The 288358-nt window shown below is 43.8% G+C and overlaps 2 protein-coding genes across 5 annotated transcripts in view; one reads left to right on the forward strand and one right to left on the reverse strand.

The window, feature by feature from the left end:
- Positions 1–41841: 41841 nt before the first annotated feature.
- LZTS3 (leucine zipper tumor suppressor family member 3) lies at positions 41842–196289 on the forward strand. Of its 4 annotated transcripts, none has more exons than XM_073611017.1 (4): positions 41842–42274; positions 180050–180394; positions 186485–187312; positions 194826–196289. In XM_073611017.1, the coding sequence occupies exons 2-4, from the start codon at positions 180089–180091 to the stop codon at positions 195525–195527; spliced, it is 1836 nt and encodes a 611-aa protein (XP_073467118.1). In that variant the 5' UTR covers positions 41842–42274; positions 180050–180088; the 3' UTR covers positions 195528–196289. The 4 variants fall into 4 exon arrangements, with proteins under 4 accessions (XP_073467118.1, XP_073467119.1, XP_073467121.1 ...); XM_073611018.1 differs by lacking the exon at positions 41842–42274 and adding an exon at positions 92215–92469; XM_073611020.1 differs by lacking the exon at positions 41842–42274 and adding an exon at positions 154277–154408.
- Positions 196290–276442: 80153 nt separating this feature from the next.
- Positions 276443–288358, reverse strand: part of LOC141120561 (mesotocin-neurophysin MT) — a 17650-nt gene continuing 5734 nt past the window's right edge. Inside the window, exons 2-3 of the mRNA XM_073611021.1 lie at positions 278692–278896; positions 276443–276633 (exon numbers count right to left, since the gene is read on the reverse strand). Coding sequence (XP_073467122.1) covers positions 276584–276633; positions 278692–278896 — 255 coding nt within the window. The 3' untranslated portion in view covers positions 276443–276583. The remainder of the gene's footprint in view (positions 276634–278691; positions 278897–288358) is intronic.

Genomic DNA, 288358 nt, shown 5'->3' on the forward strand with positions numbered 1-288358 from the left:
AGGGTTTATAGTCCTGTGCTGTGTGTGCTGCTGACAAGGGACCGCCCAGAGCTTAAGGACAGACCTTGAGCCTTCCAAACCCAGGAATAAGGTAAGTAATACAGCCTATACCTGCACCTCTAGACTAAATTAGTATTTAAAACTATGACCAGGGACCTTGAACCTCTTTTTTATTAACATTTAAGTTTCCAAACCAAAAGAACAGCAGTGGTACATTCATTTCAGATGATTAAAAATACAGCAATCATAGTATAATCCAACATCCCAAAGTTTTGCCGGTTAAACCATATCCCAGAGCTGGAAGATTAGTCAAGATACGGGATTCAATGACAATAGAGGATAAAAATGTCACAAGCCAGGGAACAAAGAAAAAGAGGGGGAGGGGAGAAAAGAAAAAAAAAGAAAAAAACAAAAGGGGGGGGGGGGGGCAACTGAGGATGAAATGGACAAGTCAAAAAAAAGGGGGGGGGGGGTTGGGGAGATAAGGGTACATCAAAGAGGTTAGGAGGTGGGGATAAACAGTGGGGAGGCTGAGAAACAATCTTTTTTAAACCTTAGATACCAAACCAGCTGTTCTTATAAAAAGGGGAATGTAAAGAGGGGAAAAAGGAAATTCCGGACCCTACTCAAGAGTCAACTGCCTGACCTTGACCCATGCGCACCAAATCTTGTGAAATTTTTTCGGGCAATTGCATCCCAAATACGTCAATTTATAGAGCGATAAAGCTGCATTCACTAAAGACTTCCAAAGCTGTGTAGTTGGTGGTTGTGGTTGGTTCCATTGAAGTAGGATTGCCTTTCTGGCATAGAAGGCTACATAGAAGACAAATGTTTTTTTTTTTTTTTTTTTGATGACTGAGGGGCTAATAAGGTGTCACGGATTCCTAACAATAGAGGAATAGGGTTACACGGGACCCCTAATTTTCCAATGAGGTTGATGTGATTTACCACACCCTTGCAGAAGTCCTGCAATCGGAGGCAGGACCATACCACATGAAAGAAAGTAGTATTGTCCGAGCCACACTAATGCCCCGTACACACGGTCGGACATTGATTGGACATTCCAACAACAAAATCCTAGGATTTTTTCCGACGGATGTTGGCTCAAACTTGTCTTGCATACACACGGTCACACAAAGTTGTCGGAAAATCCGATCATTCTGAACGCGGTGACGTAAAACACATACGTCGGGACTATAAACGGGGCAGTAGCCAATAGCTTTCATCTCTTTATTTATTCTGAGCATGCGTGGCACTTTGTGCGTCGGATTTGTGTACACACGATCGGAAATTCCGACAACGGATTTTGTTGTCGGAAAATTTTATAGCCTGCTCTCAAACTTTGTGTGTCGGAAAATCCGATGGAAAATGTGTGATGGAGCCTACACACGGTCGGAATTTCTGACAACAAGGTCCTATCACACATTTTCTGTCGAAAAATCTGACCGTGTGTACGGGGCATTAGAGCGGGCTGCTGTTAGGGTGGAGTAAATTCTTGCTAAACGAGTAGGGGAGTAGTAGGCTCGATGTAGAAATTTAAGCTGGGTGAACCTGTCACATACCGATCAGGAGAAGATATTAGATATTAGATATTAGGAAGATATTATCAGGTCATCAGGAGAAGATATTACCTTGAACCTCTTTGCTGGGTGGAAGTTCAGAAATGTGTTGGGATGCAAAATCTGATGCTTCCAAGAGAACTACTTCCAGGAATCTGAGACTTCAGGCAATAGGGGTGCATAGCATTAGGAAAACAGACAGAACAAGAACCACTTCCACAGAAAGAGCTAAGGAAATGGGCATAATAATTGCTTAAAAAAATATTATTTTTTGACTGGAGTGTCCCTTTAAGCACAAGCTATTCTTTGCCTCTTAGGAACTTTCTCTACATTCCGGTATTATTATTACAAATATATGAGAAGTGAAAAGTGTGAGTTTGGTTTAGCTAGCAGCTGCAGGCAGTGGTTGTGCTTTCACCTTGCCCGAAGCAGCATGGGTCGGGGCTGAGATTCACAGCAAGGTGTCAGCGGCTGCGTCTTTTAGCACCTGAGCTGTGGATGCTGCTGGTCACCATAGCAATGCTCATCACCGATGCACGTCTGCAGCACGGAGGAGGAAAAGGAGGAGGGGGGATATAGCAAGATGACAGCTTCTATTTTCAGCTGTGAGCCAACAAACACACATTCCCCTGCTCAGGGCTCTCAGCTGCAGCACTGACATAGGAGCCGGAATAGAGGCAGACACTCAGTGACAAGTGACAAGACTATCTGGAGGTGTCCAGGGACATATCTAGGGTTCAAAGCAGCCCTTTTCAACCAGGGTTCCTCCAGAGGTTGCTAGGGGTTCCTTGACTAACCTCTAATGAAAGCACTAATGTAAAGGACATTTTTCCACCTACTGTCCATCAATTTGAGCTCACTTGTTTTACTAACACCAGCGTAAGGGCCCTTCTCTGCTGACTGCCAATGTAAGGAAGGCCCATCTCCACTGTCCTTCAATATAGGGGAATTTTTCCACTAACTGCCAAATTCAGTGAAGGGCCTTTTTTACTAATAATGTAAAGGTCACTTTTCAACTGTCCACCAATGTGAGGGTTCCTTGGCCCACTGGTTGTATATTTAAGTGGCCCTTTTCTGCTAACCGCCAACGTAAGGTGGCCCTTCTTTATTGACCATCAATGTAAAGGGCACTTCTCCACTGACTATAAATGTAATGGGCATTTCTCCACTGTCGACCAATGTAAGAGGGCCCTTCTCCACTGACCATCAATGTAAGGGGGACATTTTCTACTATCCATCAATGTTAGGGGCATTTCTTCACAGGGCACTTTTCCACTGACAACCATATAAAGGAGGGCCTTTTTTTACCGATCAATAGTGTGAAGTACATCCTTAAACTTTCCACCAATGTGAGAGGTCCCACTGGCCATAAATGTAAGAGGCATTTCTCTTTTAACCGCCAATGTAAGGGGGGCTCTTCTTCACTGACTATCAATCTAAGGGGCACTTTTCCACTGACCACCAATGGAAGGAGGCACTTTTCCCTGACCATCAATTTAAAAGGGAGCCTTCTTCACTGATCAATAATATGAAGGGCATTCTTTAACTTTCCACCTATGTGATAGGTCCCTTGGCACACTGGCCATAAATGTTAGAGGCACTTCTCTGCTAATCACCAATGTAAGGGGCCATTCTCCACTGACCATCAATTAAAGGAGAACTTTTCCACTGACCACCAATGTAAGGGGTCACTTTCCCTGACAACCAATATAAATGGGGGGCTTTTTCACTGATCAATAATTTGAAGGACATTTTCAACTGTCCACCAATGTGAGAGATCCCATGGCCTACTGCCCATAAATGTAAGAGGCACATCTCTGCAAGCCACCAATGTAAGGAACCCTTCTCCACTGACTAAAGGAGCACTTTTCCACTGACCACCAATGTAAGGGAGTACTTTTCCCTGACAACCAATATAAAGGGGGGCCTTCTTCACTGATCATTAATATGAAAAACATTTTCAACTGTCCACCAATGGTCCTTTGGCCCACTAAACATAAAAGTAAGAGGCCCTTATCTGCTAACCATCAGCGTAAGGGGAGCCCTTGTCCACTGACCACCAATGTAAGGGGGAGTTTTTTCACTAACAATTTAAGGGGGCACTTTGCCACTGACCATGTAATAGAGGACCTTCTTTCAACTGTCAACCAATATTAACGCAAATAAAACAAATATCACATGCAGTATTCCCTTCTTAATTGATAAAGCTGAAGTTTAATGTTCTTTTATTTTGCCTTCTCTTGTTCCTCCCCCCACCCCCCCATCCACATGCTAATGGCATTTTTAAATATAAAATTTCTGTTTTCAATACATTCCTCATTTTACACCCAGTAATATCATCTCTGGGTCTTTGTGCCTCTCTATACAATGCAGGCAGATCATGACTGGTGGGAAGGGCTGGCTTTTGGGAAGAGTTATGCAAATATTAAAATGCTTTGATTGGTGGATGTCAGTCTGGAAGACTACACGTACATATGAACTGTGAGAAGCTCACAGTGTGCAGTGAAATCAGACCAAGTAATTCCAGTACAACTGAGCAAGACAGTGCCCCAATGAGTATGATAACTACAGTATATTGGTAAAACCTTAAAAAACACATTAAAAGGTAGAGTAATGCCCTGTACACACGATCGGACATTCCGACAACAAAATCCATCGGATTTTTTCAGATGGATGTTGGCTCAAACTTGTCTTGCATACACACGGTCACACAAAGTTGGTCGGAAATTCTGAACGTCAAGAACGCGGTGACGTACAACACGTACGACGAGCCGAGAAAAATGAAGTTCAATAGCAGGTGCTGTCATTCTGCTTGACTCTGAGCATGCATGGCACTTTGTGCGTTGGAATTGTCTACACTGATTTTGTTGTCGGAAAATTTTAGATCCAGCTCTCAAACTTTGTGTGTCAGAAATTCCGATGGAAAAAGTCAGATGGAGCCCACACACGGTCGGAATTTCCAACAACAAGCTCCGATCGCACATTTTCCGTCAGAAAGTCAGATCGTTTGTACAGGGCATAACACTTTTTTTCGTTGAAGGAATGAGAACAGCATTTTCCTAATAAGCGTACATCAAGCATTTTCCATTGTTTCTTGCAGGTCACATTTTACAGATGCAGAAAACACACCATACAGATATCGCCCAGTCATTGTACTAAAAAAAGCAAAATGTGTGCAAAATCTGAACTAATAAAAAAACCAAGAGCCCTTCTAGTAGTAGTATTCTGCATATAATAAAATAGAAACTTTTATTACTGATGCGGTCTCCTGCATGTTGGAACTGGAGAAAAAGAAAACTTATGAAGGACAAAGAGGTCGAGACTTACTAGACACAAGATGACATTTCTGGGGCAGCTCTGTGCTTTCAGCACGCTCTTCTTCTTTCACAGTTCCTATCAACCCCCAGGAAGGCGCTCCATGCTAAGTAGCTGTGTCTGTGGAGACCCTTTGGGGACGAATCTATACATTCCCTCCACCTGGATATATGTTAGACAAAACAGAACCTCCACTGTTGCAAATGGAAAGATTTAAGACGCACAAGGACACCATTTTGTCTTCAACCAGAACATTGTAGGTATCATAGTTGCTCATGGTCTCAGGTTGTACAGAGCGATCCCTGGATATTTCCATGATTTGTACGATGAACTGAAGCTTTTAATGGTATACCTTCGGTGGAAAGGAGAATCGTAAAGGTTTCCAGGTACAGCTCCAGTGGCAGATCAGCAAAACCCACAGATATATACAAAACAGCCTGTTGCAGAAGAAGTCATGTCCATTTGGTGAGTCGGCAATTCACTCACATTTCGGGTGATATTCACAAAGATTTGCCTTGGTGACGGTGTTAAGGATAAGATTCACAGCACAAGAGATTACTGATGGACTTTGGAAAATTGATCTATTAATGTATCACCATTATTATGAATTGATATTTATTTAGCACGATGCAGTAGTCCGTAATATATATTTTTGATAGATATATATATATATATATATACATATACATTTATATATATATATATATATATATATATATATATATATATATATATATATATATATATATATATATATATATATACATATACATACATATATATATATATATATATATATACACACAAATATATATATATACATACATATATATATATATACATATACATACATATATATATATATATATACATATACATACATATATATATATATATATATATATATACATATACATATATATATACATATACATATATATATACATATACATATACATATACATATATACACACACACACACACACATATATATATATATATATATATATATATATATATATACACACACATACATATATATATATATATATATATATACACACACATACATATATATATATATATATATATATATATATATATAATTTTTTGATATTAATTTGAGGATTCTAGTTCTCTAGCGCCCCTAAAACTAACTTTTGGTAATATAGTGTATATTAATCTAAGCTGATCCGTTGTAACTAGGTAAAAATTACCATACCCGAACTTCAGCTATAAACCCTAATGAAGGGTTATTGGCCCCAAAACGCGTTGGTCATTTTTAATCTGTGAACCATTAAAGGAATTGTGATTCCTTTACCACCTTCTGTTTGATATTTGCTTGGGACCATTGCTGTACCAGGGGTCTCAAACTGGTGGCCCTCCAGCTGTTGCAGAACTACAATTCCCATGAGGCATTGCAAGGCTGACCATTACAAGCATGACTCTCATAGGCACACGCATGATGGGACTTGTAGTTCTGCACCAGCAGAACGGCCACCAGTTTGAGACCCCTGCTGGAGACACATGCTGTATGGATGCTTGGTTTAGTTTTGTCCCAGAAAGGAGAAGCATTTGGAGAATAAAGGTACCGTCCACCAGTTGGAATCTGTTCATAAATAGATTTCCTCTTTCAGAACATGGCGAGTGTGAAAACATTTCAATAGGAAAAGACTTTCATTCAATTCACAGCTATTTCGATCGCCCCCAGTTAAGCGCTCTACAATGCACAAAGCGCGCTGGAGGTGCGCCTTTTCCATTCCATCTGTAGTGGAAGGGAAGAGGTGTTTTTAAGCGGTGCCGTTATGTAATGTTTCTCAGAATTTGCTGGAAGGGTGATATCCCTGCCCTTGTAACAACACATTGCATCCATCCCAATTACTTTCTTTGCATTCTAGTGGATTCAGGGCCATATTCCGTCGTCATGACAACCGACAGGACATGTCAGAAGCACTGAGCAGACAGAAGCTGAGGCATTACATAATCTGTAACAAGGATAAAGTCCATGTGCCAGTGTAGATCAGGAGACATCCTTTGTATACTAAGAATATTGTGCCATTTACAGAAATATGTCAGTTAACACTTTCACAGAACGCGGACTAACTCCAAATCAAAAGAATTAAAATTACTTGATTTAGAACTGCCTCCTTCAGTCCATTTTATTTGCATTTTAAAATTGCTAGTAGAACTTCCTGAAATCTGTCCTTATATTTTCACCCAAAATCCCTTGCCTATCACAGATCAGCTTCTGAGCCAATCAGATTTTACTGCATTGCACGGTACCACCCCAATGCTTTTCTATGTTTTAGGAAAAATGGGGCCTAAAAGTACACGAAGAGGAAGGGAGAGTAAAAAAAGATGCTTTATTCAGGTCAGTAGTAGCAATAATAACCCTCAGCATTGGTGCCCGTGACAGCAATAATAACCAGCCAGCATTGGTGCCAGTGGCAGCAACCATAACCCCCAGCATTGGTGTCAGTGACACCAGTAATAACCTCAGTGACGGCAGTAATAACCCCCAGCATTGGTGCCAGTGGCAGAAATAATGACCCTCAACATCGGTGCTAGTGGCAGCAACAATAACCCCCAGAATTGATGCCAGTGGCAGCAGTAATAATGCCCAGCATTGGTGACAGTGGTAGCAATAATAACCCCCATCATTGGCATCAGTCACAGCAGTAATAACCCCCAGCATTGGTGCCAGTGGCAGCAATAATGACCCCCAACATCGTTGCTAGTGGCAGTGACAGCAATAATGACCCCCCAATATTGGTGCTAGTGGCAGCAACAAAGACCCCCAGCATTGGTGCCAGTGGCAGCAATAATGACCCCTAGCACTGGTGTCAGTGACAACAGTAATAGCCCCCAGCATTGGTGCCAGTGGCAGCAATAACCCCCAGCATTTCAGCTAGAGTTGCCACCTTTTCTTCAAGTCAAACACGGACACTTTAGCAGCGCACAGCAATTTTGTTTTGTAGTATAAACTATACATATATTTCTTTATCGTACATCACGGGACACAGAGCAGCATAGTAATTACAATGTGGTTTATAGGCCACCTTCAGGTGATGGACACTGGCACACCAAAGACAGGAAGTTTCCTCCCTATATAACCCCTCCCATACGAGGAGTACCTCAGTTTTTTCGCCAGTGTCATAGGTGTTGGTCACGGCTAAGGAAGTGGTAAGAAGAGTCAAGGGACAAGGGATCCACTCGCATGCGGAACAGATGCATTGGTGACCCTTTGGGATTAGTTCTCACTGATTTATGCATTCCCCCCTATTCAGCTGCTACCCCGGCTTCTTGGCAGAATCAAGCAGGAAAGGAAGCCGGTGATTCTTGTAGCCCCGGCATGGCCCAGAAGATCTTGGTATGCAGAGATCATAAAGATGGCGGTAGGGGATCCATGGACCCTTGCACCACGTCCAGTCCTGCTCTCGCAGGGTCCAGTATTCCATTCTACCTTACAAACTTGGCTATTGAAGCCCACATTTTGAAGAATCGCTGGCTCTCCGGGTCAGTTGTATTTACCTTGATTAAAGAAAGGAAACCGACTTCCAGAGTCATATATTATAGAGTCTGGAGGGCTTATGTTTCCTGGTGTGAATCCAAGGGTTGGTATCCTCGGAAGTATGCCATAGTTAGAATTATTGCCTTTCTGCAATTAGGGGTAGAGATGAAGTCGGCCTTGAGTACTATCAAGGGTCAGGTCTCGGCCTTATCGGTATTATTTCAAAGACCACTTGCTTCGCATTCCTTGGTCCGGGTTTTTATACAGGGTAATCCGCCAGTTAGGTCACCCTTGAACCCTTGGGACTTGAATTTAGTTTTGTCAGTATTGCAAAAACAGCCTTTTGAGCCGATACAGCATATTCCCTTGGTCCTTCTGACAAGGAAATAGTTTTTTCTGGTTGCTATATCCTCTGCGAGAAGCGTATCAGAGTTGGCTGCTCTTTCTTGTAAAGAGCCATATTTAATTATTCATATGGACAAGGTGGTATTGCGTCCTCATTCAAGCTTTTTGCCTAAAGTGGTGTCAGGCTTTCATCTGAACCAAGATATTGTCCTACCGTCGTTTTTTCCAGAACCCTGTTCTACGGAAGAGAAGTCACTACATTCCCTTGATGTAGTGAGAGCAGTCAAGGTCTATTTAAAGGCAACTGCTCAGATTCGGAAGACTGATGTTTTATTTGTGCTGCCAGAAGGTCCTAGGAAAGGACAGGCAGCGTCGAAATCTACTATTTCTAACTGGATTTGTCAAGTTAATATTCTGGCTTATGGTTTAAAGAGGAGAATTCCACCCTTTCAAATCAAAGCGCACTCCACCAGAGCAGTTAGTGCTTCGTGGTCAGTGCATCACCAGGCCTCCATGGCTCAGATTTGCAAGCCCGCAACTTGGTCTTCAGTTCATACATTCACTAGATTCTAGATCAGACATGAGGATATCGCCTTTGGGTGCAGTGTGATGCAGGCAGCAGTATAGGTCCTCAAGTCTGATGGCACCCTGCTTGTTTGTGTCTCCCTCCCCTCAAATAGCATTGCTTTGGGACGTCCCACATAGTAATTACTATGCTGCTCTGTGTCCCGTGATGTATGATAAAGAAAATAGGATTTTTATTACAGCTTACCTGTAAAATCCTTTTCTTGGAGTACATCACGGGACACAGAGGTCCCTCCCCTCTTTTTGGGATATATGTATATTGCTTTGCTACAAAACTGAGGTACTCCCTGTATGGGAGGGGTTATATAGAGAGTGGACTTCCTGTCTTTGGGTGTGCCAGTGTCCATCACCTGAAAGTGGCCTATAACCCACATAGTAATTACTGTGCTGCTCTGTGTCCCGTGATGTACTCCAAGAAAAGGATTTTACAGATAAGCTGTTATAGAAATCCTATTTTGCTATTAAATAACATTTCTAATCATATGAAGTTAATAACAAGAGTCACCCTTTACATCAGAGTCCAGAGTTCCCCTTTTACATCTGAACTCACAGAGTTCCCTTTCACTGAAAAATGGGGACTCTGCAGACTCTGATGTAAGGGAGAACACCGGGGACTCTAACATAAGGGATGCTCTGGGAACCCTGATTTAATAGGGAACACTGAGTACTCTGATGCACCTTCAATTCCTTCAATTCATTAGTGGTAAGCTGAAGTAATATTATCCCATCCCTTCACTGGTGGTCAGTAGCATACAGTATATATTTAACAAAAACCTCCCTTCTTTGGTGGTCAGTGGAAGTAACATTAAGGCCCCTTTCACACATGCGGATCCATTATACAGATTCCGCTTGCTCAACAGGGATCGATCCGTTGATCCCCGCTGAGCCGGCGGATGACAGATCCAGTCTGTGCTCACTGTGCAGAGACAGACCTGTCAGTCCTCCGCTCTCCTTTATGGGGAGATCGGATGAAAACAGACCACCTGTCCGTTTTCATCTGATCCAATCCAGCAGACAGATAGAAAATAGTCTCACCATCCGTCTGGATTTAGCGGAGAGGATCGGATGTCAGCATATATATCCCCGCTGACACTCGTCGCTCTATAGAGATGTATGGAACGTCCATTTAGGTCCGCCTGAATAAACTGACAGGCAGACCTGAACGGTCCGCGTGTGCGAAAGGGGGCCAGTAAAAGTAAAATTACTCTATGCACTTCATTGGTGGTAAGTTGCAGTAATAATAAACCCCCTCTTTATGGGTGGTCAGTGGCACTAATATTAAACACTTCCTTAGTTGGTGGTCAGTGGCAGTGATACTAAACCCTCCCTTTATTGGCGGTCAGTGGCAATCATATTAAAGAAAACCCTCTCAGTGGAAGTAGCATTAAACCTTCCCTTACAGTGGAGGCCAGTAAAAGTAAAATTACCTGGTAGGAATAATAAACCCTCCCTTCATGGGTGGTCAGTGGCAGTAATATTAAATGTCTTCTTACTTGGTGTTCAGTTGCACTGATACTAAACCTTCTCTTCATTGGTGGTCAGTGGCAATCATAATAAACCTTCTCTTCATTGGTGGTCAGTGGCAGTCATATTAAATCTTCCCTTCATTGGTGGTCACTGGCAATCATATTAAATCTTCCCTTCATTGGTGGTCAGTGGCAGCAATATTAATTGCCTCCTTCATTAGTGGTCAGTGACAATCATTAAACCATCCCTTCATTGGTGGTTTGTGGCAGTAATATTCTTCCTTCATTAGTAGTCGAGGGCAATCATATTAATCCCTCACTTCATTGGTGCTTAGTAGGTGTAATATTAAACCTCCTTCATTGGTGGTCAGTGGCAGTCATATTAATCCCTTCCTTCATTGTTGGTCAGTGGCAGTCATATTAAACCCTTCCTTCATTGGTGGTCAGTAGCAGTCATATTAACTAAGTGGTATAAGTGTAGCGCTAAAAGTGAAAAACGAAAGCAAAATTTTAGATGAATAATGTGAATAAGGGTGGAGGATAAAAAGTAGTCAATCTACATCTGAAAAGACGAGTGACCCCGTTTGATCCTAGACCCAAAGAATATATATGATGAGTGATTATGAAAATAAGTTTAACCACATCTAAAGGCACGTGAGACACTCTTTCTTCTCAGAGAAAGTACAAAAAAATCACAATGTATATGGTAGATCGTGACGATAAATTCTATACTGAAATATCCAGATTTGTGAAAATAAATTTGCATAAATAGTAACAAAAAGTGTCCGCAATGTTGGTGGGGAGATATGACTCCCAAGTGAACAACATAAATCTGACGAATTAGTCCATATAATGCAAACAGTAATTGGCCCAACTTGAATCCAAAGCAGATATCATCACCATAGACATCCAGATCAAAGTAAGGGATAAATTACTCTTACCGACTTCGGTGGACTCACAGGCCGTGGGCGGTGAGTCAGATAGGCTTGTACTGTCTTAGGATGGATGACAGTATGAGAATGGCTTGTACATCAGATGGAGGACTGGGGACCGACCCAGACGATTTCCACGGTCAGCGTCTTTGTCAGCAAACATGGACCACGTGTAAAGAGAAAACAGGGAGCCTCCACATAGTGTAAATCCAAAGATTATTGACAAATGATGTTTATTAGATCACTTAAGATCGTCAAACAGTCCATAAAAAATTGTAGAGTCGATTCAAATTGCAAAGATGGGTATGAGAACAATAAGCGTGGTATAGGTGGCTGGGTATAGCAAGAAACCCAAGGGTTTCTTGCTATACCCAGCCACCTATACCACGCTTATTGTTCTCATACCCATCTTTGCAATTTGAATCGACTCTACAATTTTTTATGGACTGTTTGACGATCTTAAGTGATCTAATAAACATCATTTGTCAATAATCTTTGGATTTACACTATGTGGAGGCTCCCTGTTTTCTCTTTACACGTGGTCCATGTTTGCTGACAAAGACGCTGACCGTGGAAATCGTCTGGGTCGGTCCCCAGTCCTCCATCTGATGTACAAGCCATTCTCATACTGTCATCCATCCTAAGACAGTACAAGCCTATCTGACTCACCGCCCACGGCCTGTGAGTCCACCGAAGTCGGTAAGAGTAATTTATCCCTTACTTTGATCTGGATGTCTATGGTGATGATATCTGCTTTGGATTCAAGTTGGGCCAATTACTGTTTGCATTATATGGACTAATTCGTCAGATTTATGTTGTTCACTTGGGAGTCATATCTCCCCACCAACATTGCGGACACTTTTTGTTACTATTTATGCAAATTTATTTTCACAAATCTGGATATTTCAGTATAGAATTTATCGTCACGATCTACCATATACATTGTGATTTTTTTGTACTTTCTCTGAGAAGAAAGAGTGTCTCACGTGCCTTTAGATGTGGTTAAACTTATTTTCATAATCACTCATCATATATATTCTTTGGGTCTAGGATCAAACGGGGTCACTCGTCTTTTCAGATGTAGATTGACTACTTTTTATCCTCCACCCTTATTCACATTATTCATCTAAAATTTTGCTTTCGTTTTTCACTTTTAGCGCTACACTTATACCACTTAGTTACTGTGCACAAATTAGTCGTTTTGTAGTGTTGGCTGCTACCTTGATGGTTTGGATTGGCGCGGTTTTTTACATATCTAGTAGCAGTCATATTAAACCATTCCTTCATTGGTGGATTGGTGGTCAGGGTCATATTAAACATTTTTGATGGTGGTCAGTGGCAGTAATATTTTCCCTCACTTTTCATTGGTGGTCAGTAGCAGTAATATTAAACCCTACCTTCATTGATGGTCAGAGGAAGTCATATTAAACTATTCCTTTATTGGTGGTCAGTAACAGTAATATTGAATCCCCCCTTCATTGGTGTTCAGTGGTTTTACTTACCTTAGCACACATTTCTCCACTGATGCCTTTCTCCGATGACATCTGGCCAGTGCTATACTTGTTTATATTGTTGTCTGAGCCGTCCTTCTATCATAGGGTCAGGAAATTAGACATTTCTCCAACGGCGTCCCAGATAAAAATAAAAAAAATGACAGAAATTTGACCTCTCCCACTCTATCCAAAAAAATTTTAGATTAGTCTTTCTAAACCTTTTCAATGCAGAGGAGCCCATGAAATAACTTTCTGGTTTCAGGGAACCCCCTACTAAAAATGACTATACAGTATCTGCAACTCACGATACATTAGTGTGATGGTCAGTGGGAAGAATGCTCCTTGTGGTTATTGGGAAGAATTACCCCCTTACAGATAGCTAAAAAGATCAATGATGTCAGTGGGAACTTATCTGAGAGGCAGACATTTCTCATTGCTCAAGGAACCCCTAGCAACCTACACCTGTCCATCTAAATGCATGTGCTTCCATTGTTGGAGACTCACAGAAATTAGAGTTTAGGTCCACAGAAAATGGGGTGCCTTGCCGGGGCTCTGTGGCTTACGCATGTATTTGCAAATGTGTGCAACTAAATCCCTGCTTTTAACGCATACTGTTGCGGTTGGTCACAGGCTGGTCGGGAAGTTGAGCTTGGAAATGTATTTTTATTTTTTTTTTAAACCTCTGGAGAAACCCTAGTTGAGAATCCCTGCTTTAGAGGAATCAAAAGGGTCACCTCAACAACTCCTACTCCATTCTAAGCCATGTGCATTGCTTGTCTGCCTTTGTTTACCATCTCTGTGAGCTATCCTGGAGACAATACCGTCGATGATGAAATGTGTTTCCTCTATGAAAATAAAAGAAGGCCAAAGTAATTATCAGATAGTGTATAACAGTACACTGCAAAGTTCCCTCTGTCAAACAAACTTCATGTAAGTACGACATTGGAAAATGTTCTGTACTGAATACTAGAACATTAATCATATTTTCCAGCAATTTTAAATCCATTTACGCTTGTCTTGTCAATGTTTGATTGGCATGGAGGAGATAAACATAGGAAAAGACAGAAAATACATTTAGGGAACAGAAGTTGGTGAAAAAAATTATACCGCACAGACTGCAGCTAAACACCGAGCCTAATACACAGCAAGAAAGAGAAAGAATAACTCTCAGTATATATATAACAACCAAGCAAAGTTACCTATCATTCATCCAGGTTACTTGGGTGATAAATATCTGGTGTGACATAGGCATTAAACAATCTCCACTACACCCCTTGGCCAATTGATAAGAAAAGTTGGGTTTTTATTAATGAAAACTGGCACCATGGTCATCTGCTTAACCACTTGACCACCGGGCACTTAAACCCCCCTTAATAACCAGACCAATTTTCAGCTTTCAATGCTCTCACATTTTGAATGACAATTACTCAGTCATGCAACACTGTACCTATATGAAATTTTTGTCCTTTTTTGCACACAAATAGAGCTTTCTTTTGGTGATATTTAATCACCGCTGTTCTTTATTTTTTGCGCTCTAAAAGAAAAAAAGACCGAAAATTCTGTAAAAAAAATACATTTTTCTTCATTTCTGTTATAAAATTTTGCAAATTAGTAATTTTTCTTCATATATTTTGGCTAAAATTTATACCGCTTCATATCTTTGGTAAAAATAACCCAAATTGGTGTATAGTATTTGCTCTTTGTGAAAGTTATAGAGTCCAAAAGCTATGGTGCCAATATTTGAAAATTGAAGTACTGACGGCCTATCTAATTTCTTGAGACCCTAACATGCCAGAAAAGTACAAATACCCCCCAAATGACCCCTTTTTGGAAAGAAGACATTCCAAGGTATTTAGAAAGATGCATGGTGAGTTTTTTGAAGTTGTCATTTTTTCCCACAATTCTTTGCAAAATCAAGATTTTTTTTTTCTTCACACAATTGTCATATTAGCAGGTTATTTCTCACACACAGCATATGCATACCACAAATTACACCCCAAAACACATTCTGCTATTACTCCCGAGTATGGCGATACCACATGTGTGAGACTTTTACACAGCGTGGCCACATACAGAGGCCCAACATGCAGGGAGCACCTTCAGGTGTTCTGGAGCACCCAGGCCCATTCTGACATTTCTCTCCTACATGTAAAAATCATAATTTATTTGCTAGAAAATTACATAGAACCCCAAAACATTTTATATGTTTTTTAGCAAAGACCCTAGAGAATATAATGGCGGTCGTTGTAACTTTTTATCTCGCACGGTATTTGCACAGCAATTTTTTTAACGCATTTTTAAAAAAAAAAAAACAGTTTTGTGCTTAAAAAACAAAACAAAACAGTAAAGTTAGCCCAAAGTTTTTGCATAATGTGAAAGATGAAGTTATGCCGAGTAAATAGATACCTAACATGTCACCCTTCAAAATTGCACACGCTCGTGGAATGGCACCAAACTTCGCTACTTAACCACTTAAGGACCAGCCTCGTTTTGGATTTTAGGTCTTTACATGTTTAAAACAGTTTTTTTTTTTGCTAGAAAATTACTTAGAACCCCCAAACATTATATATGTTTTTTTTCTAACACCCTAGAGAATAAAATGGCGGTCGTTGCAATACTTTTTTTTGCACCGTATTTGCGCAGTGGTCTTATAAGCGCACTTTCTTTGGAAAAAATTCACTTTTTTGAATAAAAAAATAAGACAACAGTAAAGTTAGCCCAATTTTTTTTTATATTGTGAAATATAATGTTACGCCAAGTAAATTGATACCCAACATGTCACGTTTCAAAATTGCGCCCGCTCGTGGAATGGCGTCAAACTTTTACCCTCAAAAATCTCCATAGGCGACATTAAAAAAATTCTACAGGTTGCATGTTTTGCGTTACAGAGGAGGTCTAGGGCTAGAATTATTGCTCTCACTCTACTGGTTGCGGCGGTACCTCACATGTTTGGTTTGACCACCGTTTTCATATATGGGCACTCTCCCGCCACCGATAAAAGTGATCTCGCAGTGAATCCGCCGCAGGGACCACTTTTATCAGAAAGCCGGCCGCCGAAAATGGGGATACCGGGGTTATGGCAGCTAGCTGCTGCCATAACAACGATATACCCCTTCAAAGTTTGGACGTACATCGTCGTGCGGCGGTCCGGAAGTGGTTAAAAATCCCCATAGGTGACGATTTAAAATTTTTTACTGGTTACATGTTTTGAGTTACAGAGGAGGTCTAGGGCCAAAATTATTGCTCTCGCTCTACCGATCGCAGCAATACCTCAAATGTGTGGTTTGAACACCATTTTCATATGTGGGGGGACTTACGTATGCGTTCGCTTCTGCATGCGAGTACACAGGGACAGGGGCTCTTTAAATTTTTTTTTTTTTTTTTTTTTATTGTTCATTTTACTTTTTTATTTTAGTTTGATGCTTTTTTCCAAAAAATTAATTTTTTGATCACTTTTATTCCTATTACAAGGAATGTAAACATCCCTTGTAATAGGAATATGGCATGGCAGGTCCTCTTTACAGTGAGATATGGGGTCAATAAGACCCCACATCTCACCTCTAGGCTGGGAAGCCTGAAATAATAAAAAAAAAAAACAATCCTGGCTTCGATCGTAGCGGTGAGTCGGTAGACGCACCGTAGGGCGGCGGGAGGGGGGGACGTCCCCTCTCGCCTCCCGTAAGAATGATCAAGCAGTGGAACAGCTGCTATGATCATTCCTATGGTGTAAGGAATCGCCGGCTGAAAAAGCTGATATCTGAATGATGCCTGTAGCTGCAGGCATCATTCAGATATCCCCGCACAAAGTCAAGGATGTCGTATGAAGGCCCGCGGGCGGGAAGTGGTTAAAACGCATTTTTTTTTAACACAAAGTTGTCCATTTATACAATATTTCTAACACATAGAATGTACATACCAAAAATGACACCCCAAAATAGATTCTCCTACTCCTCCTGAGTACGGCGATACCACATGTGTGAGTCTTCCACAGCCTGGCCACATACAGAGGCCGAGTACAGCCGAGTATGGCTGCGCATGGCTGGGTATGGCTGAGTATGGCTGGGTATCACCGAGTATTGCAGAGTATGGCTGGGTATTGCAGAGTGTTGCAGAGTATTGCGGGGTATTGCGGGGTATTGCAGAGTATGGCAGAGTATGGCAGGGTATGGCAGGGTATTGCAGAGTAGGGCAGAGTAGGGCAGAGTAGGGCAGAGCATGGAGGGATGGCTGAGCATGGATGGATGGATGGCTGGATGTGACTGCATTTGTCACAGAGCAGCGCTGTGGGCACTACACATCCAGCCCACAGCGCTGCTGCTATCTGATCCCTCCCCCTCTGTACCGATCGGTGTCATGACGCCGGTTTGTTTACACGTGATCGCTCCGTCATTGGACGGAGCGATCACATGGTAAACGGCCGCGATCACCGTGATTTGTGATGTGCAGGGTCCTCTGGACCCGGCGGGCACGGATGTTCTCGGGTGCGCGCCCCAGGGGGCGCACGAGAGCAGGATTCTGGGAGGACATCACTGTACGCCCTCCCAGAGTTAAGCAACCTCCCTGTAGCCGTCATTCGGCTATGGGCCGGTTGCTAAGTGGTTAAAGTGGAACCAAACACTGAAAATATAAACTTGTTAGGTGGTAGAGATTTTTGGCTTTGGCATACACAGTGCAGTGTAAAATAAAGCCAGGCGGCACTGGTGGGCACTGATAAGCTGCACTGATAAGCACTGATGAGGCTGCTTTGATAAGGTGGCACTGATGGGCACTGGTAGGCGGCAATGATATGTTGCACTGGTGAGCACTGATATGCTGCACTGATAGGCACAGATGAGGCTGCTTTGATAAGGCGGCACTGATGGGCACTGATATGCTGTAGTGATATGCTGCACTGATGGGCACTGATAGGCGGCAATGATATGCTGCACTGGTGGACACTGACATGCTGCACTGATGGGAATTGATATGCTGCACTGATTGGCACTGATATGCTGCACTGATTAACACTAATTAGCACTGACGGAGCTGTACTGATGTTTAGTTCCACTTTAATCAAGCAGATAAGCCCATTTCAGGTCTATCCACACCACCCACACTAGTTTCTATGTCAGAGTGATATAGAAACTGGTGCAGATTCTGCATCTTAGGCTGGGTTCACATATGCTGCAGCCACGGGTCACAGCATGGTGTCTGGTGCATCCCTGTTCACCAATTCAGGTACGACTCAGGTCCGAATTTTTGGGTTGCCACCTGTCCAGGATTCACCCGAACAGTCCGGGTTTTGAATCATGTGTCCAGGTTTCAGTCTGCCTAAAACCCAGACACATTTTTTGCAGGCGCCTGTCTGGGGGCAGGTTCAGCATCACTTGGAGGCTGGGCGGTGATGTCAACAAGAGCATTTTGACCACACCCATTGTTCACCTCCGCGTGCTATACGTGCCGGTTTACTACTTCCCTTGGGGCACCCAAAGGTTTACCAGGTCTTTTATAATCCCATAGTGCATACTACAAAAAACTAAAAATTTGCCCTGCGCCGCTAAAGTGTTTGGCTTAAAGAAAAGGTGGCAACCCTAATTTGCACCTGAATCAGACCCAAAAATGCACAGGACCTTTTTTAAATGCAGACCGTGGCCTCCCTGGAGCTGTGTGAACTGGCTCCATTGAGAGCCGGTCACACTCTCCTGTCATGTGATTTGGATGCGGGGAAACCCACATCCAATTCACATAGGTGAGAACCTGGCCTAAGAGATGGCGACAGTGTTCAGTATAGAAAACTGTTGCAGATCACCACCAGGTCAGAGCTCCCATCCCTCTCTCTGCTCGTGCAGTGAATAAACAGCACGAGCATAGTCTGCACAGCCCTCCTCTTCTCCTTTGGATCTCAGTTGAGTGAGGGGCGTGGACTGGTAGAGGGATCCAACACACAGCCCCAGCTGTCCTATTCTGTGCTATGTCTGCAACAGACACAGCATAGAACAGGGAGCAGATCAGTCCTAATTAACAAAAGGGGCCCCATTTTGTTAATTAGAAGCAGCATCTACTCTTTTTTTTATTTTAGAAGAGTGATCACACCAACCCACAGGTATATTTTAAAAATCAAGTACGTATAAAACAATGGGGGTGGGGGGGACAAAGAGTGCTGCAGGCAGCCTGGACAACTCTTTGTTACCCACCCCCCATTGTTTTCATGTACTTTATTTTTAAAGTATACCTGTGGGTTGGTGTGATCATAGTAAGCTGGCTGCTTGCCTGGGTAGCAGGCAGTTCTAAGTACCTGCACATGTGTTTTTCAATTGTCTGCAGAGCACTCTGGTAAGTAAAGAAAGTATAGGATACAACTTCTGACCATTTTTTTGGTCTGTCTGTGCCTTTAAATCCACGTGACAACTGCCCCCAACCAGCTTAAAGGGTTTGTAAACCCTTGATTTTTAAAAAATAAAAATAACAAACATGTCTATACTTACCTGCTCTGTGCAATCGTTTTGCACAGAGCAGCTCGATCCTCTTCTCCTAGGGTCCCTCGCCAGGGCTCCAAGCCCCCCCCCCCTTTATCAGGTGCTCCCACGGCACCCATGCGGGCTTGCTCCCGAGTCCCGCTGCATCCATTGACAGGACTTGGCTCCCCCCCGTCACAGCTTTTGATTGACAGCAGCGGAAGCCAATGTCTCCCGCTGCCACCAATCTGTCCAAAGAAGAGACCGACAGCGGCTGGAGTCGCTGTGCTCGCGCACATCGCTGGATCGGTTCGGGCTCAGGTAAGAAAAAGGGGGACTGGGGGGTGGTGCAGCACAGAAGGTTTTTAACCTTAATGCACAAAATGCACTAACGTGAAAAACCTTAAGACTTTACAACCACTTTAAGCACTTGCTTATTGGACACGTATACCCCCTTTCTGCCGAGGCCAATTTTAAACTTTCAGCGCTGTCATTATTTGAATGACAATTGGGTTTTTATTTTTTGCTAAACATAAAAAAAAAACAAAATTGAAAAACAAAAAACAAAACAAAAACAGTTTTCATAGTTTGTCATAAAATTTTGCAAAAGGGTCATTTTTCTCCTTCATTGATGTGCGCTGATGAGGCTGCACTGATGGGCACTGGTAGGTGGCACTGATGGGCACTGATGTGGTGGCACTGGCGGGCACTGATCAGGAGGCACTGATGAGGCTGCACTGATAGGTGGCACTTATGGGCACTGATAGGTAGAAAGGAAAGGGCACTGATAGGTGGCACTGATAGGTGGCACTGATGATGAGGCACTAATGGGCACTGATTGGCAGCACTGATAGGCACTGGTTAGCAGCACTTCTGTTTACTGAGTGGGACCAATGTCCCACAGAAGAGAGCAATCAAGTTTATTTTTTTACTGGCTTCTGTCTACATCATGTGATCAGCTGTCATTGGGGCCCTTTACTCCAACCTGTGATCAGCCGAATCCCAAGGCCTCGGTGATTACAGAGTGCGCCGCCCTCACATCGCAGGGGGGCAGCGGGCAGCGCGAGCACGGGAGGACGTACATGGACACCAATGCTTGTGGGTTTTTCTTTTGGGGCGGGAAACAACCAACCCCTCTGGGTGCCCGGCGGAGCGGCACCAACACCCCTGGCCCAGGGGGACGGCGGCATTGCACTAACACCCCCCACCCAGGCGTCCGACAGCATGGCACTAACAACTCCTCCCCCGGGCGGCAGGCGGTCCAGCACTTACCCGATCTAGATGGGCGGTTGTGGTGTCCTCCAGCCTGCTCCACCCACCGTACAAGCGGCGGGGTGCGGTCAGCGGCTCCAGTGTACACTCTGCTAGCAGCTTCCTCCTCCATGTTTCTCCTCTCTCTTCCGCCTAAGTGCTAGGCATCTAATAGGATCGCCTCATGCTTTGGCCAATCGGGAAACAGGCCTGCCTCCTGATTGGCAGGGAAGAACTTTAGTGTGAAAATAGCGAAAATTCGTTCGCTATCGTCACACAACAAGGTGGGCTCGGAGCCCCGAGCCCACCCTTTTTTGAAGCCTATTAGAGCCTCTGGCTCTAATCACATGCTTCAAAAAAACACACACCCCGCATTGGAATCTATAGTCCGGCGGCCTGATATGTACAGTGGGGACGAAAAGTATTCAGACCCCCTTACATTTTTCACTGTGAGCTGTAAGGTCTTATATAGACAGGTGTGTGGCTTTCCTAATCAAGTCCAATCAGTATAATCAAACACAGCGGAACTCAAATGAAGGTGTAGAACCTTCTCAAGGATGATCAGAAGAAATGGACAGCACCTGAGTTAAATATATGAGTGTCACAGCAAAGGGTCTGAATACTTAGGACCATGTGATATATTTTAGTTTTTCTTTTTTAATAAATCTGCAAAAATGTCAACAATTCTGTGTTTTTCTGTCAATATGGGGTGCTGTGCGTACATTAATGAGGAAAAAAAATGAACTTGGCTGCAATATAACAAAGAGTGAAAAATTTAAGGGGGTTTGAATACTTTTCGTCCCCACTGTAGATCAGGGGCCGGACGCATGGATGGGGGAGCGGTGCCCGTGCACCCTCTATGGACGGGCGGCCACTGATGGACACCCTCCTGGCTATCTAAGCTGTAGCCATCTTTCAGCTATAACGTGGGCATGAAGTGGTTAAACTGGAATATAGGCAAGGATTCAAAGATAAAGAAGCTGCCTACTCCGTAAGGGACTAAATTAGCTGCTGAAAGTGATTAAAAATTGAGGGTTTAATATCACTTCCACTTTAGCCACTGTTGCACAAAGGAACCCCTTCCCATACTGAATGTAAAATCTTCTTTGGTCCATATGCAACATGTCCCCTTGGCCTTTATAAACGGTCAATTCATTGAGCCATGTTTGGTAGACAGGTACACTTGATGATGATAGATGGGAGAAGAGTGTAGAGAAGTGTAGAAAATATTCTCCCCTAGCTGAAATAGAAGTGGGAAAGTTTGCTCGGCTGCTCTGTTAACACCAGGGGGGGGCTGCTGAGTGTTGCGATTTGCAGAACGCGTTTTATCCGCCTGCCTCTGTTACATAAAAACCTTGCCATTTCCCTTTGATGCCTCTCCTGACTGCTGGGACGCTGGCTGGCAGCCTTTACAAATGCTCACATGTGAAGCAGCACGGTTTAAAAAGGAATATTTTAAATGCGGGTTCATTAAGAGTTCACATTCCGGTATATAACCGATATGAGTGACATCTCATTCCCACATAAAAAGACAATTTCAACCCAATAACTGGGGCATTAGAAGATCAGGCTGAGCCCCATTCTTTACTTATGGATGGAGCCGGCTTACAAAGGCATCATTTGACACGGCAGTCAATATATAATATACCGTATGTGAAGTCAAAAGTGATATGACTGTTAATGCAAGGACTGCAGACCCGTCTGTAAGCCGCATTGAAAAGAAGATGTAGAATTTGTACTTAGTTTTATATTTTGATAGGCATGTTATCATGTACGAAAAAGGAATAGGGTTTGGGACTTTATATGAGGCAATAACTACGAATTACCTCCATCCCCGATAATTAGGAGTAAGGAAAGACGTTGGGACTTTATATGAAGCAGACTGCTACATATCATGATATGAACCAATAAGTGTATACATAATTTATTAAGTATTAGAGGCATACAGTACATAATATAGTAGAAATTGAATAGAATAACATAGTCAATAATAGGTCACATATAAACTCTAAAATACCATCAATAAATATAACATACGGCACTTAGAACAGGTAACAAACTGGTAAGCCTATGATATATATGCCTAATTGTAGTAATATCATATGAGTGTATAGATGACAAAAAATTGGTTCATACAGGTATTATGATATCAACAGATAAATTAATAGAACATAAGAGACTGTGACATTGCATCATAGGAAAGCTCTACGCGTTTCGTGGTTAGTATACCACTCGTCAGGAGCAGATGCGGAGGTTGGATATATCTAGAAAAAAATACCAAAATTGGTATAGTAAGCAAACAAGATATAAAACAAAAAAGGGGAAAGAGGGGGAGCAAGAAAGATCCCAAACACTCTTATCTATTTGTAGTATATGGGTAAAATTGTATATAGTGACCATAATAGATTAATGCTAGATATGGCGTCATCCCCGGGAGCAGAGGCAGTATGACCTTGAGGCATACTTGAGTCCCACATCTCTGTCCTCTGTCCTGATGATACTGTGACCTGAGATCACAGCATCACCCTTATCTGAGTTACTGAGCATGCAGAGTACCCCCGAAGATGAGGAGATCTGGGCAGCGAGTGGGTGGTTCCCACATAATTAAGGGTGGGACTGCCTAAAAATGGGTGTTATCTGGGCAGGACCATCTAGAAAATGGGAGTATCAAATCTGGGAATTGGGTTGGGGTCCCCTGAGGACTGGGACAAAGATATTGTAATGTCTCGGGGTTAGGTTCAGAGACCAGTAGCTATAGCAGTAGAAAGACTTCCACTGACCAGCTGGATAAGTACACAAGCAGGTCACCCTGGCAGATGACACGGGCTCACCCGAAATGCGGGGTCTAAGCACTAACCGGTATTCACCAGAGCTCCTGATGGTGGACATGGATTTTGCTCAGTGGCGGCCCGTCAATTAGGGGCTCTCAGGCTCCGCCCCCTCTCTACACGCCATCTCTTATATGCAATGTATAGGTTCATGCATAGCATGAAACTATCCACGGCCACCCCCTATTCATGCGTCTGGCCCCTTTAAGGGCACCGGGTGCATGAATTACAACGGCCAGGTTTTTTTTTTTTATTGAAGCACCTGATTGGAGCTAGAGGCTCTAATAGGGTTTAAAATAGGATGGGCTTGGGTCGCAGAGAATGTGCTCCGATCCCACCCAGATGTGTTGCAATAGTGAATTTAAAATCGCTGTTGCAACACTGATAACCCTCCCGGCCAATCAGGAACGGGTATGAAACCCATTTCCCAATTGGCCAAAACATCAGGCGATCCTATTGGATGCCTATCAGCGGGAGGACCAGAGTGGGAACGCACCGTGGAAGCTGCTCCAGGAGAGGACACCAGAGCAGTTTTTTTCCCGAGCCCGCTGCTCTTAAGGATAGGGGCGACCGCACTGGAAGATGGCCGCATCAGCTCCGCACTCCATAAAGACGCGACCGCTGCTCTCACCACTCACATCCAGGGTAAGGACTGATCGTCAGACGGGTGGGGGGGTTTGCTGGGAGCTTTCATGCCACGCCGTGTGCAGGTGGGGGGTAGGGGGAGTTGTGCTAGTGCCGCTCCACAGGTGGCTGGGGGGGTTGTTTGCCCCCCCCCCAAAAAAAAACCCCACCAGCCACCACTGGTTTTGCTGCGTGGTAGAACCAGGAGGTAAGCAAGCTGGGGTCCAGTAGCAGATAAAGTAGATGGGCTCAAGCAGAAGCTTAGTCAGTAAACAAGCCAAAGGTCGTTAACAAGTGGTTGCAGGTTGGTATCAAGCAGAAGTGTAGTCGGGGATGGTAATGAGTGGTAGTGGAGATAAGGAATGCTGCAGGTACACAAAGGAGCAAGATATTAGCTGGAGAGATCATAATTATCACATACCTGATCGGAGACTTAAATGACGAGATTGGCCTCTCTTGTATCTCCAGCCAAGGCCCCACTGAAGGTGGAATAGAGGGTACGGAGGTACAGGAGGAGCATGAGGCAGGCTGGAAGAACATCAGGTCAGGAACAGTAGCTGTGCACGGAGATCTAGTGGAGGTTAAAGGGGCATTCCACATGTGCTGCAGGTTCCACACTGTGGTGAGCAAAGCTGGTACAGATGACTGCCAGGTAGGCACACGAAGAGGACATGGAAACAGGAACAGAAGCGTGGTCACAAAGATAGACAAGGTCAGCAACAGGCGGGCAGCGTGGTACAGAATCATAGGGCAGAGACATAGTCAGGAATAGAACAAAATAGATTATAGCACACACATACAAAAATTACATTTAAATCCTGCAAGGCTATTTAAAAACACCTGAATCCCCATATGCCTGGCCCATTTACTGTGTCAAAGTACCCCATTATCAGTGGGTCCTACACTATTAATAGAATGAAAGATCCTGCCTCTCAACCATGGGAGACAAACTTCTCTTTATGGAAGAACTGAACGGACACCTCCTATAACACATGTGGACACTAATAAGAGATAATGAAGGGGGGGGGGGTGTGCTCCTGCCCAAGGGACCCGGTCAGGATCCATACAATCTACAAACAACAGACTTGGGGGGCACACCCTAAAAACGCGTTTACATTCAAGATGGTGCTGCTATAAGACTGCAAACAGAACAACATTCTATTTATAGTGTAGGACCCACTGATAATGGGGTACTTTGACGCAGTAAATGAGCTTAGCACTATATGACCATATAGTGTGACCAAATACCCATATTTTTGAATATGTTCAGGTGTTTTTAAATAGCCTTGCAAGATTTAAATGTAATTTTTGTATGTGTGCGCTATAATCTATTTTGCTCTGTTTGCGGTCTTATAGCAGCACCATCTTGAATGTAAACGCATTTTTACCCCACAACGTGCCCTCCTCTAGTGAAATAAACATCGGCCCTCCCAAATTCACTTTATCCAACCGCTGACACCATCTATTGGTCTTCTTCCAGGTGTGGCATCTTCTTTGTTGGTCATTTAGCACCCAATCATGATATAATTCCTGAGCATGCACACAAGAGTTGTGTGACTCCAAAAACTATCTGCATTCCAGGGAATGAGCCAGCGCATACACTGCACTGCATATGTAGTACGCTAAATGAAAAAATGGCTAGGAGTAAGAGGTTTTTTTTCGGTAGAGGACAATTTGCATGCCTCTTCCACCCAAAACAAGCTTTTTACTTTCAGACTTTGGTTCCACTTTAAAAGTCCCGCTGCTGATACTTATCTTTTCATTGCTGCCCACACTGCATTGACTGCTCTTTAGAACCAAATGAAGAAGCCCTGTTGGCCTGGTTAGAGCTTTCACTGTGGACCCTCTTATCGCCTCCAGGTGACAATGCTTAGGCCTGCCTACTGGCTGCTCACATACCCAGTGTTGCATTGTGGGAGGAAAAACATTTCATGTTCCCCTGAATCTAAAATTACCAAATACATCACCTGGCAAATGGAATGGTGGGTGAGCATAGAGTAAAAAAAAGTAGTAAAGAGGTTTCGATCTAACAAGTGAACCTGTTCATTTGCCCTGAACCAGGCGGTGTGTAGTTCAAAAGTTGACACATCAAGGAGCACTCAAAGCACAATCTCACATTTTGCTATTGAATAAAGGTGCTCTTCCAGTCTTTTTCAAAAATGTTGGCAATGATGCCTTTGCACTCCAAGTGGGATGCGGTCTCCCTGAAAGAAGCATAGCAAAAAAACCTGAAAGGACTGTAATATCTTTCCACACAATCTTTTCTGGCTCACAAACAAATTTTCCCACTTGTCGTAAACATATACAAATTGTCTCAAGGAACTGGTTCCCGGTAATGTCCACTTCCCCAGCAGCAGCTTTTCCTTGACTTCACTACTGCTTTGTTCAGCCATCAGAAGCAAAGAAATAATTAGTACTTCAAATTGAGGAACATGCAGGTATCTTCATGTGACAGCACAGGTGCTTGGCGATTAGCCCAGTGCTATAACATGGGGGAAGGGAGAGTCATCATCCCAACATAAGATCCAACTGAAATGACTTGAAGCTCACATCTTTCTTTGCTCCCAGCAGTTGGGCAAAGTGACAAGTTTTTCCTTACTTGTCACTCACATTTGGTTCAAAAACGCTCTTAAAACGATCAGTAATGCACGCAGCTTTCCTCCTCACTACACATCTGGTATAGTAAAACACCGAAGGTGATGTCACTGGCTCCTCCCGACGCGTTGTGTCACAGGTCACATGACTTTCTCAAGGGAAATATTTCCCTTGAGAAAGTCACGTGACCTGTGACGCAATGCATCGGGAGGAGCCAGTGACGTCACCTTCGGTGTTTCACTACTCCGGACATGTAGTGAGGAGGAAAGCTGCCTGCATTACTGATCGTTTTAAGAGCATTTTTGAACCCAACCAAATGTGATTGTACAGCCTACATCAATTGGGGGTTTATGAACTACACAGCAATCATGCGCAATGTTGTGTTTTTATTTCTGAGAGCAACTTTTTAGAAATCATCAGTCGGGAGTAAAACAGACCACTTGAACCACTTGACTCAGGTTTTGATTTATTTACTATTTTAAGGTGATTGGGATTCTTTCCTCCAGGTGGTGGTTCATCTCTATTGGAACTTTCTACACATATTTCTCATTATATGTATGATATTATTGTTTGTATATTTGGATTGTATCTCTGTTCATAGAGGAGGGAGCACTAGCTATTGTTTTTGAGTGTATTTTTGGAATACTTGATATTGTATTACTGTGCAAGATTTATTATTATTTTAGTTAGGTTTAAGCTATTAATTTTTTATTTTATTATTTTGTATGTGGCAACAGAGCACATTTAAATAGCTGCAGCTGAACTAGTTTCTCACCTTAGCAATTAGGTCCATATCAGCGCTTTAGTAATCTTTTTATTCTGTAATACACTATATTGTCAAAAGTATTTGGACACCTGCCTGTACATGCACATGAACTTTAATGGCATCCCAGTCTTAGTCCGTAGGATTCAATATTGAGTTGGCCCACCCTTTGCAGCTATAACAGCTTCAACTCTTCTGGGAAGGCTGTCCTCAAGGTTTAGGAGTGTGTCTATGGGAATGTTTGACAGTTCTCTCAGAAGCACATTTGTGAGGTCAGGCACTGATGTTGGACGAGAAGGCCTGGCTCACAGTCTCCGCTCTAATTCATCCCAAAGATGTTCTATTGGGTTGAGGTCAGAACTCTGTGCAGGGCAGTCAAGTTCCTCCACCCCAAACTTGCTCATCCATGTCTTTATGGACTTTGCTTTGTGCACTGGTCCAAATCATTTGGTGGATGGGACATTATGGTGTGGGTTTGTTTTTCAGGGTTTGGGCTTGACCACTTTATTCCAGTGAAGGGAACTCTTAAGGCGTCAGCATACCAAGACATTTTGGACAATTTCATACTCCCAACTTCATGGAACAGTTTGGGGATGGCCCCTTCTTGTTCCCACATGACTGCGCACCAGTGCACAAAGCAAGGTCCATAAAGACATGGATGAGCGAGTTTGGGGTGAGGCATAAACCATCTGTGATATATAAACGTCTTCCGGGTTTGCCGTGGCTCCACGTGCGTTCTATGGGTATCGGATGTGACGTAGTCTGGAACAGGAAATTCTGTCAACGTGTTTTGCCCCTCCCATAGGGAGTTATCAAAGACAGGAAGTAACCTAGCTCCAGGGGTTCTTCTGGTGAGTAGGAGAACAAGAGGGGTGTGTGCCACATTTCACAGCATGGTTCTTTGGAGCACTTCAGCACTTTGTTGATTATTAGTTGAGCACGGAGCACTTTATAAGAAGAAGGTCAAGGGTGGAATGGAATTCATTTTGGGACATCATACATTTTTTCACAGATGATATTTGCCTATGGACTGTATACTTATCTTTTATGGACTATATATTTCCCTTATATGAATTGACAATTTTTAAATTTAATTTATTCTTTGATATATACCGTATGTGCTTGGGTATAATATGTAAAGCATATGGTGCCCATTGCTGAAAATCTGGGACATTGTCAAGAAAAATAAAACATTTCCAGGGGCAAAACCAAGACTGTCTGGCATATTGCCTTCCTCAGGTCCCTGGCACAGCACAGGACCCATACGTACGATCCTTTAACGGCTATGAATCATACTCCTGGTTGTAACAACATGAATATTAAAGGAGAATATAAATACTTGTTGGCAGGGCTGGGACAAGGGGTGGGCAGGAGGGGGCAGCTGCCCTGGGCACTGTGGTATCGTGTGAGGTGGAGGGGCACCACGAGGAGGTTGGGGGGAGATGACTTGTGTTGGGAGTGGAATTTAGGGGAGCGGCAGGGTGTAAGAATTGTTCTAGGAGGGTTCATTTGGGGAGGTGTGCTAAGAGTGGTGATTTGAGGGGATTTATGTTGGGAGGAAGAAGATTTGTACTAGGAGGTGGAATATTGAGGGGTTTGTGCTAGAGAAGGTAATATGGTAGGGGGGAGGGGATTTGTGCTAGCAGGGATGATTGGGGGGATTTGGAGTGGGGGGAGAGGATTTGTGCTCATAGGGGAAATTTGAGTGGTAGAGGATTTGTACTAGGAGGGGGGAATTTTTTTCAGGGGGGGGGTGGATTTGTGCTGGGGCATATGGGGAACGAGAGGATGTGAGCTGGGGGGGAGGGGGGCAAAGATTTGTGCTGGGAAGGGGATTTCAGCAGGGGGCAGATTTGTACTGGGAGGGGGGATTTATGCTTAGGGGGTAAGCATGCAGATTAGTGCTCAATTTTTTTTGGGGGGGGTAGGGTGGATTTTTGCTGATACATAATGCTCAAACATCTTTGGTGGGGGGGGGCAATTTGGCATGTTCGCCCCGGGCTTTAGATGACCTTGTCCCGGCACTTCTTGTTGGCATTTTAACTGCTGCTTTCTATAAATAGTGCAAAAAGTGAATTGTGATAATAAACAGATCTAGACGTGGAAACTGACATTGGATAAAGATTTGTCATATACCAGACAACTGCTCTGTGCTACTAACGTCTCCACGAACAACCGCCATGTCTGCCGTCTGTGCGACCTTTACAGATAGAGGTTGTCACAAACATAAATAAAACTTGGAACTTTTAGAGGTGCATAAACTTCTCCAGAGACAGCACATTTTATATAGCAAAACAAAAGTTTACTACAAACATTATTGGCGCATATCATATTAAAAAGCACATTGAAATATGCACAAATCATACAATTGCCCGTTTTAACCTCCTGCTACTCAACCTCATAGGAAAATATCTGTTATAGTCATATATCATATCTCATCACATACAGTGCCTTGAAAAAGTATTCATACCTCTTGACATTTTCCACATTTTGTCATGTTACAACCAAAAACATAATATGTATTTTATTGGGATTTTATTTGATAGATCAACACAAAGTGGCACATAATTGTGAAGTGGAAGGAAAATGATAAATGGTTTTTCGAAGTTAAAAAAAAAAAAATATTTGAGTGTGGCGTGCATTTGTATTCAGCCCTCTTGACTCATACTCCTAACCAACATCTAGTGGAACCAATTGCCACCTAATTAGTTCACCTGTGTGTAATTTAATCTCAGTATAAATACAGCTGTTCTGTGAAGCCCTCAGAGGTTTGTTAGAGAACCTTAGTGAACAAACAGCATCATGAAGGCCAAGGAACAGATCAGACAGGCCAGGGATAAATTTGTGGAGAAGTTTAACCACTTAAGGACCGGAAGGTTTTGCCCCCTTAATGACCAGGCCATTTTTTGCGATACGGCACTGCATCGCTTTAAACTGGCAAATGCGCCGTTGTGCGATGGTGTAACCAAACAAAATTGATGTCCTTTTTTTCCCACAAATAGAGCTTTCTTTTGGTGGTATTGGATCACCTCTGCGGTTTTCATTTTTTGCGCTATAAACAAAAAAAGAGCGTCAATTTATTTTTTTACTTTTTGCTCTAATAAATATAAAAAAATGTAAAAAAAACAAATTTCTTCCTCAGTTTAGGCCAATGTGTATTCTTCTACATATTTTTGGTAAAAAAAAACGCAATAAGCGTACATTGATTGGTTTGTGCAAAAGTTATAGCGTCTACAAACTAGGGGATAGATTTATGGACTTTTATTATTATTTTTTTTAAATAGTAATGTTGGTAATCTGAGATTTTTAGCAGGACTGCGACATTGCGGCAGACAGATCGGACACTTTTGACACTTTTGACTTCCTGATGACGCATTCTATGATGCGAAACGCGTAGAGGCTGCTGGGGGATTTTTTTGCATCAGGTGACCGGACACGAACGGGAACGAGGCTTGAAGCGCAAGCTAAACTTGGAGGCCGCACAGTACTACTAGGCGGACCATGCAAACAGCCCAACACCCGTCCATAACTGCTGGATAAGCTTCGTGCCGGCTCGAGGGCACTTTTAAATGTGAGTGGATACTCTTTCTTTGGATTTTAAAATAAATAGTTTAAACATATTGCGCTATGATCGTTTTTTGTCCCTATGCTTTTATATGAGGAATACTAGAGTCCAAGTATAGCCGGTGAGGAGTGTTACTTAGGTGGAGTGGTTATCCCTTGAATGAACCAAAGGCGCATCTTTAAATAAGCATCTGGTGAGTGGCCAATCTGAATGGTGGAGGTGTCTCACTAAGTCACATATGATTACTGAAGGAACATAGGAGCAAGTCAGTCACATCAATTGATAAAGGATTTTGCAGAACTTTTGAAGGACTTTTTATGCATTGGATAATATATGTTTAATTTTTGTCTGATTCAAAGTTTTTTTGGTTTAATTTAATGCACATGTTATTACTTATAAGTGATTGTTTGGAAAAATAGAAAAAGAACATTGTAAGTGGTGGTAATATGGGAGTAGTGCATTCACACACATAGATCGGACACTTTTGACACTTTTTTGGGACCAGTGACATTTATACAGCAATTCATTTTTTGTTATTACAAATTAAATAAATTAGAAAGAGGGAGGATGAGAGAGAGGGAAAGGGGGTGAGAGAGGGGTGAGGGGTAAGGGAGGGAGGATGAGAGAGAGGGAAAGGGGGTGAGAGAGGGGTGAGGGGTAAGGGAGGGAGGATGAGAGAGAGGATGCGCATGAGCATGCGTGGGAGTGACATCAACGAAGCCCGGCCACGGCAAGTGACCAAAGGCACAGAACCCTGAAGGAAGACCGGGTGAAGATGGAAGTGCCCGGGACCCGCCGGATCATTGATTAAAGCACAGCGCTGGAGGGCTCAGTCTGACAGGTAAGTGTACCCTAATGTGCTAATATGCTGTGCATACTAGTGCATTATGGCATAACCTACCTCAGGGCCTCTAAAAAGTAGTAATGTTAGCAAAGTTTACTACCGCTTTATTATCACAGGATCCCAGGAGCCTCTCATGGGGCCCCCTACTGACCCGGTGGCCCTTGGGCAGTGCCCAAGTGCATAGTTGCCAACATTTCAAAAATATTTTCAGGGACACTTTTTTTTACCACTGGTATATTTAGAGGAGCTGAGATCCCCTATGTTCCAATAATGGGTAGAACAAATATGAGGACTGAGAAGATTTCCTTTAGTTGAACTAAAAAAAGTGTGCCCAATCTAGAGCTGGTAACATTGAGGATGAAAGTGGGCAGTATGTACAGAAGAGGAGCGTGGATGATATGATACTGAGCAGTATGTACAGGAGAGGAGTGTGGATGATATGATACTGAGCAGTATGTACAGGAGAGGAGTGTGGATGATATGATACTGAGCAGTATGTACAGGAGAGGAGTGTGGAGGGTATGGCAGTGGGCACTATGTACAGGTGAGGAGGATGAAGGAAAAATGTAAAGGTTTGTGGAAGGATATTTAGGGACTGCGTAGTGGTTGAGCGGGCCATGCATGGATTGAAATTAAGCCAATTAAGCAGAGACCAGCCATAGTCGATCTATGTATGGGCTAGCTGGTTGTGCACAAGTCAATCTATTAATCAACTTGAATACAACCAGCCTGTCAGGTTTTTCCCAAAACAATCAGTGCTGCCAGCTATAGTTAGCAACACTGATCATTGTATTGTGTGGGTAGGGAAATTTTGACCAGTGGTGGGGTAGGTCTTAAGCTACCTACCCACCAATTGTGGGGTCTCTGACCCCTGGTTGCCGAGCCACGATCCCTGAAGTCGATCGTTTTTTTTTTTTTTTTGGTGATTTTTATTTTTTTGCAAATGGGCCTATCTTAAGGTAAGGGCCCTGGAGCTGCATCTCCAATAGCCCCTATGTTAATCTGGCCCTGGACACTGAAAACATGTGGAAGAAGGTGCTCTAGTTTGATGAGACTAAAATTGTTCTTTTTGGCCTAAAAGTGTGCTATGTGTGGCGGAAAACTAACACTGTACATCACCCTGAACACACCATCCCCACCGTGAAACATGGTGGTGGCAGCATCATGTTGTGGGGATGCTTTTCTTCAGCAGGGACAGGGAATCTGGTCAGAGTTGATGGGAAGGTGGATGGAGCCAAATATAGGGCAATCTTAGAAGAAAACCTGTTAGAGTCTGTAAATGACTTGAAACTGGGGCGGAGGTTCACCTTCCATGGAATGCTGACAGTTGATTTTGTCTGAAAACACAATTTCACAACCAGTTCTTACCGAAACCCACTTAACCTGTGACCATTGCGACAAACAAGACCCTAAAATAAAGATATTTGTCTGTCAGCTATTTTTAAAGTCTCAGTTTGTTAACTCTTTCTCACCCTTGGGGGGGGTGGACGGCAAACAGTAACACCCTCCTCCCCCCAGTTAGTCCATCGAGTGGGTCTGGTGCACTTACCCCATCTGTGGTGGGCAGCGCTTCTCACGGGATTCACCAGCGGCTTCCCTTGCTCAGCAGCGGTGGCGACTTTCCCTTCCTCTGCTCTTCACGGTCATTGCGGCAGCTTCCGTTTCCTCCCTCCTCCTCGGTGGCCAGTTGGGACTCTTGCTTCTGATTGGCTGGATTGAAGATCAGTGTTTCAATAGCGTATATTCATTCACTGTTGTAACACCTGGGTGGGCTCCTGGTGCAATGCTCTGTGTCACAAGCCCAGCCTATTTTAAAGGCTATTAGAGCCTCTGGCTCCAATCAGGTGCTTCAAACCCCTCTACCTGCTGTAACTCACGCGCCCGGCGTCCTTAAAGGGGCCGGATGCATGAGTAGGGGGTGGCGGTGCCCTGTAAAATAGCGGCCGTGGATAGAGGGGGCGGCGCTCCGGCGCCCTTAATGGACGGGCCTCCACTGGATGGAAGGTTAAAGATGACAGCTCAGTGGTTGCACCTGTAAAATCAAGACCACGTCATTAGCTTACTTTTATGGGGTCCTTTCCAGGGGCAAGTCTACCTAAACCAGGAACAATTTCCAAAACACTCGGCCAATATTAAAGGGAACCTGTCATGACAGATATATGATAGCTGTGGCTGCTGACTTGCATTTGCCAGTCCATGTAGTCATGCTTATCCTCACACTGGGTCTTTATAGACCGAAGACAAGTGTAGTGTTTTTTTCCCCCAATATGAATTGCATGCATGTCATTGACTTTCTGATTAGTGATGGAAGGATAAAGATGACAGCCATGGCACTGCTTAGTGCATCACAACCCAGGAGAAGCATATTATGTTGAATCTCCTGATTTGCTTTGCCTGCATGCCAGTGACTCTTCAATAAGTGGTGGAAGGATAAAGATGATAAAGATGTGCAAATCGAAGACCACATCAAGACCATTTAATGAGTTATCTTCCAGGAAAAAGTCTACCTAAACCAGGAACAATGGTTTTCTTTAACCTGCAGAAAAAGAGGGATTTTTTTTCTGAGCACTTGGCCAGTATTAAAGAGAACCTGTCAGATACAGTATATGGCAGCTGTGGCTGCTGTCTTGCATGTTCCAGTCCAAGTTCTGTAGTCATCCCTATCCTTATTAAAGTGAATCACAAACCCAGGACAATATTATTTTGTTGGTTTTCCCGATAGGCATCGCCTGAGGGCCAGTTCACACCACATGCAGTCCAGTGCGTTTTTTTTCCTGCATCAAAAATGCATGCAAATAGGTTATATGATTTCCAATGGCATAGTTCACACCAGTGCCGTCAGTTCCAGGGCTTTCCAGTCACAGAAAAAAAAAAGTAGCACTGGACCCTATTACAGGAGAAAAGAAGGAAAAAAGCATTCAAAATGTACCCAGAAACGCATCAAAAATGCACCAGAATGCGCCAAAGACGCGTTGAAAACTGTGCCATCAAACGCTGCCACTGTGCCCATCAAATGCTGCCACTGTGCCCATCAAATGCTGCCACTATGCCCATCAAACGCTGCCACTGTGCTATCAAATGCTGCCACTGTGCCCATCAAATGCTGCCACTGTGCCAAACACTGCCACTGTGCCCATCAAACGCTGCCACTGTGCCAATAAACGCTGCCACTGTGCTATCAAACGCTGCCACTGTGCCCATCAAATGCCGCCACTGTGCCATCAAACACTGCCACTGTGCCCATCAAACGCTGCCACTGTGCCAATAAACGCTGCCACTGTGCTATCAAACGCTGCCACTGTGCCCTCAAATGCTGCCACTGTGCCATCAAACGCTGCCACTGTGCCCATCAAATGCCGCCACTGTTCCCATCAAATGCTGCCACTGTGCCATCAAATGCTGCCACTGTGCCATAAAACGCTGCCACTGTGCCCATCAAATGCTGCCACTGTGCCCATCAAACGCTGCCACTGTGCCATCAAACGCTGCCACTGTGCCCATTAGACACTGCCACTGTGCCCTCAAACGCTGCCACTGTGCCATCAATTGCAGCCACTGTGCCAAACGCTGCCACTGTGCCCATTAAACGCTGCCACTGTGCCATCAAATGCTGCCACTGTGCCATCAAACGCTGACAATGTGCCCATCAAATGCTGCCAGTGTGGCCATCATATGCTGCCAGTGTGCCCATTAAATGCTGCCAGTGTGCCCTTGAATGCCCCCAGTGTAACCCCCGCCCACTCGCCATCTGCTCGGCACTTACCCTGTCCTGGTGGGGCAGCGGGTGATGGCATGGTGCTCGCAGGTCACCTTTTTTGATGTGCCTATGGCTCTAATCAGGTGCTATAAAAACACTCCCCCCACTGTAATTCAGGCATCCTGCGCCCGAAACGGGGCCGGGCTCCTGAATAGGGGGTGGCAGTGGCGGCCATAGATAGATTCATGCAATGCATGAATCTATCTATTGGTGATAGAGGGGGTGGCAGGAGAGAGGGGGCAGTGCCCGTGCGTGTCCTTAATGCATGGACCGCCACTTCTTCACTCCCTTCACCCATAATTTAGAATCTCACTAACTAAAACTATTTGCCTATCTTATTAGGCTGACAGGGCTTGTATCTCCTTCTTCTGATTAGGGCAATCCACCAAAACAGCCTTTAAGCCCCCCGTTCACTTCGGTGTGACTTATCGGGCAATTTGACAGTTCCAGATTGCAGGACAAGTTGCACCCTATTGTCGGCAATGAAACCGTTCATATCGGTGCAACTCTGACTTTGCGGTGCTGTGCCAATTTGGAAAAAAGAAGATTCCTGCACTATTTTTTGCGATTTCAGGTGCGACTTGCATAGACTCCTGTGCATGAAGCTGCACAGATGTCAGGCAAGTCGCAACTGAAATCGCACTGAACCGCGGCTTTAAAATCGTGATGTTTCAAGTGAAGTAGCACGATTTCAAAGTCGCATTCAGTGTGAACCAGGGCTAAAAACTGCAGCAGTCCGACACTGTCTCTTTCTTACACAGCTCCAGAAAGACCCCACGTGGATGGATGGGTGGAAGGAGACTTACATTGTGTAATACAATCACCACAACTCTTTATTATACACTAATAAATTATACTCACGTTATAAAGGAAAATTACAGGCTGAAAATCCAATATACTTCAAGAGACACTTCAAAAGAACTCAAGCCGGCAATACACAGAAACGCTCTTCTCCTCTGTTCCTACTCGCCCTGAGTCGATCGTGTGGATGGGATGCTTGGTGTTATTTAACCACCTCAGCCCCGGAAGATTCGCCCCCTTAATGACCAGGCCATTTTTTGCGATTCGGCACTGCAGCGTTTTAACTGACAATTGCGCGGGCGTGCCACATTGTACAAAAATAAAATTGACGTCCTTTTTTTCCCCACAAATAGAGCGTTCTTTTGGTGGTATTTGATCACCTCTGCGATTTTTTTTTTTTTTTTTTTTGGCGCTATAAACAAAAAAAATAGCGTCAATTTTGAAAAAAGAAAAATAATAATTTTAACTTTTTGCTATAATAAATATCTCCAAAATGTACAAAAGAAAAAAATCTCCCTCAGTTTAGGCCGATATGTATTCTTCTACATATTTTTGGTAAAAAAAATTGCAATAAGTGTATATTGATTGGTTTGCGCAAAAGTTATAGCGTCTACAAAATAGGGACTATATTTATGGCATTTTTATTATTATTATTTTTCTTTACTAGTAATGGCAGTGATCTGTGATTTTTATTGGGATTGCAACATTGTGGCAGACAGATTGGACACTTGTGACACTTTTTTGGGACCATTGACATTTATACAGAGATCAGTGCTATAAAAATGCACTGATTACAGTATAAATGACACTGGCAGCGAAGGGGTTAAAACACAAGGGGGCGATCAAGTTGTTAAGTGTGTTCTAGGGAGTGATTCTAACTGTGGGGAGATGGGACTACCTGGGGGAGGAGACCAATCATTATTCATACTTAGTATGAGCAACAGATCAGTCTCCTCTCTCCTGACAGCACGGAGATCTGTCTGTTTACATTGACAGATCTCCGTTCTGTCTCTGTGTGGAGCAATCGTGGGTGCCCGGCGGTCATCGCGACCACCAGGCACTCGCGCGCCCCCTAGTGGTCTGAAAGTGAGCCGACATATAGCCATGACGGCTCGCCCAGGGGAGCTGACCTGCCACAGTATAACTGCGGCTGGTCGGGAAGTGGTTGTAAACCCTTACCTAGTGAAGTGACTGGCCTCAGGTGAAACACATAAATGAAGCAAATGCTCCTACATAAGTTGTACCTGTTCATCTGCAGTCTTTTCTCCTCTACAGCTGTTTAAAGTGCAGAATTTATACAGCTTGTTTGAGTTGTCAGAAAAAAGGGGCAGAGAGCTGAAGTTTCACTCTGCAGAGCTCGGTGAGAGGAGCTCTATGAACTGATTGGAGTGAAGGGACACCCCCCCCCCCTCTTTCACACAGGAACAGAGCTGAGGCTGTCAATCAGCTTGAGGTCCCTCCCCGTCACCATTTTTCTGTTGGTGTCAGGAAAACGTGTCAGAAGTGATTCATGCTGACAGCAGAGGAAGAAAGCAGCAAACAGAAATGACACTTAGCGGTCATAATTGAGACAACTACACACTATAGAGAGATGTGCTTTGTTCATATTTTATGTCTGAGGTTTACAAACACTTTAAAACAGAAGTATGGGGTTTGTGTTTTTTTTCAGATTCATACTTACCTATGTGGATGCTGCATCTGTCCCTCACTGGCTCTAACACTGAGAACTGAGCGATCAAATACAGCTGATCGCTCGTCTCTCACAGCTCCCTGAGCAGAGAGCTGCTGACTGTCAGTCACTGACTCTCTGCTCTACCCCCTTCCCCCCACCTCGCTAACTGGAGCGCTGGAAGTGGCCAGCTGAGGCTCCCAGCGTCTCGTTGAAAGGCTGAGCTGGGTGCTGGTGCAGGCACGTGGGCAGATCCTGACCAAAGGATCACAATCCTTCCCCAGCCTGGACTGGTGACATCAGCCGACAGCAGTCTACAGCCCGCTGTCTGCTGAAAACAGGTGACAGGAGTGCGGAATGAACTGCACTTGTGATCCACAGGAGAAGTCCAGCCAAACCAGCTCAGGTTGTACTTCTCCTTTAATCTATGGACATTTGTGGTGAAGCTGACAACACTGTTTGTTTTGTAGCACTTTATTTTGCTAGTTTGCATTATGTTTTGCAACATTGTTTCATTTGAGGTCTGAGGGCTGTATTTATGGGAGGTTTATAGTTCTCACTTTTTTAGACATACAGTATTGACACTTTGAGCAGGGTTATCAATATATAGCGGCTAGAATTGATTTGCAGGGTGAAGTTGTTATTTTAAACATAGCGCGGAAGGGTTCATTTATTGATCATGGCACTGCTTAGTGCATCACAACCCAAAACTGGAGTATTTATTGTTGGATCTCTTGGTATACATTACATGCATGTCAGGGGCTCTCCAGTTAGTGATGGAAGGATAAAGATGATTGAATGCTTAGTGCATCACAACCCAGGACAAGCAGAGTTGTGTTGGTTGTCCTGATATGTATTGCTTGAATGTCAGTGACTCTCCAATTGGTGATGGGAGGATGAAGATGATAGTCCATCCATGGGGCTCCAACCTTCAAATCAAGACCACACACTGACTGACCACAGACTGACCACACACTGAATGACCACACACTGACTGACCACAGACTGACCACACACTGAATGACCACACACTGACTGACCACACACTGACCACACACTGACTGACCACAGACTGACCACACACACACTGACCACACACTGACTGACCACACACTGACTGACCACACACTGACCACACACTGACTGACCACACACTGATTGACCACAGACTGACCACACACTGATTGACCACAGACTGACCACACACTGACTGACCACACACACTGACCACACACTGACTGACCACACACTGACCACAAACTGACTACACACTGACTGACCACACACACTGACCACAAACTGACTGACCACAAACTGACTGACCACACACACTGACCACACACTGACTGACCACACACTGACTGACCACACACTGACCACACACTGACTGACCACACACTGACTGACCACACATTGACCACACACTGACTGACCACACACTGATTGACCACAGACTGACAACACACTGACTGACCACACACACTGACCACACACTGACTGAACACACACTGACCACAAACTGACTGACCACACACTGACTGACCACACACACTGACCACAAACTGACTGACCACAAACTGACTGACCACACACACTGACCACACACTGACTGACCACACACTGACCACACACACTGACCACACACTGACTGACCACACACTGACCACACACTGACTGACCACACACTGACTGACCACACATTGACCACACACTGACTGACCACACACTGACCACACACTGACTGACCACACACTGACTGACCACACACTGACCACACACTGACTGACCACACACTGACCACACACTGACTGACCACACACACTGACCACACACTGACTGACCACACACTGACCACGCACTGACTGACCACACACACTGACTGACCACACACTGACTGACCACACACACTGACCACACACTGACTGACCACACACTGACTGACCACACACACTGACCACAGACACTGACCGACCATACACCGACTGACCACACACTGACCACACACTGACTGACCACACACTGACTGACCACAGACTGACCACACACTGACTGACCACACACACTGACCACACACACTGACCACACACTAACTGACCACACACTGACTGACCACACTGACTGACCACACACTGACCACACACTGACTGACCACACACACTGACCACACACACTGACCACACACACTGACTGACCACACACACTGACTGACCACACACACTGACCACACACACTGACTGACCACACACTGACCACACACACTGACTGACCACACACTGACTGACCACACAGTGTGATGAGTGATGAGGAGAGTGTTGATGAGGAGGAGATGAGGAGTGTGATGATGAGGAGGAGAAGAGGAGTGTGATGATGATGAGGAGGAGAGGAGTGTGATGATGATGAGGAGGAGGAGGAGAGGAGTGTGATGATGATGAGGAGAGTGGTGATGAGGAGGAGATGAGAAGTGTGATGATGAGGAGGAGAGGAGTGTGATGATGAGGAGGATAGTGATGATGAGGAGGAGATGAGGAGTGTGATGATGATGAGGATAGTGTTGATGAGGAGGAGATGAGGAGTGTGATGATGAGGAGAAGAAGAGGAGTGTGATGATGATGAGGAGGAGAGGAGTGTGATGATGATGAGGAAGAGGAGAGGAGTGATGGTTATGATGAGGAGGAGAGGAGTGTAATGATGAAGAGGAGAGTGGTGATGAGGAAGAGATGAGAAGTGTGATGATGATGATGAGGAGGAGAGGAGTGTGATGAGGAGGAGGAGAGTGATGATGAGGAGGAGATGAGGAATGTGATGATGATGAGGAGGAAGAGAGGAGTGTGAGGATCAGGAGGAGGAGATGAGGAGTGTGATGATGATGAGGAGGAGATGAGGAGTGCGATGATGAGGAGGAGAGTAATGAGGAGGAGGAGATGAGGAGTGTGATGATGATGATAAGGAGGAGATGAGGAGTGTGATGATGAGGAGGAGGAGAGGAGTGTGATGATGAGGAGGAGATGAGGAGGAGGAGAGGAGTGTGATGATGAGGAGGAGAGGAGTGTGATGATGATGAGGAGAGGAGTGTGATGATGATGAGGAGAGGATTGTGATGATGAGGAGGAGGAGAGGAGTGTGATGATGAGGAGGAGATGAGGAGGAGGAGAGGAGTGTGATGATGATGAGGAGAGGAGTGTGATGATGATGAGGAGAGGAGTGTGATGATGATGAGGAGAGGAGTGTGATGATGATGAGGAGGAGAGGAGTGTGATGATGATGAGAAGGAGAGGAGTGTGATGATGAGGAGGAGATGAGGAGGAGAGGAGTGTGATGATGAGGAGGAGAGGAGTGTGATGATGATGAGGAGAGGAGTGTGATGATGATGAGGAGAGGATTGTGATGATGATGAGGAGGAGAGGAGTGTGATGATGAGGAGGAGAGGAGTGTGATGATGATGAGGAGAGGAGTGTGATGATGATGATGAGGAGAGGATTGTGATGATGATGAGGAGGAGAGGAGTGTGATGATGATGAGGAGAGGAGTGTGATGATGATGAGGAGAGGATTGTGATGATGATGAGGAGGAGAGGAGTGTGATGATGTGTAGGAGGAGATGAGTGTGATGAGGAGGAGATGAGTATGATGATGATAATGAGGAGGAGGAGGAGAGGGCTGTACTGGACCGGTGATGCTGGCATTGCGGGCGGGGTGTTGGGTGGAGGAGGACGGTGTGAGTGACTGCTGCCCTCCGGGGCACACTGACAGCTGGATCTATTCCTGGCACAGGGGATGGAGGGGGCGCCCAGGTGAGCCGGCTGGGTGGGCAGCAGGACATGTAGATCCCGGCCATCCTCACCCTCCTCACCCTCCTCCCTCTGCGATCATACATGACCCGATGCCGTCCCCGCACAGGAGCCGAGAAGATGCCAGCTGGAGGATCCCCGACACAGAGGTGGGTGCAGATCACCATGGGGGGGTCGGGTGGTCGGGGAGGGGGGATGGAGATACTGCAGTGCAGCAAAAGTCATCATCCGATGATGTCATCCTAAACTAGGGGGACCGAGGAGATCACATACTGGGAGGATCTATCATTGTCACTGGAAAGGATCTGTAAAACCAGTATAGACGCTGGAAGGGGTGTGTGATTCCAGCGTTGTCACTGGGAGAGATATGTAAAACCATTGGAAAGGCTGTGTGATACCAGTATAGTCACTGGAAGGGCTGTGTGACACCAGTATAGTCACTGGAAGGGCTGTGTGATACCAGTATAGTCACTGGAAGGGCTGTGTGATACCAGTATAGTCACTGGAAGGGCTGTGTGACACCAGTATAGTCACTGGAAAGAGGGGCTTAAAACCAATATAGTCACTGGAAAGGGGGGGCGTAAAACCAGTATAGTTAATGGAAGGGCTGTATGCTTCCAGTATAGTAACTGAAAGGGGTGTGTGATACCAGTATAGTCACTGGAAAGGCTGTGTGATACCAGTATAGTCACTGGAAAGGGACTTAAAACCAGTATAGTCACTTAAAAGGGGGCGTAAAACCAGTATAGTCACTGGAAAGGGGGGTGTAAAATCAGTATAGTTACTGGAAGGGCTGTGTGATACCAGTATAGTCATTGGAAAGAGGGGTGTAAAACCAGTATAGTCATTGGAAAGAGGGGTGTAAAACCAGTATAGTCACCGGAAGGGCTGTGTGATACCAGTATAGTCACTGGAAAGAGGGGCTTTAAACCAGTATAGTCACTGGAAGGGCTGTGTGATACCAGTATAGTCACTGAAAAGAGGGGCTTTAAACCAGTATAGTCACTGGAAAGGGGGGCTTAAAACCAGTATAGTCACTGGAAAGGGGGCCGTAAAACCAATATAGTTACTGGGAGGGCTGAGTACTTCCAGTATTGTCACTGGAAGGGGTGTGTGATACCAGTATAGTAACTGGAAGGGCTTTGTGCTTCCAGTATAGCCACTGGAAAGGCTGTGTGATACCAGTATAGTCACTGGAAGGGCTGTGTGATACCAATATAGTCACTGGAAGGGCTGTGTGATACCAGTATAGTCACTGGAAGGGCTGTGTGATACCAGTATAGTCACTGGAAGGGCTGTGTGATACCAGTATAGCCACTGGAAAGGCTGTGTGATATCAGTATAGTCACTGGAAGGGCTGTGTTTTACCAGTATAGTCACTGGAAGGGCTGTGTGATACCAGTATAGTCACTGGAAGGGCTGTGTGATACCAGTATAGTCACTGGAAAGAGGGGCTTAAAACCAGTATAGTTACTGGAAAGGGGGGCTTAAAGCCAGTATAGTCAGTGAAAAGGGGGGGGGGGGAGTGTAAAACCAGTATAGTTACTGGAAGGGGTGTGTGATACCAGTATAGTAACTGGAAGAGGTGTGTGATACCAGTATAGTAACTGGAAGGGGTGTGTGTTACCAGTATAGTCCGTGGAAGGAGTGTGTGATACCAGTATAATCACTGGAAAGGCTGTGTGATACCAGTATAGTCACTGGAAAGGGGCTTAAAACAAGTATAGCCACTGGAAAGGGGGGCTTAAAACCAATATAGTCACTTAAAAGGGGGCGTAAAACTAGTATAGTTACTGGAAGGGCTGTGTGACACCATTATAGTCACTGGAAAGAGGGGCTTAAAACCAGTATAGTCACTGGAAAGAGGGGCTTAAAACCAGTATAGTCACTGGAAAGGGGGGCTTAAAACCAGTATAGTCACTGAAAAGGGTGGCGTAAAACCATTATAGTCACTGGAAAGGGGGCCATAAAATCAGTATAGTTACTGGAAGGGCTGTGTGCTTCAAGTATTGTCACTGAAAGAGCTGTGTGATACCAGTATAGTCACTGGAAAGAGGGGCTTAAAACCAGTATAGTCAATGGAAAGAGGGGCTTAAAAACAATATAGTCACTGGAAAGAGGGGCTTAAAACCAATATAGTCACTGGAAAGGGGGGCTTAAAGCCAGTATAGTCACTGAAAAGGGGGGGGGGGTGTGTAAAACCAGTATAGTTACTGGAAGGGCTGTGTGCTTCCAGTATTGTCACTGGAAGGGGTGTGTGATACCAGTATAGTAACTGGAAGGGGTGTGTGTTACCAGTATAGTCCGTGCAAGGGGTGTGTGATACCAGTATAGTTACTGGAAAGGCTGTGTGATACCAGTATAGTCACTGGAATGGGGCTTAAAACCAGTATAGCCACTGGAAAGGGGGGCTTAAAACCACTTAAAAGGGGGCATAAAACCAGTATAGTCACTGGAAAGGGGGGCATAAAACCAGTATAGTTACTGGAAGGGCTGTCTGCTTCCAGCATTGTCACTGGAAGGTTTGTGTGACACCAGTATAGTCCGTGGAAGGGGTGTGTGATACCAGTATAGTCACTGGAAGGGCTGTGTGATACCAGTATAGTCACTGGAAAGAGGGGCTTAAAACCAGTATAATCACTGGAAAGGGGGGCTTAAAACCAGTATAGTCACTGAAAAGGATGGCGTAAAACCATTATAGTCATTGGAAAGGGGGGCGTAAAACCAGTATAGTTACTGGAAGGGCTGTGTGCTTCCAGTATAGTCACTGGAAGGGGTGTGTGATACCAGTATAGTAACTTGAAGGGTTTTGTGCTTCCAGTATTGTCACTGAAAGAGCTGTGTGATACCAGTATAGTTACTGGAAGGGCTGTGTAATTTTTGTGGACATGGGGGCAGTATCTGAGTGCCCCCTTATTGTGAATGGAGTCTTCCAGATTCTGATAACTCCTCTACCTGCAGACCCTCAACCACTGGTGCAGGGTGGTAGGAAAATGCCCTTGTCCCCATCAACATAGGGACAGGGTGCTTTGTCAGAGGGGGTCTCCCCCTATAAAGGTACCCCACCATGTTGAGGGCATGTAGCCTGGTATGGTTCAGGAGCCCCCCCCCCCTTTACTGGCCTGGCAGTCGGCATGTTCAAATAATAGGATAGTATGAATTTATGAAGGGGACCTCATGCTTTTTTCTTGATATTTGTGTGTGATTCCATCTTAAATCACACCCTTATATGATTTGGGGAGTCTAACGCTGTTTTTTCTTTTTTTTTGCATGAGATCCCTTGTAAAATGTATATCAGTCCTAAAGGGCCTTGTAGGAAGTGGGAGACATGCTTTTTTTAGACTATACCAGCCATGTAAGTGAACAGGGCCAGTGGTGTCGCTTGGTGTTAAGGACTCAGCGGTGTCGGCACCTGCCAGCATCCTGAACAACCACTGACAGCGGGAGGCTGTCATGTATAATAGCAGAAGTAATACTGCCAATTTACATGACGGTAAACTAACACCGAATGTGTAAATGTTCAGGCATTTGTCTGTACATTCAAACAGCCACAGTGCTGTTTGATACCAGTATAATTACTGGAAGGATGTGTGATACCAGTATAGTCACTGGAAGGGCTGTGTGATACCAGTATAGTCACTGGAAGGATGTGTGATACCAGTATAGTCACCAGAAGGGCTGTGTGATACCAGTATAGTCACTGGAAGGGCTGTGTGATACCAGTATAGTCACTGGAAGGGCTGTGTGATATCAGTATAGTCACTGGAAGGATGTATGATACCAGTATAGTCACTTGAAGGGGTGTGTGATACCAGTATAGTCACTGGAAGGGCTGTGTGATATCAGTATAGTCACTGGAAGGATGTATGATACCAGTATAGTCACTTGAAGGGGTGTGTGATACCAGTATAGTCACTGGAAGGATGTGTGATACCAGTATAGTCACTGGAAGGATGTGTGATACCAGTATAGTCATTTGAAGGGCTGTGTAATACCAGTATATTCACTGGAAGGATGTGTGATACCAGTATAGTCCTTGGAAGGGCTGTGTGATACCAGTATAGTCACTGGAAGGGCTGTGTGATACCAGTATAGTCCTTGGAAGGGCTGTGTGATACCAGTATAGTCACTGAAAGGGCTGTGTAATATCAGTATAGTTACTTGAAGGGGTGTTTGATACCAGTATAGTCACTGGAAGGGCTGTGTGATACCAGTATAGTCACCGAAAGGATGTGTAATACCAGTATAATCACTGGAAGGAAGTGTGATACCAGTTTAGTCACTGGAAGGGCTGTGTGATACTAGTATAGTCACTGGAAGGGCTGTGTGATACGAGTATAGTCACTGGAAGGGCTGTGTGATACCAGTATAATCACTGGAAGGGCATTGAGATACCAGTATAGTCACTGGAAGGGCTGTGTGATACCAGTATAGTCACTGGAAGGCCTGTGTGATACGAGTATAGTCACTGGAAGGGCTGTGTGATACCAGTATAATCACTGGAAGGGCATTGAGATACCAGTATAGTCACTGGAAGGGCTGTGTGATACCAGTATAGTCACTGGAAGGCCTGTGTGATACGAGTATAGTCACTGGAAGGCCTGTGTGATACGAGTATAGTCACTGGAAGGGCTGTGTGATACCAGTATAGTCACTGGAAGGGCTGTGTGATACCAGTATAGTCACTGGAAGGCCTGTGTGATACGAGTATAGTCACTGGAAGGCCTGTGTGATACGAGTATAGTCACTGGAAGGGCTGTGTGATACCAGTATAGTCACTGGAAGGGCTGTGTGATACCAGTATAGTCACTGGAAGGGTTGTGTGATACCAGTATTGTCTGGCACGGGCACAATAACCCTGGCAGCGCTAAATAATAGCACGTCTGTGTAATGTCTATAGTTGCTGGCCATATTGTTTTCTTATAGTATGTAGATAGTGACTGTCCCTGATGTCTAATGTGAGATAAGACATTGGCAAGACTGTGTATTAGGAATTCTATAGCTGGCATTAATACTTCAAACAGATAATTTTGTTTACTGATATCATTTGGGTCACTGAGGGGGATTGTCAGTATTGTGTAATCTGTATGTTGTCACTGGCAGTATGTAAATGATGACTGATAGTGACGTATAGCATAAGTTGGATCACTGGAAACTTCGTAAATAGCAGGTGACAAGTCTTTGTAATACGCTAGTATTGCATATATATATATATATATATATATATATATATATATATATATATATCGATGACAACGCTGTAGTATGTCTCTGGCAAAGTTGAATCGTATGTATATAGTCACTTGAAGTGTAATGTGAGACAGGTCACAGGTATGGATGTGTAATAAGACACAGGTTAAAGGTATTGCTGTTTAATATGCAACAGGCCACAGGCATGGATAAGTAATATAAAACAAGTAACAGGTATGGATGAGTAATATGGGACAGGTCACAGGTATGGCTCTGTAATATGAGGCTGAGTAATATGAGACAGGTCACAGGTAGGGATGAGCCGAACACCCCCTGGTTTGGTTCACAGCAGAACATGCGAACAGGCAAAAAATGTATTTGAACGCGCGAACACCGTTAAAGTCTATGGGACACGAACGTGAAAAATCGAAAGTGTTAATTTTAAAGGCTTATACACAAGTTATTGCCGTAAAAAGTGTTTGGGGACCCGGGTCCTTGCCCAGGGGACATGTATCAATGCAAAAAAAAAGTTTTAAAAAAGGCAGTTTTTTCGGGAGAAGTGATTTTAATATTGGCTTAAAGTGAAACAATAAAAATGAAATATTCCTTTAAATATCATGCCTGGGGGGTGTCCTTAGTCCTCCAAATTAAAAAAAAAATGGAGTGGGGGCCCCCCAGGCAGTATATACTCTGAACAGCAGTATATATACTATACGGCCTGCCCTATATACTCTGCAGAAAATTGGTCCTTAGGTGTTGGTGGTACCAGAACACTGTAAGCCCTCACAGTTACTCTTGGTGAGCGCAGGAACAGGCCCTGCTGTGAAATACTGTATCAAAAATTGGAATTACATGTCCCTGTTAAACAGGGGCAGAAAAATTGGGCCTTGGGTGGTGGTGGTGCTACAACACTGTAACACCTCAAAGATACACTTGTTGGGCGCAGGAACGGGCCCTGCATTGATATATTATATTAAAAATTGTAATTACATGCCTCTATTAAACAGGGGCAGAAAAATTGGGCCTTGGGTAGTGGGGGTGGTGCCACAACACTGTAACCCCACACAGATACTCTTGTTGGGCACAGGAACGGGTCCTGCGTTGAAATATTATATTAAAAATTGTAATTACATGCCCCTGTTAAACAGTGGCAGAAAAATTGGGCCTTGGGTGGTGGTGGTGGTGCCCTAAACCAAAAATATTGTTGGAAGCTAGCATCATCAAGATTGAGAAGGAATAAGATAGTCAGCATAGGTAGTCTTCAAGGGATCCCACATCCATAGAAAATTCAGTCAGTTACATCAGCATCAGGTGCTTGATAGCTGCTGATCCAAGACTGCTGATTCATTTTTATGAATGTGAGCCTATCAACAGAGTCTGTGGATAGGCGCACTCTATGATCCGTTACAAACCCTCTATCAGCACTGAATGTGCGTTCAGAAAGAACGCTGGATGCAGGACAGGCCAGTAGCTCAATTGCATAATAAACAAGTTCTGACCAGTGGTCCATCCTCAAGACCCAGTAACCCAGTGGATGCTCTGTTGGAAAGGTCTCCAAGTCTGCTCTTGCCCCTAGATATTCCTGCACCATGTAATGCAGACGCTGGTGATGGTTGCTTGAAGCGATCAGACCTTGGCGCTGAGGACTGAAAAATTGTTTAAAGGCATTGGTCAGACGGTCACCTTCTCCACCGCTCTTCCTCTGACTGAACAAAGCCTCAGCAACACATTGTCCAGCACCAGGAAATTGTAACCTCCCAGGGTCTGGAAATGCATTGCACAAACCTTTCTTCAAGGCCTCCTGAAGATGTTTCATCCTCTGCTCCCTCTGCAAAGGCAGGATGAGCTCTGCAACCTTACCCTCGTAACATAGATCAAGAAGGGTTGCCAGCCAGTAATGATCCCTCTCCTTGATACCATGAATCCTAGGGTCCTTTCGCAGGCTTTTCAGAATCAGGGAGGCCATGCAGCGTAAGTTTGCATAGGCATTCGATTCTGAGTCCTCTGGGTCACTAAGGATCACATGAACCATAACTACCTCCTCCCAGCCACGTACAACTCCTTCGGTTTCTAGGGACTGAAAACCATCCCTTGAAGACTTCTGCTGAGTGTTATCCTCTACATCCATGCTGACACAATCCTCTTCTTCTTCTTCCTGTGTGTTTGGCGGGCCCACAGGAATGCAATCTGGATAAAGGGGGCCTTGAGAGGTAAGGAAGTCCTCCTCTTCCTCCCGCTGTTCTGCCTCAAATGCCCTGTCCATTATTCCACGAAGCATGTGCTCCAACAGGATGACTAGAGGGACAGTGTCACTGATGCATGCATTGTCGCTGCTCACCATTCTTGTGGCCTCCTCAAATGGTGATAGGACTGTGCATGCATCCTTGATCAGTAGCCACTGGCGTGGCGAAAAGAAGCCAAGCTCCCCTGACCCTGTCCTGGTGCCATACTCGCAAAGGTATTCATTGATGGCCCTCTGCTGCATGTGCAGCTGCTGCAGCATTGCCAACGTTGAGTTCCACCAGGTGGGCATGTCACAAATGAGGCGGTTGGTGTGCAGGTTGCATTCCCTTTGAATGTCAGCCAGCCTAGCACTGGCATTGCATGATCAGCGGAAATGACCACAGACTTTTCTGGCCTGCCTCAGGAGATCCTGTAAGCTTGGGTACCTACTCAAGAACCGCTGCACCACCAAATTCAGGACGTGTGCCAAACATGGAACATGGGTCAAGTGTCCCTGTCGGAGGGTCGAGAGAAGGTTGGTGCCATTGTCGTATACAACCATTCCTGGCTGAAGCTGGCGGTGGCGTCAACCACCTCTGAGCCTGCCCCTGCAGAGCTGACAGAATCTCTGCCCCAGTGTGGCTCCTGTCCCCTAAGCAGACCAACTCAAGCACCGCATGGCATGTTTTTGCCTTACTGCTTGCATAGCCCCTTGAATGCTTATGGAGCACCGCTGGTTCAGAGGAAAAATCTGCAGAAGAGGTCATAGAGGAAGAAGAAGAGGAGGGGGTGGAGGAGAGAGCTGTGGCAGAATCACCACTAGCATTTTGGAGGTGTGGTGGCGGAACAACCTCAAACAATACTGAACCCTGTCCTGCATCCTTCCCAGCTGCCAGCAGAGTTACCCAGTGCACCGTGAAGGAAAGGTAACGTCCCTGCCCATGCCTGCTGGAGCTGGAGTCAGCGGTAATATGCACCTTACTGCTGACCGCCCTGTCCAACGAGGCCAAAACATTGCCTTCCACATGCCGGTAGAGAGCCCGAATGGCCTTCTATGAAAAGAAATGCTGTTTTGGAACCTGCCACTGAGGTACAGCACATTCCACATATTCATAAAAGGGGATAGAGTCTACAAGCTGAAAAGGCAGCAGTTGCAGTGCTAGCAGTTTGGCCAAGCTAGCATTTAGACGCTGAGCATGTGAATAACTGGGACCGAATTTCTTTTTATGGTTCAGCAACTAGGGGAGGGAAATCTGCCTGCTGAAGTCAGATGGTGATGTACTTCTAGCAGATTGACTGCAAGTACTTGGGACACCTATTGCTATACCTTCATTCCTCTCAGTCCAGGTTTTTGAGAGGACTGGAGGTATAGTCCATGTTGAAGGGCACAAGGGCCTCATCCCCACAACCCTTGTGGCCAGCCTAGCACTGGCATTGCATGATCAGCGGAAATGACCACAGACTTTTCTGGCCTGCCTCAGGAGATCCTGTAAGCTTGGGTACCTACTCAAGAACCGCTGCACCACCAAATTCAGGACGTGTGCCAAACATGGAACATGGGTCAAGTGTCCCTGTCGGAGGGTCGAGAGAAGGTTGGTGCCATTGTCGTATACAACCATTCCTGGCTGAAGCTGGCGGTGGCGTCAACCACCTCTGAGCCTGCCCCTGCAGAGCTGACAGAATCTCTGCCCCAGTGTGGCTCCTGTCCCCTAAGCAGACCAACTCAAGCACCGCATGGCATGTTTTTGCCTTACTGCTTGCCAGCCATCAATCCATCCATACTCAGCCAGCCATCCATGCTCAGCCAGCCATCCATCCATCCATGCTCAGCCAGCCATCCATCCATCCATGCTCAGCCAGCCATCCATCCATGCTCAGCCAGCCATCCATCCATACTCAGCCAGCCATTCATACTCAGCAATACTCATCCATGCTCAGCCATCCATCCATACTCAGCAATACTCAGCAATACTCATCCATGCTCATCCATCCATCCATACATAGCAATACTCATCCATGCTCATCCATTCATCCATACTCAGCAATACTTATCCATGCTCATCCATCCATCCATACTCAGCAATACTCATCCATGCTCATCCATCCATCCATACTCAGCAATACTCATCCATGCTCATCCATCCATCCATACTCAGCAATACTCATCCATGCTCATCCATCCTTCCATACTCAGCAATACTCATCCATGCTCATCCATCCATCCATACTCAGCAATACTCATCCATCCATCCATACTCAGTCAACCATTTATACTCAGCAATACTCATCCATCCATCCATGCTCAGCCATCCCATCCACCCCCATCCATACTAAGCAATACCCAGCCATACCCAGCCGTACTCAGCCGTACCCAGCCATCCCATCCGTATTCAGCCGTACCCAGCCATCCCATCAGTACTCAGCCGTACCCAGCCATACCCGGCCGTACCTAGCCGTACCCAGCCGTACCCAGCCGTACTCAGCCATACTCAGCCATACTCATTCATGCTCAGTCATCCCATCCCATACTCAGCCATCCCCATCCACGGCTCATCCATCCCCATTCATGCTCATCCATGCCAAATCAGTTCTCATCCATGCCACTAGAGTGCCTCACAAAAGTGTAATAGGTAGTCAAATTAGATTTGACATTTATGCCCCTAGAATGCCTGACGGTGCTCCCTGCACGTTGGGCCTCTCTATGTGACCAGGCTGTGTAAAAATCTCACACATGTGGTATCGCCGTACTCAGGAGGAGTAGGAGAATCTATTTTGGGGTGTCATTTTTGGTATGTACATGCTATGTGTTAGAAATATTGTATAAATGGACAACTTTGTGTAAAAAAAAAATGCGTTTTCATTTTCCTTACACATTTTCCAGAACCTTGTAGAAAAAAATGACATGTTCAAAAGACTCAATATGCCTCATAGATACTACGTTGGGTTGTTTTATTTCCAAAATGGTGTAATTTTTGGGGCATTTCCATTGTTCTGGTGCTCCAAGGCCTTCAAAATTGTAAGAGGTAGTCAAGAAATGATACGTGTAATTTATGCTCCAAGAATGCCTGACGGTGCTCCCTGCATTTTGGGCCTCTGTATGTGGCCACGATGTGTAAAAGTCTCACACATGTGGTATTGCCATACTCAGGAGGAATAGTAGAATGTGTTTTGGGGTGTAATTTGTGCTATGCATATGCTATGTGTGAGAAATAACCTGCTAATATAACAATTTTGTAAAAAAAAAAAAAAAAAAAAAAAGAAAAAAAAATCTTGATTTTGCAAAGAATTGTGGGAAAAAAATACAACTTCAAAAAACTCACCTTGCTCCTAACTACTAAATACCTTGGAATGTCTACTTTCCAAAAAGGGGTCATTTGGGGGGTATTTGTACTTTCCTGGCTTGTAAGGCTCCATTCACACTAGCGCGTTTTTTGATGCATTTTGCATTTTGCAGAAATGCATGGGAATTTTTTAACATGGGTTCCTATGGAACATGTTCACATCAATGCCTTTTTGTACGTCTGCATTTTTGGAAAGGGTCAGGGACTTTTTTTCATGCAAAATGCAGCGTTTTGCATGTAATAGAATTCAATGGACCAGCATCAAAAACGCAAGTGCACCGTTTTTGCAGCGTTTTTACAGCGTTTTTACAGCGTTTTTGGCGTTTTTTTTTTTTTAAACCGTAAAAGAAAAAACTGCAAAACGCGGCAAAAACGTGGCAAAAACGCTGTAAAAACGCTACAAAAACACTGCTCAAAAACGTGGCAAGCATGACAAAAAAACCTCCAAAAACGCTCAAAAGCAACACATAGGTGTGAATGGAGCCTTAGGCTCCATTCGCGTTTTTTGATGCATTTTGCATTTTGCAGAAATGCATGGGAATTTTTTAACATGGGTTCCTATGGAACATGTTCACATCAATGCCTTTTTGTATCTCTACATTTTTAGAAAGGGTCAGGGACTTTTTTTCATGCAAAATGCAGCGTTTTGCATGTAATACAATTCAATGGACCAGCATCAAAAACGCATGTGCACCGTTTTTGCAGCGTTTTTACAGCGTTTTTGATGCGTTTTTGATGCGTTTTTGCCGTTTTTTTTTTTTTTTTAACTGTAAAAAAAAAAAAAAAAACGCAAAACGCGGCAAAAACGCGGCAAAAACGCTGTAAAAACGCTACAATAACCCTGCTCAAAAACATGGCAAGCATAAAAAAAAAACTCCAAAAACGCTCAAAAGCAACATGCATAGGTGTGAATCGAGCCTTAGACTGGATTCACACCTATGCATTTTAGTGCTTTTTGCATTTTGCAGATTTGCACTACAGTCCATTCAACATGGTTTACTATGGAACACGTTCTGTAGTGCAAATATGCAAAATGCAAAAAGCACTAAAAATGCATAGGTGTGAATCCAGCCTTAGCCTCGGTTCACACCAGAGGTGGCACGACTTGCAGGTCGCCTCACCGAGGCGACCTGCACACGATTGCCCGGGCGACTTGCAAAACGACTTCTGTATAGAAGTCTATGCAAGTCGCCCCAAGTCGCCCCCAAAGTCGTACAGGAACCTTTTTCTAAGTCGGAGCGACTTGCGTCGCTCCGATTAGAACGGTTCCATTGTACTGAACGGCACGCTACTTGTCAGGCGACCTAGGTCGCCTGACAAGTCGTCCTAGTGTGAACCGAGCCTTAGGGTCTCAAGAAATGAGATAGGCCATCAGTACATCAGGTGTGATCAATTTTCAGAGATTGGCACCATAGGTTGTGGACTCTATAACTTTCATGAAGACCAAATAATATCCACCGATTTGGGTTATTTTTACCAAAGAAATGTAGCAGTATAAATTTTGGCCAAAATTTATGAAGAAAAATTACTAATTATCAAAATTTTATAACGGAAACTAACAAAAATGCATTTTTTTACAGAATTTTCAGTCTTTTTTCTTTTATAGTGCAAAAAATTAAAAAAACAGAGGTGATTAAATACCACCAAAAGAAAGCTCTATTTGTGTGAAAAAAAGGAAAAAAATTTCATATAGGTACAGTGTTGCATGACTGAGTAATTGTCATTCAAAATGTGAGAGCACCGAAAGCTGAAAATTGGTCTGGTTAGGAAGGAGTTTTAAGTGCCCAGTGGTCAAGTGGTTAAAAGATAAAAAAAATCAAAGAAATGTCCAGTGATGTCCATTCATCTTATATCACGCCGCCCGTCGAACCGAAAAAAGAAAAAAAAAAACTAAAACACAACAGCTCCACCTCCATGGGAGTGACACTTCTTCTCGCTTTTGACAGCTGTTATATAGCTGAGGGCGCGGCCACTCGGTGACGTAAACCGTCCTTCCTCTGATGTCACGCGGCATCAGAGGGGGGGCAGGGTCACCCGTTTACATCACCGAGTGGCCCGCCCTCAGCTATATAACAGCTGTTAAAGCAAGAAGAAGCATCCCTCGATGGGAGCTGTTGCATTTTTTTTTTTTTTATGGACATCGCTGGACTTTTTTTTTTTTTTTAATAAAGGACTTGTCCCAAAGTGTCTCTGGTCTTTTTTAATATTTTTGACACTTTTTTTGGTGAAATGGTAGGGGTACAATGTACCCATTACCAATTCACATGGGGGGGAAGCCGGGATCTGGGGGGGTCCCTTGTTAAAGGGGGCTTCCAGATTCCGATAAGCCCTCAGCCCACAGACCCCCACAACCACCGAGCAAGGGTTGAGGGGATGAGGCCCTTGTCTCCATCAACATGGGGACAAGGTGCTTTGGGGGGCTACTCCAAAGCATTCTCCCCATGTTGAGGGCATGCGGCCTGGTACGGTTCAGGAGGGGGGGAAATGCCCTCTCATCCCCCCTCTTTTCCTGCGGCCTGCCAGGTTGCGTGCTCGGATAAGGGTCTGGTATGGATTTTGGGGGGGGCCCCACGCTATTTAAAAAAAAAAAAATTTGGTGCAGGGTTTCCCTTAATATTCATACCAGACAAGGGCCTGGTAATGGACTGGGGGGGGGGGACCCATGCCGTTTTTTCAATGAGTTTTATCTATATTGCCGAGACCCGACAATTCATTACAGCCGTGATCAGTTTTAAATGACTTTTCTCCTTTAGAAATGTCATTTTGTTGTTGAGCTGGAGGCAGCAGGTCTGTGTTGCAGAATAAGGTCGGTGGCTGATCATACTGTGCCAAATGAGTGAGGACGGGGGGCCACAATCTATCCTAGAATAAGCGTAGCCAGATCAGTGCTGTGACTGCTGCAGCTTTGTCAGTTGCTGCACTGACTGTTTATTTTATTATATCTTTTCATGTGACAACACGGAAGAAATGACACTTTACTACAATGTAAAGTAGTGAATGTACAGCTTGTATAACAGTGTAAATTTGCTGTCCCCTCAAAATAACTCAACACACAGCCATTAATGTCTAAATCGCTGGCAACAAAAGGGTGTACACCCCTAAGTGAAAATGTCCAAATTGGGCCCAATTAGCCATTTTACCTCCCCGGTGTCATGTGACTCGTTACAAGGTCTCAGGTGTGAATGGGGAGCAGGTGTGTTAAATTTGGTGTTATCACTCTCACTCTCTCATACTGGTCACTGGAAGTTCAACATGGCACCACATGGCAAAGAACTTTCTGAGAACAGTTTGCTGAAGACAAGCAAACTAAGGACATGGATTACTGGCTGAATGAATTTTCACACTTTTGCATTTAATTTCTATACGTTTTTTACACGCTTTCAACATGTATGTGATGTATGGTGTTTTTATGTGTGGGAAAAGTAATACTTCCTTTAATAAATGCCAGTAAAAGTCACGTATTGTGCATTTCAAGTGCATTTTACACATGATTTTGTTCCTGTCTATAGTAAAGAGACATTTTTGCAGAAATGAAAACACGCTGTAAACAGTGCCATTTATTATAATAACTCATCATTTATTATATGTGCAGTTTTTCCTGCTTTTAAATATGTACAAGTGTAATGGGGCCTAATGTTAGACATGCACATAACAATATAATCATTCCAGAGAAAAAGGGTTTGCTCAGATAACAATGTGCATTTTATTTTCACAAAAGGCTTTTTTTAATGTAATAAATGTTTGTTCCATACAAGTGGCACCCTATACAATAAGAGTAATGGCTCTGTAATGCTATCACAGTGAGGGCCGGCTGACTGATACTCAGCAATACTCCGCATGCCTGTTGTGCTGAGATGACAGGATGACCTGAATTTGTCTCTCAGAATTAATACTGTTGCATAGATTATGTGAGCGGTATATATTTATTAGTGGTAGAGAGGCAGGTAAGTCTGCCTTAGCTCTGTCAATAATTATTCCCTCACTGGTTGCTAATGCAAGGATGCCAAATTGCCACCCCCATGCTAACAAGGAACTACAGTCCCAGTATACAGTGCCAACCAAATTCTTTCAAAGTGGAAGATTGCACTAAAACTACTAAATGAACATTAAATGGTGATGGATATCAAGAAAAGAAAATCCCCCTTCATTGGGACTTTTTAGGCAACAACACATAAATGAATTAGAAAATATAATTTATTGTGTATACATAAAAATGTTCGATCATAAAGTGATCTTATATTTAAAAGGACATAGCAAAAGTTATACAAAAAAATGTACAGAAAAAAGAAAAACAAAGAAAAGACAAAAAACACGACATGGTTTGCATGACAAAAAGATTGTTGTTACTCTCCGGTGCAAAGTGGTCTCCGGTACCTGACGCGTTTCTGGTTCAATCACCTTCGTCAGGGGTATTTAATAAGAGTATATGCAGTCAGAATTTTTTCTTACATGCAACATGTTCCACCATAGAACTTAGAAAAATGTACTGCAGAGCGGGGTGATGTCCAGAGAGAAGGTCCCTTTTCCATAGGGAGATCTATTGTTAAATGACTTGGCGTGTGCTGTTATATATGGATAAGAAGCCATATTTAAGGCTTCGGACAGCGTTACCATTTAAACCCACAAACCTTGTTGGCAATTCGCCACGTATGACTCCCTGTGATCACCAGGCAAATTAAATAGGCAAGTCCTTTTTTTCTGATATTATCGTACGATACTGGTGTTCTTGGTGAGCACCTGTTGACACCCCCGCTGGCAGTGCTTCATTCATTTTTCTAAGTTCTATGGTGAAACATTTTGCATGTAAGACAAAATTATGACTGCATAATACTCTCATTTGACGAAGGTGCTTGAACCAGAAACGCGTCGGGTACTGGAGACCACTTTGTACCGGAGAGTAACAACAATCTTTTTGTCATGCAAGCCATGTAACTTGTCGTGTTTTTTGTCTTTTCTATGTTTTTCTTTTTTCATTTTTTTGTACATTTTCTTGTATAACTTTTGCTATGTCCTTTTAAATATACGATCACTTTATAATCGAACAATTTTATGTATACATAATAAATTATATTTTCTAATTCATTTATGTGTGGTTGTTGCCTAAAAAAGTCCCAATGAAAGGGGATTTTCTTTTCTTGATATACAATTAGGGAGGTGGCAACAACACACTGGTCTGATATGGTGAAATCCTCTTTTTTGCTTAAATGGCTTAAATGTAACATCCGTACCTTGATAAATGCATAGCCCCATCTTTGACTTCTGCCCACTCTCCAGTTTTCCAGCAATCGGCATTGGATACTGCCCGGGCATTTACCAGTGACACCATGCAATTTATGGTGTCACTCTGCCCCCCCATGCTATTTTCGTATTGTGATTGCAAATCCTGACTGGGAAATGCTTCCACTGTGCCCTGATGCTGTCAATGATGTATGGCTGGCAGTTTATGATTACGTATAATTTGAACAAATGGACAATGTGGACTGGTTGTTGTTTTTTTAAAAAACCATTTTTATAAATATTGTTTATTTTGCAGGATATATATGATTTGTACATTTATTTGCAGCTGAGTACTGCGCTGTTATTTTTCATATTTTTTTTTTCACATTTTAATGAGTACTGTTAAAGGGCCAACCCATCCAAACGTCAGAGACACCTTGCCCAGGAGGCGTCTCTATAAAGGTCCCTCTTTATTCACCTTACCAGTGCTCTCTTACTGCTTCTTCTTTCCTCACAGCCAGCCACACTCCCCAGTACTTCCAGGTATGGGGGTGCTTGTGACTTGTTCCCCTGTGATAGTGCTTAGGCCTAGCAGCCAGTGACTAGGTCGCAAGCACTGTCACATGACTCCGGGAGTAACATCACAGCTCTCCTCGATTGCCTACACAGCTGATTTCAAGAAAGGAGAGTATATGGGCCTGTGTCAATGGGCTTCTGTGTGCTTCATATGGTTTTGCATTCATGTGTGAATGCAAAATCCGCTTGAAGTAGGTCAAAAGTAGGTCAGAAGGAAGTCAACTGCAGGTCAAATGTACCTGTCAAAGAATTCAGAATAATCTCAGAAGTGTCTCAAAATGATGTCATCAAAGCAGACCCTAAGAGGTGTAGCACCCTCCCTGTTTAGAGTAGGCTGCTAAGCAAATTTAGTTAGTTCCTCTGTAAACAGTGGAGCAGGGGTTGGTTGCTAGCGGCTGTTCAGTGTCTCAAAGGCTGCTGTTCTGCTACTTCCCCCTGTCCTCTGTAGATTTCTAGAGGTATAGTGGGAAGGAGAGCAGGACAGGCAGCCTTAATATTTATGGGTCTCCGGTCAATTCCTTGGGAAGTGTGCCCAGAAGGTGGAGGGGGGGTCCATAAATATTCTAAAGACTGGCAGCAGAGTTCCAGGGTCCAGCCTTCTGGAGGAGACCCCTATGCTGGGGCCCTGCCCTGGGGCAGGGAAGGAGGGAGAGAGAGAGACAGAGGAGCCTTCTTGAAGACATTGAGGTCCAAGCTAGGCTTACTGTAGCTGGAGGCCAACTGAAGACAGCATGGGTCAGAGACTGTGTAGAGCTAGGAGAGTGGTTGTGAAAATGCCCAATCATTCTGGGACTGAGTGAGTACTTGAACCTGCTATACAGAAGAGAAGTGACTGTGGGGTGACATGCCTCACAATCAAGTGCAATGAAGTCAGGAGTTGTACAAGGCAGCCAGGAGCCTGCAGCACTGCTAAGGTGTGTTCAGTGCAGCCAGGAGAAAGTACAGTGCAGCCTGAGGTTGTGTGATACAGCCCTGCATCTTATGTACAGAGCAGCCAGAAGCATAGAAGTCCTCAAGTCTTACAATTCTACTGTTTTGGCGTATCCTATGCTCTCTATACCTACCCAGGTTCCTGTTCAATGAATAAAAAAAAAAACAAACTAAAAGAATGCCAAAATGCTGTGTCTGGCTCTGCATTCTGTGAGTGGGGAAAATAGATCCAAATTACCAGCGGCTCCTGCAGGGTAGTCAGATTTAATTTTTTTATTTTTATTTTTATTTTACATAACAAACATATACAAATAAACAAAACAACCAAAGAAAAAAAACAAAAAACCCCAGAACAAGAAATTCTTTCAGCACTTCTTCTGAAATCTTTTTCCTAAAGTTCTGTCTCCTAGCCCTTTACAGCTTTCAAATTCTCAATGAAGGTAGGCTTTAGTAACACCTGAAACGTATTGGCTGTAACATCTGGTGTCATTCTATATTAGTGGCTTAGACTTTTGGACTCTTCAACTATTGGTGTGGCACTCACTTTCTCTTTTATGTATGGACTTCTCCTGGGGTGTTCCCTGATGCCTCCTACAACTGTAGGTGAGGTTCTTTCTTTGTGTCTTATACTTATAGATTTCTCCCAAGGTATTCACCAAGGCCCAGATCAAAGGGGGTTTAGTAACTCCTAAAATACATTGGCTATATCTTGTGTCATTCCAAATAAGGAATAAGGACTTAAAGTTTACATATTCAAGCTCTTCAACTATTGGTGTGGCACTCACTTTGTCTTTTATACATTTGGACTTCTCCTGGGGTGCTCCCTGAGGCCTCTTACAGCAGTTGATATGGTGCCCACTTTGTGTTTTATACTTATGCCGCGTACACACGGTCGGACTTTCCGGCATACTTGGTCCGGCGGACCAGAGTGTGCCGGACAATCCGCCCGTGTGTAGGCGCCGGCGGACTTTTCCGGCGGACTTTTTCCCAAAAGCCCGCCGGACCTAGATTTGAAGAAAGTTCTAAATCTTTCCGCCGGACTCAGTTTCGGGCGGAAAGTCCGCTCGTGTGTGTGCTGGTCCGACGGAAAGCCCGCTCGTGTGTATGCTGGTCCGACGGACCAGATACGACACGAGGGCAGGGTATTGCATCTCGCGCTCGCTGCAATAGGAAAAACACATTTTCCTATTGCGGCGAGCGCGGGGCATACCAGGCCCTTAGGTCTGGTATGGATTATAAAGGGAAGCCCCTACGCCGAAAAAACGGCGTGGGGTCCCCCCTAAAATCCATACCAGACCCCGATCCGAGCACGCAGCCTGGCCGGTCAGGAAAGGGGGTGGGGACGAGCGAGCGCCCCCCCCCCTCCTGAACCGTACCAGGCCGCATGCCCTCAACATGGGGGGTGGGTGCTTTGGGGGAGGGGGGCGCCCGCGGGGCCCCCCCCACCCCAAAGCACCTTGTCCCCATGTTGATGAGGACAAGGGCCTCTTCCCGACAACCCTGGCCGTTGGTTGTCGGGGTCTGCGGGCGGGGGGCTTATCGGAATCTGGGAGCCCCCTTTAATAAGGGGGCCCCCAGATCCCGGCCCCCCACCCTATGTGAATGAGTATGGGGTACATGGTACCCCTACCCATTCACCTAGGGAAAAAGTGTAAGTAATAAAACACACTACACAGGTTTTTAAAATATTTTATTAAACAGCTCCGGGGGGGGGATCTTCCTCCGGCTTCGGCTCTCTTCTCTTCTCTTCTCCAGATGTTGACACGACGCTCTCTCCGGCTGGACTGCTCTCCGAGGGCTGCGTTGTGACTTATATAGGCGGAGACCCCGCCCCCTTTTGATGTCACAGTCCTTGGGCATGCTGGGACTGTGACGTTTTAGGGGGCGTGGTCAACATCACCCAGTGACCACGCCCCCTAAAACGTCACAGTCCCAGCATGCCCAGGGACTGTGACATCAAAAGGGGGCGGGGTCTCCGCCTATATAAGTCACAACGCAGCCCTCGGAGAGCAGTCCAGCCGGAGAGAGCGTCGTGTCAACATCTGGAGAAGAGAAGAGAAGAGAAGAGAAGAGAAGAGAAGAAGCCCAGAAGTCCGGACCTCTGCTGGCAAGAGAGCTACCTGAAGACAGCAGAGGAGCCGGCCGAAGAACTGGAACACCGGGAGAAGAACCAACCGGACGCCGGGAGAAGATGAAGCGGAGGGACCCCCGAAGCCGGAAGAAGACCCCCGAAGCCGGAGGAAGATCCCCCCCCCGGAGCTGTTTAATAAAATATTTTAAAAACCTGTGTAGTGTGTTTTATTACTTACACTTTTTCCCTAGGTGAATGGGTAGGGGTACCATGTACCCCATACTCATTCACATAGGGTGGGGGGCCGGGATCTGGGGGCCCCCTTATTAAAGGGGGCTCCCAGATTCCGATAAGCCCCCCGCCCGCAGACCCCGACAACCAACGGCCAGGGTTGTCGGGAAGAGGCCCTTGTCCTCATCAACATGGGGACAAGGTGCTTTGGGGTGGGGGGGGCCCCGCGGGCGCCCCCCTCCCCCAAAGCACCCACCCCCCATGTTGAGGGCATGCGGCCTGGTACGGTTCAGGAGGGGGGGGGGCGTTCGCTCGTCCCCACCCCCTTTCCTGACCGGCCAGGCTGCGTGCTCGGATCGGGGTCTGGTATGGATTTTAGGGGGGACCCCACGCCGTTTTTTCGGCGTAGGGGCTTCCCTTTATAATCCATACCAGACCTAAGGGCCTGGTATGCCTCGCAACGGGGCTCGCAAGGTGTCAATCTCGCCGATAAAAGCGGCAAGATTGACATCCTTTGCTAGTCCCATCGCACCTGAGTCACGTTCAAAATGAACGGACTTGTCCGTGTGTGGGCAAGTCCGTTCATTCTGAAAGTCCGCCGGAACTCCGGCGAAAGTCCGTCGGAAAGACGGGCGGACCTAGCCCGCCGGAAAGTCCCGGCGTGTGTGGGCAAGTCCGTCCGTTTTAAAGTCCGGCGCACCTGGCGGACAAAGTCCGTCGGAAAGTGTGCCGGACCAAGTAGGATAGAAAGTCCGACCGTGTGTACGCGGCATTAGACTTCTCCCTGGGTATTCCTCAAGGCTTCCTACAACAGTTGGTATGTTGCTCACTTTGTGTTTTATACATTTAGACTTCGCCCCGTGTATTTCTCAAGGCTTGCTACAACAGTTGGTATAGCCCTCACTTTGTGTTTTATACATTTAGACTTCTCCCAGGGTATTCCCTGAGGCTTCCTACAACAGTTGGTATGGCCCTCACTTTGTGTTTTATACATTTGCACTTCTCCTGGGGTATTCCCTGATTCTTCCTACAACAGTTGGTATGGCCCTCACTTTGTGTTTTATACATTTAGACTTCTCCCAGGGTATTCTTCAAGGCTCCCTACAACAGTTGCTATGGCCCCCACTTTGTATTTTATACATTTAGACTTCTCCCGGGTATTTCTCAAAGCTTGCTACAACAGTCGGTATGGCCCTCACTTTGTGTTTTATACATTTAGACTTCTCACAGGGTATTCCCCAAGGCTTCCTACAATGGTGGGTATGGCCTTCTATTTGTGTTTTATACATTTAGACTTCTCCCGGGATATTCCCCAAGGTTTCCTACAACAGTTGGTATGGCCCTCATTTTGTGTTTTATACATTTAAACTTCTCACAGGGTATTCCCCAAGGCTTCCTACAACAGTTGGTATGGTCATTACTTTGTGTTTTATACATTTAGACTTCTCCCAGGGTATTTTCCTGAGGCTTCCTACAACAGTTGGTATAGTGCTCACTTTGTGTTTTATACATTTAGACTTCTCCCCAGCTATTCACCAAAGCTTCCTACAACAGTTGGTATGGTGCTGACTTTGTGTTTTATACATTTAGACTTCTCACGGGGTATTCCCCAAGGCTTCCTACAACAGTTGTTATGGTCCTCACTTTATAATGTATACATTTTCACTTCTCCTGGGGTATTCCCTGAGGCTTCCTACAACAGTTGGTATGGCCCTCACTTTCTGTTTTATACATTTAGACTTCTCCAGGGTTATCCCCCAAGGCTTGCTACAATAGTTGGTATGGGCCTCACTTTGTTTTTTATACATTTGCACTTTTCCTGGCTATGCACTCTGAGACCCTAATGAAGGGGGACTTTAGTAACTAAAACACGTTGGCAATAACATCTTGTGTCATTCCAAATAAGCACTAATAAACTTTAGATTTTTGAACACTTTAACCATTGGTGTGACCCTCACATTGTCTTTTATACATTTGGACTTCTCCTGGGACACTCCCCAAGGCCTCCTACAACAGTTAGTATGGTGCTCACTTTGTGTTTTATACATTTGGTGTCTCCTGGGGTCAGAGTCGTACCTAGAACTTTCAGGGCCCCTGAGCAAGAAACCATGAAGGGCCCCCTGACTGCAGGGGCCCTTTTCATCAGCTCCAGGGGCCTTCCTTCCTTCCTTCCATCCCACTGATGCTGGGGTCCTTTATAAGCCCCAGTCCACACTGCGACACACAAAGTCTCATGACAAGTCAAAACACATTCATTTCGATGGGTGCCATCTCAATCAATGTGACTCAAGTCACAGCGACAAAAGAAATTCATCCCACCAATATGGACTAAAATAGACTATGATCAAACACCTCACATCCATATCCTTCCAATACTGCATTGGCAAGTTATTAGGGTCCCATGAAAGTGTATCAGTGCAATCATGCAGGGCATAGCAACAGGTTCAATTGAATGCAGACCTCCCAGCAGCATAGACTTACAGTACTTTCGAAGAATAATGCATATACTTGGTGCCTTGACTTTAGTTATATTTTTACCATAAGCATTATTTGGCCAGGTCAAGTTCACTTTAGGACAGAATTACCTATAATATTTTTACATAGAAAGGAACAATTAGCAGATATAGACGAAAGGACATCCAAAAAATGTCAAAGTGATATTGAAAATAACGTTTTTAGAGTTACTGTCTCCTTCATTCTTGAAGAGTTACTCAAAGGTGAAAATGACACTCAAACAGAGGAAGAGCCATTGCCTGGCCATAGATGTGTTAGAGTAAAATGATTTGCATGTTTCTGTGTTGTCTGTTCCCGAGAGACCCAGCTGACTTGTGTCAGCACTTTCCATTACATTGTCTAATGTTTTGCTATATAAAGTACTAGAGAATATTAAATGACTCTGTCTTCTTAACCCATTCACTGTTGGTGTCCTTCATCTGCCAGTAGATGTAGATTATGATGACCAGTTGGGGTGGACCTTAGAGGGTTAGTCCACCAAAAAAGGCAGGTTTTGCTTAGATTTTGGAGTGTTGAATCACCCATTGCTAAAATTTCATGAGCTGTATTTCTGTATTTGAGTTGGCCACTCTTCTCTACTAGCATAACTATGAGAGTCTCTCTCTCTTTCTATTGGGTTGTTAATATGTTCCTCAATATGGAAAATATTGGTAAAATGTATTGGTAAAAATCCCATAATGCAGCAAGAAGAGGAAAGCTTCATAGCAAAAGTGATACTCCCAATCATTCCACTGTAATTACTGAAAGATAATAAAAGCCATTACAGGATGTACCCACTGGAGCCCAGTCATAACCTAGATATTAGTTTGGGTGGACTGACTCTTTAATTTAAAGGGAAATCCCCTTTATCCTTAAACTGACTTTCTCAAGGACAATTTTCAATCTGGTTGATCACTGCATGACAGCACATTAGTAGGTGGGGTGCAGAGCGGTATAACACACTCAGACCCAGTGCATTGAAAGAACTTGTATTGAAATAATGCAGAAACAGTTCACAAATAACCCGGTGGGGAGGCAGCCCAACTGGGAACACTCACAGTTTCAACAGCATGTAGAGAGCAGAATGTAGCCAAACTGTCCGTGTCTATAGAGAGGGCTGTCTTGTGCCCAACAAGCAGGTATCCAGAGAAGTTGTGAGTCCTATGCTTTTCCTCCTCGTTTATCTGCCGCTAGTTCTGTCCCTACAAGGCAGGGTACCAGGCCCTACCCAACCAACTTGCAAATATGCGGCAAACCTGGGAGCCAGGGCCTCAAAAAGTCTCTGCCTGACCCAAGATGGCTGCCAGAGTCACATAGAGCGGCAGCATCCAATTGGATGCTTCCCCAGTGACCCAGAAAACCATAGAGGAACTGTGTTCCTCTTGACTTCCTCTCCAGCTGCGGAAGTGCCCCACCTGCAGAAAATAGACTGCACCTGCCTACACATGTCCTGTGTTGATCAGTTAAGCCATTGCCTTCAGTTCATTCATGACAACTGTCATTAACCTCTTGCCTACTAGGACAATTTTTGCTAAAAAATTATTTAGAACCCCCAAACATTATATATATATATATATGTATATGTATATATATATATATATATATATATATATATATATATATATATATATATATATATATATATATATATATATTTTTTTTTTTTTTAAGCAGAGGCCCTAGAGAATAAAAAGGTGAGTGGTGCAATTTTATGTTACACAGTATGTGGGCAGCGGTTTTTCAAATGCAAATTGTTTGGAAAAAAATACTTTAACCACCTCAATACAGGGCACTTTCACCCCCTTCCTGCCCAGGCCATTTTTCAGCTTTCAGCGCTGCCACTCTTTGAATGACAATTGCGTGGTCATGCAACACTGTACCCATATGGATTTTTAATCATTTTCTTCACACAAATAGAGCTTTCTTTTGGTGGTATTTAATCACTGCTGGGTTTTTTATTTTTTTTAAAAAAAAGAAAAAAGACCAATTTTTTTTTTCTTATTTTGTCAGTAAATTTTGTAAATAAGTAATTTTTCTCCTTCACTGATGTGCGTTGATGAGGCGGCACTAATGGACACTGATGAGGCGGCACTTATGCGCACTGATGAGGTGGCACTTACGGGCACTGATGAGGCGGCACTTATGGGCACTGATGAGGAGGCACTATTATGCCGCACTGATAGTTGGCACTGATATGCGGCATTTAGGAGCACTGATAGGCGGCATGGATGGGCACTGATAGGTGGCACTGATGGGCACTGATAAGCAGCACTGGTGGGCACTGATAGGCAGCACGGATAGATGGCACTGATGGGCAGCACTGATGGGCACTGATGGGAATTGAGCAGCACTGATGGCCACTAAAAGGCAGCAATGACTGGCACCAGTAATGGGCACTGATTTGTGTCACTCATGGGCACTGATTGTTGGCACTCATGGGCATTGATTGGTGGCACTTCCAGGGCTTTAATGTAATCAGGGCACTGATGATCAGTGCCCTGATTACATGCCCTGTTCTCCCCTGCTAGGAGATGCTGCTGATTGGCTCTCCTCGCCACATACTCTGTCAGTGTGAGGTAAGGAGAGACGATTACCGGCACATCCTGTATTTACATGTGACCGGCTGTGATTGGACACAGCCGATCACATGGTTAAAGAGTCGCATCAGCGGGTTTTTTTTACAGAGATTGGGGTTGCGCCATGTTCTAGCAAAACGGCGCGGCGCCTCTGCAGGCGTTCAGGTGCGCCGTCATTTGACGTCCACCCAGAACGAGAGCCGCATCATCCCTCTGTCATTTGACGGTGGGCGGGCGGTAAGCGGTTGATGACTTTTTACAAATACAATATAATACCCAATTTTTTTGGTAAAATATAAAAGATTATGTTATGCCGAATAAATAGCTATCAAACATGCCCAGCTGTAAAATTGTGCACGCTAGTGGAAAGCCGATAAACTAAACTATGGTACATTAAATTATCCATAGGTGACGGGTTAAAAGCCTTCACAGGTTACCAGTTTAGAGTTACACAGGAGTTCTAGCTCTAGAATTGTTGTCTCACTCTGACACTTACGGCGATACCTCACATGTGTGGTGCGATTGGCCTTTACATATATATAAAAATGCTTTGTATGGCCTGCCTAAAAAAAAGCACCGCTCAGCGCCCTGGATATATCAATTGAGGTCACTGTTTAGTAAAAATGTCAGAACATAAAGATGAAAATATAACCTTAATTATAAAATCACAATAACAAGAGCTGCTTAAAATAAAAAACACTTATAAAAACAACACTAAAAAACACTCTAAGTGACAGAGTCCCTTAAAATATTGCAGCAGCGCTCTTGTCATGTATTTAAAGATGGCAAGCTTCAATATACTGTTCATATATGGAATATTGCAATGCGGTTCAATAGTGCCATATGGTAAATTTGATTGTGAAGAAAACACCTTCCACCAAACACTTCACCACGTGAGATGATCTCCCCTTTGGGGATGCACTCACCACATATGCAGAAATAATGTGCCTTAGATCTTATCGCTGACCGTCCACCGCTCTGAAAGAACTCCCACCAGACTTACACTACCGTTCAAAAGTTTGGGGTCACATTGAAATGTCCTTATTTTTGAAGGAAAAGCACTGTACTTTTAAATGAAGCTAACTTTAAACTAGTCCTAACTTTAAACAAATATACTCTATACATTGCTAATGTGGTAAATGACTATTCTAACTGCAAATGTCTAGTTTTTGGTGCAATATCTACATAGGTGTATAGAGGCCCATTTCCAGCAACTATCACTCCAGTGTTCTAATGGTACAATGTGTTTGCTCATTGGCTCAGAAGGCTAATTGATGATTAGCAAACCCTTGTGCAATCATGTTCACACATCTAAAAACAGTCTAGCTCCTTCCAGAAGCTACAAAACTGACCTTCCTGTGAGCAGATTGAGTTTCTGGAGCATCACATTTGTGGGGTCAATTAAACGCTCAAAATGGCCAGAAAAAGAGAACTTTCATCTGAAACTCGACAGTCTATTCTTGTTCTTAGAAATGAAGGCTATTCCATGCGAGAAATTGCAAAGAAATTGAAGATTTCCTACAACGGTGTGTACTACTCCCTTCAGAGGACAGCACAAACAGGCTCTAACCAGAGTAGAAAAAGAAGTGGGAGGCCGCGTTGCACAACTAAGCAAGAAGATAAGCACATTAGAGTCTCTAGTTTGAGAAACAGACGCCTCACAGGTCCCCAACTGGCATCTTCATTAAACAGTACCCGCAAAACACCAGTGTCAACATCTACAGTGAAGAGGCGGCTGCGGGATTTTGGGCTTCAGGGCAGAGTGGCAAAGAAAAAGCCATATCTGAGACTGGCCAATAAAAGAAAAAGATTAAGATGGGCAAAAGAACACAGACATTGGACAGAGGAAGACTGGAAAAAAGTGTTGTGGACGGATGCCAAAGGTGTGCAATGCTGTAATTGCTGCAAAAGGAGGATTCTTTGATGAAAGCAAAGTTTGATGTAAAAACAATGTTATTTCAAATACAAATCATTATTTCTAACCTTGTCAATGTCTTGACTCTATTTTCTATTCATTTCACAACGTATGGTGGTGAATAAGTGTGACTTTTCATGGAAAACACAAAATTGTTTGGGTGACCCCAAACTTTTGAACGGTAGTGTATAGCCGTATCATGCAAGGATCCATGTGAAAAAACAGACTGGCCACATAGCGTAATACTTTGATAAGCATTTAATGAATCCCAATCATCCCCTTACAAAATATACGTACTAGAAATCAAATACACTCAAGCAATGCAGTGCCTGTGCAAAAATCACCCGATAGCAGTAATGGTGAGGGGAACGTCTATAGACAGCAGTTCGATCCTACTTCCTGATCCCTCAGCTGTCCGTGACACGCAAAAGTCACTTCCGGTAAAACCACGGAGATCACGTATCTGACGCGTTTTGTCACTTCCTGACCTCGTCTGAGGCCCTCAAACAAGGTCAGGAAGTGATGAAACGCGTCAGTGACGTGATTTGGCGGTTTACAGCTATCCCCTTACATGGTGCGTCACTTGGCTCCAATGGTCAGAGCTCTGTGCTTGTCCGTGCCTTACTACTTCCCACACTAGGCATACTCTGCTCTAGTTGGCAGTAGTACTTCTCTGCGGAGTTTCTATCTTGCAATAAGCTCTTTTTCTTTACTTTTTCCTTCATTTTTTACATATATATAATATATATCATTTTTTTCTCTTTCTCTTTCTCCCTCTACCCCTCCCTCTTACCCCCACACCCCAAGATCAGGTGGCAGTAGTAGCAGGATCTTCGGCAGTATGTCTGTCAATATCCTCTCTTGGAACATAAAGGGGTTGAATTCCCCGGAGAAGCGTATTAGTTGTCCAGCCGAGCTCTGGAGACACAGGGTACATATTTCATTTCTCCAAGAGACTCATTTTAGGGCAGACAAGATACCCAAACTATCCAACAAATACTTTCCGACGGCCTATCATAGTCCGTCCTCAACCTCTAAAGGGACGAGTATCCTCATATCCAAATCCCTTCCCTGGCAATTCCTTGACGAGTACCATGATTCCTGCTTCTGAAGGGGAAAATTTATTCTCATACCTTAACTTTTGCGAATATTTACTTCCCAAATTCTAATCCACTTCCAAACCCTTAAGGCCTTTCTGTCCACCCTTGAACCTTTCCTTGAACGAACTCTTGTCTTAGGAGGAGACTTCAACTTAACCTTGGATCCCCACAAGGATTCTTCTTCAAACTTATCTTCTTTACCTCGGGGAACCCGACTTCACCTTAAAGACCTTTTACACACCCATCAATTGGTCGATATATATGGAGAATATTTCATCCACAGGAGCAGGACTATACCTTTTATTCTAATGTTCACGGTTCTTACTCCAGAATTGATTTTTTCTTTCTAAAACATTCCGCGATCCCCCTGGTCACCAAAACAGACATTGGCCACATCGCACTCTCTGACCACGCTCCAATTATTTTGGAACTTGCTGTCTCACAAGCGTCCCCCAAGACTTCTACATGGCGACTCAGCGAGGCGCTCTTGAAAGATTCTGAAATCGTGGCAGATATTCTCAAGGAAATTTCCTTATACTTCTCCACTAATGTAGGCTCTGTGGACGATCCAATTTCTGTGTGGTCTTCACACAAATGCTACATTAGGGAAATTCTACTTAAAGATGGTCATGCGGCCAAACAACGTCGCAACAAAACCTTGTCCGACCTTCTGGCTCAACTCTATTCCCTAGAACGTCAACATAAGTCCAGACCAGACTGTATCATTGAAGCGGAACTGGTTAGACTCAGGGAGGGCATAAGGGATCATTCTCTATACAAAGTGAAACATCTTTTGTTGAAAGGTCGTCGTCCTTTTTATGAATACGGAGATAAATGCGGCCCCCTACTGGCCAATGCCTTACGCACCAAGCGCTCATAGACATACGTTCCAAGATAACCCAGCTGCAGTCCTACTTAACCTTACCCCCCTGTCAAGAAAACTGTACCACAAATCCCTTCTCAAGCATCTTCTTAATGCTGCACGGGCTTGCATTCCACCTCTGTAGAAGCAACAGTCTGCTCCAACTGTGGCCCAGTGACTCGCAAGAGTGAAAGACATAGAGTAAATGGAAGATCTGACCTCCGCTTTATGGGATAAGTCAGTGGAACACAAGTCCAGATGGGTTCTCTGGGACCTCTTCCGCTTCTCTGACAAATTCCTCCAATATACCTAATAAAGATTCACTGTCAGTGGTCACTACTGCCTGACTCACGCTGTTGATTCCTGTTCTTTGGAGGTGACCCCTCCATTTCCCTACCACCCCCCTCTTCTCTTCTCTTCTCTTCTCTTCTCTTCTCTTCTCTTCTCTTCTCTTCTCTTCTCTCCCTCATTTCTTCTTCATCTGATCTCTTCTATTTCTTTCACAACAAATAAGTGAAAAACATGGTGTGTGCAGGCATGTGTAAACGACCCCGTTTTAGACTTCCTTCTATGACATCATAGATTTTTATGCCAACTTGGGATCACCCCCCCCCCCCCCCAAAAAAAAAAAAAAACAAACACAACACGCTCGAAAGGTTCTACACATTTAGGCAGGGCTGTGTTTTGGCCTAGGCCGACAAGGCCTAGGCCTAGGGCGGCACTTTGCGGGGGGCGGCAAAAAAAGCCGCCCCCCATATGAGAGAAAGTCCCCCCACCCGATTCCCGGCTCCCGCGGCCTCCCCCCGCACACATGCAGCCCACGGCGGCCGCCTTGCTGTAGCGAGCGGCGCTGCTGTGTATGGGCGTGCTTGGCAGAGGGTGGAGGGGCGTGTGTATGGGCGTGCTTAGCAGAGCTCACGCCCCTCCACCCTCTGACAAGCACGCCCATACACAGCAGCGCCGCTCGCTACAGCAAGGCGGCCGCCGTGGGCTGCATGTGTGCGGGGGACGGCTGCGGGAGCCGGGAATCAGAAAGACGGGTGGGGGGACTTCCTCTCATGCGGGGGGGCGGCATGTGACTCATGCCCCCATAAGCGGCTGATGACTGGCGGAGGTGGAGCCTTATGCTCCGCCTACCCTCCTCCACACTGCTTGACCCTTCTCCTTGGCACTAGGGCAGGGTCTGGCAGTGACGTCAGGAAGAGAGAGAGAGGCACAAGGGAACCCCAAAGAACAGCAGGTAAAGTTATTGAATAAATCAATTGATGGGCACAGTGACAGCGTTTGATGGGGCACAATGGCTTCGTTTTAAAGGCACAGTGGCTGCAATTGATGGGCACAGTGACAGCGTTTGGTGGGGCACAATGGCTGCATTTGATGGCACAGTGGTTGCATTTGGTGGGCACAGTGGCTGCATTTGGTGGGCACAGTGGCTGCGTTTGGTGGGCACAGTGGCTGCAAATGATGGGCACAGTGGCTGCATTTGGTAGGCACAGTGGCTGCATTTGGTGGGCACAGTGGCTGCGTTTAGTGGGCACAGTGGCTGCGTTTGATGGGGCACAGTGGCTGCGTTTGGTGGGCACAGTAGCTGCATTTGATGGCACAGTGGCTGCAAATGATGGGCACAGTGGTTGCATTTGGTGGGCACAGTGGCTGCATTTGGTGGGCACAGTGGCTGCATTTGGTGGGCACAGTGGCTGCGTTTGGTGGGCACAGTGGCTGCGTTTGATGGCACAGTGGCTGCAAATGATGGGCACAGTGGCTGCATTTGGTGGGCACAGTGGCTGCATTTGGTGGGCACAGTGGCTGCGTTTAGTGGGCACAGTGGCTGCGTTTGATGGGGCACAGTGGCTGCGTTTGGTGGGCACAGTAGCTGCATTTGATGGCACAGTGGCTGCAAATGATGGGCACAGTGGTTGCATTTGGTGGGCACAGTGGCTGCGTTTGGTGGGCACAGTGGCTGCGTTTGGTGGGCACAGTGGCTGCGTTTGATGGCACAGTGGCTGCAAATGATGGGCACAGTGGCTGCATTTGGTGGGCACAGTGGCTGCGTTTAGTGGGCACAGTGGCTGCATTTGATGGGGCACAGTGGCTGCGTTTGGTGGGCACAGTAGCTGCATTTGATGGCACAGTGGCTGCAATTGATGGGCACAGTGGCTGCGTTTGGTGGGCACAGTGGCTGCATTTAATGGGGCACAGTGGCTGCGTTTGGTGGGCACAGTAGCTGCGTTTGATGGCACAGTGGCTGCAATTGATGGGCACAGTGGCTGCGTTTGGTGGGCACAGTGGCTGCGTTTGGGGGGCACAGTGGCTGCATTTGGTGGCACAGTGGCTGCAATTGTTGGGTACAGTGGCTGCAATTGATGGGCACAGTGTCTGCGTTTGGTGGGCACAGTGTCTGCGTTTGGTGGGCACAGTGTCTGCGTTTGGTGGGCACAGTGTCTGCGTTTGGTGGGCACAGTGTCTGCGTTTGGTGGGCACAGTGTCTGCGTTTGATGGGGCACAGTGGCTGCAATTGATGGGCACAGTGGTTGCGTTTGGTGGGAATAGTGGCTGCGTTTGATGGAACAGTGGCTGCATTTGATGGGGCACAGTGAGGCTGCAATTGATGTCTTTTTTTTTGAATTTCTTAGTTTGTTTGCACCCCCCCAAAAATTTTGAGCACCAGCCGCCACTGGCATGTGCAAAGTGCTCCATGCATGCTAAAATCAATGCAAACCCTTTAAACAGTCCACATTTAGTTGCAGTCTCCAGGGAGCGGGGAAGGGTACCTGTCAAAAACAGGTACCTGTTCCCCCCTCCCCCCTGAAAGGTGCCAAATGAGCCTAAAAAGAGGAAGGGGTGTGGTTTACAGATGATAGGGTGGGTCTTAAACAGGAAGGGGTGTGGCCTCGGCAGCAAGGGGTGGGTCATATTTAAATTAGGGGGGTGAATGAGTTTAGTCAGGCCTAGGGCAGCACAAAACCTAAATACACCACTGCATTTAGGTATGATTTATTTGTATCTCATACCGCATTTAAAGTTTGCCTTAATCTTTCACAATACAATACGTAGCTTTGGTTGTGCCTTCTAAGCTTGACCCTGATTGATTGTACTGAGAAGTTATCTTTTTATTGTACCTGTGACACATCTTTAAATAACAAAAAAAAAATGTAAGCGGTATTAATCCCAAAACCAAAAAATTAATATATTGCAGCTTACCAATCATTAGATGTGGTGGCTGCATTTGTTTTCTTTTCTCAGGCTTTTTCCCCTCTGTGTTCACCTGGCGATCTGGCCAGTAACACCCCTCCTGTTTTAGAGCGCCCCCACTCTGGATGAAGGAGCACATGGGCACGTTTGGACAGCAGCATTGTCAGTGTAGGGGTAGGGGAGTCTTAGATGGACTAGCAGATTTAAATACACTATATAACAATAGGAAGCTGAACTCCAGCTCACACTTTATAAGCATCAGTAGTGTTGAATGAAGTGTTATTTTGTGAAATCTCAATAAAGTTACAAAAAAGACACAAAGCATTGCACCGCCCCTACACAACCTACAGACCAGTGGCAGCCCATCCATACGGGGTGCAGGGGTGTTGCCCCCCCAGTCCATGCGCCCAGCCCCTAATCTACATGCAGGGTGCCAGATGCATGGATTCCAATGGGGGTTTTTTTTTTGAAGCACATGATTAGAGCCTGAGGCTCTAATTGGCTTCAAAAAGGGTGGGTTTGGGGCGCAGAACACTAATATTCACTATTGTCTTCCTGATTTTCCTCCCAGCCAATCAGGAAGTGGGTGCTGAGACCTGATTGGCCGGCAGGAGATGCGACCATATTGGCCGCTGAGGAGGAAGCTGCTGGGAAGCCGCAGAGGAGTAGGAGACGCAGGAATAATCCAACGATGCAGGTAAGTGGGGTAAGTGCGGGGCTGGGGTGTGAATTGATGGACGGACGAGCGAACGACGGGGGGAGGGCAGACCAAGCAGCGGGTGGAGCACCAATGGAGCACCAGCCGCCACTGCTACAGACCATAACACGTGCTCACTGATGTGCAGGGGACCTTACCCACTCAGCTGTCAAACGCTAAAAAAAAAATAAAATAACCTGGTTTGTTATTCTTTTCTTTTTTGTATTGGTTTCCTATAACTTCAATAAAAATTGATTGATGAAAAAAAACAAAAAAGAATAAAAAATAATTAAAAAAATTGTGGGTGATCTAATATAGGTGTAACGCTACTAGTGGGCAGTACGTAGGGTTCCCACCTTTTCTTCAAGCCAAACCCGAACACGTTGGACGTTGGGTGCCGCAGCAAAATGTGGGTGTGGCCAAATTGCTTTTGCTGACATCATCAGCCTGCCCCCCCCCCCCCCCAGTGATGCCAAACCTGCTCCCAGACAGCCGCCCGCAGCTCCCGGAGGGCAACAGATTTGTGTGTGACTATCTCGGTTACTTGGGGGACCACAGCTCAGTCTAAATAATGTGTCCGGGTTTCAGTCCACCTGAAACCCGGACACATGATTCAAAACCCGGACTGTCCGGGTGAATCTTGGACAGGTGGCAACCTTAACAGTACGGTCCAGCAAAGTTGACTCTTCAAATAAAAAAGCTGTCTCTCGCAAAGCAGAGAATCTTGTGACTCCTCTCAGCAGCTCTGAGAACCCTTCCCCTTTAGCCCTGTTGTTGGAAGAATACAAATGTCTACAAAGATGGCCAGACAAAGGAAAAATCAATATGAAAAAAAAAATATTCTACCTTGGCGATCCATGTTGTTTTTTTTTTTTTTTTGCCGCTGTCTGCAAGTGCCTTGTAACCAGTTCAGCCCTGGAATCACTGTAAGCACCCCTGTCAGTAGCGTTGAATGAAGTGTTATTTTGTGAAATCTTAATAAAGTTACAAAAAAGACACAAAGCATTGCACCGACCTATAGGCCTTGCAGCTGCATGAAAACTCATCTCAGTAATAATGCGAGTAACATACAGAGTTAAAATTGTGTATATATATATATATAGATCTCTGTCTATATATATATATATATATAGATAGATAGATATATCTATATAAATATATATATAGATATATATATATCTATATAGATATATATATATGATGCGAGTAACATACAGAGTTAAAATTACGATTTAATCTATAGCAATAATAAGAAAAATTATACCGAGTATATAGATATATCTATCTATCTATCTATCTATCTATCTATCTATCTATCTATCTATCTATCTATCTATCTATCTATCTATCTATCTATCTATCTGCATGACTCATCCTGGATGTACTATGAGTACAGGCCCAATCCAGGTATCACGGTTTCCATGGTGACCGCCCAGATAGTGATAAACTCTTGGCAGAAAAGAGGAGCTGAAAGAAAGCCAAACTGCTAGACATCAAGAACAAGCCTCGTTGATGAAGAACCAAGGAGGAAAGGCTAAAGTCTTGCTTGCTAGAAGTATCCCATGTTCCTAATTTTTAGGTGCTGTCCCTATTTTCTCAGCTGAAAAATGCTCATGAAAGCCAGCTTAACCACTTGCCCTCCAGAAGATTTTACCCCCCCCTCCCCTTCATGACCAGGCCATTTTTTTGCGATACGGCACTGCATTATATTAACTGATGATTGCACGTTCATGTGATGCTGTACCCAAATCAAATTGAGGTCCTTTTTTCCCCACAAGTAGAGCTTTCTTTTGATTGTATTTATTCACCTCTGCGATTTTTTTTTTTTTTTTTTTGCGCTATAAACAAAAAAAAACACTGACAATTTTGAAAAAAAAAAAAAAACAATAAAAAAATATTTTTTACTTTCTGCTATAAAACACACCCAAGAAAAAAAAGGTAAAAAATTGAATTTCTTCATAAATTTAAGCCAATATGTATTCTGCTACATATTTTTGGTAAAAAAAAAAAAATCCAATAAGCGTATATTGATCGGTTTGCGGAAACGTTATATCGTCTACAAACTATGGGATAGTTTTATGGAATTTTAATTTTTTTTAATTTTTTTACTAGTAATGGTGGCAATCAGCACCTTAAGCCCCATACACACTATCAGATTTTCTGCTGATTTTTGTCTTCATATTTACCAAAACCATATAATTAATGAGGTCAAACCTTAGGAGTTTCAATTTGTATGCAATCAGGCAGGCCCTAAGTGCATATTGATTGGTTTGTGTGAAAGTTATGATGCCTACAAATTATGTTATATACTGGAATTTTTATTTTTTTTATACTAGTAATGGTGGTGATCTGCGACTTATAGTGGGACTGTGATGTTGCGGCGGACAATCTAACACTAACTGACATCACCAATGACACTAATACAGTGATCAGTGCTAATTCTATACCCTGTCACTGTACTAATGACACTGGCTGGGAAGGGGTTAATATCTAGAGGCAACCAAGGGGTTAAATGTGTGCCTTACAACGTGTAATGAGTTTATTATGTGCTGCTTTTACTAATTGATGTGGTTGTTTTTTTCAGCCACATCGCTGCTCCGTGTGCAGAGCCCTGTGTTGTTAGTAAACACAGGGCTCTGTACTGTGATTCGTAAGCCGATCAGCAGGTCCCAGCCATAAATCATTGGCTGGGACCTGCTGATGGAATTGTGCTGTACCGAATCACAGCACAGATGGGGCTGAGGGCACGCGCACTCGCGCCCCCTACCCGGATATTTCAGATCACGTACATGTATGTGATCCAGTGCAGAGCGGCTGCCCTGTCGCAGTATTTTTGCAATGGGGCCATCCGCTAGTGGTGCATGGATAAGTGCACTTTAAAAGCGTACTTATACTGTTTGCTTCCTTGCACTGATCTAAAATAAACCTCCCTTTCCCTTCGCAGATGTATACTCACCTGGATCACGAAGGATGGGGCCTCAAGTGTTTGCTTACATCCGAGCCACGCCTGCGCAGTACAGCCCTGGGGCTGCCTCTTACCATTTCCCTTATTTTCCAGGTTCTGGACAGAATCCAAGGTCACGGCTATGGTGGCGTCTTCCCATTCCGTCTCCTCTGTGTCCCAGCCGTCGCTACTTCTCCCGGCCAATCGGGTGTTCAGACTCCCGGCCAATGGGGTCTTAGGACCCGCTTCCTGATTGGCCGGGAGGAGAAACAGGAAGACATTAGCGAATATTAATTCACTAATGTCACACAACTGGGTGGGCTCAGGGCACAGTGCTCTGGACCCCGACTTTTTTGAAGCCAATTAGAGCCTCAGGCTCTAATCATGTGTGTCTAAAAAAAAAAAAAAAAAATCAATTAAAATTCAATGCGTTCGGCACCCTGCATGTAGATTAGGGGCCGGATGCATGGATCGGGGAGGGGCGGTGCCGTGCGCCCCTAATGAGCAGCCGCCACTGGCCCTGTCCCAACTTTTTGGAGATGTGCTGCTGCGATCAATTCCAAAATTATCTTATTTTTTTTCTTAAAATGGTTTTCTATATTCTATTGTGAATAAAATATGAGTTTATGAGATTTGCAAATCATTTCATTTTGTTTTTATGTAGATTTTACACAGTGTCCCAACTTTTTTGGAATTGAGGTTGTATGTGTAGGGACTACAGATAAGCTCAGCTGGGTTTTAACAAAAGTCCAAACCCGACTGAGCTTTCTAGCTGACAATCTGCCAAAGCTAACAGCCAATCTTAGTTAAAGGAGGCATTCCCTGCCCTGCTGCCACATGTATGCAAGGAGCCTGTATTTACGGCATGTGGCTGCGGGGCTGGAAATGCCTTTGCCACCCATGATTGGCTGTTGACTTGGCAGCTTCCCGGTGGGATAGCCCAGGCGGGTTTGTACTCCTGTCTAAACATGCCTGAGCTCATCACTGGTAGGGACCCTGCTATAAGCAGGAGTGTTCTTCTTCTAAATGTAGTGCTGCTGGGCTGTAGTCAGCAGATTGTTAATTCTGTTTTTTACAGGTTTTTCCCTAAGTTCAGGTTATTGTTTACTTTTTTCTGCTGCTGTGGAGTGTCCCTGGCAATAGTCTGGGTAGATCCAGTAGCCTGGGTTGTGAAGATTTAGATCTCCCTGGCCAACCATTAGGAGAATTATTGCCAGTGGTGCATGATGGGGAAGGGTATAAATACTTGGAAGAACCTTCTGGAAGCTCTCTTACCTCCCAGGCTTTGCCTGGGGAGGACATGTGTCTGTAGCTGCTCTATGTGACTGAAAAGGGTAGAACCAACCAAGTCTCCTTCCTCCCGACAATGGTCTCCTTCCTCCTGACAATGGTCTCCTTCCTCCCGACAATGGTCTCCTTCCTCCCGACAATAGTCTCCTTCCTCCCGACAATGGTCTCCTTCCTCCCGACAATGGTCTCCTTCCTCCCGACAATGGTCTCCTTCCTCCAGACAATGGTCTCCTTCCTCCACACAATGGTCTCCTTCCTCCTGAAAATGGTCTCCTTCCTCCCGACAATGGTCTCCTTCCTCCAGACAATGGTCTCCTTCCTCCCGACAATGGTCTCCTTCCTCCCGACAATGGTCTCCTTCCTCCTGACAATGGTCTCCTTCCTCCCGACAATGGTCTCCTTCCTCCAGACAATGGTCTCCTTCCTTCCGACAATGGTCTCCTTCCTCCCGACAATGGTCTCCTTCCCTCTCCACATGAACATATGCTCCAAGGCCCCATAAGAGCCCTCAGCTCCCACAGTGCCCCCTGCCTGCTGCTGAGCCTGCAGACCTCCATAGTGTCCCCAGCATCCATAAGTGTCCCACAGTTCCTCCCAACCCTCCACAGTGCTTAGCAGTCCTAGCCCTCTTGGTGCCCTCCTGTCTACCGTAGTGCCCCTGCAAAGCCCCCAGTCTCCCTGAGAAACCCTAGCTTTCTCCAGAAACCTCATCCCCAATATGGCAAACAAGTCTGCTACAGAGTCCCCTAACCCTCTCCAGAACCCCCACCCCCCAACAGTGACACCCAACCCCATCCAAAGCTCTCCAGCATTTCAATATATACTGTATTTATTGGCGTATAACACTCACTTTTTCACCATGAAAATCGGGTGAAAATAGTGCGTGCGTGCAGGGGACAGGGAGGGGGGGCTGGACGAGCACCGTCAGATTACATAACGTGAGAATCTCCTGTTTACTTGGCAGCCTCTGTAATAGGAACTCCCGTCTCCTGGGCCACCATTGGACCACTGTTCTGTCTATCATAGGAGATTCTCACTGTATGTAATCTGTCAGCGCTCGTCCCGCCCCCCTCCCTGTCCCCTCTGGGCTGCAGATGGGCATCGATCAGGCTGCACTGATGGCAATGGTGAGGCTGCTGCATTGATGGCAATGGCGAGGCTGCATTGATGTGGACTAATGAGGCTGCATTGATGGCACTTGTGAGGCTGCAGATGGGCATTGATCAGGCTGCATTGATGGCAATGGTGAGGCTGCAGATGGGCACTGACCCTTATTTTGCTTCAAAGTTCCTTAATTAAAATTTAAGTTTTTTTCCTGAAACTTCCCTCTTAAAATGAATGTGCGTGTTATACGCCCGTGCGTGTTATACGCCGATAAATACGGTATAAACATTTTTTATTTTATTTTTTACTGTTGGGGCACCAAGGTTTTTGGAAGAATTTACCAAGCTTTAGTCTCAGTAAGGTTGGTAACCACTGCTCTAGGAGAGTAAAGGGGTGCTACACATTCATCTGTAAAGGAGGAGCGTGGGTGAGGTCAGTGCAAAGGTGCAAACAGAATAAGCGCCCTTTGTTTTAAAGTGTACTTATCCTTTTTAAGGATTCAGTTTGGCCACAACTATTATGCTTTGGGATCAACGGGTACAGATATCCAACCCCAATCACTTAAAGCAGAAGTTCAAATATGTAGAAGAATACATGTCGGCCTAAACTGGTGAAGATTTTTTTTTTGGATATTTATTATAGCAAAAAGTAAAAAATATTAGTTTTTTTTTTTAAATTGTTGCTCCTTTTTTGTTTATAGCGCAAAAAAATGCAGAGGTGATCAAATATCACCAAAAGAAAGTTCTATTTGTGGGAAAAAAAGGACATAAATTTTGTTTGGGTACAACGTCACACGACCGCGCAATTGTCAGTTAAAGCGACGCAGTGCCGTATCGCAATAAGTGGCCCGGTCATTAAGAGGGCAAATCCTTCCAGTCCTTAAGTGGTTAAGGTGGTAATTAAACTCACTTGGTGCCTTATCAGCATTAAATAAGCCTCAGAACCTGTGTAATTCATATGTGTTCGGGTTTAAAGGGATGAGGTGGCAACCCTAGTTCCAGCTTGCGATTTTGGTTGAACGATTAGTACCGGATTTTGTGTGTCACACATGGGGCAGCCCATTCACTTCATGGGCTGCTTAGTGAGCATTTATCGCCTAAAAAGAAGCTCATGCTCCTTTTTGGGTGAGAAGTGTAGAGCGTTTTTTTTAACTTGCGTTTTGCCACAATTGCTTTGCGTGACAATCGCAGCAGAATCGCATTGCGTTTGGGGTACCATTTAAGAGAGACGTGCGTCCTGCCGCGATTCTGGATCGTGGGCCAGAATTGCAGCGATTCAGCCCGCGATCCCAAATTGCGAGATATGAATGGGGCCTCAGCCCTGATGTAAGCATGGGCCTGCCTCCTGGGATCAGTTCAGCAAATATCAAAATGCCTTGATGGGTGGGTGTCAATCTGGAGGAACGGGTATTTATTGCACGCAGACCACTCTAGGTAATGCCACGTGTGATCCTGAGCCTCCATTACTGAAAGAACTGGAAACTAACAAATAGGGTTGGGCCAAGGGCAGTTAGGCTGGGAAGGACTTATCTAGCTTGTTGCAGCACACTGTAAGAAGCTCACAGTGTGCAGCGAAATCAAAGTCAACAGTTTCAGTACAGGAAAGGAGCCTGTACAACTGTGCAAGTCTGTTTCCAACAAAACACGCCGGTGGGCACTGAGGAGTTTCATGATGAAAGGCAAACTCATAATGATTAAGCGCCTTTCAGTGTGAAACGCGTCAACACATCTGCTTTGGTTCTGGTTCTGTGATGTTTTTGCCATGATTTTGCTTTAGTAAAGTATTTCAAAGAGACCTTAATACAGTGTGCGGAATCTTCTCGGTTGCAAGCCGGCAAGCGCCTTGATGTAAGGCTTCTTGGCAGTGCTGGGACAAGGGGTGGGCAGGAGGGGAGGCTGCCCTGGGCACTGTGGTATCAGGTGAGGTGGGAGGGCGCCACAAGGAGATTGGGGGGGGGGGGAATTTGTGCTGGAAGGGGGAATTTTGGGTACAGCAGGGGGTAAGTATTGTTCTAGAAGGGGAAATTTGGGAGGGGGAATGCTAAGAGTGGTGCTTTAGGGGGATTTGTGTTGGGGGGGGGGTCGGGGGGGTAGAAGTTTGTGCTGGGAGAGAGGATTTGAGGGGAATATGTACTGGGAGGGGATTGAAGTGGGGGGGAGATGTGTACTAGGAGGGAAAATTTTAGGGGTGAAGTCTTGAATTCTTTTTTTGGGGGAGTAAAGATTTGTGCTGAGGGGGGGGATTTCAGCAGGGGGTGGATTTGTACTGGGAGGAGGGTGGATTTATGCTTAGGGGGTAAGCATAGGAATTAGTGCTTAGTGTATTTTTTTGGGGGGGGGGTTACATCTTGGGGGGGGGTTTGGCATGTTCGCCCTGGGCTCTAGGTGAGCTTGTCCCGGCACTGCTTCTTGGCATAGGTGCTGTGTGGACCAACTTGGAGCGGTGAGACTGATAGTGAGGCTGGAATTCAGCTTTAAAGCGGCGTTCCATTATATACTTGATGTCTATTGTATACCCTTTGATCAACCTTTTACCAATGGCAATTTTTTTTTTTTTTTTTGCATGTAAATACCTTTTATTGTATGCTTTCACCCACACTTCCGGCATGTCCCCGCCTAGGCGATTCCGTCACTAGCCGATTCACAGGGGCTTCTGGGATAGCGGTGTTATGCAGGGGCGGACTGACAACTCATGGGGCCCCCGGGCAATAGGAGATTATGGGGTCCCCGGGCAATAGGAGATTATGGGGTCCCCGGGCAATAGGAGATTATGGGGCCCCCAGGCAATAGATTATGGGGCCACACAATATACACACACACACATACAGTATACACACACAGACACACAATATACACACACAGTATACACACACAGAATACACATGCACACACTGAAAAAGTACTGGAGAGGCGGGGCAGCTATAATCTTGGGATTTTTAAAAAAACACAGATTTTTACATACTGTCCCTGGTTTTATTGAGGCTGGCAACCCTGATGGGGCCCCTTACTGGCATGGGGCCCTCGGGTAGTGCCCGAGTGCCCGAATGGTCAGTCCGCCCCTGGTGTCATGTATCCGAGGAGTCCTTGCGACTCGCCTACTGCCAAAATCTCGCATTGGCAACCTGTCAGGAAGAAGGAGAGACGCACAGAGGCATTACTGCGCATGTGCAAGATCGGGAGGTGCATGCTGGGTAGCCAGCTGCACGGAAATCCCGGGAATGAAGACAGAAGGGCTTTAGATGCCCACAGCTAAAATGAAACCTGCCTGCTTCCGGGATCTGTAAGTAAAAAACTATTTAAAAAAAAACAGGAAAAGTGCAACACATACTGTATGACATGTTGTAAATGTTAATGCACATGTTTGGACAAATGCGGTCTTTAAAAAAAAAAAAGTGTTCGGGGGACTGGAACTCCGCTTTAAATGATCCCGACGTCGGGATTGACGAGTGTTTTATGCCCGGCCCGCATTGTGAAACAATCAGACTTCAGACTATTTAGATTTTACTTCTGTTTATGTAAAACAACAGCTGCACCCAACTCCAGCCGCACTCGGCAAAATATGTTATTGCTTGACAAATCAAAGATGATTATAAAAACTGTTGCGATCTGACAATTACGCAATTTAGCCCAAATACCAGGCTTGTTTAATAAGGCAATGCGGAGTGCAATGATGGGATGAAAGGCACAGTCACCCACTGATATCAGTTCTGCTTTTGACTCCATTATCGGGCTGGGTACAGTGAACTGAAATCTAATTACTATAGGCTATCACGCACGGTCAGTGCAACTTTTGGAAGGGTTAGAACCCCTCCCAGGTTTTTATTGCTGTCTGTGATTCACCCTATTTCTCCTGGTGACTATTGTCCAATAATGGAAAATCCAGAACACTATAGTTGTCACCAGAACGGGAATATAGGGAAAATCTGGCAGTGGGGTCACCTGTTCTAGTCAAGTCAGAATTTTCCCTCATTTCCTGTTGTGTCTCCAGGACAGGAAGTGAAGGAAATCTCCTCAATGGGACACTGGCAGTGGGACACTGACAGGGGTTTTAACTATTTACAACTCAAAGCAAGACTGAGAAAAGAAGCTTTAATGCTTTAGTTCTAAATTTATTTTAATTGCTTATAATCTGCACATATTGGAAAAAAATCTTGAGGAAATTAAAGTGAGCTTTTTATGGTAGGGAAAAAATGGCAGCTGCCACTGCTAAATTGTTTTTAAATGTACAGGTTCCAGGGCTGTTATCCTAATGTTGGTTTCAGCTGTGATTGGAAGCCAAGGAAAGACTTTAGTTCAGGAACAACCTTATTCTGTGGCTGGGCATTGGACGTGATGTGCAGATCATTTAGAATCCCGATGCGCCTGTGCATGACAAATGTTGGTGTAGGCAACTTGTTAGAAACAGATACATGAATTCATGCAGAGGCGCACTGAGACAGGAGTATCCATATGAGTGTCATTAGGACTTTACTAAATTCCCCCGAAAATGTATAAACACGGTACAATCACTGGTTAATCACTGGAAAAGAACAAATATGAAGGTAATACTTTCTTACAGACTTTTTTTCTGACTTTCTTGACCTGTATATTTGTTTTGGGTCACTGACACAAAGTATTAAAGCCAGTGGATTGGCATAACAACCAGCATTTTGTAAAAGGAGGGCTAATAATGGCAATCCCCATATTTCATTTATGACAGCTTACTTACTAACCACTTGACCCCCAGGCCAATTCTGATATTTCTCACATACATGTAAAAATCTGCATTGTGTTGCTGGAAAATTACTGAGAACCCCAAACATTATATATATATATATATATATATATATATATATACAATATCTCACAAAAGTGAGTACACCTCTCACGTTTTTGTAAATATTTTATTCTATCTTTTCATGTGACAACACTGAAGAAATGACACTTTGCTACAATGTAAAGTAGTGAGTGTACAGCTTGTATAACAGTGTAAATTTGCTGTCCCCTCAAAATATCTCAACACACAGCCAATAATGTCTAAACCGCTAGCAACAAAAGTGAGTACACCCCTAAGTGAAAATGTCCAAATTGGGCCCAAAGTGTCAATATTTTGTGTGGTCACCATTATTTTCCAGCACTGCCTTAACCCTCTTGGGCATGGAGTTCACCAGAGCTTCACAGGTTGCCACTGGAGTCCTCTTCCAGTCCTCCATGACGACATCACAGAACTGGTGGATGTTAGAGATCTTGCACCTCTCCACCTTCCATTTGAAGATGCCCCACAGATGCTCAATAGGGTTTAGGTCTTGAGACATGCTTGCCCAGTCCATCACCTTTACCCTCAGCTTCTTTGGCAAGGCAGTGGTCATCTTGTAGGTGTGTTTGGGGTCGTTATCATGTTAGAATACTGCCCTGCGGTCCAGTCTCTGAAGGGAGGGGATCATGCTCTGCTTCAGTATGTCACAGTACATGTTGGCATTCATGGTTCCCTCAATGAACTGTAGCTCCCCAGTGCCGGCAGCACTCATGCAGCCCCAGACCATGACACTCCCACCACCATGCTTGACTGTAGGCAAGACACACTTGTCCTTGTACTTCTCACCTAGTTGCCCCCACACACACTTGACACCATCTGAACCAAATAAGTTTATCTTGGTCTCATCAGACCACAGGACATGGTTCCAGTAATCTATGTCCTTAGTCTGCTTGACTGTTTGCAGGCTTTCTTGTGCATCATCTTTAGAAGAGGCTTCATTCTGGGACGACAGACATGCAGACCAATTTAGAAGCTCTATTTGTGTGAATGTAAACACGGAAATGCAGGTTATCGGCTCTCCTCGCCTCACACTGACAGAGTGTAAGGAGAGGAGAGCCGATCAACGGCATTTCCTCACAGGGGAGACCTGTAGAGATAATCAGGGCACTGATCATCAGTGCTGCCCCAACAGTGCCCAGCAGTGACGCCAATCTGTCCCCATCAGTGATGTAAGTCAGTGCCACCTATCAGTGCCCATCAGTGCCACCAAGGACATGCGGTGAGGTCAGTGGCTGGTGAAGCACTGGCTAGTATCAGAGCCAGATACACACAGGTAACATACGCTGTGATCGTTAGAGTGAGAGCAATAATTCTAGCACTAGACCTCCTCTGTAACTCTAAACATGTAACTTGTAAAAAAATTTAAAGCCACGCCTACGGAGATTTTTAAGTACCGAAGTTTGGCGCCATTCCAAGAGTGTGCGCAATTTTAAAGTGTGACATGTTAGGTATCTATTTACTCGACGTAACATCATCTTTCACATTATACAAAAAAATCGGGCTAACTTTAGTGTTGTTTTTTTTTTTATATTCGTGAAACAGTTTAAAAAAAAAAAAAAAAGAGTTTGAAAAATTGCTGCGCAAATATTGTGTAACATAAAAAGTTGCCACAACCACCATTTTATTCTCTAGGGTCTCTGCTAATATATATATATATATATATATATATATATATATATATATATATATATAGTTTGGGGGTTCTGAATAATTTTCTAGCAAAAAAATTATGATTTTTACATCTAGGAGAGAAGTGTCAAAATTGGCCTGGGTGGCAAGGGGTTAATTACCATAAGTAAGTAATATACAATGAATTTATTATATATTGTTTTTAAGGTAAATTACTATATTTTCAAAAACTGTACTCAAGCAGGTGGCTTAACGGACAAATTACTGAAGTTGGAAGTTATAACTTCCAACCAGTAATTTCACAGTAAAGAGATAAATAATAAATTATTATATTTGAATCAAGCTAAATCATATATTATGATATATGTTAAAACAGTACCTTTTCAGCAGGCAGCAAATTCTAATTTTCCCTCTTAACTGTGTAAGAAAAACATAGGATTGTGGGTAAATCTTATACCCATAAACCCATGCTTTTTCCTTGTAGTTAAAGTGATTGTAAAGGTTCATATTTTTATTTATTTAAAATAACAAATATATGAAACTTACCTCCACTGTGCAGCTCGCTTTGCACAGAGTGGCCCCGATCCTCGTCTTCTGGGGTCCCTCGGCGGCTCCTCTCCACATCAGATAACCCCCTAGGAGAAACGCTCTCCCGGGGAATTTTACTTGCGGCACGCTACCGAGTCCAGCATTTGGCCTCCATAGACTAGAATGCCGGACTTGGCCCTGCCCCCCCGGCACCTGCGTCATTGGATTCGATTGGATGGGAGCCAATGGCTGCGCTGCTATCAATCTATCCAATCCAGAGCTGGGACCCCTTGCAGAGAGGGACAGCGAGTCTCCGTTGAGGGAAATACGGGGCTCAGGTAAGTAAACTGGGGGGGGGTTGGGGGGCCGGTGACTGCCAGAAGTTGAAAAAATACGAGGGTTTACAACCCCTTTAAGAGGGCTGGAAAGGAGCATGTGTCTTTTAGACACGCTCCCTTCTATGACACTGCAGTGAGAGGCGTGCCTCCACTCCAGCATTTTTATTGGACAGCTTGGGCCAATGGTACTTTACCATTGGTCCAAGACTCCAAGCTGTCCATTGAGCTCAGTACCTCTAACAAGAAGTGAGGAGAGGCACTGTGAGCTCAACCTCTCAGTCTGCTGCAAACAGAGTGTGCCGGCTTGTATTTAAACTGGCCGCTCTGTATGTAGCTTCTGACAGGCTGCACAAGGAGCCCCGTATCTCCGGAACCATAGGTGGCAGGAACCCCAGTGTTGGGGTAGGACTTCAGCTACCTACCCCCCCCAAATTTGTGTTGCAATGTTCCTGGCCTGGGGATCTCTGGGGAGCCTTTCCCGTTTCAGGCTGACAATGCTAAGCCACTGTCTTGACATTAACAGCAGCAATATCAGCCTTGCTAAGTGTTGGACATTGAGTTGGATTTTAACCACTTGAATACAGGGCACTTACCCCCCTTCCTGCCTAGGCCAATTTTCAGCTTCCAGCGCTGTCTCATTTTAAATGACAATTTACCCAAACTTCATTTTTATCATTCCCCCCCCCCCCCCCACACACACACAAATAGAGCTTTCATTTGGTGGTATTTGATCACCACTGGTGGTTTTATTTTTTGCTAAACAAATAAAAAAAAAAGATCGAAAATAAAAAATAAAAAAAGTTTTTCTTAGTTTCTCTTATAAAATTTTGTAAATAAGTAAGTTTTCTCATTCACTGATGGGAACTGACATACCTCCCAATTGTTTGAGATGGCAATGATGGACACCTATCAGCAAAAGTATGCAGACATAGGACACACCCCTTGCCACGCCCCCTGAAAGGAGAATTGTACAAAAAAACAAGATTGGTTAAACCCACAAATGCTTTTTTTACCACTACTATTCCTTTATAATGGCTTTTGGAATTTGCAAATGCAGCAATTTAGGAATCAGATGAAAGGTTTAGCACTGGAAAACACTTTTTGATAGATAAAAAGTGCATTTTATATACAACTATATAGATCAGACCAAAATGAGGAACACATGAGGAGGAATGAGGGACAGAGGGACATTGCTCCAAATCAGGGACAGTTGGGAGCTATGCACTGCTGAGGTGGCACTAATGAGGTGACACTGATGATGGGCACTGATAGGTGGCGCTGATATGCAGCACTGATGGGCATTAATAGGTGGCACTGATGGGCACTGATAGGTGACACAGATGGGCACTAAAAGGTCGCACTTATGGGTACTTATAGGTGGCACTGATGGAGCACTGATAGATGGCACTGATAGGCAGCACTGATGAGGATGCACTGGCAGGCATTACTGATGGGCACTGATTGGCATCTATAATGGGCACTGATTGGCATCCCCGGTGGTCATGGGTGGGCATACCTGGTGGTCATGGGTGGGCATCCGGGGGGGGGGGCTGCACTGATAATCAATCAAAGCAGGCTCTCCTCTACTCGTGTCTGTCAGTGTGAGCGGAGGAAAAGCCGATAAATGGCTCTTCCTGTTTACACTTTGGTCAGCTGTGATTGGACACAGCTGATCACATGGAAAAGAGCCTATGTCAGAGGCTCTTTACCGAGATCGGTGATGCGGTGTGTCAGACTGACAAACCGCACCAATGATTGCCGCGCTGCGCGCCCCCGGCTTCTCCTGTTGTCATATGATGCCCGGTCAGGATAATGAAACCACTTTCCGGCCGTCATTCTACTATATGGCGGGCAGGAAGTGATTAAGTCTGCAGGTGGCATTGCACAGAGCTGATAGGCTGCCCAATTGAAAGGGAACACGCAACAGGCTGGTTCCACCTTTCCCTCCTCTATTTTCATTGCATACCATATTTGAGTCCCTGTGATGTCATCACTGGGACTCTGTGCTTCTCTATGCAATGCAGGTAGAACGGGGCTGGTGAGAGGGGCTGGCAGGTTGCTTTTCATAGCTTCCTGAAAAACATCACGGCACTCCTTTCAAGATCTCAGATGCAAGTAGCATACTGGCTCTTGGGAGGAGTTATGCAAATATTAACTACTTCCCAACCACAGTTGTACTGCGGCAAGGTGGCTGGATAGCGCGAATCGCTGTCTGTGTACGTCGGTCTGCGGATGTGATCCGCTGTACACAGAACGGTGATCTGCCTTTGTAAACAAGGCGGATCCCCGTTCTGACAGGGGACATCTCAGAGATATTCTGTTCCCAGTGATCTCTGTCATGTCACTGCTAGCCCATCCCCCCTACAGTTATAAGGGAACACACTTAACCCCTTGATTGCCCCCTAGTGTTAAAGCGGAGTTCCACCCAGAAATGGAACTTCCTCTGATCCAGTTCCTCCCCCCCTCCGGTGTCACATTTGGCACCTTTCAGGGGGGAGGGGGGAGCAGACACCTGTCTAATACAAGTATTTTCTCCCACTTCCAACAGAATCCGCAGCAAACTAAGCCATGTCCAGCCCCCCCCCCCCCCACCCGATGTCTTCTGGGAGACACACAGGTCCCAGAAGACAGCGGAACCATTCAGAATGAGCAGCGAGACTCGCGCATGCGCAGTAGGGAACCAGGCTTCACTTCCTGATTCCCTTACTGAAGATGCCGGCCCCTCCACCCAGAGCCGAGGGGACGGGTCGGCTTCGGGTGAGGACATCGCGGGATCCCTGGACAGGTGAGTGTCCTTACTTTAAAAGTCAGCAGCTGCAGTATTTTTTTTTTTTTTCCGGCGGAACTCTGCTTTAACCCCTTCCCCGCCAGTGACATTTATACAGTAATCAGTGGCTATTTTTAGCTCTGATCGCTGTATAAATGTCACTGGTCCCAAAAAAGTGTCAAAAGTGTCCGATCTGTCCGCCGCAATGTCACAGTCCCGCTAAAAATCGCTGATCGCCGCCATTACTAGTACAAAAATAAATAAATAAAAATGCCTTTAAATCTATCCGCTATTTTGTAGACGCATGATCAATGCATTTTTTTTTTTTTTTTAGCACTGATCAATGTAATAATGTCACTGGTCCCCGAAAAGTGTCATTTGGGGGTTTTCGAATTGTCCGCCGCAATGTCGCAGTCCCGCTAAAAATCGCAGATCCCCGCCATTACCAGTGAAAACAATAAAAGAAAATAAAAGTCACTAAATCTATCCCATAGCTTGTAGACACGATAACTTTTGCGCAAAAAAATAGATGCCTATTGCGATTTATTTTTTTACCAAAAATATGTAGAAGAATATATATCTGTCTAAACTGATGAATAAATTCGTTTTTTTTATATAAATATTTTTTTTCATATGTATTATAGCAGAAAGTTTTTTAAAAACGCGAAACGCGTTGACGCACAGGGGCTTATTTGGTGTCAACTCTTTCGGTTACACTAGATTTTCATAAACTCTCATATGCCTATTGTATGTTTTTAATTCGCCTCTATTTGACCTGTTTGTTTATTCATTGTTAATAAAATACATTTTTGGACCATATTATTGTCCATTTTTCCTGAAAAGTCTGAATTAGGGCCTTGTGGCTCTTTATCCCTTCCCTCTTCCAATTCAAGTCTATACGTATGTGGCTCTAGATGTGTTTTCCAATTTTAGCAGAAAGTAAAAAATATTGCCGTTTTTTTTTTTTTCAAAATTGTCGATTTTTTTTGTTTATAGCGCAAAAAATAAAAAAAAGCAGAGGTGATAAAATACCACCAAATAAATTTGTGGGAAAAAAAGGACGTTAATTTTGTTTGGGTACAGCGTCCCACGACCGCGCAATTGACGGTTAAAGCGACGCAGTGCCGTATCGCAAAAAATGGCCTGGCCATTAAAGTGGAGTTCCACCCACTTTTACAATTCTTCAGCATCCCTCACTAAACTGTGCACTGTAAACAAATTGGATATTTTTAAATTTTTTTTCTCAGCACCTACTGTATATCTGCTGTATTCATTTTTCACTTCCTCCTCCCTGTCTGTGGCCCATCGCATCATTTCCTGTTTTGCAATGCCTTCTGGGAAGGGGCGGCAACTTCCTCTGAAACTGCCTTTGCTATGGAAACCTGACCTGAAACCTATTACACCGCTTGTGCTGCACTGAGCATGTGCAAGATCTGCAAGGATGAGATCCAGGAAGAAATACAGTCTGGCTTCAGATGCCCACACTTAAGATGGCCACGGCCTGCTGTAAGTTTATAAAATAACAAACTACTGCTATAAACTAACAAAACAGACCTTAGTTTACAGACTAACTTTACTAGAATACATTAAGTTTGTGTATTATAGGGGTATTTTTATTTAAAAAGTATAATTTCGGCCGGAACACCACTTTAAGGGGGAGAATCTTCCGGTCATTAAGTGGGTAAAATGCCTTGATGAGTGGTGACAGTTATGATGCTGAACCTCCGTGTCTGAATGAAAAGGGCAAGCCAGGGACAGTCAGGATGGAGAGGAAGGTGCTAGATGATGCTGGATGTCTTCCAGCCAGGAAAACGAGGCAGGCTCTGAGTTGCTGCAGCTTCTTATGCACACTTTGAGACGCTCACAGTGTGCAGTGAAATCAGAGTAAGCCGTTTGAGTCCAGGAGAGGAGCAAGGCTGGGGTCCAGCTTTAAGGCCGGTGAGGAGCGTCAGCGGACACGCGGTTCCGTCCTCCGGAGGCTGCGCTCTTCTGATGGAGGAATAGTTGAATTCTCTTGGCAGTTGAGTTGGCACTGTGGGATGCCGGAGCCGTATACCCACCTACATACCAACCCACTCGGGCAGTCATCCCAACTGAACACTGCGTGCTACATAGAGACGTGACTCAGTGTGCCGGAGAACAGGCACACACACACACACACACCGGAGAAGCAGCGCCCGCTTCCTCTGTGTGTGCGATGAGGAGGATTCCGGGATTGCTGGCCGATGCTGCAGTGCTGGGGAAGGAGGAGGACGTGTGTGGCCGGTGAGGAGGGAGCGCAGGCAGCCGGGATTCAGGAGGCCCTGTGTACGCCAAGGAGAGAAGACTCCGGAAAGGTAACAGGAGGGGGGCTCCTTACTGCTCCAGCTAATCACAGCTTGCAGGATCCTTCCCCGGCGTCAGCACTCACATCTGCCTTTCACGTTTTCTCCTTTTCTTTTCCCCGAAGGCTGTAATGTGCATTTTCCAGAGAACGTTATCTGCTCCGCAGGGAATACAGATTGTCATAGTGATGTGACCCTATAGTATACGTGTACCGCTGTCATATATCTATATACATACGTGTGTGTGTGTGTGTGTGTGTGTGTGCGCACCACTGTCATATATCCATATACATACATGTGTGTGTGCACCTCTGTCATATATAGTGATACATACATGTGTGTGTGCACCGCTGTCATATATCCATATACATACATGTGTGTGTGTGTGTGTACCGCTGTCATATATCTATATACATATGTGAGTGTGGACCGCTGTCATATATCTATATACATACGTGTGTGTGTGTGTGCACCGCTGTTATATATCCATTTACATACATGTGTGTGTGCACCACTGTCATATATCCATATACATACACGTGTTTGTGCACCGCTGTCATATATCCATTCACATACATGTGTGTGTGCACCACTGTCATATATCCATATACATACGTGTGTGCACACCACTGTCATATATCCATATACATACATACGTGTGTGCACCGCTGTCATGTATCCATATACATACATGTGTGTGTGCACCACTGTCATATATCCATATACATACATGTGTGTGTGTGCACCGCTGTTATATATCCATATACATACATGTGTGTGTGCATCACTGTCATAAATCCATGTACATACATGTGTGTGTGCATCACTGTCATAAATCCATATACATACATGTGTGTGTGCACCGCTGTCATATATAGTGATATATACATGTGTGTGTGCACCACTGTCATATATCCATATACATACGTGTGTATGTGTGCACCTCTGTCATATATAGCGATACATACATGTGTGTGTACACCGCTGTCATATATCCATATACATACATGTGTGTGTGTACCACTGTCATATAGCCATATACATAAATGTGTGTGTGCACTGCTGTCATATATAGCGATACATACATGTGTGTGTGTGCACCGCTGTCATATATCCATATACATACATGCGTGTGTGCATCACTGTCACATATCCATACACATATATGTGTGTGTGTGCACCGCTGTCATATATCCATATACATATATGTGTGTGTGTGCATCGGTGTTATATACATAGAGATAAATACGTGTGTGTGCACCGGTGCTATATAAAGAGATACATACATGCATGTGCACCATTGTTACTGTATATTTTTGTATGTTCTGATAGAGTTCAGAATACATTTATACACATGTACCCCAGATATAGGTTCAAATATACATAAACTCAGATGTAGACTGATATACAGCAGTATGATTCCAGGGATGTATGTACATAGGTGATTTATGTTGTCTTCTTGCACACTGTATCTGTAAGATTTATAGGTGCGGCTGTAATCTTGTTCTGTTAACCTTTTCCCTGGCAGCCATCTTGATAGTATGAGTACACTCTGGTGGGCCAAATGATTGTCTTCTTATATAGCTGAGAGATACCTGCACATAGATCTCCTGGGCTAGTCTATGGTCCAGACTAACCTGACAAAGTCTTTTTCCACCTGCTGTGGCAAGGGGGTCTTATTACTCATACCTCCCAACCGTCCCGGATTCACTGGGACTGTCCCGGGATTGTACAGCCTGCAGAATGGGAGAGGAGGTAGGCTAGGTCTGCTCCACCTCCACCCCATGTCCCTCTGTGCCCACCCACAACCCCTGACATGCAGCCAATCCTGTGCCTGTGAAGGGGTTTGTGGGGGCGGGAATTTTGAAGCAGTGCTTCTGATGTTGCTGCCTGAGGCTCTGGGTGAGTGAACAACTGAACTCTCCCCTCTAGCTCTTCCTTCAATCTAATCCTGCCTTCCATATAATATAGTGATCCTTCCTGCCTTCCATGTGCCATAGTGATCCTGCCTTCCATGTGCCATAGCGATCCTTCCTGCTTTCCATGTGTCATAGTGATCCTTCCTTCCGTGTACCATAGTGATCCTTCCTGCCTTCCATGTGCCATAATGATCATTTCTTCCTCCCATATGCCATAGTGATCCTTCCTGCCTTCCATGTGCCATTGTTATCCTTCCAGCCTTCCATATACCATAGTGATCCTTCTTGTCTTCCATGTGCCATAGTGATTCTTCCTGCCTTCCATATACCATACTGATCCTTCCTGCCTTCCATGTGCCATAGTGATCCTGCCTTCCATGTGCCATAGTGATCCAGCCTTCTATGTGCTATAGTGATCCTTCCTGCCTTCCATGTACCCTCCCACTATCATGTTTGGACACAGCCAAATTCACTCCCTGAACTGTCCCCCATTCTCAAGTTCAAAAGTTGGGAGGTATGTTACTGCAGGATCCTCATTATAGTATAGAGAAGGTTTTCTCAACCAGGTTTCCACAGAAGGTGGCAAATGGTTCCTTGAGCAATGAACAGTTTCTAACACCATCATATATGAATTATCTCTTCATCTGTCTGTAAGAAGGGCAGTCTCCCCGCTGGTCCACAATGTTTTGTGCTTTTGCCACCAACCATCAATGATAGAGGTCAATCTCCCATTGACCACCAATGTATGGGTCCACTATGCTGACTGGCAATATAAGAAGACACTTTTTCACTGACCACCAATGTGCGGGGCACTACAATTTTCACTGTTGGCATTTCTTTTCTGGCCGTTACTATGTTTTGATCCATTTGACACTGAAGCAATTTTTTCTTATAGAGTGAGGGGTTAAAAAAAAAAAAAAACTGTTCTGGGTATCAACTATGATAATGCAGCCCCCTCCTAGATAATTTGCTAGAAAGGTTAGGTACATTTAGTTCATGCAGATCTTCTGTAATCAGAAGAACTGCTTGTGATTGCTTTGGGCTGTTCAGGGCTCTGCAGGCTTGACTGCTTCCCTCGGTTTTCTAGAGAGTTATGGGAGGTAGTTGGCTGGGAGAGTCAAACAAGCAGTCTGAATATTTATGTGGTTCCAGCGTATCCCTGAGGGGAGGCTGCCCAGTGTGGGGGTGGAGAGTGCATAAATAGCCTGGGGCCAGAGGCAACCCAGTCCTTGTCAAGGAGAAGTAGTTTCCAGCCTGGAGGGCTGCTGCCCTCTCAGGCAGCACAGCTGACATTTACCAGGAGCTTATCCGGGGTCCCAGCTAGGCTAAAGCTGGGGGGCCTACTGGCTGAGAGATTTTGAAGCTAAGGAAAGGGGGATTTCACCCAGGATCCAGTCTGGAGAGTCCACTAAGGAAATATCTGCCTGACTCTTAAGGGGACATCCAAAAACCAATGACTTGTGAGTACAGACCTAAGTGTAGGATCTGGGTAACTGTTACTGCTTTTAACCCCCTGGTGCACTAATACTAAGGCTTGCCTGGCCTGGAACATTATTTATGGTGTCCCAGTGATGTCCATACTCTAAGCTAATGCTGAAGGGGCTGTTCTAAGAAGTAGCTGCAGAAAAGAACAGTCTCCTAATATTGTTTCCTCAGCGTTCTGGAAGATCCCATAGCTCCCTGTGCCCTATCCAAGTTATTCAGCAATAAACTTTAAAAAGGCAACCCCTAGACTATGAATTGAGCCAGAGGAGTGGATGCTGTTGTGTGCCTGGCTACCTTGAAAAAGTATTCATACCCCTTGAAGTTTTCTATGTTTTTTCATGTTACGACCAAAAAAGTAAATGTATTTTTCTGGGATTTTATGTGATAGACCAACACAAAGTGGCACATAATTGTGAAATGGAAGGAAAATGATAAATGGTTTTCAAATTTTTTTACAAATAAATATTTGAAAAGTGTGGCGTACATTTTTATTTAGCCCCCTTTACTCTGATACCCCTAACTAAAATCTAGTGGAACCAATTGCCTTCAGAAGTCACCTAATTAGTAAATAGAGTCCACCTGTGTGTAATTTATTCTCATTTTAAATACAGTTGTTCTGTAAAGCCCTCAGAGGTTTGTTAGAGAACCTTAGTGAACAAAGGGCATCATGAAGGCCAAGGAACACACCTGACAGGTCAGGGATAAAGTTGTGGAGAAGTATAAAGCAGGGTTAGGTTATAAAAAATATCCCAAGCTTTGAACATCTCACGGAGCACTGTTCAATCCATCATCCGAAAATGGAAAGAGTATGGCACAACTGCAAACCTACCAAGACATGGCCGTCCACCTAAACTGACAGTCCGGGCAAGGAGAACATTAATCAGAGAAGCAGCCAAGAGGCCCATGATAACTCTGGAGGAGCTGCAGAGATCCACAGCTCAGGTGGGAGAATCTGCCCACAGGACAACTATTAGTCGTGCACTCCACAAATCTGGCCTTTATAGAGGAGTGGCAAGAAGAAAGTCATTGTTGAAAGAAAGCCATAAGAAGTCCCGTTTGCAGTTTGCTAGAAGCCATGTGGGGGACACAGCAAACATGTGGAAGAAGGTGCTCTGGTCAGATGAGAGCAAAATTGAACTTTTTGGCCTAAAAGCAAAACGCTATGTGTGGCAGAAAACTAAGGCTACACATCACCCTAAACACTGTGAAACATGATGGTGGCAGCATCATGTTGTGGGGATGCTTTTCTTCAGCAGCGACAGGGAAGCTGGTCAGAGTTGATGGGAAGATGGATGGAGCCAAATTCTTAAAAGAAAACCTGTAATAGTCTGGAAAAGACTTGAGACTGGGGCGGAGGTTCACCTTCCAGCAGGACAACGACCCTAAACATACAGCCAGCGCTACAATGGAATGGTTTAGATCAAAGCATATTCATGTGTTAGAATGACTCAGTCAACGTCCAGACCTAAATCCAATTGAGAATCTGTGGCAAGACTTGAAAATTTCTGTTCACAGACGCTCTCCATCCAATCTGACAGAGCTTGAGCTATTTTGCAAAGAAGAGTGGGCAAAAATGTCACTCTCTAGATGTGCAAAGCTAGTAGAGACATACCCAAAAAAACTTGCATCTGTAATTGCAACGAAAGGTGGTTCTATCTATAAGTATTGACTCAGGGCGGCTGAATACAAATGCCCCCCCACACTTTTCACAAATTTATTTGTAATAAATTTTGAAAACCGTTTATCATTTTCCTTAAACTTCCCAATTATGTGCCACTTTGTGTTGGTCTATCACATAAAATCCCAATAAAATACATTTATGTGTTTGGTTGTGTTGTAGTTAAGATGGCGATTATGTCTATTCACTGGGAAAAAGGGAGACATGGGTTATTTAAGGATGCATTTTACCAAAAGGCCAAAAGGGCGCTTAATAGCGCATGAGTATAATGGAATTTCCACGACACTTGTAACATGACAAAATGTGGAAAATTTCAAGGGGTATGAATACTTTTTTAAGGCACTGTATCTGGGAGAAGAACCTGGGAGAAAAATCAGCAACTGTGGGGGTGAGAGCTACAATAAGTACACTACATTCTTTATTGTTTTTTGAAGCATCATATCCACTTTAGGACTGCCCACCTGTAATGTACTGTGAACAGGCAGCCTGTACAGACACAGCAATGCACCTGTACGTCGCTGACCTCTTCCGAGTACAGGACACGCATGCGCGCCCCTGTCTGTGACTCCTGTTGTGATTAAGCACAGCTGGGTTTTGTCAGCAGGTCCCGGCCAAAGATTCATGGCTAGGACCTGCTGATCAGCTGTGTCCCATCACAGCCCAGAGCCCTGTGTTGACAAAGGGAAAGATCTCTTTGTTTCTTCTCCTTGCAAAACAGGGAGAAACAAAGAGATTTTTAGTAAAAAGCAGCACACATTACACACATTAACACTTGTTAGGCACACACTTAACCCCTTGATTACCTGAGATGTCAACCCCTTCCCAGCCAGTATCATTAGTACAGTGACAGTGTATAGTATTATCACTGATCACTGTATTAGTGTCACTGGTGATGTCAGTTAGTCAGTTCCCACCTAGTGGCAGTTAGTGCCCGTCACACTATCACAGTCCCACTGTAAGTCGCTGATCACCACCATTAGTAGTTTAAAAAAAAATTAAAAATTCCAGTGTACATATACCACAGTTTGTAAGTGCTACACACAAAACAATCAATATACACGTATTGGGATATTTTTTACCAAACACATGTGGCAGAATAAATTTTGGCCTACATTTATGAAGATATTTTTTCATCTTTCTATTGGATATGTTTTATAGCAGAATGTAAAAAATATAGATTTTTTTCAAAATACAAGAAAAAATAAAAAACCCAGTGGTGATAAAATACCTCCAAAAGAAAGCTATATTTGTGTGAAATAAATGATATGACAATTTTGTTTGGGTACAGTATCGCATGACCCCGCAATTACCAGTTAAAGTAGCGCATGCTAAATAGCAAAAAATGGTTGGTCATGAAGGGGGTAAAACCTTCCAGAGCTCAAGTGGGTACTTACAACTTACTTGCCACGCAAATGTACCCTGAGCTAGAGATGTAATAATTTAGCAGGGGTTCCTCGAGACATGAAAATTATTTCTTGGGTTCCTGGGTTAAAAAGGTTGAGAAAGGCTGATAATGGGGGCTAGGATTTTGTAATGGAAGATGATCATGCAACTGAAGTGCAGAAATCCCGCCACTCCAAAAGAAGTTATGGGATATATCAATGTACAAGCATCAACTGGATCTAATGCCATGTACACACCGAAGGTTCGACTGTCTTTCCGATGGACTTTCGACTGACTTTTGACAGACTTCCGATGGACTTTCAAACGAACGGACTTGCCTACACACGATCACACCAAAATCCGACGGATTCGTACGTGATGACGTACGACCGAACTAATATAAGGAAGTTGATAGCCAGTAGCCAATAGCTGCCCTAGCGTCGGTTTTCGTCCGTCGGACTAGCATACAGACGAGTGGATTTTTCAACCGTACTCAAGTCCGTCGGAAAGATTTGAAACCTGTTCCAAATCTAAAGTCCGTCTGATTTCCGACCGAAAAAGTCAACTGCAGGTCCGATGAAGCCCACACACGGTAGGATTGTCCAACGGATTCATCCCGTCGGACCAGTCCGGTCGAAAAGTCCGCCCATGTGTACACGGCATAAGATACACTTTGGAGTTGGATGACCATTTTAATGTTATACATACTGAACATGACCTTCATGCTGACCATGTAGATGTATTACTCCTATATATGAAAATTATATTTGAAAGGTTCTCCTTTAATCTGCCAAGAACTGTTTTCTGATCGGGTGATGTTGGAGGTGTAGCATGCTATGTATAGGATATAACATAGTTGAATTCTAATCATACAAGTGTTCAGGTCATGTATAGAGTGTAATAGAATTGTATTCTGTTTTTTTGTCCAGTGGTCGGTCATGTTGGGGGTGTAGTAGTCTATGTATGGAGTGTAATTGTATTATGAACATACGCCGCCGCACAGTGCATTGGAAGCCCTGATTGGCTGAAGCTATGAAAGCTTTGGCCAATCAGGGCACAGAGCACTGTCAGAGCCAAGATTGGAGAAAGTAATGATGACTCTATCCAATCATGGCTCATTGCTCTTCGTCCCACCGAACACTATAAAAAGTATTCTTTTAATAGCGGCCATTTGTATTGTGATATTGGCGTGGAGAGAGATAGAACAGGGCTCTGTTCAGTGCCACTAGACAGTAATGCCCTGTACACACGATAGGATTTTCGGACAACAAATGTTCGATGGGAGCTTGTTGTCGGAAATTCCGACCAGGTGTAGGCTCCATCGGACATTTTCTATCGGAATTTCTGACAAAAAAATTTGAGATCTGGATCTCAAATTTTCCAACAACAAAATCCATTGTCGGAAATTCCGATCATGTGTACAGGGCATTAGTGCGCTATAGTGTGCTATTCTGATTCTATTGTCAGTGTAGAATATCAGTTTCGTGTGAATTTCGTGATAGTTCAGTTAGTGTGAGTGTAGTTACCATTCATTTTTAAATTAGCGTCAGTTTATTTTGTCAGGGCAGGTTTACTGCAGTATAGTTCAGTGCGTTTAATGCAGTATATTTCTGTGCATTACTGTACGTTTAACGCAGTATACTTCAGTGCAATACGTGTCATTTAATGCAGTATATTTCAATGCATTAGTGTTCATTTAAAGCAGTATATTTTAGTGCGTTGCGTGGCGTTTAACACTGTATATTTTAGTGCGTTAAGTGACGTTTAACACTGTATATTTCAGTGCGTTACTGCACGTTTTATGCAGTATATTTCTGTGCGTTAGTGCACGTTTAACGCGGTATATTTCTGTGTGTTAGTTCACATTTAACACAGTATTTTTCTGGGCGTTACTGCACGTTTAACGCAGTACATTTCTGTGCATTACTGCACGTTTAATGCAGTATATTTCAGTGCGTTAGTGCACAATTAACGCAGTATATTTCAGTGCATTAGTGCACAGTATATTTCTGTGCGTTACTGCACATTTAATGCAGTATATTTCAGTGCAATACGTGCCATTTAATGCAGTATATTTCAGTGTGTTAACGCACTAAAATATACTGCGTTAAACTTGCACTATGTGACGTTTACCACTGTAAATTTCAGTGCATTGCTGCACGTTTAATGCAGTATATTTCAGTGCGTTAGTGCACGTTTAATGCAGTATATTTCTGTGCGTTACTGCGTGTTTAACGCAGTATATTTCTGTGCATTACTGCACGTTTAACGCAGTATATTTCAGTGCGTTTGTGCACGTTTAATGCAGTATATTTCAATGCCTTAGTGCATGTTTAACGCAGTATATTTCAGTGCATTGGAGCACGTTTAATGCAAAATATTTCTGTGCGTTACTGCACATTTAATGCAATATATTTCAGTGCATTACGTGCCATTTAACACTATATTTCAGTTCGTTGGAGCACGTTTAACGCAGTATATTTCTGTTGTTACTGCACGTTTAATGCAGTATATTTCTGTGCGTTACTGCACGTTTAACGCAGTATTTTTTCTGTGCATTACTGCACATTTAACGCAGTATATTTCTGTACATTACTGCACATTTTACACAGTATATTTCAGTGCGTTTGCACACATTTAATGCAGTATATTTCTGTGCATTACTGCACGTTTAACGCAGTATACTTCAGTGCAATACGTGCCATTTAATGCAGTATATTTCAGTGCGTTAGTGCACGTTTAAAGCAATATAGTTTAGTGCTTCCTTTACGTGGCGTTTAACACTGTATATTTTAGTGCGTTATGTGACGTTTAACACTGTATATTTCAGTGCGTTACTGCACGTTTTATGCAGTGTATTTCTGTGCGTTAGTGCACATTTAACGCGGTATATTTCTGTGCGTTAGTGCACATTTAACACAGTGTTTTTCTGTGCATTACTGCACGTTTAACACAGTATATTTCTGTGTATTGCTGCACGTTTAACGCAGTATATTTCAGTGCGTTTGCGCACATTTAACACAGTATATTTCTGTGCATTACTGCACGTTTAACGCAGTATACATCAGTGCAATACGTGCCATTTAATGCAGTATATTTCAGTGCGTTAGTGCACGTTTAAAGCAGTATAGTTTAGTGCTTCCTTTACATGGCGTTTAACACTGTATATTTTAGTACGTTATGTGACGTTTAACACTGTATATTTCAGTGTGTTACTGCATGTTTTATGCAGTATATTTCTGTGCGTTAGTGCATGTTTAATGCAGTATTTTTTCTGTGCATTACTGCACGTTTAACGCAGTATATTTCTGTGCATTACTGCACGTTTAACACAGTATATTTCAGTGCGTTTGCGCATATTTAACACAGCATATTTCTGTGCGTTATTGCACGTTTAACGCAGTATTTTTTCTGTGCATTACTGCACGTTTAACGCAGTATATTTCAGTGTGTTTGCGCACATTTAATGCAGTATATTTCTGTGCATTACTGCAGGTTTAACGTAGTATACTTCAGTGCAATACGTGTCATTTAATGCAGTATGTTTCAGTGCGTTTAAAGCAGTATAGTTTAGTCCTTTACGTGGCGTTTAACACTGTATATTTTAGTGCGTTATGTGACGTTTAACACTGTATATTTCAGTGCGTTACTGCACGTTTTATGCAGTATATTTCTGTGCGTTTGTGCACATTTAATGCAGTATATTTCTGTGCATTAGTGCACATTTAACACAGTATTTTTCTGTGTGTTACTGCATGTTTAATGCAGTAAATTTCTGTGCATTGCTGCACGTTTAACGCAGTATATTTCAGTGCGTTACTGCACGTTTAATGCAGTATATTTCAGTGCAATACGTGCCATTTAATGCAGTATATTTCAGTGTGTTAATGCACTAAAATATACTGCGTTAAACTTGCACTATGTGACGTTTACCACTGTAAATTTCAGTGCGTTGCTGCACGTTTAATGCAGTACATTTCAGTGCGTTAGTGCACGTTTAACACAGTATATTTCTGTGCGTTACTGCACGTTTAACGCAGTATATTTTTGTGCATTACTGCACGTTTAACGCAGTATATTTCAGTGCGTTAGTGCACGTTTAATGCAGTATATTTCAGTGTGTTAGCGCATGTTTAACGCAGTATATTTCAGTGCACTGGAGCACGTTTAATGCAATATATTTCTGTGCGTTACTGCACATTTAACGCAGTATATTTTAGTGCATTACATGCCATTTAACACTGTATATTTCAGTTCGTTGGAGCATGTTTAACGCAGTATATTTCTGTTGTTACTGCACGTTTAATGCAGTATATTTCTGTGCGTTACTGCATGTTTAATGCAGTATTTTTTCTGTGCATTACTGCACATATAACGCAGTATATTTCTGTGCATTACTGCACGTTTAACACAGTATATTTCAGTGCGTTTGCGCACATTTAACGCAGTATGTTTCTGTGGATTACTGCACATTTAACGCAGTATACTTCAGTGCAATATGTGCCATTTAATGCAGTATATTTCAGTGCGTTAGTGCACGTTTAAAGCAGTATATTTTAGTGCGTTACATGGCTTTTAACACTGTATATTTTAGTGCGTTATGTGGCGTTTAACACAGTATATTTCAGTGCGTTACTGCACGTTTTATGCAGTATATTTCTGTGCGTTAGTGCACGTTTAACGCGGTATATTTCTGTGCGTTAGTGCACATTTAACACAGTATTTTTCTGTTTGTTACTGAGCATTTAACGCAGTATATTTCTGTGCATTACTGCACGTTTAACGCAGTATATTTCAGTGCATTAGTGCACGTTTAATGCAGTATATTTCAGTGCAATACGTGCCATTTAATGTAGTATATTTCAGTGTGTTAGCGCACTAAAATATACTGCATTAAACTTGCACTATGTGACGTTTACCACTGTATATTTCAGTGCATTGCTGCACGTTTAGGCTCTGTTTCCACTAGTGCGACTTTTCATGCGACTTGGGACTGAAAAGTCGCATGACAAATTGTATCCCATGATTTCCAATGAGTACCGTTCATATCTGTGTGACTTCAAGTCGCAGCGACTTCAAAGTAGTCCCTGCACTACTTTGGTCCCACTTTGATGCGACTTGAGGTCCATAGATACAGGCATTGCTTCAAATCGCGGTAAAAAGTCGCGGTAAAATCGCGGTAAAAAATCGCGACAAAATCGCGCGACTTTGGGGACACACTAGTGGAAACATAGCCTTAATGTAGTACATTTCAGTGCAATAGTGCATGTTTAACGCAGTATATTTCTGTGCGTTAGTGCACATTTAACGCAGTATTTTTCTGTGCATTACTGCGCGTATAACGCAGTATATTTCTGTGTGTTACTGCACATACGCTGCAGGCCCCCTCACAGTGCGTTACTGCATGTTTAACACAGTGTATTCATGTGCTTTACTGCACGTTTAACACAGTATATTTCAGTGCGTTAGTGCACGTTTAACACATTATATTTCAGTGCGTTAGTGCACGTTTAACGCAGTATATTTCTGTGTGTTACTGCACATACGCTGCAGGCCCCCTCACAGTGCCATGGGAACATCTACCTCTCCTTGTTGGCCTCCCAGACATGATGGGGGGTGAAGGCACCTCCAAGACCAATTTTTCCACACCTGTTGCAATTTATGACAGCAAGGCCAATTCTTGCTTTCATTAAGAGTACCTGTATAGGGTTACGGTGTGAAGGCACCAGAATTTATCCAAAAAATCTTGTTCCCAGTGCACTACATTGTGGCCTCATCATACAGACTGGCTCCCCAAGCCGATGTTTACAAAACAAAAAAGCTTGCAGGGAAAATGTCATTTTTTTGGCTTTATAAATGCAATTATTGCTGCAGCAGCTTCTATACATGGTACAGATGTGCTGCTTTACAGGTGGGCTAAGGGGACCCCCCCCCCAGGCACTATATTGAAAGGATTTTTTTCATTTTTATTGTTGTTTCTCATTTTTATGCTTTCATTTTAAGCAACACTAAGTCACTACTCATTTAAAAATTGAGTAATTTGATTTTTCCAGTTCGGGTCCCATAGACTTCAATAGGGTTTGTTATTCGGTTCTGAACTTTTGTGATGTTCTAAAGTTCTGCTGCGAACCGAACAGGGGGTCGTTCGGCCCATCCCTATTGTCCAGTGGTTGGTCATGTTGGAGTTCTAGTGTTCTATGAATGGAGTGTATTAGAATTGTATTATGATCATGTCCAGTGGTGGGTCATGTTGGTGGTGTAGTGTTCTATGTATAGCATGCCCGGACTGGGACAAAAAATAGGCCCGGGCAATTTAGACTGAGCAGCCAATTTTCCAGCAACCGCCCAAACAATCTTTTGGCTATCAGGATCAAATGTTGGGGAATGTTACATTTGTCCAGCGAAAGGCAACAAAGAAATGATTGCACACATATTAGAAAGATCATGGGTATTGTTGGTTATGCTTGCATGAATGTGGAGACATAATGCTGGAGATTTTATTTTCTTTGGTTTTTATATACTAAGCATTTGTCCTTTCATTATAGGTGCTTTTGTAATGCTTTTGTACAAATAAAAAAAAATTGCCACATTTTTGGCATTCTTTTCTAATCAGATTCAGGGCAGCACATTTATTTCAAAGTAACTTGTACTTCTCCCCCAGCCATTGACTGAATGTGCCGCTAAGATGATAGGCTGCTTTATACTTTGTTTTATATCAAAAAACGTTTTGACATTAATACCTCTGAAGTGAGCTACATTCCATTGCTCTGGTGAGGGGAGGACATAAAGTAGATAAAGGAAAATCCTTGAGATTTGTGTATGTAGTTAGCAAAACTTCCCTTTGATCACCGGCTGACCCTGAAATACTGGAATCCTGCCAAAACTACCAATCATTGTAAGTCATCTTTTTTTTATTGCAAGCAAATTAAATTTTTAGCGATTGTATAATTTGTGTGCATATTTTTTACACATTACAATGCAAAGTGTTATTTCCACTTTACAGAAAGTACACAGTATAAAATTCCCCAGCCCTTAGATATCCAGAGAGTGGGCCTGCTGTTTTTTTTTTTTTGTTCATACATTTGATACACAATCTTATGTTGAAGCAACATCAAAGCAACTCTATAAGCGTGCCTACTGAAATGTAACCATTTGACAACCACGCTATAGCCGAGTGATAGTCGTCCAGTTCTGGGGGAGCGTCTATTGACGTCCTCCTAGAACCACGCCCCCCACATGCCCGCTGCAGCAAGCATCCGGCGTGCCCTGTGATTGCTGTGTTCTTCAAACACAGGTAAAGGGCCAATAACAGAGGCCCTTTACCATGTGATCAGCTGTGTCCAATCACAGCCGATCACAATGTAAACACACTTGCCAGTTATCGGCATTCCTTTCCTTCCGCACTGTCACAGCATAAGGAGAGGAGAACCAGAAACCAGCAAGTTTGACAGGGGACATCTATACTGATAATCAGGGCATTGATCATCAGTGTCCTGATTATCAGTGCAGCCCCAACAGTGCCAATCAGTGCCCATCAGTGCAGCCTATCAGTGCCCATCAGTGCAGCCTATCAGTGCCCATCAGTGCAGTCCATCAGTAGTGCCCATCAGTGCCGCCTATAATTGCTCATCAGTGCCGCCTCATCAGTACCGCCTATCAGTGCTCATCAGTGCCGCCTTATCAGTGCCCATCAGTGCAGCCTATCAGTGCCCATCAGTGAAGGAGAAAAGATTTCATTTGCATAATTTTATAACAGAAAGTAAGATTTTTTTTTCTTTTCAAAATTGCCTGTCTTTTTTTTATTTTGTTTAGCAAAAAACAAACCCAGTGGTGATTAAATACCACCAAAAGAAAGCTCTATTTGTGTGAAAAAAAAATGATAAAAATCTCATATGAATACAGTGTTGTCATAATGAGCACAAATGTAATTCAAAGTGTGACAGCGACGAAATCTGAAAATTGTCAGCAGGGGGTGAAAGTGCCCAGTAGGCAAGTGGTTAAGGTGGTTGTAAACCTTTGAAATTAAAAATGAACAAAACATATCCTTCTATTGTGTGTACTTGCCTCTATACAAAGCACCTAGTGTGATTTCTGTCTGCTCTATCATTCTTCTGCTATCTACATGAGTCATTTCTGACAGTCTATGCTGACACTAGACAATCCATGGAGATGGCCTTACCCCCCAACACACAGCAGGTGATTGACAGCTTCAGCTGTCAATGTTTCCCTATGAAAGAGAGCGTGTCCATTCCCTCCACTCAGATCCCGGATAACACTCAGCTCTCTTCTCTGTGCTGTGCAGTGCATGACATCAGATCCCCGCCCCTTCCCTTTTTTGCTAAGGAATGCTGTGTAAATTCTGGAATTCTGGAAGGATGTAGAGAAGAGAGGGCTGAAGATAAACAGGTACAACTTATGCAGGAGGATTTGCTTCATCTCTGTGAATCACCTAAGGCTATTCACTTTGATGGCTATATGTAAGGATTTACAACCACTTTGAGGAAAGGCCAACCTTAGGACATAAATAGCAATAAAGAAATTGAGAGTAAGCCTACCTTGAACTTATTCCATAATTTCTAACTCCACATTGTGCACTTAAAGTGAAACTTTAGTAAGAAATGTAAGTCTTGCTCAATCACTTCAGGCTGGCTCGTTTTGCAGGTATACAGTATCTCACAAAAGTGAGTACACCCCTCACATTTTAGTAAATATTTTATCTTTTTATGTGACAACACTGAAGAAATGACACTTTGCTACAATGTAAAGTAGTGAGTGTACAGCTTGTATAACAGTGTAATTTGCTGTTCCCTCAAAATAACTCAACACACAGCCATTAATGTCTAAACCGCTGGCAACAAAAGTGAGTACACCCCTAAGTGAAAATGTCCAAATTGGGCCCAAAGTGTCAATATTTTGTGTGGCCACCATTATTTTCCAGCACTACCTTAACCCCCTTGGGCATGGAGTTCACCAGAGCTTCACAGGTTGCCACTGGAGTCCTCTTCCACTCCTCCATGACAACATCACAGAGCTGGTGGATGTTAGAGACCTTGCGCTCCTCCACCTTCTATTTCAGGATGCCCCACAGATGCTCAATTGGGTTTAGGTCTGGAGACATGTTTGGCCAGTCCATCAACTTTACCCTCAGTTTCTTTAGCAAGGCAGTGGTCTTCTTGGAAGTGTGTGTGGGGTCGTTATCATGTTGGAATACTGCCCTGCGGCCCAGATTCCCGAAGGGAGGGGATCATGCTCTGCTTCAGTATGTCACAGTACATGTTGGCATTCATGGTTCCCTCAATGAACTGTGGCTCCCCAGTGCCGGCAGCACTCATGCAGCCCCAGACCATGACACTCCCACCACCATGCTTGACTGTAGGCAAGACACATTTGTCTTTGTACTCCTCACCTGGTTGCCATCACACACGCTTGATATCATCTGAACCAAGTAAGTTTATCTTGGTCTCATCAGACCACAGGACATGGTTCCAGTAATCCATGTCCTTAGTCTGCTTGTCTTCAGCAAACTGTTTGTGGGCTTTCTTGTGCATCATCTTTAGAAGAGGCTTCCTTCTGGGACGACAGCCATGCAGACCAATTTGATGCAGTGTGCGGAGTATGGTCTGAGCACTGACAGGCTGACCCCCCACCCCTTCAACCTCGGAACCTCGGCAGCAATGCTGGCAGCACTCATACATCTATTTCCCAAAGACAACCTCTGGATATGACGCTGAACACCTGAACTTACCTTCTTTGGTCGACCATGGCGAGGCCTGTTCTGAGTGGAACCTGTCCTGTTAAACCACTGTATGGTCTTGGCTACCATGCTGCAGCTCAGTTTCAGGGTCTTGGCAATCTTCTTATAGCCTAGGCCATCTTTATGTAGAGCAACTATTATTTTTTTCAGATCCTCAAAGAATTCTTTGCCATGAGGTGCCATGTTGAACTTCCAGTGACCAGTATGAGAGAGTGGGAGCTATAACACCAAATTTAACACACCTGCTCCCCATTCACACCTGAGACCTTCTGAGTCACATGACACCGGGGAGGGAAAATGGCTCATTGGGCCCAATTTGGACATTTTCACTTAGGGGTGTACTCACTTTTGTTGCCAGCGGTTTTGACAATAAAGGGTAAGTTCACCTTTACAGAAAACTCTGTAAGGTGAACTTACACAGGCACCCCTCCTCGCCCCCCCCCCCCGGTCCTGCTGACCTGGACCGTGGCATTCTCTGTATCCGCGCCAGGTGTCCGGGGCTTAGAAATCACCTGAGCTGAATGTCCAAAATGTCCCTTGTCAGGAGGGACGTTTTGGAGCATTCTAACTGGTCAGCGCCTTCACATGGGTGGCGCCGACCAATCAGCAGCCACATAGCCTGTCCTGTCAGTTATGGAGAAGACGCGTGGCTGCAGAGATGATTTCTAAGCTCCGGTCTCCTGGGGCGGATATACCGGGGCTTAGAACCAGAGATTGTGGCGGTCCAGGTCAGCAGGACCGGGGGGAGGGGGGGGGGTCGGGTGAGGAGGGGGACCTGTGTAAGCTCACCTTACTGATTTTTCTGTAAAGGTGAACTTACACTTTAATGGCTGTGTTTTGAGTTATTTTGAGGGGACAGCAAATTTACACTGTTATACAAGCTGTACACTCACTACTTTAGATTGTAGACAAGTGTCATTTCTTCAGTGTTGTCACATGAAAAGATATAATAAAATATTTACAAAAATGTGAGGGGTGTACTCACTTTTGTGAGATACTGTAGCTATGTAAAACATTAAAGTGTTTGTAAACCCACTTTTTGGACTTCTACCTATAGGTAAGCCTAGAATAAGGCTTACCTATAGGTAGTGGAAATATCTCCTAAACGTGCGCCATTTAGGAGATATTTCATTTGTAGTCCGCCGAAAATTCCAACGGCGCACGTGTGGGGAAGAAACGAAACTAAGTGCCCTTTCTTCCCTAGCCTGTGCCGTTAATCACGGCTCCCGTGCGCATGCGTGGGAATGACGTCACGCGGCTTCGGTGAATCACAGAGCCAGAATCCGCGGCCCGGAAAGGAAGACGGGCCAGAAGATGGACTCTGCCCACACAGGGGACATCGCTTGATTCTTTTGCAGGTGAGTGGCACATAATGGGCTAGTATGCGATGCATACTAGCCCATTAGGCTTTTCATTTGCAGGCTTTGCATTGAGCAAAAGAGGAAGTAAAACCCATCAGGGTTTACTTCCTCTTTAAACATAAGTGCCTATACTATTTAAAATCCAGTAATATACTCTCACTCTGCTCTGCACATGCGTATTTGCTGTTCATTTTTGTATGGTGCTGAAAATCAGAGCCGCTAGAGGCTGATCTGCTGACAACATAAAGATTTACTGCTGCTCAAGGGATCTGGGCTTCAGCAAAATGGCAGCCTCCGACAAGAAGAAACAGGAGCTATGTTGGAGGCAATTTACAGCGCACACTCATTTTGCTAGCACAATTTATGAATGTGGAATGTATGTTCCTTGCTAAAGAACATTACTTTTTATGTAGTTGTTATGGGTAAAATTCCACTTAAAGGTAAATTCTGTTCCAACTTTGAAGAGGTTTTTTCCTATTTTAACCAAATCTGGTTGTTCATCATGCCTCCATGGATCTTCCCTTTTTCTACACTGAATGCATAGATCTGTATAACCTGTATAAGGGGGGATATGATCAACATGCATAAATACATAAGGGGTTCATATAGTGAACTTGTTGGTGTTGGGTTATTCACTTTAACCGCTTGCCGACCGCCGTACACATATGTACAATGGCAGAATGGCACAGGTAGGCAAATGGTACGTCCCTTTAAATTTGCCGTCTTTCGGAGCGTGCCCGCGGGTCCCGGGAACTCGATGTTCTCCGGCGGCCCGCGATTGCGGTGTGGAGAGGTAGTACGGGGAGATGTCTATGTAAACAAGGCATTTCCCCGTTCTGCCTTGTATCATGACTGAGATCCACTGCTCCCTGTCATTGAGAGCAGTGATCGCTCACTGTCATGTCCTAGGTAGCCCCCCCCCCCACAGTTAGAATCACTCCCTAGGACACACTTAACCCCTTCATTGTTCCCTAGTGGTTAAACCCTTCCCTGCCAGTGTCATTTACACAGTAATCAGTTCATTTTTATAGCACTGATCGCTGTATAAATGACAATGGTCCCAAAATAGTGTCAAAAGTGTCCGATGTGTCCGCCATAATGTCGCAGTCACAATAAAAATCACTGATCACCGCCATTACTAGTAAAAAAAATGAATAATAAAAATGCCATAAAACTATCCCCTATTTTGTAGACGCTATAACTTTTGCGCAAACCAATTAATATACGCTTCTTGCGATTTTTTTTTTACCAAAAATATGTAGAAGAATACATATCGGCCTAAACTGAGGAAAAAAATAGCTTTTTTTATATATTTTTGGGGGATATTTATTATAGCAAAAAGTAAAAAATATTGCTTTTTTTCCAAAATTGTCGCTCTTTTTTTGTTTATAGCGCAAAAAATATAAATCGCAGAGGTGATCAAATACCACCAAAAGAAAGCTCTATTTGTGGGAAAAAAAGATCGTCAATTTTGTTTGGGTGCAACATCACAGCACTGCGCAATTGTCAGTTAAAGCGACGCAGTGCCGAATCGCAAAAAGTGCTCTGGTCAGGAAGGGGGTAAAATCTTCTGGGGCTGAAGTGGTTAAGGTCATCACAGAGGACAAGGGGGCACTCTTTACGTCTAGAGGAAAAGAGATTTAATCTCTAAATACAGAAAGGCTTCTTTACAGTAAGAGCTGTGAAAATGTGGAATAGACTCCCTCCAGAGGTGGTTCTGGCCAGCTCAGTAGATTGCTTTAAAAAGTCCTGAATACTTTCCTAAATGTACATAATATAACTGGATACTAACATTTATAGGTAAAGTTGATTGAGGGAATTTATTCCCCTGCTGGAGCAAATTGGATTATGCTTTGCTGGGGTTTTTTGCCTTCGTCTGGATCAACTGTGTGTATATTATTGTGTATATGGCAGGGACATGCGGTGAGGTCATTGGCCCAGATGATTGCCTAGAGGGAAGGGGCGGAGCTGATCTCCCTTCCTGCGCAGAGGGAAGTGACGTCAGGAGCCCAGGCGCCGAAGGAGGCAGATTACGAGGGACCCCCTAGCAACAGGCATTAGAGAGGTGAGTAAAAAAAAAATTTCTCCAAATGTTTTTTTTTTTCATGCACATTAATGATTTTTTTTTGGGTGGAACTCCACTTTAAGTACTGAAGTTTGGCGCCATTCCACAAGTGTGTGCAATTTTAAAGCGTGACATGTTAGGTATCTCTTTACTCGGTGTAACATCATCTTTCACATTATACCAAAAAATTGGGCTAACTTTAGTGTTTTTTTTAATTCATGAAACAGTGCGCAAATACCGTGTGAAATAAAAAGTTGCAACGACCACCATTTTATTCTCTAGGGTGTCTGCTAAAAAAAGATCTATATAATATTTAGGGGTATTTAGTAATTTTCTACCAAAAAAAAAAATGTGATTTTTTTACATGTAGGAGAGAAGTGTCAGAATTGGCCTGGGTGGCAAGTGGTTAATTACCATAAGTAAGTAATATACAAATAATTATTATATATTGTTTTTAAGGTAATTTAATATATTTTCAAAAACTGTAGACGAGCAGGTGGCTTAACGGACAAATTACTGAAGTTTGAAGTTACAACTTTAAACCAGTAATTTCACAGTAAATAGATAAATAATAAATTATTATATTATAACATATATAGCATAATAATATATTATTTAGCTTGAATAAAAAAGTACCTTTTCAGCAGCAACAGATTCTCCCTCTTAACTGTGTGAGAAAAACATGGGATTGTGGGTAACCCTGTAGTTAAGAGGGCTGTGTAAGCCTAACGTAAATTCTCTCCCCCAAATCCCGCCTTCTAGCACCGATTCTCTCCCAGAAATCCCCCCTCCTAGCTTAAATCCTCCCCCCAAAACCTCCCTCCTAGTACAAATCCTCTCCCCCACCCCACTCCCAGCATAAATCTCTCCCCGCCAATTCCCCCCAGTACAATTCTCCCCCCCAAATCCACCTTCCAGTACAAATCCTCCACCCCAAATCCCCCTCCTAGCACAAATGCCCTCAAATCCAGCCTCTTAGCCAGGGTCGATTTGATTTAAATCACTAGTAAAAAGGCTTGATTTAAATCAACTCGATTTAAATCATAATTTTTAAAGAGCAACTGTCATCTTCGTCCCGCAGCAGATTCTCCTCTGACCCGCTGTTGACTCACTGACAGTCCCATTCACTTTAATGGGACGGCTGGTGATGTGACACAACAAAGTGAGGGACGTGGCGGCAGCAGGTGATTGGACGCCCGCTAACAGGTGCTGCCATGATGGATCTGAAATGACAGGTGCTCTTTAAATGTAAGGACTCATCTTGCTGGTAGTTGGAATCTTTAATATCTGCAAACAAAATGAAGGTTTCCTATTTAGAATAATAAGCAGTCGGGTTAGTAAAACTGCGATATCAGAACTGATTCATACAGTTTGTAGTGTACATAGATTTGCAAAACAATGGGATAAAGGAATATTAAACTAAACTTTGGTTAATCTCACGATTACTGTGAAATTGTGTGAATGCATCAATGCTGTGCATGTTATCTCAGCTCGCAGAGCTTGGATTCATTGAATGAGTTTACTAAAAATGTAAATATTGCAGAATATGCTACATAAGCTCCATTTCATGCTGAATAAACTAAATTATTAATCTATCTTAATTAGAAAACTATCTTTAGATAGATGTTTACTCCAAGAGCATTTTAATTAAAATAAATTAGATAAAACATTTAAAAAAAATCTATTTACATAAAAAAAAATCAGATTTAAATAAAAAAAATCCAATTTTTTGGATTAAAAAATCATTGATTTATATCCACCCTGCTCTTAGCACACCCCCTCTCCAAATGACCTTTTCCTAGCACAAATCTTCCCCAATTCTGCCCCCTAATGGGGCGTACACACGGTCGGACTTTTCGACCGGACTGGCCTGACGGACGCCGACGGACCGAATCCAGGGGACAATCCGATCGTGTGTGGGCTTCACCGGACCTTCAGCGGACTTTTCCAGTCGCAACTCTGACGGACTTTAGATTTGGAACATGCTTCAAATCTTTACGTCGTAACTCCGCCGGACCCAGAAATCCGCTCGCCTGTATGCTAGTCCGACGAACGAAAACCGACGCTAGGGCAGCTATTGGCTACTGGCTGTTAACTTCCTTACTTTAGTCCGGTGTACGTCATCACGTACGAATCCGTCGGACTTTGGTGGGATCGTGTGTAGGCAAGTCCGTTCGTTAGAAAGTCAGTCGGAAGTCCATCAAAAGTCCATCGAAGGTCGGCTGGAAAGTTTGTTGGACCAGTCCGGTCAAAATGTCCACCTGTGTGTACGCGGCATAACACATACACCCTTGCTTTGGCTGTACTGAAAGGGTTGGTTGTTTGTTTTGTCTATTGAGATATCCTGTACTTCTCCAATCCTCTGCTCCTCCCCGCAGCTGGACCAGTCTTTGCAGCTTCTGCACCGAAGCTCTAGTGGTCCAGGGTCCTGAAGTCATCACAACCAGAGGAGGGTCCATAGCTCTGTTCTGGATGTGAAGATGCCAAGGGACAGTTTACTGCTGAATCGTAGTGGAGCAACTCCTACCGGAGGAGCGGAGGATGAGGAAAGTAAAACTGTTTCTCCATTCCCCTGGACAAAACAAGCTTTTAGGCCTTGCAGCGTGGGTACAGCTCCTCTGCAAGGGATGTTTTCTTTTTTTTCTGCCCAAAATTGAGCTTTTAAAGAAGATTTTTTTTGACTTGCCAGATTTTTTTTTTACTTGAAATGCCAGATTACTAAATATGAGCCTTATAAACCTTGCTGTGTTCCAAATAATAACAGATGAGAAGGAGCTGCGAGCGCAGGGCAGAAATGCATGTCGGCTTTCTGGAGGAAACTTTCCTGGGACGTGTGGAAGGCGTTCAGAAGGAGAGCGATCACTGGGGATGTAATTAAAGCTTGACTCTGGAATGAAGGTTCCTCACACTCACTTCTGCTGATTAACTCATGGGGAGAACCAAGTTGCACTTTCCCTCTTTATTTTATGTAAATTTCCTGATTTCCCAGCCCTAACTAGATCAGAACGTCGGTTTTGTCCTCTTTTTTTTGTTTTCTTTGTAATTTCAGTCTACAGATCTCCCTGCAGGAATGTGATCGCTGACCTTTTAGCTCAGTTTACAGAAGATTAAATAAAAAGTTTCGAATGTAAACTTATTTGGTATTAAAAAATAATTTTCAAGGGTCTTTTCTAAAAAAGGAAAACTTTAGAGCGGTAAAAATTTTCAGAATTTTTGCTTTAAATTCTATTTTCATAAAAGGCTGTTTTATATATTTGCTGAAATCCTAGTCTGCGTTCACACTGGGGCATCGGCAGTAAAGCGCTGCTATTTTTAGCGGCGCTATTTGGCCACTAGCGGGGCGATTTTAACCCCCGCTAGCAGCCGAAAAAGGGTAAAAAACTGCCCGCAAAGGCGGTTACTGGGCGGCGCTTTGCCGGCGGTTTGGCGGTGCTGCCCATTGATTTTAGCTGATTGATAATTATGAAACCACTCCCATTAGACTCCCTTTGCACATGGACACAGACAAACACACAGGGATTTCTTCAGAAGAACAAAAGGTAGGACTCTGCAATAAAGTTTGTTAAAATCCCTGCAATGTACATAGATCACCCAGAGGGGAATGTTTTTTTCTCAACAAAAGTGGAGTTATGCTTTAAGGGCGGTTTTACACACCCAAAAGTCCTGCATGCTGCATCTTTGTTGTTCTTTCTGAAAACGCACTGAAAATAGAATGGGAAACCATGGGTAACTCACAAAAGCCTCAGGGTTTGCAATTCACACTGCACTGCAAACCCCATCTAATGACTTTGCGTGCCGCTCCATGTGCCAATTAATCCTCTCTGGTGATCCATTATGTAGCGGGTGCTCATCCAAGCTTGGTGTGAGATGGAAGGATGCCGCACTCCTAACAACCGGTGTGTAAGTTCAAGTGAAGAGCAGTCTCAGCCTAGGCTCCTCCCAGGCCACACCCTCGATGTGTTTCCCACAGGACCAAACCCTAAACTGCAGGGTGAAACCACCCTTAGAACCCCTGTTGTGTTTCTAAAATGTCAGTTGCTGAAGGGATCAATTTTTGGTCAAAGTATCAGCAGGACGCCATTCTTGCATCAAGAATAGAAATCTATTTCATCACAAAGTTTAAAGTGGAACTTCCACCAAATTTACGACAGTCTCTTTTCTTTCCTTTAATATAATTGCTTACTATTTGTCCCCCCTTTTGTAGATACATTTCTTGGATGCTTCACACGATTTAAAGCCAAACTCCAAAAAATTCTCCCTTGCAGTGGGGCACACTTCAAAGGTTAACTGCTCGTTTTTTCTATGGGAGAGTAAAAGCATTTTCACTTACCTGACTCTCTGCTCCCCTGGCAGACGGTGCTCCCCCATGCTCCAGTAGTGGACTGTCCTTCAGTGTCATCACATCTAATGCAGGCTATGGACCCTCATTGGTCTTGACTACATCAGGACCTTAGACTTGTGGAGCATGGGGGAGAGGATGCTGCGGCAAGAACCAAAAAAAAGAGAAAAGAGACAACTTCTGTGCACCAGGAGATAAAGGGTGCTATCAGCTAAGTGGTGGCTCAGTGTTGAAGAGCTTTTAGTGAGCAGTTGCTTTGAAGTTTCATATAGGTCCCTTCTTCTTCCTGGAGGCCCACCTGGGCTCTTATGGCCACTGAGAAGGCACAAACTGAAAGTCACTACGTTGCAGCTTCCCTGTGGTAGCTACATTTGTTTTTTGTTTTCTTTTTATTTTCACATGGTAAACCAGTGAGAAACACACTTGACTGGTGTATATCTGATGTCCCGTCTGCCCACCTGAAAAACCATAACCCAATCTTTTTACCTTGACTTACCTAAACAAATAAGTACACCACTCCATCTGGATTAAATGGTCGTCTGGCCCCTTTATTAACATATAACAAATTTCCATAAAAATAACTCCATTTTAAATATATATTTATATATAAATATATATAGTTATATATATATATATATATATATATATATATATATATATATATATATATATATATATATATAACTGAAATATATATATATATATATATATATACACAACATATAAAACCCCAACTTTTTAAACTGACTGCTATGTCTGAGGTTCATGAAGGAAGGTATTCTATTGCATCGGCTGTACCACCACCACCTCAGCATCCTGGCCCCTAGCCGCGATCCCACCAGCTCAGGGACAAACTATTGCCACCTTCTTGCCAATGCAGCCCGATGACCGATAGCCCATTATTTCCAGATAGGGAGGGTACCCATACCGAGATAGGTCCAACCCGTCCCCACACCATATCCTGTTTACCTTCCACTATTCCAACCCTCAGGAACCAGAGACCCCTGCTACCATAAACCCAACACCATACACACAACATTACAAAAACATACTGCTAAAATCAGGGAGGGTGGGTGGGAAAAAATCCTGCTTCTGTGCTGCCTCTTCTCCTGTTGCTCCCAGACTGAGTTGACCCCTCCTCCCACCAGGAACAAAATGATCTAATGCCACACCTACCACCTCCCCACTGACCGTAGCTCCCCTCCCCTTTTGACCTGTACCACTTTTAACTAGGAATTAACCTGTGCTACCTCCACAGCTGTCCCCCCAGTCATGCGGGCCCTTCTCCCAGGTTCCCTTTTGCTCCAGGCCTGTTCTTTCTATCTTAGGGTGGCTACAATTACCCTTTCACTGGTTCTATGTTGCTACTCTTGGACAGCAGCATTATCAACCTGTAGAGAGCAGTGGCGACTGGTGCTCAATTTTTTTTGGGGGGGGGGACCCCCCGCGGGAGATGGACGGCGGCGATCAATGGCCTTATCTTAGGAGGCCGATGCTGCTCCTCGCTCCAGCTTGCCGAGGGAAGAGCCGGGGGCCATTGCTCCTCCTTCCGGGAGGAGAAGCAGGAAGACATTAGCGAGCCCAACCTTTTTTTAAGCCAATTAGAGCCTCAGGCTCTAATCATGTGCTTCAAAAAAACAAACCCATTGAAATCCATGTGTCCGGCGGACTACATGTAGATTAGAGGCCGGGCGCGTGGAGTAGGAGGGCCCCTAATGGACGGCTGCCACTGATATAGAGAGTAGTATTAGATGGACTAGTAGATTTAGATTTTACATAAGTGACTAAAAAATTGGTGGACCCACTGCATTCCCTGGGGCAACAGCTCATTAAAAGGCTGGACATGTGCCAGAATGGTGTTAAGCAGGGCTTTTTTTCTCAGAGAATAGGTGCAGGAACTCCTCCCTTCTGAGTCAGCCCTTGACTCCACACCCTACCCACCTGTGAGCACCGTCCCTTGGTTCCACCCTTTACCCACCTCCCAGTACCACCCCTTTTAGAGAATACAGAGCCAAGTATAATTTTGTGGTGCTAAGTATTTTGTATGGAATTTGTTAATGATAACAAGAAAGACAGTAAAATAGATCCAGCAACAATAGATACACCCCAGCAACAATGGACCCCCAACAGCCAGCATCAGTAGACCAACAATTGACTCCCTGCAACATAGGACCCACCCCCAGGAAAAATAGATCCTCCCCACCAGCAACAATAGACCTCCCCAGCAACAATAGACCCCCCCTGCAAAAATAGATTCCCTCCAGCAACAATAGATTCCCCAGCAGCCAGCATCAATAGACCCTCCAGCAGCCAGCAACAAAGATCCCTCCCTCCCAGCAACAATTGACCCCCCAGCAACATAAGACTGACCCCCAGCAACAATAGATTCCCAATGAGCAACAGCAGAAATCCCAAGCAATAATAGACCCCCTTCCTCCGTAAAAATAGATCCCAGCCTCAATAGACCCTCCAGCACACCCCAGCCAATCAGTTTTGGGGGTGCCGGAACTGCGTTCCCCCACGTTCCTGCTGAAAAAAAGCCCTGGTGTTAAGCTGATGTCACTCTAGTAATCCTACCACTGGTCAAAACATTCCAGTGGGACTATGGAGGGTCAAACATTCACCTGTTGACTTCTGTCACTCCCTCGCTGGATGAATGAGTGTGGCGTCATTTTGTCTCTGGGGACTGCCACCTGGATTTTCCTTTAAGGAACTGAATATTTAAGATGTCTCATACCTGTACGAGGAGCCCAATATAACAAGGGTGGCCACTTGCACAATTCCCATCCAAGCACCCCTGGAACAGGGCTTGCAAGGGCAATGGGAGTAATTAAGAATTTGGGAGCCCTGGTATCAGATTTGCAGGAGTACAGCTGGTAATACACTGAGGAAGCACCAAGTTCAGATACAGGTGGAGTTGGGTCACAGGCCACGGTTTAAAACATACAAGCAGCCAGGCAGCAAATCGTAAGCAGAATCGAGGTCAGGGACAAGCAAAGGCCAACATGTAGGCAACAAGATACAAAGCTGTTGAGCAAGATCTTGGTCAGAAGTCCTGTTACCAGGCCCCTGATAAGTGCCAGCCCAGGGTGCCTTCCATCCTTTACACCTGTAGAATGGTGGGGTTCAGCCATCTTGGTTACGCTCATGTTCCCGCCCAGAGGCCTTCAGAAATAAAAGAATGTCCACACCATTAGCCTTTTCAAAGCTTTACTGTACATCAGTGGTCTCCAAACTACGGCCTGGGGGCCAGATGTGGCCCTTTGGTTACTTTTATTTGGCCCTTGGGGCATTATTCCCCCACTGTCAACAACAGTGGGCCATATTTCTTGCCACTCTATTCCTCTTACTGACACCAATGATGGGGCACTAGTCCTCTAACTGATACTAATGGTGGGGCACTATTCCTCCCACTGACACCAACGATGAGGCACTATCCCTGCCACTGACACCAGTGATGGGGCACTAATCCTCCCACTGACATCAACGCTGGGGAACTATTCCTACCATACCAAAGATGGGGAACTATTTACACCCACTGACATCAGGTCATTTTCTACTTCCACTGGCCACACTCCGGCACCCTAACGTTTGAAGGACAGTAAACTGGCCCATTGTTTAGAAAGTTTGGAGACCCCTGCTGTACATGAACAAAGTGTAAAGTCCATCCCAATACAGAAGTTCACTACTTCCTCTTTCCACCAGACATGAGCATTACTGTACAGTCCAAACTCAAATTTAACACAGGGATGCCGACCACTTTTACTTCCCTCAACTGTAGGTTCCCTCAGATCGGTGCTCTGATGGGGCCTATATCAGGCCTACTCCAAAGGACGTTCTCCTCTTGAACTATGAACTACACAGTGATGTTCTGTAGGCTACCTTTTCCCACCAACCTCTCTGCCCCAGGACAGGAAGGAAGGAATAGGCTAGTCCCACCCACAGTACCCACCCAGGGGTGGGGTTTCCTCTAAAAGGGGTACTAACCTCTGCTTACCAGAGTTTGTCCAGTCACCAAAGCTGTCAAGGTAGGTGCTTAGCCATCATAGGCAGATAGGGAAATCCAAGAGTGGGTCAGACAGAAGCCAGGTCAGGATCAAGGATCGCAGGCCACAGGGACACTGACTAAGAGACCAATCAGCAGGACTAAGCCCACTTGGCCCCAATATCAGTGATAGACATGCATGAACTTTCATGCACATGCTGTGATGTGCATGCTCATGCCCAAAGTAGCCTATATAGTTACAGTAGCTTTCTGTGAACAGAAACATGTGCATGCGCATGTGCATGAGTCCATTAGCTGACACCATGACACCAGATGCCAGAGATCATAGGAGCAGGGCAAACATAAATCCACACAATGAATAGGCATAATGATTGCGACAAATGGTACAAAGCCCATTTGACAACAAAAAAAGCCCCAAACGATTGCAGAAACAATTATTGCTCCTTTTATATATATACCCTGATACTTCCTCTTTGTATATTGGAGTTTACAGCAGTTTTATCAGTCATTGTTTCCGCTCCATCTGCATCTCACCTGACGTGGCCTGGCCAGAACACACAGATACACAATACTGAGTGATCAGAAGAGACAGCTTTGCTCGATAAAAGATTGGAAGGTCAGTTCGGTTCACGGTACAAATCTGCTCGTGAAGAGGAAAACATATCCGTTCCTCCCACGTAAAGTTCTTTTTATATTTATTATTAGAGGCAGACTCTACTCATTAATGTAGATATTTTGTATGTAAATTGTCTTTCCAGGTACAGCCTGCTGGGTAAGTGGCTCCAATTGTCTTTGCAGCATTTCTTTCAGCTAGCTAAACCTTTCCGTGGTTGGTGTACTGTTTCTATGATCGCCCCTCAGTCTAAATTAAAGTAGGCCTGTTTCTTCACTGATTCCAGTGCTACTCTCTGAATGAGGTCTGGGAAAGATGTTTCAAAACACAGAAACATGTGACACGAGGCTTCAGTCTCATCTATAGGCCTACATCTATAGTGAGAAATGCTGGCTAAATCTGGGTGCACTGTTTATTTGAATGAACAGTTTTAGGGGTTTATTTTTTTTTCTTTTTATATGTGCAGGACTATTTGTCCTCTGAAACTGCATGTACAAATGTTCAGTTTAACAAAATTGAATACTTACTAGGCTATTTCCTCTCCAGGTCCAATGGTCTTCATTCATAAGAATAGAGTAAATTAGGAAAAGACCACATTATGGCCTCTAGATGTCGCTGCCAATCCAAGTAAATAAGTGATTTTTTTGCGCATGTGCATGATTCCAATGACTGACACTAGATGCCAGAATGGTTACTAGGCTATATCCTCTCCAGGTCCAAATGTCTTCATTCATAAGAATAGAATAAATCAGGAAAATAACACATTATGGCCTCTAGATGCAGCTGCCAATCAAAGTAAATACGTGATTATTTCCTATAATCATCAGTTGCATTTAGTGGCCATAATGTGGTATTTTCCAATTCATGCTGTTTTCATTGAATGAAGAACATCCTGGAGAGAAAATATCCTAGTAACCATTCAATATTGCCTGTTGTCTGACACACTACTCCTTTGTGGGGAATCAACAAGGTCACTTACCTAACTACAGCAGTACACGCCTTCCCTTCACTCCCTCCACCACTCCATTTGACCCCCAAGAGCAAAACAAAATACCTGGTACTTCCAAGTATAGGGGAGCATCTGAATGATGAGATACATTCAGAAATGGAGCAGGTGAGGTGGCCAAGGGGAGGCTAAACAGGGTTTTATTCCCAAACATCAGACCTCCAGAAGACCAGAAGATCATGTGACCAATGCCTAGGCACCAATGCCTATCGACCCATTCCTAAGAAATTAAGACTTTACAGGATTTAGAGTAAAACTGACTTAAATGTGATCTGTGACCAATTTAAATTGAGGATGTAATAAAAAATAAAAAAAATAAGTATTTGGGGGTGAGTTAGGGTTAACTCTGCCAAGGTATAGCCAACTGATATAACATGCTGATCTCGGACAGCTTGACCTTGCCCTGTCTTTGACCAACCATTTTTGGGCCCTTAATGTGTTGGGTGGTGTTACTATCCAGCCACGGGACTTAAGGCCCGTACACATAAAACGAAAATCGGATGGAAAAATTTGTACGACAAACTGTCTATTGATTTTTGGATCGTTAGTACGGTGCTTTTTCGACAGCCGATTTCGCTTTTTCGTCAGACAAAAGCTGGATGTTACATAGTTACATAGTAGGTGAGGTTGAAAAAAGACGCAAGTCCATCAAGTCCAACCTATGTGTGTGATTATGTGTCAGTATTACATTACATATCCCTGTATGTTGCGGTCATTCAGGTGATTATCTAATAGTTTCTTGAAGCTATCAATGCTCCCCGCTGAGACCATCGCCTGTGGAAGGGAATTCCACATCCTTGCCGCTCTTACAGTAAAGAACCCTCTACGTAGTTTAAGGTTAAACCTCTTTTCTTCTAATTGTAATGAGTGGCCACGAGTCTTATTAAACTCTCTTCTGCGAAAAAGTTTTATCCCTATTGTGGGGTGACCAGTACAGTATTTGTAAATTGAAATCATATCCCCTCTCAAGCGTCTCTTCTCCAGAGAGAATAAGTTCAGTGCTCGCAACCTTTCCTCATAACTAAGATCCTCCAGACCCTTTATTAGCTTTGTTGCCCTTCTTTGTACTCACTCCATTTCCAGTACATCCCTCCTGAGGACTGGTGCCCAGAACTGAACAGCATACTCCAGGTGCGGCCGGACCAGAGTCTTGTAGAGTGGGAGAATTATCGTTTTATCTCTGGAGTTGATCCCCCTTTTAATGCATGCCAATATTCTGTTTGCTTTATTAGCAGCATGCCATTGCTGAGCCTATCATCTACTAGGACCCCCAGGTCCTTTTCCATCCTAGATTCCCCCAGAGGTTCTCCCCCCAGTGTATAGATTGCATTCATATTTTTGCCACCCAAATGCATTATTTTGCATTTTTCTACATTGAACCTCATTTGCCATGTAGTCGCCCACCCCATTAATTTGTTCAGGTCTTTTTGCAAGATTTCCACATCCTGCGGAGAAGTTATTGCCCTGCTTAGCTTAGTATGTCTGCAAATACAGAGCTTGAACTGTTTATCCCATCCTCCAGGTCGTGTATGAACAAATTAAACAGGATTGGTCCCAGCACAGAACCCTGGGGAACCCCGCTACCCACCCCTGACCATTCTGAGTACTCCCCATTTATCACCACCCTCTGAACACGCCCTTGTAGCCAGTTTTCAATCCATGTACTCACCCTATGGTCCATGCCAACGCACCTTATTTTGTACAGTAAAAGTTTATGGGGAACTGTGTCAAATGCTTTTGCAAAATCCAGATACACCACGTCTACGGGCCTTCCTTTATCTAGATGGCAACTCACCTCCTCATAGAAGGTTAATAGATTGGTTTGGCAAGAACGATTCTTCATGAATCCATGCTGATTACTGCTAATGATATCATTCTTATTACTAAAATCTTGTATATAGTCCCTTATCATCCCCTCCAAGAGTTTACATACTATTGATGTTAGGCTAACTGGTCTGTAATTCCCAGGGATGTATTTTGGGCCCTTTTTAAATATTGGTGCTACATTGGCTTTTCTCCAATCAGCTGGTACCATTCCAGTCAATAGACTGTCTGTAAAAATTAGGAACAACGGTCTGGCAATCACCTGACTGAGTTCCCTAAGTACCCTCGGATGCAAGCCATCTGGTCCCGGTGATTTATTAATGTTAAGTTTCTCAAGTCTAATTTTAATTCCGTCCTCTGTTAACCATGTAGGTGCTTCCTGTGTTGTGTCATGAGGATAAACACTGCAGTTTTGGTTACTGAAGCCCCCCGATTCACTCGTGAAGACTGAGGAGAAGAATAAATTCAATACCTTTGCCATCTCCCCATCCTTGGGGCCAATATGGTCTGTCCTCCCTTTTTTACTGTTTACATACTTAAAGAATTTCTTGGGATTTTTTTTGCTCTCCTCCGCTATGTGTCTTTCATGTTCTATCTTAGACGTCCTAATTGCACCCTTACATTTCTTATTGCATTCTTTATAAAGTCTGAATGCTGAGGATGATCCCTCAACCTTGTATTTTTTGAAGGCCTTCTCCTTTGCTTTTATATGCATTTTTACATTGGAGTTAAGCCATCCAGGATTTTTGTTCGCTCTTTTAAATTTATTACCCAATGGGATACATTGGCTAATGCCCTTATTTAATATGCTCTTAAAGCAAACCCATCTCTCCTCCGTATTCTTTGTTCCTAATATTTTATCCCAATTTATGCCTTTTAGCAAGGTTTGTAGTTTAGGGAAGTTGGCTCTTTTGAAATTCAGTGTCTTTGTGTTCCCTTCATGTTTCCTATTTGTGTGATTTATACTGAAACTAATTGACCTGTGATCGCTGTTACCTAAATTGCCCCGTATTTCCACATCTGTGATCAGGTCTGTATTGTTGGTAATCAGTAGATCCAGTAATGTTATATTTCTAGTCGGTGCGTCTACCATCTGACCCATAAAATTGTCCTGCAAGACATTAAGGAACTGGCGAGCCTTAAATGAATGCGCGGTTCCCTCCGCCCAGTCTATGTCTGGATAATTAAAATCCCCCATTATGATAACACTTCCCATCCTTGCTGCTAATCCAATTTGTGATAGGAGATCCGTCTCCACTTCCTCCCTCAGGTTAGGGGGCCTATAGCATACTCCCAGTATTATTTTCCCCTTAGCTTCATCCCTTTGGAGCTCTACTCATAAAGATTCCACCTCCTCCCTAGCTTCCTCAGTGATGTCATCTCTCACATTCACTTGTACATTATTCTTGATATATAGGCATACCCCTCCCCCTTTTTTACCCTCTCTATCCTTGCGGTATAGGGTATACCCTTGAATGTTTGCCAGCCAATCATGAGAGCTGTTGAACCAGGTCTCTGAAATTCCCACAAAATCCAAATCCTCCTTGTACAACAGTATCTCTAGTTCACCCATCTTGTCCGCCATGCTCCTGGCATTAGTGAACATGCCACATAGTTTAGACCGGTCACATATTGTCCTGGCAATGGTGTTGCCTCCTGATGCTTGTTCTTAGGGAGGGGTTATTCTATTGCCATGGCAATTTTGCATTGTGGGACCGCACTGCAACTGTGAGCAGAGTGTTTTGCGTTGAAATATGGCCCTATTCACTTACATGGATGTGTTTGCAAGGGGTTGTGGTAAAATTGCATTAAAATTGCAACACCGCGATCCATAGAATTTCAAGCTTGCCGATATGTACCCATTTGGGTGGCACAATGAATGCCTATAGGTGGGTGGTTGGGTGGCAGTGAAAAATGGCAGCCCATGCGAGAGGAGACTTAGGTGGCAGGAGGGTTTGGTTTTAAGCTGCCTGTTGAACTCATCATGCAGCATTAAAATTGCTGCAATGCAAAGCATCGCAGCGATGTGTACCCATCCAAGCAGCACCATGAACGCTTGTAGGTGGGTGGTTGAGGGGCAGCAAAAATGGGGATCAACTGCCTGTGTGTACCACCCCCTGGCAGCCCATGTGAAAGGTGACTTAGGTGGCAAGAGGAAGCGGGGTCAATATTTACAGGTAAAGAAAACCTTAGTGTTGTGTGAGATTTGCTTATCACTCCAACTGCCTATATCTCTGGATCTACTTATTTTTTACATTTGGTACATGTAAGTACACAAATCGTTTGCTTTTTGCATCATTAGTGTACCAGCTGCGACACTTAATTTTTGTGCCCCAGTCGAAACATACTGGATCTTTTTTCATTAGAAGAACTAAACAAATGATGTCACAATCATATGAGCTATTTTAGTTTTTCAATCGACAAAATATTTAGTTTTTGATTCATCTATGGCCGACTTATGTAACGTTTTGTTACTGTGTCCTGAGTGGCATTAAAAGTTCAGTGGTAAATTTTATTGGCTACCTAAAGTTGAGCTTTGGCCAGAAGACTATCCCAATCTCAGTGCTCCATTCAGCCTTTCTTTATAAAGTGGAATCATAAAACATTTAGGCTTCATGTACACTGCTACTGGCAAACGGACGTTTAGAAGAAGTTGGGCATTTTTTTCAGCTGCCCCTGAACTCTCCTCAATGTTATCTTATCAGTACATGTACACAGGGTTGTTTATAGTAATTTCTAGCCAGTTGAGTTTAGAAGAATTTTTTTGGAAAGCAAAAAAAATGCATTCAGGACGGATGTTCAGAGGCATGTGAAACACCAAACGCCTGTAATAGCTTGTAAACGTGGTAACTCACGTTTAGCCACATTTCGTTTACAGGCATTTTTAATTTTTGACTATTTGAAAAAAAAATAAACACTTCTAAACGTGGCATGTAAAAGCCACATTTAGAAACGGTTACTATCTGTCAAGTTAAATCGTTCAGGAGAGGTTGTAAAACTTCCCGTCTACATTAAATAGCCTTAGCTGTAATAAGTTCAAAGTTCAATCCCACATCGCCCCAACCCTGCAATTATCCTCCGGCTCTGCACATCTCAGCCTGAAATTTCCTTTAGCAAGTCACCTCTGGAGATTTGCATCTACATAGACTAAACCTTGATTTCTTTGCTGGAGGGAAGGTAAGTGCAATGTGCTGAATAATGGTTTTAGTTATGGAATATATATTTTCAGGAATTTTGTGCATATATTATGTAAAAGATGCTCCAAGGAACATGTTTAAGACCAATAATCCATAAGCACCAGGGACCTCATTGAGGAAAAATAGATGCAGGGAATAATGAAGGTGCTGTTTGGAGAAACCACCTTGAATTCAGTTTGTATTCTCCGACCTGCCCTGGGAAAATGCAGCATGGAGTCTGCTTGGCTGTTGATTTTTTTGGTTGCTGTTTTCATCAGGCAGATTCATGTTCACTTAGGGTGACCATAAACTGGCCAATAATTGAAAGCAATGCATGAATATTATTTGTGAAGACACAACAGTTTATGACCACCTAGAAGGTAACAATAAAGCCTCTGGCAGTCTGAAGCACAGAGAGATTAGGTGGTCCCAATCCTTCAGGAAGATTATTGGAGGTTTACTGAACCACATGTGTGCTGCTCCCAGCATCAAGTGAGCATTGCGGGGGTTCCAACATACTGTCTGTTTAAGGGGCAAGTTGGATAGATATTTACATGGCCATCATTCTTGGGAAAAATATCTAGGGGAAACTATACAGGGAAACTCACACTCAGTATAAAACTTCCTGCAGTGGCCTCCAAACCAACCTTTTTTCTGTCAGAGAAAGCTCCACCATTTGCTTCTCTCTCCAGTTGCTTCACTGGCCATTAGGAACGTGCTGGAGCTTTGCCATCAGATGGGCCTGGCCTTTAGACATTGACTGCTGCAGGTATTCGGAGACATTCTTAGGTGTTACAGTACCTATAGCAGTGATGGCGAACCTTGGCACCCCAGATGTTTTGGAACTACATTTCCCATGATGCTCATGTACTCTGCAGTGTAGTTGAGCATTATGGAAAATGTAGTTCCAAAACATCTGGGGTGCCAAGCTTCGCCATCACTGACCTATAGCATCCAAATCTGTACATCCAGGGGTATGGCCTGTCATGTCCGTTTGGAGCATGTTGCGTGCTTGCACCAAATTGTGGCCTTTCAGCTATGTTGGGTTGTGCGTTTGTGCATTAGCATGCCTTCTTGACTTTGGGCATTCACACAGGCCAAGAAGGATGTTTAGACTCCTTCTCTTATGGTAGCTGGTGTTATGACCTTTTGCCAGCTATTCTGTTGGTGAGATGGCTGATTTCTTTTGCTTGTTACTAACCCGGATTGCCTGACTCTTGTTGCATGGCCTGCCCCTTTTGCCAACTATGTTTGTTCCTGTTATCCTTGTCTGCTACTTGACTCAACCTCTGCTGGACACTGACTACACTTGACTTTCGCCTGCCTCAACCTCTGCCTGGACACTGACTACACATAACCTCCACCTGTTTCAACCTCTGCCTGTACACTGACTACACATAACCTTCACCTGCTTCAACCTCTGCCTGGACACTGACTACACATAACCTCCACCTGTTTCAACCTCTGCCTGGACACTGACTACACTTGACTTCTGCCTGCTGCAACTTCTGCTTGGACACTGACTACATTTAACCTCCACCTGCCTCAACCTCTGCCTGGACACTGACTACACTTGACTTCTGCCTGTCTCAACTTCTGCCTGGACACGCCAACTACTCTTTTCTTCCTTCTGCCTTGTCCTCAGCCTGCACCTTGACTGCCTACTGATTTTTTTCTATCCGCACCCGCATTGCAGGCGCTGTGTTCCTGGGATTCCTTTGGTGGGGCTATCCTGAAGGCTACGACCTGGTGACATCTTGCAGCAAAGTAGGCTGGGGGCCAAGGAGGTCACTAAGCCATCACTCGGAATGTTCTTTTGAAGGCCAAGATGCCACTTAGACTCCATGCCTCAGGGGAACCTGCCTCCAGAACACTACTGTTTACTGCAAGACTAGGGTTTCTACCTGATCAGTATTTTACCCATCTGGTCTCTAGTGCTGACTTATCAGAGTAAAACTGTAGTGATCGGGGAAAGTCCCTAATAAGCCTTGACAAAGCTGCTCCTCTATAGATACAGTGAGTATGTGTTTTCAGCCTGGAAGAAGTGTGTTACTGGCAGGATCACCATGTCAAAACAAATTTGTAAAAAAGAAAATTAATGATGTCACTACAGCTAAGAACCAGTAGGCTGCGCTATATAACATTTTTGTTCTTGGGCTTGCATCATACAAGTGCTTTTGCACCACCAATTTTTCATTATACCAATGTTTGCCAACAACTGATGCAAGATATGACAAGCTACAGCAAGTGAAATATAAACACGTTCTGCATTTAAATAGGACATGTATTTATAGAGTCCTTGAGGTCAGATCTAAGAGTGGGACATCTGTGCCAGAAAGAGGGACAGAGGGGTTTCCTTTCAACAATGGACCCATCCCTCCAAATCAAGGACAGGATGGAGCTATGCTTTAGGACGGGGATCTCCAATCTTTCTAAAGAAAGGGCCACTATACTGTTCTTCAGACTTCAGGGGGGCGGGATTGTGGCTAGTGGGTGTAGAAAATGTCCTGGCATTAATGGGAGTCAGTGGCATCAGTAGTTAGTGAGAGTAAAAAAGTTACATGTGCCTGTGGTCAATAGGAAGAGGTATAGTGCCCTATTATTGGTATTAGTGGGAGCCACTGTCGGGGGGCCCCAGCAGTACACATACAGGAGGAGAGGGGCGGGAGGAGAAAGAGCAGATCGGCGCTCTCCTCTCCCATCCTTGTGAGGGAGGGAGAACTGTCAGTGCAGGCTCTGGGCTGTATGAGAGAGATGCTCTCAGCTCAAGGAGGCACTCATGGGCGGCACTGATGGGCTGCACTAATTGGCACTGATAGGCAGCATTGATGAGCACTGATAGGTGACACTGATAGGCGGCATTAATGAACACTGCTGGGCAGCACTGATAGGCGGTATGGTGAGCACTGATAGGCGGTATGGTGAGCACTGATAGGCAGCACTGATATGCTGCATTGATGAGCACCGATAGGTGGCACTGATTGTCAGTGATAGGCGGCATTGATAAGCACTGATGGGTGGCATTGAAGAGCACTGATCAGTGGCACTGATAGGCAGCACTGATGAGCACTGATAGGCAGCACTGATAATCAGGGCACTGATTATCAGTGTAAACAATGTATTGACAGTCTTGCCGGTTAACGGCTCTCCTTTGCTCATACATACACAGCGTGGGAGGAAAGGACTGCCGATAACCGGCAAGTCTATTTACATGTGATCAGCTGTAAAGGGCTGCTGTGATTGGCGGGCATGCAGGAGGCAGGGTTCTGGGAGGGTGTCCATGGACGCCCTCCCAGAACTGAAAGGCCAGGGTACTGGATGGAGGGGGGGTCAGATTTCTTGCACCGGGGCCATTAAGGTTCTAGTTATGCCTCTGGTGGGAGCAATAAGGCCCTATAGTTGGAATCAATAGGAGGACTAATGCCCCATCAGTGGTATCAGTAGGAGGAATATACCCCACTTTTGATGTTAGTGGGAGGAATAGTGCCACATCATTGGCATCCGTAGGAGGAATTATGGCCCATTGTTGATGTCAGTGAGAGGAACAGTACTCCATTATTGTTGTCAGTGGGAGGAGTAGTGCCCCATCATTGATGGTAGTGGGAGGAATAGTGCCCCATCAATATTGTTAGAAGGAAAAGTGCTCAGTCGTTGGTATCATTGGGAGGAATAGTGCCCCATCACTGGTATCATTGGGAGGAATAGTGCCCCATCACTGGTGTCATTGGGAGGAATAGTGCCCCATCATTGGTGTCAGTAAGAAGAATAGACAAACAAGATATTTGGGGGGCACACCCTAAAATATGCAATAAAGATGGTGAAGCCATAAGACCATACAACAGAACAAAATATTACAGTGCACACATGCAAAAAAGACATTTACCTCCTACAAGGCTTATTTAAAACACCTAGACATTGTCAAAAAACATTATCATATGGGGATTTGGTCACAGTACTGCGACAAAGTACCCCATGATTAGTGGGTCCTACACTATCCATAGACTGGGAGATCCTGCTTCTCTGAACCATGGGAGCAATACACTCCTCTATATGGGAGAACTGAGGTCTCCACCCATGACACAGGTGGAAACTAATGAGAGGCACTGATGAGGGACTGGGGTGCTCCTCACCCCCTCATCAGTGCCTCTCATTAGTGTCCACCTGTGTCATGGGTGGAGACCCTATATTTTTTGATAATGTTTTTTGAAAATGTCTAGGTGTTTTAAATAAGCCTTGCAGGAGGTAAATGTCTTTTTTGCATGTGTGCTCTGTAATATTTTGTTCAGCAGGAAGAATAGTGCGCCATCATTGGGAGGAATAGTGCCCCATCATTGGTGTCAGTAGGAAGAATAGTGCGCCATCATTGGGAGGAATAGTGCGGCATCATTGGTGTCAGTAGGAAGAATAGTGCGCCATCATTGGGAGGAATAGTGCCCCATCGTTGGTGTCAGTAGGAAGAATAGTGCGCCATCATTGGGAGGAATAGTGCCCCATCGTTGGTGTCAGTAGAAGGAATAGTGCACCATCATTTAAGTGGAAGAAAAATGTCCCAATGTTCATGTCAATGGGAGGGATAATGACCCATCCTTGGTGTCAATGAGAGGAATTATGCCCCACTGTTGGTATCAGTGGGAGGATTCGTTTCCCAAGGGCCAGAAAAAAAAACAAGCAAAGGGTTGCACCTGAAAAGAAATTGGTTGGCCCGAAATTGCCCATTTCTCGCCATCTTTTCTCCAGTGTTAACAGTGTAAGCACATTTTAATAGGTAAGCAATATCCTTATTCATATCTGTCCATCACACTAAAATGAAGGGCAGTTGTGACATTACTGCTCAGCAATTATAAGGATATCTTCCATCAGGTTTGTTCCCTGCGTCCATGTTAATAATATAGTTTCCTACTGACGCTAACATCGCTTTTTTTTTTTTTTTTTTTTATACGCTGTGTTGTGCGTCTTGGGATTGTGGATGTTGCGGAGTGGAATTTATTAAAAAGTGTGGATCTCTGTGCAGATGTTGATTGTCTCTGACATGTGTTACGCATTGCACATTGCAAATGAGTGAAAACTGCCTCCCAGAGTCCCTGAGATTAATTGTAACATGTATCGCTGGCAGTCAGAGACGGTGAAGAGTGTAACCATAGCAGCCAGCTCCTGCTGGCCGTATCCCACTCGCTCTGCTGAAAACCCAGAGATGAAACAAGGCTTTTTATAGCACATCCCTCCAAGATAGACCTTAATTAGGACCGGACTAACGCTGGCGGTCTGTGCTCTTTATAGGTTCCAATGTATGCGCTGATAGAATTGAGTAATTACAGGTTCCAAAAGAGAAATATATATATATATATATATATATATATATATATTATATAAAATATATATATATATAAAATATATTTTATATATATATATATAATATATATATATATTATATAATATATATATATATATATATATATATATATATATATATATATATATATATATATATATATATATATATACATATATATGTAGGAAGGCCAGTATGGTGGCCTGAATTTATGGGAGGAGCCCGGTGGGTATTTAAGCAGCCCGCTCACCTGTGGTGCTTGTCGGTTTCCTGTGCGCGATACGTTACGTCACTAGGCCGACTATCCGAATACCAAACGTCCGTAAATCGTTGTCTCGCGAAGTTCCCGCATTTGCTATTTCGTGCTCGAGAGTGTCAGTGTTTACCGATCCGTATCGTTCGTACCACGCGTCTGGCTTGGCTGTCGCAGGTAGGGTCCCGTCGGACTTTTCGTTTTTCATATCATGTCACTAAACCGTGAGTTCAAATTTCGTTTCACCCGCATTTCACAAACTGCAATGTATATCGCTCGTACTTTCGATATGTTACAAATTCGATAGCACAGCGACGCTGACGTCGCTTCATTTCTAGCATGTCGGTATCAGTAGACAGCCATAGCCAGTCGCAATTTTGTAAAAGATCAAATCAAGTTAGTTCGATACCAATCATTTCTCATTTCTGAGACATTTCTAAACTCATTTCGGACATTTCAAATCATTTCTCATTTCTGAAAACATTTCTGAACTCATTTCTGACATTTTCAAATCATTTCTCATTTCAGTCACCTACCGCGCTCCGATTCGAATCCAGTCGCACCAAAGATGCGCCGATTCGTTCCGGTGTGCCCCAGTTATTACGGCCTCATTTCTATACATGCTCCAGAGTTACGTTATTGTCAGTCAATTGTACCTCTGTCATGGTTATCATTTCATTTCCATGTATCACGTCCCGACATGAATTCAGTCGCATGAAAAATGCACCGATTCGTCTCGGCGTGCCCCAGGATTGGCCTCATTTCTATACATGCTCCAGAGTTACGTTTTATCAGTCATTCGTACCTCTGTCATGGTTATCATTTCATTTCCATCTATCACGTTCCGACATGAATTCAGTCGCATGAAATGCACCGATTCATCTCGGCGTGCCCCAGGATTGGCCTCATTTCTATACATGCTCCAGAGTTACGTTTTATCAGTCATTCGTACCTCTGTCATGGTTATCATTTCATTTCCATGTATCACGTCCCGACATGAATTCAGTCGCATGAAAAATGCACCGATTCGTCTCGGCGTGCCCCAGGATTGGCCTCATTTCTATACATGCTCCAGAGTTACGTTTTATCAGTCATTCGTACCTCTGTCATGGTTATCATTTCATTTCCATGTATCACGTTCCGACATGAATTCAGTCGCATGAAATGCACCGATTCGTCTCGGCGTGCCCCAGGACTGGCCTCATTTCTATACATGCTCCAGAGTTACGTTTTATCAGTCATTCGTACCTCTGTCATGGTTATCATTTCATTTCCACGTATCACGTTCCGACATGAATTCAGTCGCATGAAATGCACCGATTCGTCTCGGCGTGCCCCAGGATTGGCCTCATTTCTATACATGCTCCAGAGTTACGTTATCAGTCATTTGTACCTCTGTCATGGTTATCATTTCATTTCCACGTGTCACATTCCGACATGAAATCAGTCGCATGAAAATGCACCGATTCGTCTCGGCGTGCCCAGGATTGGCCACATTTCTGACACATGCTCCAGAGTCCAGATCATAGCTAATCGCAGACATCGGGGGATTGATCCACATCTCTGTCATGCAATTTCTACCATTTCACTCCCACAACGCATCACCGTTTCGAAACCAGTCGCATCTGAGGTGCACCGATTCGTCACGGCATGCATCACTGGTTCCGATCGCATTTCATACCTATACCAGAGCTCGGTTAGTTGCCAGTCGCTAACACGGCACAACCAATTCGAGCCGCGGTCAAAACAATAATTTCTCTCATGTCATTTAATACTGCACTCCTATTCGAATCCAGATGCATCAAACAAGCACCGATTCGTCCCAGGAGCACCAATATTTTCAGTTGCCCCATTTCAATACATGCTCCAGAGCCCGGTTCACGGTCGAACAAATCGTGACACGTCCAGGCCGCACCTCTGTCATGCAGTTCATTCATTTCACAATCAAAGCAAACATTTCGAATCATTTCATTGTCACAAGATTGCAAGCATCATACAAATCATTGCTTCAAGTTACTTAGCAATCCCTTCACGAATTGTCACCTTTTCATTTTCCTCAAAAAAAAAAAAAAAAAAATCCATACCTATACCAGAGCTCGGTCGGTTGCCAGTCGCAAAACACGGCACAACCAATTCAAGCCTCGGTCAAGGTAAACATTTCTCTCATTTCATTTCATGCTGCGCTCCGATTCGAATCCAGATGCATCAAACAAGCACCGATCCGTCCCGGTGTGCACCAATGTTTCTTCTGTTGCCTCGTTTCAGTGCATGCTCCAGGGCCCGGTTCACGGTCGCATCAGTCACGACACGGCCAGGCCGGACCTTTGTCATGCAGTTCAGTCATTTCAAACATCAAGGCAAACATTTCGAATCATTTCGTTCTCACAAAAAAAAAAAAAAAATATACGAGCTCAAAAACAGGATATTCTCATCAGATCAAATCATGTCACAGGCCGGCAGCGAAGACTTCACGGCCCCTCTGTCGGCTTTCACACAGGCCTCATTTCACTACCTCACAGTACGTACGAATGTGGGAATATTCGTTCAGCAGCCATCGACGAACAAACCATAGATCGGCTCTTACAAACAGAACTAGACCGAGAGTACGTTATAGGCCTTTCACTCAGCCCCCTTTCAGCACTTGGAGAGTCAGCCCTATTTGGGGCTCGTCAAGGGCAAATTCACAAATAAATTACGTTTGGGGCACCGCCTGTCTGCGCCTCATTCTTCCCACATCCCCAGTCTCAATTCCCTGATTCCCTCCGAAGAATTCTCCCTAAAATATTCCTCCGTAGACATGCCGATACAAGCAGTCATCAAAGCAGGTACAGGTGCCTGGCTTTCCAAAACCGACATCTTGGGTGCCTTTAAGCTCCTGCCTATCCATCCCTTTGGTGCTGGCATGGCATCAAGTGGAAGGAGGCATATTATTTGGCCACAAAACTGACGTTCGGTTCGAAGAGCAGCCCTTGGCTCTTCGACACATTCGCTCAGTCTCTTGCTTGGATACTGTTACACAAGGCTCAGTGACAAAAGTCATCCATTACCTGGACGACTTCCTACTAATGGAACCTCCCAGCAAGCCCCCAGGAGACCTCGACAAACTCAGAGCGATATTCGGAAAACCCAATCTTCCCATCACCAAGCACAAAGTAGAAGGCCAGCACATAACATCACCTTTCTCGGGGGCCAACTTAGACACCTGCGCTATGCAAGCCAGTCTCCCCCTCGACAAACTAACCCGCATTAAGGCGGTCCTTCACAAATTCACCCACACCAAGGGGTGTACCAAGAAGCAGTTGCAATCTCTCCTGGCAATGCTGAATTTCGCCATACGAATTATTCCACAAGGCCGCACCTTCGTGTCACGCCTGCTGAGATTCCTGCCAGAAACACAAGACCCCGGTCAGATCTTAAATCTAGACTCCGCAGCAATAGCGGACCTATCTATGTGGGACGAATTCCGTCCTCCCGGAATGGCATATCCCTAATTATACCCATGGTTTCAGCCCTGTCACCCCAGGTGGTGACAGACGCTGCAGCCACCACAGGTTTCGCTGCAATTTTTGGCCATCATTGGTTTTCAGGACCCTGGCCTCAACAGATACTGTTGATACCCGGCTTATTCAAAACATCTTCCCTCCTCGAACTCTACCCCATGGTGGCAGCTGCACAACTCTGGGGTCACCATTGGACAGGGCAAACCGTAATCTTCACCACCGACAATCAGGCCACGGCAGACATCAACAAAGGCAGGTCCAATTCCCCAGCAGTCATGTCCTTCCTGCGCAGATTGGTACAACTGTTCTTACAGCATCAGTTTAACATACACTGTGCATTTATTCCAGGCAGACACAATTAGCTGCTGACGCACTGTCACGTTCTAACTACACCTCCTTTCCAAACAGGTTCCCGGAGCCGATCCAGTGTCGGCCCCTATCCCTGCCTGGTCACAACTGACCCTGGACTAGTTTAACATTTACAAGGAGCAACGCAGCTCATCAATCACTCACTCTCTCATAACACACTCAAAGCCTACCAGACAGCTTGAAAGGCGTTCAATAAATTTCTCACATCCTGCCGTAAAGGACCAATAGATGTCAAACAGGTATTGGCCTGCATTTCATACTGCCACACTCAGCTGACCTTATCTTACAATACCATTCGGCTATACCTAGCCGGCATACAACATTTCGTGACCCTGGAAGACCCCACAAAATCTTCACTGTTCTCATCACACGCTATACGAGCCATCCTAAGGGGCATCCAGAAACAACAACCAGTGATTAGTACTAAGCGCTTACCCATTACGGGGCCCATCTTCAGGGATATGTCGACTATTCTGGCTACTTCGCCATTCGGTCTCCTGCCCAGCACGGTCCTACAAGCAGCCATATAGTTGGCTTACTACGGGTTCACCTATAACCACCCCACAGACCAAGTATTACGCAGACGGCACTTGCTTCGCCACCAAGACCATTTCATCCTTCACCTCGAGGTTTCTTAAACCCAGGAAACAGGCTCTGGAGTGGACATTTCACCTCTACAGAACCAATAACAGCTGGTGTCCAGTCACCGTACTTAACCGTCTCCTCTCACTCCTGCCTGAACAATCGGACACCAGTCCTCTTCTACCATTCCCAGTTAAACCCTTAAACGCATGTCACTTTGTAAAACACATAAGGATACTTCTCCGCAATCTTCACCTTAAACCCAGTCAGTACTCCGGACACTCCTTCCGCATCGGAGCAGCCTCCGCAGCAACCCGCCAGGGGGTTCCAGACCACATCATCAAAAGACTAGGCAGATGGAAATCAGCCTGCGTCGCCCGGTATATACCCAATCCTCAAGTAGAGATGGCACAGGCATTCTCCAAATTGGCTCAATGAATACCTGAAAACCAATTATATATTATATCCCTACCTGAATGTTTTTGCCCCCTTATTTTGGCATACCGGCCATTAGACCAAGGCACACTTTCAGGTCCATTTCATATGGTAAGTCCACACTTCCAGGTCTATTTCCGATGGTAAGTCTTATCTTTATTATTAAGTGTTATCTATGTCCATATCGGACATAGGGCTCCGACCATAAGTAGGAAGGCCAGTATGGTGGCCTGAATTTATGGGAGGAGCCCGGTGGGTATTTAAGCAGCCCGCTCACCTGTGGTGCTTGTCGGTTTCCTGTGCGCGATACCCACCCTCCCATCCCCATTTCAAGGCATTCATTTCATTTCATTCATTTCATCTCATTTCTCTCTACAGAATAATCATTTCTTAAAACCAGGGTATGCCCCCTTATTTTGGCATACCGGCCATTAGACCAAGGCACACTTTCAGGTCCATTTCATATGGTAAGTCCACACTTCCAGGTCTATTTCCGATGGTAAGTCTTATCTTTATTATTAAGTGTTATCTATGTCCATATCGGACATAGGGCTCCGACCATAAATATATATATATATACACACATATATCATTATTATTATACATGATTTATATAACGCCAACAGTTTACGCAGCGCTTTACAATATAAAAAGGAGACAATACAGTTATAATACAATAAAATACAACAGGATTAAGAGGGCCCTGCTCAGAAGAGCTTACAATCTAATAGGGTATATATATATACACACACGTACACACAAAGATCAATTCACTAAGCTTTAATATAAGGATGAGGATCTCTCATTTCAGCCATATCACTGTAATTTTCAAATCTTACTAAACTCAGCAAAAATGTATTTTTTTTGTTTAATGAGGACCCTAATCGTGGTGTGTTAGTTGTCAATTGAGCCTGCAGTATATTGTATTTATGTAAATATTGTATGGATTTTAGCACATCGTACGCGATATTGTCAAAAGTATTGGGGCACCTGCCTTTACACGCACATGTCTATGGGAATGTTTGACTATTCTTCCAGAAGCGCATTTGTAAAGGTCAGGCAGTGATGTTGGACAAGAAGGCCTGGCTCGCAGTCTCCAATTCTCGAATTCATCCTAAAAGGTGTTCTATCGGGTTGAGGTCAGGGCTCTGTGCAGGCCAGTCAATTTCCTCCATGTCTTTATGGACCTTGCTTTGTGCACTGGTCCAAATCATTTGGTGGAGGGGGAATTATGGTGGGGGTTGTTTTTCAGGGCTTGGCCCCTTAATTCCAGCAAAAAGGGAACTCTATTGCCGCGTACACACAGTCAGATTTTCCGACTGGAAATGTTCGATGTGAGCTTGTTGTCGGAAATCCGACTGTGTGTATGCTCCATCGAACATTTGCTGTCGTAATTTCCGCCAACAAATGTTTGGTAGCTGGTTCTCAAATTTTCCACCAACAAAACTTGTTGTCGGAAAGTTTGATTGTGTGTACACAAGTCCGTCGCACAAAAGTTCACACATGCCCTGAATCAACAGAAGGAGCTGCACTGGCTATTGAACTTCCTTTTTCTCGGCTCGTCGTACGTGTTGTACATCACCGCGTTCTCACGTTTGGAATTTTTGGCCAACATTTGTGTGACCGTGTGTATGCAAGACAAGTTTGAGCCAACAACGTTCGAACAAAAATCCACGGTTTTGTTGTCGGAAAATTCGATCGTGTGTACGCGGCATTAAGGTGTCAGCATACCAAGACATTTTGGACAATTTCATGCTCCCAACTTTGTGGGAACAGTTTGGGGATGGCCCCTTCCTGTTCCAACATGACTGCGCACCAGTTCACAAAGCAAGGTCCATAAAGACATGGATGAGCGAGTTCTGACCTCAACCAGATAGAACACCTTTGGGGTGAATTAGAGTGGAGACTGCGAGCCAGGCCTTCTCTCCAACTACAGTGCCTGACCTCACAAATGCACTTTTGGAAGAATGGTCAAACATTGCCATAGACACACTCCTAAACCTTGTGGACGGCCTTCCCAGAAGAGTTGAAGCTGTTATAGCTGCAAAGGGTGGGCCAACTCATTATTGAACCCTATGGACTAAGACTGGGGTGCCATTAAAGTTCATGTGTGAGTAAAGGCAGGCGTCCCAATACCTTTGACAATATAGTGTATATTTCTTTCATTTTCTTTGAAGAGTAAATTCAGGCAAACAAGTAAATGCATTGTTTCAGGGGCAACTACTTGGCAGCACTCGGGTGGGGGCAGCATTGAGGCCAGATTGTCCATACCCAACACTCCATATTACTACAGCTCAGTAATGTTGCCCTGTGTAATACACAGGGCTACTCTACTGAGCTGGTTGCTAGAATGCTGCTGGCTGGGCCAAATATTGTCATTGGTTGTTATGGTGCAGGCGGCAATATCCAGCTGTATGTAACTGTATACAGGGCTACTGAGACTGCAGTGAGGATGGAATTTGACTTCAGTGCTGCCCCCACTGAGTGCTGCCTGCACCATAGCATTCAATGCGCTGTATGGCCCAGCCGTCTGCATCTTAACAAACAATGATGCTGTGCTGCTCAGTCGCCAATGTCCTAGCAACCAATGATGCACAACACCATTGGTTGCTAGGACGCTAACAGCTGCACCACAGTGTCAGTGGTTGCTGTGCCAAGGTCCTAGAAACCAAAGGGGTGGATTGTATGTTAGTTTTCATGGTAACATGCTGGAGATCGTACTGGCTTTTGAATGTTTTTGGGGGAAGGAGGGGGTGGCAAAAATGCCAATTATCCTACGTGTGACCTATCTTAGCTACCAAATGAATCCTAATTGTGTTCAACCAATTGACTAACCAAGACAGCCTTGTCAGACACCATAGCCAGACCCTGACCAAACATTCTCTGCTGCAGTAAAAGCAAGATGGGTTGGTCAAGGCTGTGATTGGTGAATAAAGGAATTGCAGTAGGGTCATTGTTATGCTGTCTCCTCCAATTAGTGTGTTCCATTTTAATGATACACAGCAAAGACTGATTGGCTAACAGTGTAGCCCCTCCTTCTGCTAGTCTAAAGTATAGGGTGTTTAACAAGGCTTTAATGTACTATTTAAGATACATAATATTTAAAATATTTAAAATAGTTGTTTGTATTGAATACATAACTGAATGAAATGGGACCTGTTATATATCTGCTTTACATATACTTTAAATACTGAGTTCTTATGCCGCGTACACACGGTCGGACTTTTCGGCTACAAAAGTCCGACAGACTTTTGGCGGACTTTTGGCAGACTTTTGGCGGACTTGCGGCAGACTTTCTAATGAACGGACTTGCCTACATACGATCACACAAAAGTCCGACGGATTCGTACGTGATGATGTACACCGGACTAAAATAAGGAAGTTGATAGCCAGTAGCCAATAGCTGCCCTAGCGTGGGTTTTTGTCCGTCGGACTAGCACACAGACGAGCGGATTTCTGGGTCCGGCGTAGTTACGACGTAAAGATTTGAAGCATGTTTCAAATCTAAAGTCCGTCAGATTTGCGGCTGGAAAAGTCCGCTGAAAGTCCGGGGAAGCCCACACACGATCGTATTGTCAGCCGTATTTTGTCCGTCGGACTTTTGTAGACGAAAAGTCCAACCCTGTGTACGCGGCATTAGTATTGTCTTAGAAGCATATATATAAGGTAGGGAATGTGGCATTCACCAAAACATTCACTGCAGGTTGAATAGATATTAACATACAATGACTGATTCACCACTAGTGAATGTTTGATGACTGTTAAATCCACTGCTTTATAAATATGCCCCTACTTTTAAAAAACCTTTTATTGCTCCCCAATACTGTACAATAGATTAAAGAAATGGGCAGCCTGCTGCGGTGATGCTTGGACCGTTCAGGTAGAAGCATTGGACTTCATTTGCTATGGCCAGGATTGGGTCTGAACTCTAGATGCTAAGTCCAAAAAAAGAAAGCAGAGGGCAAAGAACTACTCATTAGTATTGCCTATGATCTCACTGCAGCTGGTCTCTCCCCAATACTATCTTATCCTGCCTTATGCTACACTGTGTCCCGGTGTGCCTTTATGGGGCCGTCTTGGTAGAGGCAGGGTTTTGCTTCCTCATGCCAGAGCCTCCAGCAAAGAGAACACTGTGCTAAATGTATGTGCTTTATGCCGCGTACACACGGTCGGACTTTTCGTCTGCAAAAGTCCGACAGCCTGTCCGACAGACTTTTGACAGACTTTTGGCGGACTTTTGGCGGACTTGCGGCAGACTTTCTTACGAGCGGACTTGCCTACATATGATCACACAAAAGTCTGACGGATTTGTACGTGATGACGTACACCGGACTAAAATAAGGAAGTTGATAGCCAGTAGCCAATAGCTGCCCTAGCGTGGGTTTTTGCCCGTCAGACTAGCACACAGACGAGCGGATTTCTGGGTCCGGCGGAGTTACAACGTAAAGATTTGAAGCATGTTTCAAATCTAAAGTCCGTCAGATTTGAGGCTGGAAAAGTCCGCTGAAAGTCCGGGGAAGCCCACACACAATCGGATTGTCAGCCAGCTTTAGTCCGTCGGCGTCCGTCGGACTTTTGTAGACGAAAAGTCCCACCGTGTGTGCATTAGTGTCATTTTGTAAATAGTTTACAGCCTGTGTATGTAATAAGCAAATATGGCTGCCCCTATATACCTACATCATCACTCATTATACATAGATAGAACGTGTTTATAATATTGGCAAATATATATATATATATATATATATATATATATATATATATATATATATATATATATATATATATATATATATATATATACCGTACATATAGTATTATTTAGAACCAGGGCTTTTTTTTCAGCGGGAACATGGGGGAACGCAGTCCCGGCACCTCCTGCACTGAATGTATGTAATGGCAAAGGGTGCTGGGGGCTGGGAGATCTATTGTTGATGGGAGGGATCTACTGTTGAGGGAAGGGTGTATCGTTGGCTGCTGGAGTGTCTATTGATGCTGGCTGCTGGGGGATCTATCGTTGCTGGGAGGGATCTATTGATGAGAGGGGGATTTATTGTTGCTGGCTGCTGGAGGGTCTATTAATGCTGGCTGCTGGGAGATCTGTTGTTGCTGACAGGGGTCTATTGTTGCTGGGGTGGATCTGTTGTTACTAGGGTGGATCTTTTGTTACTGGAGGGTCATTTTGTTGCGGGGGGGTCTATTGTTGAAAGGGAGCATCTATTGTTGAAAGAAGGGTGTATATCTTAATGCTTATTAACAAAATCTATACAAATTACTTAGCACCACAAAGTGATACTTGGTTATGTATTCTCTAAAAAGGGCCGTATACGAAGGTGGGTAGGGGATGGAACCAAGGGACGGTGCTCAGAGGTGGATAGGGGGCAAAGACAAGAGATGACTTGAAAAGGGGAGTTCCTGAACCTATTCTCTGAGAAAAAAAAGCCCCGTTTAGAACAAATATCTTCACCATGTTTATTTAAATAAAAAAGTATTGGAAAATTGTTATAGTAACCGCGGCAACACATGTTAATTGCATTGATATGATGCCATTCATTCTGGAGTGAACAGGCCCAAAAGGGAAAGGATAAAATAGAAGGCGCCTCTAAGTGCAGAACCACTAAAACTTTTATTGCCAAAGAATAAAAAACACTTATTAAAGGGCTAAAGTTAAAAGACTCACCATATGTGAGGGAAAGTCCAGCAGTGGTGGCAATGCTGGAAGGGTCCAAATCGCGGCAGTGTGTTAGATGCCCCAGCCCTCCAGCAGAGGGAAGCCGCAGAAGGGGAGACCAGTGAGATGACTGCCGTGCTGCTAGGAACCAGCGTGAAATGCTGGACTCACGGATGACGTCAGCGGAAGTGCGCCTGGAACCAGCGTGGAACGTTCAGGCCGGGAAGTCACGTCAAATAGGCGGGGTGCCTTTCAGAGCATCTGATAGGCTCCTTCTTCATGCAGATGGACTCCATTGGCATGAAGAAGGAGCCTATCAGATGCTCCGCATCGATTTGGACCCTTCCAGGACTGCCAACACTGCTGGACTTTCCCTCACATATGATGAGTCTTTTAACTTCAGCCCTTTAGTAAGTGTTTTTTTATCCCTTGGCAATAAAAGTTTTAGTGGTTCTGCACTTAGAGGCACCTTCTTTTTATCCGTTATCTTAGAGTTGTGGCTTTCCTCTTGAAGTGCTGCCTCAGTGCCCTGAAATGACGTTTACCTGCCAGATTTACACTTGCTCATTTGGGGACACCTCCTCTGGTCAGATGCTGCTATCCAGAAGCGCTCTTCATTCTTTTATCCCAGGCCCTAAAGGAATGGATGGTCTTTTCATTCTGAATAGCACCCCAATACACCTTGTGACGCACATAGGTTCACACCGCAGCCACGTGATGTTACATGACCTTACGAATTAGCATGCCTGTGAAAAGTAGTGTGCTTACACATTGTGCCCATGGAAAATCTGACGCTTGCAGAAACTTTCGTGCCCACAAAACAGACTAGCAGTAACCCTTGTTCTGCGAACATGCGCATGTGCACACCGGTGCTGCACCTTTGGTCACCTGTATCTTATAAAAATGTTTTAAGAGTGCTTTTGTGCTATTACCATATCTTTGGATTTATGAAATATTACTTTTTTACATTTGTGTGTTGTTGCTAAGTTCACCAAATGCTTTGCAAAAATGGAAAAGGTATTAAAACCAGTTCTGGTCAGGATTCAGTGGTGGCCTAGTGGAGAAGAGTCTGCTTGCTTGGTGGTGGCACTTATTTGGCACACCTGGGCTCCCATGTCTCCTGGGCCTTTGGGTGTTTGCGGGACCCCCTATGGCCTATACCTGGGATAAATGTAATGATATGTGTGAGAAAGTTGTGAACCCAAAGGATCTGTTACTGGGGCGTCAGATCCGCCATCATTAAAAATCAGACTGTGGTGCTCAGCACATGAACCAGTTTAGCAACCTGCTACAAGGGTGTCCTACAAGGGTCCTTTTCAGTACATGTCTTTGCTTTACCTTAATCCAGTCACCCCTTGTACCTCTTGATGGGTTTGAAATAAAAATGTTTCAGTATACTACATGTTTTTATGCTGTCATCCTTGCGTTCCCAACCCCTATTAATGTTAGTCTTTTTTGCTGGTTGTTGTGTGTTTTGTTTTGCTGGTCTTATGTTGCCAAGCAGAGGAGGAAGCATGGTGTAGATCTGTGTATGAACAGCCAAGACCAGTTCCAAAAATGCATTCAGAATAACAAATAGCAGCATAACATGTCAATAATTTTGTATTTTGTATTGTTTTTTTTTGCAGCAAATATATTTGTGGGTCTTACAGCCACTGGGCTGAGATTTCTATTCTAACAGGGAGAGAATACAAGTAAAAAAACAGCACAACCAGCATCTCAGATCCCGCTGCTGCCACCAGTGTGTGAAGATGACACTCTCAGTCTCACCCCGCACCAAGATTTTCTAGCCTGTGAGCCAACAATCTACGTGCCAGCAGACAGAGAATGATCATCACTGGGGTTGGTTAATACCCCAGTTAGCCCTTTACACACAACAATTGCTGCCACCACGTTTCAACAGAAACACTCATTGTTCTCAGTATCCTACTAGGTGTGACCAGGGGCGTAAATAAGGGGGGGTCAGGGGGGTCCAAACACCCCCCTTTCCCCAGAGCATTCTGTCAAAATGTCTAGTCAGTGTCCCTGCTGCCGTTCTGCTCAACAGAAGTAATCAGACTTGCAGTGATCAGTCAGACTTAGCCACAAGGCTGTCGATAAGGTGGTACAGCAGGCAGACCCCCGTGTCTAAGCCCCATCAGTTTAGGCAGGCATGAAAGTCGTTAGCTCCTAGCCCCTAGCCTGTGACACTTTTGTTTATTGACTGATAACAACGTTCTATATTCTTAAAGCCCTACTCTAGGATAGGTTAATTATGAAATCTGAACTCCTTCATGCAGTGTGCACTGTGTCTAATGAGGTGTGAGGCTGGAGTTGGGCTTTAAATTCCAGTTGTGGTACCTCCAGCATTAAATGTATGTAGTGGCAAGGGGTGCTGGGGTGTGCTGAAGGGTCTATTGATGTTGGCTGCTGGGGAATCTGTTGTTGGTGGAGGGGATCTATTTTTGCGTGGTGGTTTATTTTTGCTAGCAAAGTCTATTGTTGCTGGGGGTCAATTGTTGCTGGGAGGGATCTACTGTTGAGGGAGGGGTCTATTGTTGCTGGCTGCTGGAGAGTCTATTGATGCTAGCTGCTGGGTGATCTGTTGTTTCTTCTGGGGGTCTATTGTTGCTGGTAGAATCTATGGTTGCTGGGGGGGTTCTATTGCTCTTGGCTGCAGGGGATCATTAACAAATTCCATACAAATTACTTAGCACCACAAAATAATACTTGGCTCTGGGGCGGTACTGAGAAGTGGGTATGGGGTGGAACCAAGGGACGGTGCTCGGGGGTAGGTAGGGGGGAGTTCCTGCACCTATTCCCTGAGAAAAAAAAACCTTGGATACAATGTTCAGTTTAATTCAGATTTTTTGGGTTTAAAACCACTTTAAGGTAGAACTCCAGCCAAACGTTTTTCCTCTTTTTGGATAGGTTGGGGAAGGATAAAATTCTCTGTGGGGTCTTACTGCTTGTTTTTTGTGTCCTTGTTGAGCAAATGTCTTCTTACTTTCTGTTTCTCCCCAAAGTAAGAAGAACCCATGTCTTTGACAGTTGACGCTATGGCAAATATCCCCAAATTATGTTTTCCTTATTTTCTGTCCAAGGAAAGAAAGTGGGAATTAATCTTTCCATCAAGGAGGCAGAAAAACCTTTATAGATTACAACATTTAGCACTAGACAAAAAAGTATTGGCTGGAGAACTAACAGTCACTAATGGGAATGTGTAGTAATCTGAATATCCACTTTTGGAAAGGTATAAAAGTGCATTCGTTGCTATTAGTTTATTATTATTATTCATTTTATTCTTTTTTAATTTGTATGCTCTTCTTTTCTGAGCAGTATGTCAAGATGCTAGGCCATCCTATCTTACTATTTGGACTCTGTCCTAATAAACACTGAAAAAGCTGTCACATAAAAAGGAAGTTACGCTTTATGCCTTCCTCCCCCCTCTCCTCTTCTATTTTTGGCACTTTTTTAGGGGGGAGAGGGAATGGGCAACTGGTTTTGAGTGGTACCCGCTCCCTCTTCCGGTCAGATTGCCACGGTGATCCAACCAAAGTTCTCCCCCCTCCCCTGCAACCTTCTGGGACACATCACAGGTCCCAGAAGGCTGTGGGGCCATTCACATGCACAGTGGGCAGCTGGCTGTAAAATTACAAGGAATCACAAACGGCTGCCCACAGTAAACATGCCGCTGCCGGGGACCTGAAAAACGGAGAAGTGGTTCGGGTGAGGAGGATGCTGGATCCCTGAACAGGTGAGTATCCTTTTATTAAAAGTCAGCAGCTACAGGGGGTTGTAGCTGCTGACTTTTATTTTTTTTAATACAGGCCCCATGTGCTTGAGGCTAAACCTAGGACGTGCTGCCAGATCAGCGACAATAAAGAACATTGACCTAGGAGTATGTATATATATTTTTTTTTTACACAAAAGTTTTTATAAATAAAAAATAAAAAATAAAAATAGTATGTGCTCGAGGCTAAACCTAGGACGTGCTGCCAGATCAGCGACAATAAAGAACATTGACCTAGGAGTATATATATGTTTTTTTTTTTTACACAAAAGTTTTTATAAATAAATAAAAAATAAAAATAGTATCTCAACAGGCAAACAGATATACACACAGATATATACAGATATAATCAGAAAAGGTTCGAAATACATGGCGGGAGTAACAAACTGTCATGTTACAATCCAGTGTACAACGTAAAACTCTATAGAAGAGAAACACCGGGTCTCAGGGTCACCCAGGCTACCAGGGCCGTCTTTAACACAGGGCAAAAGGGGCAGCTGCCCCAGGCCCAGTCATTGTTGTGGGGCCCAAGGCAACGTCCCCTTGAGCCTGCACTGCCCGCAAATTGTTGATTCGGGAGATTCCAAGAAAATGTTTGCCCAAGGTCCAATCAATATTAAAGATGGCCCTGCAGGCTACAGATGAGTGTGTTTAAAAGTGCTTAAACCTCAGGGCTCATAGGCCAGAGGCTAAGCTTGGAGTGGTAACGAGGTAGCCAATCCCACTTGCAGGCCTATCAAGTCCGGCTGTAACGGTGTCATTAGGAGTACACATACAATAAGAGGGTGCGGTATGAAGCTGTTTTAAGTAAAGGTTAGGGTACGCCTACATTTAGAGAAGATCATGGTAGAGCACGGAAAGGGGTGGCATAGAGTCATGTCTGGTGTTGTGGTTATTCTGTGGAAAGGGGTCTCTATATGTCAAAAGTGGGAGAAGGGGAAAGGAAGGAGAAGAGAGAGAGAGAGGAGAGAGGAGGAGGAGAGGGAGGAGAAGAGAAGAGGAGAGAAAAAAAGAAGCAGGGAGAGAGGGGGCCGTCTCTCCCTCCTATGTTTTATAAGGAGTGTGTCTAACACCAGCTTGGGTGAGAAAAAACAGTAAGGATAATCTTAGGAGAAGGTGGAGTTTGGGGGTCAGAATCATGGAGTATGTGTTTTATATTTCATCACAGAAACATCTACCAGGGTATAAAACTGAAAAAAAAAAGTTAGATATGGGTGAAGTTCCTCTTTACCACTTGCCGACCAGCCGCCTCTGTTTTACTGCCGCAGAATGGCACGGCTGGGCGAAAGGACGTTATGTTACGTCGCTTCGCCCTGTGGCCACTAGGGGCGTGTGCGTGCTGGCTGCTAGCCCCCAGAGCCAATGCGAGTGCCCGGCGGGCGCGATGACTGCCGGGCTCCCGCGATCGCTTGTGACACAGCGAGAATCGGTATCTGTGTGTGTAAACACATAGATCCCGGTTCTCTGAGGGGAGAAGAGACTGATCGTGTGTTCATACAAACTCTTCCAAGAAATGAAAATCTAAGCCAGCAATTGATTCAGCATTTACTAGAACCCATGCAAAAAGTATAATAATCCTTGGGATTTAGCTTTGCTGGGGCTGTGCATACAGTGAATGTCTAGCAGTTGAGTGTAATCAAGTGTTCACATGAGATTTCACTGTTCACGGGCTTGGTGGTTGTCATGGTAACACAGACAATGACAGACAAGTCACCTTCTAATACCATAATTCCATTATCATACAACAATTATTTTTTTAAACAGACATAAAGGATCTTATTTATAAAAAAGAGTAACCTAGAGTAACCAGTCAGATTACAATATCAGTTTTTTCCGTGCAGGTTTGACCTAAAATAGATCTAACATCCTATTTGATAAACACAGTAAGCAGGTAGGTTTTTATTGCAGAAAAGATAATCCATATTTCCTGTGCAAAAAAACCAAAATAGAATCTGCTTGCCAGCCATGATTTTTCTAAATGGAAGTAGTGCCCTGGGCTGGCTAATGTTAATATCAGTGGCGGCTGGTGCTGAAAAAAATTTTGGGGGGCTCAAACAAACTGAAACTGTTAGTAATGCTGGACTGTAAATAGCCATTTATCAGGTGATCATGTATCATTACTGCTAGATAAAGCTATGCCCATCAAATGCAGCCTCACCGTGCCCGTCATATGCAGTCTCACTGTGCCCATCAATTGCATCCTCACTGTGCCCCTCAAATGCAGCCTCACTGTGCCCGTCATATGCAGCCTCACTGTGCCCCTCAAATGCAGCCTCACTGTGCCCGTCATATGCAGCCTCATTGTGCCCATCAATTGCAGCCTCACTGTGCCCATCAATTGCAGCCTTACTGTGCCCATCAATTTCAGCCTCACTTTGCCAATCAAATGCAGCTTCACTGTGCCCGTCATATGCAGCCTTACTGTGCCCATCATTTGCAGCCTCACTGTGCCCATCAATTGCAGCCTCACTGTGCCCATCAATTGCAGCCTCACTGTGCCTATCAATTGCAGACTCACTGTGCCTGTACAGCAGATGTCACCATCAGAGCCCCCTTTACAACAGATGTCCCCCCTCCCGCCCTCGTACTCACAGCTCTCACAGAAAGTCACACAGCAAGTCGCCTGTCTTCCCACCTTTGAACTGCCAGGATGAGTCAGAGAAACCGGAAGTAAAGACATGGAACAATGCTATAGAGGGAATGTTCAGGGCGCAGAGCTCTTTGCCCTGAGGACTTTCTAAAGGAAGCCAATAGAGCTTCTTGTTTGCAATCACGTGATTGCAAACATGTCATGCTTCCCATAGCAGCTGTGTGTCCGGCACCCTGCACACACTTAAAGGGCCATTATTTAAAAAAAAAACATTTTTTTCAGTGATTGCAGCACGTCATTCTTCCCATACACCTGTGTGTCCGGAGTCCCGCACACACACCGCACAAAGGGCCAGTATTTATTATTTTTTTTATGATGAGTAGCTTTGGGAGGGAACGACGCCTCTGCGCTCCCTATAGGCAAGCCACCACTGGTTAGTATATGGCTTTGCTGTAACTGGCAGAGCTGCAATTTACTTTTTAGGACTGATCAGGTTTATCTCTAAACTTGGCTGATTGCTTTTGCCTGCCTCTGGAAGAATGCTCCAGAAATAATGTGGGAGGATCAATCCCAGGGTTATGAATAGTTATCTGACCTTAGCCAATTCCTAGTAGGCTGACCCAGAAGGTATGTATGGGGTGGAGATATTTAAAAGACATAATTTTTTGGGAGGATCTGATCAGAGCTCTCTATTCCTGGTTCATTTCCCTCGGGAGGGGGGAGCATATGTGTGTGTGTGTGTTCCAGAGATTTTTACTGCTCCTAACATACCTCCCAACTTTCGGAAATGGGATTGAAGGACACCTGTTAGTAAAAGTATGTAGGCATTGGACACACCCCCTGCCACGCCCCCCTTGAAGGAGAATTGTACAAAAAAATGATTGGTTAAACCACTACTATTCCTTTATACTGGCTTTTGGAATTCATAAATGCAGCAATTTAGAAATTAGATGAAAGGTTTAACACCCTTTTTGATAGATAAGTAGGGCATTTTATATAGCTCAGACCAAAATGAGGGACAAATAAGGAGGAAAGAGGGACAGAGGGACATTGTTTTGAATGAGGGACAGTCCCTCGAAATCAGGGACAATTGCCACTCGCGAGGTATGCACTAAGCCTCATCAGGTGTTATGGCACAGGGCCTGAAAGAAGCTGGACTTAAAGTACAACTAAAGGCAAAGTTTTGTCTTTAGTTTTAGACAGATTGGAGAGGAATTAGAATAGCTGTCAGTTTTTATTGCTGTCTGTGCCCCCATTAGGGAGATTCATCCTCGCTTTTTATCCTATTTACCATTATCAATAAAAGTGAAAAGAAATGGAAATCCCAAATTTGGGGTTGTCAACAGAAAAGTAATGGAGGGGAAATCTTTCAATGGGGAGACTAGTTCTGATGGCCAGGGGGTCCCCAAGGCATTACCTTAATTTTCAGGGATTTCCTCTCCCTTCCTGTTTTGGCTATGGGACAGGAAGTGAAGGTAAGTCTCCTAAAATAGGGCCCAGATGGCAAAAAAAATAAACCGACAGGAATTATAACCCTCCCTTAGTCTATCCAAAAAGAAAAAAAAAAGTTTTGCTTATAGTTCTACTTCAAAGGACTTTGCTGAAGGAAACTTATCTGTGGAAGATAGGCTGGGGGGGTGGGTGCCCTTTACTTAAAACTCCAGGTACAGAACTGATCACTTGAGGAAGAGACACCAGAGGTTGTTGCATAAGGACTGTGACTGCTGTCATTGAGTCTCCAATTGACTGGATGTCCCCTCTTTATTCAGCATCATTTTGTGGCTGCTACTTTAGGGCCTAGTACTGCTGGAACAAGGACTTTTCAGCGAGCTGTCCTCCTGGATTTTTGTAAGTGCCTTTGGGTATCTTTTACACTCTACCCTCTTCAATGGATTTGTTTAGGTCTGCAATAAGCTCTAAAAAGACACCTAGACTGAGCCTGAATTTGTCAGTGTGCTACTGGAATTGGAAACAGGGCAGGCAGCCTCTGAACAAGTAAGGGGGGCCTATAAATTTCCTGTCTGGGGGTTATCGATAAATGTACAATGAGCTGCGCATGTACAGCTCAGTGTACAATCATGGCATCTGCTGGTTGTTAGGATGAATTAATTTGTATGTACAATCAAGATAGCCAAAGATGCCAACAATGGCACCAGAGCGACGAGGAACATCGCAGCAGCCTGAAAGCTGAACGGGGTCCCTTTGGCAAGTTTGTGTATATCAGGGATATGCAATTAGCGGACATCCAGCTCTTGAAAAACTACAAGTCCCATCATGCCTCTGCCTGATATACACATCAAGACTCTGACAGCCACAATCATGGGTGTCATGATTGTGGCTGTCAGAGTCTTGCTATGACTCATGGGACTTGTAGTTCTGCAAGAGCTGGAGGTCCGCTAATTGCATATCCCTGGTGTATATGATGCTGTAACACACATGTACAAAACAAACTCTGTGCAAATGCTCATGGAACATCTTTTCCAAAGATCATGGCTTAGAATGTGTGTGTGTGTTCCCCATCCAGAAGATGGGCAGAGCATTGCAGAAGGAGCATCAAATGGATGCAAACGAAAAAAGATACATTTAGCATATATACTGTAGGCAAAATAAAGTATCATCATGTCACGTGGCTCCACAAATGAAGGGAGGGTAAGTTTAAAGATCCATTACTACACCAATATATAGTGTCGGTCAGCATACCCAAGAGGCGATAAGCGCAAAAAGTTGGGAGAGAGTACTTCCAAAGGACAGTAGGTAAACCCTTACAGACCACTTTTACCTACAGGTAAGCCTATAATAAGGCCCCGGAAGAAAGAGGGGTGAAGATGGACACGCGCCCACCAGCGCAGACATCGCAGGCTTCGTTTGCAGGTAAGTGGCACTTAATGGGCTAGTATGCGATGCATACTAGCCCATTATGCTTTTAATTTGCAGGGGAATAAAGAGGAAGTAAAACCTATCAGGGTTTACTTCCTCTTTAAATGCAATCCCCAAATGGTAAACAATTGTTTATGTCAAACTTTATTAGGACTTGAACAATTAGAAAAAGGACAATGCAGCAAAGTTCTCATTAACAGCTCCACCCATCACTAAAAATTCTTTGGGGGTACTCTCCCCCAACTTTTTGCTCTACTTGCAAAAATACCTTTGTTGAACTTTTATGCCGCGTACACACGGTTGGAATTTTCGACAACAAATGTTCGGTGGGAGCTTGTTGTCGGAAATTCTGACCGTGTGTAGGCTCCATCGGACATTTTTCTTCGGAATTTCCGACAAACAAAATTTGAGATCTGGATCTCAAATTTTCCGACAACAAAATCTGTTGTCGTAAATTCCGATCATCTGTACACAATTACGATGCACAAAATTCCACACATGCTCGGAATCAAGCAGAAGAGCCGCACTGGCTATTGAACTTCCTTTTTCTCAGCTCGTCATACGTGTTGTACGTCACCGCGTTCTTGTCGTTCGGAATTTCCGACAACATTTGTGTGACCGTGTGTATGCAAGACAAGTTTGAGCCAACATCCGTCGGAAAGAAAACATGGATTTTGTTGTCGGAATGTGCGATCGTGTGTACGCGGCATTAATGTGATCATATAGAGTGTTTTTAAATGCAGGGTTACATACTACTTTAATCTGGGCTGTTTTTTTTTAAATGTGTCACTTTCCATGCATACATACCACAGACATGAGATTGAAATCTAACAGTTTTGTTACAAACTTGTGAATTTTGGAGAAAATGAGGTGACACCGCTCAGTACAACTCCTGCAGTCTCTCCACACGGTTTGGAGTTCGTCAGACCTCGCTATTGTCACAACTAAAAACTGGGAAACTGCTAAATATTACATTTGTTTTTTGGCTTAGATCACTTGGATAACTAAATCCAAAAACAAAAATGTAATATATTGCAGCTTACAGTCCTTAGATGTGGTGGCTGCATTGATTTTCATTTTTTCAAGCAAAGAACTATTTCAGAAAATACCTGAAGACCTTGCCAGAAAGGTGTGCTTGTCCCTTCCCTTGTCCTTCCTAGCTATCTTGTGTAATCTGCCAATTTCCTTTGCGCCCATGTAACATAGCTCCCAACTGTTTCTGATTTCGAAGGACTGTCCCTGATTTGGAACAATGTCCCTCTGTCCCTCAGAGCTACTCATTGGTCCCTCATTCTGGTCTGATCTATATAGTTGTATATAAAATGCACTATTTATCTTTCAAAACGTGTTTCCCAGAGCTAAACCTTTCATCTGATTTCTAAATTGCTACATTTGTAAATTTCACAAGCCAATATAACGGGAATTAGTAGTGGTAAAAAAGCACTTTTGGGTTTAACCAATCAATATCTTTTGTACAATTCTCCTTTAAGGGGAAGTGACAGGGGGCATGTCCTATACCTGCATAATTTTGCTAATAGGTGTCCTTCATTCCCATCTCAGAAAGTTGGGAGATATGCATGTAATAAAGATGATTAGATATGGATATGTTTGTAGTACATATCAGGAGAGCAACCTATGGTGAAAACCATGGCTCCCTCCATAGATACAGTGGGGTTGACATAGCCACCCAGGGACAGGAAGTGTGTTATTTTCAGGATTGCCAAGTGAAAATAAAGCAAAACAAGTTTGAAAATAGAAAATAAATGCAGTCACCACACCAAGGACCAGTAAGCTGCAATCTATTTATTTTTTTTTGTTTTGGGTCTAGATACACTTTAAGCAAACAGGAACATGGTAACCTTGTTGTTGGATCATCCTATCCTGAACTTCTGGACATCTTGTTGATAGCAAAGTCTGAAGACGAGCCACCCTCTGTCCAATTGGGAGCTGAGGAGAACTGAAAGGTACCAGGGAGAGATGTGATCTCTACTTGCTTAAAACCCAACTCTAGGCAAAGCTATTTTTATCATTTCTTTTTAATTACTAATTTTCACGTTTACACTGTAATGTTGTTTTATTACTTTAAATGTTCTCTAAGCTCCACTTAGAGTTCCTGATATATACAGCGGGGAGCCACACTTCTAGCTCCCGCTGCATTTGGAACAGTGTCTATGATGATCCTCACCAGTCCCAGTGTTGTGCTTCCAGCACCCCCATTCGGTTGTGGCATTCATAAAGCGCAGAGATGAGGTTTGCGTTGTGCTTTGTGAATAACACAACAGACTAAGGGTAGCGGATGCACAACATCCGAACTGGTGTCATCCAATGACACTGTTCTGATGCAGTTGGGAGCCACCCCTGGTGACCACCATTGCACAGGTCATTTTTCCCCATAAAATGCTTACTGATCATAGCATGCAGTTTATGACTATTCTGATGCAGTGCCTTCCCCAACGATTCATTGGGGACAATGGAAATTGCTGCGCTGGAGCCTAGTCCTCCAGCAGTATAGTTCATCATCCAGCAAGGGAAAGAGAGCAGTTATGGGGACACTGTTGGTCTGTCCCACCAGGTGAAACCCTCCACGTAGACGGGTCAGCTGACCCATGTTGACTCAACCATGCGTCCTTCTAACAGTGAGAGATGTAACAGATAACAGATAAATGTAACAGATAGAGAAAACAGGATGATAATATTACAGATATGTTCCTAATTCTTATAAGGGGTAGTGGTTACAGAATCTGAATAAGCATCTAGCAGGCCTGAAATTTGAAGAATTAACACCGCGCTGTTCCAAGACTTGGCGATTGCAAGAAAGGAGAGAAAAGACATCCCACATCAGGCATCACACTGTCTGAGATCATTTCTCACTACTGAAGATCAGAGCAAATATTTTTCATTTTTCATACGATCCAAAATATAAGTTGTGGGGAGATGAGAGTTATTGCTTCTGATAGTACAAACTATGAGTTGCATGCAGGTACAAAATGGCATGTCCTGACCTTATGAAACCATCTAGGGACTGACTAATAGGTTATATAGACCCTGCCTGCACTAGTCAGGTTAAGTGGCATGGAACTAATCAATACTTCCAGAACTTGTTCTGAACAAGGTGGTTACTAGCTTTCTTGGTGTGATCTCATCATCCCATGCATTGTGCATCGTCTGGCCACCCTCCTCCTTGGACCCTCTGTACCCCATCCATGACACAGAGACAGCAATTAGCATTTTCAGAAGTGGGAAACTTATGGTAGGCCCTATATTTCTATGACAGCTTTCCTTTATTTATTCCTTTAATGCATTGTTTTCAGTGAAAGGTGACATGGATAATGATTTTTTTTCCCACTTTGATGACGGTTTTGCTACTTTTTTAATTTAAAATGTACAGGTTACTTCAACAGATTGCACGTTGATGCAAGTGTGTAAATGTAACACAGAGGATTGCGGTAGTCTGGGCCCAAAATCTTATCCAGAACTCGGTCCTCAAGAAGGCACATGCACAGGCCCATCTGATGCTTGCCAATGAACATCTAAATGATTCAGAGAAGGATTGGGAGAAAGTACTGTGGTCAGATGAGACCAAAATTGAGCTCTTAGGCATTAACTCAGCTCGCCGTGTTTGGAAGAAGAAAAATGCTGACTATGACCCGAAGAACACCATCCCTACAGTCAAGCACGAAGGTGGAAACATTATGCTTTGAGGCTGTTCCTCTGCTAAAGGTACAGGCCCACTTTGCCACATTGAGAGGTAAATCGACGGGGCCATGTCTTGTAAAATCTTGGATGAGAACCTTCTTCCCACAGCCAGAACACTGAAGATGGGTCGTGGATGGGTCTCCCAACATGACAATGACCCAAAACATACAAGGCAACAAAGGAGCGGCTCAAGAAGAAGTACATTAAGGTCATGGAGTGACCTAGCCAGTCTCCAGACCTTAAAGGGGTTATAAAGGCAGAAGTTTTTTTTATCCTAACCGCTTGCCGCCCCCCGGCCGTCATATAATGGCCAGGTGGCGCGGCTCTTGTTCTGGACGGGTGTCATATGACGTCCGTCCATTTAAACAGGGCATGCGCATGATCGTGTGCGCGCAGCCCTGTACCTTCTATGGTGGCGTGTCACGGAGAAACCGCTCGCCACCGAGGGGGGTGAACAGGAATTGGGCATGGCTGTTTACCACGTGATTGGCTGTGATGAAGTCATGGCCGATCACAGATGGTACCACCCCACTTTGCACGGCGCATACGCGCGAGTGCACTGCGCATGCACGTCGGTGGCGGCGTGTTCCCGGGAACATTGCTCGTCACCTACACTGGTAAACAGCCATTGGCCAGTGGCTGTTTACCATGTGATCGGCTGTGATCCTTTCACAGCCGATCACTAAATGTAAACATAGAGCGGTAACGAGATGTTACCAGGTTCTCCTCCTCACACACATGAGAAGGAGATTGCAGTAACATCTCGTTACTGCTTACAGTGTACACCAACACGCACTGATTGTCTCCCCAATAAAGAGGACCTGTCACCACCCATTAAAGTACCTGTCACAGTTCATCTGAGTACCTGTCACACACAGTCCAACTGAGTACTTGTCACAGTTCATCCGAGTACCTGTCACAGTTCATCTGAGTACCCGAGTACCTGTCACAGTCCATCTGAGTACCCGAGTACCTGTCACAGTCCATCTGAGTACCCAAGTACCTGTCACAGTTCATCTGAGTACCCCAGTACCTGTCACAGTCCATGTGAGTACCCGAGTACCTGTCACAGTTCATCCAAGTACCTGAGTACCTGTCACAGTCCATATGAGTGCCAGAGTACCTGAGTATCTGTCACAGTGTATCTGAGTACCTGTCACAGTCCATCTGAGTACCTGAGTACCTGTCACAGTTCATCTGAGTACCTGTCACAGCTCTTCTGAGTACCCGAGTACCTGTCACAGTCCATCTGAGTACCTGAGTACCTGTCACAGTTCATATGAGTACCGAGTACCTGTCACCACCCTTCAGAGTACACGAATACCAGTCACCAGCCCATCAGAGTCCCTGAGTACCTATCTGTAGCCCATCAGAGTACCTGAGCACCTGTCAACAGGCCATCAGAGTACCTGAGTGCCTGTCACCATCCCATGAGAGACCTGTCTGCACCTCATCAAGTTACCCGAGTATCTATCTGCAGCCCATCAGAGTACCCGAGTACCTATCTGCAGCCCGTGCCTCATAGAATATATGTTGGGGTGTTTTCTTTCCAAGATGGGGTCATTTTGTGGGTAATTTCACTGTCCTGGTGCTCAAGGACCTTCAAAATTGTGATGGGTAGAAATTTATGCTCCTAGAACGCCTGAAGGTACTACTTCAATGTTGGGCCTCTGTATGTGGCAAGGCTGTGTAAAAGTCTCACATATGGTATCGCCATATCGCCATACTCAGGAGGAGTAGCAGAATGTATTTTGGGGTGTATTTTTTGCTATATACATGCTATGTGTTAGAAATATCTTATAAATTGACAACTTTGTGTAAGAAAAAATGTGTTTTCATTTTTTTTACACATTTTTCCAAAAGCTTCTGGAAAAAATGAACCATTCAAAAGACTCATTATGCCTCATAGATTATACGTTGAGGTGTTTGTTTTCCAAAACGGGGTCATTTTGTGGGCAATTCCATTGTCCTGGTGCTCCAGGACCTTCAAAAGTGTATTAGGTGGTTGAGCAATGAGATGTGTCATTTATGCTTGTAGAACGCCTGAAGGTGCTACTTCAATGTTGGGCCTTTGTATGTGACCAGGCTGTGTAAAAGTCTCACACATGTGCTATCACCATACTCGGGAAGAATAGCAGAATGTATTTTGGGGTGTAATTTGTTGTATGTATTTGCTGTGTTTAGGAAATAACCTGATAATATGACAATTTTGTAAAAAAAAAAATCTTAATTTTGCAAAGAAATGTGGGAAAAATTTACAACTTAAAAAAACTTACCATGCTACTTACTTAATACCTTGGAATGTCTACTTTCTAAAAAGGGGTTATTTGGTTGGGTATTTGTACTTTCCTGACTTGTTAGTGTCTCAAAAAATGAGATACACCTGATGTACTGAAGGCCTGATCAGATGTGATCAATTTTCAGTGATTGGCACCATAGTTTGTAGACTCTATAACTTTCACAAAGACCAAATATTATACACTAATTTGGGTTATTTTTACCAAAGATATGTAGCAGTATAAATTTTGGCTAAAATTTATGAAGAAAAATTACTAATTTGCTAAATTTTATGACAGAAACAAAGAAAAATAAAAAACCCACTAGTGATTAAATACCACCAACAGAAAGCTCTATTTGTGTGAAAAAAGGATGCAAATTTCATATGGGTACAGTGTTGCATGACTGAGTAATTGTGAGCGCCGGTTCACATTAGAAGCGGCACGACTTGCAGGTCGCCTCACCGAGGCGACCTGCACACGACTGCCGCGGCGACTTGCAAGACGACTTCTGTATAGAAGTCTATGCAAGTCGCCCCCAAAGTAGTACAGGAACCTTTCTTCTAAGTCGGAGCGACGCGCGTCGCTCCGATTAGAACGGTTCCATTGTACAGAACGGGAGGCGACTTGTCAGGCGGCTAGGTCGCCTGACAAGTCGCCCCCGTGTGAACCGGCTCTCATTCAAATTGTGAGAGCGCTGAAGGCTGAAAATTGGTCTGGGCAGGAAGGGGGTGTAAGTGCACTGTATTGAGGTGGTTAATGCATTCTATGCATTAAGATAAAAAGTCTTCTGTGTTTAGCAGCCTCCCCAGCACCCCGTAATACTTACCTGAGCACCATCTCTGTCTAGCGATGTCTACGAATCCCTCAGCCGTCCAGGACTCTCCCTCCTGATTGTCTGAGACACAGCAGCGGTGCCAATGGCTCCCACGCCTGTCAATCAAAGTCATTTAGTCAATCAGTAGAGAGAGGGTGCAGGGCCGAAACGGCAGCTCCATGTCTGAATGGACACACAGAGCTGCAGCTCGGCTTGGGTGCCCCCATAGCAAGCTGCTTGCTGTGGGGGCACTCAGCAGGAGGGAGGGGCTAGGAGCAGCAGAAGAGGAGGATCCAGGCTGCACTGTGCAAAACCAACTGCACAGAGCAGGTAAGTATAACATGTATGTTATTTTTTTTTTTAAAACGAGACTTTACAATCACTTTAATCCTATAGAAAATTTATGGAGGGAGCTGAAACTTCGAGTTGCCATCGACTGTGAAGCGGCGAGGTAGTTAATTGATTCCTCCTGTCAGATTGTATCTACTTGGGACACACAGATACACTGACAGATCTGCAGGAGACCTGCATGGCACCTGCATGCTTTACAGGCTTAAAAAATAAACAAAATAAATGCACATTTTTTCTACCTGCAACAAAATGTGTATTTATTATTTTTTTCTAAAAAGTGAACTTATCCTTTAAGAATACATATTTGAATAGAATTTTTCTTTTAACCCAGAGTTTACTGTCGCTTTATTATTTGCTGTGGGCTGTGGAGTTTTCCGATAATGTATTATGGGTGTAGGCCCTATTAGAAAATGTACTATTTTTCCAAAAGCTTTTTTCTATTCCATAGAGGGTTGTTGTTCTTTGAAATGACATAATTCTTTTTGTTATAATTCCAATTAATGTGTAATTAGAGCTTCAAAAAGTTTAATTTCAAGCACTACTTTTCTGGAGCTGCTCTAACAACAGATTTTATGTTTTAGAAATTCTGGTAACATAAGGAAAAGCAGTTTGGCACACTCGGTCCTTGTGTTTCTGGGCTGATCTCATTCTATTTTTATCAGTACACCCTCACAGCAAATGATCATTCTGAAGGAATGCCTGGAAAATAAAATTGATTATGCGCAGTTTCTGTCAGCTCAGTTTAAAGAGTCATTAATGGGTAATTGTAATAACCAGAATCTCCATTCCTGTATTCACACCCCTTAAAATGTTCCACATTTTGTGCTGTTACAACCAAAAACGTAAATGTATTTTATTGGGATTTTATGTGATAGACCAACACAAAGAATTTGGGGGGGGGGGACCTGATGCCATTTTTTTATTTTTTATTTTGGCGTGTGGTTTCCTCTCAAAATCCATACAAGACCCAAGTCACACTCATCTCAAAGTTGGATCAGACCGGATCCAGTTCAATAAAGTTGCATGGAAGTCGCAGGGCAAAGTCAGATCGGCAGTTGCACGAATTTTATGTCGCACCAGTGTGAACCGGGATAATTAAAATGGTAAAGCAGGTCATCTGTTGTAGCAGCTGATGGCTCTGTAATATGTAAGTCTGTGAGTTTACACACATTGGGTTGCAGATTAGTAGGTGTACACACTTCATTCACACACATACCAGTACAGTGATACGCAGAGTTGTCAGCACTGCGCTTTATCTTATATTATTACTGACTTGTGCTAGACACGTGACCCTGGAGAGGCAGTAGGAATTCCTGGTATGTGAGTGAATACTGGCTGCAATATGTAGAGGTCCAGTTATTGCTGCCACACTGCCCAACTCCAAGGATCGCTGCACCTGCAGCTACACAGAGGACCTACCCGCCACCGACCTCCACGTCCGGGAACGCAGGCCACATGCACTCACAGGTAGGAAGATAAGGGGAGCTACAGGAAAGGAATCAATAGGGAGAGCAGCAGCAATGGTAGCAGACAGGCACATGTTTCAAGGGAAGGGAACAATCCAACACACACCTGTCTGTAAACTTTGTTTTTTCTCAACTTTTTTCTCTAGACTCTGCACCTCCTGCTTTATTTTTTTGCTCCTAAAAATATTTGTTTGTTGGCATTTGCAACTTTATCTGTGGACAATGAACTTGTGGGCTTGTGTAAATGGGAGCAAATTACAGCCAGGGTGTGTTATAGATAATAGTAGTCAGGCAGCTTGGCTGTATTGTTGAAGATGTTTGGTAGCTTCTCCAAGCCACTGAAGAGGTACCTTGGAGAAGCTATGAAACATCTTCAACAAGACATAACAAGTCCAGTTAAAAGTGACTATTACTAGCTATATATTTACATTGTATATTCTTTCACATCAGAGCGTGACAGTACGACACTCTGTCATGGTGTGAGAAGGGTTAAGTAGCATACAGGGTTCTCATCCATACAGTTTGAGGGGCTCCAGGATGCATTTTGGTGCAGAGGAAACGTAGTTAGATAGTTAATCTGGTTGAAAAAAGACAGATGTCCATAGAGTTCGAGTTAAAAAAAAAAAGAAAACGAACACACTCAAATAGAAGACATCCATACACACTATCCACAACCTACAGTTGATCCAGAGGAAGGCAAAAAAAAAAAAAAAGATCCCCAATAAAGCATGATCCAGTTTGCTCCAGCAGGGGAAAAAAATGTTCCTCCCTGATCCCCCAAGAGGCAAACAGGTTGTGCAGTGTCCTCTAGGGTTAGTAATTCCTGGTAGGGTTCCTGGAGCCCAAAGGCTTCATAGAGACTTGAGAGGGATAAGGTCACCGATCCTGGATCCATGTTTTGCCAGTAGCCAGCACCCAGGTGTGCACAGCCCTTATAAGTTGGATTTTTGGTTTCTGGGGCGTTTTATTGTAGCATTTGAGCAGGCATTTTTGCATGCATTTCAGACTTAAGCAATTTTTTTTAGCCAATTAAAAGCTAATTACTAGGCAAGAAAATGCATGAATAAACTTACATTACCCATGTTTTGGTGCGTTTTTACGGTGCTGGCAATAAAGTCTACAAGGCAGTCACTTCCATTGAAGTTGTGTGACTCTGCCCCAAAAAGTTAATGTACTTTTTTTGAGCGATGAGCTCCAAGCTTCATGTTACACCCTGTTCAGATGTCAACTGGCACCATTAAATATAATGGAAAATCTAGTGTTGAGCCTTGAAGCCTGTCTGATAAAGCTTCAATTTGTGCTTCAAATTGCTGTGGCATAAATGAGGCCTGAAAGATTATTTTTTTCTCATCCAAGGGATGAGCTATGATTTCCCTTTGCAATCTCATAACCCAAGCTCCTTTACTGGTTGATTAGTTAGTTGCTCTAGCTTGATGGGCCTGGGGAAAATACTCTTTAACTGGGGGTATCCATACCCCTTAGCTGAATAGGAACCAAATGGTAAAGGTTTGGGATTGGATACCACAAAAACAAAAACAAAACATTGAAACAGGATTGTAGGCAGATTCAGTCTACTTTCTCCATTGCAGGTGGCGCTCTTCCGCAATGGCAATGCACTTGGAGAGGCAGTCAAGGGGAACACAGTTCCTCTATGGTTTTCTGGGTCACTGGGGAAGCACCCAATTGGAGGTTGATGCTCCATGTGACTCCAGCAGCCATCTTGGATCAGCCAGAGTCTACTTAAGGCCCTGGCTCTCAGGCTTGGCACACTTTTGGGAAGTTGGTAGAGTAGGGACAGGTATCTCACCTGTTAGGGACAGTACTAGTGATAGGGAAAGGTTCTTGATGAGAAGGGAAAGTGTAGGGTCACAGCTCCTTTGGACATCCTCCCTTATACCTGTTATCTTTACCTCGTTGGAATTTGTGAATTTGTGAGTGTACCCGGCTGGGCAGGCATCCCTTAGGGTTGTTGTGAACTGTCGTTGCTTTACTTCAGTACAAGTTTTCTATTGCACTTGTCTGTGTGAGTTTCTGCCGCCGCACATGGTGCATCCCTCCTACAGGAGTCTCTGTTATTGAATCTGTAATCAAACTAGAGACATTGCCTTGATGTGTCAAATGACTTTCGAGTAACATTGTCAACAACTGAACCTTCATTCTTTGATTCAAAAACAAAAATCTAACCAGTTGTAATTTTTGTGATTTTTTTATTTTTTTTGTATGCGTGATTTTTAATTCTGCCATCCATAAACAAAATCAAGCTAGTGATAGCCTTTGCAGTCTTAGAAGCACTTAAAGTGGTTGCAAGCCCCCGTTCACACCTGTGTGACTTGTCATGTGATTTGACAGGTCCAAGTAACAAGACAAGTTGCACCCTATTGTCAGCAATAGAACTGTTCAAATCAGTGCAACTCTGTCTTTGCAGTGCCGCACCGATTTGAAAAACAAAGGTTCCTGCATTTTTTTGCGATTTCAGGTACGACTTGTATAGACATACGTGCATGAAGTTACACAGATGTCACCCAAGTCTCACCTGAAGTCGCACTGACCTGCGGCTTTGAATTTTTGCAACTTTAAAGTGGGATTCACTGTGAATGGGGGGCTAAAGGCTGGAGTTTTTTTTTACCTTCATACATTCTATGCATGTTGGTAAAAAAACCTTCTGTGTGCTGCTCCACCCACAGCCCCCCTAATACTCACCTGAGCCCCCTCTCAAACCAGCAATGTGCACAGGAGCCTCGGCTGTCCCGGGTCTCTCACTCCTCATTGGCTGAGACAGCAGAGGGACCCATAGCAGCTTGCTGTTGGGGGGCACTAGTCAAGGGGGAGAAGCCAGGAGTGCCGGCAGAGGACGTGAGAAGAAGAGGATCTGGGCTGCTGTGTGAAAAACCATTGCACAGAGCAGGTACTGTATCTCACAAAAGTGAGTACACCCCTCACATTTTTGTAAATATTTTATTATATCTTTTCATGTGACAACACTGTTGAAATGACACTTTGCTACAATGTAAAGTAGTGAGTGTACAGCTTGTATAACAGTGTAGATTTGCTGTCCCATCAAAATAACTCAACACACAGCCATTAATGTCTAAACCGCTGGCAACAAAAGTGAATACACCGCTAAGTGGAAATGTCCAAATTGGGGCCAAAGTGTCAATATTTTGTGTGGCCACCATTATTTTCCAGCACTACCTTAACCCTTGTGGTCATGGAGTTCACCAGAGCTTCACCAGAGCTTTCCACTGGAGTCCTCTTCCACTCCTCCATGACGACATCACAGAGCTGGTGGATGTTAGTGACCTTGTGCTCCTCCACCTTCCGTTTGAGGATGCCCCACAGATGCTCAATAGGGTTTAGGTCTGGAGACATGCTTGGCCAGTCCACCCCCTTTCCCCTCGGCAGTGGTAGTCTTGGAGGCGTTCTCACAACTTTCTGAGAAAGGACACCTTCTAGCACAATGTATTTAGGCAATAGACCCATCCTTGCCAGGTTCCCAATTATGCAAACAATGAATTTATACTACAAAATGTTTTTTATAAAATTACTTTACCTTTAAATTTCTTAAAATAGCAAGTTAATTAAGCAATAGGATAAAAAAAAGTACATTTTCATAGATATCTGTACATGAGACCAAAAAGGAGGAGGAAAGAGGGACAGATGAATTTGGTTCCAAAAGAGGGACACGCCTTCCAAATGAGGGACAGTTGGAGATATGTCTGATTTTGACAGTAGATATTGGGCAATCCATTGGAGCAGGAGGAGTAGGAGAAGGGGGGAGGGGACTATAACTGTAAACATTATAAGAACCCTTCCTTTAAATGCCTCAATTTTTGTATTGCATTGCTGACAGTAATTTGACTTTTACAAAATAATCATGAGAGTGCAGAGTGATTGTAGGAAAAAAGGTTGTGTGCCCCCTCTCTGGCACCGTACACTGACATTCCATGCTAACAGGGCATGGAGAACATACAACACTGATGATACACAGATCAGGTAATGATGATACTTTTGCAAATGTGTGATTCACACGGGGGCTGAGAGCATCTTATAGAATCTTCCCTGCGTGTTCTGCTTAATGTTCGCTGTGCATCTGAGTTACATGAAGAAGAATGTGTCTTAATCTGTCATTTCTGTTTGAAGTATGCTGCATCCTATGAATACTGCAGAGTTGACTCACTTATTACAGTAATAATTATAGAATGTATCCATGTAAGGCTATGTTGCCATGAAAAACACAATTTAAAGGAATACTCCGGTCAAACATGACAATTTGGCATTTAAACTGAATTAGGAGCATGGCATACCTGCTGCATGGTTCTACACTTTATTCATTTTTTAGGCGTCATGCCATAAAATGTACAACATAGTTGTATTTTTTCTGCTGGCAGTGACAAGTGCAGCAAATCAATGGTAGGCAGCAGCTGTATGCCTATGTACACAAATATGTGGCTACATTTGTACAGAGCTATATGTGCCTTCATGAACGTAGACAATAAGGTATGCCATTTGTATGGCATTGGCATGGGTGAGGGGGAAGGGGGGGCGGCACTGAAGTCAGGGTGTCCATAATAGACACTACATCCTTAGTACAGGCTGAACTGCCCAAAACCCCCACAATCCCACCAGTAGACGAAGCGAAGAAAGTTCCACCGCTCAGGTAGGTCTAAATCAATGAGTGGATAAACAAGTTTAAATCCTTCAAAGGGAAAGAGTCCCATGTGCTGGCTGATGCTGGGTGGAGCAGAAGTGGACGAAGTGATCTGAATGCCTCACACCGAACAAGATAACAAGTGCCTTTATTAATAAAAAGCTGGATCACAAGATGTACAGAAATCAACTGACGCGTTTCGCACTCATAACAGGTGCTTACTCATAGCTGGGAGCTATGAGTAAGCACCCGTTATTAGTGGGAAACGCGTCAGTTGATTTCTGTACATCCCTGCTGTAGTGTACATCTTTTTATTAATAAAGGCACTTGTTATCTTGTTCGGTGTGCGGTAACTTTGTTCCACACTTCATCCACTTCTGCTCAACCCCACCAGTACCCAATGAACAGCAGCTTTGGTTTCCAAGATGTTGTCAGTTTTGTACCAATGACTCGTTCCAGGCCTCATTCAGTTGCGGGCCAGGAAGTTCTTGTCATTGTTCAAGTATGGCATTCCCATATTTGGGTAATGACATCACCATCTTCCCCGGTCATTTGTTTACATTCAGCACGTAGGCAAGTGTAGGTTGACCTCCTTACACAGGTGGCGCTGTCCACAATTACCATGCAGGGAAAGTGGAGGACCCAAAGGACCTCTGTGACCATCTTTATGAGGGCAGTGCTTATAGAAAGCACTGGCTCACTGCAGTTGGTGCACATTCTGTGCGTGGTTAGGATAGACAGAAACCGCCTGGATAGGGAGAGTATGCCTAGCATAGGGGAAGGTTCCAGAGGAGGAGGGACAGTATAGGGACTGTTCATTATCGCTGTTGTGTGGAACTTTCCACCTCTAGTGCCTTGTTGCATACTGTCTGAAAGTTGCCTCCCATGCCAGATGCTGTTGGTCCTCAAGCATTGCTCTCCACAGATACTGCATAATCATCTGTGGGTGTTTCTGCCAGTTTAAAACTTCTGGAAACCTTTGCAATGTTCTTGACAACAGACTTTCTTGAAATTTTAGATCTCCGTGTGTCATTCTTTTCCTCTTGGGTGCCTACCACCCGGCCTCTCCACCTCCTACATGCTGTTGGCCAGGGAATCTCAGGTCCAGCAGCTAAATGAGACTAGGAAAGAGTTACTGGTTGCTAGGACTCCTGCAGCAGATGGATTCATAGCAACCAAGGAGCCCTGTGCAGGAAGCTGTTACCTTCATGCTGTGATGTCCCACTCTGAACACTGATGTTTCTCTGTATGCCAACTCACAGCTGGTCTTAATAATAGCCAATTTGCTTATCTGCATACTTATGGTAATTCATCTTGAATCTGTTGTAGTGATAAAGGAAAATCCTTAAAGTGGTGGAAATAAGAACTACCTTAATCAGGCACATGGATCGGACCTCCCTACAAAGGTGCTTCTCTACATATTCTGGCTGCTGTAGAATAGCAGTTCATAGTCTCAGTGGAAACAGACAAGCATGTATTATGACTGCAGCTGTGTTTTTGTTCCATACTTTATTAGTACTGAATATGCACATGTGAGTTCATGTTATTGGTTACAATTTATGCTAATAAAATAATAACAATGATATTGATCAGCTGTTGAAACATGATCTGTTTTTTTTCTACATGACTCATTTGGAGAGGAACTGTTATTTATGCAGCAAGCAAAAGTACAAGGGGGCTTAATCATTAACTGTACAGATGAGGTTTCCGGACTACAGGCAAACATTATGCTAGAGATCAAAAACATTTTTTAAAAAGGTGACTTATCTCTTCATGGCTGGATGGTCTTAGTACAAAGCCTACCTTATGACCATTAATGATTATTTTATTGGTAAAGTAGTCCATACCCAAAGTTATTGCAGTCGTTTTGGGATAGCTCTTCTGTTACTTGACGGTCACAGATTAAAGAAGGTTTATCAGTCAATTTTTTGTTCAGATCAATCAATACACAATTCATATCAATCAATCTTCCATTCATAGCGTTCTTATCAATCAATCAAAAATATGAATGCAATCTATACACTGGGGGGAGAACCTCTGGGGGAATCTAGGATGGAAAAGGACCTGGGGGTCCTAGTAGATGATAGGCTCAGCAATGGCATGCAATGCCAAGCTGCTGCTAACAAAGCAAACAAAATATTGGCATGCATTAAAAGGGGATCAACTCCAGAGATAAAAGGATAATTCTCCCGCTCTACAAGACTCTGGTCCGGCCGCACCTGGAGTATGCTGTCCAGTTCTGGGCACCAGTCCTCAGGAAGGATGTACTGGAAATGGAGCGAGTACAAAGAAGGGCAACAAAGCTAATAAAGGGTCTGGAGGATCTTAGTTATGAGGAAAGGTTGCGAGCACTGAACTTATTCTCTCTGGAGAAGAGACGCTTGAGAGGGGATATGATTTCAATTTACAAATACTCTACTGGTGACCCCACAATAGGGATAAAACTTTTTCGCAGAAGAGAGTTTAATAAGACTCTTGGCCACTCATTACAATTAGAAGAAAAGAGGTTTAACCTTAAACTACGTAGAGGGTTCTTTACTGTAAGAGTGGCAAGGATGTGGAATTCCCTTCCACAGGTGGTGGTCTCAGCGGGGAGCATTGATAGCTTCAAGAAACTATTAGATAATCACCTGAATGACCACAACATACAGGGATATACAATGTAATACTGACACATAATCATACACATAGGTTGGACTTGATGGCCTTGTGTCTTTTTTAAACCTCACCTACTATGTAACCTACTATGTAAATATGTAATCTTCCATTCATATCTTTCTTATCAATCAATTCTCCATTCATATCAATCTTTCATTCATATTAATCTTCCATTCATATCTTCTGTTTATATCAGTCAATCTTCCCTTCATATCATTCTTGCGTTCATATAAATCATTCTTCTGTTCACAATAATCAATGTTTCATTCATATCAATCAATCTTCCATTTGTACCAATCTTCAGTTTATATCAATCAATCTATCGTTCATATCGATCATTTTCCATTCATATCAATCAATCTTTCATTTAGATAAATCTTCAGTTCATATCAATCAATCTTTAATTTGTAACAATAGTTTATATCAATCAATCTATCATTCATATCAATAATTTTCCATTCGTATCGATCAATCTTTCATACATATCAGTCAATTTCATGTTTATAGCAATCAGTCTTTGTTCATATCAATCATTTTCCATTTATATCAGTTAATCTTCCATTAATTTTACCATTTTCCATTCATACCAAGGAATCTTCAGTTTATATCAATCTATCATTTATATCAATCAATCTTTTATTCATATCAGTCAATTTTCAATTAATATCAATCAACCTTGTGTTCATATCAATCATTCTGTTCATATCAATCAATCTTTTGTTCATATAAATCAATCTATCATTCATATCAATCAATCTTTTGTTCATATAAATCAATCTATCATTCATATCAACCAATCTTGCATTCATACCAGTCAATCTTTCGTTCATATAAATAAACTGATCGTTTACATTAATCTATTGTCCATTCAATCAATCAATCTCACATTCATATAAATTATTCTATTGTTCATATCAATCAATCTTTTGTTCATATAAATTATCCTATTGTTCAGATCAATTAATCATATCAGTCAATCTTCCATTTAAATCAATCAATCTTTTGTTCATATCAATCAGTCTTCCGTTCATATGAAACAATCTTCTGTCAATATCAATCAATCTTCTGTTCATATCAATCAGTCTCATGTAATACCAGTCAATCTTTTTTTCATTTTAATGAATCTATTATTCATATCAGACAGTCTTCCGTTCCTATCAATCAATTTCATGTTCATACCAATCAATCTTTTGTTCATAGGTAACCCCTTGAATCTGTTGATCATATCAATCAATCTATCAATAATATCAGTCAATCTTCCATTCAAATCAATCAATCATCTGTATATAGCAATCAATGTCATATCATACCAACCAAGCTTTTGTTCATTTAAATTAATCTATTGTTCATATCAATCAATCTATCATTCATATCAGTCGGTCTTTCATTCAAATCAATCAATCTTCCATTCACAATCTAGCAATCTATTGTTTATATCAATCAATCTTCCATTCATATTAATCAATCAGTCAGTTTTCTGTTCATATCAATCAATCTATCATTATATCAATTAATCTTCCTTTCATATTAATCAATCTCATGTTCATACCAATCAATCTTTTGCTCATATAAATGAATCTATTGTTCATATCAATCAATCACATCAGTCCATTCAAATCAATCAATCTTCCATTCATATCAGTCAAAATTCCGTTCATATCAATCAATCTTTTGTTCATATAAATGAATCTATTGTTCATATCAATCAATCTTTTGTTCATATAAATGAATCTATTGTTCATATCAATCAATCTTCTATTAATCTAAATCAATTTATCGTTTATATTACTAAATGTTCCATTCATATCAATCAATCTCTAATTAATATCAGTCAGTCTTCCAGTTTCTGCTTATACACTGGGCAACAACTATGACTATTTTAACCACTTGACCTCCAGGAGATTTACCCCCCTTCATGACCAGGCCATTTTTTTTGCCATATGACACTGCATTACTTTAACTGACAACTGCGCGGCCATGCGACACTGTACCCAAATAAAATTTGTATGTATTTGTCCCCACAAATAGAGCTTTTGGTGGTATTTGAAAAAAAAAACCAATATTTTTTTTCTTTACTCTCCTGTCCCCTCCTATCGTTCTGCCAGCACCTCCTCCTGATACTGCCTAGCTTAGAAGTCAAATCAGGTGGGCTGAGGAAGGGGGCGGGTACAATGCTTTCTCATTGGCTGAGGAAGCAGCAGAGAGGCTGTATATCAATCTGCCTCTGAAATCAGGCTGCCAGGTCTAACTAAAGATTGCGGCCGGAGCAGCTGTATCCCTCCACAGGAAAAAAAGAGTCCCCAGCCTTCTGGCATCAATAGGGGATGTGCAGGTATAAAAAAAAATAAAACATTTTGACATATGCAAGTAGTGACATCTGAATTTTGGGAGTGCTATGAGGGTGCTTAAAGAAATTTTGGGGGTGCTTAAGCACACCCAAGCACCCACCTGGTGCCGCCCCTGCCGGGACAAACTTGGTCTGGGGACAGTGTCCTGTCTGGTCACCCTACTCTGTAATGGAGCTCATGGGAGGCTCCTCTGCCCAAAATGCCTCAGTGAGTCTAAGGGGGCTGTCCTATGCCAGGTGGGAATGGAATAGAGTACAGGAAAGAGTACAGGTGCTCTGCCACCACATGGCTGTACACGTGGAGCCCATGATGCGGCTAAGCGATGGCACAACAATGGCCACCATTACTCCACAGACCGCTCATAGAGTAATGCCGTGTACACACGATCGGACATTCCGACAACAAAACCGTGGTTTAATTTCCGACGGATGTTGGCTCAAACTTGTCTTGCATACACACGGTCACACAAATGTTGTCAGAAATTCCGAACATCGAGAACGCGGTGACGTACGACGAGCCGAGAAAAATGAAGTTCAATAGCCAGTGCGGCTCTTCTGCTTGATTTCGAGCATGCGTGGAATTTTGTGCTTCGGAATTGTGTACACACGATCGGAATTTCCGACAACGAATTTTGTTGTCGGAAAATTTGAGATCCAGCTCTCAAATTTTTGTTGTCGGAAATTCCGACAGCATATGTCCGATGGAGCCTACTCACAGTCGGAATTTCCGACAACAAGCTCACATCAAACATTTGTTGTCGGAAATGTGTACGCAGCATAAGAGTTGTGGTCCGAATATAATAATTGTTGGAAAAAAAAACCTTCATACATTTGTGTTTGGTTTTTCTATCAGTTAATATTTAGCGGGATGATAGAATTTGTGTTAATATTTGAAATGTTTTGTGCTAAAGTTGTCTATTGAATCCTCTATTGATTTGCAGCTTGTCTTTCTCGTGAATCAAGTGGGATTCAAGCCCCTTTATAAGTGTGAAAAAAAGGATATAATTATGTAGTAACCAGGATGAATCTAACCTGTTTGATCCCCTAGGACTGTGTAGGACTGTGTTAATTTTTTGGCTGAGATTGGGTTTTTGGTAATCAAATTCCCTTGCAAGTTTTAAGTTCACACACAACCCGACACGTACTGGCAATTTATGAATTTTCTCTACAGGAGTGAATATTATACATATAACCTTTACTTCAACTCACTTTCATCTTCAGCTCTTGCAGCAAACACTTAACTGGGGAAATCTCTCGACTGAAAAATTGACTTTGACAGCACTGAGGCCAGAGCATCGTAGGGAGGCGTAGAGGGAGGGGAGCCAAAAGTTCACAGCTGAGGCGAGAAACTCGAGAGGGACCAAAACTTCATAAACGGGCAAAGTTGTTAACGAGGAGAGGGACAACGTGCCTTACATCATAAGTAGCCAAATGTCAGATTGAAGGGAAGAAATTTTAGTGATACCCTTTTTTTAGCAAGTTTTTATGCAGGAGCTGTCATATGGAGGTGTAGCCAATTACACAAACTTTCTACTCCAGGGTGACAGTAATCTCAAACCAATACCCTCCTGTTGGAGGAGTCTTTAAAGCTGGCATGTCAAGCTGGTGTTTCTAGGGCTGCTCGTGACCCTTTAATTCCTACCTCAAAGCTGTCAAAAGAGATAGATGGTTTAGACCTTTGGTGCTCAACCTGCTGCCCAAGGAACTTATGTGACTCCATGGAACTTATTGCATAGTTGTCAGGCCTCAGTAGTTGGTAGTCAAAGTGTTCTCTGCCTAGAAGCGTACTCCACCTGGTGTTTGTAGGGCTGCTCATTACACTTTAATCTCTACTTTGAGACTGTCTGAAGAAATAGATGGTCTAGACCCTTGCTGCCCAACCTGTGGCCCAAGGCCACAAGTCTTCAGTAGCTGGTAGTCAGTGTTTTCCCTGCCTAGGTGCTTATTCATGCTAGTTCAGGAAAATTATTAATGAGACTGGTTCATAAAAATCTAATGGTTTACTTTTCTAATGATCCTTTGCTGTCCTTTCTCTTTTTTGTGAAGAATACCAAATGTGATGCCAGTCAGTTTTAAGGTAGCTGTAGGGGCACAAATGTGGGAGAATTGATTGATAACAGCTATCATAGCTGTGAACGCTATCAGTTTCTTGTAACTTGTCTCCAGTCTCTGACTGTCTCCAACAACATGCCCTCAGTAACTATGTATCCCTGTAGCATGTGTTCAGTCTTTGACCATTACCTGCATTCTGTTTGCAGTCTCTTACCATCACCTGCAGCATGTTAGCATTTTCTGACATTCCTTTATAATGTGTCCGCAGTCTCTTCCTTCTTCTATAGTGTGCCTGCAGTCTCTTCCTTCTTCTATAGGGTGTCTGCAGTTTCTGACCATTATCTGTAGTATGTAGGCAGTCTCCAACCTCCCCCTATATCATATCTGTAGTCTTTGAATATTTTCTCTAACATATCTGCAGTCTCTGACCATTGTAATATATCTACAGTGTCTGACTATCTGCTATACCATGTCTGCAGTTTCTGACCATCTCCTGTATAGGGATGAGCCGAACACCCCCCTGTTCGGTTCGCACCAGAATATGCGAACAGGAAAAAAGTTCGTTCGAACATGCGAACACCGTTAAAGTCTATGGGACACGAACATGAATAATCAAAAGTGCTAATTTTAAAGGCTTATATGAAAGTTATTGTCATAAAAAGTGTTTGGGGACCTGGGTCCTGCCCCAGGGGACATGGATCAATGCAAAAAAAAGTTTTGAAAACGGCCGTTTTTTCAGGAGCAGTGATTTTAATAATGCTTAAAGTCAAACAATAAAAGTGTAATATCCCTTTAAATTTTGTACCTGGGGGGTGTCTATAGTATGCCTGTAAAGGGGCGCATGTTTCCTGTGTTTAGAACAGTCTGACAGCAAAATGACATTTTGAAGGAAAAAACTCATTTAAAACTACTCGCGGCTATTGCATTGCCGACAATACACATAGAAGTTCATTGATAAAAACGGCATGGGAATTCCCCAAAGGGGAACCCCGAACCAAAATTAAAAAAAAAAAATGACGTGGGAGTCCTCCTAAATTCCATACCAGGCCCTTCAGGTCTGGTATGGATATTAAGGGGAACCCCGGCCAAAATTTAAAAAAAAAAAATGACGTGGGGTTCCCCCTAAATTCCATACCAGACCCTTCAAGTCTGGTATGGATTTTAAGGGGAACCCCGCGCCAAAAAAAAAAAAAAAAACGGCGTGGGGTCCCCCCAAAAATCCATACCAGACCCTTATCCGAGCACGCAACCTGGCAGGCCGCAGGAAAAGAGGGGGGGACGAGAGTGCGGCCCCCCCTCCCTCCTGAACCGTACCAGGCCACATGCCCTCAACATTGGGAGGGTGCTTTGGGGTAGCCCCCCAAAACACCTTGTCCCCATGTTGATGAGGACAAGGGCCTCATCCCCACAACCCTGGCCGGTGGTTGTGGGGGTCTGCGGGCGGGGGGCTTATCGGAATCTGGAAGCCCCCTTTAACAAGGTGACCCCCAGATCCCGGCCCCCCCCCTGTGTGAAATGGTAAGGGGGTACATAAGTACCCCTACCATTTCACGAAAAAACTGTCAAAAATGTTAAAAATGACAAGAGACAGTTTTTGACAATTCCTTTATTTAAATGCTTCTTCTTTCTTCTATCTTTCTTCATCTTCTGGTTCTTCTGGTTCTTCTGGCTCTTCTGGTTCTTCCTCCGGCGTTCTCGTCCAGCATCTCCTCCGCGGCGTCTTCTGTCTTCTTCTCCTCGGGCCGCTCCGCACCCATGGCATGGGGGGGAGGCTCCCGCTCTTCTCTTCTTCTTTTCTTCTCTTCTTCTCTTCTTCATTTTCTTCTCCGGGCCGCTCCGCAATCCATGCTGGCATGGAGGGAGGCTCCCGCTGTGTGACGGCGCTCCTCGTCTGACAGTTCTTAAATAACGGGGGGGGGGGGCGGGGCCACCCGGTGACCCCGCCCCCCTCTGACGCACGGTGACTTGACGGGACTTCCCTGTGGCATTCCCCGTGACGTCACAGGGAAGTCCCGTCAAGTCACCGTGCGTCAGAGGGGGGCGGGGTCACCGGGTGGCCCCGCCCCCCCCGTTATTTAAGAACTGTCAGACGAGGAGCGCCGTCACACAGCGGGAGCCTCCCTCCATGCCAGCATGGATTGCGGAGCGGCCCGGAGAAGAAAAGAAGAAAAGAAGAAGAGAAGAAGAGAAGAAAAGAAGAAGAGAAGAGCGGGAGCCTCCCCCCCATGCCATGGGTGCGGAGCGGCCCGAGGAGAAGAAGATAGAAGACGCCGCGGAGGAGATGCTGGACGAGAACGCCGGAGGAAGAACCAGAAGAGCCAGAAGAACCAGAAGAACCAGAAGATGAAGGAAGATAGAAGAAAGAAGAAGCATTTAAATAAAGGAATTGTCAAAAACTGTCTCTTGTCATTTTTAACATTTTTGACACTTTTTTCGTGAAATGGTAGGGGTACTTATGTACCCCCTTACCATTTCACACGGGGGGGGGGGCGGGATCTGGGGGTCACCTTGTTAAAGGGGGCTTCCAGATTCCGATAAGCCCTCCGCCCGCAGACCCCCACAACCACCGGCCAGGGTTGTGGGGATGAGGCCCTTGTCCTCATCAACATGGGGACAAGGTGTTTTGGGGGGCTACCCCAAAGCACCCTCCCAATGTTGAGGGCATGTGGCCTGGTACGGTTCAGGAGGGAGGGGGGGCCGCACTCTCGTCCCCCCCTCTTTTCCTGCGGCCTGCCAGGTTGCGTGCTCGGATAAGGGTCTGGTATGGATTTTTGGGGGGACCCCACGCCGTTTTTTTTTTTTTTTTTGGCGCGGGGTTCCCCTTAAAATCCATACCAGACCTGAAGGGTCTGGTATGGAATTTAGGGGGAACCCCACGTCATTTTTTTTTTTTAATTTTGGCTGGGGTTCCCCTTAATATCCATACCAGACCTGAAGGGCCTGGTATGGAATTTAGGGGGACTCCCACGTCATTTTTTTTTTTTAATTTTGGTTCGGGGTTCCCCTTTGGGGAATTCCCATGCCGTTTTTATCAATGAACTTCTATGTGTATTGTCGGCAATGCAATAGCCGCGAGTAGTTTTAAATGAGTTTTTTCCTTCAAAATGTCATTTTGCTGTCAGACTGTTCTAAACACAGGAAACATGCGCCCCTTTACAGGCACACTATAGACACCCCCCAGGTACGAAATTTAAAGGGATATTACACTTTTATTGATTGACTTTAAGCATTATTAAAATCACTGCTCCTGAAAAAACGGCCGTTTTTAAAACTTTTTTTTGCATTGATCCATGTCCCCTGGGGCAGGACCCAGGTCCCCAAACACTTTTTATGACAATAACTTGCATATTAGCCTTTAAAATTAGCACTTTTGATTTCTCCCATAGACTTTTAAAGGGTGTTCCGCGGCATTCGAATTTGCCGCGAACACCCCAAATTGTTCGCTGTTCGGTGAACTTGCGAACAGCCAATGTTCGAGTCGAACATGAGTTCGACTCGAACTCGAAGCTCATCCCTACTCCTGTAGCATGTCTGCAGTCTCTGAACATCTTCTGCAACATGTCTGCAGTCTCTGACCATCTCCTGTAGCATGTCTCTAGTCTCTGATTATCTCCTGTAGCATGTCTGTAGGCCCTGACCATCTCCTGTAGCATGTCCGCAGTCTGAGTATCTCCTGTAACAGTTCCACAGTCTTTGATGGCCTTCTATGATAGCATTTTGTTCACTAAATATTATTTGTGGCCCTTTGTTGATGGCACAGTGGCACTTACTGGCCCCTATAACAGATCATTTGGCCTTTACTGCTTGATAAGCTGAATTAGAAGCAAGCAGTCTTGCATTTTATATTGTGTTTATATGCTACACTAAATTTCCTCATAGCTTTAGCCACCAGATGAGATTCAAGGCTGTGTGTGTGTATGTGTGGTACTGGCTCCCAGCTCTCATTCAGTAGAGCTTCTGTTTAACATTCATATTTTGCTAGCTCCATCTTACTACAGAACCTCAGCAGATAAAAGGCCAGCATCATACGTGTGATTGCGATGGCAGAGAAGGCCTATGCACCACTGTTGTAGAGATTCTTCCACTGGCAGGCTTCCAGCCCAATCTGATGACACATCTTTTAGTCCAGCGAGACATATGCAGGGGGAGAGATTCAGCCTAAAAGTATGTAAATTGAGAAGAAAGTAATAAAAGAAAAAGCCTCTTAGAGGAGGCCAGAGAGAAACAGCTCAGAATAACTCAGTGTTGAAGTAGACCATGGGTCTCCAAACTTTCTAAACAAAGTGACAGTTTTCTGTCCTTCAGACTTTAGGGGGACCGGACTCTGGCCAGTGGGAGTAGAAAATGGTATCAGTGGAAAGAATAGTTTCCCATCGATAGTGTCAGTGAAAAGAATAGTGTCCCATCTTTGGTGTCAGTGGAGGAATAGTGCCTCATCATTGGTGTCAGTGGAAGGAATAGTACCACATGTCCAAAGGGTATAAAGACAAGCAAAGGGCCACATTCGACCCCCGGACCACAATATGGAGACCAGTGAAATAAACTATAGAATATACATTCTCAGATGCATAAAATTTATATTCCAATAGCTAAGGAGTTCCAACTTGGCAGTCTTGCTAGGCACTGAGACTTAGTATACCGAGGGTATATAATAAGTCTTGACGATAGTCTTGATTTGATGGGTTTAACATATTTAGACGAATGTGTAAGTCAGGTGTTATAACAAGCTAAACTGCAGGTTCTTCTGTGTGGTCTATTGTCAAACTACTAATGTAACAGCCCTGAATGCCTTCACAGGCCATTTTTATAATGTTTTATTGAGAAATATTTCACATTTATCATTGCCATTTCAGTATAGGTGCTAAATGAGTTGCAACCATTAAGAGCTTCAAAACCATCTCTTGTATTAAAGACAACGTAGTCACAAGACTTGACTCTAATCTCCCGCATAAAACAATATTCTTGTTATGGTACAGAAGGGTAGCAACATCAGGGTATAGATTTGTAAATATACACTCAAATGAAGCTAAAATGTATACATTTGGGGACATCTTTTTATTTAAAATACTATTCTGCAGTGCAAAAAGTACTCTCCGGGCCTTAGAGGTATATATTATTTCAACAAAATTGGGAACTCAAAGAGCACAGTCGTGTGCTTGTCTGTCATTTTCTTCAAACATTCTAAATTAGGTGTTGCGTTATCCAGCAAAGTCAGTGTTAATTTTAAGCACATTAGTCCATTTGCCCAAGAGTAAATAAACTGTATGGCTAAGCATTTGTGGATACCTGATCATCTCAGCTACATATATGGGCAAAAGTATGAGGATGCCCTTCCAATTTATTGAGTTCAGGTGTTTCCAATGAAAGGTGCTGTTAATGCTACAGCATACAAATGCATTTTAGACATTTGTGCACTTTCAACCTTGAGGCAACAGTTTAGGAAAGGTTCTTTTCTATACCAGTCATATAAAAAATTATGTAGCGCAAAATCCAACTTAAATTAACTATATGTCATTAAGTCCGAAATCCTTTGCATCAAATAGTCCTTTATCAGTATATCAAAAATATGTGCAATCTTCCATGATAGTCTTTACACTTGTTTATCTGCCGTGCAATATATGTGCTCACCTTCCACACTGGACCTCATTGTCAATCAAGGTCTTATACAGGAATCTCCAAACTACGGCCCTCCAGCTGTTGCGGAACTACACTTCCCATGAGGCATTGTAAAACTCTGACACTCACAGACATGACTAGGCATGATGAGAATTGTAGTTCTTGGACACCTGGAGGGCCGTAGTTTGGAGACCCCTTGTCTTACAAGTATGTACTCTCATATCCGAAGGGATGTCTTAACTTCTCCACTTTGATCTTCTCCATGTCCTCTTCCTGTAAATTCACTCACTGGGATATAAGTACATACAATGAAAAAAAAAATCTAGTGCTCTCTGTTATCAGAAACATAAATAAAAAAGGCTCACTATATTGCACTCACAATATAATACATAATATGCAAATAGAGAATCCTCTCTGAATCTTCCAAAGTGCATATATACTGTACTCTCTGTGAAAACTGGCTGCTCAACTTTTTCAATTGACCTCAATATGTCGAGGTTATAAAGGAATATGTTACTCCTTATGAAATGATATCCCCTTCACTCCACTTTTAGCCTCTCCTTCTTCCACAGCACGGCACTTAAGTACAAGGTCACATGCAAACAGAGAAATGGGACCAATAGTGTACTCCACCTAAAACTATACTTTATTAAAGCATCCACTCACAATAAAAAAGCACCCACAGTGCTATGCTCTGCACTTAACAAATCCAAAATTACAATATGAACAGATACTCAGAGAAAGAACACCAGTACCATGTGCATTACAGTTCTGGCAGCATGACCCTGTCCCCCCTATACGCATTACGCCCACTGGGCTTCCTCAGTAGGTGAAAGATTGCACATATTTTTGATACTGATAAAGGACTATTTGATATGGAGGATTTTGGACTATATGATGTACAGTTAAAGTTGGATTTTGTGCTACATCATTTTTTTTTTATATATACGTTTATGTAGTGTAGTGAGCAACACTATTGATGTTCAGCAGCAATATTTTGTTACGTTTTTTATCACTGCACTGATTGTACACTTTTATATAGTATATTTAATATACCAGCTTGGCCTACCCCTGTGCAAAAAGCCAGCTCCATAAAGACAAGGTTCAATGATTTTGCTGTGAAGGAACTTGAGTAACCAGCACACAACTCTGAACTCAACCTGACTGAATACTTTTTGATTGAATTAGAGTGCAGGCTAAGTCTTCTCATTTAAACATCAGTTTCTGACCTCACAATTGCTTTTTGGCTGAATGCGTACTAATTACCAGAGACACATACCACAAATCTTGTGCAATGACTTCTCAGAAGAAGGAATACGATGGAATATGATGCCCTAAATGCTCACATATACAAAAGTTGTGATAGCCAGGGGTCCACAAACATTTAGCTATATGTGTGTATTTGCATCCCATCAAATTTCCACTGCTAGAACAAGAAATTGAAATTGTACATCATTTACTGTATATAATTCTTCCAACAGTTTTAATTTCCTGTTCTCCAACATAGCAATGGGCACAAGGGTTCCTTACATCTTTATTTCAAAAGGTCAAGACATGGGTCACATTATTTTCTGACTTCCTGTTCATTCTCAGGGAAGGGGGCCTAATCACTGAATTTTCTCTGACAAATAAGCAAAGAATACAGTATAATACAATATTTTCTATTTTTGTCTTGCAGTGCCATTGACTCTCATCATACGTCTTTCTCTGTGCTGCCATGGCAAAACTAGACTCAAGACCTGTCCTGAGCGACACGACCTACCAGAGTCAAGAGTCCTTCCACTCTTTCACCAGCAGATCTTCCGACTCTCCTTCCCAGGGAACTATGGGTAGTGTTGGCAGTGGAGTGGCCAATGATCAAGAGTTTGCTATGAAGAGTGTTGGAACTAGAACGCAGAACAGCCTAAAGCAAAATGACGGCTTCAGGAATGGCTACTCCAACCGATATTCGGGGGAGGAGAAGTGTTACAAGACAGAGAAAAATTCAATGTACATCAATGGGGAACAGCGCAAGAGTGAGAAGGTGAGAAATAAAGTTGAGCATATAATGAAAAATGTAAGGGCAGCTACACACATATACACTGTCTATTCATAGAGATAACAGCTGATATGCCAACCTGTTGAAAAAACATGGGCTAACCTGAAGCAGCTAGCAAAGTGGCAAACAAGACCTGGTTACTATCCTGCAAGACATGAAATAGAGGTTTATGCTCAGATCCTTGCAGAATATATATGTAGTGCTAGAGGGGAGTGACCACAAGCCTAGGCATTGGACACCTGATTTTAACAAAGGGGCATTTAAGCAGTGCTATCCAATCAGTATATTTGCCTGTGAACTGATCATCTCCCTTGGCTGAGATCAAGGCCTCAGCACTTCCTTTGGTGACCAACTAACACAGGCTTAAGCTGTTTCTTCTTAACAGGGTAAGTTATTAAACCTGATTGATACCATCTATATCTATATATACAGTGGATATAAAAAGTCTACACACCCCTGTTAAAATGTCAGGTTTCTGTGATGTAAAAAAATGAGACACAGATAAATAATTTCAGAATTTTTTCCACCTTTAATGTGACCTGTAAACTGTACGACTCAGTTGAACAACAAACTGAAATCTTTTAGGTGGAGGGAAGTAAAAATAAAAAACTCAAATAATATGGGTGAATAAGTGTGTATACCCTTAAACTAATACATAGTTGAAACATCATTTGATTTTATTACAGCACTCAGTCTTTATGGGTATGATTCTACCAGCATGGCATATCTTGACTTGGCAATATTTGCCCACTCTTCTTTACAAAAACACTCCAAATCTGTCAGATTGTGAGGGCATCTCCTGTGCAAAGCCCTCTTCAGATCACCCCACAGATTTTCAATGGGATTCAGGTCTGGGCTCTGGCTGGGCCATTCCAAAACTTTAATCTTCTTCTGGTGAAGCCATTCCTTTGTTGATTTGGATGTATGTTTTGAGTCGTTGCAATGCTGAATGGTGAAGTTCCTCTTCATGTTCAGCTTTCTAGCAGAAGCCTGAAGGTTTGGTGCCAATATTGACTGGTATTTGGAACTGTTCATAATTCCCTCTACCTTGACTAAGGCCCCTGTTCCAGCTGAAGAAAAACAGCCCCAAAGCATGATGCTGCCACCACCATGCTTCACGGTGGGTATGGTGTTCTTTTGGTGATGTGCAGTGTTGTTTTTGCGCCAAACATATCTTTTGGAATTATGGCCGAAAAGTTCAACCTTGGTTTCATCAGACCATAACACATTTTCCCACATGCTTTTGGGAGACTTCAGATGTGTTTTTGCAAAATTTACCCAGGCTTGGATGTTTTTCTTCATAAGAAAAGTCTTGTCACTCTACCCCATGGCCCAGACACATGAAGAATACAGGAGATTGTTGTCACATGTACCACATAGCCATTACTTGCCAGATATTCCTGCAGCTCCTTTATTGTTGCTGTAGGCCTCTTGGCAGCCTCCCTGACCAGTTTTCTTCTCGTCTTTTCATTAATTTTGAAGGGACGTCCAGTTCTTGGTATTGTCACTGTTGTGCCGTACTTTCTCCACTTGATGATGACTTTCTTCACTGTGTTCCACGGTATGTCTAATGCTCTCTGCGGACCATGGCTTTTGCTGTAGGATGCGACTAAGAAAATGTCAGGAAAGACCTACTAGAACAGCTGAGCTTATACAACCACATTATTTTAGTTTTTTATTTTTACTCCCCCCCCCCCCCATTTCAGTTTGTTTTTCAACTGAGTTGTACAGTTTATAGGTCACATTAAAGGTGGAAAAAGTTCTGAAATTATTGATCTTTGTCTCATCTTTTTACATTACAGGAACCTGACATTTTAACAGGGGTGTGTAGACTTTTTATATCCACTGTATGTATATATATATATACAGTATTCAGACCCCCTTAAATTTTTCACTCTTTGTTATATTGCAGCCAAAATCATCATCAAGTTCATTTTTTCCTCATTAATGTACACACAGCACCCCATATTGACAGAAAAACACAGAATTGTTGACATTTTTGCAGATTTTTAAAAAAAGAAAAACTGAAATATCACAGGATCCCAAGTATTCAGACCCTTTGCTGTGACACTCATATATTTAACTCAGGTGCTGTCCATTTCTTCTGATCATCCTTGAGATGGTTCTACACCTTCATTTGAGGCCAGCTGTGTTTGATTATACTATACGGACTTGATTAGGAAAGTCACACACCTGTCTATATAAGACCTTACAGCTCACAGTGCATGTCAGAGCAAATGAGAATCATGAGGTCAAAAGAACTGCCTGAAGAGCTTAGAGACAGAATTGTGGCAAGGCACAGATCTGGCCAAGGTTACAAAAAAAAATTCTGCTGCACTTAAGGTTCCTAAGAGCACAGTGGCCTCCATAATCCTTAAATGGAAGACGTTTGGGACGACCAGAACCCTGCCTAGAGCTGGCCGTCCGGCCAAACTGAGCTATCGGGGGAGAAGAGCCTTGGTGAGAGAGGTAAAGAAGAACCCAAAGATCACTGTGGCTGACCTCCTGAGATGCAGTCGGGAGATGGGATAAAGTTGTAGAAAGTCAACCATCACTGCAGCCCTCCTCCAGTCGGGGATTTATGGCAGAGTGGCCCGGCGGAAGCCTCTCTTCAGTGCAAGACACATGAAAGCCCACATGGAGTTTGCTAAAAAACACCTGAAGGATGCCAAGATGGTGAGAAAAAAGATTCTCTGGTCTGATGAGACCAAGATATAACTTTTTGGCCTTAATTCTAAGCGATATGTGTGGAGAAAACCAGGCACAGTTCATCACCTGTTCAATACAGTCCCAACAGTGAGGCATGGTGGTGGCAGCATCATGCTGTGGGGGTGTTTTTCAGCTGCAGGGAAAGGACGACTGGTAGCAATCAAGGGAAAGATGAATGCGGCCAAGTACAGGGATTTCCTGGACGAAAACGAAGGTTTACCTTCCAACAAGACAATGACCCTAAGCACACAGCTAAAATAACGAAGGAGTGGCTTCACAACAACTCCGTAACTGTTCTTGAATGGCCCAGCTAGAGCCCTGACTTAAACTCAAATGAGCATCTCTGGAAAAACCTAAAAATGGCTGTCCACCAACGTTTAACATCCAACCTGACAGAACTGGAGAGGATCTGCAAGGAGGAATGGCAGAGGATCCCCAAATCCAGGTGCGAAAAACTTGTTGTATCTTTCCCAAAAAGACTCATGGCTGTATTAGATCAAAAGGGTGCTTCTACTACATACTGAGCAAAGGGTCTGAATACTTAGGACCATGTGATATTTCAGTTTTTCTTTTTTAATAAATCTGCAAAAATGTCAACAAGTCTGTGTTTTTCTGTCAATATGGGGTGCTGTGTGTACATTCATGAGGAAAAAAATGAACTTAAATGATTTTAACAAATGGCTGCAATATAACAAACAGTGAAAAATTTAAGGGGGTCTGAATACTTTCCGTCCCTACTGTATATGTACATTATATTGCATCAGAACTGTCAGCCTAGATGAATTGTTTTAGCATAGGTTCACTTTTATTTAACTTAAATTGGCACTTGAAGAAACTTATACCAATGTTGTGTAGAGGGCCAACTGAAAATATGGTATACCTGTGTACAGCCTGATAATACACACCCAGATGTGATACTATTATTTCATGTGTCATATGCAATGGGGAGGATTATAGGGACCTGTAATCTCCCCTCTGCCAGAAAACTTAACAGCATAATGAGAGGCAGAGGAAGGATGAAAGTGGGTGGAGCTCTGCTTTAAACTCAGTGCACCCGCTCTTTGTTTACATCAGAACGCTGGAAGGCTGTCATGACGGGCTAAAATACTCAGTTATGCGCTGTTCTGAGATGCACTTAGGGCAGTATGCATTCAGGAACATGTGCCCCAAATGCATACAAATGTGAGTATTGCTCAGGACAGCATCCAGCTGTGTACAGCTCCCATGTATTTTAATTGATTTTGACAGGCTGCTGGCAGTGAGCCTAATGCTGTATCTGTTCCTCCTGGGCACCCAAAACACACATTTTTATGCTCAAACCGCCTATGTGCATGAGCCCTAAGGATCACATTACAGCCTGACCAGAATGCCTTTACTATGAAATTTAAGGATGACTTGCTTTATAGTGCCTGCAGCTACAGAGGTCAGAGATGGCTGGGATCACATCTTTGCAGTATGGTGATGAGCAGTGATGCATCATGCACACATCAGTGCACTGCAGTGATAATAACAATGCACCTGATTTGCAATATGCCACGATGAGTCATCAGCTGTCAGGGGTTCCCTGCTGACAGCTGAATGTAAAAAAAGAATTGCCGGCAAAATAATGAAAATCGGGGAAAAAATGGCGTGCCCCCCCCCCCCCCAATCCATAGCAAACCCTTATCCGAGCATGCAGCCTGGCAAGTCGGGAAAGGGAGGGGATGAGCGAGCACCCCCCCCCCCTCCTGAACCATACTAGGCCGCATGCCCTCAACATAGGGGGGTGCCCAAAAGCACCTTGTTCCCATGTTGATAGGGACAAGGGCCTTCTCCTCACAATCCTGGGCTGTGGTTGTGGGGCACTGCAGGAGGGGAGCTTATCGGAATCTGGAAGCACCTTTAACAAGGGGGCCCCCAGATCCTAGCCTCCTCATGTGAATGAGTATGGGGTACATAGTACCCCTACCCATTTACCAAAGAAGTATAAAAGTGAAAAAAGGCAGTACAAGAGCTTTTGACAAGTCCTTTATTAAAAAATTTAAAAAAACAATGTCCCCCTTAAGTAGATTCATTGTCAATCACGACGCCTCCCGGACAATAAAAAAAAAAGCTCCACTCACAACAAACGCTCTCACGGTCTGCCTGCTCCGCTGTGTAACATTTCTTAAATAGCTAAGGAGTGGGGCCACCCAGCGACATCACCTGATGGTACCACCCCCCTGTGACGTCGGCGGCCCAGCGTGCACCGGACAATTTTTTTTTTACTAAAGGACTTGTCAAAAACTCTTGTATTGTCTTTATTCACTTTTACACTTTTTTGGTGAATGGGTATGTTCCCCATACTCATTCACATGTGGGGTGGCGGGGGCAGGATCTGTGGGCTCCTTTGTTAAAGCGGGCTTCCAGATTCCGATAAACCCCCTGCCTGCAGACCCCCACAACCACAGCCCAGGATTGTGGGGAAGAGGCCTTGTCCCCATCAACACGGAGACAAGGTGCCTTGGGGAAGGGGGGCAGAGCCCCCCTGCCCCCAAAGCACCCCCCATTTTGAGGGCATGTGGCCTGGTATGGTTCTGGGGGGTGGCTGCTTGCTTGTCCCCTCCCTTTCCTGACCTGCCGGGCTAAATGCTCGGATAAGGGCCTGGTATGGATTTTGAAGGGGACCCCAACCCATTTATTTTTTTATATTTTGTCGTGGGGTTCCCCTCAAAATCCATGCCACACCCGAAGGGCCTCTTATGGATTGGGGGGGACCCCACGCTGTTTTTTTGCCAATTTTTTTTTTTGCCGGCAATTCATTTTTTTTCACATTCAGCTGTCAGCGGGGAACCCTGCTGACAGCTGATGACTCATCGGTTGTTAAGGATGCGGTGGCCAGCTTCCCAGCCCGCTCTTTAACAACCAGCTGTACACTGTTTGTTAAAGAGAAATAAAAAACGCATGTAAAAATGCATCAAAAACGCAGCACTTGCATTTTTGGTGTGGGTCTATTAAAGTATTAAAGTCTATTACACGCAAAGTGCAATCCCTGACCTTTTCCAAAAACGCACCGGCTGAAAAACACATAGATGTGAACGTGTACCATAGGAAACCTTGTTAAATGGACTGTAGTGTGTTTCTGCAAACTGCAAAACACTCAAAAAATGCATAGGTGTGAATGTAGGGTAACACAGTACTGTGCTTTGCATTCTAAAAAAAAGGTCAAGTGCGGTTTGGGTCATGTTTAGGTCCATCAAATGGCACGTGTGCATGTTAATGCACTGCACGGATTTTTTTCTGACCTAAAAGCTCATTTACAGCTTGTTAAGAAAATGCAACTACTTGACCTAGCTACAGGTTAATTAAAACATTTTCTAAATATGTCTGTGCTCTCAATTTCCACAGAATAATGAGCCTTTGATTCGGCCATCTGCCTTTAAGCCAGTGGTTCCCAAGAATTTCCATTCCATGCAAAACCTCTGCCCACCTTTGAATAACAGCGTCACTGAGAATCGAAAAAGCTCTGGCCATGGAAACAGCAACAGTCCTGCAGTCCTGAAGAGCAGTTTAGAGAAGTCCAGTCACAACAGGTCTTCGAATCAGGTGGGAGGTCTGTCAGATTCTGGTCGCAATTCCTTGACCAGTTTACCCACCTATGGGACTGGTTACAGCCAGCATGTTGGCCCAATGAGTGCGTCGACAAGCCATATAAACCGCATTGGGACCTATATAGAGAAGAATATAGTAGGATATAATGGAATATCTACCTCAGAAAGTGGACGATCTTCCAGTAAGAGTGCCTCTTCTTTCAGCCGGCTTAACCATCTTAATGAAACCTTGCCTTTCCACTCACCCTCTAGTGATGACATCATACAAGACTTGGAAGACCGACTGTGGGAAAAGGAACAGGAGGTGATACAAATGAAAAGGAACTTAGACAAAAGTGAGGCTGCCATTTTCCAGGTCTTCGAGGAGAAGCAGAAGATCTGGGAACGTGAAATGGAGGACCTGAGACAGAACTATGCCAACAAACTTCAGCAAGTGTCTAAGAAAGCACAGAGAGCCCAGCAGGCATTGCAACTGCAAATCTTCAAGCTGCAGCAAGAGAAGAAGAAGCTTCAAGATGATGTTGCACAGCTGCTTCAGGAACGGGAGGAACTGGAGAAAAAATGTATGGCCTTCAAGAAAGAGCAGTCAGAATTTCTCCCAAAAATTGAGGAGACCAAATGGGAGGTAGGATGCAATGAAATTGCTTCAACTGTGGTCATTACTTTTAAGTCCATCAAATGTACTTAACTTCTACATACAAAAGCTCAGCCCCTGTAAGGAGATTAGGCTGTAGATGTTTTTTGCAACTGCTATGTCTGCCACATCTAGCTTGCATTTTTACCATTTTAAAGTATATCCTAATACTGAGCCAGGGGTGTTATTAAAGATTTGCCCTTTCAGTGGGGCTTCCTCCCCACTGCAAGGTGTAAAGTAGAACTATAGGCAAAGCTTTTTTTTTTAAATTTTGGATAGAGCAAGGGAGGGTCGTGTCAGATTTGTTTTCGCCATCTGTGTCCCATTGCGTAGATTTCCCTTTACTTCCTGTCCCATGGCCAGACAGGAAGTGAGAGAAATCTCTGCAAATTAAAGGGAATTCCTTGGGGACCCCCAGGTCATCAGAACTAGTCTCCCCATTGGAAGTTTTCCCCTCTATTACCTTTCTGGGGACAACCCAAAATTTGTGTTTTCTTTTACTTTCGCTTTCAATGATAATGGAAAAGGACAAATAGAGAGGGTGAATCACCCTAATGGGGGCACAGAGAGCAATAACAACTGACAAGCACTCTAATCCCTCTCCACTCTATCCAAAACAAAACAAAATAAAATAAAGTTTTGACTTTAGTTATACACTATATTGTCAAAACTATTGGGGCACCTGCCTTTACACGTACATGAACTTTAATGGCATCCCAGTCTTAGTCCATAGGGTTCAATATTGAGTTGGCCCACCCTTTGCAGCTATAACAGCTTCAACTCTTCTGGGAAGGCTGTCCACAAGGTTTAGGAGTGTTTCTATGGGAATGTTTGTCCATTCTTCCAGAAGCGCAATTGTGAGGTCAGGCACTGATGTTGGACAAGAAGGCCTGGCTCGCAGTCTCCGCTCTAATTCATCCCAAAGGTGTTCTGTTGGGTTGAGGTCAGGACTCTGTGCAGGCCAGTCAAGTTCTTCCACCCCAAACTCGCTCATCCATGTCTTTATGGACCTTGCTTTGTACACTGGTCCAAATCATTTGGTGGGTGGGGGATTATGGTGTGGGGTTGTTTTTCAGGGGTTGGGCTTGACCCCTTAGTTCCAGTGAAGGCAACTCTTAAGGTGTCAGCATACCAAGACATTTTGGACAATTTCGTGCTCCCAACTTTTGGGGATGGTCCCCCTTCCTGTTCCAACATGACTGCACACCAATGCACAAAGCAAGGTCCATAAAGACATGGATGAATGAGTTTGGGGTGGAGGAACTTGACTGGCCTGCACAGGGTTCTGACCTCAACCTGACAGAACACTTTTGGGATGAATTAGAGCGGAGACTGCGAGACAGACCTTTTCGTCCAACATCAGTGCCTGACCTCACAAATGCACTTCTGGAAGAATGGTCAAACGTTCCCATAGACACACTCCTAAACCTTGTGGACGGCCTTCCCAGAAGAGTTGAAGTCGTTATAACTGCAAAGGGTGAGTTAAAGCGACGCAGTGCTATATCGCAAAAAATGGCCTGGTCATTGAGCAGCCAAATCTTCCAGTACTGAAGTGGTTAAATGCTTGTTTTGGTCTAGGAGAACCCTAAAAAGCAGTTTGGCTTACCTTATCCTTCATATCCTGGCAGTTGACACACTTATCAACTCTCCAGCGATGTTGTGGGTGGGCCCTCAGAGCCCTTACTTTCAATGTAGGACTGCTGGTTCTGCATTGTATGTGATGACCCTAGAGTGCAACCACTGGAGAAGTGGCTTTGAGGGACCAGTCTTGCTGCTGGGAAGAAGTTGGAGGAAGGATAAAGGTAAGTATAACTTTTTGATGTTCCTCCAGACAAAGATGTGCATTTAATCCTTTCAGCTCAGGGGGAATTCCACTGCAAATATAATGTATATATGCTACAAAAGTCCACTTATTCAAGGAAGTGACGTCTCTATCCCTCTGGCGAGATCCTGGCCAGTGCAGCGCAGGAGCTTTTTCTTAAGGGATCTGGGCCACTCAGTATTCCCTGACAGCTCCCCTGAAGGATGGTGATGTCACCCTGCCTGGGCACAGGAGGTTGGAGCCAGGAGGTAAGGTGTGAGACACCATTAACTCCAGGTAGTGACCTTGCCAAAGCTGAAATGATGTCATCAGTCTGCTGCAGGCAGGAACAAGTACAGGTGATCAGACTTCAACCTTGTAACATTGTTGCAGGTTGCAAGATGAGGAGCTGTGTCAGACATTTGCTAACGCAATCCATAAACACAGGTACCATGATTACCATAATTCTGGCATCTTAGACCAGGAAGTAGATGGTGACCCTGGATGATGCCTGTACAAAGATAGCTCATTCCTTCTACAAGCAGATGAAGCCATTGTCTGGGGAAGTACCGTGATCTCTATGGGAGGTAATAAATACCTGGAAGTGTTATACTTAGGGTCGGTTCACATTACAACGACTTGGGATCCAACTTGTCAGTCCTCAAGTCGCCCCAAGTCGCTTGACGTTGGGAATTGCATTATAGTCAATGAGAGCCGTCTTAACGTACACTACTGAAGTCGCTCCGACTTCAGAAAAGGTTCCTGTACTACTTCAAGGTAACTTCTAGGCAACTTGTACCTATAGATTTCAATGGAAGTCACCTCCAAGTCGGATCTCCCATCTATATTGAAGCGACTTTACAGGAAAAGAAATTAGTTTACCCAGGCAAACCCCTCCCTCCCAGAGAGCTGAATATTCTGTGATTGGCCACAAGCAAAGTCGCCTGTCCTGTAGGCGACTTGAAGTCGTGTTGTAGGCTGCTTAAAGTCGCGCTGAAGTCGTGTTGAAGTCGCGTTGAAGTCGCCTTGCAAAGTCGCGCTGAAGTCGTGTTGCCCCTGTGTGAATTGGCACTTACACATTTCTTAGCATGGACTGAACATAAAATAATAAATATGATGTTAGGTCCAATTTACCTCTGTTGTTTTTACTTTAGGAGGATTAGTCCAGTAGATAGATGTGAATTTTCTGGGATAAGGTGAGAACCTTGTACAGGGTATGCTAACATCTGAGGATAAGCGGGATGGCAAGTTTTCTACAACAGTTGAATAATTTTTCATAGTAAACGCAGGACCTTCCACTTGGCACCTATTTGGATAGATTTCAGCAACCACAAGGCCAAGTCCTAGGACCAGTATCTTTAACATTACCTAAGAAATTACGGGGGCTAATATTGCTGAACACATTCTAAAAAAGGTCTGTCGGCTTCCTCCATGGTTGCTGTTTGGGTTAGCAAATCTTCTGAAGGCACAGAACAAAAACAGAACAGGAATTCTAATTTTAATTTGTGTCATGATTCTTCTAGGACTCTGACTCAAAGAATTTCAATCCAGATGAAGCTAGGCAACTGCCATTTTCAGTAATGCAAGCTGCCATGTTTTTGGCATTGTTAGGGGTACTTACAAAAGCAAGGAGGAATCTGACAGAACTTAGCTTAAAATCGTATAAATTAGAAGTATGGGAATTTTTTTTTGTTTTAATCATACTTACCTAATTGGATGCAGCATTGGCCTGATGTTGCATCTATCCCCCGATGGTACTAAGGCTGAGAAACGAGTGTTCAAACACAGCAGATCACTCGTTTCTCAGTGCTCCCTGAGCAGAGAGCCGGTGACTGTCAGTTACCGGCTCTCTGATCTGCCCCCCCACGCACACTGGATTGCTGGGCTGTGAAAGGGGCGGGAGCGGCTATCTCAGGTTCTCAGCGGCTTGCTCATAGGCTAAGCTGGGCGCCGGACCAGGCATGTGAGTGGATCCTGAACATATGGTCACAAGCTTTCCCGAGCCTGGACTGGCCCTGTGACATCAGCCGACAGCGGGCTTCAACGGGTCACAGGAGTGCAAAATGATCTGCACTCCCGCGATCCATAGGAGAAGTACAGCCAAACGAGCTTGCCCATGCAGAGCAAAGTGACATTGTCTCTGCAAAAGGGTTGCCCCTTGCCTCACCTTCCTCCTTTGCAGTAGGTTAGTAGGTGGCACTTGTGGGTATGATGGAGCATGAGACCTGCTCCTCTGTTCCTGGGTCTGGCAGTTAATTGCTAGACATGAGCGCTGTCAGCTGAGGGGGACTGCCAGTCATTTCATTCCTAACTGCATAGAAAAAGGCGAGGCAGCGCAGGTCAATGTCAAGAGATGCCCTTTGCAGAGACACTGTCATTTAGCTTGGCATGTGCAAGGTAACAGTATCATTTCAAAGTGGTGCTTCTACTTCAAGGTTCCCACTTCTTAAAGCAGAACTTATAGAGGAGGTCCAGCCTCCTTCAGAGAAAATTTAAAGTCAGCAGCTACAAATGCTGACTTTTAATATTAGTACACTTACCTGTCCAGAGATCCCACGATGTCAGCACTGCAGCTGAATTTTACATTGGCTCTCGGGTGTTGCCGCCGCCATTGCTGCTGAGAAAAACTGGCAGTGAAGCCTTGCGGCTTCACAGCCGGTTCCCTATTATGCATGCGCGAACCGAATGGCCCAGCGGCAGGGGAAGGAGGAGGGGACTGAACTTCTGAGTGATCTCGCCGCGACGCTTGCAAGAAGATGATCCTGCACAGTGTTGTAGTGTCTTCTTCCAAAATGTGGGTTCCTTGGTATTCCCTGGGATCTTGTTGGCTGGAAGATGTCACCCTCTGCACTACAAAAGGTGGAAAAATCTATATCCAACTATTCTTGCCTCCACAATTTTAGGAAGGGGGGAGAGAGGCCCCATTAAATAAGTAGACCGTGTCTGAAGTGCAAGGTTCACTATAAATACTGTACTTGACCTGTTATCTTGTCCTTCCTTTTACAAATCTGGTGTTTCATTTTTAGATATGGTTATGCTGACTTTGTACAGTGAAACCGTAATTTGTAACCAGATGGAAACAAACTCACACAGGAAGTTAAATTAATGCTAAAGTATGCACAAGAGATAATGGAGTTGAGCTTGCCTACACTGCTATATCTGCTGGAATTTTGGAATTGGGCCCAAAAATTCCAGATAAAGTGGAGCAGCCTCTAGCAGAGCTGATAACAGACTTATGCCGCATACACATGATCGCTCATTCCAACAACAAAATCCATGTTTTTTTTCCGACGGATGTTGGCTCAAACTTGTCCTGCATACACACGGTCACACAAATGTTGTAGAAAATTCCGAACATCAAGAACGCGGTGACGTACAATGAACCGAGGGAATTGAAGTTCAATAGTCAGTGCAATAGTCAGTCTTCTGCTTGATTCCGAGCATGCGTGGAAATTGCGCATCAGATTTGTGTGCACACGATCGGAATTTCCGACAACGGGTTTTGTTGTCGGAAAATTTGAGATCCAGATCTCAAATTTTGTTTGTCCGAAATTCCGACGGAAAATGTGCGATGGATGTATGTGCACTATTATATCCAATGAGCTGGTGTGGGCTCAGGACCCTTGACAGGCTTCTTTCCCCAATAGATCTCAACTCAGGCAGTACCTGAGTCAAGTTGGTTTTCATGTGGACATGTTTTCTGTTCCCCATTTTTCCATATATCCCCTTCCTAAAACTCCTCCCGACCCTTCCCATCCTCTCAAATCCCACCCCCCTTTCATTTATTGTGCAGGTCCCCACTGCCCTGCCAGGGTACCTTGCATTATGTCAATTATTTCCCAAAGTCCTTGCTGCCTTCCCTGTTCCTCCTCTTCTCCCTTTTTTCAATCTTTTCCTGTGGTACCCGGTGGGGTAGGCCAGTGTTTCTCAACTCCAGTCCTCAAGGCGCCCCAACAGGTCATGTTTTCAGGATTTCCATTATTTTGCACAGGTGATTTGATCAGTTTCACTTCCTTAGTAATTACCACAGCCGTTTCATCTGAGGGAAATCCTGAAAACATGACCTGTTGGGGCGCCTTGAGGACTGGAGTTGAGAAACACTGGGGTAGGGTGAGGATTCAATCATTTACATTTGGCCACCATGACCACAATTAAAGTGATATTTAAAGCTTCAGGATTTTTTTTTTTTAAATAACAAACATGTCATACTTACCTGCTCTATGCAATGGTTTTTCACAGAGCAACCCTGATCCTCAATCCTACTCCGTACTGAGTGCCCCCATAGCAAACTGCTCGCTCCCAAACCGCCTCTGTGTGTCTATGAGACACACAGAGCTCAGCTTGGCCTGCCCCCCACTCCCTCGCTGGCTGTGATTGACATTGTCTCCCGCTGCTGTGTCTCAGCCACTGAGGAGGCAGAGACCCAGGAGAGCTTCGGCTCTTGTGCACATTGCTGGATTGGGGATAAATGAGTATAAAGGGGGGTAGCTGCACACTGTTTTTTTACTGAAGGTTTTTTTATAGAATGCCTGAAGGTAAAAAAACTTCAGCCTTTAGACCCACTTTAAGTTTGGTTCCCTTAACATAAGGGGACTTGACATTCCACAAAAGCATCTGCTTTACAACATGCATAAACAATGAGTCCAGATTCTTTTCTTGCAAGAAACTCATTTCACATACACCTCCGCTTCGACCATGCCTACCCATTATTATACCACATGGCACCTTTGTAATAATTCCTTGGGGTAATCCAAAGGAGTAGCTATAGGATTCCACTCCTTGCTCCCGCTCTGAGACATACAGGAACTTAGTGACCCAGGGGTAGATTCTTGATTCTCAAATGGAAAATATACAACAAACCATTGATGCTTTCAACCATTTACGTTCCCAGACAGGGACAGGTCCCTCTGTTAGTAACTCTTCTGAGACAACGAGGACACTTCAGAGAAGTTACAGTAGCTCTAGGGGAAGACCTAAATTAAATTCTTAACCCATCCCTTGACACTACATCCCACGCCTCCGTATCCCTTTATCTCAATTAAATCAACTAAAATATCAATTTCACGAACATCAGTTCGTTGAAAAGTGGCGAGTGCTCCTTCCTTGCAAAGGGATTACATCTGCCACTCCTTGACCCACTCTACCTATAGCAGAATTTTAGTCTGTCACTGCATGTTGCGTTGGCAACCCCAAGACTCCATTAGACCCCAATTCTAGTCACTACTGTAGTCTGTAATTGATGTAAACTGCATTTACAGCTATGGCTTCATCTAAATTCTAAATTATAGCAAAAGGGTCAGTTTAAAGGGAACAAAGCTGCCGGGCAACCTGTAATATTTCCAAATCCATTTGTTAATCTTACAGTTGAACTTCTGGATGCAGCCTGTATACCATACAGCAGACCTAGATTTCTGTTTGAGACACTAGAGCCTGGCACTGTCCCAAGAATCACAGCACTATAACCAAGAATAGATCAGTCTGCAGCTGAATGCAAAGTGTGGTTTCCAAGATCTTGACATTGCAATAATGAGACTGTGAAGGTCACTTGAAGTGGTCACATTTGCACTAGAAATGCAGTTTTCAAGAAATGTTTATACAACTTGTCCTACCCACAACTTTTAGTATATTGCCTCGCTGTCTATTGAAAAGAAAAAACGTTTTCTGAAAATATTTCACATAACTGATTTCTGTTTCTCTTTGTAGGTTTGTCAGAAAGCTGGTGAGATATCACTGCTAAAGCAACAGTTGAAAGATTCCCAGTCTGATGTAACTCAGAAACTTAATGAGATAGTAGGCCTAAGAACACAACTAAAAGAAGTCAAGTCTTTTCTGAGAGAGAAGGAGGACCAGATTGTCTCTATTAAGGATTCATATAGCTCAAAGAGCGTCAGCCTTGAGATCTGTGAGAATGAGATGCAGAGAAAACAAAGTGAGGCTCAACAAATGAAAGAGAAGCTTAGCCAATGCGAGCAAGAGATTGCAGACCTAAAGGAGGTCTTATCAAGTGTAGGTCAGAACCCATACACCCAAGAACTCAATGAAAAAATTAGAGACACTCTTTGTGAGAGTGATGAGGCCAAGATGAAACGCCAGAGCGAGGACATTGTAGTGAGCCTAAAGAAAGACATAGAAAAACTCCAATTAGAATTAGCCCTAGAGAAACAACAAAGGGATCAGCTGATTTTGGACTTTGAGGAGGAAAAACGTACTTGGCAAGAGGAGAAGGAGAAGGTGATAAAATACCAGAAACAGCTACAGCTCAATTATGTTGAGATGTATCAGAAAAATCAACAACTGGAGCAAAGGATTAGTGAGGTAAATACAAAGGTCACAACTCCACCAGCTGAGGACAAGAAACCTTGGACACCATCCAGGTTGGAGAGGATAGAGTCCACCGAAATATGAGGACAACTGACCAAGTGTACAAAGCTAGTTCCTCACTGTGCATGTGCTACCTAACCAGCTCATGGTCATCGGGAGAAGACCTTACTGAGTTCTGAAGGGACCATAGACTCTAGAATCTGGTAGACCCTTCAGTACAGAGAAGGTGTCTCATCAGAAAAAGTGCTTGCTGTAATCTAAGTGCAGATGAAATATTTATGGTATACAGTTTGTTATGCCGCCAATGATGCTATATGTCTGTTTCCCCTTTCCCTTTCCTGCACCTCCCTCTGTCTGCAAGGTCACTATCTTTTTAACAAATAGATGTGTCTGTTGTAGACTAAGTGGAGGTGCAGGTCTGTGACTGTTACTGGTTCTTAATCCTTTTTTGGACTCTTGGAAAGAAAGGTCAAAATGACTTGGACATTGAGTTATTTTAGCCATATTGGCTAGTAATGAGAGTTCTGCTGTGCGGTGAAATCTAGCGATCTACCTATGATACACGTTCCACAGCTCTAGTCACTGTTTACTGTGAATTATCCAAAAATCATAGAGGGATAGTAGTAACTGTATTTTATATTAAATCGTAGGGTTCCAACAACAGAGGATAACAATATTTTTGCCAGCACACCATGCTGTTTACATCTATGTTATGACTTTGAGGTAAACCTCATGATTATGTCTCTGGTTAATGCTGCAAGATGATTTCATGAACACAAGGAATATATTCAATTTTTTTAAAAATCTGAATGTGAAAGCTTTCTATAAAGGTGAGAGTTTCCAAAAGAGGTGCCAATATTTTAAAACGAGGTTCAGAAAATTTCTACAATGGTAGAAGTATTCTATGAAGAGGTAGGATGGAGTTAGGTAGAGGCTGAAATGGTTTTTGGAAGTGGAGATATTTTGTGTATAGATGGAGGTATTCCGAATATTTCATGTGAGATGAGGACAGTCAGTGCAATTTTAAAATTCTTTGTAGTGGTTGCTTTCAGTGTAGTAGTAGAGGCATTCTTCTGTGACTGAACACGTGGGAACATTCAATACAGTGTGAAAGGGCATGAATATTATGTATGAGAATATTCACGAGGTGGGAATATTTTATGCAGAGATTTAATTATTTTATGTAGAGCTTGTATGTTCTATATAGAGATGGACATTCTATGTAGAGTCAAGGCTGTTTATGTGAAGAAGAGAAGGCAGTTGGTATTTGAGACATAGCATTTTTCAGATGAGACACTTTATATAGAAATGCAGAAATTCTATTTTAAAGTAAATTCCATTTTGTTTAGGGATCAAGGATGAATTCCAGACAGATAAGAAAAACACAAATGAATGTATTTATCTATACATCCTTGGATGTATTTTGTTAAAAGCAAGCAGACTAAGTACCTGAATTTGAGCTTGTACTGGGGGAGGGAGAAGCAACGCAAGGAGCCAATCAGTTAAGATGAGGTCATGTGTCTGCTTCTTCTTCTTTCACTGTCCAGTCACAGGCTGGGGGAGGAACAAGACCTGTAGGACTTACTGAATTGCAGCAGGGAAAAATTAGGTCTCCTGCCATGGCAGGCAGGACTGTGCTGTGTGGTAGAGCTGAGGAATTTTGCAGGAGTGGATAGACAGAAATACAAATCTTTTGGTAGACAAAACAGTTCCCTTATATCTCTTTCATTTCTGTATTTTACTATTTGTCTGGAGTTCAGCTTACATGTTTTGTAGCTGGAGACATGCTTTGCAAAATTGAAGACATTATAGCGTGTGGAGAAATGATATGTGGAACTGAAGACATTGGAGTAAGTAAGGACATTCTCTGTAGACATTGAGAATTTTACTACACTTTTGAAGTGTCTCCCTAAGAAACTGTTATCTGGGGAAATTTCTTGATGCAATTATATATAAAGGTAAATAGCTGGCATAGGTGTGCGCATAGTGTTTACTATGTGAAGCATAGTAAACACAGTTTGTGAGTGTGTTTACTGAGTTCATTTAGAAAAGGAAGGGGCTGGTAAATTACATATTGATTAGCCCCTTCCCCCACTCTCCATCCAGAAACATCCCCCCGCATCACCCGGGGGGAGAGGAGAGGAGGGAAGCCAGCAGCACTGCGGTGGTGGTGGTGGGGGGAGGTTAGGCACAACACAGGGGGGAAAGCCCGGCCAGAAGGGGGAATCGCCACACCTGGCACACCCAGTTTTTTTTACCGACTACCAATACAAAGAGGACTTTCAACACTGGCCACCAATGTAATAGGGGTTTACACTGACCACTAATTTAATAGGGGTTTACACTGACCACTAATGTAATAGGGGTTTACACTGACCACTAATGTAATAGAAGCATTCACAGTAAACACTAATGTAAGGAGGGATTTACACTGACCACCAATGTAAGGGGGACCTTCACATTAGCCACTAGTGTGAATGAAAGGATTCTACACCAAGCACCAATGTAATGAGAAGATTTACACGGACCACCAATGTAACTGAGACATTTAGCCTGCGTTCACAATTGTGTGTGTTCGGAACCCATGCAAAATCACTTTCCTGACACCACAGAAATGTGCTGCCCTTTAGCAGATACACAGCAGTGCCATTAATTGTTAATGACACCCTCACGCATCTGCTGACATGTGCCTTGGCACCGTGTGATTTTGAAAAAAGGGTTTGAGACTTTCTTCCGCATTTGTAGCGCATAGAGCAGCCCCTTGAAATGAATGGGCTGCCCTACACATGACCTACAGCTTTATCCACCCTGTCAGTACACCTTTGCATCCTAAAACCCATGCTAACCTCTGCACCCCAAACCTCCCCCATCCTCTCCACTCTAATCCCCCTCCCCTTTAACTCCACCTGCCTCCTCTGCTCATTTTTGCAACCGCCTTCCTTATCTCCACAAATCCCCTCCTTGCTGACCTATGCACCCAAACTGTAATTCCTTCTCTGCCTTCCTCTGCACACCCCACACTACCCTCCCCCCACTAATTTGCTTACCTTTGCAGAACAAGCTGCTGGTAGGCTGAATGACCACAGTTGTAGGCAGGACTTTCAAGCATGCCCCTTTCTCTCCCCAGTGGGCAACATTCAGTATAGGTGATGGTGGATATGACCTCAGGGGGGCATGATATACATATGAATACTGCTGGTCCACCACTATTTACATATGAATGCTGCCACTCTTTACATATCAATGCTGGTTATTTACATGTAAACGCAGGGTCTGCAGGTGAGTCATCTGTACACAACAATAGGGCAGAGCTGGCATAACAGAACTTCACACTGAGATATCAGGACACAGCACGGGACTAAAACCTCAAGGGACGAGGGAATTTAAGCTGGGATAGTTGGCAAGCATGAGGCAGCTGCTTTGGGCCCCACAACAATGACAGGACCCAGGGCAGCTGCCCCTTTTGCCCTGCCTTAAAGGCGCCCTGCAAGGATTGTAGTATTAGCATCAACAAATACAATCTGCGTTCATTTCATATGTACTAAGCTATTTGGTGCAATACGCTTTTTAGACCCAGGTGTCAAAGCTTGGCAGCCTTTATTAGCTTTTATTTGGAATAAATATATTTTAATTATATGTTCTCTAATTATACTTATATGGATTAGATTATTTAATGACATAATATTATATAGAAGACATTAACAAAAACTATTTATTATTTCAATATTCCACCAAAGTTTATGCCTAGAAATATGTGACATCCTTAGAATTGTAACCCAGACTCATAATTATGAACAGAAGGATATCGGACAAATGTATTTTTGATAGAATATTTAAAAATACTATTATGAGAAAGTGCCTTGGACACGTCTGTCCCTTTTATAGCCAGCACTTTTTTCACCATTGTCAACTGGATATTGAGTTAATCACAAATGGAAAATTATTGAAAAAAGTTGTCTAATTTAGTTATTTTTTCCAAAAAAATGGTCTGTGTATGGGACATAATCTGCAGATTTGGTGACCACTTTTGTTGATGTACCATTAGTATATATTGTAGAATTAGTTCCATTGTCCCCTGTAATACCCATTCTGACCCACAGTGAGGATGGGCTGATCCTTCAGTGCATTGGCACTTGAATGTGTTGTTTCTAAAGACTTTGTATAGGTTGACATCACTGGATCAGGAACCACTATCTTTGGAGACATTGGCAGGAAGAGTACAGCAATATGTCTAGTTTTAATCTCTGTGGAATATGATGGAAGTAGAAATTTTATATGTACCCTGAGGGCTACTGTTACAAATCACAGGGCCCAGTACAGCCTACCTGATCTGCTGTCCATCCTGAAGCTATCCCCTGTATCCTGCAGCAGCCGGTGGGAGGGAGAGGAGAAGAAGCTATCAGCACTTCTGGAGGGGCACATGGGGGAGGAGTGGGGAGGGGAGCAGGGGGAAGGATATTATCTACAGAAGGGGTGATTGGTATGGCAGGGGGCATTAACTGGAACAGATCCCCTGTAGTCCCCCCCCTGCAGCAGGGAAAAGCTGGAGAGAGAGAGGAGATGGAACCGGCAGCGCTGCAAGGAAGGGGTGGTGCAATATAGGGGGTCCAGGCAACAGGGGGAATCTGAATATGGACAGATGGGGGTGATCAGCATGGCAGGGGTGCAATTACAGTAACTCATTCCCTGTATGTCTCCCCCTACAGCAGCTGAAAGCCAACGGGAGGGAGAAGAGAAGAAGCCGTCTGTCAGCTGCTGCAGAGAGAGCCATACAGGGGAACTGTTACTGTAATTGCCCCCCTGTCGCACTGATCACCCCCTCTTGTCCATGAGGAACTGATAGGGCCTGGACCCTGTACAGGAGGACCAGTGGTACCCCCTTATCAGCAGCCCTGGATGCACCTACAATAGATATTGTTTAAAGTAAAACTCCAGTTAAATATTCCAATGATCTTGAGTAGATTGGAGAAGGGCTGAAGCTATTGCTGTGTGTGACACTTTTGGAAAATAACAAAAAAGTCAGAGGTTCTAACAGGTTCTAACCCTTCTTCACTTAACCGAAAAATGTATTTTACTGCTGCCTGTGCCCTTGTTGAAGAGGTTTTCCCCACTTATTGTCCTGGTGTGACAACAGGAGGTGAAATGCAATCGCCCCAACTTGAAAGCAAACAGCAAGGAAAATCTGACCATTTTGACTGGAGTCCTACTTTAATAATAATAAAAAAAAAAACAGCTCTTGACTCCTGAAGCTTCTGCCATCAATATTAGTCTAATGCCATTGGTATTTGAACAATATTGCAGTCTCCAATATTTGGCAGAGATGATACAGTGATGTATTTGGTTCCTAGTGTTCCACATTCTTATAGATGGTGCTCAAAACCATTTTTAATACACACCAACTGTTGATTACTGAAATATGTTGGTGACTTGGGGATTAAAACCACCATATTGTTCCTGAATCTGTTTTCCTGTGGATAACATTATGTGATGTCTCAGAATTTTCTTTTCATCCTGGTATTTATTTTGTGTTTTGGAGAATTTATTAGGCAAGGAGTGAGACCCTTGCTTGGTTTCATAATGCTCATGCCATCAGTGGAGACCTCTCCCTGTTCTGGAATCTGTTAGTGGGTAATGAAACCTCCAGATTGTTCCTGAATTTGCTTCCCTGTAAAGACCACTTTGTGAGGGCCTTGCCTTAAAATTATGTGTTCATCCTGTTATTTTAGGTTTTGGAGAACTCATTAGGCAAGAAGTGAGTCACTTGTATGATTTCATAATGCTCATGATTGGGTGGCAGTACCATAAACATCATTAAAGAGCTTTCTCTTCTGTTCACCCATGTCCGCTTAGAACAAAGTATTTCAGTTGTAATTGACCTGAAAGCATTCAAGATGTGTCAGGAAGAGGTGGGGCAACAAATGTATTATGTTGCTCTATTAAGGGTAAGGGTCATTCTTTTTTATGAAATTCTAAAAACCATAGTACATAAATCCCTAAATTCTTCAAATTATATAGAATATTTATTAATATTCTTAAAATATAGAAAATTTAGTAGCTGGACGTTTTCCTACAGCTGCTTAATCCTTAAAAGTGAGGGTTTTCTGGGGCTGCATCACTTCTTTATGTGGCCTGCTGACTTTTGCTTGGATTTGTTCTAGCTAATCAATGCCCATCTCCCTGAAACACGAGCTGATATTAAAAAGAAAAGAAAAATTTGGAGATACTGCAAACTTGAGTCATAAACCGCCCATAGATGGATTGAATCTCTGTTGGTTCAGCAGGGACCGGCCAGGATTCTATTAATCTATGGGCGGGTTGATTGTACTGAAGTTGATCCATCTGTCGACAGTAGTACAACCAGCCTGTCTGATTTTTTTATGCATAGCTGCCATGAGTGATCATTGTGTTCTGCTGGCAGAGAGGGATTCCCCCATCAACACAGTCAGTGTTGATGAGGGAATCAAGCAATTTTTTTCCTTCCACCTGTGGTAGAATGCAAGAAAATTGCATAATCTATGGCCTGCTTTAGTCACTCACTTTTTCTTCCTAAACCCACCATTAGACTAGAATTCCTTTTTGTAAGGTTAACCCCTATACAACTGATACTTAAAGTGGAGCTCCACCCAAAAGGGGAAGCTCCGCTTGTCTGCCTCCTCTCCCCCTCCGCTGCCACATTTGGCACCATTTGGGGGGAGGGTACCTGGTTTTGACAGGTACCTGCTCCCACTTCTGGCTCAGTTCGCCGTGGCCCCCTCCTCTTTCCCCCCTGCAGCCGGCTCATTCATAAGGCACAATGTGTTTTGCGCATGTGCAGTAGGAAACCAGCTGTGAAGCTGCAAGGTTTCACTACTGGTTTCCCTTAGTCAAGATAGGGGAGCCAGCACCCGATAGCCGATTCAAAAATCAGCTCAGGTGAGGACACTGCTGGATTCCTGGACAGGTAAGTGCCCTAATATTAAAAGTTAGCAGCTACAGTATTTCTAGCTGCTGACTTTTAATTTTTTCTGAAGGAGTCTGGAGCTGCTCTTTAAGTTCCTATCTTTGTCCCTCATACCCTTGGGTCCTCCTACTGCAGCCTTTCTTGACTTTTTGCTCCAGAGGAACCCCTAAAATTAAGTTTTCAGATTTCAGAGGACCCCTGCTTAAATCAATTTATTGGGGGTCAGTGGAAAATATGCACCTTACAATGTTGGCCAATGGGAAGAGTGCACCCCTTATAGTGGTGGATAGAATGCCACCTCTCTAGACAGCTAAATTGGTGTTAAGCAGCTGGTTCTGGCGTTGGCCCTAGAACTGTGTAGGTGCCATTAAATGGGAGGCCAATCAGTCACAGCTCAAAGGACCCTTAGCATCCTCTGGTGGAACCTTAGGGTTCCATGGAACCATTTTGAGAATGACTGTCCTACAGCATTGGGCTCTTCTCAATTAATTTGTCCATTAGTTGGAAAGTGATTCAACAACATCTCTTGCAAAGCTAAATTTTTAAATTTTTGGTTTTGATGATGTGACCCTCTACCCCCTTCACAAACACACACACGCTGTTGATGAGAAGACTGATGAAGATATGTTTCTTCTCTTGACAATTTTCATTTACTCTGAAACAACTTCAGATAACAAACCCAGGGATCAAACCAAAGAAACACTCTGTATGTCTTCAGGAATATGTTGTCTATTAGCCACCAATTCTTCAGGAATTGGTAGGTGTGACCATTACAATACAATAATACAGTACAATAACCTACAGACCATTATTTCAGCCAGGAGACTGCCATCCAGAACTTCCTGTCAGCTGTGACTATTCAGATCCTTCACTTGTCACTATTACTTTAGTAATAATACCTGTTTACTGATGGTAGAATATAATGACCTAGATTCTAGTTCATAAACAATGCTGCAATGATTGCAATGAGTGTACATGTTTACTAATCCAGTTTAGAGAGTGTCCTTGATGCCACATTAACAGGAAGGACTAAGATATCAGTTGTGGGATTACTCAGATGGTTGGAATTTAATACACTGATAGGCGTTTTTAATAGATCAAAGAGAGATGTGCAAGGTCCAGAAGTGCAATAATTTATAGCATCCAGTCAATATTTTCCTGTTACTAAAATTTGAGTGGTTACTTTAGAATTTTACACTGCTTATTGCTAATGCTCTCTGCACCGCCTTGTTAAAGTAAAAAGATGAGGTGAGGGCGAGGCATTGGATATGGATCCTCTACAAATAAAAGTATATTCTGAATCCCTAGTGGAGCCAAATGGCTTGGGCTTGGCAGCTCGCCTCAAAGTGGGTATCCCTCAAAAATAGGGGTCATCTAAATTGAGTAGTTAACAGTTGACCAGGAAGAGCACCAAACAAATGATACAAGAATTCAGCAATGATTTACTGGTTCAGAAAATGACCAAGGAAAGGATTCAATGCATTTTGAGGGCTCATAGATATTATTGCTTAATTGTTGATTCATTGATTCACTGATCCTGGTTATATCTGACTTTCCACACAGTATGCAATCAAACTCTGGTGATTGTGCCACAGTCCCTAGACCATTTTGTTGTATTAAACCTTGAGGAAGCCCCTGAAAGGCATTGGATGTTTGTTTCTGTGGTCATTTACCAAACCAATAAATCATTATTGGACTCTTGGATTGTTTGTTCGGCGCTCTTTCTGGTGCAACTGTTTATTAAAGTAAACGACTCACAAAGTTGGACAATGCAAACTTGAGAATATGATGAAACCGTGCATAAGAGGTCTATTAGCAGATCCAAAAATGCATGTTGCTGAAGTTCTATGCAAATCTTGATTTCTTTTCCTAAAATCAGAGTTTGATCCGGCCCATTACTACCTCTCTAAATGTTACGGAGGCTTCCTTCACTATGGTGACCAATTGGAGGTTTGTGAGGCATTAGGGGCAAGGTCAAGTTCAACATTTTTCAGGAAAAGGCAAGAATTACATAGAACTTCATCCCATATCTCTGGATTTATTGATTGTTTTGTCATGTGGTTTTCACTGGAGGTAACCTCTGCTTATACACTTTTAATTCTGTTCTCATTTTAGACTTCCCAGGTTTGTGACTGGTTTACTTTAAAGTGGATCTTCACCCCCCTCCCTTTTTTCCCCTGCTTACCTGAAGTTGTGTTCTGCACATTTCAGATACTCACCCATCCAGCTTTTCCCTATTGAGACCCACTTCTCAGCAGCCCCTGCTCTGCCTTGCACCGCCATCTTCTTGTGTGCTGGCTGCTGGCTCTTCTTGGTTCAGCCAGTGGGCCCCTCGATGACACGCCGCTAGGCCCTTTCCCTACTCCCTTTGTCAATAAAGGGCTTTGCCTCCTAGGATATGTGACGTGCATATCCCAGGAGGCACAGCGTGCATACAGCACATCATTCTCCTAGGTAAGTGACCTGCATGGGGGGATGGGAACAGGCCAAAAGTGGTTTAGTAAAAAAAAAAAAAGTGACCTATCTGCTTACCAGAGGGGAGGAGCAGTGGAGAGAAGGGAACTTTCATTTCAGGGTGAAGCTCCGCTTCAAGTAAGCTAAATTGTTATGTTGCTGTAGCGTGTCGTATAAATTAGCTATTTAAAGGTAATCACTGTATGTTACACTGTAAATTTGGCAAGTATACATTCTAAGTTATTATTGTAACATTTACCCTAAAGAAGTTCTATGATGTCACATTTTTGCTATTCCACATTTTCCCAATTGTTTTTACTATATGGATTTATTGAGGCTCCCTCTAGTGGCTGTCTCTATATTGATACGAGATGAGCAGCTCTGCTGAAAGACTGATGCTTTAGCCATAATGGAGCTGATTAAAAAAAAAAAAAAAAACTGGGAAAAGGAAAAAAGGGGAATTAAAAATGAGCTGTTGTCAAGAGCAGCTAACCAGAATTCACTGTTTACTTTTGTCCTGTTTTTTTCAGTTATAATAAATCAGAGAGTTTTGTTTTCATTCCGTTATCCATATCAGTCTATCAAGATTAATATACTTTTGATAACAGAGAGGGAAGTAGGACAATCAGCATTTGCTATTTTTAAGTAGGCAGCAGGGCCTGCACATGTAATGAACAAATACGGCTGCCATCATGTAGGTATATAATTATGAACCGCACCTTTAAACAAAGATTTGAAAACATTAATGCCCATCAAGAAGATTGTTTACTTTTAGCTGATCACATTCACATGTATATTTAATACATTTGAAAAAACAATAGGTAACCCTTTAAAGTTACTAGCCAGTCAGATCCATAGGATCTGGACTGGGATGTATTTAGATGCCTTGCTTTAAGGGAAGCATCAATAGATGGGCAGATCTGTCACTGCGAACAAAGGGTTGGCAGAGCAGACCTTAGATCTGTGCGCTACTGCTACCTGCTGCGATTTCCCCTGACTTACCCAAGATTCAGATATGTGTATGTGCAATGTATGGATCATTCTCTTTTTTTGTAGAGAAAGGGCACAATCAGTAATTAAATGCAGGGATTTTCCATAATGCTGGAGAACTCTTTAAAGCACTTAATAATCCTCTCTTTAAAGCAAACCTGTCAGAAAAAAAAATCACCAGCCCACCCATGACTACATCTGGAGGACTCTCCAGTGCCACTTCCTCAGCCTTATATAGATTTGTTATATTGGTTGCATTTTCCAAGCCATTTATGGGTACCCAAAGTGCCAACTGCTAGACTTGGTTGAGGTGATGTGATGATATCAAGGAGGTTTCAGACCACTCTCCTCAAGTTGTTACTATAGCTCTGTAGCATAAAGGCTCAAATTGGAGCTTTATAAATATGGAACTTTATAAATATTGCCATAACTGCAATTCACCTTTAAAAGGAACAAAACTCTAATTACCTTTCTTCTAAGGCTTCTCTTTATTTAGATAATGGATATCTCCAAGCCTAGGGTATCAACTTTCAAAAATTGGCCTAACTTATATATTTTGCTCAACTGTGAAAATTTGTGCCAAAATAACACTAAGCAGAGTTACAAAATTGTCAAAATGTTTATTTTCTCAGAAAAAAAGATTGAGGAACAAAATATATACCAAGTTAGATCTGTGGATGTCCAAATGTGAATGAATATCTCTGATCCATCACATTAGGTCAACTTCTGTTAAGCAGGAGCAGCCACACGTGGATTGAAATTCGGTTGGTCCCTGCTGAACCAGCCAAATTTTAATTAATCTATGGCCAGCTTAAATGTCTTTGCCTCTTAAACAATTGTCACCAAAGCAAGTGTCCCTATGTCTATTCCAGTGACACTCTTAATATCTGATATTTTATATCAATCTCTGTCCCGGTGGTACTGGACACCAGATCACAGAGAGAAGGTTAATCTCCCTGGTGGGGACAAACAACCCCTACACAATCTATCCAAAACATTTTTGCTATAGTTTCCCCTTAAAGTTAAAATAACTAAACCAGAATTACGAACACGAGTGTAAAGAGTAATTCTAACCTGCTTATAAAATAGCAGTATCATTCCTAAAAGAAATGTGTTAATTATCACTTGATGTTGAAAAATAAAGTCACATTAGAACCTTATCCGAGATAGTGGTCTGGTATGGATTTTAAGACGTGCTCCATGCAAAAACAAAAGGTCCCAACCAAATTCTATACCAGACACTTCGAGTCTGGTATAGATTTATATTGGGCAACCCAATTCACAAAGCAAGAAAAGAAAAGCATGGGGTCCCACCTGGCAAGGCACCCTGTCCCCATGTTGATAAGGACAAGGACCTCTTCCCCAAATCCCTGTCCTGGTATCAGGATTCCGGCAGAAGAATTTTGGACAATTTTCAGGTGCTTATTAATTAGCGGTATCATTCCCAAAAGAAAGGTGTCAATTAAAACTTTCATATGTGAGTTTTCAAAGCAAGAAGTAGAAGGTTGGTGCTTGAAAAATTCACAAGCCAAAAAAAAATGTAATGATGTGTCAAGAGAAACATTCTATAAAATAATGACAGCATCTATACCAAACAGTAAAATTAGTTTAGGCTCAACAATAGAGATGGATACATCATGACAAGAAAGCTGCTAAAAGCCGTAAAAGTTGCCTTCAAATATATATGGTTTCAGCACCTCTTTGACCAAGCACCTGATTAACTCTACATTTTAAGTTTGAAAAGGGTTGTCCCACTTTTAATTAGGATAGTTAATATGAAAAAAAAAGGTATGGCCTGTTCACGCTATGTTGTGCTTTATTTTTGAAAAGGCTCCAATCCAAGAGAAATTTAACCAGTGATAGTTTTTTCTCTTACTTAGGCAGCTGTGCGACGGAGAGCTGCAGCGCAGGTGCATTGTGTTGGGGTGGCTTTAACAAACGAATGCCTTTGTAGGTGTTTCCAATATTTTGGCTACCCCTTGTAGATATCCATCCAAATCATCAACATCAAAGTTCCATCACCTAGGCCACTCCAACACCTAAAGCCAAAATAACTAGTGGTAGGCTGTTTTTATAAAAGTAACAACTCTTTCTGCCCATAGATCCTTCCAAGAGACTTTGACACATAAGGCTAAATCTTACATATTCTTTATTTGCCACTAGACAGCCTGTATTTGAGTTGCTACTCACAGCTTCTTTTTTGTTTCCAGTAATCAATGACTTTACTTGCATTTGGCCTCTGTTATCAAATTATCTGAATTAAGTAGTACCTCATGGAAACCAAGCAGACCACAAAAAACATTTTTCCAATGATGGTTGGAATACCAAGAAAAGTGTCTAGTTGGCTCCTGTGGGGAAAGCCATAATTCACTGTGATATTTCCAATAGCATACTTACCAATATTTTAGGTTGCCCACAACCCACCTGCTTGCAGGCGTTGCCTGCATAAAGCCTACCTACCCACCTACTCATGGCCTGTAATCACTATAATGACTGCCTTATTGAGTTACTGCACATGCGTGATAACTCAAGCAAGAGTGATCCCAGGACATTGCCAAGGACACAGTATTGTCGGGACTGAGGTCCAAAATGCAGACTGTCCCAACATATCTGGAACAGTTGGCCAGCAACATATTATTAGGCCTCAAGCATTAACCTGAAGGAATGTGTTTGTGTTGCCTATGGTGACCAATCAAATTTCAAATACTATTTTTCTACTGCAGTTAAGCCTCTATTCACACCTAAGCAATTTGTCACACATTTTCTGAACCGAAAACCTTATCAAGGTGAATTTTCCTAATATAGTCAATGCCACCTGTTCACACCTGAGCGTCATGCTGCCCCGTGTACATGAGGTTTTTTTTTTGGACAGAATTGTGCATTCGTGGCCCCACAGACTGCAACAAAACTACTTGAAAATGCACAGCACAAGCATTTTAGCACATTTTTAGTGCATTTTTTGCATCCAGCATTCATCCACCTAGTGAGGGCCCACAAGATGCCTTAAACTACATTGATGTCTATGACAAGAACTGTGGCATGTAGCAAAGGCCCTTTGAAGAAATTGGCATAGCGAACATGACTCAAGAGGTCCGATAGTACAAGATATGACAACACCATACAGAAAAAGCAGAAAAGAGATACAATAACTATGATATATGACTGTTATAGTATCTACCATATGAAGTGTCACTCCGGACTCCACTCTAGGATTAAACAGGTGCAGGCCCTAAGAGCTCATCCCAGCTGTGGTGCATCGCAGTATCTTTACAAGAAAGGTTGCATACTAATCACGTCACTGCTTTGGAGTAACTTTATTTAAGGTTTGTTCGTTGACAGTCACCCCGCTAGTCACATCCCACTGACGCGCTTTGCCTCGATTGGGCTTTGCTGTAGAGATTCCAAGCTCCAATCAGGGTGAGGCATGGCTACAGATGAGGACTGTCAGTAAACAGACCTTGAATAAGGCCTAGTTTACACTTGTGGTTGGGTGTGTTTAGAATTGCGTGGTTGAGCTGCATTTAAATTGTCCCCCAGATGCTTCTTCATAACCACTTGACCTCCAGAAGGTTTTACCTCCTTCATGACTAGAGCAATGTTTGCTATTCAGCACTGTGCTTATTTAACTAGCAATTGCGTGATCATGCAACACTGTACACAAATTAATTCTTTATTATTTTTTTTTACACAAATAGAGCTTCCTTTTGGTGGTATTTGGTCACCACAGTTTTTTTTTTATTTTTTGCGATATAAATGAAAAATGATGGAAAACTTTGACACTTGGCAAGAAGGGGTTAACATCTAGGGGCGGTCAAGGGGTTTAATATGTGCCTAAAATTAATTAAAAACAAGTAAGGTGTGTGTGTTATGTGGCGCTTTTACGAAGCAATCTTGCTGTTTTGTTCCCTGCTTTGCAGGGTATAAAAAAAACAGCAAGATCACCTGTCAGTATTCGAGCTCCCTTCCCTGAATGACGAAGCCCATCAGCAAGTGCCATCGATCCACTATTGGCCGGCACCAGTTGATCGGCTTGTGCTGTAACTAATCACAGCACAGCTGGGGCAGCGGCGGGCGCACTCCCTCTACCCAGAAGTGCTAGATCATGTATCAGATACATGATCCAAGGCAGAGAGGCCTCTTTGCCGCTGTACTTCAAAGTGGGGTGGTTGGCAAGGAGTTAAGCTGCAAAAAGCAGCAGAGGGGGGGTGTACATATGCTGCGGCCGTGATGCTTTGTATTGCGGCACAGGAAAAATGATCCCCAACCTAATAGGAGTGTCCCCCAACTCCACCACATATGCATGAAATGCAAAAGGTTTCGGTGCACTGGTGCAGTTTCCACTTGCTGCCAAATCACGTACCTGTACGTCATTTGGCTTCACGTGGTTGCACCGGGGTGATGCCTGCAGCTGTACCGTTTTTTAGAGCTGGTGGTCGGCTTTATTGTAATAACAACCAATGCGGCTAAGCAGCCTCTCAGCTGTTAATACAAGCAGTGGGAGGAGACCCCCCCGCCGCTTTCCGCGGCTCGCCCCGGCCTCTCCCATCCCATCGGGAGACCTGAGCGACCAGTCGGCATGTCCCCCGGCTGGCTGGAGACCCGAACAAAGCTGGAATCGGCAATAAAAATGATAGAAAATATTTTTTTTTAAAGCGACAGTTTCAAAATGTAAAAAATATTATAAATTAATAAATGAAAAAAAAAATTAAAGGGGTTGTAAACCTTTGTGGTTTTTCACCTTAACGCATTCTATGCATTAAGGTAAAAAACCTTCTGTAGTGCTTTCTTCTCCCTGGGGATGAGCACACCAGCTCTAGCTGGTGTCTCGTGTCCTGATTGGAAAGATTGTCAATCAAATCCAATGACGCCGGCGCTGGGGGGGCGGGGCCGAGTCCTGCTTTCTGTGTCAATAGACGCAGAAGCAGGACTCGGGAGCGCACTCGCACGGGTGTCCCATAGGAGAGCGCTTTTCCGACGGGGCACTCGATGCAGGAAGGAGCTACTAGCGCAGCTGAGGGACCCCAGAAGAGGAGGATCGGGGGCCACTCTGTGTAAAACGAACTGCACAGTGGAGGTAAGTATGACAAGTTTGTTATTTAAAAAAAAAAAAACGAGGGTTTAGTAACCCTTTAAGTGCCCTCGCCCCCCCCCCCCCCCCATGATAACGCGCGTCGATCCTGAACGCACGCAAACTGCAAAAACACATGTGAGGTATCACCACGAACGTCAGATCATAGGCAGCAATTCTAGCACTAGACCTCCTCTGTACATCTAAAGTGGTAACCTGTAAAGGCTTTTAAAGCGTTGCCTATGGACAGTAAAATTTACGTTGTTTAAAGTGTGACATGTTTGGTATCTACTCGGCGTGACATTATGACATTATGGGTTATGTATTGTGGGTTTTTTTGCATTAAAAAGTGTTGTTTTTTAAAAAATTTTCCCAAAAAAACGCATTTGAAAAACCGCTGCGCTAATTCCCGTGTGACATATACAATTGCAAAACCCACCAATTTATTCTCTAGGGCCTCTGCTTTAAAAAAAATATATATAATGTTTGGGGGTTCTAACTAATTTTCTTGCAAAAGAAACAGGTTTTCACATGTAAACAAAAAGTGCCAGAAAATGCCTGGTCTTCAAGTGGCTAATGGATTAAAGCAGGTGGTGAGGAGGCAAAGCCCCCTGAAGAGCGATCCACGCATGTGTTAACGAGGCCTAAAGTTGTTCCAAAGGAATGAGGTGATTAGTGCGCAGCCTTTCTTGAGATACAGAAACATAAGATGTCACAGATTTTGTGATTTTGCATTGGCCAAAACAAAAATGCCTCAAAAATGTACATGAAAAATGCTTTAAAAAAAAACAAAACGCGTATCACGTACAACAAAAGCTTCAAAATCACCTGAAAACGCTCACACTCAAGTGTAAATAGGGACCAAAAAATAATAAAAGCCAACTGGTCTCCATAGCAACACAGGCCCATTTCCCTTCCTTTGATCTCCAAACATTTTGCATACCTCATCCTTGCCCCTTGTTACCCGCCAACCGCCTCACAAAATGGCCACCAACCGCAGTCTCCCCATTTTATACACTCAGCACCCTTGCTATGCCCTGCACACAATACCGAGCATCGAGGGAGTTTGCAATAATAAGTGTGCGTGAGTGCGTGCGTGTCTTAGCGTGGTTACGTGTAGAAGTGCACGCGTGTGCATGTGTCCAGCTGCCTGTTGTGTGCATGCAGAGAACTAAAAAGAGTTCTACGAATAGGCAAATAACTGTAAATATCTAATTTTATATGGGAAAAAAAAAAACCCTGCTGACAGCGCAGGGCGTTTATGAGAGAAAAACAAAAAAACGATCTATGTGAAAACCTATTTTCTGTTACATTATTTAGTAGTTTATGCCGTATGAACTATTGTCGGTGATTTACTGGTGAAGAGGTATACTATGATATCACCCAAGTTTATTGTTGAATGTTTCACCTTTGAACACAATGCTGTATGCCATGACTCACATACACATGTATATTTTATGTATATGGGGGTTGTGATCAATCACAGTGCACGTGTGACCTTCACAGAGGGTCGGCGGCCATTTTGTAGGCTAAAGCACTTGCAACAGGCTTTTAGTCATACGCTAGGCCTCAATATCCTTGACAACAGTGGAGCTCATAAAATGGCCACTGAGCTGTGCTACGAGGACCCGTGCACTTTAAATACATTTAAAAAAAAATAAAAAGGAATAAAAAAGAACTTTAAACAAGGAATCACTGGAAGTTTTAAATATGTGACCTGGTTCCAGAGTTGAATAGAATTTTATTCTTATTTGATATGCTGCTAAGTTATATATATAAAAAAAATCAAGTGTACTTTGATATAAATAGGACTATTTCTGTATATAAAGTATGTACACGTATATGTTAGCAATACTAACATGGAGTGTATGTTTCTATAAGGATTTACAGCGAGATTTGCGACAAGAAATGAAGAAAGCCGGTATTAAAATAAAGTCGAGTCATTTTGGGATACGGTTGTGATGTTTTTTTTTTCTCTTTCTTCTCAATTTAATCCAATAAAAACATAGAATATAGTTTTCTACATCTCAGTTTCTCAAGGAGTTCGGGAATTTTGGGGCCCATTTACACTCGCTGGCCACTTTATTAGGTACACCTTGCTAGTACCGGTTTAGACCCCCTTTTGCCTTCAGAACTGCCTTAATTCTTCATGGCATGGATTCAACAACATTCCTCAGAGATTTTGGTCCATACTGACATGATAGCATCAAGCACTTCATCCATGATGCATACTTGCCAACAGTCCCGATTTTCCTGGGAAAATCCCAATTTTGGGACCCTGGTCCCGATTGGAGCTCTTCCCAATTAATTTCCCGGGATTTTGCTTTTGTCCTGGGAAAATCGGGAATGTTTTAGGGAAAAAATGGCCGACGGGCTACAAAAAAATGGCCTCCGTCGCCTCTGCCTCTTCCCCTTGTGTTCAGTGGAGAGAGGAGGGGCAGCCAATAGTCTTCTCTCTTCAGTGTACAAGTATTCTCTTGTACACGGAAGCCTATTGGCTGCACGGATCGATCGGAGGCTCCTCCTCTCTCCACTGAACACCCGTGGAAGCCGGGAACTGTGTAGCTGCCGCTGCACATGAAGAAAATGATTGCCGCTGCTGGGGACAAGGAGGGCTCTGCTGCACTGGGGACACAGATGTAAAGGAGGGCTCTGCTGCACTGGGGATATGGATATAAAGGAGGGCTCTGCTGCACAACACAGATATAAAGGAGGGCTCTGCTGCACTGGGGACACAGAGGTAAAGGAGGGCACTACTGCACTGGGGACACGGATGTAAAGGAGGGCTCTGCTGCACTGGGGACACAAATGTAAAGGTGGGCACTACTGCACTGGGGACACGGATGTAAAGGTGGGCTCTGCTGCACTGGGGACAGGGTTGTAAAGGAGGGCTATGCTGCACTGGGGACACAGATGTAAAGGAGGGCTCTGCTGCACTGGGGACACAGATGTAAAGGAGGGCTCTGCTGCACTGGAGACACAGATGTAAAGGAGGGCTCTGCTGCACTGGGGACACAGATGTAAAGGAGGGCTCTGCTACACTGGGGACACAGATGTAAAGGAGGGCTCTGCTACACAACATAGATGTAAAGGTGGGCTCTGCTGCACTGGGTACACAGATGTAAATCTGCTGCACAACACAGATGTAAAGGAGGGCTCTGCTGCACTGGGGACACGGATGTAAAGGAGGGCTCTACTGCACTGGGGACATGGATGTAAAGGAGGGCTCCACTGCACTGGGGACATGGATGTAAAGGAGGGACTCCACTGCCTGGGGACACCTGATATAAGGAGGGGCTCCACTGCTGGGGACACCAGATGTATAAAGGGGCTCCGCTGCTGGGAACACCAGATGTATGAAGGGGCTCCGCTGCTGGGGACACCTGATGTAAGAAGGGGCTCCGCTGCTGGGGACATCAGATGTAACAAGGGGCTCCGCTGCTGGAGACACCTGATGTAAGGACGGACTCTTCTGGGGGCACCTGATGTAAGGACGGACTCTGCTGGGGGCACCTGATGGCATCTGGTGGCAGGCGACGTGGCAGGTGACACACTCAGGGGTCCCACTGATTCTGCATTATGGTAAGTTGAATGATTTCATTCTATATTACAATGTAATTATAGAAATAATGCGCTGCAATCATACTGACACCATTACAACTATGGTGCCGGGATGATTGAAGTGCTAACACCAGGTGTTTGGAGTATCTTTATCTGCTAATTGTTAAACTCTGGAATACACATATTTCTAATGTGGTGTAGGACCCGGGGCTGCTATCCCTCCATCCCTCTCCCTCCCTTTCCCCCTTTCCCTCTCCATCCCTCATTCATCTCAGACTCTAACCACACCCCCTTTGAGCCACACCCATTTAAGCCACACCCACTATTTCACGTAAACCACGTGTTGTGTTGGCAACTATGCATGATGCCAATTACCCGTTTCACCACATCCCAAAGGGATGGACATGGTCAGCAACAATACTCAGGTAGGCCGTGGCGTTTAAACGATGCTCAATTGGTACTAAGGTTCCCAAAGTGTGCCAAGAAAATATCCTTCACACCATTACACCACCACCACCAGCCTGAACTGTTGATACAAGGCAGGATGGATCCATGCTTTCATGTTGTTTAAGCCAAATTCTGACCCTACCATTTGAATGTCGAGACTCATCAGACCAGGCAATGTGTTTCCAATCTTCTATTGTCCAATTTTGGTGAGGCTATGCGAATTGTAGCCTCAGTTTTCTATTCTTAGCTGACAGGAATGGCACTCGGTGTGGTCTTCTGCTGCTGTAGCCCATCTGCTTCAAGGTTTGATGTGTTGTGTGTTCAGAGAAGGTATTCTGCATACCTTGGTTGTAACGAGTGGTTTTTGAGTTACTGTTGCCTTTCAATCATCTCAAACCAGTCTGCCTATTCTCCTCTGACATCAACCGGGCATTTTCCGCCACACAACTGCCGCTCAGTGAATATTTTCTCTTTTTCGGACCATTCTCTGTAAATCCCAGAGATGGTTGTGTGTGAAAATCCCAGTAAATCAGCAGTTTTTGAAATCAGACCAGCTCTTCTGGTACCAACACCCATGCCACATTCAGAGTCACTTAAATCCCCTTTATTTCCCATTCTGATGTTTGCTTTAAACATCATCAAGTCATCTTCACCAAATCAAGATGTCTAAATGCATTCAGTAGCAAATTGTGTTACCAAGCAATTGAACAGGTGTACCTAATAAAGCAGCCGATGAGTGTATAATGAAGAGCAGATATCTTTATCTGTTATATACAGCTAGGTTACCTCATCATGTGGGCTGCTTTTTGAGTACTTTGCATAAAACTAAGGGTGGTGTAGCGCCTGCAGTACTAACGAGTTGGTTCACCTTTACCAAAAAATAGGATTTTTATAACAGCTTACCTATAAAATCCTTTTCTTCGAGTACATCACGGGACACAGAGCCACAGTATTTACTAAATGGGTTATATAGGCACCGCTAGGTGATGGACACTGGCACACCCTAGACAGGAAATTTAGCTCCCTATATAACCCCTCCCCTTACTGGGAGTACTTCAGTTTTGTAGCAAAGCAACATACCTGTATTAGAAGAGGGGAGGGACTTCTGTGACCCGTGATGTACGCGTAGAAAAGAATTTTACAGGTAAGCTGTTATAATAATCCTATTTTCTTTTTCGTACATCACGGGACACAGAGCCACAGTATTTACTGAATGGGATGTCCCAGAGCAATGCTATCTGAGGGGAGGGAGACGCAAACAAAAAGTAGGGTGCAATCAGACCTGAGGACCTTATACTGCTGCCTGCAGCACACTGCGCCCAAAGGCAATATCCTCATGCCTTCTCACATCCACCTGATAAAATCTGGTGAATGTATGGACTGAAGACCAAGTTGCGGCCTTTCAGATTTGAGCCATGGAGGCCTGGTGATGCACTGCCCATGAAGCACTAACAGCCCTGGTGGAGTGCGCTTTGATTTGAAAAGGTGGAACTTTCCTCTTCAAACCATAAGCTTAAATAATTACTTGTCGAATCCACTTAGCAAGAGTAGATTTCGACGCTGCCTGTCCTTTCCTAGGACCTTCAGGCAACACAAAGCCGTTTTTCGAACCTGAGCAGTCGCCTCCAAATAGATTTTGACCGCTCTCACTACATCCAGAGAATGTAGTGACTTTTCTTCCGTAGAACAGGGTTCTGGAAAAAATGAAGGCAGAACAATATCCAGGTTTAGATGAAAACCTGAAACCACCTTCGGTAGAAAGCTAGGATGAGGACACAATACTACCCTATCCTTATGAATAGTTAAATATGGCTCTTTACAAGAAAGAGCCGCTAATTCTAATACCCTTCTTGCAGAGCAAATGTCTATTAGAAAAACTAGCTTCCTTGTCAAAAGGACCAAGGGAATATGTCGTATCGGCTCAAAAGCAGTGGCTTCACTAGGGTTGGCGTCACCCAGTGCGGTAAAACATGGTGTCACCCCCCCAACTATAGTCACCCCTTAATACAGACCCCCCTCCTTCAGTACATTCCCCTTTCCAAGTATAGTCCACCCTCAGTAGAGACCCCCCCCCCACTTAGTATAGACCCCTCACTAAATATAAACCCCCTCCATCAGTACAGACCCCCCTCAATACAAACCGCCCCCCTCTATCAGTACAGCCCCCCCGGGACAAACCACCCCCTCCATCAGTACAGCCCCCCCCAGGGCAAACCACCCCCCTCCATTAGTACAGCCCCCCCAGGAAAAACCACCCCCTCCATCAGTACAGCCCCCCCAGGAAAAACTACCCCCTCTATCAGTACACCACCTCCCCCAGGACAAACCACCCCCTCCATCAGTACAGCCCCCCCAGGGAAAACCACCCCCCCATCAGTACATCCCCCCAGGGCAAACCACCCCCTCTATCAGTACAACCCCCCAGGACAAACCACCCCCTCCATCAGTACAGCCCCCCTAGGACAAACTACCCCCTTTATCAGTACAGCCCCCCCAGGACTAACTACCCCCATCAGTACAGCCCCCCCAGGACAAACTACCCCCATCAGTACAGCCCCCCCAGGACAAACTACACCCTTTATCAGTAGTACAGCCCCCCACCTGTCAACACCACAGAGGACATCCCCCCCCCCTCATAGCAAGCCAACACCCCCTTACCCCCGCCCGTTACCGCACTAGCACAGGCGGCTCAGATACATGGAACACCCGGGCGGCAGCTGGAGAGGAAAGGACAGCGTGCAGCCACGCCGCCCGGGTGGAGAATTGATCATGACAGGCAGCAGCGCCGTAGTGAGAGAGACAGAGGAGGAGCCAAGGAGGAGAACACCCGCTGCCCCGGCGCTGTTCCAGCTGAAAGAAAAAAAACTTCCAAAGTCAGCCAGGGCTTTCCCCACCCTCCGGATGGTGTCACCCCTGCAGCAGGTGGCACCCGGGTGCGGACCGCATACCCCGCACCCCCCTAGCAACGCCACTGCTCAAAAGGCTGTTTCTGTAATGCCAACAGACCTAAATTCAAGTCCCAAGGGTTCAGGGGTGCTCTAACCGGTGGATTAATCCGCGTTACCCCCTGTATAAAGCTTCAGACCAAAGAATGCGAAGCAAGCGGACGTTGAAACAACACCGATAAGGCCGTGACCTTGCCCTTGATAGTACTCAAGGCCAGCTTCATCTCTAATCCCATTTGCAGAAAAGCAAGGATTATACCTATGACATACTTTCTGGGATGCCAACCCCTGGATTCACACCAGGAAACATATGCCTTCCAGACGCTATAATAAATGACTCTGGAAGCTGGCTTCCTTGCATTAATCAAGGTAGATATCACTGAGCCTTAAAGCCCGCAATTCTTAAGAATGTGGGTTTCAATAGCCAAACCGTTAAATTTAGCGTTCGTAAGGTAGGATGGAACACTGATCCCTGCCATAGCAGGTCTGGACATGGTGGTAGTTCCATGGGTGCCCTACCGCCATCTTTACTATTTCTGTACCAAGATCTTCTGGGCCACGCTGTGGCCACCAGAAGCACCAACTTCTTTTCCTGCTTGATCCTTCAAAGAAGTTGTGGTAGCAGCAGAATAGGAGGGAATGCATAAATCAATGAGAACTGATCCCACGGGGTCACCAGCGCATCTGTCCCGCATGCAAGTGGATCCCTTGTTTTTGACACAAAGTTGTCGATCTTGTTGTTGCACCTGGACGCAAACAGATCTACGTCTGGGATCCCCCGTCTTTGGCATATAGCCAGAAAGATGTTGGGGTGAAGAGACCATTCCCCCGGGAACAACTGCTGGCCACTTAAGTAGTCCGCCTGCCAGTTCTTTACCCCTGGAATGAAGATTGCCGATATGCATGGCACATGTTTTTCTGCCCAGGTTAGGATATGGTTAACGTCTCCCTGGGCTGCACGACTCCTGGTGCCCCCTTGGTGATTGATATAAGCCACTGCTGTGGCATTGTCGGATTGGATCCTACAGGACAACCCTGTCAGGATCCCAACGCTGCCCCAATGTCTAGAATGTTGATGGGTAAGGTCCTCTTGGTTTTGGACCATTTCCCTTGGACAGTCATCTCTTCCAGAACTGCACCCCAACCCGAAAGGCTGGCATCTGTTGTTACCACCTTCCAGGTAACTGGTAAGAAAGATTTCCCTTTCCGCAGCTTCTCGGGTATCAACCACCAACCAAGGCTCTGACGCACTATTGGAGACAAACGCATTGGGAAATCTAGCGCCTGCACTTTCTTGCTCCAGGCAGACAGGATACTGTTTTGCAGTAGTCTCAAATGAAACTGAGCATAAAGAACCGCTTTGAATGAAGCCACCATCTTTCCCAACAACCTCATACAAAGGCGAATAGAAGGACCCTTCTTCGCCCTGACTACCTGAACCAGCTCCTTTATGACGCTGATTTTTGCCTGGGGTAAAAACACCCTCTTCTGGGTTGTATCTATAACCAGACCCAAGTACTGTAGTCTTCTTACTGGTTTTAAAGAAGACTTCTCTAGGTTGAGGACCCAACCTAGATATGCCAGGTAGTTGACTGTGGTGACCAAGCTTTGGTCTAAGCGGGCTACCGACCGGTCTATTAAGAGCAGGTCATCTAGGTAAGCTATAATCGTTATACCCTGGGCCCTTAATCTGGCCGGAAGAGGGGCCAGAACCTTTGCAAACACCTGAGGTGCAGTAACTAGACCAAAAGGTAGAGCTACAAAATTCCGTTTTTCCACTTCAAAACACAGATATTTCTGATGAGTGGGGAAAATAGGTACATGCAGGTTTGCATCCTTGATGTCGATTGATGCCAGAAGTTCTCCTCCTTGTAGGAAGGAGACTACCGTTCGGATTGATTCCATGCGAAAAAATAAAATTTTTAGAAACCAGTTTAGATCTTTGAGATCTAGAATGCGTCTGACATCTCCATTTGTTTTTGGCACCGTGAAAAGGTTTGAGTAAAACCCCCAACCCCTGCTCTTCCATGGGAACCACTATGATCACTTTTTGGGATAAAAGTCGGTCTAATGCTTGAAAGAGAGACTTCTTTTTCTCTGGGTCTTTGGGGACATTTGATCTGAGGAAACGAGAAGACGGGAATTCTCGAAACTCTAGTTTGTAACCTAGAGTTATTGTGGAGACCACCCATCTGTCCTGAAAATCCTCCTGCCAGACCTTTGAAAACTGTAGCAGTCTTCCCCCCACTCAAACGAGCAGGGGCGCCCCTTCATAAAGAGGCTTTAGCGTTCTGTCTTGTAGGTTCCCTCCCCCAGGACTTCTTTTATCCCTGGGGTTGACTCTGAGTTTTACCTCTTGAACCTGACGGTGGAGGCCGTCGTGACTGCCTAGAGGCAGATGCCCCTGGCACTGGAGAAAGAGGCCGTTTAAATGAGGGACGTTTACTCCTTTTCTTAACTAGCAAAAGGGTACTTTTCCCACTTTAAATCTTTTGGATATAATTGTCCAAGTCATCCCCAAACAGCCTTACACCGCGAAAGGGAAAACCAGCCAGGAGCTTTTTGAATGGCACTTCGCCCGACCAATTTTTCAACCATAAGATTCTACGCATATGCACCAACCCAAGCGCAAGACGAGAGGTCTGAAGGATAGAATCTCTGATTGGGACAACTGCAAAACACAAAGCCGCTGGCAGCTTGGCTAACTCCTGGGCCTGCTGTTCAGGCAAAACCTTGAGCACCTGTTTCAAGTGGTCTCTCAAGGATTGACAAACCCCAATTGCCGCCACTGCAGGTTGAGCTACTGAACCTGCCAAGGAAAAAATGTTTTTTAACAGGAATTGCAACTTTTTATCGGTTGGATCCCCAAGTATTTAAGCGTTGTCAACAGGACAAGTCAAACTTTTATTTACAGAGGATATAGCAGCGTCAATTGCTGGTATACCGCACATCTTTGTAAATTTTTCCTCCATAGGATAAAGTGTTGAAAACTTTTTAGGAGGGAAAAAAATGTTTATCTGGGTGATCCCACTCAGAATAAATAAGCTTTTCCAGCAATGAATGAACAGGAAAAGCATGCACAGCTTGGGGAGGCCTCAGTGAACCCAAAGAAGAAGTGGGCTTTTCAACTGACTCAGTTATGGGTAACTTAAATGTGGAGCGGATCATTTCAGTAAGAGAATGCACCAGCAATTTCTCAGCCTGTGAAGCTGAAGAGGGTCCTTCCCCACTTGATTCCTCAGAAGAGTAGTCATCAGTCTCTTCCCGGTCCCCTGAGGGGGATTCGTCTCCCCTTTCCCAGAGTTATTCTGTTTGAGGGTTCTGGGTGGTAGAAGGGGACCTAATGCGTTTTCTTCCATTTTGTGAAGATGCGATTAAGGCCATTAATCTTTCCTCTAATCCACTCATGGCTGAGGAAAAAAACCTCCTGAGTAATATATACAGGGGCTGAAATGCCAGAAGCAGTTGCAGCTCCCAACCCCGACGGCTCACTCTGACCAGCCTCCCTAGGTCTTTCAGGGGGAGATGGCGTTGCAGAGGGGGGTCCTCAGAGCCTGAGGGAGATCCCTTTGAGCCCCTATTTTTCGGGGTATTTGTACCTCCCCTTCTGCCCATAGTGCTAAGCACAAATGCAGAGGTACTACCAGAAATGCACCCACTGCTGAGCAAGATGGTTCAGCAACTGCCGCTGCTATCAAGGCTCAGTCTGATGCTAAGTAAACGTGCCTGGGAGTGCCTGTGTCACCCACTCTCACATGCCATCCATCTGCTCTGTGTCCCTCCTTTAGCTGTGTGTACCTGCAAAAAGTGCACCTTTATAGCTATGCATGGCCCGCGTTGTTGGCGTTGAACCACGCTGATGGCTTGCTGATGCTGTGCTGATGCTCTGCTCTCCCTCCTCCGACCACCCCTTCCGCCCCCTCCCCTCATCTTTTTTCAAAAAAGACCGTTTTCCTGCGCGAGCGGGGGCTCTAATCCGACCGGAAAGCACGTGGAGGGGGGGGGCTGGGGTGGAGGAGAAAGGAGGGCAGGTGGATGGAGAACCGCCGTAATGGCGGTGGCAGCAGGAGCGGTGCAGCATACTGCCGACTGACCCATGGCCTCTAGCCTGGAAGGAAAGCTGTTGTGGGACATTCCTGAAAAGAAAAAAAAACCCTTCCCACATCCTACCTGGAGCTTGTGACACTGAGCAAGACTGACAAGCATGGAACAGGTACGTGCTCTTGACCCCGGTGGTGACTTTAGGCATAGCAACATTTACTTAAAGGAGAAAACCCACAATAATTAGAACAATTTCTTAGGAATCTCCCTTACCTTATCTGGCTGCAGGGTTCTGTGGTAAACCAAACAGACCCAATCTTCACCACTCACGGTGGGCTCCGTTAAAAAACCTTCAGGAACTGGAGCCCCTTGTTATCGGGGGATCCACACTCCTAGGCCTGTAAAGCACCCCGCCAGGAAAATATGGCTGAAAAAAACAAACACTGGATCCCGGGGTCCAGCTCTCTAAAAAGAGAAGCATTACAGGCAAAACCTTGTTTCTTCTAACACGAGGCCCGGGTACCATTCAATTCGGCCTGGAAAAGACACTTTGAATGGCTTGCCCCAACAAATATGTCTCCAATGGTGCTCAACACAGCACGTCTTTACTTGTGACCAACACCTTAGACACTGGTGAAAAAACTGAGGTACTCCCAGTAAGGGGAGGGGTTATATAGGGAGCTAAACTTCCTGTCTAGGGTGTGCCAGTGTCCATCACCTAGAGGTGCCTATATAACCCATTCAGTAAATACTGTGGCTCTGTGTCCCGTGATGTACGAAAAAGAAAACTGCCTATGCCGGTAAGGGGTGCCTGTAGATAAAAACTCTGTAGCTTTGACCAACAACATCATCCCATCCTGCCTTGTTGTAGGACATTGGTAAGACACTCCCAGATGATTCAAAGCTCTTCACATGCACTCTCTCTCCCCTGTCACATTAGCTTTGAGCTCAGCCATGTTGCAATGGAGTAGTAGTAGTAGTGGAGATATACATAAATGGTAGTAATGCACCGATACCATTTTTTTTACAGCGAGTACAAGTACTGATACTTTAGTATTTGCCGATACCAATTACTGATACCTGCTGGCAACTGTTTTGTTTACACTTTAGCTGTCAGCAATGGTACAAAGCATTGAAAAGTTATTTACAAATAACGGTAAATACATTTTTTTTTTTATTTTGCTTTTTTTAATTTTTTTTTTTTTTTTTTTTTTTATGTGAAACGTGTAAATATATGTAGAAGGTGTAAAAGTGAATAAAGCAAACAAACAAAAGTTTTATCAATAATTTCATTTAAAAAATAGAAGTGAACAAAAAAAATCAGCAGGAAAACAATACAATAAATGAAGAAGGAGAATATGCAATTATTTAAGGCTGATTAGAGTAAATAAAGGGTTAATAAGAGTTTAACCACTTCAGCCCTGTAACAATTTGCCCCCTTAATGCCCAGGCCATTTTTTGCAATACGGGACTGTGTCGCTTTAACTGACAATTGCGCGGTCGTGCGACGTTGTACCCAAACAAAGTTTATGTCCTTTTTTTTTCCCACAAATAGAGCTTTCTTTTGGTGGTGTTTGATCACCTCTGCGGTTTTTATTTTTTGCGCTAAAAACAACCAGAGTGACAATTTGGAAAAAAAAAACACATTTTTTTTACCTCCTTCTGCTATTATACCCATCCAAATAAAAAAGAAAATGTATTCATCACATATATATATATATTCTTCTACATATCATTGGTAAAAAAAAAATTGCAATAGGCATATATTGATTGGTTTGTGCAAAAGTTATCACCTCTTTAAAATAGGGGATAGATTTAGGCACTTTTTTTTTTTTTTTATTGTTTTTATTACTAATGGCGGCGATCTGTGATTTTTAACGGGACTGTGACATTGTGGCGGACAAATCTGAACCCAAATGACACTTTTTGGGAACCAGTGACATTATTACATTGATTAGTGCTAAAAAATGCACTGATCAATGTAAAAATGTCACTGGCAGGGAAGGGGTTAAAGTGGTTGTAAACCCTCCACTACAACTTAATCTCTTTAAAATCTATATAGCTCAGGCAGATGATCGCTGCCTGTGAAAGTGCACTCACTGTTTTGGTTTCCACAGTAATCGTCCTGCAATGTTCAGTGACGTCAGCCGCGATTGTGCACTAGGTACATTGTTTAACAGCACACTATGTGTGCCGTTTCTGTCTGCTCTGCATGCCGGGTCATTAGCATTCACTATCTTCCTCTCAGAACGGCACAGAGGGAAGTCTCGCGATTCTGCAATCTGATCATCTCCTTCCTGCTTCTCCCCCTTTGATTTGCCTTCAGCTATGGGTTCACTCTGTTGCCGTAGTAACGGCAATTGAGATAGAGGCTTGGTTTCGACACTACAGCGCATGCGCAAGATTTGTAAAGGCAATCATAGTAAGGGCGGAAATGACGTCCTGAATTGATTCAAGAAACAGCAGTAGAAATGGCGCGGCCAATACCCGGAAAAGAAGATAATCTAAATAAGATAAAAAAGGCATTTCCCAACCTCGTTTTTGGCTGATTTATAAGTGTTTTCATTTGCAATACTTAGCAGTAGGGATGAGCCGAACACCCCCCTGTTCGGTTCGCACCAGAACATGCGAACAGGAAAAAAGTTCGTTCGAACACGCGAACACCGTTAAAGTCTATGGGACACGAACATGAATAATCAAAAGTGCTAATTTTAAAGGCTAATATGCAAGTTATTGTCATAAAAAGTGTTTGGGGACCCGGGTCCTGCCCCAGGGGACATGGATCAATGCAAAAAAAAGTTTGAAGAAGAAAATGAAGAAGAGAAGAAGAGAAGAAGAGAAGAAAAGAAGAAGAGAAGAGTGGGAGCCTCCCCCCATGCCATGGGTGCGGAGCGGCCCGAGGAGAAGAAGATAGAAGACGCCGCGGAGGAGAAGCTGGACGAGAACGCCGGAGGAAGAACCAGAAGAACCAGAAGAAGAAGAAGATGAAGGAAGATAGAAGAAAGAAGAAGTATTTAAATAAAGGAATTGTCATGAATAATCAAAAGTGCTAATTTTAAAGGCTAATATGCAAGTTATTGTCATAACATAAAAAGTGTTTGGGGACCCGGGTCCTGCCCCAGGGGACATGGATCAATGCAAAAAAAAGTTTGAAGAAGAAAATGAAGAAGAGAAGAAGAGAAGAAGAGAAGAAAAGAAGAAGAGAAGAGTGGGAGCCTCCCCCCATGCCATGGGTGCGGAGCGGCCCGAGGAGAAGAAGATAGAAGACGCCGCGGAGGAGAAGCTGGACGAGAACGCCGGAGGAAGAACAAGAAGAACCAGAAGAAGAAGAAGATGAAGGAAGATAGAAGAAAGAAGTATTTAAATAAAGGAATTGTCAAAAACTGTCTCTTGTCATTTTGAACATTTTTGACAGTTTTTTAGTGAAATGGTAGGGGTAAGTACCCCCTTACCATTTCACACAGGGGGGGGGCCGGGATCTGGGGGTCCCCTTGTTAAAGGGGGCTTCCAGATTCCGATAAGCCCCCCCGCCCGCAGACCCCCACAACCATCGGCCAGGGTTGTGGGGATGAGGCCCTTGTCCTCATCAACATGGGGACAAGGTGTTTTGGGGGCTACCCCAAAGCACCCTCCCAATGTTGAGAGCATGTGGCCTGGTACGGTTCAGGAGGGGGGGGGCCACACTCTCGTCCCCCCCTCTTTTCCTGCGGCCTGCCAGGTTGCGTGCTCGGATAAGGGTCTGGTATGGATTTTTGGGGGGACCCCACGTCGTTTTTTTTTTTTTTTTTGGCGTGGGGTCCCCCTTAAAATCCATACCAGACCTGAAGGGTCTGGTATGGAATTTAGGGGGAACCCCACTTCATTTTTTTTTTAAATTTTGGCCGGGGTTCCCCTTAATATCCATATCAGACCTGAAGGGCCTGGTATGGAATTTAGGGGGACTCCCACGTCATTTTTTTTTTAAATTTTGGTTCGGGGTTCCCCTTTGGGGAATTCCCATGCCGTTTTTATCAATGAACTTCTATGTGTATTGTCGGCAATGCAATAGCCGCGGGTAGTTTTAAATGAGTTTTTTCCTTCAAAATGTCATTTTGCTGTCAGACTGTTCTAAACACAGGAAACATGCGCCCCTTTACAGGCATACTATAGACACCCCCCAGGTACGAAATTTAAAGGAATATTACACTTTTATTGTTTGACTTTAAGCATTATTAAAATCACTGATCCTGAAAAAACGGCCGTTTTTAAAACTTTTTTTTGCATTGATCCATGTCCCTTGGGGCAGGACCTGGGTCCCCAAACACTTTTTATGACAATAACTTGCATATTAGCCTTTAAAATTAGCACTTTTGATTTCTCCCATAGACTTTTAAAGGGTGTTCCGCGGCATTCGAATTTGCCGCGAACACCCCAAATTGTTCGCTGTTCGGCGAACTTGCGAACAGCCAATGTTCGAGTCGAACATGAGTTCGACTCGAACTCGAAGCTCATCCCTACTTAGCAGTATACATAAATTGAAAAAAAAAAGAAAAATCGTCCGTTGTTTACTTGCTCTTTAACACTAGGGGGCAATCAAGAGGTTTACTGTGTAATCTCAGTGTGTTCTAACTGTAGGGAGATGGGCTATCAGTGACATGACAGAGATCACTGTTCCAGATCACTGGAAACAGAAGGTCTCTGACATGTCACTAGGCAGAACGGGGAAATGCCTTGTTTACATATGCAGTTCCCCGTTCTGCCTGTGTACAAGGCAATCGCAGGTCGCCAGCGGAGATCGAGTCTGCCCAACCCGTGGGCACGCTCCCGCAGCATTCAGCACCTGCGCAAGCCGCCCTACAGCTACGGCAATTTGCGCAGGAGTGCCATACTGTTGCCCTATAATGACAGCAGGCAGTCGGGAAAAGGTTAAACATAGGAGCATTTAATTAAAAAAAAAACAAAGACTTTTTTTTTCTTGAAAGGTTGTTTTAAACTGATTTCATCTGCAGATCAAAGTTCATCCCTTTGATCTGTAGATGAATAAAAAGAAAGATACAAAATGAAACCATGTTTCTTTTTATCTTTCTGTTCTAACGCTGAGCAATGTTGTTAATAAACATTGTTGTACTGCTTTTTTTTTTTTGACAGCTCCAATTGCCGGGACATTGTTTACACTTCAGCTGTCAACAGGGGAACCCCACTGACAGCTGAAGAAGTCATCTTCTGAGGAACCAGTAATTGATGGCTTTTTTTACATTTCAGCTGTCAGTGGGAGAATCCAGCTAACAGCTGAAAGAACCGAACCTGAAAGTATCGGTTTCAAGTATCGGTTTCAGGTATCGGAGCATTTGCACGAGTACCAATATCGGTGCAACCCTAGTAAATGGCCTACATCTATAGCACGAGCATTATTCAACTTTAGTCAAAGCTGTACAGTTTGTTTTTCTCTACAGTTGCCTCTTACCTACATAGGCATCATTTTTTATAAAGCTGAACTAACCCTTAAACACAGTACAGAGAACTTCATGATTGGAGAAGAGGCCAATTACATGATTTTAACATGTCACTTGACTGTCTTCAAATTTTTTCTTGTTCACTCTGAAGCCAGCAGAGGGCTGCTGATCATCAACTCCACCTAGTGGCCCTAATGCAGTATTTTCCCAATTGCAGAGTTTCTGGGAAATACCTCATTGTGGTCATTAGATGGAGTTGACGAACGATTCTATTAAAAAAACACTTTAAGCAAATACAGTAAGAATTTGTGACAGTTGGGCGAATGCTTCAGCAACAAATTACCCAATAGTGTTGGCAGTTTTTAAAGAAGAGGGGAGGGGGAAGGCCAGCTTTAGGCAGGCAGAAGAAATGGATGGCATCATCTGCACTGTCCTCTAGGCACTGAACAACAGGAATCTGATGGAAGAATCCACCTCCTTCTTCAAGGTAGTTTTCTCACCAATCTCTTTCTTGCCAGCCTCTCTTGGAGAACATTCCTCCCTCCTAATGTCCCACACACTCTGCGGGCTGGTACATGTGTCTTGCCTTTTTGGTAGCCATCCTATAGAGGTAAATTGTGGTGGCCTTTTCTGTTTCAGATGACACTTTATGCATTGACATGAGTTGAGTTGAATCTTAATATATACCCGAAGGGTCTCGACGAGCATAGCAAAGATCCTGGAAAGAGAGGGCCCAGGGACCAGAAGCAGCACAGAGCGGCAGAAGGGTAGAAGAGAGAGAGACTACGCAGGAAACACCTGCATGAAAAGCCATAACTCCTTGGACCCAGTCTGTCCAGGCAATATGGTCATCTGCTGAGTCTGCACCAGCCAAAGGCAGCTTTTGGCTGGTGCAGTCTTTTGAAGTGTAAGAAAAAAATTACTTTCCTGAGCCCTGTCTTTGTGAATAAATAACACTGAGGGAACATGGACGAAGTGAGGAGGGTCTAGCTAAGACTAAACTAGCTAAGCCTTAAAAAGGAGGGGAGGACAGAGGGAGATACCAGAAACCGCCACTAGATGTCAGGGTACTATAGAAAACCAATAACCTAATGCAGTTCAATACAAGACATAAAAACTCGTAAATGTGGGTCAGCACATGGCCATTTTGTAATAGGTTAAAATCCATTGCTGGCAATTTATTAGGAACTTTTTTAAACTGACCACTTAAAGTTTCATTGGAGAAGGACCCAGCTCTTCATGGGATGTTGGCTTCATTTTCATCTCCAGGGCCTGTAGGTAAAAAAACAACTTTGCCCACCCAAAGTACTGCCAACCTGCTTAGATTATAGAAAACATGATCTTGTTTTAACCTGTCTTAAATAGTATAATAACATGTAAATACACTTTATTGTATAGGATGACTATATTTCTGCTGAAGATAGGAAAATATTTTGTAATCAATAGCTATAGAGGGAAAAGCCCCTTTTCCTTTTCCTACTGTATGTAGGCCAACTGTGGCTAGGCTAGATCCAGGCTTGCATACTGGTACGCAAATTGATACATTTCGGGATATTAAGATCCAGGCTGGGCTACAGCTCTTTCTTACTAGGTTTTACTCTAGCTCCTATTCATTCTCTGTGTGACAAGTGGCCAGTAGGGATGGGCCGAAGGACCCCCTGCTCGGTTCGCACCAGAACTTTTGAACATCGTAAAAGTTCTAAACTGAATAACGAACCCCATTAAAGTCTATGGTACCCAAACTAGAAAAATCAAAAGTGCCCATTTTGAAGGCTTATATGCAATTAATTGGGCATACAATGGTTATAGGGGTCTGGGTACTGCCCAGGGGGGCATGTATCAATGAAAAAAAAGTTTGTAAAAAACATCATTTGTAAATGAGCAGTGATTTATTGATGCTTAAAGTGAAAGCATAAAAATGAAAAATTCCTTTCAATATAGTGCCTGGGGGGCCCCCTTAGTCTACTTGTAAAGTGGCACATCTGTACTGTGTATAGAAGCTGCTGCAGCAATAACTGCATTTATAAAGCTCACAAAAATGCCATTTTCCCTGCAAGATTTCTTTATTTTGTAAGCAACGGCTTGGGGAGCTAGTCTGTATGATGAGGCCACAATGTAGTGCACAGGGAACAAGATTAGAGATTTTTTGGATAAATTCTGGTGTCTCTTCCACAGACTTTGGATAGAAGTAATGGGTGCGGAAAAATTGGTCTTTGGGTGTCAGTGGCGCCTTCACCCCATAACCCTATAAGAGGTACTCTTGATGAAAGCAAGAATTGACCTTGCTGTCCAAAATTGCAATGATATGCACCTGTCAAACAGGTGCAGAAAAATTGGTCTTTAGGTGTCGGTGGCGCCTTCACCCCATAACCCTATAAGAGGCACTCTTGATGAAAGCAAGAATTGGCCTTGCTGTCAAAAATTGCAATAATATGCACCTGTCAAACAGGTATGGAAAAATTGGTCTTTGGGTGTTAATTGTGCCCATGAAACCTACACCAAAAACATTCTTCCAGATGAAATCAACACCCACAATGCTAGGCAGCCTAGTCCTGCAGAGATTCCACATCCCAAAAACACTTAATCAGCGACATCGTCATCAGGGGCTTCAAAGCTGCTGGTAATCAATGACTGATTCATTTTCATACATGTCAGACGGTCCACGGAGTCTGTGGACAGACGCGTTCTATTAACAGTAACAAAACCTCCAACAGCACTGAATGCCTGTTCGGAAAGCACGCTGGATGCAGGGCAGCCCAATAACTCAATTGCATGCTGGTCAAGTTCTGGCCAGTGGTCTATTCTCATGACCCATTAAGCCAGTGCATCTTCGACTGGAAAGCTCTCTATCTCTGTTTTCGCCCCTAGATAATCGTTCACCATGTGATGCAGATGCTGCTGATGGAATGTGGAAGCTGACAGCCCTGGGCGGTGAGGACTAAAATAATTGTGAAATGCATCACTTAGGTGGCCGCTTTCTCCACTGCTCCTGTCTTGACCAACAGAAGCCTCAAAACTACATTTTGCACGACAGAGTGGAAGCATGTTAGATAAACTCCTCTTTGAGGTGTCCTCAAGAGATATCATCTTCTGCACTCTCTGTGGGTACAAGATGAGTTCTGAGACTTTCCCCTTGTAACAGTGGTCAAGGAGGGTTGACAACCAATAGTGATCCTTCTCCTTTACACCAGGTATTCTTGTGTCCTTTCGCAGGCTTTGAAGCATTAAGGAAGCCCATACACCGCAAATTTGCGGAGGCATGAGAAGCAGACTCCTTGGGGTCACTGAGCATTACAGTATCTGGAACTGCCTCCTCCCAGCCACGTACTACTCCCAAGGGTTCTGGGGATGGAAAACCATCTCTTACTGTTTGACGTATGTCTTCCTCTGCTTTAATGCCTCCAAAACTGTCAGAATCCTCCTCCTCCTCTTCCTCCCTCTCCTCTTGTGTGTTCTTCCTCTCACTGCTGTGCCTCGAGTGCCCAGGGATTGTTTCACTGATGCATGCATTGTCACGACTCACCATCCTTGTGGCCTCCTCAAATTGTGACAGTACAGTGCATGCATCCTTTATGAGCAGACATTGGCGTGGGGAAAAAAAGCCAAGCTGGCCAGAACCTGTCGTTGTGCCATACTCACACAGGGTACTCGTTGACGGACCTCTGCTGCATGTGCAGCCAATGCAGCATTGCCAAAGTCGATTTCCACCTGGTGGGCACGTCACAAATCAGGCGATTTATGGGCAGGTGGAATTACCGCTGAATTTCAGCCAACCGAGCACTGGCTTTGTATGGCCGCCTGAAATGGCTACAGACTCTTCTGGCCTGCTTTAGCAGATCTTCCAACCCTGGGTACCTATTTAGGAAATGCTGCACCACTAAATTGAGGACATGTGCCAGGCATGGCACATGTGTCAACTTTTCCTGTCTAAGGGCGAGGTTTGTGCCATTATCACACACCACCATTCCTGGCTCCAGCTGGCATGGCGTGAACCACCTCTGGACCTGACCCTGCAGAGCTGCAAGAATCTCTGCTCCGATGTGGTTTCTGTCCCCTAGACACACCAGCTAAAGCACTGCATGGCACCTTTTAGCCTGACTCATTGAATAGAGCCTTGAATGCTTAGGGGGTACTTGTGGTTCATAGGACAATTCAACAGAGGAGGACACGGAGGAGGAGAGGGTAGAGCTGACAAATCTTGCATCATTACCACTGGCGATCAGCTGCACATGTACTAAAAAGGCCCAGACAGCTGAGCTGTGGGAAGTGGGCTGGGAGATAACAACTCCACAATGTGATAGAATAGGGTGGCTACTCTCTACTCTTCCATGATGGCTGCCTCGTTGTGGTTGTGCCTCACCCTCACTTTCCTCCTCTGCTCTATCTGGCACCCAAGTCACGTCAGTGACCTCATCATCATCATCCTTTCCATCCTTATTACCACTGGAGACAACTTGGCAATACGCTGGGGCTGGGGGAACATGACTGTCAATTTGTGTACCAGTGTTCTCCCCTCTCTGTAGGCTCATGTTCCTGCCTTCCTGAACCTCAGAACCCAATGAAGTATACGGCGTTAAACTTGCAGTAACAAACTGAAATATACTGTGTTAAGTGTGGACTAATGCACAGAAATGTACTTCGTTAAACGGCACGTAACGCACTGAAATATACGGCGTTAAACTTGCAGTAACGCACTGAACTATACTGTGTTAAGTGGAAGGTAATACACTGAAATATACGGCGTTAAGTTTTCAGTAACGCACTGAAATACTATAACGTGCACTAACGCACAGAAATAGACTGCATGTAATGCACTGAAATATACGGCGTTAACTTGCAGTAACGCAATGAAATATACTGTGTTAAACGGTCACTACATTCAAACTGACTGAATTATCTCTAGATTCACACTAACTGGACTCTGATTTTGGTATGTGGCCTATTCCTAGAACTGGTACTGGCTCGGCTGGAAAGGAAGGTGGGAAGTGTCGTGCCAAGGTACTGTGCATGTGATGGTGAATAGTATACTATATTTACTCCCTTCGGGGGCGTGGTCCACAATAGTGTGAGAATAATTACAAAAATGAATAACCAAGAAAAATTTACTGGGTGGTGTTCTCGTTGATCTAAAACAGGGGTCTCCAAACTTTCTAAGCAAAGGGACAGTCTACTGTCCTTCAGACTTTAGATGGGGCCAGATTGTGGCCAGTGGGAATAGAAAATGCCTCAGACTCTGTGGTCAGCAGGTGTAAAATAATTACATACCACCTGTGGGCAGTAGGAGGTATTAGTATTAAAGGAGAAGTCCAGTCTGAGCTTTTTAGGCTGGGCTTCTCCTCTGGATCACAGGAGTGCAATTCATTTTACACTCCTATGACCTGTTTTCAGCAGAGAGCGGTTTAAAGACCGCTCTCCGGTGATGTCACTGCCATCAGTCGAGGCAGCACATCATCCTGACTTCCCAAGTCTGGATCCGCCAGCTGCCTTGATTGATGGCAGTCTCAGCGGCTCAGAGAGCCGCTGAGACAGCTGCTCTCCACCCCTCCACAGCTTAGCGTGCCAGTGAGCGTGGAGAAGCAGAGAGGAGAGCTGCAATGCTGGCAGCACTCGCCTATTTCCCAAAGACAACCTCTGGATACGACGCTGAGCATGTGCACTCAACTTCTTTGGTCGACCATGGCGAGGCTTGTTCTGAGTGGAACCTGTCCTGTTAAACCGCTGTATGGTCTTGGCCACTGTGCTGCAGCTCAGTTTCAGGGTCTTTGCAATCTTCTTATAGCCTAGGCCATCTTTATGTAGAGCAACAATTCTTTTTATCAGATCCTCAGAGAGTTCTTTGCCATGAGGTGCCATGTTGATCTTTCAGTGAACAGGATGAGAGAGTGAGTGCAATAACACCAAATTTAACACACCTGCTCCCCATTCACACCTAAGACCTTGTAACACTAACGAGTCACATGACATCGGGGAGGGAAAATGCCTAATTGGGCCCAATATTGGACATTTTCACTTAGGGCTGTACTTAGGATAAAATATTTACAAAAATGCGAGGAGTGTACTCACTTTTGTGAGATGTGTAGCTGGTTGTTTAGCAGCGGGCCGGGAAGCCAGCTACCCGCCCGCCTCTCTAACAACCATGAGTCATCATCTGCCTGCGGGCTTCATCACTGACAGATGAATGTAAAGATAAAGAATGCTGGCATTTCCTGGCAATAGAAATTTTTTTTAAAGAACGGTGTAGCCCCCCCCCCCCCCCCAGTCCATACCAGGCCCTTCGGATCTGGTATGGATTTTAAAGGAGAACCCCATGCCAAAATTTAGAAATAAAAACGGCGTAGGGTCCCCCCCCAAAAATCCATACCAGACCATTATCCTTTATTCCGGCAGGTCAGGAAAGGGAGGGGGCGAGCGAGCAACCCCCCCCCCCTGATAACTCTGCCCCCCCCGCCCCAAAGCACCTTGTCTCCATGTTGACCCGAAAAAAATAAAAACGCTCATGTGACTTCAGAGGGGGGCGGTGCCACTGGGTGACAAGGCCAGGTGGCCCGCCCCGCCTCTTACCTATATAAGAACTGTCAAAGCGCAGAGCGGGCATACGGCAAGTAGCCTCCAAGAAGGTGGAGCTTTTTTTTTCTATTTTTCGGATCCGGCGTGTTGCGTGATTGTCAGGAAAGAATACGGAGAAGAACTGACAGATATTTCAATATCCAATATGGCTGGACTAATTCACGCGTGCGCATTAGCGATCGACACGCAACGGCGAACATACGTTCGCGATGGCGAATGTGCGTATGCAAAACGTGCTAATTATCAGTGTTTACTAGCCTATATAAAGACACCAGTGGCTATCGCAAATTGCTGGATTATCGTCAGCCTGTGTTCCTGTGCCTTTTGCTCCTTTTTGATTACCTGTTACCGACCCGGGCTTACCCTGACCTGCTCTGGCTTCTCTTCTGGCTCTGAACCCAGCTTGCTTCACGGACCTGCTTCTGCCTGTTCCAGATTGACATTCTATGTTTGACCCCGGCTTGATCTCGACTACGCTTGCTGCCTCTGCTCCTGACTGACTCTTGGTGTTTGACCCTCGGCCTGGCTTCTGACGTTGCTTTCTGCTTACCCATTTGTCAAGATCCGCCAGTATCTACAGAGTATCATGGGCTGTGACCACCTTCTCTGCTCCAGGGTGTCCCGCATCTCGAACCATCAGCCAACTTCATCTGCAGGCAACCCGTGCAACTCTGGGCATAGCATCCTCTGTCACCAACTCCAGAGGTACTCTGCACTCAGCCGCAAGGGGAGTCCTCTCATCACCTCAGCCTCCAGTCTGGTACGTGACAGTATAATCCAGTCATAATGTCTGAGGCTGAAATATTTTGCACTTCAGCCAAAGAATTTTTCTCTGGAAACCGTGAAAGTAGGGTTTATCATCTCCCTCCTCTCAGATGAACCCCAGTCATGGGGACCCACCACCTACTAGAGCAGAAAAGTCCTGTGATCAACTCTGTCTCCACATTCCTTGATGCCATGGCACAACTCTATGATGATCCTCAACGTGTGGCAACTGCTGAGACCATGGGCGTCCGCAGGTAGGGGCAAGGGGGTTAAGTGCCCCCCCCTGGAATCAGGGATCGGATCGACACATTCAGCACTGTGGTGTCACTATGGGGGTACGGGCAGCCAACGGGGTGACACCATCAAGGTGCTGTCAAGCCCCCTCATCAGTGTAGTGTGACTGCAGGTTCTTTTCCCTGCTCAGTCCAGGAGAGAACTCGAGAGTGCTGTGTCAGGACAAAGGTGAGCTGCGGGCTGTCAGAGGTTTCCCCCGCTCGCCCCCCCTTCTCCTGTCAGGGAGAAGAGACGGCAGCACTCATCAGGTTCCCCGTCCAGCTTCCTGCCCGATCCATTCCTTCCCCATTGCCCATAACTGAGGGCCAATCAAAGGCGGCCCCATTTTCCACAGGAAGGAGGCTACAGCTCGATCGAGAGAGAGATTGAGCGACTGCAGCCTGGGAAAAAGCTGAGGGAGTGAATGCTACAGAACAAAGAAAGAGGCGTGTGCTGGCAGAAGCCAGAGAGCCACGCTGCCCAGCGCCACCAGAGAGAGCCACGCTGCCCAGCGCCACCAGAGAGAGCCACGTTGCCCAGTGCCACCAGAGAGAGTTACTCTCCCCAGCACCACTAGAGAGAGCCATGCTACCCAGCGCCGCCAGAGAGAGAGAGAGCCACGTTACCCAGTGCCACCAGAGAGAGAGAGCCACGCTACTCAGTGCAACCAGAGAGAGAGCCACGCAAGCCAGCGCCAGAGAGAGAGCCACGCTACACAGCACCAGAGAGAGAGCCATGCTACTCGGCGCCACCAGAGAGCCACGCTGCCCAGCGCCACCAGAGAGAGAGAGAGACTGAGCCACTGCCAGGGTACAGGCATTCTACACTACTGACCAGAATCGCCCCCTGGGAACCCAGAGTGAGCGATCGTCCAGCCGGAGGGATCACTGCTGTAGTTTCGCTGGGTCTGGTAAGAGGGTCTGTCAACCATTAACCATTACTTATCCTAGGGACTGTACTACGCCTGCTGTCTCTGACCATGACAATGTGATAATGACATTGTCGAAAAGGGACAGCGCATGGGTGACCCTAAAATGATGCCCTCCCCTGAAAAAAGTTCTGCGGATGCCCATGGCAGAGACTGTCCTTCATACCCTACAACAAGGGTGATGCCCAGTTGAGGATTATACCATTGATTTCCTTAAATGATCCGCACATACCCGATGGAATGAGGCCGCCCTTAAATACCAGTATCGGCTCGGTCTGTCTGAAGCCCTTAAGGAAGAGTTAGCCCGACTTCATTGTCACAATCTTGCCCGAGCCTGAACTGGCTCTGTGACGTCAGCCGACAGCGGGCTTGCTGAAAATGGATCACAGGAGTGCAGAAAAAACTGCACTCCTGTGATCCACAGGAGAAATACAGCCAAATGAGCTTTGGCTGTATTTCTTCTTTAAGGAGCAACTGGAGACAAATTCTAGTATTGCCAGGTCAAATCTGGTAATTTCCCAGGTATGAACACATGATTAATCAATACAACAAAACAAACACTCTTGCACATAAATGTGTAAGCCCGACAGTTCAAAGTTCAGGATGGACGGTAGCTTTCAGCCTTGCTGCTCTCAAGGATAGGGATATCCTAACAATCAGACAAAAAACAAAAGTGAGAGGGCGCACCGGCCTTGTGCATTATCCTTAAAAAATTTTATTAAAAAAGAACACATAAAAAACACTACTCATGTGTTGTGTACTTATGCCCCCTGGGCATCCCCATATATGGATGTGTGTATATGTGTACACAGGTGCTTTCCATGGTGCAGTGTTAGGGTCAGCCTCTGGACTGCCCACCTACATGGGAGTGGCATCTGAGTCAGTCTGACTTGTGCCTCCCTGATGAGCACATATATTTAAGTAGCTGTAAGAGATGAACACTGTTAGGCTCTGAAGAAGAAGGTGCTACCTTCGAAACGCGTCAGCAAGCAGCGGTCTGCATGTCTTCTTCATAGGATCTGGAGACTGCCATCAGTGGATAGATCACCACTAGCCTAAAGATCATTCAAGCGTGATTTTCATCTACCCTTGTGAGTAGTGGTTTTTATGTCTTCTTTTTTAGTAAACTTTTTTAAGAGCCCTTGTACACTGGGGCGGGGGGCGGCGTCGGCGGTAAAACGCTGCTATTATTAGCAGCGTTTTACCGTCGGTATGCGGCCGCTAGCGGGGCGGTTTTACCCCCCGCTAGCGGCCGAGAAAGGGTTAAATACCACCGCAAAGCGCCTCTGCAGAGGCGCTTTGCCGGCGGTATAGCCGCGCCGTCCCATTGATTTCAATGGGCAGGAGCGGTAAAGGAGCGGTATACACTCCACTCCTTCACCGCTCCGAAGATGCTGCTAGCAGGACTTTTTTTAGCATCCTGCCAGCGCATCGCTCCAGTGTGCAAGCCCCCGGGGCTTGCACACTGGAATGAAAGTAGCGGCACTTTCGGGGCGGTTTGCAGGCGCTATTATTAGCGCAATAGCGCCTGCAAACCGCCCCAGTGTGCAAGGGCTCTAAGGATAATGCACAAGGCCAGTGCTCTCTCTTTTGTTTTTTGTATGAACACATGATTACCCAACCACCAGGCTTTTCAAATCAAACAGAGTTGACCATCATGAATCATGTAAAGTGGGCATCAGTACAAAATGTATAAACACCACGGCAGGGTGGGCAGGCGTTAAATTTGCAACTTGCTGTTGTAGATAAAATCGATACAAACCCTCACTGATAGCTCCGTGTAAAGGTAAGGCAACTTTATCATTGGATGTTGATTTTCCTGCCAACATATCAGCCACCCATCCAGTGATCATCTCTACCTACTCTGTTCAGCACAGCTGCATCCGCTTTCACCTTCTCCCCAGCAACTTCACCCTGAAAAAAAAAACAAAAAAAAACGAAGAAAGCCAGTAGACCATCCCAAATTCCTAACATTTTCTTTTATAAAAGGCCAAAATCATTTTTCATATGATATAAACCTGCTGAAGAAGCTCATCAGAGAGCGTAACACGTACAGGTGTGAGGTGCCGCCATTCAGGACGTTTTTCTCCGTTTACATCAAAGTTGATATGCATGTTTTACACATTTTTATAGAGCATTATGGTTTGCTTTTGTCATTATATGGCCACACATGACTGAATGAGATCCGGGGAGGAGGTCTGAGCTGCCCAGGGGCACTAGGTGGAGGATACGTGTTCCTGAGGTATCCTGAGAGATATAACACCAGGCGTGTGTGACTCTGTGGTGGAGTCAACGTTTGGAGGTGAGCAGGCATTCCAGCTAGAGGTAGTTGTTACTGAAGTCACTGGATATTAGGAACTGTCACTGAAAGTTGCACAACAGTGGAATTTCTATAATATTTGGACTTGATTTATTCCTTTTTGGTTGCGCTACACTATATTATGTTTGGAAGTATGTTAAAATAAGGTTGTTAAAGAATGAAATGGGTGGAATAAATGGGTTCTGATCCCATGGAGGCTACATCTTTATTTGGTGGCTCTGACATTATGCTTTGCTGTGGCAAATTTCATTTTGACCACTAGATGGAGACAAATATTAACAAATCACACATAAAACTTAAAGGCTAAAGTCACCTTTTCCAAAGAATAATCTATGCAGTGAAGGGGCCCCAGTAAATATTGAAAAAATGTGCAGCTTTGTAAAATGTTCCTTCATTTTATGGTCATTATATAGGCCATTTGGTCCCCTCTGGAAGCCTGGCCAAAAACTCCCATTTAGCAATCCCTATGTCCCTAGCAGTGGCGTCACTAGGGTTGGTGCCACCTGGTGCGGTACAACATGGTGTCATGGTGTCGTGTATCCTGCCCAGTACCCTGCAGGCACTGCACAGTCACGGGGCGCACCCCAAACCGGTCCCTATAAATGATAGTATAGGGTGGTATAGTGGCAGTTTAGGGTAGTATAGGGCAGGTTACATACCTCCCAATTTTTTGAAATGAGAATGAGGGATACCTATTAGCAAAATTATGTAGGCACAGGACTCACCCCCTGCCACACCCCCTTAAAAGAGAATTGTACAAAAAAAATGGATTATTTAAACACACAAGTGCTTTTTTTACCATTACTATTCATTTACATTGGCTTTTGAAATGTACAAATGCAGCAAATTAGAAATTGGATGAAAGGTTCAGCTCTGGAAAACACTTTTATGAACGATAAAAAGTGCATTTTGTATACAACTATATAGATCAGACCAAAATGAGGGACAAATGAGGAGGAACGAGGGACAGAGGGACATTGTTACAAATCAGGGACAGTTGGGAGCTATGCAGGTTAGGGTGGTATAGGGCAGGTTGGGGTGGAATAGGGCAGGTTGGGGTGATATAGGGCAGTTTGGGGTGTTATAGGGCAGTTTAGGGTGGCATGGGGGGTATAGGTCAATTTGGGGTGGTATAGGACAGTTTGGGGTGCTATAGGTCAGTTTGGGGTACTATAGGGGTGGTATAGGTCAGTTTTGGGTGGTATAGAGCAGTTTGGGGTGCTATAGGGCAGGTTAGTGAGGTATAGGTCAGTTTATGATGGTATAGGACAGTTTGGGGTAGTATAGGTCAGTTTGGGGTACTATAGGTGTGGTATAGGTCAGCTTTGGGTGGTATAGGTCAGTTTGGGGGTGGTATAGGTCAGTTTGAGGTACTATAGGGGTGGTATAGGTCAGTTTGGGGTGGCATAGGGCAGTTTTGGGGTGGTGTAGGGCAGGTTAGTGAGGTATAGGGCAGTTTAGGGCAGTTTGGGGTGGCATAGGGCAGGTTCTTTCTCCTCCTTCAGCCGCGGGATCAGCTAGAGTAAAGAAGTCTGTGGGAGGAGTGGAGGAGGCAGCCACACCCCCAGCTCTACCCACCAACCCCAATTGAAGGAGATATTGGAGATCCCCGAGGGTTAGCGTCACTGACTGGGGAGTGTTATAGGCAGCCTGCCTCGCACAGCTACGTGTCCTGCTCGTTCTGCTCCGCTGCAGCTCTGCATTGCAAGCAATATATTGCACTGTGTAGGAGCGGGCCTGGTGTCACCCCTCTGGCAGGTGTCACCTGGTGCGGTCTGCACCCCCCCCCCCCCCCATAGCGACACCACTGGCTTCTAGATACTCTCCCCCAGCATTGCTGGAGTGAAAATCACAAATGCGTCTCCCCAGCCTGAAATCATTTTTTTTTTTAAATTGAACACTAAGCTACACATGCACAGCTCAGTGTACAAACCGGGGGGCCGGGACGACGCAACTCCCAAGCACAAGCCATCTGGGGATCATCTCAATGACCCTGAGGAAAGGTTGAGCATGAGTATCCAGAATTTGTTTCTCCTTCTTCCTCTTTTTTTTTCTTCCAGATCTGTGCAGTAATTCAGTGTGAGACTTTCCCTCTGTGGAGGAGCTTCCTGTAATAAAGACCGCTCACTGCTGCACTCTCTCCTTGTGTAGGGTGACTGGTCTTGTCTCCACCCCCTCCTGTAATATTCTTTAGGCAGCCTGTAATGGGTGGAGCCTGCTGGACCCCTCCCACAGCTCTGCACTTTGCATAGGCTATGTACAGCACAGTGATGATGTGATTGCTACTTTTACTAGGTAATATCTGGGTTTGCAAAGGCAGTGACGGGCAGCTCACGGAAAGCTCCCAACCGCTTCTTATGATCAGGAGTTTTCCAATCATGGCAGGAGCCAGCGCCAAGGGTTTAATTCCACTTTAATATGCAGTGCAGGTGCTATATGAACCACTAGAGGTTTCCTATGTGTAAAATAGTGGTTTTAAGGGTCATTTCAAATTAAGGTCAGCCCTGCCAGCAGGAAGGCACCTTGGCTAAAGGAGTACCATATAAATAGCTTTGGAAAGGAGCCACCAGTAATCATCATGACCAGATACTACAAGATTGTAGGCTATAAGGTTCTATCTTTTATGGGAGGTGCAGGAGAGCAAAGGTGCAAGGCTTTTGAGATTACTCGCATCCCCTGTCTAAGGTTGTAGGGAGTGGATCAGGGCAGTGGCGGCTGGTGAACTTTTAGGGTGGGGGGGCGCCAGACCCGCCCTTCATTTTTGACACCTCCCACTTCTCATAAGCCCCACCCCTTATGGAATCCACTGACTTCGTCCCCTGTATTCCACTTGCTTCCACCCATAATGTCAGGAGTATATAGCTCAGCCTCACAAATCAGAGTATACAGCTCAGCATTACAGATCAGGGCATATAGCTCAGAATTACAGATCAGGGTATATAGCTCAGCATTACAGATCAGGGTATATAGCTCAGCATTACTGATCAGGGTATTATTCAAATGGAAAGCCCCAAAGCATCCTTTTTCTAAATAAAGTCCCACACGATAGCCAAAGTAATGTCAGATGGCCGCTTACCAGAACCGTGGGACCCCTGGTACGGAGGTCTAGAGGGCACAGATAGGAGGGAACACTCACTCAAGGGCAGCAATTCCAAACATCCGTCCGGATCCTCTCCTCCACCAATAACTCCAGGCTCCGATACGTTCCGTGGGACCCGCGTTTAGCTAATGGAAAAGGGCTTCCAAAAGGAGGATCATAGAAACAAGAAGGAAGGCTTCATGGTGCAATACGTTTTAAAATTTCTCCTTTATTGCAACACTGACAAGCAAAAAGAAGCAGGTACTACAAAGCAAAAAATACACACAGCCGCGGCTCACGCCAGCTGGCTGATACACGGTGACGTATAATCCTCTAGCTATTATAACCCCTGTCAGGTTTTTTTGTTGTCACCTCTGTCCCATTGGAGAGATTTCCCTTCACTTCCTGTCCCAATACCAAAAAAGAAAGTGAGAGGAAATCCCTGCAAATTAAGGGAATCCCTTGGGAGCCCCCCTAGGTCACTAGAACTAGTGTCCCCATTGGAAGAGTCCCCCTCAATTACTGTTCTGGGGACAAACAAAAGTTTTGGATTTTCTTTTGCGTTCACTTTTAATGATAGTAATAAACATTATAAACAAAGAGGGAGAATCTCAGTAATTTGGACACTCTGTCCAAAACTAAAAAAAAAAAATATTTTAAGCTTTCTAGTTGTAATATAATATAATTTATATATAATTAGAAATGCCTGCTGCCTTCTATCCCATGTAAGGAAAAAGGGGGGGGGGGCTATTTCTAGCCCCCCCTTTCCTCATGGGATCTGAGGCAGCGGCAGTTGTTTAAATCTATCACAAAGTTTTGAAAATGGGGTAATTTCATTTGCCAGCAAAGTTATCCAATTAAAACAAATAAATTGTAAAGTTAGTATAAGATAGGTTAGTTAAGTCATGTACCCCCCCCCCCCACCACCACCACCAATGAATGCATTAGAACAGCAGGGTACCCCCTATAAATAAGGGCTAATGGTTATGGACCGTTGCCAGTTGCCAGAAAGAAAGTATAGAGGATAGCTCTCCTACAGCCTGATTTTCAATGGCTTCAGACTACTCGTCTGGCACTGTGCGGTCTCTGCTGCAAAAACTGCTTGAAAGGGCCGGAACCGAAGATGTAGATTGGTTGAGAAATTGCCTTTTCTTTACCTTCCTGTATGGTGGCACGGTAGATCAAGGGTTTCAACTCCATGAATGACATCTCTTCTGTTCCGGGTTCTGAGCAGCGTCATCCGAAAATGAACGGAGACCAGAGACATCCCTACTTCATCTTTTCAGCATATTCCTGTGGTATTGACACAACAGCAGACTGTACCAGCTGAAAATCCTCAATCTGCTTTGCGAGGTGAGTCTCATACTCTACATTTATTGACCGAACTGTCTTCCTCGTTAAGTAACACTATTGCCGGTGTTGCAGTTACATAGTTACATAGTAGATGAGGTTGAAAAAAGACACAAGTCTATCAAGTCCAACCTATGTGTGTGATTATATGTCAGTATTACATTGTATATCCCTGTATGTTGTGGTCCTTCAGGTGCTTATCTAATAGTTTTTTTAACCAGTTGCCGACCGCCTAACACAGATATACTGCGGCAGAATGGCACGTGATCTGCCTCCTGCGGGCGGGGGGTCCGAGCGGACCCCCCCCGGTGCCCGAGGCGGTCAGCTTCTGTCTGGGAGCGATGAGAGGTGAGGGGGAGACCATCCATTCGTGCCCCCCCCCTCGCGATCGCTCCCAGCCAATGAGATTCTTCCTCTGCTGCTGTATGGTAAACAGCAGCAGAGGAAATGATGTCATCTCTCCTCGGCTCTGTATTTTCCATTCCGGCGCCGAGGAGAGAAGACATCTGAGTGAGTGCACAACACACACACAGTAGAACATGCCAGGCACACTTTACACCCCCCATCACCCCCCGACCCCCCCCCCCCCCGATCACCCCCTAATCACCCCCCCCCCGTCACACTGACACCAAGCAGTTTTTTTTCTGATTACTGCATTGGTGTCAGTTTGTGACAGTTAGTGTGGTGGGGCAGTTAGTGTTAGCCCCCTTTAGGTCTAGGATACCCCCCTAACCCCCCCTAATAAAGTTTTAACCCCTTGATCACCCCCCCGTCGCCAGTGTCACTAAGCGATCATTTTTCTGATCGCTGTATTAGTGTCACTGGTGACGCTAGTTAGGGAGGTAAATATATAGGTTCGCCGTCAGCGTTTTATAGCGTCAGAGACCCCCATATACTACCGAATAAAGGTTTTACCCCTTGATTGCCCCCTAGTTAACCCTTTCACCAGTGATCACCGTATAACTGTTACGGGTGACGCTAGTTAGTTAGTTTATTTTTTATAGCGTCAGGGCACCCGCCGTTTATTACCTAATAAAGGTTTAGCCCCCTGATCGCCCAGCGGTGATATAACTTAGGTTTTAGGGTCAGATAGGGTCTGCGTCGCCCCAGGCAGTGTCAGGTTAGTGCCAGTAGTGCTAACACCCTCGCACGCAGCATACGCCTCCCTTAGTGGTATAGTATCTGAACGGATCAATATCTGATCCGATCAGATCTATACTAGCGTCCCCAGCAGTTTAGGGCTCCCAAAAACGCAGTGTTAGCGGGATCAGCCCAGATACCTGCTAGCACCTGCGTTTTGCCCCTCCGCCCGGCCCAGCCCAGCCCACCCAAGTGCAGTATCGATCGATCACTGTCACTTACAAAACACTAAACACATAACTGCAGCGTTCGCAGAGTCAGGCCTGATCCCTGCGATCGCTAACAGTTTTTTTGGTAGCATTTTGGTGAACTGGCAAGCACCAGCCCCAGGCAGCGTCAGGTTAGTGCCAGTAGCGCTAACACCCACGCACGCACCGTACACCTCCCTTAGTGCTATAGTATCTGAATGGATCAATATCTGATCCGATCAGATCTATACTAGCGCCCCCAGCAGTTTAGGGTTCCCAAAAACGCAGTGTTAGCGGGATCAGCCCAGATACCTGCTAGCACCTGCGTTTTGCCCCTCCGCCCGGCCCAGCCCAGCCCACCCAAGTGCAGTATCGATCGATCACTGTCACTTACAAAACACTAAACGCATAACTGCAGCGTTCGCAGAGTCAGGCCTGATCCCTGCGATCGCTAACAGTTTTTTTGGTAGCGTTTTGTTGAAGTGGCAAGCACCAGCGGCCTAGTACACCCCGGTCGTAGTCAAACCAGCACTGCAGTAACACTTGGTGACGTGGCGAGTCCCATAAGTGCAGTTCAAGCTGGTGAGGTGGCAAGCACAAGTAGTGTCCCACTGCCACCAAGAAGAAGACAAACACAGGCCCGTCGTGCCCATAATGCCCATCATTCGCCAATCCTAATAATTGGGAACCCACCACTTCTGCAGCGCCCGTACTTCCCCCATTCACATCCCCAACCAAATGCAGTCAGCTGCATGAGAGGCATTTTTATGTCCTCCTGAGTACCCCTATCCAAGGAACCCCCCTAAAAAAGATGTTGTGTCTGCAGCAAGCACGGATATAGGCGTTACACCCGCTATTATTGTCCCTCCTGTCCTGACAATCCTGGACAACCCTTTGCATTGGTGAATGTTTTGAACGCTACCATACACTAGTTGAGTATTAGCGTACAGCATTGAGACTAGACTGTCTAGACAGACTAGGCACACTTTCACAGGGTCTCCCAAGATGCCATCGCATTTTGAGAGACCCCAACCTGAAACTGGTTACAGTTATAAAAGTTACAGTTACAAAAAAAAGTGTAAAAAAACAAAAAAATATATAAAATAAAAAAAAAATAGTTGGCGTTTTATTGTTGTCTCTCTCTCTATTCTTTCTCTATTGTTCTGCTCTTTTTTACTGTATTCTATTCTGCAATGTTTTATTGTTATTATGTTTTATCATGTTTGCTTTTCAGGTATGCAATTTTTTATAATTTACTGTTTACTGTATTTTATTGTTAACCATTTTTTACGCCATTCACGAGTTTGAGTGGTTATACCAGAATGATGCCTGCAGGTTTAGATAGGGTATCATCTTAGTATCATTCTTTTCAGCCATCGGTCGGCTTACATGTAAAAGCAATCCTAGTGGCTAATTAGCCTTTAGACTGCTTTTACAAGCAGTGGGAGGGAATGTCCCCCCCCCCACGTCTTCCGTGTTTTTCTCTGGCTCTCCTGTCTCAACAGGGAACCTGGGAATGCAGTCGGTGATTCGTCCAGGTGACCATAGAGCTGATCAGAGACCAGAATGGCTCCAATCATTTCTATGGCCTAAGAAACCGGAAGCTACGAGCATTTCATGACTTAGATTTCGCCGGATGTAAACAGCGCCGTTGGGAAATTGGGAAAGCATTTTATCACACCGATCTTGGTGTGGTCAGATGCTTTGAGGGCAGAGGAGAGATCTAGGGTCTAATAGACCCCAATTTTTTCAAAAAAAGAGTACCTGTCACTACCTATTGCTATCATAGGGGATATTTACATTCCCTGAGATAACAATAAAAATGATTTAAAAAAAATGAAATGAACAGTTTAAAAATAAGATAAAAAAGCAAAAAAATAATAAAGGAAAAAAAAAAAAAAAAAAAGCACCCCTGTCCCCCCCTGCTCTCACGCAAAGGCGAACGCAAGCGTCGGTCTGGTGTCAAATGTAAACAGCAATTGCACCATGCATGTGAGGTATCACCGCGAAGGTCAGATCGAGGGCAGTAATTTTAGCAGTAGACCTCCTCTGTAAATCTAAAGTGGTAACCTGTAAAGGCTTTTAAAGGCTTTTAAAAATGTATTTAGTCTGTCGCCACTGCACGTTTGTGCGCAATTTTAAAGCATGTCATGTTTGGTATCCATGTACTCGACCTAAGATCATCTTTTTTAGTTCATCAAACATTTGGGCAATATAGTGTGTTTTAGTGCATTAAAATTTAAAAAAGTGTGTTTTTTCCCAAAAAAGTGCGTTTGAAAAATCGCTGCGAAAATACTGTGTGAAAAAAAAATGAAACACCCACCATTTTAATCTTTAGGGCATTTGCTTTAAAAAAATATATAATGTTTGGGGGTTCAAAGTTATTTTCTTGCAAAAAAAAATAATTTTTTCATGTAAACAAAAAGTGTCAGAAAGGGCTTTGTCTTCAAGTGGTTAGAAGAGTGGGTGATGTGTGACATAAGTTCTAAATGTTGTGCATAAAATGCCAGGACAGTTCAAACCCCCCCCCCCCCCAAATGACCCCATTTTGGAAACTAGACACCCCAAGCTATTTGCTTAGAGGCATGTAAAGTCCATGGAATATTTTATATTGTGACACAAGTTGCGGGAAAAAGACAAATTTTTTTTTTTTTTTTTGCACATAGTTGTCACTAAATGATATATTGCTCAAACATGCCGTGGGAATATGTGAAATTACACCCCAAAATCCATTCTGTTGCTTCTCCTGAGTACGGGGATACCACATGTGTGAGACTTTTTGGGAGCCTAGCCGCGTACGGGACCCCGAAAACCAAGCACCGCCTTCAGGCTTTCTAAGGGTGTAAATTTTTGATTTCACTCTTCACTGCCTACAACAGTTTCGGAGGCCATGGAATGCCCAGGTGGCACAAACCCCCCCCAAATGACCCTATTTTGGAAAGTAGACAGCCCAAGCTATTTGCTGAGAGGTATAGTGAGTATTTTTCAGACCTCACTTTTTGTCACAAAGTTTTGAAAATTGAAAAAAGAAAAAAAATTTTTTTTTTCTTGTCTTTCTTCATTTTCAAAAACAAATGAGAGCTGCAAAATACTCACCATGCCTCTCAGCAAATAGCTTGGGGTGTCTACTTTCCAAAATGGGGTCATTTGGGGGGGGGGGGGTTTGTGCCACTTGGGCATTCCATGGCTTCCGAAACTGTGATAGGCAGTGAAGAGTGAAATCAAAAATTTACGCCCTTAGAAATCCTGAAGGCGGTGATTGGTTTTCGGGGCCCCGTACGCAGCTAGGCTCCCAAAAAGTCCCACACATGTGGTATCCCCATACTCAGGAGAAGCAGCTAAATGTATTTTGGGGTGCAATTCCACATATGCCCATGGCCTGTGTGACCAATATATCATTTAGTGACAACTTTGTGCAAAAAAAAAAAATTTGTCACTTTCCCGCAACTTGTGTCAAAATATAAAATATTCCATGGACTCAACATGCCTCTCAGCAAATAGCTTGGGGTGTCTACTTTCTAAAATGGGGTCATTTGGGGGGGGTTGTGCCATCTGGGCATTTTATGGCCTTCTAAACTGTGATAGGTAGTGAGGAGTGAAATCAAAAATTTACGCCCTTAGAAAGCCTGAAGGCGGTGATTGGTTTTCGGGGCTCCGTACGCGGCTAGGCTCCCAAAAAGTCCCACACATGTGGTATCCCCATACTCAGGAGAAGCAGCTGAATGTATTTTGGGGTGCAATTCCACATATGCCCATGGCCTGTGTGAGCAATATATCATTTAGTGACAACTTTTTGTAAATTATTTTTTTTTTTGTCATTATTCAATCACTTGGGACAAAAAAATTAATATTCAATGGGCTCAACATGCCTCTCAGCAATTTCCTTGGGGTGTCTACTTTCCAAAATTGGGTCATTTGGGGGGTTTTGTACTGCCCTGCCATTTTAGCACCTCAAGAAATGACATAGGCAGTCATAAACTAAAAGCTGTGTAAATTCCAGAAAATGTACCCTAGTTTGTAGACGCTATAACTTTTGCGCAAACCAATAAATATACGCTTATTGACATTTTTTACCAAAGACATGTGGCCGAGTACATTTTGGCCTAAATGTATGATTAAAATTGAGTTTATTGGATTTTTTTTATAACAAAAAGTAGAAAATATCATTTTTTTTCAAAATTTTCGGTCTTTTTCCATTTATAGCGCAAAAAATAAAAACCGCAGAGGTGATCAAATAGCATCAAAAGAAAGCTCTATTTGTGGGAAGAAAAGGACGCAAATTTTGTTTGGGTACAGCATTGCATGACCGCGCAATTAGCAGTTAAAGCGACGCAGTGCCAAATTGTAAAAAGTGCTCTGGTCAGGAAGGGGGTAAATCCTTCCGGGGCTGAAGTGGTTAAAACCATCGATGCCCCCCGCTGAAACCACCACCTGTGGAAGGGAATTCCACATCCTTGCCGCTCTTATGCCGCGTACACACGATCGCACATTCCGACAACAAAATCCATGTTTTTTTTCCGATGGATGTTGGCTCAAACTTGTCTTGCATACACACGGTCACACAAATCTTGTCGGAAATTCCGAGCGTCAAGAACGTGGTGACGTACAACACGTACGACGAGCCGAGAAAAATGAAGTTCAGTAGCCAGTGCGGCTCTTCTGCTTGATTCCGAGCATGCATGGAACTTTTTGCATCGGAATTGTGTACACACGATCGGAATTTATGACAACGGATTTTGTTGTCGGAAAATTTGAGATCCAGATCTCAAATTTTGTTTGTCGGAAATTCTGACGGAAAATGTCCGATGGAGCCTACACGCGGTCGGAATTTCCGACAACAAGCTCCCATCTAACATTTCCCGTCGGAAAATCCGACCGTGTGTACGCAGCATTGTAGTAAAGAACCCTCTACGCAGTTTAAGGTTAAACCTCTTTTCTTCTAATTTTAATGAGTGGCCACGTGTCTTATTAAACTCCCTTCCACGAAAAAGTTTTATCCCTATTGTGGGGTCACCAGTACAGTATTTGTAAATTGAAATCATATTCCCTCTCAAGCCTCCCTTCTCCAGAGAGAATAAGTTCAGTGCTCGCAACCTTTCTTCATAACTAATATCCTCCAGACCCTTTATTAGCTTTGTTGCCCTTCTTTTTACTCACCCCATTTCCAGTACATCCTTCCTAAAGACTGGTGCCTAGAACTGGACAGCATACTCTAGGTGCAGCCGGACCAGAGTCTTGTAGAGCGGGAGAATTATCGATTTATCACTGGAATTAATCTCCTTTTTAATGCATACCAATATGCTGTTTGCTTTGTTAGCAGCAGCTTGGCATTGCATGCCATTGCTGAGCCTATCATCTACTAAGACCCCCAGGTCATTTTCCATCCTAGATTCCCCCAGAGGTTCATCACCTAGTGTATAGATTGCATTCATATTTTTGCCACCCAAATGCATTATTTTACATTTTAATAAATGAAACCTCATTTGCCATGTAGTTGCCCACCCCATTAATTTGTTCACATCTTCTTGCAAGGTTTCCACATCCTGCAGAGAAGTTATTGCCCTGCTTAGCTTAGTGTCGTCCGCAAATACAGAGATTGAGCTGTTTACCCCATCCTCCAGGTCGTTTATGAACAAATTAAACAGGATTGGTCCCAGCACAGAACCCTGGGGGACCCCACTTCCCACCCCTGACCATTCAGAATATTCTCCATTTATCACCACCCTCTGAACTCGCTCTTGTAGCCAGTTTTCAATCCATGTACTCACCCTATGGTCCATGCCAACTGACCTTACTTTGTACAGTAAACGTTTATGGGGAACTGTGTCAAATGCTTTTGCAAAATCCAGATACGCCACGTATACGGCCTTCCTTTATCTAGATGGCAGCTCACCTCCTCATAGAAGGTTAATAGATTGGTTTGGCAAGAACGATTCCAAATGAATCCATGCTGATTACAGCTAATGATACAGTTTTCATTACTACAATCTTGTATATATTCCCTTATCATCCCCTCCAAGAGCTTGCATACTATTGATGTTAGGCTAACTGATCTGTAATTCCAGGGGATGTATTTTGGCCCTTTTTTAAATATTCTACCATCTGACCCATGAAATTGTCCTGCAAGATATTTAAGAACTGGCGAGCCTTAGACGAATGCGTGGTTCCCTCCGCCCGGTCTATGTCTGGATAATTAAAATCCCCCATTATGATAACACTTCCCATCCTTACTGCTAATCCAAATTGTGATAGGAGGTCCGTCTTCCCCTCCTCCCTCAGGTTAGGGGGCCTATAGCATACTCCCAGCATTATTTTCCCCTTAGCTTCATCCCTTTGGAGCTCTACCCATAAGGATTCCACCTCCTCCCTAGCTCCCTTATTGATGTCATCCCTTACATTCACTTGTACATTATTCTTGATATATAGGCATTCCCCTCCCCCTTTTCTTTCTATCCCTGCGATAAAGAGAATACCCTTAAATGGTTGCCAGCCAATCATGAGAGCTGTTGAACCAGGTCTCTGAAATTCCCACAAAATCTAAATCCTCCTCATTCAACGGTATCACTAGTTCACCCATCTCGTCCGCCAGGCTCCTGGCATTGGTGAACATGCCACGTAGTTTGAATCGGTCGCATACTGTCCTCTTATTGGGTGTTCTGAGATTGCAAATAGGACTTGTTACTATACTTACCTCGGGTTTATGTGCTTTAGTCAACCTGCCACTAATGCCCCAATACTACCCTCTGGAATATGTTCATTGCTGACTATCTCTACCTCTGGACCCCCCCCCCTTCGTCGCCTAGTTTAAAAACCCCTCTAAATTTTCAGCCATCTTCACTCCCAGCTGATCTGCACCCTCCTCATTTAGGTGCAGTCCATCCCTTCTATAGAACTGGTGACCGACTGAGAAGTCAGCCCAGTTCTACAGGAACCCAAACCCCTTCTTACTACACCAGCTCCTCAGCCACTTCTTTACTTCCCTAATCTTCCTCTGCCTTTCTGGTGTGGCTTGAGGTACCGGTAGTATTCCTGAGAATACTACCTTGGAGGTCCTTTTCCTCAATTTAGCTCCTAAGTCCCTAAAATCATTCTTTAGGACACTCCATCTGCCTCTGACTTTGTCATTGGTGCCAACTTATACCATGACAGCCGGATCTTCCCCAACCCTTCCCAGTAATCTGTCCACCAGTTCCCAGGAAATGCTACAGCATGATACCGATGGGGAGCAAAGATTGCATAACTCTACAGGTTCTTCTGTTTCGCTTACAAACGCCTCTTCAGGCAAGTCAGAATTATATGGTAAAGAAGTTATGCCTTGTATACTATCACCGTAGTTTTTCATTTACCTATGGGTGTCAAGGAAAAGATTTGAAATGGAGCTTACATAGATTTGTTAACATTATTACAGTCTTCTAAAGAATTCCTTTTTAAAATGGATAAAAAAGATAAAAAGATTGAAGATGAAGGAAGAAAGCTTATTACTAAATCGATTTTTAATTGGCTTCAAGCTTTCTCTATTTTTTCTAGTGTTCTTTGCAAGAAGTTTCCGAATAAAAGTCCTGGACTTTTCCAACATATGGACATCATTATGGAAGCTTGTCGTAACTTCGGAGGATATTCATGGTTTACTTATGATGAGGCATTCATACATAAATTGAGTGTTCATCCTGCTTTACAATGGGGTGTAAAAGATGTAGGTCTATGGCTGAATTTATTCCTCCCACCTAGACCTATTCCGCCTCGTCTGTCCAATAGTTCTTCTACTGCTTACGCTAACCCGTCTTATAAAAAAGGGATTTGTTTTGCGTATAATGATAGCCAGTGTAAATGGCTCCATTCCTGTAGGTGCAAACAGGAATGTGCATTTTGCTCAGGTGCGCATCCGGTAGTAAAATGTTTTCGTAAATTATCGTCCCATTCTCAACAGCAACCTAGAGAATTAACAGGTAAAAGCCAGATTGCCAGTGAACATGGAAAAAATGTTACCTTGGCTAACAATTTACCCAGATCGGCAGAAAGCAATGCTTTTAACCACTTCAGCCCTGGAAGAATTTACCCCCTTCCTGACCAGAGCACTTTTTTCGATTCGGCACTGCAACGCTTTAACTGACAATTGCGCGGTCATGTGACGTTGTACCCAAACAAAATTGACGTCCTTTTTTTCCCACAAATGGAGCTTTCTTTTGATGGTATTTGATCGCCTCTGCGGTTTTTATTTTTCACGTTATAAACAAAAAAAGAGCGTCAATTTTGAAAAAAACGCATTATTTTTTGCTTTTTGCTATAATAAATATCCCACAAAAATATATAAAAAAGCTATTTTTTTCTTCAGTTTAGGCTGATATGTATTCTTCTATATTTTTTTGGTAAAAAAAATTGCAATAAGCATATATTTATTGGTTTGCGCAAAAGTTATAGCGTCTACAAATTAGGGGATAGATTTATAGCATTTTTATTTATTTATTTTTTTTACTAGTAATGGCGGCGATCTGCAATTTTTATCATGACTGCGACATTATGGCGGACACATCAGACAATTTTGACACATTTTTGGAACCACTGGCATTAATACAGCGATCAGTGCGATTAAAAATGCATTGATTACTGTAAAAATGTCAATGGCAGTGAAGGGGTTAACACTAGGGGCGGTGAAGGGGTTAACTGTGTTTCCTGGGAGGTGATTCTAACTGAAGGGGGAGGGACTAACTACAGGAAGTGACAGATCGGAGTTTATAGCTAATAGGAACACACGATCTGTCACTCCTGTCAAAACAGAACAGGGAAGTGTTCAGACTCCCTTAAATTTTTCACTCTTTGTTTATATTGCAGCCATTTGCTAAAATCATTTAAGTTCATTTTTTTTTCCTCATTAATGTACACACAGAAAAACACAGAATTGTTGACATTTTTTCAGATTTATTAAAAAAGAAAAACTGAAATATCACATGGTCCTAAGTATTCAGACCCTTAGCTCAGTATTTAGTAGAAGCACCCTTTTTATTTAATACAGCCATGAGTCTTTTTGGGAAACATGCAACAAGTTTTTCACACCTGGATTTGGGGATCCTCTGCCATTCCTCCTTGCAGATCCTCTCCAGTTCTGTCAGGCTGGATGGTAAACGTTGGTGGACAGCCATTTTTAGGTCTCTCCAGAGATGCTCAATTGGGTTTAAGTCAGGGCTCTGGCTGGGCCATTCAAGAACAGTCACGGAGTTGTTGTGAAGCCACTCCTTCGTTATTTTAGTTGTGTGCTTAGGGTCATTGTCTTGTTGGAAGGTAAACCTTCAGCCCAGTCTGAGGTCCTGAGTACTCTGGGGAAGGTTTTCGTCCAGGATATCCCTGTACTTGACCGCATTCATCTTTCCCTCGATTGCAACCAGTCATCCTGTCCCTGCAGCTGAAAAACACCCCCACAGCATGATGCTGCCACTACCATGCTTCACTGTTGGGACTGTATTGGACAGGTGATGAGCAGTGCCTGGTTTTCTCCACACATACCGCTTAGAATTAAGGCCAAAAAGTTCTATCTTGGTCTCATGAGACCAGAGAATCTTATTTCTCACCATCTTGGAGTCCTTCAGGTGTTTTTTAGCATACTCCATGCGGGCTTTCATGTGTCTTACACTGAGGAGAGGCTTCCATCGGGCCATTCTGCCATAAAGCCCCGACTGGTGGAGGGCTGCAGTGATGGTTGACTTTCTACAACTTTCTCCCATCTCCCAACTGCATCTCTGGAGCTCAGCCACAGTGATCTTTGGGTTCTTTTTTACCTCTCTCACCAAGGCTCTTCTCCCCTGATAGCTCAGTTTGGCCGGACGGCCAGCTCTAGGAAGGGTTCTGGTCATCCCAAATGTCTTCCATTTAAGGATTATGGAGGCCACTGTGCACTTAGGAACCTTAAGTGCAGCAGAAATTTTTTTGTAACCTTGGCCAGATCTGTGCCTTGCCACAATTCTGTCTCTGAGCTCTTCTTCGGGCAGTTCCTTTGACCTCATGATTTTCATTTGCTCTGACATGCACTGTGAGCTGTAAGGTCTTATATAGACAGGTGTGTGGCTTTCCTAATCAAGTCCAATCAGTATAATCAAACACAGCTGGACTCAAATGAAGGTGTAGAACCATCTCAAGGATGATCAGAAGAAATGGACATCACATGAGTTAAATATATGAGTGTCACAGCAAAGGGTCTGAATACTTAGGACCATGTGATACTTCAGTTTTTCTTTTTTAATAAATCTGCAAAAATTTCAACAATTCTGTGTTTTTCTGTCAATATGGGGTGCTGTGTGTACATTAATGAGGAAAAAAATGAACTTAAATGATTTTAGCAAATGGCTGCAATATAACAAAGAGTGAAAAATGTAAGGGGGGTCTGAATACTTTCCGTCCCCGCGGTATATATATATATATATATATATATATATATATATATATATATATATATATACAGTATCTCACAAAAGTAAGTGCACCCCTCACATTTTTGTAAATATTTTATTATATATTTTCATGTGACAACACAGAAGAAATGGCACTATGCTACAATGTATAGTAGTGAGTGTAAAGCTTGTATAACAGTGTAAATTTGCTGCCCCCTGAAAATAACTCAACACACAGCCATTGATGTCTAAACCGCTGGCAACAAAAGTGAGTACACCCCTAAGTGAAAACGTCCACATTGGGCCAAATTAGCCATTTTCCCTCCCCGGTGTCATGTGACTCATTAGTGTTACAAGGTCTCAGGTGTGAATGGGGAGCAGGTGTGTTTAGTGTTATCACTCTCACTTTCTCATACTGGTCACTGGAAGTTCAACATGGCACCTCATGGCAAAGAACTCTCTGAGAATCTGAAAAAGAGAAAAAGAGAATTATAGCCTAGGCTATAAGAAGATTGCCAAGACCCTAAAACTGAGCTGCAGCATGGTGGCCAAGACCATACAGCGGTTTAATGGGACAGGTTCCACTCAGAACAGGCCTCGCCATGGTTGACTAAAGAAGTTGAGTGCACATGCTCAGCATCATATCCAGAGGTTGTCTTTGGGAAATTGATGTATGAGTACTGCCAGCATTGCTGCAGAGGTTGAAGGGGTGAGGGGTCAGCCTGTCAGTGCTCAGACCATATGCCGCACACTGCATCAAATTGGTCTGCATGGTTGTCGTCCCAGAAGGAAGCCTCTTCTAAAGATGATGCACAAGAAAGCCCACAAACAGTTTGCTGAAGACAAGCAGACTAATAGGGCGTACACACGGTCGGACTTTGTTCGGACATTCCGACAACAAAATCCTAGGATTTTTTCCGACGGATGTTGGCTCAAACTTGTTTTGCCTACACACGGTCGCACAAAGTTGTCGGAATTTCCGATCGCCAACCACGCGGTCATGTACACCACGTATGACAAGACTAGAAAAGGCCGGTTCAGAACCAAGCGCGGCACCCTTTGGGCTCCTTTTGCTAATCTCGTGTTAGTAAAAGTTTGGTGTGAGACGATTCGCGCTTTTTCAGACTCGTGGCTTTCAGATCGTTTTCTGCCGTTCAGTTTGCGCTTGTGGGTTTGTATCTGCTCTTCAGTGCGTGCAGTCAGTTCGTATCAGAGTTTTCTGTGTGATCTTGCCTGCTCGTTGCTGTTTTTCAGGTCGCTCTTCACAGGCCTTGCTGTTCTTCAGTGCGTTCTGTTACTTCGTTCTGAGCAGCCGACCGTTTTCTAGCCATGTTTCGTATGCGTACTCCTCGTAGAGTTCGTGCTGTGCGGGGGCTTGGTGTTGGGGTCCTGACCTTGACACAAGTCCAGTCCATGAACAGGGTGGGGAGGAGTTCATGGACCAAGAATTGGTTGCTTCAGCGTGACCAGTTCTCTCATATGCCTTTGCTCCGTGAGATCCGTGAGAATAATCCTGATGAGTTCAGAAACTTTCTCAGGATGACGGACCCCGTGTTTCACCGTTTGTTGGCTTCGCTGACCCCCTATATTAGCAGGCAGGATACCTGCATGAGGCAAGCCATCACTCCGGAGCAGAGGTTGGTCGCTACCCTGAGGTATTTGGCCACAGGGAGAAGTCTGCAGGACTTAAAGTTCTCGACAGGCATCTCCCCCCAGGCTCTGGGGATCATTATCCCAGAGACCTGTTCTGCCATCATACAGGTCCTACAGAAGGAGTATATGAAGGTAAGATTTTTATCCTTTAATATCACATTTTATTGTATTGAATGTTTGATAATATATTGTATTTCTTTCCTCATTCCCTAATTACCATGCTTGTAATATGCTGTGAATGTCCCCTTTGTCCTCATGCATGCTGGATTTTTATGTAATTATTATTTTAGGTCCTTCATACATATTTGCCCTTCACTAACCTCCCCAGCATGGTGTCTCCTGCCCTATATTCACCTCATGTAGTCACTTAACAATGTATTTTATCAGCTCCATAGTAGTGCTTTACCCCAAACACCCCCTAAAATGTTTGGTAATGTTATTTTTGATTTAAATTCAGGCAGAGTGCCAGAGGCTTTTTTTTGTGGTGTCCCCAAATAATTTTTAGTAACCCTCCCTCCCCCAACTGCTAAGTCAGCTGATCCCAATTCTCTATCTATCCTCAATCATCTATCTGCTGACTTTGCCAAACCCATACACACTATACCCATCTCTTTTGTGGTCAGATTTATGGCTGAATTCCCCAAAGCATGTAGTGCAAGGGCCTGCCTGTATACTTTCCAATGGTACTATTTAAAGTTTTTGTATCCTATTATTATCTTGATAGGTAATAGCAGAATGTCCAAATGTCCTCAAATGTGTACAATGTGTATTTATATCTTTGTATTATGACACTTCTTACCTGTCCAGTGGGCTGCCAATAGTGTAACTAAGAAGGGGCTGTTCAAAGTAATACCCATTATTTAGGCATTCATCTCTCAATGAAGTGAAGAGGGTTACCTGTCCAAGATTTCCACACACCCCATAATGTTAGAAATGGCCCATGAGGGGGGGGGAAGGGGGAATATGATAGGTGTACCTTATACTTTGGCCTTGTTAAATTCCCCTTAATAAATGCTATCTGGAGGTTGCCCCATAATGTTTGTGTCTAATCTGCTTGCCATGTTTCAGAGTAAAAATAGTAATGTTTATTGTTTTTTCCTCAACAGTTTCCTTCCACGCCACAGGAATGGCAGACTGTGGCCTCCCACTTTGCCGAGCGGTGGGACTTTCCTAACTGCGGAGGGGCAATTGATGGGAAACACGTCCACATCGTCCCACCACCCAACTCGGGGTCATACTATTATAATTACAAGGGGTTTAATAGTATAGTGATGTTGGCGGTGGTGTCGGCTAATTACGACTTCTTGTATGTGGACGTGGGGAAGAATGGCCGGATGTCCGATGGTGGAGTCATCGCCCAGACGGAGTTCTACAGGCGTCTCCAGAATGGCAGCTTGGACTTGCCAGCTCCAGAGGACAATGTTGAAGGACTCCCATTTGTGTTCGTTGCTGATGAAGCATTTGCGCTGGGGGACCACCTGATGCGGCCATTCCCGATGAGGACCCTCACCCCGGAACAGAGGGTTTTTAATTACCGGCTGGCCAGAGCCCGAAGAGTGGTGGAGAACACATTTAGAATCCTGGCCAGCCGGTTCCGCCTATTTCTGACACCTATCCATATGGCAGAGTAAAAACTGAACCATATAATACTTGCGTGCTGTGTTCTCCATAACTTTTTACAGAAACATTCGGCCAACTATGCTGGCTCAGCTGGGCCTGAGGCCGGAATCCTACATCCAACAACACTGACGGCGCTTGAAAGTGGCCGTCCTGGCTTGCCCTCCCTGAGTGCCCGTGATGTCCGGTTACGATACCTGGAGTTCTTTGCGGGTAGGGGGGCTATCAATATGCCAGACAATATGTGAAGCCTTTTTCAAATAAAAACAAAAAAGAAAATCTTTGTGGACATTTACTGCTTGTGTTTGTTTTAGCTGACCCTGACAGAAATGTTTTGAGTGCAGAAAATGTCGTGATTGGGTAACCTTATACAAAGCACTGTTGGGTGTTATTTCCTAAATGCAAAAACACATTTCACTACAAGTGCACTTGCAACTGCACTGAAACTGCACTTGTAGTGCAAAGAGGATTTGCCCTTAGGAAATAACCCCCACTTTTGCATAAAACAGCTATTACATCACCCCAAAAGTGTTGTAGTGTTGAGACAATAATCCACACTAGACATGTGCATTTCGTTTAGTTCCGAATCGAAATTCGGACGAATTTTTCATTATTCGGAAATTCGGATGCATCCGAATTTCCGAATTAGAAAAGTAAAAAATTTAAACGAATCCGAAAAAAAACGAACGAATTCGAAAACATATTCGAATCGAATTCGAAAACATATTCGAATTCGAAAACATATTCGAATCGAATTCGAAAACATATTCGAATCGAATTCGAAAAAATTTTCGAATTCGAAAACATATTCGAATCGAATTCGAAAGCAAATTCGAATCGAATTTGAAAAAAATAGAAAAAGTTTTTCTAAAAAAACCAATAAGATAGAATATAAAATAATAAAGCAATAGAATGAATATATATATATATATATAGATATATATATATCTATATATATATATATATATATATATATATCATTTTTTTATTCTCTTATATTTTTTTAAAGCTTTTCTTTTCTATTATTTTATATTCTATAATAGTCTTTTCAATTCAAATTCGAATTTCGGAACATGGCTTCTGAAGTTTGAATTTCGTATAGAATGAATTCGAATTTGAATAGAAAAGATTAGAACAGAAGATAATAGAAAAGAAGACTAGAAAAACAATAGAACAGAATAGAAGAAAATATAATATATATAATATATTCTATTCTATTGTTTTTCTAGTCTATTCTTTTCTATTATTTTCTATTCTATTCTAATCTTTTATATTCAAATTTGATTTCGATCTATATGAAATTCGAATTTTGGAAGATGTTTTATATTAATATAAATAGATATATATATATATATATATCTATATATATATAGATATATATATATCTATATATATATATCTATATATATATATATAGATATATATATATATATATATATATCAATAAAAACAGAATAGAAAATTTTATATATATATATATATATATATATATATATATATATATATATATATAATATAAATATATATTTATATTCTGTTTCTATTGCTTTTCTATGCTATTCGTTTCTATTCTATTCTAAACTTTTCTATTCGAATTTGAATTCATTCTATACGAAATTCGAATTTCGGAAGATGGCTTCTGAAAGTGGAATTTCGTATAGAATGAATTCGTATTTGAATAGAAAAGATTAGAATAGAAAATAATAGACTAGACAAACAATAGAACAGAACAGAATAAAATATAATATATATACATTTTATTCTATTCTGTTCTATTGTTTTTCTAGTCTTTTCTCTTCTACTCTATTCTAATCTTTTCTATTCAAATTCGAATTCATTTGATAAGAAATTCAAATTTCGGAAGATGGTTTTATAAATATATATATATATATATATATATATATATATATATATATATATATGGTTATACAGAAACAGAATGAAATAGAATGAAATTGAATTCTAATAGAAAAGACTAGAACAGAAAAACAATAGAACAGAATAGAAAAAAAAATATATAAAAAAATATATAAAATCATCTTCCGAAATTGGAATTTGGTACAGAATGAATTCAAATAGAAAAGATTAGAATAGAACAGAAAATAATATAAAAGAATAGCATAGAAAAACAATAGAACAGAATAGGAAAAAAAAAATATTCTATTCTAATCTTTTCTATTCAAATTCATTCTGTACCAAATTCCAATTTCGGAATTATATATATATATTTATATATAATATTTCTTTCTATTCTGTTCTGCTGTTCTATTGTTTTTCTATTCTATTCTTTTCTATTAGAATTTTTGATTTCATTCTATTTCTATATAACCATCTTCCGAAATTCGAATTTCGTATAACATGAATTTGAATTTGAATAGAAAAGATTAGAATAGAGTAGAAAGAATAGACTAGAAAAACAATAGAACAGAATAGAATAAGATCGAATTCGAATTTCGCATGGAATTAATTCAAATTCGAATAGAAAAGTTTAGAATAGAATAGAAAAGAATAGCATAGAAAAATAATGGAACAGAATAGAAAAAAATATATAATATATATATTTAACCATCTTCCGAAATTGGAATTTAATACAGAATGAATTCGAATTCGAATAGAAAAGATTAGAATACAATATATTATATTTTTTTCTATTCTGTTCTATTGTATTTCTATGCTATTCTTTTATATTTTCTATTCTATCCTAATCTTTTCTATTGGAATTCAATTTCATTCTATACGAATTTCAAATTTCGCAAAATGGTTATATATAGTTTATTTTTTCAAATTCAGTTTTTTTCTAATGTGGTAGAATTTTTTCGAATGTGATAGAATTTTTTCGAATTTGACAGTTTTTTCGAATGTGGTAGAATTTTTTCGAATTTGATAGTTTTTTATCGAATGTGGTAGAATTTTTTCAAATTTGATAGTTTTTTTTCGAATGTGGCAGAATTTTTTCGAATTTGATAGTTTTTTATCGAATGTGGTAGAATTTTTTCAAATTTGATAGTTTTTTTTCGAATGTGGTAGAATTTTTTTGAATGTGGTAGAATTTTTTCGAATTTGACAGTTTTTTTTCGAATGTGGTAGAATTTTTTTGAATGTGGTAGAATTTTTTCGAATTTGACAGTTTTTTCGAATGTGGTAGAATTTTTTCGAATTTGACAGTTTTTTCGAATGTGGTAGAATTTTTACGAATTTGACAGTTTTTTCGAATGTGGTAGAATTTTTTCGAATTTGATAGTTTTTTTTCGAATGTGGTAGAATTTTTTCGAATTTGATAGTTTTTTTTCGAATGTGGTAGAATTTTTTCGAATTTGATAGTTTTTTTTCGAATGTGGTAGAATTTTTTCGAATATGATAGTTTTATTCGAATACGGTCGAATTTTTTCGAATACGGTCGAATTTTTTCGAATGCGGTCGAATTTTTCTCGAATTCGAATACGGAACGAAACGAATTCCGAAAACGAATGTAACGAATGCAACGAATTTTTTCATCCTGCACATGTCTAATCCACACATTCTTGAGTAAGCCACTTTTTTATACCTGCACAATCACATGTGCATTTACCAAAGGATTTTAAAACAAACCAACATGTTTGTTGTATAACAATTTTTGCAGTAGCATTAGCAAAATTCGAAATGTCCATTTCAGATAAAACAGGACTGTGTAAAACCAACAAGAAAGCCAAAAAACTTGAATTTACAAAGTTCACATTAGGTAAAACCTGAAGGCTATATCAGACATCAGTATTTAGGAACTGGATTTGATATAGCGTTCAGATGGGGGGAAATCACCCCTGGAAAAGCCAAATTTGGAAGATGCACACCAATTTCCCAATGTCAACATGTGCTATCTGCCATGAGGGGGGATCAAGGGACGTGTTTTGGGGGAGCAAGCCCTTCCTCAACGCTACTTTATAATTGAGGAAGGGGTTGCACCCCCAAAACGCGTCCATTGATCTCCCGTGATGGCAGACAGCACATGTTGGCACACTGTGTGCATCCTCCAAATTTGGCTTTTCAAAACATTGCAAAAAAATTTAAAAGATTGAACCACAATCCAAAAAGTGATTTTGTGGGGTTTAAATTCGCCCCAAAACATCAATGATGTTATTATTTTTTTTAATAACATCATGGATTTTTTGCTGGATGTTTTGCAGTTCGGCATTACACCCCATGATCTCCCCGATCAGGATCTGGGCACTTTCTGAAGTAAAGCGTTCGGGATCCACAACCTCACGATCACCTAAAAAGAGATAAATAAAAAAAAAACAGGTCTCAAAAATCTGCCACCATCCATCTCTTTTACCTGAGCCTGTGGTCGCAGACACTCACCTGTTGTGGTGCCAATCTCCACTACATCTTCTTCTTCCTCCTGCTCTTCTTGGGTTTGGGGTATTTCACCTTCTTCCAGAGGTGGGGGGTCTCTATTCTCCTCGGATGAGGGGTGTCCTCCGAGTCTTTTCTCCCCTATGTAAAACAAAAATGTTATAATTAGCACACAGATATTTGATGGCAGAACTAGAAATAGGAAACATTGCTTGGAAGTGGGGTACAATTGTCTATTTTAGCCGAGTTCCAAGATGTATTTTTTTTATTGCCCTTTGTCAAGCTGCAATACTTTACCGGTTTAGTACAAGCTTCACAGATGTAGCCCCCCCTATAGTATACACTGGAGCACCTGTGTGGCCTCCTAATAAAAATGGTGTTCTGGGGTCCCACACTAGTGCTCCAGTGTCCAGATGTGAAAACAGCTGCTCAGTGTCCTCTCCTTACACACAATCTAGTTTGCATTTCATTCTAGTAACAAACCCATCTACACAAACAAATATTTGGCATCCAAGTAGGCCCAAAAAAAATGTGGGAAAATGCATATGGCCTAAACAATGGTGTTCTAGAGGACGAAAGAAAAATGTTTGATACGAACGAATAATGGGCCCATGAACATTAAAGTTGCCCTTTTAAACGTTACAATTAATAAAAGCATATGGAGCAGCACGAACGTAATAAAGACAGAAAGAATAGGAACACAGCACAACTACTTACTTTTTTGCCTCACTCTCCGGATCTTTCGGTACTGCTCTGGCTCTCTCAACTTCAGGTCCGACCACCGCTTCCTGAGCTGATCTTTAGATCTTCGTACCCCGAAATTCCTGTGAAGGCTTTTGATCACTTTCGCCATGATCTTGGCCTTTCTGATGTTGGGGTTGGGGTAAGGCCCATACTTCCCGTCATAGTCGGACTTCCTCATGATGTCGACCACCTCCAACATCTCCCCAAAGGACATATTTGTGGCCTTAAAACGTCTCCTTCTGGATCGGGACGTGTCCGGATCCTGGCTTTCCTCCTCCTCGTTGCTATAATTAGCACACACCTGCTCTAACTCCGCCATCATGCTCTTCACCCACTGCGCCGAACGAAAAGGGGCGGGGAATAGACTAGAAAGAACGTCAGGGGCGGGCGGAGTTACACGCATGCGCAGTGTGTATAAAGCGTAACACGCGAGCGTATTACGTACGATCTGTGAGCGGAGGAAGGAGCATTGGACGCGCCGATCGTAAGAACGAAGGTAAGAGACAAACTTGTGCCTATACTGCTTCTAGATTGAGGCCTATATTGTAACAAGATTAGGAGAGTTTTGTCTGACATTAGGCTTTGTCTTGTGTTGTGTCTTGCAGTGAACATGGATATGCTACTCAAAGATAATGACTTCATGTCAGTATTCCTAGAGATGCTAAGGGAGCTGCCATGTCTGTGGGAGATTAACCACCCCCATTTCAAGAACCAAGCAAAGAGGAAGGCAGCACTGGTGCAATTGTGTGAAATTGTGAAGCAGGTGATCCCCACGGCAGGAGCACATATCTGAGGGAGCGCAAGAAAGTCCTGGATTCACAGAGATCCGGAGCAGCAGATGACATCTATGTCCCCAGGATGTTGTACTACGACAGGCTACACTTTCTGGCAGGCCAGACTGAACCCAGGCCATCCCTCTCAAGTCATCCTTCCACGCTTCCTTCCCCCCCGGCTGAAGCTTCTGTCGCCCAACCTGGGCCTTCCAGGCGATATGTGGAGGAGCCCAGATTGAGCCAGGTATAGCATTCCTCTAAATATTTCTGCTTGTACAATCAATGATGTTAACTAGATGTTAGTTGGGAGTACTAATTTAGGATTGTGATTGATGATGCAAAAACTAAAACCATGTCCCTTTTTCATACACAGGGAAGTCTCAGCCAGGAGGTGGCTGGGCCGAGCCGGCTGGCTGATCTGCAGGTCCCACCACCCCCCCTGAAAAGAGAAAGTGGCAGTAGGAGGAGTGCCCTAGAGGAGGCTGCTATAGGATTCTTTTGGAGGGCTACAGAGGTCCTGGGAGCACCCCACACCATGGAGGAGAACATTGCTGCCTTCATTGCATATAAAATGCAGAGGATGGAGGAGGGCCAACAAGTCATGTGTGAGGCCCTCATATTGGAGGCTCTTGAGAAAGGTATGAGGGGCCAAATGACACCTCAGACACACCTTTGTGATGGTCCTCCTCCTCCTCCTGCAGGTCCTCCTCCTCCTCCCTCTCCTCCAGGTCCCCCCAGTCCTCCTCCAGGTCCTCCCAGTCCTCCTCCTCCTCCAGGTCCTACTCCTCCTCTTGCCACATCTCCAACTGCACAGCCACAGCCCGGAAGGAAGCGTGGAAGGAAGACCAGACAGTGATTGCCCTGGGTTCAGTCTGGTCGGCCAAAAAATGCAGCCTCTTGTGCTACCACAGCCTGGGGACACAGATGTCATCTGCTGCTATCCGGATCTCTGCGAATTCTGGACCAGACTGCCCTCCCTTACATATGGACTCCTCAGGCCACCAATTTTGATGTTGAAGAATTGATGTCTGCCGTGGGGGTCCCAGGCTTCGCTAATTTCTCCTGTTGATCCAGTGTTGCCTTCCTCTTTGTTTGGTTCTGAGCCCTTAATAAAGGATTTTTGTTTTGAATTATACTCTCCTATGTGTTTTACTTCAAAAATGACAGCTTGTTTGTGAGGATTCAGGTACATTTCAAATATACAATGTGAAATGAACAAGGGTCACCAACACCAAACAATCTCCTTGAGATTAAATAATAAAAGATATCAATGGTGTTGGAGTAACTTGACACACAAAACACACCCAAAAATATTCTGGAGTAAAAATAAAAATAACATTGAACAAAGATCAGCCTTGGAAAAAATCCAAACATTAAAGAAAAAAAAAAGGCTGAAAATCCAAAAAAAAAAAAAAAAATAATATAAAACTGTCAGATGTGACAACTAATAACAATATATTCAGGGAATCCCACAAAAAAAAACACAAATAAAAGTTTGTGAGAAGTGTGTGTGAATATGAGCAGCAAAACTACCGTATTTATCGGCGTATAACACGCACTGGCGTATAACACGCACCCCAATTTAGGAGGGAATTTTAAGGAAAAAAAACTTTTAGGAGGGAAGTTGAAGGGAAAAAAACTTACATTTAAATGCCCTTCATTGCAGCCTTGTCAGTGCAGCCATGTCAGTGCAGCCTTGTCAGTGCAGCCTTCCCCAGTGCAGCCTTGTCAGTGCAGCCTTCCCCAGTGCAGCCTTGTCAGTGCAGCCTTGTCAGTGCAGCCTTCCCCAGTGCAGCCTTGTCAGTGCAGCCTTGTCAGTGCAGCCTTCCCCAGTGCAGCCTTGTCAGTGCAGCCTTCCCCAGTGCAGCCTTGTCAGTGCAGCCTTCCCCAGTGCAGCCTTGTCAGTGCAGCCTTCCCCAGTGCAGCCTTGCCCCAGTGCAGCCTTGCCCCAGTGCAGCCTGGGATCCCCTGTCCCTGCTTCCAGGGCTTCAAAATCGCGGTCCGCGATTTGAAAATGGCGCCGCCGGCGCCGAAGTACACAGAGCCGGTCCTCAGCTCTTTCCGGCGGCTCTCGTTTACTTACGGCTCCACTCGTAGTCCCGAGCGGAGCTATCCGAGTAGGTTCGGATAGCTCCGCTCGGGACTACGAGTGGAGCCGAAAGTAAACGAGAGCCGCGGGAAAGAGCCGAGGACCGGCTCTGTGTACTTCGGCTCCGGCGGCGCCATTTTCAAATCGCGGTCCGCAATTTGAAAATTTGGACAGCTCGGGATCGGCGGGGATCGGCGTATAACACGCACCTGCGACTTTCCCCTGATTTTAAGGGGAAAAAAGTGCGTGTTATACGCCAATAAATACGGTACTTAATTCTTGTCACATTATAAAGAAGAAGAGAGTGCGCTGTATTAAACCATTTTTAACATTGCAGCGTGACGAAAGTGCTGTATCCATTGCGAATGCTAAGTTTACCAGAACGAGCTGTCCCGTCTCGGAATTTCTTCTGAGCATGCGTGGCACTTTGTGCGTCGGAACAGGCCACACGCGGTCGGAATTGACGCGATTGGATTTTGTTGTCGGAAAATTTTATCTCCTGCTGTCCAACTTTGTGTGTCGGAAAATCCGATGGAAAATGTCCGATGGAGCCCACACACGGTCGGAATTTCCGACAACACGCTCCGATCGGACATTTTCCATCGGAAAATCCGACCGTGTGTACGGGGCATAAGGATATGTCCTGTGGTCTGATGAGACCAAGATAAACTTATTTGGTTCAGATGGTGTCAAGCATGTGTGGCAGCAACCAGGTGAGGAATACAAAGACAAGTGTGTCTTGCCTACAGTCAAGCATGGTGGTGGGAGTGTCATGGTCTGGGGCTGCATGAGTGCTACCGGCACTGGGGAGCTCCAGTTCATTGAGGGAACCATGTACTGTGACATACTGAAGCAGAACATGATCCCCTCCCTTCGGAGACTGGGCCGCTGGGCAGTATTTCAACATGATAACAACCCCAAACACACCTCCAAGACAACCACTGCCTTGCTAAAGAAGCTGAGGGTAAAGGTGATGGACTGGCCAAGCATGTCTCCAGACCTAAACCCTATTGAGCATCTGTGGAGCATCCTCAAGCGGAAGGTGGAGGAGCTCAAGGTCTTCAACATCCACCAGCTCCGTGATGTCGTCATGGAGGAGTGGAAGAGGACTCCAGTGGCAACCTGTGAAGCTCTAGTAAACTCCATTCCCAAGATGGTTAAGGCAGTGCTGGAAAATAATGGTGGCCCACAAATTATTGTCATTTTGGGTCCAATTTGGACATTTTCTCTTAGGGGTGTACTCACTTGTTGCCAGCGGTTTAGACATTAATGGCTGTGTGTTGAGTTATTTTAAGGGGACAGCAAATTTACATTGCTATACAAGCTGTACACTCACTACTTTACAATGTGGCAAAGTGTAATTTCTTCAGTGTTGTCACATGAAAAGGTATAATAAAATATTTACAAAAATGTGAGGGGTGTACTCACTTTTGTGAGATACTGTATATATATATATATACTAGACTGACTGTGTATATATATATATATCAAATTGATAGGAGGTCAATTAATTTCACCCTAATTCTGGAATTGCTGCACTTCTCTCTTCTGTCACTAGATGGCCAGGTATCTGGTGGCATTAGATAAGACAAGGGCATTGCAAGGACAGATTAAGAATGAATGGGGTGTCTCAGCCAATGGGCAGGGATTTTCTTGGGTCCCTTGGGAGAGCCTATTTATTTGGGTAGAGTCAGGTGATCGGGGTTCTGTGCCACCTGGATGGGTGGATGTGTGTTGTAATGCCCTGGGTTGCTAGGCCATAAGCCTTGGGCTTATCCTAGGGACATCTGGCTGCTAGGCTGTCTGAGGGCCTATCCAGAAGCAAGAGAGCAGCATAGGGTTGGGACTGCGGCTTGCAGTTAACCAGAAGTAACGGTTCTGCCGGCCAGGGAACCAGTTGTGGTCAGAGGTAGAAGGAAAGCTGTTGCCACTAAGGGACCATCCACCTTGTTACCAGAGAGCACTGTGAGTAAGCTGAGGCTAGTACCAGAGCAGACTTCTCGTGCCAAGCCAGGGACCCAGCGGTGAAGCAGGGGTAACACTTGAGGAAGATACTGAGTGCTAGATTGGAAAAGCTCAGGGGATCCAGTGGCAGTAGATCAGAAAGTCTAGTGAAAGACTGAGGGCTCAGTGGAAGTGAAGTTCTACAATAGGAGATTGTAGAAGAAGTGAAAGAGTTCATTGCAACCTGTTAGAAACTGTTATAACTATTGTCATAGGAGACAGTGTTCTCACGCATGCAGATGTGGTGGTCTAGCTAGATACCTTTCCCTGCATGGCTGTCTGCCTATAGAAATCTCGGAGTCTGCCAATTAACATTGCATCTACTTAAGGGTATCCTGGCCCCAACCCTCTCTCCCTCAGTTCTGTTTAAGAGAAAATAAATCTCTTTGCATTCAAGAACTGTCTGGTGCCCATCAATCTATTTTGCATTACACCCACCATGCCTTATAACCCACTCTACACAGAAGGATGTCAGTTGTCCCTAACCCTGGAGGTCACATCAGGTTGAGAGGGACCCGGGACTTTGCTACACAACATTAACACTGCAGCTCATAAATGTGGCTGCCGCTTCTGTGACACCGCACATACTGTATGTGTGAGTTCAGCATTAATGGGTTAAAACAGAATCGGTTGTTCAAAAACGTTTAGAAACAGTTGGAATCTGGTAATGAATTTAGAACTAAAGCCATTTTTAACATTTTGGACAGTTTAGTGGAGGAATATAACCCTTGTCAGGTTTTTTTTCCCTTGCCATCTGTGTTCCATTGGGGAGATTTTCTTTCACTTCCTTTCCCATAGCCGCACCAAGAAGCTGTTTCCAGAGTGAGGGCAACCTCCTCTTAGTTGTCACCAGCACTAGTGTCCCACTAGAAAATTTCCTCTCTATTCCTGGGGGGACAAATCTCCCTAACGGCACTCCCTAGTGCGTTTTCAGTTTTGCAGAAACACACTACAGTCCATTTAACATGGTTTCCTATGAGTCATGTTCACATCTGTAACATACAAAAAAAGGGGTGAAGGGAAGAACAGAATTTCCAAAAAAGAATTCTTCAGAGAGGAACTGTCGGTATTCACAAGTATAAGTTTACTTTTATTGAAAAAACTCCACATAATGACATAAATAATATAAAAAAGAAACCAACCTCCACCACATTCATAACAAATTAGACAATTATCTAAGGATACAGGTGGCCACCACACACAGACATACAAGCCTCTCTGTTATCATGCGCAGTTAGATCTCTGTGTTAAGTACTATTCCAAACAGGGGAAAAGCTTAAAGGGAACAAAATAGCCCATTTAGTAATTCTAGCAGATTGCTAGTAATTGTAAAGTCAGACCTCCAGGACATCCATCCAGTAACTAAAAGGTTAATAAAGTCTGTTTGATGTAGCATAGTCCACTTTGGTTTTGACAGTAGGTTAACATAAATGCATCCCCCTACAATAACAGACGTAGATTACCCATGGACTGGCTAATGGATCCTATAGGAGAAATGTGGGAGTAATAAGATATTTGGATAACTCCAGGTATCCAAATAACTTATTACTCCCACATTTCTCCTATAGGATCCATTAGCCAGTCTATAGCTGCTAGTGCTAACTGGCTAATCTACGTCTGTTATTGTAGGGGGATGCATTTATGTTAACCTACTGTCTACTGTCTGACTTTACAATTACTAGCAATCTGCTAGAATTACTAAATGGGCTATTTTGTTCCCTTCAAGCTTTTCCCTTGTTTGGAATAGTACTTAACACAGAGATCTAGCTGCACATGATAACAGAGAGGCTTGTATGTCTGTGTGTGGTGGCCACCTGTATCCTTAGACAGTTTACATTTATATGAATGTGGTGGAGGTTGGTTTCTTTTTTATTAATTATGTCATTATGTGGAATTTTTTCAACAAAAGTAAATTTATACTCGTGAATACCGACAGTTCTTCTCTGAAAAATTCTTTTTGGGAAATGTCTTTTCTTCCCTTCCCCCCTTTTTTTGTATGCCTAGTTCAATTCAGAGGAACACACCTAGTTGGTCGATTATATTTAATCCCCTAGGTGATGGTATCTTATGACTACTATTGGGACTATTTTACTGATAAAAGTCCCCACTATAGTCTTCTTCACTGGGATGTAGCAGGATTGTCTTCTTTAAGGCTTCATTCCCCCGAGGCGGATCCGCTGCCACGGAGTCCGCCTCTGTCCGCCAGCTCAGCGGGAGATCTCTCCGTTGATTTCTGCTAAGCCGGAGGATGACAGGTCCCTCTCTGCTTACTGAGAGGGGAGGGGCTTGTCGAGCACCGCTGGTTGCTATGGAGAGATCGGACGAAAACGGACAGCATGTCGGTCCGACAGTGTGAAAGTCGCCTTACATGTTTTTGTTTTGTTGGTTATGTTCACATATGTGCATTTTATGGAAAGGGCCAGGGACTTTTTTCTGGTTTTTGGTACCATAGACTTCAATGGATCAAAAATGTGTGTTGAAAAAACGCAAAATGCACCTGGAATATGCAAACTGCAACCTGCATAGGTGTGAATCAGGCCTAAGATTAGGCAACCCACACCAAAAAGCTATTCAGTGACTGTTAGCTTTTATTCGTGCATAAGGGTAAAACAAATCTAAATGCCTAAGCGCAATTTTGCAACTTTGACATGTATTAGTAAAACCGTACATATCACAAGTACTTTTTGCATACAGGTGGATTATACCTTTTTTTTTCAGGACAAATTGGACTTTCATTTGGTGGTAAATGATAATGGATATCTCCTGATTTTTTTTTATTATCAAAGAAAAAATGGCCCAAGTTTTTTTAAATGTACCTGTATATTTCTTGGTACTACCATAACCTTCCGCCAAAGAATAACCCAAATTAAATGATCCTGCTTCTGACGATCACATTGATATAACATATGTGTATGTTAGTTGTTGTATGTACACATAGTACAGCCAAAAATCAATAGTGCCCATTTTGCTTTTTTTATCCTACCTAAAACACACTAACACTAATTTAAAAAAAAATACTGACACTGACCTTTCACCCTAACCCAAACATTACTCTTGGTACCGTCCTAGATCAAACCTTGATTTTTTATATTTTATATATGAGGTTTATATAAATATATATTTTATATTTATATTTTTATTATTTTTTATTATTATTATCAAATATATATATATATATATATATATATATATATATATATATATATATATATATATATATATATATACACACATACACTTTTATTTACACACACTTTTTTTCTCTCTGCAAGGAGAGAGAGAGAGAGATACGATGTATCTCTCTCCTCCATTTAGGCTCGGTTCACATTGGAGCAATGCGGGAAACCCTGCGAATCCACTGCCGGTTCCCGCATCGCACCTGACTCTCAGGCAGTTCACACTGCTATATGCGAACCATTGCGGGTGTCAATACAAAGTAAATGACACCCCCAAATCAATTTGCATTTGCAGTGTGAACTGTCGATTCGGACAGGAATCGGATTGCATGGGTGTGAACAGGGGGCACATTTGCAACTGGGGCCCTTTCTCAAAGTGGGGCTATTTCTACAAGTGGGAGCACTTCTGACTCTGCACTCATCATTATCAGATTGTCTCATCTGTAAATCTCTTCTCTCTTTCTAAAGGTATGTGCTAACTGAACCATCTCCACCCAAAAACTGAAACACTGCTATCTGCTTTGCTTATGTGTCTTTAATAATTGCTGGTATGTTATTTTTGCTTAACCGTCTGTAGACCTGTCTACATTACAATGCTTTATTATCTTTCTTGTCTTACCCAGAATTATGGCCCGTTAACTTTAGTGCCCTCTTGCTAGTCTGTTTCTGAAGTAAGAGTTTTGCCCTGTTAACCAGCCAACCTTTATTAACTCTTGAATTGCTATTTGAAATCCACCCACCCCTATCAGCATAAATATAAGCTTCTTTTGGGGGAAGCATTTGCAGGGGGCACATTTGCAACTGCGGCCCTTTCTCAAATTGGGGCTATATCTATAAGTGGGAACACTTCTGACTCTGCACTCATCACTATCTGATTGTTTCATCTGTAAATCTCTTCTCTCTTTCTAAAGGTATGTGCTAACTGAACCATCTCCACCCAAAAACTGAAACACTGCTATCTGCTTTGCTTATGTGTCTTTAATAATTGCTGGTATGTGCTAACTCAGTGTTTCTCAACTCCAGTCCTCAAGGCGCCCCAACAGGTCATGGTTTCAGGATTTCCCTCAGATGAAACGGCTGTGGTAATTACTAAGGCAGTTAAATTGATCAAATCGCTTGTGCAAAACAATGGAAAGCCAGAAAACATGACCTGTTGGGGCGCCTTGAGGACTGGAGTTGAGAAACACTGTGCTAACTGAACCATCTCCACACAAAAACTGAAACACTGCTATCTGCTTTGCTTATGTGTCTTTAATAATTGCTGGTATGTTTTTTTTTGCTTAACTGTCTGTAGACCTGTCCACATTACAATGATTTATTATCTCCCTTGTCTTATCCAGAATTATGTCCTGTTAACTTTACTGCCCTCTTGCTAGTCTGTTTCTGAAGTAAGACTTTTGCTCTGTTAACCAGCCAACCTTTATCACCTCTTGATTGCTAATTGAAATCCACCCCTATCAGCATAAATATAAGCTTCTTTTGGGGGAAGCATTTGCAACTGGAGCCCTTTCTCAAAGTGGGGCTTACTTCTATAAGTGGGAGCACTTCTGATTCTGCACTTCAGCGAATGCACAAAGCGAAGGTACACAAGAAAATACTTTGAAAAACACCACACAGACATCAGGTGACCTTGTTTACCCCTTCAGCTCTTTCTTCTTGTAACATACACTCTCTACCACTCCTTTTGACAGCTCTGTCCTCTATCCTTAAACCCTCCTGCTTCTCCTAACCTCTAGAGATATATCCCCAAACCTCGGGCCTCCGTCATATAACTGTACCCTATGCACCCATCACCCTGCACCCTCTGGTAGCAGCCGCAATCAACACATTTTAGTTCCCATTTCTATTCTTCCCAAGGCCAGACTCCCTTTCTCTTGTGCCCTTTGGAACGCCCTCTCTGTCTGCAACAAACTTGCGTCTCTCCATGACCTCTTTATCGCCAACTCATTTAACCTACTCGCCATTACCGAAACCTGGCTCCACAAATCCGACACTGCGTCTTCTGCTACCCTATCCCATGGTGGTCTTCTCTGGACTCACTCCCCCAGATCCAGTGGACGTAAGGGAGGAGGTGTTGAAATCCTTCTAGCCCCACATAGCACCTTTCAGGTACTTCACCCATCTCCCTCTCTGTCACTCTCCTCTTTCGAAGCACACTGCATTTGTCTTTTCACTCCAGTTTCTCTAAAGATAGCTGTGATCTACAGGCCCCCTGGACCAGTATCAACCTTTCTTGATGACTTCTCTGCCTGGATACCCTACTTTCTTTCTTCTGAAATCCCCACAATCATTCTTGGGGACTTTAACTTCCCTATTAATACTAACACTCCTGCCACTTCCAAACTTCTCAGCCTAACATCCTCCTTTGACCTGAAGCAGTGGATACACACTCCTACTCACTCTGAAGGCAATACCCTTGACCTTGTTTTCTCTCATCTTTGCACTCCATGCAACCTATCTAACTATCCATTCCCTCACTCTGATCACCACCTTATTAGTTTCACTCTCTCCCTCTCCTCCACCTCCTCTCCTTCCAACCGCCCAAAAGTTACCCACAGAAACCTACCTCATCTCAACCCTTCTCTTCTCTACTCTGCTATCGACAACCTCTATGACAAAATCTTACCCCTATCCTGCACCAAGTTAAGTAAGGAGCCATTTGGCTATTCTTTTCAACATGCTATTTTAATAAACATTATTATGCTATGGATATTCTTTGATTGTTTTTGCATATCCTGCCCTATACTCTGAGGAGGAGGTTCCCTGTGCATCTCTCAGCTTCCCCATATGCGAGCAGGCATTATCCTGCTAAAGAGATATTTGACTTTCTTTTTCATTAAAGAAGTCAAATACATCTGGTAAGCAGCCCATTTATCTGCTCACATTGGGTGTATTTTGTGTGGTGAAGGATTGGTCATTATCCCACGTAAAGAAAGTTTTGGAATTGAGATCACCATTTCCATCAATTCTGGATCTGAATAATTGTTATATATTTTTGTTTTTGGGACTTTTCTTTCAAAGCACACATTTATTAACACATTTTTCTCACTTCTAAGGACTTATCACTAAGTTGTTTGCTGTGGTATAACATGTCATAATTATTCACAATATTTTTGTATTTTATATTTTGTATTTTTTGATATTCCAATGTTGAATATTCAATTAGCGATTCCTAACTTACATATCCACATAATTTAGAGAGTGTTTTTCACTTTTCTAGGAGAGCAGCTCTTTTGTATTAATTTTCTACATTAATTTATATATGCAATCAGTGGCGCTGAGTTTTTTTCTTTTTCTTTTTTGCACCTATCCTGCACCAACCTAGCCACTTCTGTCTACAACGCCTCACTTCTAGCCTCACTGGACTCACTGGCCCCCCTCATTACACACAGAATCAGTCCTTGACCCCTCCAACCTTGGCAAACAGATGATACTAGAAGTCTGAAAAAACGTAGTCGTGCTCATGAGCGCCTGTGGCGTAAGACTAATGCCCCGTACACACGGTCGGATTTTCCTACGGAAAATGTGTGATAGGACCTTGTTGTCGGAAATTCCGATCGTGTGTGGGCTCCATCACACATTTTCCATTGGATTTTCCGACACACAAAGTTTAAGAGCAGGATATAAAATTTTCCGACAACAAAATCCGTTGTCGGAAATTCCGATCGTGTGTACACAAATCCGATGGACAAAGTGCCACGCATGCTCAGAATAAATACAGAGATGAAAGCTATTGGCCACTGCCCCGTTTATAGTCCCGACGTACGTGTTTTACGTCACTGCGTTTAGAACTATCGGATTTTCCGACAACTTTGTGTGACCGTGTGTATGCAAGACAAGTTTGAGCCAACATCCGTCGGAAAAAATCCATGGATTTTGTTGTCGGAATGTCCGAACAAAGTCTGACCGTGTGTACGGGGCATTAGTCTCAGAGATTTCTACCAATATAAATCTGCCCTCCAAAAATACAATTCCAGCCTCCTCACTGCCAAGCAGACCTATTTTATCACTCTCATTAGCAACTTATCATCCCGTCCCCGTCAATTCTTCTCTACCTTTAACTCTCTACTTCATCCTCCATCACCTCCACCCGCCAACTCACTCACTGCCCAAGAGATCGCCAATCACTTCAAACAGAAGATTGATACAATTCACGAGGAGATCTCTACTGTTCCGATACCCTCCACGCTTTACACTTCATGCCCACAGGTACAATCATTACTTCCCTCTTTCAACCCCACCACTATAGAAGAGGTTACTAAACTACTTGCTAATGTCCACCTTACCACCTGCCCTCTAGATCCTGTTCCCTCACAAATGCTACGTTCACCCTCTGGCTCTATGCTACACTCTCTAACCCACATCTTCAATCTCTCCCTTTCTTCTGGCATCTTCCCCAACTCTCTAAAACATGCACTTGTCAGACCCATACTTAAAAAGCCCTCACTGGACCCATCCAATCTTAACAAACCCATCTCCTTACTCCCCTTCTTATTCAAACTCCCTAAACATCTAGTCTACAACCGAGTGTCCACCTCACTGATAATAGCATTCTTGATCCCCTTCAGTCTGCATTTCGTCCTCAACACTCCACAGAAACTGCTCTCCTAAAACTAACAAATGATCTACTAACAGCCAAAACCAATCAACACTATTCTGTACTCCTACTCCTGGACTTCTCTGCTGCCCTTGATATGGTTGACCACCCCCTCCTCCTCAAAAAACTCCACGCCTTTGGTCTCTGTGACTGTACTCTTCTCTGGTTCTCTTCCTACTTATCCAACCGCACCTTTAGCGTTTCTTACAACTCTACCTCCTCCTCTCCTCTTCCTTTCTCGGTTGGGGTCCCCCAAAGTTCTGTTCTTGGACCTTTCCTATTTTCAATCTACACCTCCTCCCTGGGTCAGCTGATAGCCTCCCATGGCTTCCAATACCACCTCTATGCTGACAACACTCAAATCTATTTCTCTATCCCTCAGCTCGCTCCCTCTGTCTCCTCTCGTATTACTAATTTACTTTCAGATATATCAGTCTATACCCAGTGAAGTGACTGGCCTCAGGTGATACACAGAGATGAAGCAAATCCTCCTACATAAGTTGTACCTGTTTATCTGCAGTCTTCTCTTCTTTATATCCATTCAAAGTGCAGATTTGATATAGCTTGCCTGAGCTTTTAGAAAGCAGTGGGTGGAGAGCTGACGTTACACTCTGCACAGCTCAGTAAGAGCTGATTGGAGGGAAGGGACACCCCCCCCTTCAAACAGCACACAGGAACAGAGCTGAGGCTGTCAATCACAGGCTGTGTGCTAGAGCTCCCTCTCCTGTCACCATTTTGTTCTTGGTGTCATGCTAATAGCAGAAGAACGAGGCAGCAGACAGAAATTACACTTAGTACTCTGGATTGAGAGAAGTACACACTATAGAGGGATATGCTTTGTTCTTATTTCATGTCTGAGGTTTACATCCCAGTAAAACTAAACCTATTGATTTAACTGTTTCCCATAAAAAAGTTACATGCAAAGCATGCCGTCAATGATACCTGCCGCAGTTGCTTGTGCTCTTAACTGAACGGTCAAGCCAATAAATGGCTGTTGTCATGACTGGTTACATGTGCAGCACCGTGGTCACTGCAGATCAATCAGAGGCTAAGATGGCAGCTTCCTTGGGGTTAAGGATAGGGTTTAATTACACTCTATGTAACTCAGGTTAACCAATGTCCAAGTAATTAGAGAGCAGACTTGTGTACATTGTTATCAGATACTTTATTTATCATACAGTACATCTATACTCAGGCTGTTTGTATCCTGCTCGATGTGTTGGTACCATCTTGCTGAGATGTTCTTGGTAGGTTTGCACTGGATGAAACATCTGGTTTGTATGTACAAGGTCTAGGAAAATACAGAGTCTTGTTCACAGGCCGGGTCCACGGTACAGCTTTCTGCAGGTGAAACAAAGGGTAGGTTTAGTCTACAGCAGTAGTTTTCAACTATCGGGCAGTGGCCCACTGCCAAGTGCAGCCTCCCTCCTCACAGGCCTCCAGCCAGCTGCAGATCCCTCAACCTCCCACAGTGCCTCCCAGCTCCCATAGTGCCCCTCAACCTCCCACAGTGCTCCCCAGCTCCCATAGTGCCCCTCAACCTTCCACAGTGCTCCCCCAGCTCCCATAGTGCCCCTTAACCTCCCACAGTGCCTCCCAGCTCCCATAGTACCCCTTAACCCCCCACATTGCTTCCAACTCCCATAGAGCCCCTCAACCTCCCACAGTGCTCCCCAGCTCCCATAGTGCCCCTAAACCTCCCACAGTGCTCCCCAGCTCCCATAGTGCTCCTAAACCTCTCACAGTGCTCCCCAGCTCCCATAGTGCCCCTAAACCTCCCACAGTGCTCCCCAGCTCCCATAGTGCCTTTCAGCCTCCCACAGTGCCCCTCAGCCAACTAGGAGCTTTCAGTCCAACCTCCCACTGTGCCTCATAGCCTCTCACGGTGCCCCCTAGCTTGCTTCAGAGCCTCCAGTCCCCTATAATGCCACCATAAGTTTAGGAAAAAGTACTTAGATGTTTTTTTTTATTAAAATAATTACGGCGAGATCATCTATATACAGAAATAGAAGGGACAATGTTAATTAAACAGTGTGTGTTTAGTATCACATTAAGGTTTTGAATAGAGCTGAAGTAGAAGCAGAGGACCCGACTTAACCAGCGGCTTCTACAGGGGTGACGCTTAACACTGTCTGTCCTAGGGTAACAGCATCTTAGAACAGCACTACAGAACACCTTCCGCTCTCCTTATCCTTCAGTGATGTAGGGAGAGTGCTCTGTAGTTCACAGATATAACAAAATGCTTTTAACTGTGCATTTAATGAGGAAGTAAACAGTGATCGGTTTTACTTCCTCTTTGTTCCCCTGCAAAGTAAAAGCATAATGGGCTAGTATGCATCACATACTAGCCCATTATGTGGCACTCACCTGCAAACGAAGCCCACGTTATCCCCGCTGGTGGCCGCATCCATCTTCGCCCCTCTTCCTTCTGGGGCCACGTACTCCGGCTCTGTGACTGGCCGGAGCCATCAGTCAAGGAACTTTCGAGTGAAGAAAAGGCATGGAGAGCTGTTTCTTCACAGCGCATGCGCCGATGACATCATCAGCGCAGTGTAAAGCAAACATCTTGTATACGGCGCACGTTTAGGTGATATTTCCACTACCTATGGGTAAGCCGTTTCTTCAATCGCAAGAGCCATGACTGACGGCTCCCACGTGAAAAAAAAAGTCAACGAAATTGTTAGGGTTTTCATACACTATAGGTAATTGACTGTGTGATTCCTTGAGCAATGAAAGTCATCTCCGCAGTCACAGTCAATTGACAGTGGCTTTTCAATGTTGAGAGATGAAAAATTACCCAAAAACTCAAAACTATCAAAGCAACAAAGCCACCCATGACAAATGCTCAACCTCCTAACAGCTCTGGCTATCGCACAGCAGGGCCACATCTCTTATTGATCAGTTGGTCGGCTGTCATACTGACCTACCTGTAGACCTTTCTAAATCACTGAACAAGAAATGGACAAAGCATTTGAAGTCAAAACTCTGGTCTGCATACTAGTTCAGTGGGTCAACATATTGGAACCAGCAGTTGACATCCAGACTTATAAAACTTTCAAAAGGAGACCATCAATGACAGCCTATGGTGCCAGAGATGTTACATGCACCCTCTTTGCACTTTAACGCAATGCACATTAATGCATGGCATAGCACGTGATAAAGTAACAATGGGCTCTAAAAACATGGCCGGAGGCAAGTATTTTTTAGGAATGGGTTTAGAAACATTGTCCTAGAACATCAACCATCCAAGTGCATTGCCAGCAGCCCTGCTAGCGAACTCTCTTTCTTGACGGGCCTTGGGCCCCTTCCTGTTTTCACCCAATTACTGAATTGGTTCTGGACAGTCTGAGTGCTATACAAAGCAGTGGTTATGTTTGTGCATTTCCTGCAGAATCTCACCGTGGTTACAGCAGATGCCAGAAGCCGCACAGTTGCCACCATTGTTTCCACATGGTTTTCTCCCGGATTCACAGGGTGAGGGCAGATAATTTTCCTCCTGGCATCTAAGTGTTTCTGAAGTACCAAAGTAGCAGCCCAGCTCCTCACCGCAGCAGATACTTGGCCCAAAGCAGTGACCTTTGTTTCTTGGACCACAGGGAATGCACTAGAGTAAACAGAGCAGAACATGGTTAAAGCTAGCGGGGACACAGAGGAATGCACAAAAATCTTTTCACTCTTTGAAACCTTTTCCCTCCTGGGGAACTTGCTCTCACAGATATAATCAGTGGAGATATTGGATTCTGCTTGAACTAAGGCTGCAAACAGCAGTTGCACACTTTATTCCTAAACATGTTATACCTCTATTGTTACAATGAACAGTATATTACCTAGAGGTGGGCCACTGGCCTGGGTGCAGTCCATGAAAAGAATACATACAATATGAATCAGGCAGTAGGTGACTGTACTCAAGGGGAGGAATTTTCCAACATAGTTCAATCCAAGCCAACTTTCCGGCAGGGCACATCCTACCTTTGTGAAGAGTTAAGAAAGGCGGGCTGCACAACGCCAAAACGTTGACATTGATTAAACTACATTGGAAGTCCCATTGAGTGCCACTATTGCCTGATATATATATATATATATATATATATATATATATATATATATATATATATATATATATATAACACAGGTGTCTTAACCATTCCTAAATCAATCCATTGTGGCTTTATATAAACTTATACCATTAAAAAATAATAATTGTTCTTTTTTTAACCCTTTATTGACTCACTTATTTTCTTATTTTTAGTCAAGTCCCTCCTCCCCTTTTACCCTTACCCAATACTGTCAACAGAAAGCCTTATTATATACATAATATTTTGGTGTCATAAGACATGACAAATTTACTGCTATAACTAAAGTGTAAAAAATTATCTGGTTCATTGGGGGGTGTGGGAGCTCTGAGGCCATACAAGTGTGGCAGACTGAGGCCAGAGGGAGTAGAAATGTCCTGGTGTCAGTGGTAGGAATAGTGTTCCATCGTTGGTATCATTAGGAGGAATTTTGCCCCTTCATTGGTGTCAGTGTGAGGACATATGCTCAATTGTTGGTGTCAGTGAGAAGAATTGTGTCCCATTGTTGGTGTCAGTGGAAGAATTGTGTCCCATTGTTGGTGTCAGTGGAAGAATTGTTGATGTCATTGGGACGAATTGTGCCCCATTCATTGGTGTCAGTGTGAGGACATATGCTCAATTGTTGGTGTCAGTGAGAAGAATTGTTTACCATTGTTGATGTCATTGGGACGAATTGTGCCCCTTCATTGGCGTCAGTGGGAGGACATATGCCCAATTGCAGTGGATGGAATAGTGCCCCAAGGGCCGGATAAAAGCAAGCAAAAGGCCAGATCCAGCCCCCAGGCTGCAGTTTGGAGACCACTGTGATTGTAGATCAGGTTCAAAACAGCCCAAAGATATTAGATTGTTTTAACATTAAAGTCATTGTAAACAATCACCCTGCAAAACAACCTATTAAGTTTAAAATAGAAATAGAAGGCAAAACATTTATGTATAGATATAAAAAACACATTATAAATACCTTTTTTCCCCCTTTTTTATAAGTGACCACATTCCCTCTGTTCTCAGCTGCATAAGAGCTGGGGGAGGAGAAGTAGCAGCACACTGACCTGTCAGGGCAAGCCTGATCATTGGAGGAGAGCAGACTGAGCTTCCCAGTGAATGGCTGTACGGGGGGGGGGGTCGCGTATCAGGACAAGTCTGGTCATTGGAGATTGGAGGAGAGCACACGGCGTTCCCAGCATAGCTAGAATAGCTAGTGCTGTCCTGCTTAGTGTGATCAGTTTTTAATAGGAAAGTAGGGGGAATAGCAGGAACACAGGGATTTCACAAAAAGGAGGCAACACAAAGAGAACAGGAAACATTCTCATACAAGTACATGGTACAGCAGGCACATATCAACAATATGAAGTGTTGGGGTAACAAATGCATTAAAAGGTAAAGAGGACCCCCAAGGCAGTTTCACAGGACTTCCTTTGGTACCAAACTCCCATGTACTTTCCACTCAAAAACTGGGAAGAAAGAACTAAATTGCACACCAGGCACTGGTAAGCAATATATTTCTTCCTTCCCAGTTTTGCTAAATTCAAGATTCAGCAAAACCGTGAAGAATGAGATTGACATCATCAGATAGACTTTGAGTGGACATTGTTTCACTTTTATATGTTTTGTATCTTGTAATTTATTATATATATTTTGATATCTCACTATTCTTTGCACTATATTCACTTTGTTTAGCGCAGCACAATATTTTCTAGTTTTTACATTTATATTCACATTTCTATATTTTTTGTTTGTTTGACCACTTGCGCGGTCTACTACCTTTGGTTATAATGACTGCTGCCTGTATTAAATAATATTTTTTTTTTCAATCAGTCTATGCTTTTTTTTTTTTAACAACAGTAAATTTTTTCCTAAGGAAAGTGGAATCTACAAGCATTTTCAAAATTGTTCTTCAACTTCACAGAAAAGAGAATATAAAGCATCACGCTTCTCTTCATGCAAGACATAAAGAAAACAGCTGCTTTATGCAGATCACTTACCAGGATGTTCAATGTGCTTAGCAAATTATAATATAAAATCAATCGCTTTCAAGTACCTATTGAAAGGTTTGAACAACATTACTGTATACTGGTTGCTGAACTGCACTACAAAACTACATTCCAAGAATATCAGTATTCATACATTCTGTATAAAGTATACACAATACACCTTCACTGATGTCCTTCACATGCTCATAGTATGAAAGACTCAGCAGTGCTCCGCATTCATACTTGTATCTTTATTCTTTCTTATGAACATTGCTAGAAGCTGGAAGGCAATCAGTAAAAAGTGATTTATGTGTAAAAGTGGATACTTGTCACAAACACAAAAATGATTTATTATCTATACCAGTGATGGCGAACCTTGGCACCCCAGATGTTTTCGAACTACATTTCCCATGATGCTCATGCACTCTGCAGTGTAGTTGAGCAGCATGGGAAATGTAGTTCAAAAACATCTGGGGTGCCAAGGTTCGCCATCACTGATCTATACTCATAAGATAAAGCCATGATAACAGTCATGCTTGGTGGCTAAATAAAGAGTACTGAATTGCAACACAAAATATTTTCATTTCCTGGAGAAAATGGTGCTCCAAATTCACTTCAGTGGCTGGCAGCCAACAAAGGGAATCTGGGTCAGTGTCTAGTAAGGCATATGAAAAATGCCCACACATGCAATTTTTTTTTTAATCCTATTGGACTATTCTTTCTGTTGGAAAATTGTACAAAATCAAAAACTTTGCTGAAATATGCATGTCTACCATAAGTCCCACTTATTTCTTTATCAGAAATGATGCTCTTTAAAATGATGACTTTAAAGAGTCAGCCCACCCAAAAATGACATTTTAGTTATAGGTGGGTTTTAATATATCTTGGATATTACAAAAGTGAAATCTCCACACTATAGTTTTTGAGTCAGTATACAAGTATAGGCGCAGTAAACTGGAAGAATGGGTGAAAAAAACCATAGCACACAGACAATATGTATATGTAAGAAAATTCATATGTATATCTAAATTAAACATTTAAAAACACACACAATAAAGTCCATGATGATAACTATATATTAAAAATATATATTAAAAGTCCAGAGATCCAAATGAGGGAGGATGAAATCCACATACAGGGCTGCCTTCAAAAGGGAACTGAAACCAGGTTCCAAGATTCTGAGGAGAAGCACAAAGAGAGAGGCGCCTCTGGGTGCAGATATAAAAACAGTTTATTCGTAAATCACATGTATAAACAACTCACATTTTAGAAGTCATCAAACAGCATATGTGTATAGAACATACATCAGAGGGGTTACCATCAGATCAGTCAAGAGCTAGGTGCTCAGCTGCGTGTGGAGGACACTGCTAGATGGTAAGCTGGCCACGGTGGAGAAGAAAACCAGAACGAGGCCTGGAGCACAGATGGACAGCGGGGAAGGGGAGATGACGTCACCGGAAAGCGACGCGTTTCACAAGCGTATGGGCTGCAATCATGTAACAGCTGCGCTCCCTCATCAAGCTTCAGAGCTTACCATCTAGCGGTGTCCTCCACACGCGGCTGAGCACCTAGCAGGCAGGAAGAGCTCTTGACTGATCTGATGGTCACCCCTCTGATGGATGTTCTATACACACATGCTGTTTGATGACTTCTAAAATGTGAGTTGTCTATACATGTGATTTATGAATAAACTGTTTTTACGTCTGCACCCAGAGGCGCCTCTCTCTTTGTGCTTCTCCTTAGTTTTTGACTCAGTTCCTGTTCACCTGGAAATTTTGAGTGTTCCCAACTTTGTGTGTTCTAGCTCCTCCTGTTACATTCTCCATAATATAAAATAAATAAAAAGCAGCAGAGGGCGTAAGAACCCATCATAATGGTCACCATAGTTGTGAAGACCTGGGAATTCACACCAGAGATCACACCAGTAGAGTTCCCCGAGGCCAGAAAAGTAAAAGATCAATGTGAACTAAGTTTAAATTGTCAGATCTTTGTTGGTGAACAATTTGATATTTTAGTTTTTCCTGAAGACTGGACAGTATGTACAGAAACAAAAACAATTGCCTTGGTGCTAAAGGAGTTCTAGATTTACAGAATAAGATTGTATCCCCCAAATCTGCCTTTCTCTAACTTTTCAACACAAAGGAACCCTTGAGTTAACTTTCTGGTCTCGGGGAACCCCTGCTAGAAATGATTAAAACTACCACTATCTACCACTGATATATTAGTGTGATGCTCAGTGGGAAGAATATACTTACACTTGTGGCCATTTGGAAGAATTACACCCTTACAGATAGCTTAAAAGATCAATGGTGTCAGTGGGAACTTATCTGAGAGTCCAAATTGCTCATTGCTCAAGGAACCCCTAGCAACCTCTGGAGGAACCCTGGTTGAGAAACCCTGCTCCAAATGAAAGATTGAATTTTCATTCCTCTAGTTACAATGAGGAGTCTCAATCTTTCTACTACAGTCTTCATAATGTGATGATGACCAAAACTTCAGCATAAAAATTCCCAGATGTAGTCCCATATCTATTACATAAGTAGATACTTTCATGGAACCATTTTCTGAGAGGAACCATCTTTTTTTAAAACCCTCATCAGGTCACTATGGTTCCACTAAAAATAAAGGCAGGCTCTGGCCAAGGTGTAGGAAGAAGAGTGGCCACTTTGGGCACTTCAGGAGGAGGAGGGGTGGAGGCTTTGGTAAAAGGATGGGAACAGCAAGCTATGCTGTTGTAGCTGTTCACGGTTCATCGAGGAGGAATTGGGGTTGGAGCATGCTTTGGCCTTTTCGCCTTGGATGCTAAATGATCTTGTCCCAGCACTGGAAAAACAATCCTGGAAGTGTCTTCCCTTGTCCCCCTTCTCTATAGGCAAAAACATTAACACTCATGCAGTTTAAAAATGTATGGTATATGCCTATATTACAAGATATTTCATGATGACTACATCACATCTACACATCTGTACAATTTCTGAGATCTAGAGCCTGCTTTATATTAGTTAAAAATCCTTCAGGAAGATGGCATAATTTGTAATGACTGATCATGGTTGGTGGGAGAAGCTTTGCTTCTTTAATTTCTCCCAAGAGATATATAAACTTTGTGGCTGATTCTTAGTTACATAGTTGGTAAGGTTGCATAAAGACACTGTTCCATCCAGTTCAATCTACGAGTGTGTGTGTAACTGTTGTTTTCCATATCTCTGAACATTGTGTTCACTAAACACATCTAAATGTTTTTGAACTTATCTAAACCCTCTGCTGACACCACCAGCGGGGGAAGGGAGTTCTGCATGCTTACTGCCCTAACATTAAAGAGCCCCTAACGCATTTTCAAACTAAAACCGCTTCTCTCTGTGGCCGCATCTTTTTTTTGAGATCTAAAATTTTAAAAAATTCTCCCAATGCTTGAGTCACCATTCGATGATTTGTATATCACTATCATATCCTCTCTTAAGTGTCTCTTCTCCAGGGAGAATACGTTTAATGTTTGCAGTCGTTCCTCATAACTGAGGTCCTCCAGTCCCACTTATTAGTTTTGTTGCCCTTCTCTGGGCTCTCTCCACTTCCAGCACATCCTCCCTGAGGATTGGTGACCAGAACTGGATGGCATACTCCAAATGTGGCCAAACCAGAGTTTTGTTAAGTGGTAAAATTTTAGTTTTATCTCTTGAGTAGATACCCTTTTTAATGTATGCCAATAGTCTGCTGGCCTTGCTTGCTGCAGTTTGGCATTGCACATTATTGCTGAGTCTGTGATTTAGAAAGACCCCATGATATGATTAATTCTATGCTATTTTATATTTAATATTTCAACACTTGAAATGCATAGTTCTGCTTTTCAAATAGTGTGTAATGTTGGAGTAAATCACTACAGCTGGCTAAGATGTCTTGGGGAACTGAGATTTAAGACTACTTGTAAGGACTATGTTGTACACATTCAACACTCATGTGTTGACTCACTGTTCGTGCAGTTACATCACGTTATTGTGTGTTATATGGAATCTATAGTGCTTTGAATGTCTTTAGAACATTTTTTTTGTGTTGAAGATGTGCATTCCTTTATTTCAGAAAAAGGAATGCTGTGAAAATTTTTGTTTATTAAAAATCTTACAAACATAATAAAAACATATTTAAATATATAAAATAAATAAAAATATATAAACAAAAATAGCGTGCATCAGCATAGAAACAGAAAATTTTCCCCATAAAAAAAACCATAAAGAAACCAAAATATGCCAACCAAGACGCATTTTCATATTATTATTATTATAACGATTCAACTAAACAAAGCCCTAACCTTCACCTAAACACCCCCTCAGGCTAAGAAATGGTTACACATTTAACCAATGCCTACAGCCTTTTTGAAAAAATCCAATCTTATATAAAAATCTAGGGGACGTGAAAGGATTCAACAACCCTCCTCTCCAGGGCCTTCCTAGGAAGAGACCTAATGCTATGCTGTGTATTCTCCCTCGCTGCAGTTGGAAATTAATTAACACTTTGCTAAATAAATCTGGCAGTGTTCTTCTTAAAGAGTTAATTAGAAGAAGATTGATAGCAAAACGATTATGGGACCATAACCAATCACACAGTGTGGCCCCACAAATAGGTTTTTCCTGTATTTCTGTGCCCACATCACCCCAATGGCTTACAACTATAACAGAGAACTGTTTCTTTGCCATGTGCTTTATCTCTTTGATTGCTTTTATGAGGCTTTGCTCCTGGGTCAAGAGAATTGCAGTGATATTCAAAGGGCCACCATATTTAAACCCAGGTCTTTCACAAGCTTTAACAGCTAAACAAAGCAGAAAATTGGCAAAATACAGGTTTGCTTCAAAGTCCTTCCCCAAGCAAATACTGTTCCACTATCAATACCTCCGAACCACCCCACTCCCACCCCTTCACAAACGTATTAAAAAAAATAACTCAAATTAATTTTTTATTTACCTGAATCCGCTGTCACGTGACCCTCCATGGCTGCTCTTCCAAGATTTAAGACCAGTGATCCACCGCTGCAGTCCAGGCTCGCTGTTGGCTGGTCTTGTTACCGCCCCTCTTCGCGATATCATCACACCACTGCCAGAGTCTTCAGGAACCTGAGAGGACCCCACCGATGAACAGCCAATGAGAAGTGTCTACTTCACAAGGTAGCAAAATTGGCACAAACTAAAAGGAAAAGACCTGTTGCACTCTGAGAGAGTCTTCCTGCTTTTTCAGGGGACACCCCTAAGATCACCTGGAACCTTCTTTCAGCCAGGAACTTTCTTTTCATGCTGTCAAAATGAATAAATTACGTTATTAATTGTGAATTATGTTCACTTTTTTTCTTTGGATGTGCAGCCGGTCTTTTTCTTTGGATTTGTGCAGTCTGTGGAGCATAGGAATAGGACAAGCCCCCACTGGCGTTCAACATGAGGGTGACTCAATTCAGGGCTTTGGAGCAGCATACTCCATACTTTTGTCTAGGGACATTGGCAACAGAAGAAGAGCCTTCCGACCATGCATTCCCAAAGAAAGATAACTCAAGCCCTGGTACCTCACATGACCACAAATTCAGGTAAGTGTTTGTGCCATTTTGTCTCTCTTTTTGTGTTATTACTAGGGTAAATAGCTGGGGGCAAACAGCTGACCAGTTTTAAGGTTCCTATAAACAGACTCCTGTGCATTAGCCCCATTCCTTGAGTAGCAGAAAGTGAAAGTAATGCATTGAGAGCTTATTGAGTCTTTAGAGCCTGGATAAAAATCATAGTTGTACTGTATGTAGCACCCTCCTAGCCTAAGGAAGCTAGATAAATTTAGTGTGGCTTACTCTGTAGCCAGAAAAGCTGTGATCTGCTGTTTTGGTATGTTCTGGCTCCACAGTCTGGGCATTTGATTGATTCCCCCTGAGCCTGTTGAGAACTTTCCAGAGGTCAGGGAGAGGAAATTCAAATGCCCAGGCTGAGCTCTTACCTTGCCACAGCCAATTCCTGAATAGGTGTGCCCAGATGGTGGGTGGGAGGCAGCTGCAGAAAACATAGGCTTTTCCAGTCTACTTTTATGCCCTACCCATGTGTTCTCCTGGCCTACAGCTGGGAGTGAAAGACTGTTGCTACTACCTAGTGGAGGGGTTCTCTGCTAATTCTGTGCCTAATATTGTAGTGGTCCATAGCTGGGAGTGAAATACTGTGTTGCTATCACCTAGAGAAAGTGTCCTCTGCAAAATCTGTGCTTTGAAGTTTTTGAGTATCTCATACGCCATTGTCCTCCCCAGTTACAAGTTTTCAACAATAAATCTAAAAAAGTCATCCCCTAGACTGGTTATTAAGCCGTAGTGAAGGAATTGTTGCTGTTTGCCTGGCTGCCTCTGCAGTAATGCTGTAAAAAAATCCCATGGAAATCAGTGCCCTTTCGGGGGTGAGCGGTACATGTAATAATGGGCAATAGTAAATCAAAATGTTGTTTATTTGAGCTCAGGCTATTAATGAATGTGATTGTAAAGTCTCGTTTTTTTCTCCATAAAAATAACAAACATGTTATAATTAGCTGCTCTGTGTTTAGCACAAAGCATCCCAGATCATCCTCTTCTCGGACCCTCTTCAGTGCTCCTGGCCCCTCCCTCTTGTTGAGTGCCCCCACAGCAAGTAGCCTGCTATGGGGGCACTCGAGCTGGAGTTGTAGCTCCGTGTATCCAATAGACACGGAGCCATGGTTCGGCCCTGCCCCCTCTCTCTCCTCATTGGCTAACTGACTTTGACTGACAGCAGCGGGAGCCAATGGCACTGCTGCTATGTCTCAACCAATCAGGAGGGACCAACCAGACGTCCGAGGCATTCGATGACATTGCTGAATCAAGAGGGGGCTCAGGTAAGTATTAGGGGGGTTTCTGCACACAGAAGGCTTTTCGTCTTAATGCATAGAGCGCATTAAGATGAAAAACCTGTGTTTACAACCACTTTAATAATAAATGTCAGGAATTGTTAAACAAACATGGTATGCATCTGTTGGGGCCATTATGAGTGATTACCATTCACAGCTGTA

This window comes from Aquarana catesbeiana, linkage group LG01 (genome assembly GCF_042186555.1).
Source record: "Aquarana catesbeiana isolate 2022-GZ linkage group LG01, ASM4218655v1, whole genome shotgun sequence".
Lineage (NCBI taxonomy): Eukaryota > Metazoa > Chordata > Amphibia > Anura > Ranidae > Aquarana > Aquarana catesbeiana.

Bases quoted from the DNA above. Each gene is read 5' to 3' on its own strand.
- LZTS3 (XM_073611017.1), top strand. From the start codon at position 180,089: ATGGCAAAACTAGACTCAAGACCTGTCCTGAGCGACACGACCTACCAG. The intron at 180,395-186,484 runs GTGAGAAATAAA...CAATTTCCACAG, and splicing joins AACAGCGCAAGAGTGAGAAG to AATAATGAGCCTTTGATTCG. The intron at 187,313-194,825 runs GTAGGATGCAAT...TTCTCTTTGTAG, and splicing joins TTGAGGAGACCAAATGGGAG to GTTTGTCAGAAAGCTGGTGA.